A 288,358-nucleotide genomic window follows, 5' to 3' on the forward strand; every position below is an offset into this window, starting at 1 on the left:
TTGCCACTTTCTGTCAACAAAAAATGAGATCACAGTTGCTCAGGGCTAAAAAAAAAAAAAAAAAAAAAAGTTGCTCAGGACTCAGGTAACGACCTATCACGACTCAGCTTCAGAAAACAGGTGAGCCAAGATTGGTCGTTACCTGAGCCTTGAGCAACTGTGATGTCATTTTTAATTGACAGAAAGTGACAAAATGGCCGCCCCCGGAAATGGCTAAAAACAGGAGGATTTTACTGCTAACTCATATACCTCAAACACAATTTTAATCAGAATGCCGTGTTTAGACTTGTGGAGACACACAAACATATTGTAAAGAACATTTTGGGGTTGGGTCCCATTAAAACTAGCTGTACCAAGCTATCAAAGCTAGTACAACCAAAAAGCATTGCAACACAAAGCAGTGAAGACGCAGAGGCAGAGCTACATTTGATGCTCAGCGATAAACTGCTGCCTTTTCTGTCACACTGCAAAACAAACATGACGTCAGCAGTCCAGAGCAGGGATGACATACATTCAATATCTTAGCAAATGTAATGTTTCTACATTTTCTCAGGGTACTGAGGAAGTTTACAATCAGTAAAAAGATTTTTTTCATTCTCACCTTCATTATCACATCCTTGTACAACGTCCTTACAAACATTATGTAGCAAATTAGGGAAAGAGTTTCACCACAAACTCTGCCCACTAAGTGCCAAAAGGAACCCACAACTTTTTTTTTTTTTCGTTTAGCCTCCTCCCATCATGGAAGAGATACAAAGTCCCATTGGTCAGACAAACAATTCATAAAAATCATTCATTACAACAATCACTGCTCAACACAAGGGGAATTTCGAGAGCGGTAACCTAACAATGATCTGCTGCTAGTACAAATTACATTTAAAAAAAGAAAAAAAAACATCCATGCACTAGTCTTGATTTACTTAAAGCGGAAGTCAACCCAAACAGATATTTTTCAAGAATATGTTCCCAGTAGGATCACTAGTTGAAACAGGGCATTCTGATAAATACTGCGTTTGTGGAATAAGTGTTAATCCACCGGTTTTAGCCATCTCTGGAGGTGGCCATTTTGTCTTCTGTCAACTGAAAATGACATCACAGCTGGTCACAATGACCAATCACGGCTCAGATTCAGAAAACAGGTCAGCCGTGATTGGTCGTTGTGAGCAGCTGTGATGTCATTTTCAGTTGACAGAAGACAAAATGGCCGCCTCCAGAGATGGCTAAAACCGGTGGATTTAGTAGTGTGCTCCATTTGGAAAAATAAAATGACATTTCAAGGAAGACAATCAGTCTCTGTATTTTGTATCTTTCACAATTTATTATCAAAACATAGAAAAATACATATATCAAAGATGCATTGCAACGTTTTTTTTTTTTTACAAATCAGTCTTGGTTTCGTGTCCTGAAGACAGGAATCTGTGAAACAAAACAACAAGAAACTCCCAGTGAAATGTTGTCTTGGACAGTGTTTTTCAAACTTTTTTGAGTGAAGGCACATTTCTTTCATTGAAAAAAATCCCGTGGCACACCACCAGCTGGAATTGTGAAAAAAAAGCTTATTTTAACAATTTAAGTGTTATATTGTTTATACAAGCATTTTTTAACATTGAAGGATGACGTTATAACGTCTTGAATAGGAATCAAATAAACAAAGTAAAAAGTATTTTATAATGTATCATATTGATACTTACTCAGTGTGAAACATGGGCCGAGTCACTAATTCGCTTGTCTCTAAACAAAGACAATTAGCTACCTTCTGCTGCTACCTGCTGGTATGGAAGAGTACTACAACAGAGCTTGAAAAACACTGGTCTAGGACAACAGAAAATCAGTTAGAAATCAGGCATCCTTTTTTTTTCCATTATCCCCAACCTCAAATGACCAAAATGTTTAGTGGAAAATATGGCTAGTAGACCAATCGCATGTGACCTTTCAAAATCCTGTTTGACACCGACAGGTTAAGAAAAGTGCATGTGGGTATTTGCTAAACTAATGTAAGGTTCCACACACGTCTTAACCCAGCGAGAATTCCACATCAGATTCAAATAAAAAGCGCTTCAGGCAGTAGTACAGCAAAACGCATCCAAAAAGTGCAGCAACCTTCAAGGAAAAACCTCGACAAACAAAACACGGTTGAATATGTTCAAGAAAACAAAGATATTCGCAATGAGGTTCTCTCAGCATCCGGGCAGGATTCATCTCGCGTCAAGTGCAATCCTTTCCAAGAGCCAAACAAACGCTTTTAAAGTAACAGGTAAAAGGAGGTTTCGTCTATCGATTACCCTGGAATGACAAAGCCTGCTGGGAAATAAACCCTCCCTAGAATCCAACAGCAGGCAGTTGGGGCTGCCACCATAATGAAGCAATAAAGTGACCGTCAACGAGTAGAATTTGGACAGCTTATTCAGAATGTGAGGAACACTGCACGCTCGCCAGCTCTCGGCACCGCGGGGAAGACTTCGGGCGACTAAGTGCAGGCAGAACAGCTCACGCCATTGGCAAGCACGTATCTTGCCCGCCGCAGCTCCCGACGTTGGGAGTCTTTCTCTTTTCCACCAGTCTCAGCTTAACAGTCTCTGAGCGCCGGACCACAGTTGCATAAAACACTGAAGCACTTCAGCACACTGGCAACATGTGAGCGTTGATGTTGAACTCCTCCTCAGTCTGAAAACGACAGATTCTTCAGTTAGAAAATGGCAAAAAAAAATCTTGTTATCTCATTCACTGCCAAAGACGGATTTATACGTCTTTTCACAGTTCAGTCATTCAATCACAGGAAGTTCTATTTTTTTTTTCAAACCTTAGGGTAAAAGAGGATCTGAAAACGTCTGGCAGTGAATGAGTTGATATGATTGTTGACGGTGAAAAAAATACCTCAGCGTAGACTGGAGGTGGCGGGAAACAGAAGGACGAAGGGTTCATGAAGATGGGGCTGTCGTCTTCGTCAAAGTCGTTCAGGAGCGGCGTAAACGGCTGATCCATGTGCACGTCGCGAGTGACGTCGCGGTAGCTGGGGAGCTCGGGCATGCCCAGCGACACCCAGCTGACCGAACCGTCCTGGCTGCTCACGCTGCTGCTACGGCTGCCCAAACCGGCGGTGCCGATCACCAAGGGCAGCTCCAGGATCAGCTTTTCACTCCCGGGAATGTGGATGTAAATCTGTTTGGAGACAAAATTTATAAGCCAGAGAGTTCCACTGTATTTAAAAAGCGGTTTTGAAAAACGTATCTTACCATCAAGGCATACTCCATGCGGATTAGGTCGCAGTCCAGCTTTGATGGTTTGATCTTGGGCACCCGGATGGTTTTGCCCTGCCAGGCGTCGCACATCCCGGAGATGATGTGGTTGCCTCGCACCGACGACAACTTCTGGCAGAAGACTTTGGTGCGGCCGTTGGCCTGGTAGGTGTGCTTGGCGATGATGGCCGCTTTGGGAACCACGATACGCGAGCACGTGTTCTCGAACTTGGCGTTGATGCAGATGTCCTCGCCCTCGCAGAAGCCGCGCCGGTCGATTTTGGCATTGAGCGACACCTGGCCGTCCGGGATGAACATGCAGGTGACTTTCTTCTCTTTCATACCCCCTGTGGGACACTACGGGGATACGTTGCGGATTAAAATCGATGTCACGACCCTACTGGCAAATAATTGTGATTTTGTTCGGTGAACCTACCAGCAGATCTGGTGTGTTGACATCAAGAGGTTCTTCCACCTCAAAGTGTTTCTTGCACTCAAGGGTGGGCTGCTGTGGTCTCTCTAACTTGGCCTTTACGTAGTAGTGGACATATCCAAACTTGCCTTTATAAGATGACACCAGCTTCCTGTAGTGACATACATGCATGAATGTTATAACACACCTTTCATTGCAGGGTAAACAATCCAATGATTCCCAATCAGTGTACCGCAAGAGATCATGTGTGCTGCAGGAAATTATCCAATTTGACTTTATTAGTCTGAAATTTAAATTTGTTGACCTTTCTATGTGGGCTACATAAAGTGATACCCAGAACATTTCACTCTCTTCCACAAGATGGCAGCAGGTACAATTAACTTCTGTAATCACCTGTTGCCACTTGTTCAACACAATAGCTTTGTGAACAAATAAACAGGCACAGATTTTGCACAGAATAGATAAAATGAGATCGTCATTATATGAGTGAATATAATTTTTTTTTTAATTTGTGATGTGCCAATAGTTTTCAATGAAGGGTGGATCTTCAAGATAATGATAATAAAGTCAAAACATAAGACACTAACCCTTGTCCGGGGAGGTCGAATTCAAAGTTGTACTCGTATTTGTTGTTTGGCCTCAAGAGAACGGAACCATCGGCGTCTGGAAAGAAGATAGTAGATAAGCATTTAATACAGTTTTAAGAAACTATCATAACAGGCGGTGGTTGTTTTCAGCTAACTAACGTTGATGTTTTCTCAGCCATTTCAAGCTATATTTTCAATGTCTGTTGTCTTTTTGATTGTCAAATTAAGCTCAATCAACAACAGGTTGGGTAGGAATCGGACGTCAAGTGCTGTTTGTACCTGTAGGTTGATCCTGAAGGCGCAAAACGGCTTCATATCGAAGGTACTCGGCTTCCTGTCGACAGCGCTGCTTGCCTTTGGAGTAGTCCACTTTGGCGCATCCCAAACCGAGAATCCTGACTGCGGACACGCGTGTCACTTCGTTCACTTCCACTTCCACTCGGCCGGACAGTCTGTCCCCGCCGCAGTAAAAACTCTTCGCGTCAGTTAACACAATCTGGAACAATTTCACTCGCCTCAACATCGCCACCATGTCTGCGTGTTTTAAGATATCTGATGAGTATGTCTAAAAGTGTGCGCTTCTGGTCGAGTCCCGCCGTGCAGCGGTAGCTTCGTCTTTTTAAACGCGGTGTAAACAACGCTGTCTGGTTTGTTACAACTCGCCCCGGCTGTCCATGCGGAGCGAGCGTGAAGACGCGTGCACAGCGCGGCGATTGGCTAAAAAGGCCTGTTTTCGTCTGGCTCAGCCAATCAGCGCTCGGCCTCGACGCGTGAACACTGCGTGATCGGGAGAGAGAAGCGGCGTGCTCTACTCGTGTGCACAGGAAGTACACGAAGGCAGGCAGATACCGAAAGTACTTTCGGGGTAAACAGAGCGGGCGGGCGGGCGCCCTTCGTTTGATTGATGACGCATCAATAACAATGATGCCAAGTGTTCTAAAAATCGAGGAGGGTTTGTACTTTAGTCGAAACGAGCTTGTGCTCGCTAATTGGCTTCCGGGAAAAGCATGTCTGACAAACGACTTCTTAATCTCAGAGGAGACGGACCTCAGAACAAAATGTTCAGTTTGACACTGTAAACATGACTTTTTTCACCTCTGCTTACAATTGATTTGGATATATTGCTTTTGTTCAGTGCCCACCACCACTATATGAAGTAATATCTCAGAGTTATGTGCACTAATAAACATTTTCATTCCTAACTGAAGCAGCTGGCAAAACAATCCCGACTCAAGGTCTGCTTGCAGGCATGTTGTGGCTCGTTTATGACCATCTGAGGATGAAGTCAGTAGCCTCTTGGAAAACCCAGCGCTGTGGGACTATCCCAGGAAAATGAGCCTATCTGGAGATTTCTATCCACGAGGGGATTGCCGAAATATGAAGTGGTCTTACAAACATTTGCTCTCTGCAAGCTGAAGAGCAGCTTCCAGAAATCAGTCATAAACTTTCATGTAACCCCCTTTCAGTATAGTTTGACTCGCACGTGCGAGTTCACTCGCATTGATCCGTGTGGGAAAGCGGGCCACGGTCGACTGCACTCAACAAACACAGTTTATCGCATTATCTCGTGTCTGTCAGCCGCACTGTATAGAGATCTGACGTCATTGTGAGAGACAAGAAAGCACAACAATAATAATGAGTGGAGTCCCAATATTACTAATAGGGGCAATTTATTTGAATAGTTTTGACTGGATTATTTGGAGCATTCAACATTGGAGATTCCCTATATAAACAATTGTTTGTTATTTTTGCAGGGATAGAATATAATGTGAAAAAAATGCCATTTCTCTGAAAATAAAGTATTACTCTTGCCCACTAATGCCTGCCTGCGCGATTTCCCCACTCACTTTGAACGAGAGTGAACATGCACTCATTGCATTTGGATGATGTTGATGTTTCGGGCCGAAAATAAAACCCATCTCATAACCTTTCCCCTACTGCCCTCCCTTTTTAAATGCTGCGTTCAGTATCCCTTGCAAGCGCTGCAGAATAGGAATTTACTGACTCACTTTTATGAAAGTACTGTGCGCGCCTGGCTTCTGTTTCACTTGCATAAGCCCAGGTATTTTTTTAATGACAGTTTGATTTTAAACTCTTGCTGCTTCAATCAAGAGTGCAGTAAAATGCTAACGATTATGCCATGGCATCATGCCGTACCCGCTCTGTGTTTGGTCGAGGCCGCCTGAGCACGCCCTTCCTCTGAGGCGGAAGCTGTTGTTCACGAGGGCTTGCGTTCAAGGACTGGGTGATTTCACCGACACTCCCACGGCCAAGGATTTGCTTTTCCTGCTCATAACGACTTCCTGTCTCTGTTGCGCTAAGCCTGATTCATCGACAAGTTCGGTCACGAGCCTCAAGTTACAATCCTCTGAACATAGACAAGTCCAATCAATGGAAAATCCACATGAGTCACACTAGTCTTGTTCAATTGTTGGGACATACCGTCGTTTAATAGTCAGGAATTCCGGTCCCATGCTGGATATCTCATCACATTTGAGAAACTTCTTTTTTTTTTTTAGAAACAATTATAACGCAAGTGGCTTTCTACCCCAAAGAATGCAGTATTGCAGTTTCTATGCTCCTATATATATTTAAAGTGGAAGTCATTCCCAAGGAAGGATTTTTTTTTTTTTTTTTTACAATAATATGTTCTATGTACTAGTTGAAACACGGCATTCTGATTAATATTGTGTTTGTGGAATTTGAGTTAAGCAGCAAAATTCACCTGTTTTTATCCATCTCAAGAGGCGGCCATTTTGTGACTTGCTGTCCACTAAAGTCGACAGACGAGACAAAATGGCCGCCCGCTGAGATGGATAAAAACGAGTGGATTTGGCTGCTTAACTAATATCCCACAAACACAATATTAATCAGAATGCCGTGTTTAGACTAGTGGAAGCACATAGAATGTATTATTGTCAAGAAAATTTTACAGGTAGCTATAATGCTCAAATCCAGATTATCTTAAAAATTGCCCCCTGAAAAAAATAATTTTTGATTAGCCCGACATTGTGTCTCCCTCTAACTCAATTTTTGGTGTTCGTGCGTCTGTCTTTTCCATAGTTGAAATTTATAGCTGGTGTTTCATAAATGTCTTTTAATGCTTGGTTTGGACAGAAATAGATGTATATTTGTTTAACTCACAAAATTTAAAGAATTAGAAACTAGATTTTCATCTCGTTGACATGGGAAATGGAACAAATGATCATACCTTTCAATTTCTTGCTTCAGATAAGGTAACTCAAGATCAGAAATTCTTGTCAGTCAAGCATTGACAAGGAACACTCAACACTCCTAACCTTTGATCTAGCTTGTGACGGTATTTTGCGTCCAATATACCTCAAAATGAAGAGGTCAAAAGAATATTAGTTGTATTGGGAGTAATGTTAGACTAACAACAAAATGATGTAAGAAAAAATATCGGTGGGTGTGGGTGGTGGTACGCATGGTGAGCAGGGAACAAAGCTACTGCCAAGTTAGTCTCTAATTTATTAAACAATAAACTCATTAATTTTGTTGCATCAATACGGTCCCCGTTTTTGTGTCGTCCCATTTGCTGCTCAGCTTCCCAACTGGATGTCAAACTTCCACCGATGTAGAAATGCATGTATGCCCTCAAAAATACAGAACATAGTTCCCATGAGGAAAAGTAGGTTAACTAGCTTTGGGTGTTACTGAAGATATAATTACTGAAGAGTCCTTCATGTCGCTTTTCCTGTTTCTCAGGCCTTCATGTGTTTTGTATGTTCTCCCAGTAGGCCGCCCCCCTACATTCCAAAAACATGCATGTTAGGTTAAGTACTTAACCACTCCACCATCCGTGTACCTAAAAAATGATGAATTTTCAGTATGGAAACAAGAAATGCGCTTCTAATTTACTTAGAAGGAAGTCAACCCAAACATTTTTTCTCAAGAAAATGTTCAATGCAAGCCCACTAGTTTGAAACGAGGCATTCTGATAAATATTGAGTTTGTGGAATAAGAGTTAATCCACCTGTTTTTTTTAGCCATCTCCAGGGGCAGCCATTTTGTCACTTCTGTCGACTGACGACGGATGACCTGTTTTCTGAAGCTGAGCCGTGATTGGTCGTTATCTGAGCCCTGAGCAGTTGTGATGTCATTTTCAAGTCGACAGAAGTGACAAAAATGGCCGCCTCCTGACATGGCTAAAAACGAGTGGATTTTCCTGCTTAACTCATATTCCACAAACGCAAGTAATCAGAATGCCTCGTTTCAACTAGTGGACTTGCGTAGAACATATTCTTGAAAAAAATATGTTTGGGTTGATTTTCCCCTTTCAAGGAGTGTTATGCTATATGCTATTCTTCAAGAGGTTGTGTTGAAGCTGGAACATGTGCATACCTGCGGCCAGCATGCGTGCCTGTGAGAATGTGTGGCGTCAACGGAGGGAGTACAAAATGCCTCGTTCCCCAAACAGACTGCAAAAACAAGTTTCACCTTGCAAGAACAACCTCCGCTTGACCTCAGTGCTTGCCCCGCCCCCAAACCACTCTGTTTGTGTCATTGATGCCACTATGTTGTACATTTGAACATACGCAACGGTGTTTCCATCGAGGCTCTTTGGCAGCGGCTGCAATTCAAAACTATAAGTCATACCGGAATGATTGTGGTTGTTAAATCTTTACACTGTACTAAATTGAAGTCAACTTTTAGGTGAAACCGAATGAAAAACAATGTAATAAAAACGGAGTTGCTTGAAAATGTGTCTTTGTCTAATGTAGTACTATGTAAATAATAATAATAATTGGCAACAAATTGGCAGATTTGAAAAGAGCCAATATCGATTGATTAATCGGTTCGACCCTGGTGTAAACAAGCGGCGACCTTCATATTCCAACCCACACCTTCTTGTAACACATTGTTCCCTAGTAGCCCGATTCTTAGAACTAACGTGACAGACGCGCTGTTATTGTGTAATGTGTTTTCCTCACAGACAGATGCAACCAAGTATGCGTTTCTCCCAAATGGCTGTTGGCAAATTACAAAAACGATGGCAAAACAATGCTATGTACTGTATGTGAAAGCAAATTGACGTCTAAGGCGGGCCAGGATCCGTTGAGTCTCTCAGCTCAAATGCTCCCTGTTGACATGTGAGCCCTTACTGTTACAAGTAGGGATGCTCCGATCATGATTGGCCGATTTTCCTGAAAAATTACGTGATCGGAACATTCGATCAAAGCCTTTTATTGCCGATCAAAACCCGCAGCTCATGCTTTGGCTGCCGCGAGACGAAATGGCAAAAAAGTTACGTGACGACGTCCCTCCGTCCAAATGCATCACTCGCGCCGCCCCGCACGGAACCGCCCAGGCGAGCTACATTGACTCCAATTCAAACGCGCCGCCAGAAAGGCTACCTTTGATCGAATATTCCGACCACCGCAGTTGGTGTGAACATAGCATTGTCCGCTGTGTGGGTGGAGTTTGCGTCTTGTCATACTGTATATGCCATGAAAAGGTACCCCGCGCGGGGAGCATGGCCAAAAGTTTCAACACAACCAACTTAACCCGACGTTTGAAGAACAAGCAATTGGGAGACTATGGTGAGTTTACGAGGCTCACTGCATTGAATAAAGTCAAGGCAGACGCAGCGCAGAAAAGAAAAAAAGATTAAGAGTGACTTTTTCTCGTTGACAAATGCACAAGATAGTTTGTCTATGCACAAGACAATAAAGTTCCTGAGTCGTTTCAATTTAGGACCTCATTGATTAGTTTATTCAAGTGAAGCCAGCATGTGACTATTTTTTCTACTTTGATTATATTCTGAACCATGCCATGTTTAGGTGGCATGTTATTTAGTTGACTTTTTGTATTAGCCTTTTGAGACTGTTGATTATTTTTGATCTGTTCAAAACTGTGTTACTAAAAGCTGGTAAATTTAAGTTTTTCAGTTAGCTTTGTGACTGAGTAATTGTTGTATTGTGCCAGCAACGGTTTTGTATTCCTTCATGCTTTTGAAATTATATATAGATTTTTGTCAAAATTACGGCAATAATATGGCTGGTTTTTTTTCAGATAATATTGCATAATAGCAGTCACCATAAATAAATGGAAAAATATACAGATATTCCATGTGATCGGTATCGGCCGATCTCACTCATGCATGATCGGTGTCGGTGTCATAAAACCTGATTGGAGTTACAAGTTGTCAGGTGTGAATACGGAGCAGGTGTATCACATGAGGTGTTATTGCTCTCACACTTCTGGTTACCGGAAGAACTATTTCATAAATACCACCGCGCTCTTAGCAGAGGCTGATGTCCAATGAAGACATACTGCTGGTGTGAACAGAAATAGTTGCTGGCAACAGCAAAAGAGTGAGTCACACTTCTTCTCTCAATAAGCTGAAGTCAGCTCAAAATGGAAGTGTTTATTTCCTGATAAGAGACAACTGTCGGTGATTCTGGAGGACTATTGAGTGCGGACATTTGCCAAGAATGGGCAATCTCATTTTGGATCAACAACAAATTGCATTGCGCCACCTGCATATGCCAGAATTTTGTCAAACTGATACATTAAATACATTTTCCACCCATGCCGCCAATGTGATGGACCGGTCCGTCCAGCCGCCTATGACGGACACCCATTTTGTAGGTGATAAACGATAAATGGGAAACTAAAAAAAAATAATAATAATAATTCACCATCTATCTAATCGGCTATTTTCAGTTAACTATTAATATTAATTCATAAAATAAATATCCTAAAAAATTATTTATTTATTATTTATAAGTTATTTCAAAAGGAATATTAGTACCATATTTTCCTGACTATAAGTCGTTTTTTTTTTTTTCATTTTGTACACTGCAAAAAGGCCATACAAAGAAGGGGGGTTTGTCAAAATACACAAGAGAGATAGGCCAGGTGTGCAATGCGGCTCTTGGAACAATTAACTTAAAATGGAAGTCAACCCAAGCATATTTCAGAGGTTCACAATTCAGAGGTCGTGGGTTCGATCCCGGCTCCGGCCTCCCTGTGTGGAGTTTGCATGTTCTCCCCGTGCCTGCGTGGGTCTTCACCGGGTACTCCGGTTTCCTCCCACATTCCAAAAACATGCATGGTAAATTGATTGGACTCTCTTAAATTGCCCGTAGGTGTGATTGTGAGTGCGGATGTTTGTCTCTGTGTGCCCTGCGATTGGCTGGCAACCAATTCAGGGTGTCCAACGCCTACTGCCGAAGACAGCTGGGATAGGCTCCAGCACGCCCGCGACCCTTGTGAGGATAAGATGTATGGATAATGGATGGATGGCCGGGGGGGGCGACTGATACTCTGAAGCGACTTATGTGTGAAATTATTAACACATTATATTGTATCACTTTAATTTTCAAGGTCAGCAAACAATACACCAAACAACCACAGGAGGGCTTTCTAAGGATGCATATAAACCTGCATTACTTATTGACTTTACAACCGGCAGAATAAGCTGTTGTGTATATCATTTCACATTTTATTGTAACCCACATAAAGAAACAAAGATGAATCCTATTAAAATGCATGAATGATTTCAACGGTTAAAATCTAATATTGTGTTAAATAAGTAATTAAAATAGTATGATAAAAAGACAATTTGACTGTCTATCAATCCATCTATACAAAATAGTGTATTGTTCCTTTAAAAGGCGCCGTGCCTGGCTGTGTATGGTCTTGCATCATCATCAGCCAGCCATACACACACACACACCCACACACCCCCGCACACACACACACACACACACACACACACACACACACGCACACACGCACACACGCACACACGAGAGCGGAGGAGAGAACAGATAATTACGATGGAATACAAAAATACTTTTGGAGACTTGGAAACATTCTACATGGTCGGCGATAAATAAAAGACTTATTTAATCGATCTACGACCGTTTTGCTGATTTTAAAGTTATCTTTCCGTAACTTGTAATTCTACATGTGTGGATGTTAGCTAAATGTTACCATCTCGGTGGTCGGTGGAAATGATGTGTACTAAGCGCACAATTGTATTAATTTGATTTATATGGACACATTTATCTGCGTTACGCGACAGAGAAAACTTGGATTCCGAGGGGGGGAGGGGGGGGGGGGGGGTTGGGTGCGACTTATACTCCAGTGCGACATATATGTTTTTTTTGTTGTGCATTTTATGGCTGGTGCAACTTGTACTCCGGAGCGACGTATAGTCCGGAAAATACGGTAACACAAAATGCTTGCAACATCTCAATGTTATTAAAAGTAAAGACTATTTGCAATTGTGAAATTTTAGTAAGAAATGTGAAGCCGACGCGCATGATTTGCCTTTGAAGGCCACATAAAATGGCCCCCGCGCCTTGAGTTTGACACCAGTGCCATATAAAATAGTAATCATGGGCTGAATTCACCCTGTGAGACATTTTGAGAATTGTTTCTATGAGAAAGAATATAAGATTGTGAAGCTGAGTCAGTTTTGAGCCTTCTGTTGAATAATTGTATTTCACAGCAGTAGAATTGTATTCAAAGTTCAAAGAAAGCTATCAAAATAGTCTGTGAATCTAAATATACATTGCATTTGATGATTCTGCATTAAGTCCAAGATTTTACTCAAGTAAATATCTGTTGTGTGAAAAAACACATTTAGAATATGACATTGGTGCTCCGTCAAGCAGCACTACAAACAAAGCAACGATGCACTTGCGGAAATAATAAATAACTGCAATGAAAACATATCAAGTCATGCTTTACAATGGCACAATATGTTCATTTCACTTGTTATGTTAGAGGCAGTCAACTGTATGAACGAGGCCAAGGGTGACAACACATTGAAATTCCACACAGATGAGGACGACGATATTCTTGGAAAGTTGGAACATGTTCACCTGCGGGCCAGTCTGAGGATGAACAAATATTTTGTGCAAGCAAAAACGAGAGGAAAGGAACAGTGAATGTATTTTCAAAAGGTGTGTATATATGTACGGTAGTATGTTCTGGTAACAACAGCCATCTTGCTGTTACTTCCATCCCAGCCCATTATGTGGTGTATTAATAACCTTCTCTATTTAGAGAAATACTGAGAGGCAATGAGCAACTTGATCAGTCCGATCCACATAAAGACATTACAGTACACTATGCACTGTACATCTGTCTCCAACTTGCCGCAGGGCTTTTACTTCAGCCTGCCATCTGGCGGCATAAAAGGGAATAGAAGCTCTTCCAAAAGTATGAGCTTTACCTTTATAGAACACTTTTAACGTTTTATTTTTCCTCTCATATTCCAATGAACAGCTAACGTCACAACAAACCGTCCATCAGTTTCTGTTTTGTTGTTCAAACAACAGTTCTCACAGCAGCAGTTTTGACATTAAAACATGATCATAATTACTATATTATTTCTACCCTTGACGTCACTGTGGCATAAATAGAACCATCTACCATAGTTGGGCATTTTACTAAAAAAAATTGCGCGTCGGTTATTCATCATCATCTGCAGCGTGGGTACGCTTCCGTCGTCAATCATTCGCATTTTTTTTCGGGGGTAAAAAAAACAAAAAAAAACAGTACCCGCCAATAGGCCGGTCCGCCTCTGATTTTAAACGGGCTACCTTCAGCGATTCCGACCGTAAACTTCAAAAGCACCCTCACACCCCGCTGACCGATATTTGAACAGAAAAAGTGACTCACAGTGATTATCTGCGCTGTGGCAGCATGTTCACAGCCTGGTCCTTCACTCAAATCTGTCCCCCAAGCAACAACAACAACTCAATATTGTTTCTCACCGCGCTCGCCTCCTCGCTGCGAAAAATAGACTAAAAACGGACTGCACGCGAAAGACAAATTAAATATATGAGCTTCCGACTATGCTTAGTCTGTCTTTTAAATGTTTTACCCGTCGTTCGTCAGCAAAAGGGGCGTCCGTCACATAGACGGAATGCCCAGCTCTGCCATCTACCACCTAAAATCATAATGGCTACACACTACTGTTCAGGAGTATTACGGACGCTTTCAGAAATGATCCTAAATTAACTTCTTTTGACATTTAAATGTATTTTTAGTTTTAAAATTGTATTAATCATATTTCTTCATATTGAAACTTTTCCCCACGGCTTGTTTCCCCATAACAATGCGACTTGAGACTTGTAACTTTGCAATTTTTTTTTATTGCAACTTTACAGATTTTTCGCCATAACATTGCAGCTTGTCTCATGATACCATTCTATCATTATAGTGTATTAACATTACAGAATTGTTTCCCCTCGTTACCTTTTTCCACCGGAAAGTTACGTAATATTAATTTATAAACTCTCTAATACTTAGTGAAAACAATGTTTTGGTTAACAGTTTGGTCTTGTAGGAGGTCTTTGCTTTACTGATCATTCGAGCATTCCTAAAACAACAACTCTCATGACTCAAGACCTAGTTCAGTGAATATGAGTGAAAGTGTAATGAAACAAAAGTTTGTGCCAATAGGACTTTTAAGTCACACTTGGAAGCAAATTGTTTCAACCTTTATTAAACATAGCTTGCAAGATAAATATTACAAAGTTATTTCCTCCAAAATTAGCTTATTTTTTCAATCAATGCATAATTGTCAATCAACTGGCAGTATTCAAACAGCATTATTTTCATTGACTTTTTTTTTTTTTGAAGACCGTTAAATATCAAGTATGTGCAAAAGGTCAGGATTGATGTAAGCAAACAAACAACAACCAAAAAAAAGGACGTACATTAGCCTCTGCTTCGTTTCATCGTTTGTGTCTGCCTCCCCAGATATTTTGCAGCAATACAAACATGATGCAAATGCTTGGAAGTGCATTAAAAATGACTTTGCAACCAAATATTTCCCTGCACCAGCATTGAAAGCCAATCGCCGGTGTTGGCGGTAAAAGTGAATGTGGCTTTTAAACTCGAGTCATGGATGAAAGCACAGACGGGTTCTGGTGGGATTAGCTTTTAGCAGAGACTCCATGCATGGTTGACTATCATGCAAACTTCTGTATGCAAGTGAATACAATTTCTTACCTTCTAAAAACAGCTGGGTGAAAAGTAATCCAAAACGGGTAAAAAAAAGATGCCAGGTTATTTTTTACCCAACTGTTCATTCTAAAAACAAATTGGGTCAAAAATAACCCAAATTGGGTCAAAGAGCAATCAACCCAACTTTTTGGGGTTATTTATTAAACTCAAGTTGGGCCCAAAAAAAATAACCCACAAAACAACCCCAAATTAACCCAGCTTTTTCAGTTAAATAAAGACCCCAAAAGTTGCAGCAGTCCATTTTTGACCCAACTGTTTTCAGAGGGTAAGTAAGCTTCAGCAGCAGTATTTAAAACCAGCAGGTTCATATTAGAGTGCTTTGGCACATTTACTACAAATCTTGACACATTTTTGCCCTTTTAAGGAAATTTGCTTGCTGTTTTGTGTTTTATTGAAGGGATAAAAACAGACAGCAAAATTAAAATACCTTGTGTTTTCTTATGTTCTCTATCACAATAAATGGTGTCCTAAAGCACTTAGAATTGGTGTGCATCTTTTTAGACAGCAAATTGCTTTATAGAAGACATACAGTAAAATAGTACCAATTTCAATGTTATTGCATCAGGTTCGGCAATTCTGTAAAAGCAACATTTGCATTAAAATCAAATTCGTAAATACGTTTGCCTGAATACACGGACATGCAGGAGTGCTCAAATATAAACACAAATTGCCGTAAAGAGCCCAAAACGCACCATTCGTGTCTTGAAATGACCCGTTAGTGCTGTACGAATGTGTCTTACAAAAACACTTTTATCCAGAGCAAGTTAACAAGCAATTTACTATGAAACAAAATGACTTCAAGTATTGCCACCCAAGCAGAAAAAAAACAGAACAGCGTGCACTTTCCTGCTAACTGGAGTTAAAAAAAAAAAAAAAAAAAAAAAAAAAAGACTCAAATGCAACCAGGGAGTCCATTTTAAGAAGCAGAGGAAAAAAAATGGGAGGAAAAAAAAAAAAAGAATCCCAAACATTTTGCACATTTGTTACACAATAATACACAGTGATCACAAAACGAAATGACAAGCTTCACAATATTCATGGCTTTTTGTTTGCTTTTCTACACAATATACAACCATTTAATTTTTTTTTCAGTACAAGGGAGGAAAATGCTTATGTACAATAAGTCATTATTACTTCAAACCTAGCAAATATCGTGTCATTTATCTCATAGTCAATACATTTGCTTTTTTTTTTTTTAAACTGCAATAGAAATTAAAGATAACTCAGAAGAGGAATTCAGTCGGCAGAAATAAAAAGAAGACTTTGAGGGAAGAAAATGACATTCAAAATAATCTGCAGTCAAGATACAAAGGTGTGGATGCGAACAGAGAAAGACAGAGAGAGAGAGAGAGAGAGAGAGAGAGAGACAGACAGAGAGACAGAGAGACAGAGAGAGAGAGAGAGAGAGAGAGAGAGAGAGAGAGAGAGAGACAGGAGCCTTTTTTCAGTATTAACTTTAGCTTGGCAGCAAAATGATGCATGACATTAATTTTAAAATGAAATGGCGAGCAGTATTAAAAATACACCCCGACATTAAAAACAAACCAAAAAAAAAAAAAAAAAATCATGAAAATATATCTAGAAAACTGTTTGGATAAAGAGAATTTTTTATTTATTTTCTTTGACAAAATTAAAATGGATTTTGTCCAAGCTTTTCTTTTAGGTAGTTTCAGAGTCTTGGCCTAAGACTTTCCTCTCGCTCAAATGCTGTGACCCAGTCACGGCCTGGATTGTTCAAGCATCATCTTCGTCATTATCATTATCATCACCATCATCATCATCATTACCCTCCCTCGCGTTACAATTTGACTGGAGAAACACTCACAAAGCTACTGGCAGCCATAATGATGCATGTAGAATGATGTACACGTGCAGAAGATAGGGATGGGCATACTGCCGGATTAAGCAACTAATCAAGAATTATGTAGATTAATCATCACATCTTGAAGCAATGGCTGAAAAATGGAGTGGACTACTTGGGTGCAACCAACAAGGGCACTGTTGATTAGGTCTCAACATTTTTGTGGTCTGAAGAAGAAAATTACGGTTAAGAGCGCCTAAACAATTGTTAAAATGATAAATGAAATAAAAATAGAAAAAAAAATCCTCTATATTTTCTGCAATTAAAAAAAAAAAAAAAATGGAGTTGTAATTTTCCGAATGAGGAAAAAAGACATTTAATCAAATGCCCATCCCTTGTAGTGAAAGTGGATTTATCTCTACATCGTTGAGTCTAAATATGACCGAGGCTGAGACGGCTAAACAGGCTTTGCACTAAAACTCACTTTGTTGGCTCAACACAAACATTCTAAGTTTGCCCAACATTTACTTCATTATTTTTGTGTTCACCAAACAAAATCCAAATGCACAGAACAGGCTGAAATTTAAAATAAGTAAAGTCGATGAATGGGTAAAGAGGTGAGCTTGGTTGTTAGCTTAGCTTCAACCATTTTCACCAGCTGGATGTGAGCTGCGCTCATATAAAAGTTAGCTGCATGATTGTGGGCCGCTGCATACACTTGTTAAAAACTAGGTGCTGTGGCTTATAGTCTTCCAATTTAGCTTCAACAATAATAATACATTTGTTCTTGAGAACAACAGTTTGAAAGTATTGTTTACTATTACAATAAGTTAGCTTAAACCACTAGCATGCGGCTATGAGTTGCTAGCTGAAATAAAAGTTGACATACACTCAACAAAACTATCTGGTGAGGCTGCTTATAGGCTTCTAATTTAGCTTCAACAATAATAAATTAGTTCTTTAGAACAATGGTTTGAACGTTTTAGCTTAGCTTAGTACTCGGCTTCGAGCTGCTAGTTAATATAAAAGGTGGCTACGTGACTTTGGAGTGCAGCATGTCAAACCTAAGTGCTGTGGGTTATAGTCTTTCAATTTTGCTTTAAAAAGTATAATTGACTTCTCCTTGAAAGTATCGTTATACTATTTGGCTTGGCTAAATCAACTGAGTTGCAAACTCAAATGAAAGGTGCCTTTGTGACGGTGGCGCGCTGCAATCACTGAAAAAACATGCTGTTGCTTTAAGCCTTCCAATTTAGCTTCAATAGTTCTTTATAACAATCATTTTAATGTATTGTTTTCCTATTTAGCTTAGCTAAATCTGCTAGCACTCAGCAATGAGTGGCTAGCTTAAACAAAACGTGCATAAACGTATGAAAACAAAGTGCTCTGAGTTATTTTTTCCAATTTAGATTAAACAAGAAATATTGAGCTTTTTATAACAATGGTCTGAAAGTATTCTTTTACAGTTTAGCTTAGCTTAAACCAGTAGCATTCAGAGTGGAGTCGCTGGCTCAAATGAAAGGCGGCTATGTGACTGAGACGCTGCCTACACTCATCAAGCTAAGTGCTGTAGATTATATTATATTAGTTTAGTTAGGTCATAAAGATTTTAAAGAAGTATTGTTTTACTATTTAGCTACCAGCACATGGTTGACACATGGCCTATTAAAGAATTAAAGCGAAAGGATGCAAACAATCATTGACATACCAGCTCGCACATACCAATCTTGCCCAGTATGTATGTTTAAGTGCGGTTGTTAAGCTCACCTTTAAAGATGAGTCATGACAGCACAGTCTGTGAACATCACAAAAGAATCCCAACAAACACTTAAGGGTGCGTTCGCACCAGACAGGTTTAGTTGGGTTAAAATAAACTCTGGTATGCTAACTCCTAACAGTGTGGTTTGTTTAATCGAGTTTGAATGGGAAGTGCACCAAACAAAGCCACTTGATGGACAAAATGCATTTAGGTTCGCTTACAAAAAAAAAAAAGCTGGTGCAATATGGGTCGGTCCTGAATTGGGAACGCAACACAGGCGAAAGAAACGGAAATAACAATGACAGTTTAAAGCATGGGCAAGCCACAAAACTGTTACGGGTTTGGTAGAGGAGTCGGAACTGTCGTGCGTGCGCAACAAAGGGACTCTTGGTGCTTTTACTGTACATCCATCCACTTTCTATACAGCTCGTCACAATATTGTTTTGGAGTTTCAAATTTTGTTCAACTGGGTCACCACTTTATTTGCACACTTTCCTGGGTAACTTTTGGTCTGATGAGAACAATGCCAGTGTGAATGCTAAATGCGTACACAAAATAATGGAGGACATCCAGCATTTTGTGTTCTCTCTTCTTGTGTTCCATTTCCCACAAAAGCCCCCCCATTCTTAACGACTGCTGCTTTAAGGTACCATACCAATGTCAATGCTAAGTTACCAAAAAGTGCTGTGGTACAGATGTTACATTGGTACTCCCAAAAACCTCTGGGAAAACAAAAATGTGCGTACCGTTCATAATCGAGGTATACTGCTTGATGGAAACGAGGCCACTCACCCCCCCTTTTCCCAGAAGCAAGGTTAGCTAGTCAGCCAAGCCACTCTCACTTGTGCCTTTACAAGTTCAGCATTGTCTCAAACAAACCCGTGTTCTTTTCTCAGTAAAACAAAAAACATGTTCTTTTCGCCACCTACACTGGCCCTTTTCTGGTTGGATTTTTTTCTAATAAACTCTTGCCTAATATAATCAATTGGAATCCACACGTCTTGGTCAAACATTAGCATTCTTCATAAACTGGATACCAAACTCTTCGACCTCTCGCTTGTTTCCACTGAAATGCTGTGGCGCCTTAGCGAGAACTGCCTCATTCCCCTGATACTGAACCAATTCTTCCACCTCCTTCAAAAATTGTATTCCAGGAATAATACTGCACTTTTTCCGAACACTGATTGTAATGCTACGGTACACGCGCTTCTAGCTACTCCTTTTAGAGAGCGGTTAGCACACGTTATGTTCATAATATCCCGACATGAAAGTAGGCAAGTAACCAACTACGCGCTTAACGCATTCTAAGAAAATTTTGTATTATGGTACTGTTGGCTTGAAAGGATCGTAAAAAAACTAACAAATGTTAAGGTGGGAAGAGTTTAAGTAGTGGACACACCTAGCATGTACGACTGGGGGAAACACCTCTGTTAGCTGCGCCAACTGGTCCTGCCTTCAATAAACTAATTTTCTAGCTACATCACATGGTCCTACCCTCTTACGCAATGATGCCAGGTGGTTACATATTTTCAAAGAAATGTTATGGTTTCAAGGCCCCGCAAATTTGAACATCGTCGGCAATATCGGATAACTAAAATGCAAACCACATTTGAAAGTGATATTCACTCTCTCTCTTTGTACTGCTATTTTGAAATATTTTAGAGCACAGAATCTCGGAATAAGGGCGACTGTAAGGAAAAAAATAAAACAAGAAAAAAACATCTTTGAATTGGGACAGCCTTTGCGCGTTGTCGATTAAGCAGGACCACATCGCAATAAGCTCCAATTCACATTTTGATACTTGGAATGCAGCTTCTGAAAAACATAGCTGCTGATTTTGGGAGAGAGATTTTGATCTCATGATATCCCCCTGACTGCCCGTTTAAAAACGTGGAGGGGGGAAAACGGCAATGAATTAATTAGCTGCTAGGTTGCTTAGGCTCGCTGGGTACGCTACAAGCTCAGCTGCATCTCAATGGCATGGAAGAGTATGGAGATGGATTTGAACATGGAAAAATGAATAGGAAAGCTAACAGATAAAGGAAATTAAACTTCTGCTTGGTGATTTGTTCCTGACATGATCCCGCTAATGGAACCTGGCCAGTTATGCTCCCATCCCACTTTTCCCACCTACGAACGGCTCAAGATGGCAATACTCGCAATTGGTGCAATTTCATCAAGAAGTAATTTGAGGTTTCCAGTACCTCAGCAATCGGGGATCCAAGCGCGCCAAAGCGATACTGTTAGCGATACTAAAATGGCCGCTTGAAACTGAGGCAAATAGCGCAAAGCACAGCTAAATCGGGTTTTGTGGATTCTTACCTGATCAGATTTCTTATCAATTCTCATTCCGGATATACTTTGGTCTAAAGAGTGTAAATTTAGGCTTGGGTGGACAAATTCCGGGCGAGTGTACTCATGCCTTAGCCTAAAGTAGCTTCCTCGTAGGCTGTGTCGAACAACAGCGAGCAGCAGACATGCAACTTGAGGTCCAACATTCCAAGAGCAACACCGCCAAAGAACATTAGAAGTAAACCATAAAACCTGTGACTCTCTGATAGGCCCCAAGCCAGCTTCCAGACCTTAAGAGACTCTTAATTGTAACATTCTTTTCCTCTTTTTTTTCTTTTTTTTTGTAAAAAAAAAAAAACATGTTTTTTTTCTTTTTTTTTTTCCAATTGGAAATATGCAAAGTGCTCCTCTGGAGTGAGGCAACTTGTGCGCACGACATGCACACAATGATTGATCCATGTCTCTCCCATAAAAGATATAATCCACATCCTTTGTTTTCTCCCTCTGATGCTAGGTATCTATACATAATCCTTACAGATATTTTTTTTTTTTTGTTTTTTTTTTTTTTTAGCTTTGTTGATTATTATCGTCTCCCGAAGGCAAATACCTCTCAGGTCCGCCAACGTTTCAAGAGGAGACGCCGCAAAAAAGAAAAAAAAAAAGTGTGTGTCTGGGGGCGGGTATTGGGGCAGGGAAGGTTTTGGGGGTGGCGGAGGCTAAGAATCAGAAATTATAATCCCAAACATAACAACTAAAAACCAGAATTCAAGGTTTGTAAGTACAGAATCTGGTTTGGGTGCACAAAATGTGCTTCCACCTTCAAGAGTGGAGTCCTTTTCACATTGAAAGAACATGTGATGTGAAAGACGAGCTGCTGGGTAGAAAGAGTCCAGTCTGTGCATAACCAAAGGTAGTTAAGGGTGTTTGGGGTTGAGAGGATGGAAGCAGGAGGGTCGTCACATCCGCTTTGTTAAAGCCTCCTTCAGAATCCTGGATGTGTTGTTGGTGATGTCTTGTGGTAGAGTTGCAAAGATCCCAAACCTGACCGCTCTCTCCTCCTCTGGAGTGTGCATTGTTCTGCCGGAGTTGCGTCGCTCAGTCCTGATGCGTACAACCGCTGTCCCGTGTACATCCAACATGTAAGAGGGGATATCCGGAGTAGGAGACAGCCGCCGTCCTTGGAAATGAGCAAAGCGGTGACGCTTGATGTGGGGGGGGAGGGGGGTAGTGGGGGCGAAAGAGGAGTGGCCGACAAAGGAAAATGTTTGATCGCATAGGGATTCTTTTCCCGAGATGCCGGCAACACTTTCTGTCAGCCGTTTCCCGTTCATTAGCATTAATAGTGGAGGGGATTTAATACTTGGGGATGCCCTTAACTGTGTCACTTTGATGAGATGATGACAACGCGGATGCTCTGTCCTCAGTGTCATGTGCCCCTAAGCAGAGCCGTATCGAACGCAATATTATTGTCCGGACCACGATTCTCCATTTTGAAACTTCCAGATAGCATTTCCTACGAAGCTTGAAAGTTGCATAGTAGCCAGAATGCACCCTGTTGATCTTCTGTTACTAGCAATACTTCAATCTAAGCCTTATATATGAGAGGCGCAATTAAAAAAAAAAAGAAAGAAAGAAAAAAAACAAAACCCTATATGATTAAAAAGTCTAACGTGACCCTACAATGATTCAACCGTCATTTCCTTATGTGATGGAATGACAGCGGAGGAACATAAAATGATACTTAAAAAGGATAAGTAATAGTAACCGAGGCTAAAAAAGGTAATTGCATTTCAAATAGTGCGATAATGGGAATTACAATTACGAATGTTGATTCAATTTGAGATGCGTTGCCATTTGGGTGGGTTTCGAATGGGTCATTTGAAGGTAGGCACATGGACAGGCACTGCATGCGATGGGGGTGGGGGGGATATTGGCCGATGGTGGAGTGCTTCGATGTGGGCTCGGACAATAGGGCCCAGGGCGGGGGTGTCTTCGGGTGGGCCGTTCAGGACTCATTTCTGTCCGGTGATGGACTGCGATATGGATCGGGGTGGGATCATGTCCAACAGGTACTCTCTCTGCCGGTCCGCTAAGCTGGAGCTCTTATGGGCGCCGACGGCCGCTGGGTTCAGATAGGCGATATTTAACCCTGCGGGGAGGAGACAATAATCAGGTACAAAATACAGAATCCAACAAAAACTGATTTGCTAGCTAAAAGCCGATCAGAGGGACCAAATGTCACGACTGGCGACGCCGATTCAAAATGCGTAAAGGCCCAACAGACGTTACGGCGGTGGTCGCTACACCAATCAGACGGCGCAATCAGACTTCACGACGCTTCACGACCTCCGACGTTGGATTGGGGTATCCGGGCCTTAACATGTCCAGGAAAACTACTCCACTTAAAGCGGAAGTCAACATAAACATTTTTTTTCCAAGAATATGTTCTATGCAAGCCCACTAGTTGAAACAGGGCATTCTGATAAATATTGCGTTTGAGGATTAAGTGTTAATCCACTCGTTTTTAGCCATCTCTGGGGACGGCCATTTTGTCTTCTGTCGACTGAAAATGACATCACAACTGCGAACAAAGACCAATCACGGCTCAGATTCAGAAAACGGGTCAGCCGTGATTGGTCGTTGTGAGCAGTTGTGATGTCATTTTCTGTCGACAGAAGACAAAATGGCCGCCCCCAGAGATGGCTAAAAACGAGTGCATTTTGCTGCTTAATTTATATTCCACAAACGCAAAATTAATCAGAATGAGGTGTTTCAACTAGTGGGCCTGCTGGGTACACGAACTTGAAAAAAAATGTGTTTGGGTTGACTTCCGCTTTAAGCCACGACAAAGCACTTGACTCTGCATATCTTGCACGGCCTCATAAAAATGTTATAAAAAGTCTCCACACAAGGCCAAGTTTTTGACATCTAAAAAAAAAAAAAAAAAAGAAAATAAGAGACCAAGATAAGTCAATTGAAAACCTTTTCTACCATTAATGTGACATATAACTTGTATAACTCAATTAAAAATCACTGAAAGCTTTTCTAGAGCGAAAGTAAAAATAAACTATTGAGATAATTTAGTAAAATCCAAGGACAAGCGGTATATGGTCCTTAAGCGATAATGGATGGATGGATAGTAAAATCCACCCGTTTTTGTCCATCTCAGGGGGCGGCCATTTTGCCACTTTCTGTTCACTGAAAATGACATGGCTCAGATAACGACCAATCATGGTTCGGCTTCAGCAAACAGGTGAGCCGCGATTGGTCGTTACCTGAGCCCTGAGCAATTGCGATATCATTTTCAGTTGACAGAAGTGACAAAATGACTTCTCCAACCTCACTAGAAACTATTTTTGAAACGAAGCGACTAGCGCCCTTCCCTGCTCAGAAACAGTCAGATGAGTGGACCCATTCTCACATTGTTTTCTGGATGACAAGAACGGAGGCGGAAGGAAATCAAAGAGAAAGTCAATCGCGCTCAACATTTCTAAGGACATGCCCATTCACACAATGACAAAGCAGTGATTTATTGACCAACTATTTTGGTAAGGTCGCCTAGCCTCACCTGTAAAACGGGATGTGACAAAATGGCCGCCTCCTGAGATGGATAAAAACAGGTGGATTTTGCTGCTAAATTCATATTCCACAAACACATTTGTAATCACAATGCTGTGTTTCAACTAGTGGCCCTGCATAGAACATATTCTTGAAAAAAATATTTGGTTGACTTCCATTTTAAGCAGTAAAATACACCCATTTTTGCCCATCTCAGGGGGCGGCCATTTTGTCACTTATGTCCACTGAAAATGGCATCAAAGTTGCTCAGGGCTCTGGTAACGACAAATCATGGCTCAGCTTCAGCAAACAGGTGAACCGCGATTGGTCGTTACCTGACCAACTGTGATGTCATTTTCAGTTGACAGAAAGTGACAAAATGGTTGCCCCGTGAGATGGATTTTAAAAAAATGGATTTTGCTGCTTAACTCATATTACACAAACGCAATTGTAATCAGAATGCATTTTTGTCTTGACTTCTCCTTTACGGATTGTTTGCGTGTATGTTTTGACAAAAGTGATATACTGTATATCCAATTACTTCCAAAAAGCGACAAAGGTACCTGGGATGTTATAAATCTGGCGACGGCTATCATGCTGCAGTCTGCTGCTGCTACTGCTGCCGCCTCCACCGCTGCCACAGTGCTTTGCACCGCTCATCCCCATGAGGCTGCTGGCCACCGACAGCTGAGAGGCCTGGGCGAAGTTAGACAGGACACCTCGCGCAGAATTGGACAGACCTCTCTGCATAGAAGCCTGAGGTTGAGGAGCCTGCGTAGGAAAACAAGTGCTTGGTTTCAATATGACCACAAGACAGTGGCATAAAATACCTCAGGTGAGTTTAAAGTGGACTAACACGCCTGCTCGGTTGTAGGGATAGACCGATTATCCGCACCGATATTTGGCTTTTCGACGAATATCGGCATCGGCCTTTTTTCTGCTGACCGATAATAAATCAATTTAAAACTGTGGAAATCAAAACAAATATACGTGAAAGTTTTAACATTTCTCATTTTGAGACGTTCATTTACTGTCGAAAACTACATGGAGCTATTGTTTAAGTTTTCCTTTATCCTTTTTAAGACGTGCTGACAATCCTGGGTGCTCCCTGAACTTTTTGTTAGAATTTTATAACAGAGATGTATATGTAATAATTAAAACTAATAATCGGTATCGGCCTATCTCTACTCAGTTGTGCCAGGCTTCATAATATAAAACTTAACTTGTCCAAGTGAGTTTAAATGGCAACACAGCGCCTGCTTTGCTGTACGAGGCGTCATCATAAACTTGCTCAGGTGAGTACAAACCAGAGTAGGCCGCCTGCTTCATTGCCCCAGGCTTTACTATGACAAACACTATCGTATTATACCACTTTGACTTGCTCAGGTGAGTTTGAGCCAGATTAAACCATCTGCGCCGTAGTCCCATGACTAACGATATTGCAACATGAGACAAAACTTGCTCAGGTGAGTATAAACCGGAACAAACCACCTGATCCATTGCCACAGACGGATGGTTTTACTAGCAAATCTCGTTCTGCGTGTTCTCTTTCACATGCACGGACGATAAGATGAAAGGCATTCTTTTGAAGAGGGAAGTTGCGGTTCTGAGCAGCTAAAAATGTCTCACTAAGCAGTCCAATGGATCTAAAAAAAAACCCCAGTCAAATATTTGAAATGCTTTGTCTTCAGACAGGCCATGATGCGCATTTACTGTCAGGTTAGCATTTGCAATAGTAACGAAACAATTGACACGCTGTAATTGAGCTCAAATGGTGCACGTTTCGTGGCCGCGTACCTGGCGCAGAGCATGATGTCGGATCAGGGAGTCAGTCTTGGAGGCGTTGGGGCCGCTGGGGGCCGAGCTGGGCGAGAGGGCCGCCTGTTGCAGCCTCTGTTCGATCTCCTGAAATGGGAAGCAGTCGTATGTCCAAAGAAGCGGTACAACAACATATTGCAACAAGTTTCCCTGTAATGAGGCAAAATGTTTCAACATCCGCTTTGATGCTGACCTGCTCCTGTTGGAGGGCCTTCACGAAGGCATTCTTCAGCCTGTTAGTGTGCTCTGCCTTGAGAGCCTTTTTCTGATTGGACATCATGCACTGCTCGCACAGGATTCGCCCACTCTTCTCCTGCTTCCAGTGGGGGGTAAAATCAGTTCTGCATTGGGCACAGAAGAAAGGCTCCATGCGGGAAAGCGTCCCTCGCAGTTTACCTGCGGATCAAAGCCGAAGAGAGTGTAAACGCTAACTTGCAGACTGATACCGATATCTGTCTCATTATTTCTCCACGTTCAACTGGTGGGTAATATTCATCTTGAAAGTTTACAAACAGACTTTTTTGCAGACATCCCATTAACGTGAACATTTTATGTGTTTTGTTTTTGTTGTTTTGTTTTGTGATGTTTTTCACAGGACAGCGACGATATACTGGCCATAACAAAATAATTACACTTTGTGACATTATGAAAAGCAAACCTATACAGGCGTTTAAGCACAAATTCCACACAGTCCCGCAGTAACTTTGCAAGGAGCGGCAATCGTTACGTTGGGTGACTCCACAGTATGCAAATGATGACATGCCCTTCGGTGCTCAGCGGAAGTGCCGTGTATGCTAGTGGGCTAATGTGGCTAACTGACGCCTGACAATAAGGACGAACAGCAAGGATATGAGCGCAAAACCTGTACTTAGTTTCCGTCATGAAACAAAGCGCTGAGAAGAACATCAATGAAGTAAGCAATAAAGGCGTAAGAAGGCAACTAATTTCTTTTTTTTAGCTGTACTGCTGCGACCACACTGGTCCGCAACAACGCCAGACAACTTATTTTATTATATACATTTTATATTAGATCCATTTGTAACATTAGACATGAAATATGTTGGAATGTAAGTGTGCTTTTTTTTTAACAACCGCTATGTACTGGTAAGTGCCTATAAATGTACAAAATGTTCGTAATTTTGTATAATACGCGGGGCAATGCGTATTAATCATGGGCAATCACGGTATTTCATATTTAGCGTCTTTATACTTCATTTAAGCCTTTGAGAAAATATTAATCTAATGATTTTTTTGGCATGCTATTTTTTGCAGTATAAAAACGAATGGACTTTTTAACAATTGACTGTCAATTCCTTATGGAAGGTTTAAACCTGATGTGCAAAAAAAACCATGCGCTGAGCATTAAAAATATTGAATATTAAAAAAAATAAAAAAATAAAGCAATATAGCCACCGTTAATGTAGAACTCTGCAATGACTGAAAATGCACACCCCAAAAAAAAAAAGGAAAAAAAAAAGAATGGGATCACCAGAAGATGATCTCAATTTTGTAATGGAATTGGCAGAAATTCTCTCCCAAAAACCTTTCACGTGGAAGAAACTCATCAAAAGTGAATGAGGGGATACACAAAAAATGCATTTCTCTAATAGGATTTATTATTATTATTAATATTTTTTTTTTTTGGGGGGTAGTTGGATTTGACATTCAAAGGGGAGTGCTAACTTTTCATATCCACTAAAGATTTCCGATGGAGGCGGAGCCTGCATGTGTCATGATGCCACAGTATTGTATTGATAACTGGTCAGCAATCCAGTGAGCATGTCCATGTTTCATCTTTGCGCTCTGCGCCATCACAATGATCCCCGAAAGCTTTTTTACAACCAGATTCGGGGATGCGGATGCTTACCCTGACTGTCGAGAACGCTCTGCACCACCTCCTCCAGGCCCACCATGTAGATGAACTCGCTGTTAGCGGCCGACGGCAGGAAGTGCAGGAGCGGGGCAGGGGGTTTGGGCGGGGGGATCTCCAGCAGCGTTTTCTCCAGCTGCTTCCTCAGGGCAAGCTTGGCAGCAGCCTGGCTGCTGGCTTGGTCCGCCATGGAATTCACCCCTCCGCTGGCAGAGCCGGACAGATTGGACGGGCTGACGGCCGAGGCTCCGCCCAGGCTGCCAGCCACCCCGCTGGCCCCTGCTGCTGCCGCTGCTTGCATGTGGGCAAGGTTCATGTACATGGCACTGGAGCTTGATCGCTGCGATGCTGCCACCTGCTGGCTGGCCTGTGTAGAACAAACACAAACATTTGCCTCAATGAGAAGCATTTTTGTGTCTTTGGGGCGTGTCAAAGCACAAATAATTTGCTGCTGTACTTAATTTTCGACAACTTTTTACTTGTACTCCCTACATGTGAAAACAGAGATTTGAACTTCATACTCGTTACTTTGACAAAATAGGCTTGTTATTTTGTAAACGGCGGATGGCAAGATGTAAATACAAAAGGTGAAGTCAACTGCATGGAGATTTTGATCGCTTGAGAGTTTGGGGATGTGAACGAAGGCGCTTAGAAAACAGATGCGGAGAAGCACGAGATTTCAAATCCGCGGGCTGATGCAAGAGAATTGTTCCATGTCGGCTCCAAGAATGTTTTGTGGCAAATGTGTTGCGTCAACCTAAAAACCACAAGCTTCTCGCCTCCAAAGTGTCAGCCTAATTTTTTTTGTAGTTATTAGTTCATTTATCTTATTTGCTTGTCTCTTTGCATTAGCAAAGCTATGATGTCATGTTGTTTTTTTATAGCATAAAAGCCTATACTAATCCTAGCTAGCTTTTTTTTCGTCTCAGTAAGAGCACAACAGAGATGTGATCAAAATCGGTGAAGTTATTAACAGCAACAAATCATTTTTACTTCCTTATTTTAGTACATTTCAGTCTGTACTTTTTTGAACGTTTGAAAAAAAATTAATATAAATAAATTCGTGGGATTGAATGGCTGGACTGTGAAAAGACGAGTAAATTTGTCAATGGCAGAAAATGAGTTAAGTAAAGCAATTCAATCACATCTACTTTTAGTCTTTTTTAAAAAAAAGTTTAATCTGTCCTGCTTAAGTACATAGCATCTGTGATTTTGACACATCTGCATGCAAATAAGAAAATGATCCGCAGAATACAATGCCTTGATAATTGCACTCATTTACCACACCTTGTTAGACAAAGCAAGCACTTGATTGTTGATATTCGTGCTGCCAAAGAACGAACCTGACTATCTGCTTGGTCTAGACAGTGAAAGTGATGAGATTTTACAGCTCAGTAGATTCATCACTTGCTTTAACAAGGCTGAGTAATTAAGGTTTCAAGGCCCATCCCAATTTATATTGTAATAGCCTGTAAAAAGTGACAGGGCATGACTCACTTCTGCAACCAAAAAATACTGCCAAAGAGAATAAGTCACATTTTACTTTTACATGAGCCGGAAAATGTTCAACTATTACACTTGTCATATTTTGACTTAAACTGAGATCTTTCTAGTCAAAAGGAAGCAATAAACAATCACGCGATACAACCATTAAATTCTAGTTCCACATTTTCAGGTAGCTACGTGTTTCCCATCTATTGTGGCCGTCCAGTCTTAGTCACTTGGATATGTTTGCATGAATTCAAGGAAAACCAAACTACTGCGTTTAATAGATACATGCAAAAAAAAAAAAACATATGCGGGGCAAAAAGACTCTGTTAGAAATGTTTGTTGACTATTATTCCTCTTTGTCGCAGAGACTTAACAGAGGCGATATTACGCTTGGAGAATTTGTTTCGGGTTAGCATTACCTGCTGATAGCTTACGGCGTTGCCCATGCTGGAGCGACCCATTCCAGGTTTGGAAAGCCGCTGCCCTTGCAATGTGGCAGGATTGGGGGCGATCACCCGCTGGGACATGAGCATGGGTGGCAGGTTGGCATTGGCTCCTGACCTGATGACTGTGTGACCCTACATAAAGGGGGAAAAAAAAAAAGGGTATATAGGACGTACTTTGACCGAGGGACACGACTACAGGGAAATGGTTTCAAACTTTGGGATCTTGTGTGCGCAATGCCTGCATGTGTCGACTCTAGCAAGGGACTAACTAACTAAAAAATATGAATCAGGATTATTTTGGTGATAATTGAAATCACTATTATGCAAACGATCATTTATTTTTTGGCACAAAACAAGACAATGTTTAAATGTAAAAAATATACAGACAAATAAATGTAAATAAGTTCCTTTTGGACCAAACAAAATTTGCAAGATTAGTTATTGTAATTTTATTATTATTATTTTTTTTTTAAAGATGCAAATGTATAAATTCAAGTTTGATTTCCTTGTGTAAACAAACATTGTTTGGTGCGTTGGATAGAAATGAATTTTAATAATCCTTTTTTACAATTACACCAATTTTGTAATCGTGGAGCGTAATAATAATAATAATTGAATTTCGATTCATTGCACAGCCATAACGTGTTTCCACTGTTGTTTAACATTTTGCACTCTAGCATCTCGTATCATGTGAAAGCAGCCTTGTGTTGGGATCTGTGAGTCAAAAACATGTAATTATTTAACTAATTGCTTGACTATGCCTCGGAACCACCGCGACACCTTTTTAAAATGTGTTTGGCACAAAACAAAAGGTGCATGTCATGCTGCCGATCTCCTTGCTCCTTATTTTTTGTTTGCCTTCAAAATGTGGATCATTATGATCGCTCAAGGGGAAAATTCAACTCACACGTTGCTGTAAATTGTTTTCATTCATGTGATGCGATACACAAAGAGGCCAGCAGAGGGAAGTCAGGGCTTGATGAATCGACTACCAAACCAGCAGTGCATCATAGTAGATACAAAATGAGCTGACAAGACAGCGCGCACACACACGCACACACACACTGAATATTTAATACAATCTCAACATGTAATGGAGGAGCAGGGCTACATATTACAAGAACAAAGGCTTCCAGCAGGAGATGGGCTCATTAGCTCTCTCACACGCATGCAACGCACACACCGAAATTCATTATGATCACAAGGTCGAAAGCAGATACACAATTGCATTTCTAACTGCTGTTATTATATAGGGCTGTACGTATTCACCGGTTGTACAGTACAGTCATGGAGAAAAACAGAAAGGCTAGTCTTGAAAGTTTTTTTTCCTCCTTTATGTGCATACTTGTGTTGTTGAGCGTGTATAATCCCGAGGCATCAAATTCACAGACTTTTTAAAAAATATTAAAACGTTCATCATGCGGAGCCGTTCCAAAAAGTCAAATATATCAAGGTAACAGCTCTAATTTCTGCAAAAACTAAATGTTTTGTGGTTTGTCTTTAAATTTAGGTTTGGAATGCAGGCATCACAATAATCTGTACATTACTAACTTGTGCAGTCCGTAGGTTCTGGGGCTCCGGGTTGTGCATGCCTGGCCGCACCGGAAGCTTCCCCAGTCCGGGGGAGCTGTGGATGGAAGGAGGCTGCCCAGAGGAGGCAGCATTCTGGACCACCGATACCTGCACATATACACAATGATGATATTATATCTATCTATACCTACGCTATATATCTCTCTATCTATATGTCTATATCTATACATCTATATGTCTATATATCAATATGTCTATATCTATCTATCTATATAAATTATACGTATTATATAAAAATATATCGATATATTTATATTATATAATATCTATCCATCTATTTATCTACAAACACATCAATATATCTTTATATTAGGGCATGCTCGATTATGAAAACATTAATCATGATTATTTTGGTAATAACTGAAATCATGATTATTGAAACTATCATTTATATTCTGGTACAAAACAAGAAAATGTTTAAACATAAAAAATATAAAGACAAATAAATGTAAATAAGTTCATTTTGGACCAAACAAAATTTGCAAGATTAGTTATTGTAATTTTTTTAATTATTTTTTTTTTTTTTTTTAAGGTGCAAATGTATAACTTCAAGAATGATTTCCTTCTGTGAACAAACATAGTTCGTTGGATATAAATGAATATTAATAATTGTTTTTTAGAATTATGCCAATTTTGCAATCGTGGAGTTTAATAATCATAATTGTAATTGAATTTCGATTACACAGTGCCCCCATCGTACATGCAATACATCACAGATTATGATCACTTTGCCATTTCAAATTCATCTAAAACAACATTCTACTAAATAATAAATGGCTTAGAGATTTAGTTTATAAAAATGTGCACTTGCAATGAATGCGCTCCGTACCTTCCATTAACAACCCAGGCTAAACTTAAATCTTAGCCAAAATATAAAGATCTTTGCCTCTCAGTCAACATGCAGTATATCACTTCAACAGTACTTGTCACCAATCACTACTTCCTACTGCCAAGGGATATGGCGCCATCTTGTGGTGTTACAGAAGAAGCGCACAAATAAGAAGGGTAAAAGAAAGCCTGGAAATATGTGGCAGTGAACGAGTCAATTTTTTGGGCTATAATTTGGAGTTGCGTAGAACCACACTGCTTCCCGCTGAGTCTACTCATTTAACTACTGTACATGAGTCAAAATATTACAAACTAAGCTTTATGACATTTATCAGAGTAGAATTTTTGACACAACTCTTGTATTAACTCTCATTTGATGGGGCAAGTGCTCACAACGTTGCAGCCGGTCAGTTAATAACAATCTTTGCAAATAGTCCCCTCTTGATCGTGAAAAAGACCGCTGATGACATGGAGTCAGGAGTAACTGGGGGCCAGGTTAGTCAGGTCATACATTTTTAAGGCTATCTTAGAAAAGAAAAAAGAAATGTCCTAATACGGAATGTGATCAGCGTAAACTGGATTAATGAGTAAAATATTTGTTTATGAAAGACGATTGTCCCCCCCCCCCAAAAAAAACCCAAATCTACTGACCTTCTGCACCACATTCTCCTTCTGCATTTGACTCTGTCGGAGCTTCTTGAGCAGCACCAGGCGAGCCTCCTCCAAACGCAGCTCCTCTCTCAGGGCTTTGATCATCTGCTGCCTCTCTTCTCCGGTCTTACCCTACAACACACATGCAAGCAATGTGTCACACGGCCATCATTTGCTATATTCAACAGAAACCTGTGTTTTCCAAAAAACGTTTTATAGTTTGCTATGTACAGTGCCACGCAGATGATCTATTGATGCAAAGACCCATTAGCGCATGAATTATCGTGATTAATCCAGAACAATTAAGGCGGAACTTTTGACAGCTCTCGCAACGACATGTTAATCAGGGTTCAAACAGATGTGAAACATAAAATGAATTAATTAGCGAATGACTTTCCTGCGCATCAAGTGTGTTCTGCGCACATGGGGGAGGGAATTGCTTTACCTTGAACATGTCCAGGTTTGCATGGTTCAGGCGCTCTTCAGGGCGAGGTGTTGCTCTGGGACTGGATGCCTCATTGTCTGACAGAATGATGACGTCTGGGGATGGAGTTCGTCTGTCGTGGTCTGTGTCGCTGAATGAGTGGGGGGGGAACAAACGACAAGCTGACTTTGAGTGACATTCAAGGAAAACTTGCATCATGGAGCGGTTCAGTCAGGCAGGGATGTGTTAACATTCAAAGATGGGGCTAGATTTTGAAAAATAATGTAATTCTGCCCCCCCCCCAATATTGCGATTTAATATGTAAGGTCCTCTTCATTTATTTTTTAACAAACACATTTGCATGATAAACAATATCAGCTTTATTCCACAAAAATGCTTTAGTCTTACTCTAAAATTAATTCAGCCCTACGCAGGCCTCATAAAATGCTTTTCAGGTTAAAGAAATCCATCTTGTAAGAAGATGTCTGCTTTTTAAATATCATGTACTGCCTGCCGTACTGAAGTTGAATTCATATTCAAGCACTCTTAGTGGAGTCTGAAAGAGGAAATCAACCGAAACATTTTTTTTTTCTTCAAAAATATGTTCCCAGCAGGCCCACTAGTTGAAACATGGCATTCTGATTAATATTGCGTTTGTAGAATATGAGTTAAACAGAAAAATCTACCCATTTTAAGCCATCTCAGGGGGAGGCCATTTTGTCACTTCTGTCGACTGAAAATGACATCACAAACGCTCGGTGCCGAGGTAATGACCAACCACGGCTCAGCTTCAGAAAACAGGTTAGCCGTGATTGGTCGTTACTTGAGCCCTGGGCAGTTGTGATGTCATTTTCAGTCGACAGAAGTGACAAAATGGCCGCCCCCAGAGATGGCTAAAAATGGGCGGATTAACTCTTATTCCACAAACGCAATATTTATCAGAATGCCTTGTTTCAACTAGTGGGTTTGCATAGAACATATTCGTGAAAAAAAAATGTTTGCGTTGACTTCCACTTGAACTATTTTTAATAATTTCATATGTACATGTGGCTTAAAAGTAAAGCAATGTTGTTTCCTGTTTGGGTTGACTTCCCCTTTAAGTCTGTTAGCCGTAAAACACATCTGACATTGTTGTTCTGGGTCAGGGATTATCCATTTAAAATACAGTGGTACTACTGGCACACCAGAAAGGTGCCAATAAAGCATAAGTTTGGGCATTTATTGTTAATACACGTGGTTTAAAGGTTGCACACAAACTTCGAGGTTGAACAATCCAAGAGTTTTAAATAGTGTCGTTTGAGATTGAATATTTGGAGTATTTTAGATAGCTGCCACATTTTGACAAATAACTAGTCACATTTTGACTGGCTGGGGTATTGTTAGCTCTGAGTATTCTGGTTTGCTGCCAGCTGGGAATGATGAGATGTTGAGCCAGGAGTTGACCGCCAGCAGCCACAGGAATGAGTGAGACTTAAAAAAAAAAAAAAAAAAGAAACAAACAAACAAACAAACGGCAAAGTCAAAGGTAACGTTAGCAACTAGCACAAGCTAGCCAACTGGTTAGCCGCACGTGCTTTCAGGGAATATCACAAGCCCATGCTTATCCCTGTGTGGTTGAAACAAGGAATGAGGGGTTAAATCTACACTGTGAAACTGCAAAACAGATTTAGAGGCAGTGTAGAAGGTGAGAGAGAGGCTGTGTGAAAGAGGAAAGCGGAAAAACCAGGAGCGGTGTGCAAAGTGCCATTGAGTCACGCATATGTGCTAGCTGGAAACATTGCCGCTGTGTGAACGCATACGAAGACACGACATGCCTCGGTAGGCTCTGTGTGAAACGCACACGCTCATAAATCCCAGCTCTACTCTTACTCTCCAATATGGGAATTTCGAGGAAAGTCTGTGTTAAACAGGCTAAATATAATTACAGTAATGCCGTGTTTATCGCGGTTCATGGGGGTCAGAGCCCCCTGTGAAAGTTGAAAAACTGTGAAGTAGGGGTTGACTTTATAATTATTATTATTATTATTGTTCTTTTTCTAAATTTCATTTTATATTTATTTTTAAGTTTTATTTTAGGAGGATAGACATCTCTATTACGCCGTTGCGCCATGCTGCAGGCTGAGAGAGGAACGACGGAACGATGGCTACCAACTACGTAAAGGTTTTAAGTATTGATTTTAAAATTTTATCCAGAGGTACAATGGCGGTGGATGAATGCACTTTAAAACCCTTGTTGTTGTTGTGCAAAGCAAAAGTTAGTGTCATTACTTCTGCTCTTGTTGCTGCTTTTTCTTCTTCGTTGTCATTGTCTCTTTCTCCCATCTTCTTTTAAGACGACGAAGAAGAAGCTCTGTCACCGGAAGTTATCAGGGGAACGTAACTTTCCATTCGCACAATAACATCAACAAGGACCTCTGGATAAAATGCAACGCTGGATTCTAGTTAAAGCGGAAGTCAACCCAAACATATTTTTTCAAGAATATTTTCCCAGCAGGCCCACTAGTTGAAACACGGCATTCTGATTAATTTTGCATTTGTGGAATATAAATTAAGCAGCAAAATGCACTCGTTTTAGCCATCTCTGGGGGTGGCCATTTTGTGTTATGTGGACAGAAAATGACATCACAACTGCTCACAACGACCAATCACGGCTAATCTGTTTTCTGAATCTGAACCGTGATGCCGTGAACCGAGTGCATTTTGCTGCTTAATTTGTATTCCACAAATGCAAAAAAAAAAAAGGGGAAGTCAACCCAAACATTTTTTTTCAAGAATATGTTCTATGCAAACCCACTAGTTGAAACAGGGCATTCTGATAAATATTGTGTTTGTGGAGTGTTAATCCACCTGTTTTTAGACATCTCTGGGGGCGGCTCTTGTCACTTCTGTCGACTGAAAATGACATCACAGACGCACAGGGCTCAGGTAACGACCAATCACAGTTCATCTTAAAAAAAACAAATCAGCCGCGATTGGTCCTTACCTGAGCCCTGAATAGTTGTGATGTCATTGCCACTCGACAGAAGTGACAAAATGGCTGCCCCCTGAGATGGCTAAAAAGTGGTGGATTTTGCTGCTTAACTCATATTCCACAAACGCAATATTAACCAGAATGCCGTGTTTCAACTAGTGGGCCTGCTGGGAACATATTCTTGAAAAAGTGTGTTTGGGTCGATTTTCCCCCCACTTTAAGGTAAGCTGTTTTAATTCAAACTTTAACAAACACTTTAACAATTTATTTACTGATGTTTCGTCATCCGTGTCGCGCTGAGCGCACCGTGCTTGTCGGGTGTCTGAGCGCGCTACGCTCACAACTTGTGAACACAGCTGTTTACTATCCGCTCATCTGGCTCAACTCTGACTAACTGAACGGCACATTTGAATAACCTTCCCAACAGAACGTTGTTCAAAAATGCAGTTCGTTTATTAGCGTGGACGAGACTGGCAAGGTACGACAAGGGAAATAAGGGGAGAGGCTGCGGTGATGCGCAGCTAATCGGCTAATAATTAGCTCTAATTATAATTAGATAAATCCACCCGTGCGCCCATTGGTCAATCTTGCGCCAGGAACCAATCACGCACGTTGTATGAGTAAACTCGAACCGCGAAGTGGCGAGGGATTACTTTATTACTTATTTCATAACGTACACCCTATTTGAACACCTGTAAGACTGATGAGGAAAATGATTTAAAACAATGCCTGGGCAGTTTTCAAAGGCTTCATTATGGCAACTATTTGATTCATGCACTCTTCATTTCGATTGACCTTTTCCAAAGTAAAAGTAAATAAGTGAAATGCGGATGCCCTCCATTGTTACGACTGTTTACCACGTCGCATTCCTCTTTGTTGAACTGACTGGCGAGTTTCTCTGTGTTGCACTGGTATGATGTCATACTATTTATGTAACTGATGCAGCTATCACCACCCAGTCTGCAGCTGTGGCGGATTGCCCCCATTACTTCAATTAAAAGTTGAACTGAAGTTGAGAGGTAATAATTCAGCCTTACGGCTGTTCTATCAGGCATACCACTTAATCTCAAGCAGCACCTTTAGCCAACTACTCGGTGATAACCAAGCTTTAGATTTTCAGCATTATATGTTGAGACCTTGATTAAATATATGTGTGTTTGTTTTGACATAATCCTGTCCTCATGCGCTCACATTTAAACTAAAACTCTGTGTGGGCTGCCCTATTTTATAATTTCACAGTAGCTTAGCGACTGTTTAGCCAAACCAAAACACAGAGATTCTTCACCAGCACTCTTCTTGCCCAATTACAGAGTTTGGTAGAATTAGCTCAGTACTTCTTCCGTTTCACAGTAATTTAGCCTGGGTCACAGAACATGTTTTTCTGTAGCCTTCTACAGTTTGTGTCCGTGATCCTTCATATCTTAATCAAGTTCGAATATATTGATAAGAACACTTAAAAATGGAAGGATTCACTAACAAATCATCATCACTGCATTATCCAGGGTGAGTCAGCAGGTATAAAAATGTGAATGTGTATATTTTAGATGATTGCCAAAGGCCACCGCGACAGCTTGGGCTGATTTTTTTTTTTTTTTTTTTTAAGTCTGAGACACAAAAGTAGATCAAGAGTAATCAAGAGTACGGCAACATATTGATTTAATATGTGGAGCAAGATGACACTAAGTTAAACCGAAATTTTTGCTGGCCATGTTATTGTCAAGTCCTCCAATGTTGCTGTTAAACCATCATTATTTGTGTATAATTATACTGTGAGGTGACCAGACCACCCGAGGAAACTCTCATACACATAAACAGCTCTTGAACTTTGAAGTGACAAACCATTTCTGATTTAGAAATGTAAAAGAATGTCGTGAGGACTGTGTGGAGCACCAGAGTGGTTAATGCGTCTCTGAGAATCAACAGTCCTGGTCATTACATCTCATCTTTACACACGGACCACTGGACAGTATATTAGATAGTTGTCAGCAAGTGACTATGAAGTGGTGGAGAGGGAAAGGCATTGTCCACTGACTCAGAAAAGGAGACTTGCCATTTGACACTTAGCTCAGATGCATTAAAACTGGTAACATACAGTATCGAAAACTTCACAAATACATTCATAGCAAACCATTTTTTTCAGTTCCATTCTTTTTTTTGTTCCCTTTTTTTAAGTTTTATTTTTGGGGTTATTGTTACAGTAAAAGTAAAGTAAATAAATAAAATGCTACTATAAAGAATACTAAGGGATGTACGGTTTACAGCAGTACCAACATACTGCATGTGTTTAAAGGGGAAGTCAACCCCAACATTTTATTGACAATAATATGTTTTACGCGCCCCCACTAGTCTAAACACGGCACTCTGATTAATATTGTGTTTGTGGAATATGAGTTAAGAGGAAAAATCTACCCGTTCTTATTCATCTCAGGGGGCGACCATTTTGTCACTTGCTGTTGACTGAAAATGACATCACAGTTGCTCAGGGCTCAGGTAACAACCAAACACGGCTTAGCTTCAGATTCTTACCTGAGCCATGAGCAACAGTCATGTCAATTTCAGTTGAGAACAAAAACAAAAATGACAAAACGTCTGACCCCTAAAATGGATAAAAACAGGTGGCTTTTTCTACTTAATTCGTATTCCAGAAACACAATATTAATCAGAATATCAAGTCAGGCACTTGTTGCTAATGCTAACAGCTAGCTGCTAGCCACTAACGCTGGAGACTTGTGCCGTAGCATACTATGACGCCGTAATTAACTACCAGTTGGTTAGCGTCCTAAATTAGCGACTGAATATGATTTCAGGATGGCATTGTGTTTATGTTATGGCAACTATGTAACGTCAATTAAAACAGCGATAAGGCAAGCCATAAAGTCAAAAACGGAAGTCCCGTTAGCTGTTACGCCACCACGCGAACCAACTTCAAAGTAAAAGTCTACTAAGGCTCAATGTATTATTTTTTTAAGCTTTATTTTGAAGTTAGCCTTTGCGTGTTCATTGACATGTCTGTCTGAAGAGTTGGAACAAGTGGCAGAAAAAAAATCCTGCATCATCAATTTGAGGACTTTGACGATACTATTGGAATGATGAACTCACCATCTCCGCCCTGCGCTCATGTCCACCGGCTCATCCATGATGTTCTCCTTGCCATTCTTACTGGGTCCAACATGGCCGCCGTGTCCTCCCAATCTCAGACTGCCATTTAGCTTCTCCTCATAAGCGGCACCCATTAGGCTCTGGTGGTGGAGTGTGCTCGCGCCGGGGCCCTTTCCGTCTCCCAGAGGCCCGGCGACCTCCAGGGCCGCCAGGTCGGCGAGATCTTTGCGTTTCAGCAGCGCCAACATCTTGAGGCGCTCCATGGCCTCGTGGCCCTCCATTTTGAGGCGCTTGGCCAACGCCTCCTCTCGCTCGTTGGGCGATTCCAGACCTCGCTTCAACAAGTTCAGCCTTAGCGCCTCCTCAGACATCTGCTCCATCCTGAAGGAGAGGACACAACAAGAGGGTTAGAATTGAGAAAATGATGTGATTTGGAAGCCACCTTCAACCCAGTATGCATGACATTCTCCTTCCTTGGAGTACTTTGCCGTTGGGCACTCCAATCAACCCAAGATGATTAAAAATGCATCAGTGAGTCACACTCACACACTCGGTGACATGTTCCATCGGTGAACACACTGTAGTTCTTCTCAATTTACACCCACATACGCCGCTTATGCGCCAGAAATACACGCAAGAGCACCAAACATGGATGAATATGCTGATGAAAACGATCCTCCAAAACAAAGGTACAATTAACCTCCTGTTTGAACAACAAGTGATTACTCATTTTAGTCAATTACAGACTTGGAAAAACAAGTGTTAAACATTGAATAATGTATAAGTGTTCTATTTCCAGTATCACGGAAGTGCAGTAAAAATCACTGCAACACGGATAATCAGAAAATATGAGCAGCTGATCGTTCAGACAGAAGTGGGTTAAATAGAGCGTGCTAATAATAGCTTGGAACTCTGAACTCGACAGTGATGAATATTGGGATTTCCGCTGTGAGGGAAAATGCCCTTACTTGTGATGCTCTAATGTGTAGAAAACACGCCAAATAGGGGCAGCTTGATGCAAATTCATTTATTTAAGAAGTCCAATAATATTCGAGGTTAGTTAAATAGAGAATAACAACAAGATGAGTCTTATGAATACGATTGGTCATGTGACTGGCCAGATACGTCAGTGGATGGGATGAGCATAGAATACCTCACTGCAATGTTCCCTCTGATTTTCCATGCGACTGAGCATTCACACAAACTCTCTGAGCATTCTTTGGCCCACGGTGAGCAACATCGAACATACGCATGACACACACCTATCCAAAACCTGAGATCTTAACACGTTACATGATGAAGGTATGTTACAAAAAAGTAAAATACCCACAGTGGGTACGGAAAGTATTCAGACACCTTGAAATTTTTCACTGTGTCATTGCAGCCATTTGCCAAAATAAAAAAAGCTCTTTTTTTTTCTCATTAACTCCTTCACTGCCATTGACGAATTTACTCGTCTTTTCACAGTCCAGCCATTCAATCACAGGAATTTATATTTTTTTCAATTTTTTTCAAACGTTAGGGTAAAAGAGACTGAGAAAAAAAAAATGTAAAAATTGTTACATATTTATTAAAAAAGAAAAACAGAGTATTCACACCTTGACGTATTTTATTGAGTAGAAGCCCCCTTTTGAGCTAGTGCACCCATGAGTCATATTGGGGATGATGCAACAAGTTTTTCACACTTGGATTTGGGGACCCCCTGCCATTCTTCAGCTGACATCCTCTCCAGTTCTGTCAGCATGGATGGTGAACGGTGGTGGACAGCCATTTTCAGGTCTCTCCAGAGATGGAGAGATTTCAGATTTAGGTCAGGGCTCTGGCTAGGCCAATTAAAAATGGTCACAGGGATGTTCTGAAGTCACTCCTTTGTTATTTTGCCAGTGTGCTTCGGGTCATTGTCCTGTTGAAAGGTGGTGAGCAGTGCCTGGTTTTCTCCACACATACCGTTTAGAATTAACACCAAAAAGTTCAATCTTGGTCTCATCAGACCAGAGAATCTTATTTTCCCTTCATGCGGGCTTTCATGTGTCTTGCAATGATGAGAGGGGGCTGCCATTTTGTCACTTTTTGTCGGCTTTGGGGTCAACTTCCCCCTTAAATTAACTCTAGTGTAAGTTCAACTGTGAGAACAAATTGAATCTGACCTCGATTCGCTCCAACTTGAACTTAGGCCCGCCGCACACAGAGCGGCGCGGTCGAATGCCACTGATCTGGCGCAATCAAAAATGCTATGTTGTATAACGTGAGCTTTGACAACAAAAACAAACGTACCAATTCATTGAGTGGTGTTCTTCCACTTCTTTAGGCAGTGCTACCTCTAAAAATACTATCTAATCAAATCCAAATCATTCACACTTTAAGTGCTGAGACACTGGTGTCTTGTTCTGTGGGTGTATCCCATGACAAAGGCGTCTATAAAAGGTCAAACAACAATCAATAAAAAAAAAAAAAAAGCTGCCAGTCAGTACCTTGACTGTCACTTACATTTAGCAAAACTGAAAGCTAAAACGTACGCTTTGTAATTTAAGGAATCGCTTTGAATGACATTGTTATCAATACATCCCATGTTCCATCGTTTGCCCCAATCGATTGTGAGATGCGTTCGCTCTTGTCACCCCATCCCCCCGCCCAACCCCACCCCCCCACCCCCACTGTGCCCTCCTCTGACATTTATGGTATCCTCCTCACATCAACATTATCCTCTTTAACAAAGATGTGGGGGGTGTAATGACACACAAAAAAGCCTTCCTTGTTACTACTTTGTCGCTAATTAATTTGTGACGCAGTTGTGGAGCCGAGTGGTCGCCTCCATTTGCCGGGAGAAAAACACAAGAAGCTCCTGCTCTGTTGAGCCTCCACCTTTAATGAGCCAGAGAGCGCCACTGAGAATGGTGCTGATGAGCCAATCAGGGGCGACCTTGCGCTGCACGTCACTAGCTGGCACCCCCTCCACCCTCCACCTCCTCCTCCTCGCGGCCATCGCCACCGACTGCCTTTACATAATATAATGACTGTTTCAGTCAGCTGCTACACAAGCCACACTCTTTCTCCTGTTTCTCCTCAACCCCACCCCATCCTGTCTCATAATCCCTCCCACCGCCATCCACTCACCCCACCCCTCTGGCTTTTGGGCACTGTGCCAGGCCAACGCAATAAAGGAAAAGAAACAGGAGACACAGCTTGGAAGAAAAGTAAAAAAAAGGGGGGGGGGTGGAGGTTAATGGAGGGTAGACATGGCGCCACTTTTCATCTTTTCATAAATCACAGGTCCAGGTCGCACAGGTAGACTTCTCCATCTTAAAAATTGACTCCATAGAGCCGCGACAGTGTGTGGTGGAGACGGTCATCATCGTCAAAAAAACCCGAAAAGAAACGACATCCTGAGAGCCCAGACATCCACGTACTGCACAACATTCCAACAGACGGCAGCGTTTTGTAACCCCTTCTTTCTGTTCCAGCTGTAGAGTACCACAAAGAAACCCCTCCCTGCTCCTCTACCCTCCCCCAATTCCTCAAACCAGTCGTCTTTTCCTCCCCCTCTTTCACTGTAAAAATAAACACGTGCTTACTTTCAGGGCCCCTTACATGTAGCCAGGGCTCAGGGCTTCATTTGTTCATGTTACGCGGGCCAATCAGGAGTGACTGTGGAGTCTGTGTAGACATGTGCGCGCAGGCATGTGTGACACACCGTGTTGGCAGAGGAGGGAGGGCGTTATGACGCGGGGTGGGGGGGGAGGCTTTATTAAAAATAATAAAAGAGTGATAGCGCCACAATACACACACTAGTTTCTTTTCCCGTTCTGCTAGCGTTGTCCTCGCATGGCTTTGTGTGCGAGCCAGTGCGCGCGCACGGGGGGGGGGGGGGGGGGAAGGAGACAGGGATGGCAGCTCTCTTCTGACATAATGCCAAATCTTAATTCCCTCCTCCCATCCCCCACACGCATTCACACACACCGCGTTCTTTATGCACAGAGCTGACTGTTGATCAGATGGCTGCTGCTAAAATGTCGTCTGCGCAATTGAACCGGGCGCCCTTCCTCAGACACGACTGTAAACAAATGGCAAAGATCACCCTGCTGTCCTGGTCTCTTGTGCCTCGACACCCTGGTCAATGCTGTTTGCCAAGCAGGCAGCGTGCCAGCTGACTGAGTGGATTGGTAATAAGGCCATTTGCAACTGCAATGTGGAATCTGCTGCTCATTTCACGCATGGTCTGCATCATGACAATTTATTTGGCTGATGCAACTCCAATCCTCCCAGTATGCTTTCTGCCTCTCCACCACCTCGATCCCTGGTTTTTCAGACGCCATCAGGGAAGCGTTCCGTTTCACTTTTTAAAATGGGTTGTTTCATCTGCTTATCACTTAAGCGCAGGGGCCAGATGTATCCGACTCCACTCTCTAACCTTCTGTCAAAGATAAAAACTTTTAAATGCGACTCCTGATCCAGTGTTGCTAATGTCACGCCGCCCCCCATTTATGCAATTGTTCCTTCTGTCAAAATGGTGTTGCTGGGTGCTGTATGGCACCGGTGGCGGGCGTCTGGTACAGCCATGAATCCAAAACACTATCATGCGGGCGGCAAAAGGTTCCGTTTAGAAGCAAAGTCCTGACAGTGTAACTGTACAGTAACAGCTCGCATCAGCTCTACACGCCCCGCTTTGGGGGTGGTCAGTTCTCCGCTTGAAAGCAATCCCACACAAAATAGCAAAAACCCCGCCACATTGAACACATCAGTCGGCAGTAGACGCGCGAGTGTGTGGCCGTTTGTAAGAAGAAAAAAGAAACTATTTGGGAGGAGAATGAGGGCAGTCAGAAAACGGACCGCTGAAACAAATTGGGGAGCATAACATTGCAGTAAGCTAACGTAGCACGTTTATGCTTGACCTTTCTAGCTGTGTATTCACAAATGTTCACTTATTCATTCCTATATCCATTTTCCATACCGCGTGTCCTCATTACGGTCATGGATGAGCTGGGGCCAATCGTAGCCGACTTAGGGCAAATACACCAAAAGCACGGTCGCTAGCTAATCGCAGTCTTCAAATATTACAAAGACAAAATGCTCAACCAGTACTTGCCCAGCAGTTGTTCACTTTTATATGGTACTGGCTTGGTAATACTTGGAACCCCGGATGGCCAGGTAATAGTTACTTGTACTTTGCTTTGACCTTTGGAAAAGCATAAATCAGGCTAGCCGTGTCAAGGCGAGTAGCTAACATGTAGACATGATGTACTGTTCTTTTGACTTGTTTGTTTCCGCAAAGAATACAAATCACAACCTTTGAAGACTTGTCTCTAAATATACGGTATATTTTCAACAGCGCCGTTATTGTCTCCGTGTATATGCTGACACCTGTAAACCGAAAGCACACGTGCATGTATCACAACCAAAACGACATTCAGAAGGAAGATCAGCTCCGGAACGACTTTATGAAGTGACTTGCACAGTACGTTTTCAGTCATCGGGACGGACAATTTTGTTAGTCTCTGTGTTTATTCCCTCCATATTCTTGCACAGCTGGGCTTCTTAGGATCACAAGGTAACAGTAGTAGGATTAAAATATAAACATCGTTGCCTCTCGACGGAGGCACGGAATTTCTTCGAAGGTCTCTCCATCCCACTTTAACGTGCATGTACAGCCCAAACCTAGCATTGTCTGCATTCGCTCTCACACCTCACTCACTTTCTAGTTAACCACCAATCACCAGCCACCCCTGTCATGCATATGACGCTATCATGGACCATTAATATTAATTTGCCAGACAATGACTCCTCTTCCTTTGTTCCTCCGACATTCAAACTTGCATGCATTTTTTTTAAGGTCACCACTTGACCCAAAGCATAACTTTATCTCAAGGCTTTTACTATTCCAGCCATTTATTGATAACCTGTTATTTTTAGGCTGTTAACAGATAGATAGACATACATAGACAATCAATAACATAAAATCTTAAAAGGTACAAAAGGACTGTTTGCCATTTTAGTTTGGGAAAATATTTATAAAAGCAGCACATTACGTTATTGTTCAGTATATAAAGAATTAGCATTACCAGCGTGAGTCAACTGAAAATATTTATCCTTTGATCTGATCTCATGTTTTAGTTATTTATTTATTTTTTTTCCTCAGTGTGGCTGCCTTGTAAATTGGTTCGTCATGTCTAATTGAACTTCAGACTGCTATCCTAAAATTGAAGTGCAATCTGATCAATAAAATAGTTTACCCGTTTATCAACTTTTTATAAAAAAACAAAAACAAAAAAAAACATGAACAATCATACAGTTGTTGAGCATTATACAAGAAAATAGGTTCTGCTGAGGTGATGTGTCAAGGACAAGCTGCGAAGACTCCTAACTCAGGGCTGCAAAAATAAAACAAATGTTATTTTGTTCTCGCAGCTCAAGAAACAAGAACATTTTTTTCTGTTTTTTGCAAAGTAAGTGCCTCAGCTGCTTCATGTTTAAGTGTTTTGTGTATATTCTCCATGTTAACATTTTACATTGCATTATTTATAGATATAATCACGCCAGAGTTGACTTATACTTAAATTTGTATAACATGTAAAAAAAAAAAAATATCTAAAATGTTATTTAAAAATTGCTAATATAGTAAATAAAGCTTTATGATAGTAACAGATTAGACTCAGTTAAAAAAAAAAATCTAAAATTACTTTGGCTAGCCGGGAAGTCAACAATTACAAATAAACATTACCAGAAGCTAAATCCCTCCAACCTCACAATAGTCCACATGCTCCAAAATCACTCCAGTTAAAATTAAACAATTTGGAAAACAAGCACTTAAAAGTTTGTTAAATTTCCCCAGATCAGTCCATGTTCAGACATGTCGGGGCGTGTTGTGAGAATATCAACACAGTCGATACAAGCAGGTATAAAGTGGTGGACGAACAAAAAGCCTGTTTGCATTGATGCACAAAATCAATGAAAAACAGCCTCCATGAAGTTGTCCTACACGGCAGTAAATGTAATCAATTTCACACAGATGGCCAACACCCTTTTTTTTTTTTTTGGCAACTCAAAGATAAAATGTTGTATTACTATAGACTGCATAGAGAGTTATTGTTAGAAAGCCCTGGTGTGCATCACAGCGCCGGAAGAAACAACACAACATAAACCTCTCAGCTCAATTAAAAATTAACGTTAAAAAGAAACGAAAAGAAAAAATAGAAACTCCCCCCCCCCCCCCCTCTGTATCCTTCAGTTCAGTAGACAATTTGGCTTTTAAGATCCTACGTTTGACTGCGATAACATGCACAAGATGGCCGCCACAGTAAAATCCAATCCAAGCAAAATCCCCTGAGATGCTTCAAGCCTCCGATTAAGTCAGCATCATATAGACCGGCATGAAAGCCGCATTCTGCGCTCTTACTGCTGGCATATAGGTCATGTTCAACTGTGGCAGCGCAAAGCTTTAGGTGGCGTGTACAATCAGGCTGTCGGGTCAAATAGGGTGAGCAGCAAGATGTTGTGCACATGCTCGACAATGTCTTATTCTGTGCAAACAATTTGCGCCTTGAGAAAAAAAAAAAAAAAAAAACCCACATTGGATCTCCAACTAAGTAATACAGTGTGTCTTAGTGTGGGGGCATTTCTTCAAACACTCTAGGAAGTGACAGTAGTGATGACAGAGTTGACCCAAAGTAATGAAGTAGTTTTATAAGTGTTGGGTTAATCGTCTGTATGGCTATTCTGTCTTTTATTAAATCGTTGCACATAATATAGAACAGCATGTCAATGTTAACAATATCAGCGATGATAAGAATATGATAAAACTCAAACAGTGTTTAACTCATTCACTGCCATTGACGGATTTACTTGTCTTTTCACAGTCCCGCCATTCAATCCCAGAAACGTATTTATATATTTTTTAATGTTTTCAAACCTTAGGGTAATAGAAGGTCTGAAAATGTCTGGCTGTGAATGACTTAATTGTCCAATCGGAGAATTTAAGAATCATTATCTTAGAATGTGTGCAACATTGATCTATGACTGGCATGCGAATGCTGCTTTTTTGGTGACTGAGGCCATGCTCACGCTAGTCAAAACATACCATGCTAGGGCGCACTCGACAATCATCCTGTGTGAGTGTTGCGTGCTGCTCCGTACACTTCATGGGCCTCAAAACCGTTGAAAGTGGGCTTGAGTACTGTACGCTTGCTCATGCAACAATCCAACCAGGATGTGTCGTATTGTGATCTTCCCTCGTATCGGTTCTCATTAAAAGGCCTTATTTACAAAAAAAAAAAAAAAAAAAAAAATGTTTGCACATACAAAACATGATTGTGCATGCAAACAGATGTGGAAGCTGGTTTACTAACTGGGGTCACCCAGGTCTGCATCCGCCATGAACTAAAATGCCGCGCAGTTCAAGTTCTCTTGCTTATCTCGCGTGTTCTGGACTCAGAGTTCCCACTTTGTAACCAAGGTCTCGCAACACAGAGGGCACATCAGTTTTGAGTGGGCTCCTGGAAGAATACAAAAGGACTGGCCCGTCCATTCATTTTTAAAAAACGCTTTCTGGGTCAGCGTTCGGAACTTTGATACAAGTCACGTCTATCTGTAAAACAAATTGTTTGATTGGCTCATTGTGGTCACGTGATCACAACAGGGGCTACCGTAAGGCTGCGTGTAGCTTGTACAAAGTCTGAGAGTGGCCTGTGGGAGATAAAAAACACAGCGTGACAGTGCACATACTTTATTCAACAACAATTGACCGTGGGTCGTCAACTTGGTCCAAATCTTGACCGCGGTCCGCCATTTGAAGATAGCCAATCTAAAGGTTGACTTGGAGCCAGTGACAAGAAGGAATTATTCCATCTCACCTATGACAGAACTTCATTTCATTTCCATGCGTCTGAGTTAATTCACCGCACTGTGACAATTGGTGCTGGACTCTCCCACAGCAGTTTTGTGGATGTGCTGTCCCAAGTTTGAAACAAAACGTTATGCTGGATGAGCACATACGGGACCAGTTAAATACAACAAAGCAGAACTTTTATGTGGTTGCTGGCTTCACCAAAATTATAGGAGCGATCGATTTATTTTCTGTAACTCAGATATGTTTTTTTTGACACTTGCAGTAAGACCAATTCAATCACTTCAATTCATTTTGCGCCTGCTGTGCTCCCTCAAAAGTTCCATGGCAACAACTAGTAGTGCAATGGACCACATAAGTCACGGTTCGGATAGGAACACAGATTTTGAGTCACGAATCAGGTCGTTTTTCAGATCAGAAAAAAAACAAAAAAAAAAGGAAAAATAGAACGTTGTCTTCATTTAATTTATAAAACACTTTAGCCCATAAAAACAAATAAAATAATTAATAAATAAACCCGTAACATCTAATATGGCTGTTTAGATTTAAGAGCACAATTTAATGGAATATAAGCGGGATACATTCTTATTTTACACGCGGTACAGTGTATAAAATAACAAGGTATTCTGCCAGACATTTTGAGCTGAATGTTTTCTTAAAGTTATTTAATGAGCAAAAGTGTTTTATAAAATGAATGAAGACAAAGTCTTATATAGCTTGTTTTTCTTTTGTCCATAATGAAAAAGTGCAATTTAAGTCAACCCAAACATATGTTCAATGTCGGCCCATTAGTTGAAACACGGCATTCTGATTAACATTGTGTTGGTGGGATATGGGTTAAGCAGTAAAATCCACCCATTTTTAGCCATCTCAGGGGGCGGCCATTTTGTCACTTCTGTCAACGGAAAATGACATCACAGATGCTCAGGGGTCAGATAACGACCAATCATGGCTCTGCTTCAGAAAACAGGTGAGCTTTGATTGGTCGTTAGCTGTGCCCTGAGCACCTGTGATGTCATTTTGCTGTCATTTCCTCCCTTTAAACATGCGGAGTGTATTACAAAGTAATATAGGTCTACAATATTGAAAAAGTAGTGTAAAAAAAAAAGCAAGCCAAGGAGCAGCTGTTGAATTACCAGCCGGGCACTTGTTGCTAATGCTAACAGCTAGCTGCCAGCCACTAACGCCGGAGACTTGTGCTGTATCATACAATGACTGCGTAATTAACTAGCGCTTTGTTAGCGTCCTAAATTAATGACTGAATATGATTTCGGGATGGTGTTGTGTTGATGTGAACTATGTAATGTCAATTAAAATTGCGATAAGGCAAGCCAAAACGTCGAAAATGGAAGTCAAGTTAGCAAAGTTGGTCAAGTTATGACATCACACGGGCCAACTTCAAAGTAAAAGTCTACAAGGCTATTGCATTGGCATCTATGACTCAATGTATTATTTAGTAAGTTTTATTTTGAAGTTAGCCTTTGCGGAGGCGGCGTGTTTGTTGAGTATGGTTGCGGCGAACCTTGACAAGTTCGTCTTAAGTGTTGGGACAAGAGGCAGAAAAAAAACCCTGTATCATTAATTTGAGGACTCCTTTCACCCCAAGATGCCAAAATGCTCCCGTACATGCGACTTATGTGATCCATGAGGGCTTTCAACTACCACTCCTGCTATTATAATGAATGCGGACTAATCATGTTGACTTAATGTGAACATGCAGTTTTTTTTTTCCTTTTTCAACAACCATTCTATGAATCGTGCCCGGTCCGAACCGTGGTGCTTGATCGTACGGCTCAAAGATGATACGTAAGTCTCTACTACTTTTACACCTGTTGCCAACAAGCGCGTTATCTGTTGCAGAAAGTAAACATGAAATTTAGCGCCCGCTATTTGGGATCTTAGTGAATCAGGCTCAAAGTGTAAGTGATGACATACAGTATCTAAAGTGCTGAAGCTTGTATGAGTGTATGAGTGCCGGCAAGAGGAAGGTGTCACTGTGCTGAGGCCTAGTATGATAGAACTGACAGAGTGTGAGTGCACTATTAGAGGTGGTTCTACTGTAAGATAATACAATTGGAAGAAAGCAAAAAAGGTCCCATTGAAAAATTACGGACTGATGTTTTCACACCATTTTTCTCACTTGCTTACATTGTTTCGGATTTTAGGAGCACCAGGACCACCACTAAGGGGTTGGTCACTTCAACAATGGAAGGACTACAAACATGGACTCTTGTGTACAAGTAGGGAATGAGCTTTAATGCCTGCTCAGAACCATAAATGTGAACAGTAAAATGTGAAATGGAGCTCTACCAGTCTGGTGTAGCAAGTGTCATTTACTATGCTGTTATCTGCTGGGAGATGGCAGCGTCTGCGGCAGGGACATAAACTTAACAAACTTGTTAAAAAATGAATAAATAAATAAATAAAAAAGACTGGTGACATCATGAGAGTGAAGATGGAGACATTTTAGTCGGTGTGGGACAAGCGATCACTGAGCAAACTGCTCTCCGTGGACAATCCATCTCATCCACTCCATGGTACTCTGCGGAAGCAGAGGAGCTCTTTCGTCAAAAGGATTCATTCAGTTCTGTTGCCATAAATGATTTGGGCCAGCTTTCATTCAACTCTCAACTGTGTATGTTTGTGAACGTTTCATTACATATGAGCAAACATTACCAAAAAAAAAAAAAAATCACAATGATTAACATACTCTATGTGCAACCAATATCAGATAGATACAGTGCATATCCAGTACATGTTTACTGAAAGTCTATTATGTGTGTATAAAATACATTGTGTGAATATTGCTGCTGACTTAAATATCTCATGGAATTAAAAGGGAAGTCAACCCAAACATTTTCTCCACAAGAATATGCTTTATGCAGACTGACTAGTCTGAACACAGCATTTTGATAACAATTGCGTTTGTGGAATATTAGTTAAGCAGCAAAATCCACCCGTTTTTGTCCACCTCAGGGGGCGGCCATTTTGTCACTTGCTGTCGACTGAAAATGACATCACAGTTGCTCAGGGCTCAGGTAACGACCAATCACGGCTCACCTGTTTTCTGAAGCTGAGCTTGATTGTTTTTTTTTTGTTGGTTAATTGGTTCTTATCTGAGCCCTCAACAACTGTGATGTCATTTTCAGTAGACAGCAAGTGGCAAAATGGCAGCCCCCTGAGCTGTACTGCTTAACTCATATTCCACAAACGCAATATTAATCAGAATGCCATGTTTGACTTCCACTTTAATAAAGTACATCTATGTCAGCTTGAAGCACTTTCTACTGTGTCACAGTTACCCTCTTTGTTTAATTGTCAAACTACACATTTTTACTATGCCATGGCGAACGCAACTCCACCTGCTGAAGTGGCTAATTTGACAGGCTTGGCTGAGAGTCCACAGCTTGAAGATAAAACCGCAGTGGCCCAGAGTATTAGTACAACACATTTTAAGGATTTGAAGCCTAAAAGATGCAACATAAACCCTATGGTCAACGTTGTGGTTGTTTATTGTACGGCGTCAAGCAAGTCAAATATGAGAAAATGATTTGCATTATTCTTATTCAAAATAGATTGTGTCGTATTTTATTGTTAACACAGAAAGATATTAACAGAGAGCGTTTTCACTTAAACTGATTATTCCTGGAGCCTCAAGAGTATTACTGTACGAATTTTGAAAGGATCCTCTTTCTAATGGATCTGTTAGTGTACTCACTTATGTTGAGCACTGTACATTAGTTTGGCTCATTTATTGCCATTTAGCTTGAGGCAAAAACATGCTAATTGCAAACCTTCAATAATCATGTGACGGTTTAGGAAAAGCTCAGTACTGGGTACATTAATACTTTGGGAAATGTATTAACAGTTTTTTTGCTACAAAGAGAAATGCAAGTTAAGGCTTTGCCGGAGTGAAACACATTCTTAAAAATTCTACGTTTTCCACATAGTGTTGCCAATGATTGAGTTAGCCAAAAGCAATCCCTCTAAATCACTAGTGGTCATTCAATAAACTAGAAAAGATGGTTTACTCTCTTGTCTAAGGTTTTAAACGCACATCTGTAAATCGTACAAGTCCTTGGAAGGGGTGCTGAAGAGCAGGCCCACGGGGGACTTCCTTGTCTTGCTCGGGGACTTTAATGCTCACGTAGTCAATAATAGTGAGACCGTAAAGGATGTGAATGAGAGGAATTCCGCCCTCAACCAGAACCCGAGTGACGTTTCGTTCAATGACCGACTTTGTGGTAGTGTCATCGTACTGCGCGCTCCACGTCATGGAGGGGCGGAGCTATCAATCCATGACCACCTGATGTGTTGGATTCAATGGTGGGGGAAGATGCCGGTTCGAGTTTCAGGTGACTGAGCGAGCCCCTGCTGCATGCCTCTGCTTCCTGTGCAGTTAATGAATGTTTATGTTTCCTCCCTGAATTTCCATAGTTTCCAATTGGAAAAAAAAAGATTCAAAATATGAATAAAACCAAAAGGTGACTAATGTCCCAGAGCAGATTGTGTTTGACCTTTAGTTGTCCCAGCTTCACTGGAATGTAAAAAAAGCAAAAACAAACATTATATGTGTATTTGCATTATATTGCTGAAGCAAAAGTTGATAGTGTTGTTGATGATTGCTAATCTTTTCATTTTATTTTGGATAATTTGGTTCTAAATGTTAGCTCTTCAAGTTATTCAGGAATGCCAAAAAAGTCTGCAGTCATGAAAATTATACTTTGTATTAGGACCTGGTAAGGATTTTTTTTATGCCGATTCAGATATTTGGCAGAACAAAAATCCGATACTCAATTATTCGACCGATTAACTTCTTTTTTTTGGTTCCTTAACACTTACAATAATAAAGTTATGAATTACAGGCAGAACTTTGACTGTTTTACAATAATTTGTCTTATAGTATTTCTTTAAAGCGGAAGCCAACCCCAAAATTGTCTTTACAAGAATATGTTCTATGCAGGCCCACTAGTCTAAACACAGCATTCTGATTAATATTGCTTTTGCGGAATGTGAGTTAAGCAGGAACATCCACCCATTTTGGTCCGTCTCTGGGGGCGGCCATTTTGCCACTTGCTGTCAACTGAAAATGACATCACAGTTGCTCAGGGCTCAAATAACGACCAATCACGGCTCATCTGTTTTCTGAAGCTGAGCCATAATTGGTCGTTACCCGAACCCCGACCAGTTGTGATGTCAGTTTCAGTCGACGGAAGTGTCAAAATGGCCGCCCTCTAAGACAGCTAACTACAGGTGGATTTGTTGCTTAACTCATATTCCACAAACGCAATAGTAATCAGAATGTCATGTTTAGACTAGTGAAAGCACATAGATATTGCAAATATTTTTGAAAAATTGACTTCCTCTTTGACTCCACAACTGAGTGAAAAATGACCAAAAAACGTCCGGCCTATTAATCGGTCGGGTTCAACTTTGTGTCTAGTTCACTTCAAAATATATTGTTGTAATGTCTTCATTAGAGGTCATATGAAAGAAAGAATAGGTCTTCAGGCAATATAAAACATGACGTACGATTAGACCTTATGATACGTCATAAAATGCATGACACTTTAAAACTCTTGGACATCCACCTACACCATCATGGATGCTATAAAACAGGGCACAGTATGTGGCCATGAGAGGTCTGCAGTATGGAGGTCAGCAGTTGCCATTTTCTTTTTAACTAGTGTACACAGGAGGTTCGAGAACAACAGAGGGAAGCCAAGCGAAGCTTTGCTGAACACCAGATTGACAGCATCGCAACACATGTTTGACAGTCACACCAGCTTTCTGCTTCATTGATGCTGTCTTTTTTCCGTGTGCGTGTGTGTGTGTGACTCAGCAGCGGTACACAGCTGAGAGGCCAGTGGTCAGGTGTGACGGTGAACTGCCGCAGTGTGTGAAAACCTCTTGTCGCTCATCTGTACGCGATCCTTCGCGAGAGCGCCACACGCAGCCGCTACCTCCGCTCCTTCGACCGGTGATTGAAAACGTGCAATGGGGAAGATCAAAACCACTTCCAGCGTGCCAACAGGATGCGGTGGCTCAGCCCGCCGGTCGAGCATCTGGAAAAGCATCTCGAGAGCAAATACCTGAATGTGCGCGCACGCATGCACGCAATGACATCCACACGCACAGGCCACCTTGGCTGAGAAGGATGTTGGGGACAGGGCTGTTGGGAATATGACCAATATCATACATTTGCATATGACTAGTACTTGACACTAATGAGGCCGATCAGAACGGCGCCCATAGCAACAAGGGCTGCAACGGACTGTGTGATGCAGCTTGGAGTTGATGATTGTGATGCGGCTTCAGAGCCAATGAGTGCTGAGAAGTGTTTTCCTGTTGCCCAAAGCGATCAGAGACTTGGCGCCATACATAAGTCACATCGAGCAGAACCGCAGCAAGATAATTACCTCCACCTTCACCTGCCATCGATGAATATACACACACACACGGGCGCGCGCGCGCAGAACGCACGGCACGCGTGCGCGCACGCACACACCTTCCACCTACTGCTCAGACACAACGATGCTCTTTATTTAACTAGACAACAGCTCATTGTGGGCGTTGCTATGACAACTAGTCGTCTATTTTTAAGCGGTGCCACTAATCAATTCCTGCTCTGCTGTCGCCTGAGGGGTGGGGGCGTGCATGCATGTGAGGGTGCTGATGGGGGGGGGGGGTTGTGGGGGCAGTGGCAAAAGGGGAGGAGGGAAGGCGGGAAGGAGGAGGGGTGATGGTGAAGTTGGAGACAAAGAGCAGAGGAAGTGAAAGAAGCCCAACGTCTGGGATTTATCTCATACCGACACACACAGCAGAGGTCTTCATCCGACATCGCAATCCGACACGGCTGAAATAATTCAGCCTATGAATCAATTAGTCGCAGCCGCTAATCTGATGGCCATTTTCATCGTGTGTTCAACAATTGAGACACTTCAATCCAAATGTGGTTTGATCTCGCTGGCGTAATTTGCTGCATCTCCTCTTTGTTGTTCATTGTTTACTCAAAGAGTGATCAAGTGACAAACTGCTCGGTATTTAAATTATTCATTCGCTGCGGACCGAAAAGAAAGCGCCAAATGAGCTCGGTTTATCCAGTTAAATAGCACCTCTTGACAAAAACAAACAAATAAATAGTCGTAGATGACCACAACATATCACACTGGGTATCATGTGATTGTTTGTGTTAGCTGACATATTCTAGAACTGTGTGATCATATGTGCCAGAGATGGGCAAGTTAAATGCTGGAGGGAGCCACAATTTTTCATCACTGCTACTGGGGGTCACATAGGACCGCGCACTTCCCAAACGGATGTATGAAAAAAAAAAAAGCTATTTTAAATATGGACAAAACGTGTGCATCCGTGCAAAATACATGCTGCTCAATATATTTCATTTTTGCTAATACTTATTTCAATGCATGTCTAAAAGCTCCACTATCGGAACCCAACAACAAAGGGTTTGAAGCAAAAAACTAAATAACCACATACTGTAATTTTTTTTCCTGTGCAAAGGCCTCTCTTGCATAAAAATTACCATTCAAGGATGGCACAAAACCGCAGTGCAAGAAATACTAATTAAGTGCAAGAACTTATTTTGTACACTTAAAAGATAAAAAATCAACTCACTCAAAAATGTTTTATTATTGAGGTACTATGTTTGTCCTGCATATCATTCCAAAAAGAAGACCTAGTGTAAGCGCAACTAAGCAACTATGTCTGCCATCTATTGGTGATATTACAACTTAAAAATACGTGCATATTCGCAGTTTGGCACTCGCCGATGCGCATACTCGCAGATTTTTTTTCCCTTTTTTAAAAATATTTTTTGTATTTAAGAATTTTGTACCTGATATTTTTTCATATAGTAATGGTTCATTCGCCTTTATTTTAGCATTAGCCGGACTATGAGACCAAAACATTTATGTATATTAAAAACAGTAATTTGTCTTATTGCTTGTGTTTGGTAAAATAAAATGGGAAGAAGAACTTGAAAAAAATAATAACGTATTAAATCGCAATCTAGAAGTAAAAAAAAAAAAATTTTTTAATTAAAAATAAAAAATTAAAAAAATATCGCAATTAGCGTTCAGCCTTAGTACCCAGCAGGGAAGGGCCAGAAATGACTCGAGTTGTACTCCTCCAGTCTTTAACAAGAACAAATGTCATTATAAAACAGAACAATAAAACCAAATAATTTAAAATTATTTTTGCAATGCTCCAGAAAACACCAATTGGGAAACAGCATGTGGGATTACTGTCATACTTGAACATCCTCCGCTATCATATCCCCTTCAAGGAAACAAAATACCTGGAGCAACTTCCACCAGACAAGTAATGGGTTGTCACTAAAACAGCATCTATGAAACTAACAGCGGCACATTTCAGGTGCTGGAGTGGGCCTGTCAAGGTATTCTTTATTTTGGATTCCTTAATCGCAAGCAATACACTGAACTCTGAGAAGTTTGGTTTGTCAGAAAAACATTTCTCCTTCTACAGTACTGGTAAACCAACAATGAATAGTGTCACTGTTTTATGTCAAAGTATTATGTAGTTGAATACTAAATTGACAAAATGTGTATTTTTAAAATGTAAACCGCAGTATCGTCCTCCAAGTCCCAACCCTCCGTTTTGTTTTGACGAAAGGCCAAGAGTCACAACACTGTCGAAAAATGGAACCAAACACCGTGACTTCATTTTGATGAACTGAGTGCTGACAAGAGGAGATACTTGTAACTGATGATTGACAATAAAGATTTTACTGAACCCATTCTGACAGATGCATGCGGGGCATGGCAGGAAAATTCACTATCAAAGTTGAAATTAGGCTGATTTCAATGTAACTACAGTATCAAGGCTGGTTATTCCTGGATTTTGTGGAAACAGTTTTACAATGCTTTCTATTGTCATCATAAAAGCTGAGAAAAACATAAGTAGGATGACGCTTTCGTCCGGATATGCATTGTAAAACACAAATTGTACCCGTGCAACATCGTGACTGTGAAAAGATAGATTTACATTTAGTGATCTTATAAAACGCGTAGTACGAGATTTTTATGACCTGCAAAAAAGACGGTGACTACAAGTTTTATTTGCTGCAGTCAAAGATTTTGAGTAGCTGCTGTATCGTAATATTGTCTGACGGAACTTTGGCTTTGGTCCCGTAGCAGACAAAAGAAAAGGGTAATGGCTACTCGCTGTTGGCGATACTACTGTCGTGGCGCCCTTGAGCAAGGCGGCGAACCCCACACCTCGCAGAGGATGTGCAGCGCTTTTGAACTGAATCAGTACAATGCAGTAGTGCCTTCACATTCTAATTCATTCACAACGACACTGGTCTCAAATCATCTTTCCCTCTTGAAATGAACAGAAATCCTATGAATCAATTCTAGCACGCCGCCAAAAGAACATCATAACAAAAAGTTTTGTAACATTTTTTTTTTCTTAAATAAATAGCACTCTACAGTATTTGATTTGTTTAAAGGGTTTAAAAATTACCATGACAGCTATACTAGTTTGGTTAGCCAATCCAGGGCGTTTTGCATCGTGTGTTAGCATTAAGCTAGCAGATTTTCGTAACACAAAGTTAAAGAGATTTTGGATAAAAAAAGAACATTTAATTGTCTTTATGTTTGGTTTTAAAGTAAATTCAACTGGGAGTGGTAATAAAAAGCTTGAAACACACACCTGGCATCTTTTTTGAAGAACTGCTCGCTATCAGCTAAACTGCTGCTCGTTGTGAAGTTTGTTGCCTCTGTCAAGAGCTCCAAACTAAAACTTACTTTTTTTTTTTTCCTCCGCCCGTCACTACGTTGAGGTGTCACTGTATTAAATCAAAAAAGCTTTACTATTAATACACTACAGTAAAAAAAATAAAATGCTGGGTTTGAGAAAGATTTGTGTCCTAGAATCTTTACAGTGGCAACGCATATATCAGAGAAACAGATAGCAAATGTGACATGATGAATTCTATTATTTGTGAATGATACAAATATGTCGGCGGGTCATTGACTTCCATTCAATATAGGTATTATCAGCCTCTCCTGAAACAATGTTTTATACAATTTACAAGACAAAGGCATCACTCTCAACTCAATGGCAGCGTAGTCAGTCAATTACCGCAACAACTTGTCTCGCACAGCCACATTACCTCACCACTAAATGTGCAAGCTCTGCTCCCCTGATAGCCATGTGACGTGCTCACGGCAGGTCGTACTGGTCTTTTGAGAGCCCTTTCACCTGAGGATGCCCAGTTGAAAAATAAGACTGCATCTATTCAATTTACACATACTGTATAACCTTGTTCACAACTTACTGGAGAAATAACACACAGATTCAATTGTTCACCCTGAACACGATACAATTCCCATATCAATCACATGCTGATAGCCAGCTATTTTCATTGCAGATGTTTCGACCTTTCAAAATCCTCAAAGGTGATTTCAGGATAAAGCAAGGGATATAAACGCGGCAACGGAGCTTTTATAGTTTTCATCTTCGTAAACAAGATGAAAGTCAGTAAGTCATTTGGAATGAGTGTCTTTGAGTTGTTTCAAAGAAATAAAAAAAAAAACAAGACATAATCGTAAGTTGTGTCTGCACAACAAATACAAATACAGTCGATTACGTACGGGTTCTTGAAGAATTCCATTCATGATTTTGGGTTAAGACATCAATTTTGCATTGCCAGCATTAAGCTAGCGGAGACGAAGCTACGAGTTTGGGTAAACATTGTGTTTAATTCTCTGTGTTTAGTTTTACAGCAAATTTCAGCAAACAACAAATTTCGCACCGCATGCAAGGCAATACATGTAGATATGGAATTGTTTCATCATGATAGAATATATGTGCAACACTCTGGGCTGCTCCATTTGTGTTTTTTTTTTTTTAAGGTTTACAATTACCATTAGCATCTGTGGCATTTTCACATTAAGATAGCAACATTTCATTGTGTAATTCTCTTTTCGCAGCGACAAATCGACAGCTTGAAGCAGGAATGTTTTGTCTCCTTTTCGGAGGATTGCTTTACAATGTGTTCACAGAGGGCAGACTTTGAATAGTTACAGGCAAAGCACAAAAATCTGAAAACGGTGAGTTATTGAGCAAATAGCTGAGGATAGGTTCCACATGAAAAAAAAAAAGTTAATTTGTGACGCGCGAACCGCAAATAGGCGGCTCACTGTAAGTCTGTTGCTATGATTTCAAAATAAAAGTGTTCTTCATAACATTACGAACAAATATTTGACAGTGGAACACCAAAAGTCGAACCCAAGCCATCCAGTGATGCTGGTTGACTTCCAATTTGTTGTCAACATTTTGAAAGGGTCAAAACTGTTTCTTTAATACCTTGATTAAAGCTACAGGCAATGTTTTAGGTAACTTGTAACACTTGCACCTGTCACACAAATCTAAGAAGTTAACCTTTGAAATAGTTCATTGTATTATAAAACACTCTTTAAACACTAATAACAAATACGGTTGTGACAAAAGCACCTCATGCATTTTGATTTTCACTATCACCCTACCATTTTCCCGTTATGCTCAATGACCAACATTTCTTTCATATAAATTGTTTTCGGATTCCAAAACATACAATATTTACGGCATTTGAGAGTTGAATTTCCACTCTCCTAGACATCTTTGTCTGGTTTGTTATTGTAATGGTTCTGCATATAACGAGGAAAGAAAACCTGTCCAAATATAAGCGAGACATCACCATGAGTTATAAAAACCGTTAAGAATCCACAACGGAGACGGTACAATCCAAAAATAGTATAACGATGTACTACAGAGCAATGGCGTTCCTATGAATTATTATGCAACTCAGTGTGTCACTTCCTGCACTACATATCACTTACTACTTGTATTGAAGTGGAAAAAAATGAAAGCAGAAAAAAAAATGTAACAACAGTTAAAACAGACAAGTAATGTATATGGTGAAAGCATAAATGGTTCCCTTATACAAATCGATAAGCCTTTAGCTACCTACAATGAATTACCTTCATGAAGAACAGCCAAATGCATGGTCGTCGTCAGACAATAGAGGTATGTGTGGCAAGAGTATCGTGTTGCCTTAAGGAGTGGGGTGTACAAGATGTAATTTTTTGACAATTTATTTGTTTTTGCCTAGAGACAGACAGTGCAGTCAAAACGCACTGAACCAGTTTAAGCCGGTTTGCAACCTCAGGGTATGGAATCATCTCTTAATACGTAGCTGTTAGTGGTCAGGTCGTCACATGGCGAGAGAGGTTGGGGGGTGGGGGGTGGGGGGGGGGGTTAAAGGGGAGGAGCAGTGGCCCTGTGTTTTCATAGCAGAAAGAGGAAAATGTCTTCCTTGAAGAGCTGGCATTTTGACAGAGGAGGGAGAGCAGAACTTCAGACCACAGGGTGGGGCATTCACTGTTTCACCAGCCAAATGAGAGGGGGAAAAAAAAAAAAAAAAAGAAAAGAAAAAGAAAAAAAAGAAAGAAGAAGGGGAACATGAGACATTTAGTCAGAGCGAGGCACTCTGAGGTAGCGTAGATATCTTAAAATAGGGCTGAATGCGGTGGCCAATAGGACTATCAATATCCTGCAGTGATAGAAATATGTCACATGCAATCGGTATATCCAGTGCAAGAAGACAATGCCTCTCACATTCTAAACCGACAGTCATTGCTGTCGTGTGTTTACATGTCGGACAGAGGTTAACATTTCTGTGGATTTGTGAGCGAAAAATAGCAACAATACAATGGGTGGATTAACATGAGGCAATTTGGAGGTTATGGAGCCAAAAAATAAAAAAAGTTCATTTTCTTTAAAAAAAAAAAAAAAAAGGGTTGATCAAGATAGTGGTCAGCTGACATGTAATACCTATACATAGACATACACACATATACTGGATATATAAAAAAAAAAAGGCTACACACTCCATTTGAAAGCAACCCCCCCTAAAAAAAAAAAAAAAAAATCAAATTTTTTTCCCCTCTATTGAGTTGTACAAGTTATAGCTCACTTTAACTGTGGAAACAGTACTGAAATTATTGATCTTGGGCTGTTTTCTTTATGTACAGTATATGACAAATACCTGTCAATGGAACAGGGGTGTGAAGACTTTTTATATCCACTCTATATATATGCAGTAGAGATAGACCGATATGCTTTTTCCAGGGCCGATACAGATACCGATCATTAGTAGTCAAGGAGGCCGATAACCGATATTTGGAGCCGATATTCATTTTCGGAAAAAGGAAAATAGTGAAATCAAAATCTAAAGAAAAATTTACTCTTAACGTTGGAACACCTTTAAGCATGTTTATCAAACAATGTTTCAGGTTTACATAATGTTGATTTAACAAAATGTTTTTTTTAATTATTATTTCAAGACATTTTTGACAATATTCATCCCTGTTATAAAATTCTAACAAAAAGTTCAGGGAGCACCGGGGGTTGCCAGCATGTCTTAAGAAGGATAAATGAAAACTTAAACAATAGCTCCATGTAGTTTTCTACAGTAAATGCAAATTTTAAAATGACAGACATGTCACATATTTTTGTTTTGATTTCCACAGTTTTAAATTGAAGGCCAGCAGAGTTTTAAAAAAAGGCAGATGCCGTTATTCGTCAAAAAGCCAAATATCGGTGCCGATAATCGGCCCGGCTAATAATCGATCTATCCCTAATATGCAGGGTTGTTCAGAGCTGGGGTGAGAGGTGTGATATACCCTGGCTTGAATACCAGTCAATTATCGATTTCCACGCGGGGCCAGCTTTCACTGAACAGTAACTTTCAGTTCAGTTTGATACGCAAAATCAAAGTAAAATTGTACAGGGAACCAAGGGACATGCACTCGTGGATTTTAAACGCTACAACGGTCAAATAACTCTCAATTCAACCTTATATTACAAAATATGAATCTAGAATCTGAATGGACTATACAGGAAAAAAAAACTTTCATCATCAGCTGAATTTCATTGTTATGTCTTCAACCCTGTTAATTTGATGACTTAACCCATTAAGGACTAAAAATCGAGTGGTATTTACCATCCTCTATTCTGTTACAAAGACGTCAATATCGTCATTGTCTACAAACCATTTCATATCACGTTCGACTGGTTCCACTGGTCGTGCGCGTCGTCTATATATCACTGCCGTTACTTTACTCAGAGCTCCGGGCGATCGACGGCGTCTGCCATTAGCCTACCTACGGCTGGAAAAAAAATTCCACGACATCCTCCGCGGTCTCGCGACACCGTCACGTGTATATTCTGATGCATTAAGTTGGCTAAGAGATGGAGAATTGGATTTAAAAAAAGGACAGTGACGTATCCGCTCTCCCGGTTTGAAAGGTAGAAAGACGCAACAGCGCTCCCGGCTCTAGTGGTAGAAACGCGGTTGTGCGCTCCCGTCCTTTATGGGTTAAGCACGGTTTATGACGTTTAAGAAGTCCCGAAGTCAAAAAATTGATAGTGATATAATATTAATGTGTATAAAGTATATGTAACTTTAATATGACAGTTTATAATTTCTTTAAATGTTTCTATTTCCTAATTATAACAACATCACGTGAAAACAAGTAGCGGCTAATTAAAACAATAAAATTAACCGTACTGCTTTATGTAAAGACATTTAATTCATATTGAACACAATTGATGGTCGCACGGTGCAGCTCTCGACAACCATTTCAGTTTCTCGCATGGTCCTTTGGAAATTTAATTGCCCACCCCTGGTTTATGTCATGTGCCGTGCTGGTCGCAGTCAAGTATTTCACTTAGCTTTGCCTCGGTTGCGTCAAGACACAATTAGTCGACAATCAATCTCTCTCGGTCGACCAAATTATTAACAATCGATTCATTTCCTTTTATGCCAAACCGAAAGCAGTTTGTGTTGCCCCTCCGAAAACATATTAGCATATCTACATGATATAATTTTGAGGTATAACTTAAATATGGCGAAAGGCTGCCTTAATGGATAGAAAATGGCAGGCTCAACATAATTGTATTCACATTTCGGGTTTTGGCGAGTTCATGAGTCATGCTTCTGACATGCACATTACATAATTTTCTTGCTTTTAGACCTGCGTGTGTGACTCAACTGAGTGTACAGTTTAGAAAAACATCATCCGTGTTCACTATTCCATTATAACCCACACGCACGTCTAACGATCGTGTCTCTTTTCTGATTAAATGGAAATCATTTGGACCAATATGGCGAGTCTGGACAGGGCGTCTCATATTCCAACACCTGAAAAGCCTCCAGATTGAATCTCCAAGTCGCAGTTGTGCCGATGTCCTCCGCGGTGCGCAAGAGAGTATTAGGAGGATTTCATTGATACGAGTTGACTGAGGTGACCTTGTGCAGTACCTGGTTAAATGCTGCACAGCAATGCAGCAATGATCTGCACCCTGCTTATTCGCCGACTGGATTAGTCATAGCTGCACTGCTGCTGACTGCTGAACCGTTTCCACTCGTACAACTAAAAAAGCCCAGGAGCAAACACTTCCCCTCTCACTTGTCATTTTACCACAGTTAGAATCCGCACCGATCCGTGCTCGATTGCTTTGGGTGACATCACACAAAACAATTACTGCAGAGAAGCGGGTATTGTCCTTCCGAATATGAGATTAGCGTATTTCTCGTTAGTACATCTATTTGTTGCGTATAGATGCTTCTGAGCTCTGTGTGGAGATCGAACAACATTGCGATGCAGCATGAGGGGGGGGGGGGGGGGGGAACATACAATATCAAGCAAAAAATGGGATATTATTACTATTGCAACCTTGGATGGGTCACCTGAATATTTTTCTTACTCAAAATCAGAAAGGCAGCAGAAAACACAGTGAAACTGGAGACATGCATTCTCTCTTTGGAGGTGCTGCTCGTTGTGATGAACCGACAGAGGTTTTGCCAACGTTAGCGAGCTTTTTAAGGCTCGTCGAGAAAGCTGTTCTGCAAGTCCAGCCCACACATTGTGCTCTCATCAACGCTTGCTCGTCAAGCACCCAACCGCAGAGACGGGATCCTTTCTTTTACATTGGCAACCGTCCGCCGACGCCGCAAAAGTCAAGCCGAGCACGGGGCCGCCTTGATTGTTAACGCAACGGCGGCCGAAAACGCTGCGTATGATTTGCGATCATGCGTTCGGTTACGGGGGCCCAGACGTCACCATCTGCATTCTAAACGACGCCGTCCGCCGTTTTCGTTAGCCCATTGCACAGATAGCGATGCATTGCCGTCACTACCTCTGTAGCTGGCGGGGCTCGAACCGGCAGCAAAAGGCCACCCTGAAATGATTGTAAAAAGAGCTAAAGCGCCAATGCTAAAGAGACAAGCGTGAGGTCAGCAAGAAGGGCTCATCAAGTACTTTAAGCATGCGTTTCGGTTTGGTTCGCCACGGTCCTGCAACTGCGGCTCATAACTAAATGGGAGGCTGCCACAAAGTTGGATCACTCAAAACGTGATGCCCTTCACAACTTATGATAAGAAATGCAGAAAAAAAAAATGCAATGGCACAACTCCCCCAGGCAAAATTTATAACAATAGAAAAAGAATCTAGGCCCGCCGTGCCTGAATGCAACTGAACTAAACAAATTGTAAAAAAAAAAAAAAAAAAAAAAAAAGACGATTGACCCTCATACACATAACCAACATGCTATACTGAAAAACTTATCAGGAAACAACATTGCTTTGCTTTTAAGCCACAGGTACATATGAAATTATTAAAAATAGTTCAAGTGGAAGTCAACGCAAACATTTTTTTTTTCAAGAATATGTTCTATGCAAGCCTACTAGTTGAAACAGGGCATACTGATAAATATTGCGTTTGTGGAATAAGTGTTAATCCACTCGTTTTTAGCCATCTCTGGGGGCGGCCATTTTCTCTTGTGTCGACTGAAAATGACATCACAACCGCTCACAGCGACCAATCACGGCTCAGATTCAGAAAACAGGTCAGCCGTGATTGGTCGCCGTGAACGGTTGTGATGTCATTTTCAGTCGTCAGAAATGACAAAATGGCCGCCCCCTGAGATGTCTTAAAACGAGTGCATTTTGCTGCTTAATTTACATTCCACAGACGCAAAATTAATCAGAATGCCGTGTTTCAACTAGTGGGCCTGCTCTGAACATATTCTTGAAAAAAATATGTTTGGGTTGACTTCCGCTTTAAGTATTGTTGTAAAACACAATTTATACTTCAGAGTAATTCCATCTAAGAATTGAGGCGATTTTAGGGATGCACGATAACTATCGGATTGATTAACGGACCGATAATGGGGGGAATAAAATGACGTCACTTTTTATCAACTACACTTACGTTGGTCTGGTTACTGTCCCTTTAAGAGTCTAAGCCGCTACTGAATGACATAGGAGGTAAGATGGCGCCATTACGTGCGACTTCAGAAGTAACAGTGAACCATTTGTTAACACGGCTTTATTTTTCCCAGAGCGGTTCATCTGAACTAGGGCTCTCGGCCGTGCCCAAATGTCATGATCTAGCGACTGAAAGAAATTATAGGTTGTACATGTACAACCAGCCGTAGTCTCCTCGACTCTGAAAACAATATTTATTATAGTGACACTTTGGGTATAAAAAAAAAAAAAAAAAAAATCATCGGAAAGTGATGACCACCTTTTCGTTTTTGTACTTGTGCCTTCGTTGCTGGATACTATAATCATGTGGACTTAATAACTATTGGATAACAGTACAAATTGATGAGTCCTAGCGACCTTTCACCGCACATCCCGGACGAAACAGCCGACCAATGGGATCGTCATGGATTGTTGTCGGCTCTGGCCGGTGGCGAAGGCGACGTCCACAAAAGCGGGTCAGGCGGGCCGAGCTGCGGCTACGCTAATAGCTAATAGTGAGGACAACTGGATGGATGGATAGCAAAACGCTATGACACTTCTTGAAGCACAGCTATGGTGAGTGATATTTGTAATCATTTGTTTTTAATTTGGTCCTGGGAAATGCCTTGCATTAAAAAGCACTAAATGTTGTCATTTTTGGTGGTCCTGCCTTTATTTAAAAATATGCGTGTGCGGCTGTACAAATGTGCATTGTTCAAATGCCACGGGTGAGTAAATATCCATTTTATGACTGATTTATTCTTTGAAGCATTAATATTCAATAAATAAAATACTAGGCATGTCACGATATGCAAATGTCACGATGCAATAATATCACAATATGAACCTCACTATACGATAGTTATCACGATATTGTGGGGAGGTTGGCGGTATATTAAAAGCTCACGATATTGTAAAAAAAAAAAAAACATAAAAGAGATTCACAAAGAAATAGATGACATAGAATGACCGAACACCTAATATTGAGGCACTTACTTGCTAACACATGCACACATTGTGAATCAGGTCAGTTTGTGGAGGAACTCAAATATGTTATGCTCCCCTTTTTCTGGCGATTAGCGTGGGTCATCCATCCATCCATTATAGGTGGCAAAAAAATTGCATCAAATTAAACTGCACTAATAAACTAACCACCAGTGGGCCTGGAACTGCACAAATGGAAAATTTGGGATTATAAGAAGATTTGCTGCTATTAATATCGTGACACGATGACGACGATACATTGTGGCAATTTTAAGATCGCGATATTGCTGATATCGTGACGTCCCTATAAAATACTAATAGGGGGTGATAACAAAAATCTTATTAATAGGTACTGATACACATCATAGCTTTTGAGATTGCTCCTCGCCTCACCGTCTGAAGTGACAAAAGTCCAGAAAATAGCAAAAAATTCGACTGTACGTTGTTGCCGACTACTTTTTTTTTTTTAATAAGCATCCTTCGACCAAACTATATTAGTAGAAAGCAGGATTGAAATGTTATAGATACAGTATATTTGTAGTATACAAAAATGTTAGCGGTTAGCGGTTTGGAGAAGCAGGAAGTTAAAACAGCTAGCGTGCACCCCAAGAAAAAATAGCTGAAATTGGCGTGGAAAAAGAAGTTCATACTATTCAGAAAGCAGCTGTTGCATCTCTTTTAAACAAGAGAGAAGGGGCAAGGGAGAGGGAGGAAGTTAGCTACACTATGCGTGTATGAAGGTATCCGCAAAGCCAACCAGAACCAGAGTGTGTCATTCCTGTATGTCAGGGAAAATAACAAATTAGCCCTGACATCCAGCTTTCCCTGACTAGCCTTTGAGTAGAAAGCAGCACTCCCAAATATTCCAGACCTCAAGCAGGTACGGCTAACACCTGAATAAAGCTGCTTGAGTTGACAAAAAAGTCCTTTAATAAATGAGAATGCTGATCACCTTTTTTTGGCACTTCATACCATTTAATTGCTAATGCTAATCAAACAGAACTGGACTGACAGGCGTAAATGCGGCCTGAAGCAGCTACGCTCCATGAAATTTAACGTTTATAAAAATGGGATGTATTTATCATATATTTCTAATGTAGAAGCAGCTGAGACTACTGCTTGGATGAGAGGGCGCTTTCACAAGTAAGGACATCAGGCTTCATGGGCGCAACCACAGTAACTCGTGCCTGGCTCAAAATCAGAAGAACATGTTCTAACACCCCCCCCCCTCCCTACACTACCCTTTGTCTCACCGTATCTGTGTCTCCAAATGACCAGAATATGTCTGTTTTGCTTACTCTTTAAACAATAGGCTATTTCACTTGCACAAAACGCAATTTCAGCCGTTTAAACTGCAAACGTGTTATTACATATCATGAAAAGGGTCCAAATAAATTTGGATTATTTTTCATCGAAAATAAGCATGGACAAGAATGTCACTTTAAACCTCGTCCAATCGAAGGGACTCAGAGACTGCCAATAAACACCTAGCAAAAAATAGCTATTTGTTGTAGGTGGATATTAAAAGCAGCATCCCTTTAAAATTGACTTGCACTAGTTCCAGCAAGACACCTGGGGGACACCCTTGCAGCTACTGGAACGCTGCCTGAAACAAACAAAATCACTAGGCACCAAATGCGGTACATTTTCCGTTTGGGGTTAGCTACAGTAACATCGGTTTTGCATTCTGTGTCTCGCTAACATATTTGGAAGTGGTTCGCCTATACAAAGACAAAGATTGTGCAACCTTTGGTCAGAAGTAACCCACGACCAGCCCGCCCTTACGCGTTTACACAAAACGCTGCCCGACCAGAGTTTTGCATGTCCCATTTTTACAGAAAACATTTGGTCATTTCGTTTTCTCCAGTTATCACACCGCTGCCCAGACAATGTTCAATACAATTTGAAAATAAATGACCAGTCGGAATAAGGTACGTGAGCAAACAACAACAAAGAACAATGAGGGTCTGCTGTTTTTACTTCTCACTCAGTATGTGGCTGATGGCCATGCTAAGAAAACAAGTTTTATTTCAAACGGGACTGAGGACAGCAAGAAAAGAGACAACTGCTGCAAAGTGAAAACTGTGGGGTATAACACAGCATCCTGAGCTAAGACAGAACACACATTATTTTCCTCTAATGCTCAAGACATCTTTCTTGGCTTGTTTTACTGACAGCCCAAAACCAAAAGACAAAGGATGCAAAGGATGATCACAAAATTGAACAGTTTTTGACATTTGAGACAGTACTTCTTTATTGAGCCCAAAATGAAAATGGGATGAAATGAAAAGGCACGCGCGCGCGCACACACACACACACACACACACACACCCCCACGCACACACACACACACACCCACACACACACACACACACACACACACAGAGTAAGGAAATGAGTAAGTTCTGGGTCTTTCCATTTTATTTGTTGACAATAAAACGCAGAACAATAGGCCATCCACAGTGCTACGAAACATGGCGGAAGGCAATATTTTTTCACCTACAAAAGAAGACTAGGACAGGAGTGTGGGCGGGTTACGTTTTTTAGAATACAGCAGCTGGAATACTAATCCAACATAATTGCAATGGTTGCCAAGAGTACAAGGAAAAAAGTCGGGCAACACCTCAAATCTTTTGAGTAACTTCAACAATCTCTCAAGTTCAAATTTCAAAATAATCTCTCAAGGTCCAATTTCAAAACGGGAACATTTTAATTTGGATCTCATTACATTTATCAGGGTCAAAATAATTTGGATTAAAAAAACAAAAAAAACATGTTGTTGAAAACATCATCATGTAGCTAACTAGTGATGCCAACATCTTGATGCCAACATCTTGATGTTTGTACTTATTCCAAAAGATGGACCATTCACAACAGAGGGTCTTAAGAGAAAGAAGAACGCGTGAAGAGAAGAAGTCACGTAAGGTAAGTAAACGTAGATTTAAAGCAGTACGGCTCGAGAATGTAGAGTGAGAGACAGTCAAGTCCAGACAGTGGAGTTCATGGCTAACACACGCGGCTAGTGCTAGCCACTGACTAGTTAGGTCTTGTTATCAAAGGTAGTTAAAATAAATAAATAAATAAATAAAAAGGGTTGACTTTTTATTTTTTGTAATCACATATTAGGGTTAAAAATGAGAGGTGTCAGGATCCAACATTTTTACTGTATTTACTCTATATAATATATACTGAAGTAATTAACTGATTTTTGAACATTTAACATTTTCTGGGCCGTTTATCTTCTAGCAAGACAGTCCCTGTAGAAGGATTTAACCTGATGCACAAAAGAAGGTGTGCAGTGCGGTAAAAAGATCAATGATGACTGATCAATTCAATTGGATGAATCTCAAAATATGAAAAATTAAAACATTTTAAAAAGCAACCATTTGTTGGTTTCATTGAATTTATTTCTTAAATTTGCACTGGCCCATGTCTGTCAACTTCAGTCCCATTGTGCCACAGTTTTTTTTTTTTTTTTTTAATCGAGCAATGTGTGTGGTAGCTTGTAGTATTTCACGAACAACATGGCACTGCAAAAGATTGACGCGTCACGTACTAACAGGTGCCGATTGTTTACTATAACACAAAATTCTATTAAATTTCGCAAATAGTGCAGGGATGCCAGGGGATCCTGAGCTGGGAAGAGCAAGAGGAAAAGACTCCATCATTGAGAATACTACAGTTCATTCACTCTCTTCAACAGCAGGAACCATTCATTCATACCCACCAACTATCACACTGTGAGAAAAGGGCTGAGTAAAAATTCTAGTAGCTTCTATTTCTGGACCAAAGGTTGGGGGACTGCTTTATATTGATAAGGAAGTGACAATTTGTGAAGGGGGGGCCTGATGTTCAAAAAGAGCAGCTAGTAGGAAATGATAGCATGCTATTTTATAAAAGAGTGCAATCGCCTTTTAGATGTCAACTCAGTTTTCCTGGCTTGAACATTAGCTTCGCTAGGCCAATTCTTGTCAAAACTATACGTTTTCAATACAAAAACGCACCAACTCACACGTGGCCTAAACTATGCTCTCAACATGCGAAAAATAAAGTTACAAAGTTTACAAAAGTGGTCTTTATATGTTACAAGCAGCTACGTGACTGGGGTAAATGCTCACGAGCAACAGCAAAGGTGAAGCGATAGCTGCATTCAAGTGCACAATAATGGGCAAACTACATTTAATATTGATTCCCTTTAGGTCTCTAAAGCCACATCTAGCTTAGTTTATCCGCCACTCTGGGAACAAATCAGCCCCTCGGTCCGGATCATTCATCGCTTGCCCCCTTACAGTAGGCTCTTGGTTACACTGTCAGGCGCCAGGCAGCCATTTAGGTGCATATGAACTCAGTTGAGCCTCCACGTAAATGGCTGATACATTTCGTATTTTCACCCCCCTTCCTAATTGCTGAGAGCCATCAGCAGCCGCCGGCCTCCTCCCCAGCGCGTTTAATCCACCACTTCAAGCTGCTTTGCCTCCATAAAACCATTCTAACGCCTCATCTCATCCCGGTGCTCTTTAAACGAGCATTAAGAAGTATTTGCGGGATCCGGGCTCCGGTTAACCCCAAGAGACTTCAGCATCAAACAATGAAGAGGACTGGAGGCATTCCGTTTCCATCACAAAGCAATCAACATCTCTCTCAAAACACTTTTTTTTTCCCGAAGAGGTTCGAACACGATCCACATGCTAGGTTGAAGCTCATAAACGAGACATTTAAATGTGTATTAACGATTCGAGACGACGGCTGCCGCACGTCAGTGTCAAGCCGCATCAATTAATAGCAAAGCAAAGCCGCTCTATTGTCTATCCACATAAGCACCGGTAGCACAACGACATAACAACAAGCCGTCTAGCAGACACACCAATCCCGACGTTGTCATTTCAAAACACCTCCTGCTCGGAGCCCAGGCCGCGTTCGGATCCTCGGTCTCACCTGCGTCTTGCTTTCGCCTCAGTGTGCACCGTCTCCGGGTTCTTGGTCCCGTCCTGACGCGCTGCTGCGGATACTCACCACCAGTCCCCGGCACCGGCAGGCGGCACTGAGCCGATGATTGGGCCTAGCAGACGACGGCCCCCTCTGTGCATCCCGAGAGACAGCTCATTGGTCAGCACCGCACGCCGTGCGGCCCAGACAGCCGCTACTGGTCGGTCTTTTGTGAGGCTGACTCTGGCTGAGAGTTGATTGGTTGACTGGCGCGTGTCGGTGGCGGCTTCCGGACATCTGATTGGCTATTAATTTCCGCGGCGGAGTCATTGAATCCACTGATTGGCTGATAGTAATGTTGTTGTCTGCGTCTGAACGGAGAGCCATGTTAATTTAAAACGAATGACAGTACGTATTATCCATTGTCGAAATCGGATTTGATCATTTTCTGCATTTTCATATTGGCTTCACCCTAAATTTAAACCTACAGCGTTGAGTGGTTACAGCGATGATAGCAAACGTCAGTGCTGCATATTTGTTGAAATAATTTATTTATTTTCCCCCAATAAACGTATCTGCATGAAAATGACCCAAGAAAGGGCACGCTCACGTATACGGCAGCAGTGAAAATGGATGACAACATTTTTTTTCTCTGCGTCTAGTACAACTCCATCGCAGTCCAGCTTGTGACATGCACTATATCGTTTGCTAAAGTTAGTTCATTTGAATATGAAACGGATGTTGTCGCTAAACAAAGGCATACTGTACTACTTAACCTTGACAATTGCGTGTTCGGAAGGAGTATCGTCCCATCCCCTAATTAACATTATTTTCGAAAACTGTATATTCCATTCCAGAAAATACAGTGTGAATAATCATTTTATTTTGCATGCATATAATGTGCCCAACAGAATGCACAAACCAACTAAATGCCTGTGGACTTCCTGACCTACTTTGCACATTAGAATATTTAATTATTTATAATGAACTTATTGGCAGAGTGATAGTACGCAAGAGTAGCCTCGCGTTCGTCTGTCTCGGGATCAACAAAGTGCGACTATATTGCTATAATGACGTTGGAATAAAATACACAATATGCCTCGTTTGTAAGCGTGGAAAGAATAAACTTTATTTGCACTGCATCAAAAGGAACACAATTTATATGAGGAAGGCGACTCCAAGTGGACGACAATAATATTTGCACTGAACTCAAAACTCCATCGACTGCCACTGTAAAGACAAAACTTTAAAGCTGTAGGAGAAAAAATACCGACTATAGTGAATTAAAAAAATACTACACCATCACATTAACTCCACATGAATAAAATAACACCCAGTCAGACTCCATACTGTCTTAATTATTTTCAGTCTGTAGTCCGAATGTATGGACAATTCCGAATATCCGGGCATTTCTGGTAATACCCACGATGCAACGCGCGTCAGCGGGTGAAAACAATCCATTGCTTTTGCCTGTGACTAGCATATAAAGCTCGCAGAAAATCATGCCTATAAGTTGTCGAGCGGTAGGGTATCCCAACCATAACACAATGGAAACTAAATCATCATTCCATTTTACTGTCGCATGGATTCAAGCGACACGTTTAGCGCTTCTCGAACGACTTTGCGTCTCTTCATTTCTCACAAGCTAACACATAGCCACCTAGAAACTTCCTGGTAGGCCTTTCACAATAAAACACGATGTCTTAAATGGTTAAGCCCTACGGGCGACGATCAAACCATAAAATTGAACTCAAGCGATAAAGAAAAAAATTGAAAAGTAATTTTTACCTGTAAAAGTTGAAAATATTGAAAGGTACTGAAAAAAAATGTTGTTTTTTTAAAAGAGAAAGGGGACCATGTGAGGAGAGAATACATTTCAATTCAATGTTAACTGCTTTTGAGGTGATGAACAGTCTTTGAACTGGTAAAAATGGTGATGTCATCCTACCTGAAAGAAGATCAAAACCTGGAGAAATTAAAACGGAGTGGAATGTTAAAAACTTCTGAAAAGAGAAAATAAATGCTACAGAAGCACTAAAAGGTAAAAACGAAACTATTCTCCCAATCCAAGTCCACACAAACGTGACCAAAAACTTTCTGTACACATGCCAAGGGCAGTTTATTTAATAAAATACACAACTTAAAAACAATATCAATAACTGTACAATAAACAAAAATATCACTTGAACGTGACTAAAAAATGTATTTGTGTTTTCATTTCATGTTGGTATGATGTCAAAGTGTGACTCAATGTGAATTTGCCATAGGACTTAGCGTCTTTTCCACAAAAGAGTTTCTTTAGGCTTCTGATTGGGGAAAATGGCCAGTATGATTTTTTTTTTTTTTTTGGAACTCCATTTTTTTAAAATCCTGAGTGCAGAAAATTCCCTCCGGTTCCACCTTTGGCTCCGCCTATTTTTCTGAGAGTCTGGCTGTTGCAGGCTATGCTGCCGAATGGCCACGGCCATGCCTTGAACCAGGCGTTAACCAGGGTCCCCCAAAATGGCAGACCGCAATCTTCGCTTCTTGGCCGCAGCCGCCACTGAGTCCGGAGCTTTGTCGCGATCCTCCTCGCCACAGGGCGGCGCCGCCGCAGTCCAAGTTGAGGTCGAGCTCGTTGCCCTGCATCTCCTCGTCGCTTTTCCTGCGCTCTTGGGCCGGCTTCGTCACGTGGCCGTCGGCCTTGCCGACCCCCAGACTGGCGAGCAACTTTTGCCGTGTCCTGCCTACGAGACACGGCGCGCAACGTCACAAAGAAGAAAACCGTGTTGACGAGAGTAAATACAATGCGATGCCATTTCACACACCTGATCCTTTGGGCGCCGGCGAAGCACAGCTCATCCTGTGACCACGCTTGAGTGTATCAGAAGATCTTGGCATCAAGTAGTCATTGTTGCACTCTGAAAAGGAGTATGGAATTAAATATGAAGTTTTTGTCCAAAAAAAAAAAAAAGATTACAACATTAGGTAGGGATGTAACGATTCAGTCAAGCTCCGATTCCATTTTCGATTTGACGATTCACTCAAGCCCCCGATTCCATTTTCATTTCCTGATTTTCAATTCGATTTTTTTTAAAAATCGCGACCGTGCGCTAGTGTGGTGCTGCAGCCATCCACAAACGCAATTTTCAATAATGTTTGGCGCAAGCGCATTATTTGATCTACACGTTCGAAATGTGCCATGCATCTGGAATGGAAAAAAATGTAAACATTTTTTAGCACTCTAAATGAGTATATTTGAATGATCTAGGTATGTTATGTCTTTTGTTAGGTATTGCTGTATAGGGCTTGTGAGTGCTGAGATGTCCGAGTTCGATTTGTCTCGATTCAAATCGCTGAATCGATTTTTCGCCGATTTTCGATTCATCGTTACATCCCTACTGAGAACCCATTGAACGCCTTGTTACCTTTGTTCTTGAAGATGCCCTCTATCTTCACGGAGCAGCGGGACTGCGCAATGCTAGGCTTGGAGCAGGTCCCCAAGTCCTCCGGGGTCTCCGAACCGTCAGCGGTGTTCACCGGACACAATTCGGGCTTGTCATGGCAGCGCTCCGGAACCGTCGTCAGCTCGCAACTGCTGGAGAGCTGTGAAACACCCGGAAGGAAGTGAAGCGAGATTTATAAACCACCCCGCGTGAGAGCGTGTTGTCATATATGAAATGGGAGAGTGCCTCACCTTTCCACTGTCAATTGTGTCCTCGGATGAGTGTGAGGCCAGGGAGCTTGTGTCCGCTCGACTGCTGCGTTCACTTTGACTATCGAGATCTTCTTCATCCCTAAAACACAACACTTTCTCAAATTCTGGTTTCAAATGTGACTGCGGATACTGTTTTATCGTCTGCGCACATGTGTTGCTGCGCTGTTTGTGTTCAATCCATTGCCAAAGGGCTGTAGCACCACAACATGAATGTTAATTAGCGTTAGCATGAAGCTAGTGGACTGAAAGGCTACACAAATACATGTAGACAAAGTTGTTGTTGTTTCTCGTTTAGTTTGACAGTAAATTTAAACTGGGAGCGGCAATAAATAGCTTGAAAGCTATTTTTTGACCAATTGCTGCTTATTGGTTGTGTTCACTGCCGCCAAACAATTTTCTGACTTACCTTTGGCCCTTAAGTAAGGGTTCCTCGAGTGCCCCCATCAGGTGCATGGTGCGCTCCTGGATCACCTCCCTGATATACTGGACCCATTCCTGCTTGCGCTGAATGTTGGGTGCCTATTGATTAGGAGGACAAAAGCAAAAATGCCCCGTTAGGCCCAATTCTACCTGTGCAAAGTCTAGCAAAAAAGCAACCCAAAAAAAAAATTCCACCCATGCGCATATAGAATTGCGCTTGGCACTAGACTAACTATGGGAATGAAAATAAGGCCCAAAAGTGAACAATAACATGATATATATCATATTAGTAACTAAGGATATAACGATTCACTCAAGGCCCGATTCGATTTTCAGTTCCTGATTTTCGATTCTATTTATTTTTTTAGAATCACAAGACCAGGTGACTCTTGACTCGAATCGATTATTCGATCGTAATTTTTTGCATCGATGCATATTTTAAACAGTTTAAATGGATTTTAAATTGATTTTCAATTAATCATTACATCCCTAATTAGTACTAAGGATAAACCGATTATCGGCCGGCATTTTGATGGATATCGGTATCTGCCTTTTTCAAAAACGTGATGGCCGATAATACATCAACTTAAAACTGTGTTACTTTGAAAGGAACTATTTGTTTACATTTTCAGTTAACTTTATTAGAGATTCTAACTGACCCTGGGAACACTCTGCACCTTTTGGTTTTGTTTGGAGTCAAAACAAAGACAAGTGAAATTTTAACATTTCTGTTATTTTTAAATTTTGGAGAACTTAATTTACTGTCGTAAACTATAGTTGAGCAATTGTTTAAGTTTTTGAGTAACTTTTGAGGACATGCTGATGACCCTGGGAGCTCTCTGAACTTTGTTAGAATTTTACAACAAAGACAAAGATGCATATTGTCAAAAATGTATAATAATAAATAACATCAACATTATGCAAATCTGTTATGCAAAAATGTTCAACAAATACGTGTAAAGGCATTTCAACAAAGTTAAGAATTTTAACCCTTTCATGCATAGTGGTCACTACGGTGGACAGCTATTTAAAAGTTGCTTTCGCCAATATTAATGAATCTAAATTTAGAAAAATATTTTTAACCTTTCATGCATTAATTATGATTTAATGTTATTATTTAAAATATAAATATAATTTTTAGTTTAATTAATATAGGCGAAAGCAACTTTTAAATAGCTGTCCACTGTTGTGACCACTTTGCATGAATGGGTTAATTAGTTTTATTTTTTGATGCCAATATTTTCCTTTTTACCGAAAATAAATATCGGCTCCAAATATCGGTTATCGGCCTCTTCGTCTACTAATAATCGGTATCGCTATCGGCCCTGAAAAAAACATATCGGTCTATCTCTAATTAGCACAGTTAGTGGAAATGCCATGTGGGTGAAATCTTAAAGTTGTTTTGAGGAAAAGGAAAAAGGAGGAGCGCCTAACCTTAAGAACAATTTTGTCCGATGTCGGCGTGCGACCCGTCCACAGGGCAAACTTGCACGGGTCTCCCTTAATGTGCTCCGTCAAACCTAACCCGGAGGTCTGGGGAGAAAACGGAATGAAACTCTTTACTAGGAACGTCACATAAAGTCGACGAAAAGTGCGTCAAGAAGGACTCACAATGAGTTTCCTCTTATAGATGTATTTGTTTTTGCCGTGGGCGTCCTGGACCTCCCTGCTGAAGACTAAGGACATCTGGAAGAGGAAAAGGTGTCTCTTTTGGAGCTTGTGTGTCAGCGATTTTGGCCTCCACACCAGGATGGGATCTTGGTGGATCAGCTTGCCCTGCGACTCAATGTTTCCCTCGAAATCTGAGAGAGGAGAGAGGTGGCAACGTAAACAAATGGCAGCTCAACAATTAACCAAGGTGTGCGTGCTCCTCCGCGTCCGTGTTCAGTCACCTTCCAGCACGGAAAGATGCATGGCGTCGTTAGCCACCTTGGGAACGTTCAGCATCACCTCCAGGGCGTCCTGGATCTGTTTTTTGTCTTCTTTGCAGCAGTTTAGCAGGTCCTAAAAAATTAGTTAATAAATTGAGTATTCACAACTTATCATAGGGAGGAGAGTGGCTGAGATGTTGTGGACTGTGAGAGCCATTATTTGTTGCTCCCACACAGCGCAGAGAATATACGCATTGTAGGGATGTAACGATTAATCGAAAATCGATTTAAAATCGACTTCTCAAAAGACGCATCGATATGAAAATTAAAAGAATCAATATTGAGATTTTGATCGCTAAAGTATTTGTAATGATAATAGTCAAATCTATTGTACATTTATTTATTTTAATGTTTAGTTCTGGCACTAACAAAACACTGATGATTTGACTTGTGATTTTTTGGGGGAGTTACAAAAAGTTAAGGTTTGTAAAGTGCAGATGTTAAAATAAAAACATTTTTTGGTCTTGAAATGAGCCATTCAATTTGTTAAAAAAAAAAAAATCGAATTGAAATCGGGAATTAAAAATCGAAAATCGAATCGGGGCTTGAGTGAATCGAAGTGTTGTTATCTTTGTTTGTAGGTGCTGCTGAGTTAAAGTATCAGTTCTCTGAAGGTTTATAATCATCTTTACATCTATGCTGATTTCCGTTAGCCTAACTGTGTTTCGCATTATGTGTTGGCATTAAGCTAGCTAACTATAGACAAAATCATATGGTATTGTTGAGCATGTTTGGTCACTGTTTCAATTTCCAATGTTTAATTCTTGTGTTTGGCTTTATTTGTTAGGTGTCGCTTTTCTTTTTGTGTCCCTAGGAAAGGAGTTTTTAAAAACACTGCTGATTTTAAACGATGACAAAAATTGCCAATTCACTGGGCGTTACCTTTAGCAGGAGCTGATATTTGGTGATTCTCTGCACAGGCTTAATCAGGTAGGACAGGATTGAGTTGGCCAGTTGGTACTTCCTCTGAATTTTCTGTTTAACGAAGCGAAAGGAACGTAAGACAAAGAAATATCACGTCCTTTAATGATCTTGCTATTTAACTTACACCAAAAAAATTCACAGCCTGCTGCTCCTCCACGATGAGCTGAGAGGAGTTTGGCTGGTTCGTGCAGTATTCCACATATATCTGGAACCTTTCAGCCTACAAAAACAAAACAAAAAATGATCACGGTTCTTTCGGGCTCATTTATCAATATGATTATAGCGAAAGTGATACATACCCATGTGACAAAGCATTGGCCAACATCTTCCGGCATTTGTTCATATTTCTCGAGCTCTTTGAGAAAGATGCTGAAAAATGAAAGGTCATGGAATTTGATTGATACATTTGCGCACACCTTATCGTTCATGAGTAAGTGCTCTAATTTTTTTTTTTGTTGAATGTGAGCTAATTGAACACTAGGAGGAGCTATAACAACAGCATCGTAGCTCTTTTTTTTTTTTTCTGAGTAGACAAACTCTTTTCCTGTCAGAAAGCCAATAACAGAGTCTGATGCTTACCTTTGGTGGAATTCATAAATTTCTTGCAGGTGCCCAAAGATGATGTGCTCCTTATTGAGGATTGCTTGAGGGACATCCTCCCCCCCGTTGGTCATCTCCAACAGGTAAGTCTGCATGAAATCACAAAGATTTGATTGTGTTCCTTGTAGAGTTAAGAAAAAAAAAATCCATGCAAGCAGAAGCGAAACTCACATCAACGCACTCGCGCAGGTCTCGCACGTAGGCCTTCTCCGTCTGAATCAGCTCTGTCACGATGAACCTAAGCGAAAGCAGAAACAAACCATGATTGTGTCTGCGGTTACCGAGCGGAAGGGGACGTAACGATTAATCGGAAATCGATTAGAAATTGGTTAATCGGATAATCGATTTGAATCGAGCTCTGCAGCAAGTAAAAAAAAATCTAATCGAAAATCGATTAAAAATCGATGCAAACTGATTAATCGGATAATCGATTTGAATCAAACTCTGCAGCGATTTTTTAAAAAATCTGATCCAAAATCGATTAAAAATCAATTCAAACTGATTAATCGGATAATCGATTTGAATCGAACTCTGTAGCGATTTTTAAAAAATCGAATCGAAAATCGATTAAAAATCGATTCAAACTGATCAATCAGATAATCAATTTGAATGGAACTCTGTAGCGATTTTTAAAAAATCGAATCGAAAACCGAATCGGGCTTGAGTGAATCGTTACATCCCTAGCTTTAATCAATAAAGCAGCCAACTGTGTCTTCAATGTCACAAATGGTATAACTAGTCACATACACTTTTTTGCGTGCAGCTTTTCTTTTCTCCTCGTTGACCTCATGGTCGTCATCCCTCAGCTTGACGTCTGACCCCGGAGCTGTGTCAGGAATGATATCCTGTTGGAGTTCCTCACTCTGACAAAGGAGAGACACAATATTTGTCTTACTCGTCGGGATCCAAGTAAAATATTCTACCGACCGAATAAAATCGAACAGGCTTGATAGCCGGTAACAGCCAAATCCGACTTACGGCCTCGCAGGTGTCAGCCCGGATAGCCAAAGTTGGCTCCAGGCTGCAGCTGTGCTTGTCCATTAGCGCAGAAAAATCCTGGTAACAATTGTCCACGTCCGTTGCCCATTTCTTCATCTCGAAGGCGTGAATGTGACCTTTGTCACTGTACTTGTCCGCCAGTTGGATGAGCAGCTTCACGCACTCCTCTGTTTCCTGCAGAGGAGCATTTTTGCATGTTTGCTTTAGGGCTGAACAATTAATTGGATAAAATTGAAAATGAAAAAATACATGGGAGGAAGACCTTGAAAAAAATAATCAAATATTAAATCGCAATCGTGCATAGCCCCTAAAGTGACATGGAGGGGGAAAAAAAATTGAAACATGTTTCTCATTAGGACGAGAAACTATCTCGTCCAAATGAGAAACTTTCTCATCTTAACGAGAAAACTTTCTCGTTCTAATGAGAAAGTTTCTAGGAGGCAGCGTTGCTGTCTCCAAACAACGGGAGACGTAGTATGGAGCCCCTAAAGTGACATTGGGGTGGGAAAAACAATTTTTAAATTTGAAAATTTAAATGGCTCATCCAAATGAGAAACTTTCTCATCCAAACGAGAAACTTTCTCATCCAAACGAGAAACCTTCTCATCCTTGGTGATGATGAGGACAACAAAAAAAAATCTTACCTCTCCCGTTGCATAGAGCCAGCAATACTACCTCCTAAAAACTTTTTCATTAGAACGGGAAAGTTTCTCATTAGGACAAGAAAGTTTCTTGTCTTAATGAGTAACATATTTCAATGTTTTTTCACCCCATGTCACTTTAGGGGCTCCGTGGAATCACAATATTGGGGGGGCAATTTTTTTTTTTTTTTTCAAAACGGTTCAGCCCGAGCCTACCGAGGTGGGCGTGTGAGGCGCAACCCACCTTGGCGATGACGTGGAAGTCCTCGCGCTCTTTCTCCTGCTCCTGCGCGCAGCCGTCCAAGCCTGCGTCAGTGCGGCGACGCGTGGCCTGGTAAAGCTCGCTTAGGTCGTGAATCCTCCCCAGCAACTAAAAACAAACAAACGCGTGATGTTTCTGGTCGAGCGTGCGAAGACGCCGCACGTAAGAGACGGACGTGTGTTTTCTAACTCGTCCACCTGTTTGGCCCGATGTTCAAATGCCACATGATGCTGACACTGTTCCAGACTCTGCTCCCTCATGTTCCAGAAGTGAAGGACGCGAGTTTCTCTCTCCAGCAGGCCATCAAGGATGTCTGCGGGAATACAATAACGCTAACACGTTAGCATTCGGGCAAATATTTATATATGTACTATATGTATGTAGAAGTTTACAACTCGTTCATATGAAGTCATGGTTTGCCTTTCCTTCGTTTACGTGTAATCAAGCTAATATTGTTTATTATTTATTTTTCAAATACGTGGGACCTTGAAAAAAGAATCCCATATTATTGTTTTAATTAATTCAATTACTATTCTAATTTAAGTTTATCTTCAACACATTTTCACTGAGTCATTTTAGTGCTATTTTTAATATTGATATTCAAACCGTGGATAATGTTACAGTCGCTAACAATAATATTGAATATACCTTTTACTTATTTCTGGCTTGTTTTTGATCAACATTTAGTGAAATATTGATAATGACTCGGGATGTAACGATTCACTCGAGCCCCAATTCGATTCGATTTTCGATTTTCAGATTAGGAGGAGCATCATTTTTTTAGCACTCTACATTAGTATGTTCTAAGGACCTAGGTAGGTTTTGTCTTTTCTTAGGTGTTGCTGTTTAGGGCTTGCGAGCGCTGAGATGTCCGAGTTCATAAACGCAACACTCGTGAGTCTTGACTCGAATCGATTATTCGATTATGAATTTTTTTCATCAATAAATATTTTAAGCAGTTTAGATTGATTTTTGATTCATTGTTACATTGATCATTGGTGTAAGTACCACATTTTTATGCCAATATTCGGTTATGGCAAATATAAATCCTTTCATTTTGGCTAATAAATAAATTAATTGATTCATGACTTGTCCAAACTGACCTTTAACTTGTTGCTCTGATGTTTCGACTTGACTCATTTCCACGCTGCCGTTGTTCCTTTCCATGTATTTGAGGAAGATATCCGCGATTCCTCTGACCAGAGAGCACGCCTGAAAAAAATGACAAACACTTACATTTAGAGGTGCACCAACGACAAGGATGTAACGATTCACTCAAGCCTCGATTCGATTGATTTTCGATTTTCAGTTCCCGATTTCAACTCGATTTCTTTGAAAAAAAAATTTCCTTTAACAAAATGAATGAGTCATTTCAAGACCAAAAGATGTTTTTATTTTAACGTCTGCACTTTCTCCTTGTTACAAACAGTAACTTTTTGTAAACCCCCCAAAAATCATTTGTAAAATCATAATCATTTTGACCGTTTAACTACATTTGGTCTTATCAGTGTTTTCTTAGTGCCGGAACTAAACATTAAAATAAATAAACGTACAATAGATTTGACTCATTACAAAACCTTTACTGATCCAAATTCCAATATCGATTCTTTCATCACATCGATGCCTATTTTAAGCGGTTGAAATCGATTTGAAATCGATTTTCAACGAATGGTTACATCCCTTGGGATGTTTTTTTTGCAACTCTATTTCCATGGTGTCATTTTTAACCTTGAGGAAGACTTCCTTCTGATGCAGGTGTTTACTGATCCTGAGGGTCAAATCCGTCTCAAAGTTGGGGTCACGTTCGTCCGCTCCTCCGCAACAGTCCTCCTCCCCCTTATACTCCTGCTCCAGACGTTCCAACAAACGACCCACCTGGCAAGGGAGAAATGAACTCTTTTCATGATTGGATTTCCCGCCTATAATGGGGAATACCACCCCAGTGGTGTTTTTCTTAAAGCCCATAAAAGCATCATTTCTAGACGGTGACCTTTTTTTCTGAATATATGTTGACAATAGCCGTCAAATTAATTCACGATATATAATCGCGATATATAATCTAATGTCGGACATTGATATGTAACGCATGTCCTACTTGTTCTGAGGTCTTGCAGAAGGCCACGGAAGCGACAACCAGCTTGAGTTTGTCCTCCGTTTGGCGCAAGAGCTGCAGCCAGTTGGATGCTGAGTCCTCGGCGCAATCTTTGATCAGGTCCATACGGTGATGCCTGTTTTTCCGAATCCAAGAGCAGAACATAGGCCAGGTGCTCGACAATCTGGAGGGTCTCCTGTAGGCGCAAAGTGGAGACCCGACGATTGGTGCGGCAGCATTTTCCCCCAAATTGCAATCTTTTTTTTTTTTTTTTTCCCCATGATAAAATATTAGCGCTATTTTGTCTCTTTCCTCGGCCCCGCTTCAAGATATCGCTTACTCAACTCACACAACAGAAAATCAGTGCTGTCATAAAGTGCAGTACGTAAAATTGAACATGGAACTAAACAAATACGTTCCAATTTATTAATTGCACGTGATGTAAATGTCACTGCGGTTTTCTAGCATCGCAGACAACGGAGAAAGTCCAATAACGCTTAACGCTTAACAGTAATGGAAAAAAAAAAATATCACCGCAGATAAAACGTCGCAAATTGTTTAAGACGACGCCAAAAATAAAAAATAAAAGGCAAAAGTGAAATAAACACATTTCCAGTCTTCCAACTGAATGGCTTAACGTACGGCGACCGTTAAAACGCGGCGGTTTGGAAAGCGGCCGCGGATACACAAGCGCGGCTATTTTCCGTCGAAACGGACGTTAAATGATAAGAAAAATAATTTAAAAGTTTGTAACAGTAGCATACAAATGAAAGAGAACGTTTGCGAAGCTCTTGTAACGGTTGCCAACTCCCGGGCATTACCCATTCAATTTGATATTCGAAAGACATATTTTACTTGGCAAAAAAATTAAAAACACACGCAGAGAATTTAGAAAAGTCAGGATCTCATCAAAAGTATCACAAAAACTTGTCCCGGTAACAGGTGCAGGTAACAGGTTCATCTTTAGATTGCAGTAATTGCTGAATAAAGTTTCCAACTCACCTTCAGTTTGTCAAAAGTTTGCAGGAGGTTTAGATCCAAGCGGTTTGAGTCCAAAAAAGTAGTCGGGAAGAAAAGTTTCTGCCTTTGGATGATATTCGTGTGTGCTCCACCACGGCAACGCAAAGAATGGGGAACTGTTGTGTTTTCCTCCACTCTATAAGGTCATCGGATGCGCAGTTTTCAGTTGATCAAAGAGGCGATCGTGACGTCATCCGCACTGTGACCTCCACACGACTTGCCCAACAGGTAATAAATGTGATGTAAATGTAAATGCGGTGGGAGTAATTATTGTATATTTTATGTCAGAATTAAAAATAAAATATATTTTATTTAAAAAAAATAAAACAAAAACTATAACAGTTGGAAATTGGACCAAATCACACAAAAGTATAACGCTGGAGACAAGTAGGGGCGGAGCCATGCAGGCCCCACCCAGATTGACAGGTTGCCCACACAATGAGATTCATGAAAAAAAATATATAAACTTTTAAGTTTTTAGTAAATTATTAAATTGACCCACATTAGCCATATTCTGGCCCCACCCCTGAGACGAATCCTGGACTTTTTTTTTTAAACAAACTTTATTGAAAGCAACAATACACAATGTCAATACATAATAAAGAAATGTAGTTTAACTGGCGGCACGGTGGTCGACTGGTTAGCACGTCCGCCTCACAGTTCAGAGGTCGTGGGTTCGATCCCGGCCCCGGCCTCCCTGTGAGGAGCTTGCATGTTCTCCCCGTGCCTGCGTGGGTTTTCTCAGGGTACTCCGGTTTCCTCCCACATTCCAAAAACATGCATGGTAAGTTGATTGGACTCTCTAAATTCCCCCTAGGTGTGATTGTGAGTGTGGATGTTTGTCTCTGTGTCCCCTGCGATTGGCTGGCAACCAATTCAGGGTGTCCCTTGTCTACTGCCCGAAGACAGCTGGGATAGGCTCCGGCACGCCCCGCGACCCTTGTGAGGATAAGCGGAACAGATAATGGATGGATGGATAGTTTAACTGCAGTCTTTTGGTCCAAATGCATTGAGGGTCAGACAAGAACTTACATCATCCAGATATATTTAAAAGGGAAATCAACCGAAACATTTTTTTTTTTTTCAAGAATATGTTCTATGCAAGACCACTAGTTGAAACAAGGCATTCTGATGAATATTCCGTTAGTGGAATATAGTTAATCCACCCGTTTTTAGCCATCCCTGGGGCGGCCATTTTGTCACTTCTGTCTACTGAAAATGACATCACAGTTGCTCAGGTAACGACCAATCACAGCTCAGCTGTTTTCTGAAGCTGAGCCGTGATTGGTTGTTACCATGTAAAATCGGGCATTTAACATGAAGGGTTATACTTTAGGTATTTTTCTACTGAAACAAAATATTTTCACCCTAACACATTGATTAACACGCAGCTGATGTATCATGAATAAAATGAACGATAATGAAAGAAAACGATTTATGATGTAGTTTCTCTTTTGAGCTTTGCCCAAAATCAGCAGTAACGTCCCTGGAAATTTCCCCAAATAGGCCATGTGTCTTACATGTGTCACACACGTTGTTCAGACTGCAGCAGTCACCACGTCACGCAGCCCAATTAACCAATCACAATCGATCCGGGCTCCTCTTTCGCACTGAATTCGCAAGAAGGGACAGAAAGCGTGCCTGAAGGCGGGCTTAATGACCGAGCCCACAGAGGTGGTTATAATACAATATTAAAAAAAAAAAAAAAAAAAAAAGGACCGATGGGGAGGAATGATTTATGAGGTGGTTAAAAACTGCGAGGCAGGCGGGGGATTGAGAAGAGACAAAGTGATGCTTCAGCACGCCGGACAGCTCGTTTCTGGAACACGATTCCCGATGGTTTTTACTTCACCTCACCGCCAGTAAATTTCCCAAAGATTATATTCCAGGTAAGAATATTGCGGATTGTAACGACGATGTTAGGATGAATGGTGCGCGAATGCAGTTCAATTCGTGGATCTTAAAAGTGAATCAAACTGGAGAACGTGTCCTTTCTGTTGTCATTCATGGTTAGCTGAATAGTACAATAAAACGTGCGTGTGCGCGTGTGTTGCAGGGATTCATTGACGTATCCGTCTGTAAATGTGCTGTATTGCAGACACAGCCACTGCGTGCGCTGAGTGAATTTTTTTTTTTGGCGCATAAGGAATTCCTGCAATTCACCAGAGGAGGGCGCTAATGCACCGTTATTTGTCGGCTACAGGCGGACAATTGACTTCACGTTACTATCTGTCTATCTTGAAGCTAGCTAGTTAGCTAAATGGCTTTCTCTCTCACTAGCTAGCTGTCTCTCTCTCTCTCTCTCTCTCTCTCTCTCTCTCTGCCTGTTTTTATGCTCACACGCACAATCCAATGTCTCTGAAAACGTCTCTTATTCCAAAAGAATTATTATTAGTGTGTGTACAGTGTGATTTAATGTACAGAACACTCCCCAGATAGCAAAAGATGCGAAATCAATGTTGAATTAGGGTTAAGGAGGTTGATGTTTGGTTTTAGTTGAAGACTGATGTTTAATCAACGTTGGTTCAACAACATTTTGTCAGCATTGAAGTTTGTGATTCAAAGACGCTGTTGGATCTACATTGTATTTTGGTTGAATTAAAAAAATTTGAAAGGTCAATGTTTAATTAATGTTGAATCTGTGTTATTTACGTTTGCCCTTCTCTATTTTTCTACTTCAGCGGTGGGAGGTGGGAAGGGGGCATATTCTGAGGGGGACAGACCTTTTTCAACTGCAAAAAGTGTGTGTACTGTACCTCTCTCGTACCTCAACCCAAGCATATTTTTTTTCAAGAATATGTTCCCAGCAGGTCCACTAGTTGAAACACGGCATTCTGATTAATTTTGCGTTTGTGGAATATAAGTTTAAGAAAACTATGTTTGAAAATATATATAATATATAATAAAAAATATGTTTGGTTTGACTTCCTTTTAAAGTAGAGCAGCATTTCTGTTTTTCAGATCCTTAGATCGTTCTTTGCTACAAGGTGGTATGAGGCTGTAATAGTGACAATTTATCACCTAATTTAACACATTTACGCCCCATTCACACCTGAGACCTTAATTGGGCCCAACTTGGACATTTTCACTGAAAACGGAAGTCAACCCAAACATATTTTTTTTAAAGAATTAATTCCTAGCAGGGCCACTAGTTGAAGCACGGCATTCTGATTAATTTTGCGTTTGTGGAATATATAAGAATATATAAGTTAAACAGCAAAATGCACTCATTTTTAGCCATCTCTGGGCTCGGCCATTTTGTCTTCTGTCGACTGAATGACATCACAACTGCTCACAACCACCAATCACGGCTGACCTGTTTGAGCCGTGGTTGGTGGTTGTGAGCAGTTGTGATGTCATTTTCAGTCGACAGAAGACAAAATGGCCGCCCCCAGAGATGGCTAAAAACGAGTGGATTAACGCTTATTCCACAAACGCAATATTTATCAGAATGCCGTGTTTCAACTAGTGGGCTTGGCTAGAACATATTCTTGAAAAAAAATGTTTGGGTTGACTTCCGCTTCAACTCATATTCCACAAACGCAATATTGAACTTGTTTCAACTAGTGGGCGTGCATAGAACATATTATTGAAAAAAAAAAAAATGCTGGGGTTGACTTCCGCTTTAAAACCTGATTTGGATTTACTTGTAATAAACGCTGTTCTTGTTTTCAGAATCCGCCCCCCAGGATGCCAGGGAACCTTTCACTGTGGGTTTCCACACCTGCTTATCCTCTATTCAACAGCTCCGTCCATTCTCCGTTGAACGCCACCTCTCCACACTGGGAAGCGCCAACCTTCACTGTCGCCGCCCGCTGCCGCGTAGCTGCCACCCTGGTGCTCTTTGTTTTTGCTGCTCTCAGCAACCTGTCAGTGTTGATCAGTGTGTGCTGGGGCCGAGGTTACCGCCTGGCGGCACACCTGCGCCCCCTCGTCGCCAGCTTGGCGTCGGCCGATTTGGTGATGACCTTCGTGGTGATGCCGCTGGATGCCGTTTGGAATATTACGGTGCAGTGGTATGCGGGGGACATCATGTGCAAGCTGTTGTGCTTCCTGAAACTCTTTGCCATGCATTCGGCAGCGTTCATACTGGTTGTTGTGAGCCTGGACCGATATCGTGCCATTCTTCATCCTCTGGATTCACTGGATGCGGGGCTGAGGAACAAACGCATGCTGCTGGTAGCCTGGACACTCAGTTTGGTGCTGGCATCTCCACAGGTACGTTTTGGGCTTTCTTTTACGATATTTACAGGTGAACTGATCCCGAGCCTGTCAGAACATATGATCAACAAAAGAGTGGATCTCAAGGTTTCCACGAAAGAAAAAAAAAAAAGAAGACATTTATTCAGCAAGTTATACTGCTGTTATGAATACAAATAATCCTCACGTCAAATTGTCACCATCGGAAAGTGAAAGTCAACCCAAACATATTTTTTACATGAATATGCTCTATTAGCCTACTAGTTGAAACAAGACATTCTGATAAATATTGCGTTTGTGGAATAAGAGTTAATCCCGTTTATAGCCATCACTGGGGGCGGCCATTTTGTCACTTCTGTCGACTGAGAATGACATCACAGTTGCTCGGGCAGCTAAGGACCAATCATAGCTCACCTGTTTTCTGAAGCTGAGCCATGATTGGTCGTTATCTGAGCCCTAAGCAACTGTGATGTCATTTTCACTCGACAGAAGTGACAAAATGGCCATCCCCTGCGATGGCTAGATTTAGCTGCTTACCTCATATTCCCCAAACGCAATATATATCAGAATGTCTTGTTTCAACTAGTGGGCCTGCATAGAATATATTCTTGAAAAAAATATGTTTAGATTGACCCTCCCCCTTTTAGCAGCAATGTGCACCTGTTTTTAGCCATCTCATGCGGCGGCCATTTTGCCACTACTTCGACTGAAAATGGCATCACAGTTGCTCAGGGCTCAGGTAACGACCAATCATGGCTCAGCTCCAGAAAACAGGTGAGCCGTGATTGGTCGTTACCTGAGCTATATTAATCAGAATTCCATGACTCGTGAATGCACATATTATTGCAAAGATTTTTTTATGGGTTGACTTCCTCTTTAACTGTTTGAATGAAAAACTTTTGCTTGCAACTGAAATGATCAACTGTTGGTATTTAACAAGTTTAATCAAGCTGATTAGGATTGGTCCCATTTTAATATGGTACAACAACGTTGAATTTAATTTGCTGTATGTAATTTTAATGTTTGTAATTTAAATTCAATATTTAAATAACATGAAGGTTCGCAGGCACATTTTTAAACTGAAACATTTTTAAAAAACGTTTTTATATGTCTTTTCACAGTCCAGCCATTCAATCAATGAATTAAATTTACCGTATATATATTTTTTTATTATTTTCAAACGTTAGAGTAAAAGAGGGTCTGAAAATGTCTGGCAGTTAATAAGTTAAGGGTAATATGTACACAGGTTTCATGACTTTAGAATATCATTTGTTTGTATACTCAGTGTAGATGGCCGATAAACATTTGGTGTAGACTGTCGCTGAAACACAATACCTACAAAGATGACGTATCGTATACCTGTAAAGGTTAAACCTAAGACACTTCGCCTCTGCAGGCTTTGTTCCCCGCAGTCGCCTCTGTGAGACAGATGAGCTAAAAATAGCGCTAGTGAGCAGCTTGTTGAAGCTTGGACCAGATTCATCATCGATAGGAGAGAATGGTGGATAATGGGCTGACAGGGAGCTTGCATTCGGCTTGCAGCGTGAAGAACCTCGACCACGAGCGCGATAGTTAAACAATGTGCTTGTCGGTCGCGTGTCATTGTGATGGTCCTTAATTTGATATTTCCAACACAGCAAAGACACGGCTCAGAAACAACATTTTTCGCCGTTGTAGAAGCAGAACATTTCACCAGTTTGAAAGTTTGAAATGAAATTTATATGTAGGTTTGAAATTGCCCCAAGGAAATGTTTCTGGAGAAGAAAATACCGTTTGCTCCTATTCGCAATGTGGAAACGCTTCTTGTCGTTTTTATTGCGTTGATTATCTTGGGATAATTTGTTCCCAAGAAATGGGTGGAGCTAAATGTCCATCGATGCTGTTCAATTGAGATTTGTCAAATTCTGTGTTACAGTTGGAATGGATTGTCTAACTGACCAGCATTATTATTTTCCATTCATGAGTCAATTTACTCTCGGTTCCTATTACGTAATAATATATATTTTTTTATTCACTCATGATGAACACACTTTCCTGAACAGTACACTTGAAGCAGGCTTTTTCTGGTGTTGTAACTTCTGTTCAGTCGTTCACTTGCAGCATGGCTCTAACCCCAAACCGATGTGTATTTTGTTTTGAATTTTTGCTTTTATTAATTTTGCCTTTTTTTTTTTTTTTTTCAAAGCAAGTTTTTCTACAGGTGAGTAAATCCTATAGCACTTCTTACAGTGAGGACTGACAAACTGCTTTTCATGGTTAAATAAGAATAAGAATAAGAATAAGAATAAGAATAAGAATGCCTTTATTGATCCCACAGTGGGGAAATTTTCATTGTTACAGTAGCAAAGATATAGGTCACACAGGGGCGGCGGCATAATGTGGCCATTAATGTATAACATTGACGGCAAACATTTAGAATCAAACCTATGTAGATATACGCAGTAACATGTGTATATACACATGTGTATATACACCAACCTACATCTACATAAAAAATATGAGGAACACTCATTTCGGCCTGTACATAGTACAGAGGAAAAAATACTCTAAGTGACAGTGCTGCAGTGCTGTAGTGAAATGTAAGGAACAGCATTGGATAAAAATAAAACTAGACTAACAGTAGTGGGGAATGTTGAGTATTGCACGGTATTACAGTAGTGGGGAATATTGGGTATTGCACGATACGAGCTCAGGTGCAGGACTGCACAATTGCACTAATGACCGCCAGTTTGTAGAGACTACACAATGTTCTTGTTAAAGAGTCTGACAGCAGCAGGCAAGAAGGAACGGCGGAATCTCTCCTTTGCACAGCGAGGGTGTAACAGTCTGTCACTGAAGGTGCTATGGAGTGCTGTTAGGGTGCCCTGGAGGGGGTGGTCCGGGTTGCCCAGCATTGATGACAGCTTGGCCAACATCCTCCTGTCCCCCACCGAGTCCACAGAGTCCAGGGAGCAGCCCAGGACAGAGCCGGCCCTCTTGACCAGTTTGTCCAGCCGCTTCTTGTCCCGGGCCGAGACGCCGCCTGCCCAGGTGACCACTCCCTGGAAGATGACCGATGCAACCACCGAGTCATAAAAGTTCCTGAGGAGTGTCCCCTGAACCCCAAAAGACCTCAGTCTCCTGAGTAGGAAGAGTCTGCTCTGACTCTTCCTATAGAGGGCGTCTGTGTTGTCGCACCAGTCCAGTTTATTGTTCAGATGAACACCCAGGTACTTGTAAGTTGAGACTCTCTCAACATCTGTTCCCCGGATGTTCACTGGTGCAGGTGAAGAGTGCTGGCGCCTACCGAAATCCACCACCATTTCTTTGGACATTACAGTCACAAAACATTGTACGGGTACTATGTCGTATGGTGTCACCTTATTGAAAGGGATCTCTTGCAACTGTGCTGCATTGGAAAAACAAAATCATGATGTAGCATGTGAGCTTGACGGAAAGGTGGCCATAGTAGAGGTAATTACAGCTAGCTAGTGGCGATAGCTGTTATTCTGTCCCTGAGTAGAAAAAGGGGATGTTTATTTGAGAAGTGTTCATTTGTATTGTGGACTGACGAATTGAGGCATTCATTAGAACGGAGGCCCTTATTTTCCATGCTCTGTGTTATAAATGGAAGTCAAATTACAAAAAATTAAGTCATCTATACTCTCTCATTGTTTTTTTTTTTACTCTAAATTTCCTTTGAGACTGCTAAGCAGTCAACCACACATATGTATGTCCTCCACAGCTATTGTTGCTAGGAAAGGTTAATAAGGCTGCAAATTGATTGCTGACTCTCGCTTTTGGAATAGATTTACCCCTCATTAATAATTAAATCAAGATGTGCTTGATCAAGATGGTTGATTTTACAGGATTGGTTTAATTACAGATGAGTGTGTTGTTGCTTGGCCCAGGTGCTCAAATGATGGCGTCCTTACCGTAAAAGGTTGCAGGTTCGATCCTCATTCCCACCTATGACCATATCTGCTCCTAATGCTGTGCAAGCAGTTCAGCGCTAAAAAATGTTGGGTTATTTTCCGAGCCCACTCGCTGGGTGGATGTGAATTTTGGGCGGACACTTATTATTTTGATCGAGAGGATTAAAACGAGAGGATTGGCCAAACAAATCATGCGACTGATTTATTAGTGCGGCGATAGGGGAAAGTTGCTTTTGCTAAAATTTTTCCTTTATTTTTTTTTTAAACACAGCTATACTGATAACGCAGTTACCCATTTCTGGACAGGTTTAAGGTATTAGTATGCGTACAATTTACCCTTTGTTGGATCAAATTCTTGACCCAACGTGCAGGGTCAAATTCTCAACCGTTGGGTATAAATAACCCAGCATTAATCCCTTTTTGACCCCCTTTAGCCATTTCACCCAGTTTGGGTTTTGTTTGACCCAGCAGTTTTAAGAATGTATTGTATTTTTTTGTTTTAAATGCTTAAAGGGGGAATCAACCCAAACATATTTTTTTCATGAATATGTTCCCAGCAGTCCCACTAGTTGAAACACGGCATTCTGATTAATGGAATATTAGTGGAATATGAGTTAAGCAGCAAAATGCACCCATTTTTAGCCAACTCAGGGGGCGGCCATTTTGTCATTTCTGTCGACTGAAAATGACATCACAACTACCCACGGCTCAGGTAACGACCAATCACGGCTCAGCTTCAGAAAAACAGGTCAGCCATGATTGGTCGTTGTGAGCAGTTGTGATGTCGTTTTCAGTCGACAGAAGTGACAAAATGGCCGCCCCCAGAGATGGCTAAAAACAAGTGGATTAACTCTCATTCCACAAATGCAATATTTATCAGAATGCCTTTTTTCAACTAGTGGTCTTGCAGAGAACATATTCTTGAAAAGAATATGTTTGGGTCCACTTTAAAGAGTGTGGAGGGTGTAAAACTATAAAATAAAATATTTCATCCAGTTTCTCTCAATGGCTGATTTTCACCAATTGCGGGTGGTTCTGAAACGTATCCTCGGCCATAAACAGGGGTTCACTCGACCGCCTTTGTTATATACTGTACTTCCTTTCGGTGCATACTGTATTTTCATTGTTGCTTTGAGCCTGTACATGTAAGATTATCACCATACTGGATAAGTGGTGCATTAATTGGATTTTAATGCACAACATTGGACCAAAGAACTGTTGGCTTCAAAGTTCTTTGGCGTTTGTACGAGATAAACAAATGTCCCATTTGTTTACTGCAGACAAACGACGACTAACCAAAAGTGTTTACCTGTGACTGCACGCATGCTTCATCTTTGCGCTCTCCTCATTCTCAGCTTTTCATCTTTCGGGCCATTAAGGCAGATGGAGCCGACTTCACTCAGTGTGTGACCCACGGGAGTTTCCAGCATCGCTGGCAGGAGACGGCATACAACATGTTTCACTTTGTGACACTGTATGTCTTCCCTCTGCTTGTCATGACCTTCTGCTACACAAGCATCCTCACCAAGATCACTGGGCAGATGCACAAGAGCAAAGGTGTGTGGAAGTTGGCACATTTCAAAACCATTCAGTCCCAACTCAGCAAATGATGACGTGAAGAATTTGTATGTCCCGCCCCCATCATTAGTTGTTATAATGTTACCGTCTCTGATTTCAAATACAATGGACAACACAAAGTGTTTGAGTTATTTCCTCCCAGCTGCAGAAGTACGACATTTAATTTAAATGCAGTGATGACCTTTAACGAGACAGCAATGCCAGAATAACAGATTCGTCGAAGAATAATCATTTTAACTCATTCACTGCCATTGACGAATTGACTTGTCTGTCTGTGCAGCCATTCAATCCCAGGAATTTATCTATATTTTTTTTCACATTTTTTTTCAAACGTTAGAGTGAAAGAGGGTCTGAAAATGTCTGGCAGTGAATGAGTTAATAGGGTTGGGTTAGCTTAGCTTCTGTACTGAGTGGCAAGGCAGGAGAACAGAACAAGTGTGTTCTCATCTCTCACTTCCTTGTTTTCAACCAATCAGTCACCATTCGATAGGGCCACACCAGAATCTTGAAAAATCATTGACGGTTTTGCTTTATTGCCAAGCTTTTGTTTTTCAACTGCAGCGTGTATAGAGAAAAATGAAAATATTATAGCTGCACCTACTATACTTTACATACAGTGCTGAATCACTTTAGTGTTAAATAAAAATATGTTGAAGCAGCCCTTGTCTCCTTTGATTTTTCCATACGCGCATGCGTCCAGCCCAGCGAAGTCTTTTGGGACCGTCTCATTGGTTGATTCGCATTTTTGCTATTTGGTCACAAACTGCAATGCGAAACCACTTATTTTAACCCTTGGAATATATAATAACAACAACAACAACAACAACAACAACAAAAAGCTAATTTCTTTCAGTACAGTGGTGCCTTGAGATGGGAGTTTAATTTTGTTTCATGACCATGGCTGGAGGGGCCAAATCAGCAGCGCATAGGATGACACAACGTCATAGAATTATGATAATGGCACTGGTTTAAAAAAAAAAAAAAAGAATCCTCAAATGTTCTGTAATGAAATGATAGCACACATTTTGGCATTGACAAAAAAGTAGTAATGAGTTGAGTAATGAGCAAGTTATAATCCAATTTCAATGTGAATGCAGTGCCTTGGGCGGCAACATTGTCCGTTCCGACATGGCTGCCATGGCAACAGCACCCTGGCGAATCTTGCCTTCATATCTGTCGACTCAGTAAGATGCAGTAATATAAGTGATTTGTCATAGAGGAAACAAAATATATGCCTGCGAGTCTTCTTATGTTGTCTGTCTACATGTGTTCCTCCACCATTTGTTCTTAAGGCGTTCGAAAACTAAATCTATGGATGCTAAGGGTTAGTATGTCAATGGCACTTTCCATTATATGTTAGCATTAAGCTAGTGGGCCATTCTATCGGGCATCGTTGTTTGGTTGTTTCAAATACACAACAGGTAATTCTCTTTGTTTCATGTTTAGTTTGACAGTAAACCTCAACTGGCAGTGGCATTAACCAGCTTGAAGCCTTTTTTATGATAAATTGTTGATTTTTTTCCCCCCAAACTTATTGTGAATAAGTTTGCGCTGACAAGTGTTTGGCCAAATGGTGGCTTGTATCTCGAAAAACTCATAAATTGCGTCATTCATGTCTAAAAGCACCACTGTAGTTCAATTAAGTCACTATGTGCTGTAGAAGGGCTTTAGTATAAGTCGCATTTACCTTTTTTATGTCTTTAGATGGTGAGCGATGTCTTCGACGTAGTGGAAAAGACAAGATTCCCAAAGCCCGTATGAAGACACTGAAGATGACCATAGTCATTGTCAGTTCCTTCGTCATCTGTTGGACCCCTTACTACATTCTGGGCATCTGGTACTGGTTCCAACCAAGCATGATCAAGCACACTCCAGAGTATGTCCACCACATACTGTTTGTCTTCGGCAACCTGAATACATGCTGCGACCCCATCATCTACGGCTTCTACACGACCTCCTTCCGGGCCGACCTGGCCGACGTGTTGGCGTGCTGCCGTCACAGGCGCACCAGCAATGACTCGCCACGCTCTGTGGATCGCCTTTCGGCGAGGAATCCAGGAGCTGCTGGGGAGATGGAGTCGGACCTGAGCTCCAACCCACACAGCGGTAACCTATGATGGACAGAGGACATTTTTTTGTCTGGTTACCTCTAATGTCTCTTATAGAATGCACAAGGGAATAATGTGAGTGTATTATAAGATTGGGGAACTGTTTTAAAATGAAGACCTCCACTCATGGTAATCACTCTAATAACATCTCAGATACAACTGAATATGCTGCAACATCCATGTATACTAGTTAAATGAATGTACAATATGTGAGAATTTCAACACCTGTTTCTTGTAGTATCTTAGACAGTTACTGAAAACAGACAAACATTTAGAGCTGAGTTTTCCATCTTCTATTTTCCCTCTTCCTTGAAGACTTTCTTTGTGATTTTGCAAATTCTCTACATTTCTTCCACACAAAATTAAAACAAAAACTATGCTTGGTGCATTTTGGCACAGTCATGCTAGAACAGAAAAGTCCCCAAATTGTTCCCACAAAGTTGGATAGAACTGTTTAAAATTTCTTCGTAACTAATTTATTGACCAATCTCTGTTGGAATAATTACCTAATTCATATGAATTTGCCACATTACTACTCTTTCCTTATTCTTTCTTACCTGCCGCAAGGACTGCAGGTGAAAGTTAGCTACAAAGCTACAATGTGATACCAATGCTGGGCAAGCTAATTGGTGAACATAGTGAGCTAAGCTAAAAGCTAGCAATGTAACTAGCTAAGATAGCAATGTAACTAGCTAAGCGACAAAAAAAAAAAGACAAAAGTAGCTAAACTACATCAAAGTTTCTTCAGCTGGGTGCCGCCTCTTTAAGAAATACTGTACTGACTTAACTTTTGGGCTATGAATGAACACTTTTAATAACTTTTCTAGTCTACTTGCCACAGTGACTGCAGATGGAAATTAGCTATAATCTACAATCTGGTGCCAGTGTGAGGAAAATGTAGCAACAATAAAATGATAAAAATAACTCAACTCAAAGCTACTTAATCTGGGCAGAGCTCGGGGAAAAAAATACATTTTAAAATGTTGTAACTGTACTTTATAAATGAACACTTTAATCATGCTTCTGACCGCCACTCCAATGCTTTAATGACAACACTGTTGTTATTAACATGACTAAACAGTGTGTGGTCATCATTCTCCTCTATTAAATTTAGCGGATTTTTTTTTTTTTAGTTATCAAATATGGCCTGACACTTGTATAGCGCTTTATACCTTTGGTTCTAAAAGCGCTTGACACTGTACCTCACTTTACCTACTTATGACGCAGCATCAGGAGCAACTGGGGGTTCAGTGTCTTGCTCAAGGATATTTCGACAAGGTCACAATGGCAGTAGATCGCACCGACAACCTCTGGGTTGGGAAACGACCACTCTACCACTGAGCCATGCCGCTCCAAATACCAAATGAATTACTTGAAGAGACCACAACAATTTGGTTTTGTGGAGAAAACTGGCACAAAAAATATTTGTGAGTAACAAAGTCATACTTTTCAGCTTCATCTGTCATTTATCCCCCCCTACCAATTCCTGTCTAGTGTCGAGGTTTCCTGCACACATAGGTGCAGTTTTATTCTACTGCTGCCAAACCATGTTGCTAGCTAGTGATATGTTAGCTGTTGATATTCGAGACATACAGTACCTGTGTTCTTGTACTTGTGCTGAATGTCTCGGGTGTCGACTGGAGTTTACTTTTTCGGGTTGCACAGCTAAACGTCGAAATGGTAGGACTGGATAAGTATCATGGATTTGTTAAAATAATATGAGACGCACAAACCTCCGCCGCTCCTGGCTTCCTCTGCCATTATATCCAATTGCACATAATCCACGATCACTCCATACAACTCGCAGGCATCGTCTAGCGCAGTGATCTCAAATGGAAGATATGCATTTATGGAAGATATGCATTTAGAAGTGCCTGGGAAAACGTTTCATCTGTTTGATGCTAAGTGTTAAGTAATCCCGAGGTTCTTGACTGGAGAGCAACGCAACCACAATACGACTGAGAAATGTATTACTTTACAGAGCATTTGTTTACAAGTTTAATGTTTACTGTAAAACAAAGATGCAGTTATACCTACCAAGAATTATACCATGGTCTTTATTTACTTTCTTTTTGATTATTATTATTATCTTTTTTTTTTCTGTTCAGATAACCGTGGAAGGTAATTTAATCAACAACCGACAAAAATGGCTCAAGACAGAGAATGCTGAAAAGGACTGATGCTCCAGATTTTTGAAAAATGGAAGTGTCTTGATTTGGAATACCTAACAATGCCTACTAGACTACGTACTACTTTTGTAATTTTGCACCACCCAAAATCTTATGGGCATAAAAGACACATTTCACACTATTGTTATGAAGAGGACTGACAAATGCCTTGATGTCATCAATATGCTGCCGATAGCCTCTGGGGGGAATATTTGCATTGTATCTGGGCGTTGCTGTGGTATGCTCTCATCTCTTGTACTTGTACTTCAACAAAATGACAGCAACTCAGCAACCACTCATAATTTGTAAGGGAAAAAAAATGCAGTTTCTTTTAATAACACTATGCTTTGATTTTCATTATTGTGCTATTCACTTGTTTAGGTTCATATTGGAAACTTTTGCCCATACTAACATAATTTCATGCAGTTGAATCAGCACAGCCAAAAATTCACTGCAGTGTTTTCCTCCTCCATATAAGGAGGCAGTTAAAAAAAAGTACTTATTCTGCAATATGTCATCTGAACTCATACAGTCTTTTGTTCAAGTGAATTACATTTGTGGTTTAGTTAGATTTTTGTATACGACTGCAGGGTACACAACAGTTCTGGCAATAGTTGAAAAGCTTGATTTGCAAGCACACATTCATGGCACAGACATACATTTCACTTGATATCATCTTAGAACGAGAGTTTTTCCTGCCAAAATGCAGACAATGGAGTATTTCTATGAGAATTTCTATAACCTTGCATGATTGTGAAAAAAACTGAATGTGATAAGTGATGTGCAAAGTAATACTCATTGGTCACTAGTTAGTGTTAAACTCAATGATTCTCGCGATTGGCAAGAAATAACCTGTTCTTCACATGTTCAGACAGTACAGTACTTGTATGCTCAAAATAACTGTTTGTGCAATTTATAATTTGCTGAATGAGACACTATCGAATATACTTGAACAGACGTTATGTGATCAAATACAGTACTCAATAAAAGTGATGTCAAACTGGTTATGAAAATAGTTGTGATTCATCAATTAAACATGGAATACTCTACTGTATGTATAGTGCCGTGCAAAATTATTCCCCCTTGTTTATCTATTTTATTTTATACACGGAAAGATACTTCTCAAAAAAAGTCAACACTAAAATGAGTGTTGTTTTTTCACCACAGCATACTGATAACCTAAAAAATAACCCAGCATTCACTCAGCCAACGTTGGGTTAGCTATTTCACCCCATTTGGGTTACTTTTGACCCAGCAGTTTTAAGAGTGTATACAGAGGGCATGGTATCACTGGACTAACTGGGCAAATGTGTTGAAAGTTTGCCCAAATGAAATTGACAAGACACAGAGATGAATTAAAAAAATGTCTTTATTTGGTTTTAGGCATGTTGGAATATGAGAAATGTAAATCCAGACATGGAGAGCAGTTTGCAGAAAAAACAGAGACCAAGATGCACAGTTGGAATTTGATAGAATGTTTTTTTTTTTTCATGGGTTATATTTGGGTATTTAATGTATTAAAAATAGTAACTTTTATATCATAGTAATGAAGTTGTGGTCGAGGTGTTGAGTCTTGCATTGACCCTTAAAAATAAATAAATAAATAACAAGGGTCTGTTATATATATATATATATACATATATATATATATATATATATATATATATATATATATATATATATATATATATATATATACTATGATATATATATATATATATATATACACTATGATATATATATATATATATACACTATGATATTACCGTGAATGCAAGTGACACAAATCTTCAAAAATAGTGCGGCAATTGCGAGCTAATACGGTGTGGTGATGTTGCATTGCGTTGGTGACGAAAATAAATTTAAGTCACACCTTGGCCTCGGTTGTCTGCTTTTCTCCAGTCTGGTCTCTACATTCAGACCTTTTCCTTATTATGGTCAAAGACCTCTGTGACAACAGGTTAAAGCTTTTTTTTAAAAAAAAACAAAAATCTTCAGTATACCAGTGGACATCTTAGAGAACAAAGAAGCACTTATAGAATTATTAAAGCATCATTTCTTCTTGGTACTATAGCAGCCTGTTTCTACTTTCTAACATTTTTTTATGCTAGTAGATGGTTCTTTCAGGGCAGAAAGTGAGTTTGGCTACCAATAATATCATATCCTCAGTCTCTGAAAAACTCACTTTGCTCAAAAAGCACCATTTTGCAATCCTATAGAAAAGAAAATCCATCGGCGCACAAGAGAGAATCATTTCAAATCATCGTTATGTATCAAATCTAATAATCAGAATAACAGCAATAAAAAAAAACATTCAAAAAATATGAACATTTGTTTTGGCACCTTTTCCTCTTTAACATGGAGGACGAAAAAAATGAATATTAAAGACATTTTGAACAGAAGCAGTAAATGCTTTCCTTTTGTACAAAACTATCTTGACCACTACAAACTTCACACTACAAAAACACATCTTCCATATCACTTTTTTTGGTATCATGTCAGTTTAACGGCTCTCAGGTATATTAGAAAAGAGACAAGGTGAAAAACAAAAAGCCCTTATCGTTATAAACTGCCCTGCTCTGTATCAACCTTTAACACTCAAAAAGGGATAAGGAACACTTGCAGATTGAGAAAACTCACTTCAGTCCATCTGAAATCACGTTTTGCAGTCACATTTTGTTCGTCGATACAAATAAAGAAGGCCGGTTTTAGCATTAGCCATAAAAGTCCTTTATCTTACCTAAAACAAATCAGTGTTTATCTTAAAATAGAAATATTGACTCGTGAGAACGGTGTCTCATTGCTATGGTAACCCTATATTGTGGCCATCAATATTGGCAAACAGGGCCAAATACCTCAAGAAGTGTAATGACCTTGAATTGTGACCATCTATCGACTGCAGAAAAGCAGTCATTTCTTTGAAGGAGGTGTCAATTTATGAATATGAGTAAAGCCCAATTTGTTTTGTTTTTAAACGGGAAACAGCTTTCAATGCAGTTGGACTATGTTTTCTTGTTTTAACTCATTCACTGCCATTGACGTAGTTACTCGTCTTTTCACAGTCCAGCCATTCAATCACAGGAATTTATGTATATTTTTTTCACATTTTTTTTTCAAACGTTAGGGTAAAAAAGGGTCTGAAAATGTCTGGCAGTCAATGAGTTAAATGAATTCTTCAGTTGGACTCTGTGAGTGTTGCTCAAAGCTGCAGCCCTCAAGTGTCTGCTGCTGTTGTTCACACAAATATTTTGTCATGCACACAAGCATGTTTCTGTGCTTTGGTTGTGAGCAAGAGGTAAGGTGTAGACGATGAATGTTCAAACTAAATATTTGGCAAGAAATTCTGACTACGTATTCCTTATAGTATTGACATTTTTCAAAATATTGGACATTTTCATTTGGTCACTTTTAAAACGGTCCATGGTGTAGGGATGCCCAAGGAAGGACTTCCAAATTAAAGAATGTGGGGGAAAAAAAAAAGGTATGAAATCATGAGCAATAGCTTTCTTTTTTGGCTTGGGTTCAGTTAAAGCAAGGCAGGTGACCCTTTTCAAACAGGAACAATCCCAAAAAAGAAAAAAAGGAAAGAAAGAAAACCATCAAAATGTTAACGTCTTTGGGTGTCATTTAGCTTGGTTTTCGTCGAAGAACTTTTTTGGAGAGGCTGACACGGTGCGACGCAAAAGCCTAACCCGTGCGTTCAGGCGTCAAGTCTCAACTCGGTACCATCGAGGGCCCTGGAGTGACCAAATTTGGCATCTGGAGAGCAAACTCAGCAACGTGGCCTGGAACGGTCATTTGGCGTCTATTTGTCTGGGGTCGGGCGCACATCCGACAAACGTCCTTCAATTTGGATCCTTTGAGAGAAGGGTCGTCATCGGCACAAACCTGTCAGTGGAGGTGGAATCCTGTATGTAAATCTAATCATCCTCTGATGTCAAATCAGAAGTCATGAAGATTTACAAATGGACACAAAAAGGAGGCCTGAGGTGAGAAATTCCAGTTTTGGAGATGAAAAAAAATCAGGCTCTTCCGCAGTGGTTTCTCTCCATGGTAGTCGATCCATTGAGCTCTCTCTGGACTGGCCTGGTTCGGCGCCTGGCACGGCACTCTGGCATTAGCACTGGTCAAACAAGAATTGAACTGAAGAGGATTTTTTTTTTTTTTGGGGGAGTGGGGCAGGTGAGGTAGGTTGGCACAGGCAACATTAACCAGTTAATGTTGATCTCAACTATGGCTCAGGCATTCTGAGGTAGCTTTCTTTGGAGGTGTGCAACTTTTAAAGCGGAAGTCAACCCAAAAATGTTCTTTACAATAATATGTTCAGTAGCCTCACTAGTCTAAACACAGCATTCTGATTGATATTGTGTTTGTGGAATATGAGTTAAGTAGTAAAATCCACTTGTTTTTGTCCGTCTCGGGGGGCGGCCATTTTGTCACTTGCTGTCACCTGAAAAAGACATCAGAGTTGCTCAAAACTCAGGTAACAACCAATCATGGCTCAGCTTCAGAAAACTGGTGAGCCGTGATTGGTCGTTACCTGAACCCTGAGCAGCTGTGATGTCATTTTCAATCGACAGAAAGTGACAAAATGGCCGCCCCATTGCTAAAAAGTTAAGTCGTAAAATCCCCTTGTTTTTGTCCGTCTCGGGGGGGGCGGCCATTTTTCTCACTTGCTGTCATCTGAAAAATACATCACAGCTGCTCAAAGCTCAGGTAACAACCAATCATGGCTCAGCTTCAGAAAACTGGTGAGCCGCGATTGGTCGTTACCTGAAACCTGAGCAGCTGTGATGTCATTTTCAATCGACAGCAAGTGACAAAATGGCCGCCCCATTGCTAAAAAGGGGTGGATTTCTCTTCTTAACTCATATTCCACAAATGCAATATTAATCAGAATGTCGTGTTAAGACTAGTGAAGGCGCATAGAACATATTGTAAAGAAAATATTGGGGTTGATTTCCTATTAATGGGTTCCTTTTTTTGTTTTTAAAAATGGCTTCGGGTACAGTGAAAGACCATCATCGCTTAATGATGACTCTCACCTCGGTAAGGCTTTCGCAAAGGCCGCTATGTTTCTTCCCTTATTATTGCAGACGAACTGAAGGCAAAGTCAAGAGTTGTGTCACAACAGATCATTTGGAGAGTCAAGTCAGGTGTTCATATTTGGCTTAGTTTTGTGTACACGCTCGCATGCCAGCATGCCGGGTGAGACCTGAGAAATATAAAACATTTTGGTTATCGAACAGTCTCGCGTAAGCATGCTGACGTGACGTACGCGACGTGCGCGCGTTTAGAAGCTGACAGGATCAAATCTGCTGCGACAATACTCTTTAAAGGCTTTTTCAACATGCACTTACTGTATGCTTGTACACAGGCAATAAAGGCAATACGCTTTGGTTTGACTTTGAGGTAGGGACAAAAATTGAATACTGTCAGTACAGGGAGTTGCACTATGTCACATTTTTGTAAGCGCAGGTACTAGCAGCAGATTTTGGCTTCCTTAGGTTAGAGGAAAGTAACTGGAGAGAAGTGAGGGGATGTTGGTGGAGGGGGAGGGGGCGGGGTCATCGGGGTGTTTGACCAGTGCTAGCCTCTGCCAGTGCCAGGAAGACCTGATGAGTGTTGCTCAATGACGACTTGGCACTGTGCCGGACAAACCGCTTGCTGCTGACGGTGAGGAGATAAGAGAAGCAAGACAGGGAATTAGATAGAAATACAGCATGTTTCATTCAGCGTACGAGTTGTCCAAGATTGTCCTCTGGTGGAATCACTGCACTTTCTATTTTGGTTTCTGTTACCGATATCAAATAATGGGTACGTGTTGGAGTAGTTTTAATTACAGAAGGAATATAGTGACTTCTAAACAACTTGCACATCTGCAAAATGTTATTAGCTGCGACTGCCCTATTTTTTCTTAGTATAAATTATTATTATTATTATTATCATAATCACTAGTCCCTGAAATAATCATATTTTGAGGGTCTTAACATGCACAAAAACCCACCAAACTTTGCACACTTATCGGGCCTGCGAAAATGTGTACATTTTGAAGGTATCATGTACAATTGTAAACAAAAATGGCTCTGTAGCGCCGCCTACAGTGGAAAAAGAAGTTAACGTCTACGAAAAAGGGGCGCGTGTAGGTAGCACCCTGAGAAGAACAAAAAAGTAAGCAGAAACCATATCCAAAAATGTACAGGAAGTGAGCTATCATTATTTTGAATGTCGGATTTTGGCCTATCTTTTCTTTTTTTTTAACATTTCCAGTGCTCATGCTTTTGTAACTTCAAATTTGGTCTGTATCATCTGAAGACCTGGGACATTAAAGAGGATAAAAAGTTGAGTTTTTGACGTTGACAAAGATTGGGCAAAAACCTCGAAGAAGAAACCTCGAGAAGAGACCACAGTTGAGGATATAAACATGCATGAAAACTAAAATCCCCAATGTGTCAATACCCCAACTTGGAATGTGTTGCGAGCGCCCTTAATAGCTGCTTTCAGGTCTAGTTCTTATTCTTTTTGAACCTACCTGAAGCACTGGCTCCATCCTGCCACGGTTTGTTGCCTCCTTGTGGATGCCATTTTGTCCTGTGTTGTCACTTGGGACAGACCAACTGTCCTGAGTCCCTTTACCGCAAAACATACTGCAAACACATTCCAGGAATGAACACAGATCTGCAAGCCTTGTGGACAGTGCGCAATCTCACAGCTGATTGGCGGTTACCTGCGGCGATATCCAAACATGAGGAAGATGACGCAGAAGATGATGCAGGCAGTACCAATGTGGATCCCGATAACAATGCTGCCCAGAGAGGCTTCCCCATCCCTGCACTGACAGGGTGTGTTCTCGCCTGCAGGTGATATTTGATCAAATTTACACAGTTATCCCATATCAGTCCAAGTATAAACAAAATTTGAAGAAATCTAAATACACTAAGTTTCACGTAATATTCCAAGTACGATCCAGTGAGCGAGATATTACGGCTAGTCTGATTTTAAATTCCTAAAAAAACCAGACGGTTTTGTCCTTCTTTGCTACAGCTACAGGAAGCTGTGGGACGCCGCTCACCAGTGTTTTGGGCACTTGTGCCTTCATCTGCCAACGAGACCAATCTCTTGGAGCAGTCACTCTCCCCATTTCCATTGTAGGCCACCAGTTTGACTTCATACACGGCACCCGGTTCTAAAAGAGAGGGAGAAAGTGAGTTTGCGCTCAAATGCAATCAGTTTTTTTTTTCCAATTTGTCCCTTAATTACAATCCAACAATCATTTTCTCAGTGAATAATGACTACTATTTTGGAATCGTATCCGTAGAGGTGTTCAGTTTGGTAGTGGACAAATAATTACTATTTGGCCGTGGGGGAAGTCCATTTTATTTTTTGTGACAAGTCAAAGTCCGCCTTTGCTTTAGGAATAAACAGTAAACCCCAATAACGTAGTGGTTACTACTGATGAAGATTACAGATAAAAACTACGTATACCTTCGTTGCTTGATGTTCTTATTGATGAAAAAGTTAATAATGGTTCAATCAACTGGAATAAAGATAATTGTATCATAAACACTATAACGATGTTAACCAACTTGAAGGAGCAACCCAACACAAGCTAAAAGTGTCACATCATCTCATAAAATATAATGAACCACAGACACTCAAATGATGAGTCCTCTTTGACTTGCCAGAGCATTTTACAACATTCTATAATGTAACAATATTGGTTGCATATTACACTACAGACAGAATGTTCAAGATAATTACATAATACACTAAAGTCCAATTGAAAATCAAATGAGGAAGGATTTAATCCAAACCTCTCTGACGATCAAAACTGAGCAGCCACATTTTTGATGCAGCTCTTGTTTTGGACCTCATTACATTGTAATCTGTGCGTAATATTGATTCCATTGAGTCTATAATAAAATAAATGTTGGTTGCACAGTGCGGCAGATACGTATGCTGTTTCTCAAATTGTCTAGTTGTTATGGTAACAGTGACTCAGGTCAGGTGGTGAACAAATATAGGAGAGTGATGTTTGCAGAAAGTAAAGGAGAAGGAATTTTCATAAACGATATGAATCTATGTATTATGTATAATAACAAGCCACATCTAAAATATGATTGTAAAACTGAATTTTATACTGCTGTATATTAGATATGACAGACACGTACCCAGATTTGAGATGACGTGGGCATTGGTGTGACAGGGCAGCTGAATGGGTCCCTGGAAATCAGCGTTGGGGACCCTGCGGTAGGACAGCCTGAAGCCCTCGGCTTTGCCTGCCTTGCTCGGGAGCTCCCACAGTACCTGGACAGCGCTGGAATTCACCACCTTGGTGAAGAAGGTCGGAGGGCTCGGTACTGGTTGGGGGGGGTGAATGGGACCGAGAAAGACAGAAATGAATAATTACAATGTGATGCTGCAATGGAAAGTGAGTAAACTAGCATATCGTCGCTGTCCTGTGTCCTGTATCTCCAATTTTGGAAACTTTTTTTATTTTCACTTTAATGCGATGTCTGTAACGCGGAAACATGATTCGTGTAAAAATAAGAAAACGCGAAAAAAAAATGGAGATAAGTGTTTTTCACATGACCGCGACGATATATATTAAATGAATAGAAAAATTCATCCATCCATCCATTATCGATACGGCTTCTCCTCACAAGGGTCGCGGGGCGTGCTGGATATAAAAATTCAATATATTTAAATATACATTTTTTTTGAGTCAGTAGCACTAAAGTGTCCTTACCGCCACCTAGTGTTGTTGCTACCACAGTGCGAGACTGCTGACTTGCTCCAAGTGGTGAATAGGCCTTCAGATAAAGGGAGTAGGTGGTGGCTGGCTCCAGGTTGTTCACATCGTGCTGAAAGGCCCCTTTGCTGATGGCTTCTTGCAGCTCCAAAGAATCCGGCTCTAAAACCATACACACACCAGCATTTTAGTTTGAAATCCGAGCAAATGTTGTTCAAGTGCGTGGGGATGTTGTGGCGTCACATACCTCCTATTTTGCGGATGTGCAGCACATAGCCAATGATGCCGTCAGTGACTTCAGCCGGTGGTTGGCTCCACGCGATTTGCAGAGCGGTGGCGGACAGCACGCTGGCCGTGAGGCCCTGGGGAGCGGCGGGCAGGTCTTTAGCTTGAGCCACAGCGAGTCGGGCGCTGGCCTGGTTAGTGCCGGCGCTGTTCTCAGCAATGCACTGGTAGATGGCCTCGTCCTCAGAGCTGATACGAGTCAGAGCCAGAGTACTGCAGACAGTCACACGTAACAGAAAACATGGATCGAATAACATGCAGTTGGATAGTGATACTCTGTGTCCTCCCACGCTATCAGAAATAGCAGTTCATTTCCCTCTTCAAGGTTCAAATTCATTCCTTCTACGGGGAAAGCTAGTTACATTTGTACCTTTTACAAAATTCTACAGGTATGTTAGCCAAATGTAAAGGTCAATTAATGTCAGGGGCACCAAATCAGTGCCATATTGTACCACTAAAGCTACAAGCTAATATAAAATAAAATAAAGTCATTCTAAATAAAATAAAGCTAATATTTCCTGAGTGTGTTCAGTGTTGCAACTCTATTCATTGTATTCTACATTGTGTATTGTATTGTTTCTACAGTACATGTGAGGGAGCTCATCAAGGTAACCCAAAAAAGGCTTAATGTAATGTGGGACTCTCATATACAGTATCTACTTACTGACAATAGCAGGGTCATTGCAGGATTGGAGGACATTTTCAGTCCTGCCATGACATTTCAAATAATCCATGCACTACTTACAGAAACTTGCTTAATACGTAAATTATAATTGTCCTCAGACAACAACAACAACCTCACTTTGACAGGCGTGCGTTAGTTGTGCAGTGATGCCACCGTGTGGTGTCAAATGAAAATGAAAAAGGTGCATTTTATCAAAGGGGACTTGGGAGGAATTGTTTTTTAGCAAACACACATTACCACACATTGCACACATCACATGGCACGATTGTGTCCTCTACCTGTTGTTATTTGTCAATTTGACGTTGTGTCCAGGCATTAGAACCTTGCCGTTCTTCAACCAGATGAGGTGAGGCTCGGGGACACCCTGTGCCACGCAAGTGAACACAGCACTGCCCCCTGCTGGTTTGGAGACCGACTGCGGCCACTGGAGGAACTCTGGAGGCGCTGTGAAGAATCAGGGACAAATTGTTTAAAAAAATATATATGTACACGTTTTAAATTAAGATAAATACAGATAGCAATCCAATTTAAACTATATATAAGATAAATACAGATAGCAATCCAATTTAAACTATATATATATATATATATATATATATATATATATATATATATATATATATATATATATTTTTTTTTTTTTTTTTCACTGGTTTAGCATGTTGAGATGAGTTCAAATCTTGACTCTAGCTTTCAGTGTTTTTCAAACCTTTTTGAGTCAAGGCACATTTATTTCATTGAAAAAAATCCCTTGGCACACCAGTAGCTGGAATTGTGAAAAAAAAAAATCTTATTTTAACAATATAAGTGTTATATTGTTTATATAAGCATTTTTTAACATTGAAGAATGACGTTGTATTATAACGTCTAGAATAGGAATTAAATAAACACAAAGAAAAAAGTATTTTATAATGTTTCATATTGATACTTACTCAGTGTAAAACATGTAGTAAAGACATGATTACGCTGCCAGGCTCTAGACCGCACAGGCACACAAATTAGATAATTTCCCACGGTACACCTCACAATATCTCACGGCACACCAGTGTGCCGCGGTACAGTTTGAAAAACTCTGCTATACAATATGCTCGTGTGTGTATGCATGTACTTTTTCATCCCACAAACACGCACGTTACGCTAAAAATAAAAAAATAAAAATCCACTGCCCCCCACACACACGGAACAGACGCAGTGAAGACTACTCCTTCCAACACAGCGCAATTTTGTCATCACAATAGACGTGCATTAATGCACAGCTCCCTTTAAGCTTTTTCAAGCCCCGCCCCACTTCAGCCTGGGCTCAGCATCTCATTGATCCGATGATCTCTCATCCACCGTGACCTCCCCAACCCCAAATTGCTCCCTATAAGCCGACGGAGATGTGTCAACAAGATGCTTATTTCAATAAAGACATTCATCAGAGCAGACAGAGATTTAGACCTTTTTGGTTGGTCTCATCGCTTTGATTTTCGCCTTAGTAGTGTTGTTGTTCCAAAAGTAATCTTTATAGTCTGTGAAAAGTGGTGTACGTGCGTGTGTGTGTGTGTGTGTGTGTGTGCGTGGTCATCATGCATCAAGAGGGGAGAGCTGTCCACCTCTTCGTCTGTTCAGCTGTCCCAACGTCCCGTTTGAAATTGTCAGGCCTCCTCAGCTGACTGCACATCGGACGATCCATACTGTGTATTGATCAGTGATTCTGTTGACCTTGAGTTTTACCGCAGCTCATAAATCTTGTCCCCCTTTTCCTTTGTTTGCATTCATGCATCTGGAAAAGCACGTGACATTGTCGTGCAAAACACTTTTTTATGTCTATTTTTTCCCCTCATGATGATTCAAATATTAAAGTCCATTATTTAAAAAAAGGAGGGGAAAAAATCTGTTTATTTATTTTTACGTCTTCTTTTTAGGGTGAAAAGTTACATTACAGAGCAATGGAAAATAATTGTGTGCGTAAAAATATGCTTGAATAAAGGAATATGCTGCATGCACTTTTTTTTACTTGTTTTGCAAATTCAGTTTTTAGGGTGGGTGTGTTCGTTTTTGTCATTTAGAAAATGCATCATTTTAGTTTATTTTATTAGTTTTAACCTTCGTTAGTTTTGCAGTTTTTTTTTTAATATATGGAGTATTTGTCAAGCGCAAGATAATAAAAGGTCACTTAGTATTTAACTCCAATTCCCAAATGACTGTTCGACCTTCTTTATTCTGTACGGCCGTACAATAATTCAGAAATAAATACATTTAAAATCAACCCTGAAATATCATGTACGAAATGAATTGACGAAACCAAGAACAAAGGTCAAATTTTGCTATAATTACAGTTAGTCTTAGTTAGTTTCGTAAAGACAAAATGTAGTTAATTTTTCTTACTACTCTTTGTTGTTGTTTCAATTTTAGTTGTACTTGTTTTGTTATTTTTCATGAACTATAACAACCTTGTACATATTGAACATTTGTGAAACTTTTTTAAAACTCTATAACTGTTTGACTATGTTATGGAATTTGATTTTTTTTTTTTTTTTTTTTAGCATGAAGCGCATTTCATTTTGCTTGCCCAAGACATATAGTTACTCAAATATTCATATTATTTGAAATTGTGTAATTTTGGGGGGGAACTTCCTGTAATTATTCAATAATATTGTATTGGTTCTCCAAGTTAATTTTAAATAGTAGTCTACCTATCCATCTATCTATCTATCTATCTATCTATCTATCTATCTATCTATCTATCTATCTATCTATCTATCTATCTATCTATCTATCTATCTATCTATCTATCTATCTATCTATCTATCTATCTATCTATCTATCTATCTATCTATCTATCCATCCATCCATCCATCCATCTATCTATCTATCTATCTATCTATCTATCTATCTATCTATCTATCTATCTATCTATCTATCTATCTATCTATCTATCTATCTATCTATCTATCTATCTATCTATCTATCTATCTTTCTATCTATCTATCTGTCTATTTGCCGCTCAGTTCCTTCTGTGGGAAAGTTTCCGATGTTGATATAATTTATGAGAACTGAAGGCCTTTGTGGCATCTGCATAATAAAAGATCTGCATATCTTTTTTTGAGAGGACTTTGTGGACAAAACCCGAGTGGAGGGGGTTATGAAGGCTGTGACAGAGGGAGTCTGGGGATTTTTTTTTTAAACTATTCTATAAATTGGCTGGCCGTCTTTTGTGTCTCCCCCTAACGTGGTGACACCCCGGTCACCCTCACTACCCCACTCCCCCTTGTGGGATACTATCCATCTTCCAACCCTCCATAATTAACTAAGATACCACACCCCCTTCCTCTTTCCACTTCAATGTCCGTCGCGACACCTCCTCCCTCTGCTCAACCGTTTTCGCACTTTTATGCCCCCAGTCCTCCTGTCGGGGTTAGAGGTGAGAGGTCACAGATCACTGGCCACACCCCTTCCGCTTTTTCCCCCCGATCCATGCGCGGCGTATTGACAATCTCGTCATCCTCTGTTTTGTCTCAGGCCTTCTTGTCCTCTTTGTTCCATCTCCCTGACCGTGGCCGTGGACACGCATTCACACAGATGGGCTGATATCAAGACAGTGTTAAAGTTGAAACCTGTTCGCGAAAATCCCACTGAACTCGATTCCAGAAGGAGGGAGGCTCGTGCTTGTACACTGGGAGACTCATCACAGTCAACATCTGCGATGGTGCACAACCTTTCCAAAATATCGAAATTAAAATGTTATAATAAAAAATGTTGAACTATCCAATATGCATTTGGGCTCCATCAGAAAAGAGGGGAACGTTTTCATATCATAATTCTAATTGTGACTATACATGCTTGACTGAATATGTGATTCAGGGTATCATGATGCATAACATGCTATGGTATTTTCATCCTTTGATTCCCCATCTTAAAATACTTCCCAATTGTGGATTACTAACAAATCAGCTCAAGCTCAATACAGACTTTAGTTCGATTCACGCAGTCAGGAGGCGACATTGCAGTGGTCATGTTAACAGATTTCCAGCGCTCCTTAATGTCTATAAACCAAGGGAGAAACTAGATCAATACATTCATGAATATATTAGAGCTAAACTCAATTTTCACTATTCTACACCAGAGGCCCTGCCAATCACTGTAGGAGACTGACAGGGCTGAGGAGTATTGATTGATAATAGCATTGGACACCACATCAACCAAGGGAGATATGATGGCAAAACTGACTTGTATAGATTCTATAGATTGACACTGTAAAAAATGATGAGAAACATTGAAAACAACACTGAAAAAAAAGTTCACTGCCAAGGACAAATTTATGTCTTTTCACAGTCCAAATATATATATATATATATATATATATATATATATATATATATATATATATATATATATATATATATATAGTCTACTTTAAAAAATGATCAGGATCTACATGGTTTTATTTTGTGCAAACACTTGACAAAATAAAATTGAGGAAATTCAACGTAACATTTTTTTTTCAGTTCTTTGGAATCTAATAATATTCATTTCTCAAGATGTATCACAAATTCTGCCCTGATAAAGATAATCATCTTCAGCTTTGGTTGATGGTATCAGAGAAGTTTTTTTTTTTTTTTTTTTAACAATATGCATTTAATTGCTTTCCCCATAGAGGGCAGCACTGTTTCCCTTTCTTTTAAATTGTCACACGCAATGCTTGACTCAGGCCAAAAGACACACATATCCAGTTTAACAGTCTTGCTATGCTAAAATTACTTTAGCGATTTTATGTCTAATAGTGCCAATCTAAATTGAGAATTATTATCTTGAAGAATGCTTTGCCCATTTGATTTCTGAAGCGAAACCAGACAGTAGAAAGTAATCAGATCTGATCCTCAGTGTTTGTGTCCTGTCCCCTGATTCTGTGAAGCGAAGTGCTAATGAGCTAGCTACTTGACAGCTAATTAAAACACAGCTAATGACACTGAGAAATATGAGTGGGCTGACGCTATGGACATCTGCAGGGTAATGGATGAATACACGTCAGCGGTATCCTTCCGCGAGTGTCTTAATATTGTGCAAGGATCTGTGCAGAGGCAGGTGTATATTCCTCAGCTGCAGTTTCTACACTCGTATGTTGGATGACATTTGACATTTTACAAGTTTGAAGTTGATACAATAATGGGTTGGTGTGTGTGTGTGTGTGTGTGTGTGATAGGGGGGCTCGTGCTAGAGACATCCGCCCCCACTAGGAGTCAGGGGCAAAGGTGAGGAGAAAGGGCGGAGCTTTGCTATTGACCCTCTCCTTCGCTTTCACTCTGCCGCGGCAAATTAACATGGCCAAGTACGCACACGCGCACACACACGGGCCGCAGATGCTCCAGTCAATTAGCAAAGCCTGCAACGTAGGCTGTTGTTTCGAGCTGAGGATGAGGCTGTTATCACCATGCCATGTCCAATGTGTGTTTTTAAAATTTTTTTTAATTTTTTTTTTTTTTTTTTACTGAACTGCCACCATCCTGCCTGCACATGAGTCAGGCAAACAAACCACTACAATATCAATGACTTTCTTGGAGAATCTCTCACAAAAATCTTGCTTGTATCTAGTATCTTCAAGTCGGATACTAGTTGTACTGTTTTTCCTGCGACATTTGTTTTGTAAGTATCTGACTCCAATGTGTGTACAGAGGTATACTGAACATATTTATAATGAACCGAAAAGGGTTTTAAAGGGAAGTCAAACACCTGATTGCTATTGTGTTTGTGGAATATGAGTTAAGTAGCAAAATCCACCTGTTCTCTCAGGGGGCGGCCATTTTGTCACTTGCTGTCGACTGAAAATGACATCAGTCGACAGCGAGTGGCAAAATGGTATGGTTATGGCTGAAGCAAAGTTCCATTCACTTGTCCTAAGATGAACTTGACTGGCCTGAACAGAGTCATGACCTCAACCAGGTTTGAGATGAACGGGGACTGAGAGCCAGGATTTCTCATTCAACATCAGTGTGTGACCTCACAAATACGCTTCTGGAATAAAGGTGAAAACAAATTCCAAATCCCATTCATAAATTTCCACAAAGAAAGCCATCCCAGCAGTTATAGCACCAAAGCGTGGAATGATGTCATATTAAACCCCATTGAGTTCAGAACAGTATACTGTAAGTTTATATAAAAATATAATCAAATGAAGTAAAAGATTTTTGGACCACATCAGAGCTCATTTACAGTACAGCCAATGGTAAAGTTGCACTGACCTTGTACCACAAGTCTGCCAAGTGCGGTACGTCTCATTCTTGTGCCCGGCCGGTTGGCAGCGCACACATACACGCCAGAGTGCTGCAGAGAAACATCTGAGATCATCAGGTTCCCCGTTCCAAGAACCTGTATACCTTCCACTCCGATGGAGCGGCCATCTGATGGAGTGAAAAAAAAAGTGTGTGAAAATTCACATCAACAGCCAGGCTAACAAATACCTGCGATATTTCAATGCCCAAGTGTTACCTAGTCTGCTCCAGGAAACGATCGGCTTTGGGTTTCCTGTGGCAATACACTCTAAAATGGCGGTCTGATGGACAGTGATGGTTAGATTCTGGGGTCCTGACAGGATGACTGGCTCCTTGTAGGTTCTTGAGGCACCACCTACAAATGAGTATATATATATATACAACGTATGATAGTATGATATAATAGTATAGTATGTTCCATACTTGTACATGTGCATCCACCTACCAGTGATGTTGAGAATGGCCTCATGGCTATACCGAGTGTTGGCAATGTTGGTAGCGACACAGCGGAACACCCCAACATCAGCCTGTCTCACACCTGTCACCTGAAGGATCCCCATTGGTAGAAGAGTGTACCTGGATGGGGAAATTGTGGTAAGGGAAGTCAGGGGGCAGCTGGGCTATTTATTTATCAGCCAAAAAAAATTATTGCAATCTGTATCATTTTGTTAAATTCGAATGACAAAGAGGGCCTACTGCTAGCCAAATATTGATCTCTCTCTCTCTCTCTCTCTCTCTCTCTCTCTCTCTCGCTCTCTCTCTCGTGCTTGGTTATTTTGTTGTGAAATGTCTTACACTTAGTAGCATGACGCCAAAATGGCTAATGCTAGCATCACATGGTACCCGTAGACCAGTTGTCCTAAACAAAACAACAGACTGATTTTCTCAGACAGTTAGCTTTCTTATAATCAAAATGTTAGTAAAAAACATTGATTTCCAGAGAGTTTTTAAAAGCGAATCTTTGTAATTCAATTTTAATTTGAGCACGTATGCTTCATGTGAACATATTTTTCATTGTAATAATGACACATAACTTCAGGGTGACAATGCAAGAAGTAAACCGTCGAAAACATTCTTCTTCAAGCCTTAGAATACTTAAAACAAAATAAAGTGAAAATTAAATTACACAACAAGGCTTTATACTTATAACAAAAAAACTTTAATCTAGCAATTTGCTTAGTAGCATGATTGCACTTTAAAGTGCTGTGTCGAACTGAATCTGTGTTGCTAGTGACTGTTGTTTCTGATTTACGGCACCTACCAGTATGATCCCATACACTGTTAATTTAATTTTGGTCAAATATGCTGTACAACATCAGTGCAAAAGATGTCAAAAACAATAAAAAGATCTATGCTGGCGTGTGATCATGTGACTAAATTCGGGCGAACACCTAGTGCATACTGATCCAAATCTGATACTACCGTACCTGTTGTCACTGGTGCTCAGGGGCACTCTGTCTTTCTCCCAGGTAATGTTGGCCTCGGGTATTCCATTGATCTGACACTGGAAGCGTGCAACTCCTCCCTCATCTACTGCCATGGACATTGGGTGGGTGTGGAACTTAGGAAGAGCTGAGAAGTGAAGACCGACGTCATACATGGGAAAAATATTCACATTGTTGTCTTCTAATAGAAAGTGACACATCACAAATTATGTCAACTTCCAAAAAATGGTGAATGTTTATCAAGTAAACTTTTCTTGTTCTCTGTCTCTAATTCCCAAAATAGTGTTTCCACTTTCTAGACCCCCGTAAAGGATTTCATATGACTTAATTGCCCTAATCGATACGAGCGCTTACTAGTGCGGCAGCAAATTAGAGAGGATCACCATGGAGACTCATTACATTGAGGTAAGACAAGATAGCTATAACTCTCCCTGATTACCTATAAACCCCTGTTTTTATTGGTGTGACCCAAGCGGTAGTCAGTGGGGGCTGGGAGGATAAGGTTGAATACTGTGTGTTCGGTAAAGGAACAGTACTTAACAATGTTAGTGCATAATTAATGAGTGTTACAAAGAATGAAAAGCTAGCATGGTTGCCTTTTCCTGCAGCTCTATAACAAGTCAGAGTGGTGCTTAGATTGCCCGGTATGATGCAGAGTTGTTCTCCATTGATGTATCATTTATTACATAGACCAGAGAGTGTTATGACAAAGATGAAGACAACATGTGGTGATTTTCCGTGGGCTGCTCACTTTTAGAGTTTTTGAGTCAGTGGTCAAAGTATGTGTATGAATATCTTAAGTCAACCTAAGTATATTTTTGTTCAAGAAAATGTTCTATGCAGGCCCACTAGTTGAAACAAAGCGTTCAATCCACCAGTTTTTAGCCATCCTTGGGGGCGGCCATTTTGTCTACTGAAAATGACATCAGTGTTGCTCAGGGCTCAGGTAAAAACCAACGGCTCACGGCTCACCTGTTTTCTGAAGATGAGCCATGATTGGTCGTTACCTGAGAGCAATCAATGATTGGTCGTTATCTGAGTCCTGAGCATCTGTGATGTCATTTTCAGTCGATAGAAGTAACAAAATGGCCGCCCCCGGAGATGGCTAAAAATCAGTGGATTTAGCTGCTTAACTCATACTGCTCAAACACAATATTAATCAGAATGCCGTGTTTCAACTAGCGGGCCTGCTGGGAGCACATTCTTGAAAAAAATAGGTTTGGGTTGACTACCACAAAAAATAACACCTTTATCTCTAAATCCAATGCACTGGTACTCACCATGTAATACACAAAGAAATCAATCCTGTATACACATTGAAGTATTTTGGGGAAGAAAGTAATTGTAGAAGTTACTAGATTTTTAGGCCTTTTCACCCTGCACAGTGAAGACACAGTAAATTTCGTAGAGTACAGAATACAGAATAAAATGTACACTTGGAAGAGAATTGTATTAGTTTAATAAAAAAAAAAACAATCATAGCCCAGCTTCAGAAAAAAGATGAGCCGTGATTGGCCGAGCCCTGAGGGTCTGTGATGTCGTTTTCAGTTGACAGAAGTGACAAGCCTGCCGCCTCCTGAGATGGCTAAAAACGGATGGATTTTACTACTTAACTCATATTTCATATTAATCATATTGCCTTGTTTCAACTAGTGGGCCTGCATAGAAAATATTCTTGAAAAAAATATATTTAGGTTGACGTTAAGAAAATAATAGCAGTATTATCTTTCTTTACTGATCCCATGATTCCACTGCCATATAACTGTCAACACACTTTTAAGTTGCCAAATATGGTTCATTGGGCGCCAGTTAGTTTAGTCCGTCATACTTACATGCCAACAGGACTTTGGCCTTGCGGCTGACCAGCATGCCATAGCGATTCTGAGCGGCGCAGTCGTACTCTCCCATGTCAGCGTCGCTGCCTTCTTTGCGTTTCTGGAAGCTATGTATCAACAGGGTGCCGTTTGCCAGCACCTGAATCCGGGGGTTGATGGTCAAAGGCACCCCGTTTTTACGCCAGGTAATCTGAACGGGTTCCTCGCCCTGCACGCTGCAGTCCAACATGAGCGGACGATCCCTCACTGCAATCACGTCTCTGGGCTGCTGCAGAAAAGACAGCTCTGAGGCCAAGCAGGCACCTGGGAAAGAGAAAGACAGGTCAGGAGGGACTTAGAGTACTTTCCGAAGTAAAATTCCAACTTCTGAATGTATTATTGTTTATATATCTGTGTTTATGTTTCCACACTATAGCTTTAGTTTCGCAGGCTATATCTTTACCAGTATTAGTGTATCCCATCTGACGGATTTTTTTTAAATGACAAAATAAAAGTCATCAATAGTGCACTTTTATAATACACGTGGACCAAAATATTTTTAGTGGAAAATCTGGATTTTTACTGAAAAATATGCATCGTTTCAGTGTTGTTTGTCAGAAAATGATCATTCATTGTCATACGGCACTTTCAGCTTTGTCCTTGGAGGTGCTTGGTGCTAGTCGGTAGATCAACATTCAGTCAGTATTGTATGTACATGATCGTGACTATTTGAGCTGAGCAATTCAAAGAATGCAGCATGGATTGTGCCAGCAAAACCATTTTTTTTTGTTGCACATACTGTAAATGGATGGATGCATGGTGGCCCTATAAAAGCAATCCACATCTTTTCATAAATAATCCTCACATGGCCCCATGGCCGGAATGCTAATTTACAATGGTTATATAAAGTCCAATTCCTGCTATTTATCTCTAGTTTGATAACTTGACACCATCAAAGCTATTCAACATTTTTGCCCAATTCTACTTTGATTAATGAATGAGATTCAGTGACATTTTAAATAAAATCTGATGCAGCTCCCTTTCAGGAAACGCATTCAAACGTCTACATTCTCATTGGATTTATGAAGCAATGTAAAACTGCATGACTTCATGACTGCAGAGCGGACCGCATAAAGGGATACCCCAAAGAACCGCACCGGGCACTTCCCCTTTGATCGATGATTTGCTGCATCTATCACTTTTACGAAGGCGAGCGACAATAGAGGCAGAATGCCGCCGAGCCATCCATGCGGATAGGGCAACAACAATGCCTAAAACTGAGCAGGAGAACACTGGTAAGGGTTGCAGGGGTCAAGTTTAGGAGAACGTCTATACAACAAGGGGCCTAGTGCGACAATGGTGTTGTGACTATGGTTATTTGCGCCCAACCCCCCGTAACCTCTGTAAAACTTTGTCAACTACCATGCGCCCAAAGGGCACCATCTGCCCCTTCTTATGCATCCCCTCCACCCCTCCCATCTCTCTCCATCCTTTCAGATCCGTCTCAGAGGTGACTTTCCCATGCCACCAGATCTCCTCCATCCGCACCCGTGTGCCCTCGCCTCCGTGACCTTGGCGACACCAGCTAGTCTTCTCCGTTTTCTCTCAGCTTTAACGTGTTAATGACCTCATATGCAAAACACCGTCAGGGCCTCAGAGCGGCCGCCGTCGCCTTCCCAGCTGCGAAGCTGGAACAATCGCCGTCTGCACTTGAACCTGCACATTGCCCGATCAATGTCACGACGAAGCCTTGAGCCCTCACCCAGACGGCATCGGTTCCCGCATCCCGGACAAAGAAGCTTGGAGCTGAACTTGACTCTGGATTGGTTTCAGCCGTCTGGTAGTTAATAGGGTAAACATTCTCATAGGCGCAACTGTATTTTCATTTCGTTTCAGGAATTGAGACTCGAGAGGTACTAAACCACCCGTTATTGATGTTTGATCACCGTAGAAAGTATTCTAGTTAGTCCAGATGTTCTGGAAACAAAGAAAAATGGAAAGTGTAACTACCACATGGAAATCTGATGAACACACGCTACACACTATGTAATGGCCAGTTTCTCTTGATATGAAAAAAAAGACATAAAACCAAAATATTGGATTCCCCAAAAGTTTTGGAATGGCCCAGCAGCCATTGATGCAATTGAAAATATGTGGGAGGATCTTAAGAGGGACGTTCACAAGAGATTTTGAGCACTTTTGCAAGGAGAAGTCAAATATTGCAAATATGGCTACGTGACTCACCAAAAGGATACGTTTTCTCATTTGACGTTCGTAATTTAATACCATAGGCTGTGATATGTACACTTTCAGAATACAGTTCTTGTTTTTCCATCTGTTTTTTTTGTTTGTTTTTTAAAGAAAAAGGAAGAGGAAGTCAACCCTATCATGCTTTTTTTTTCAAGAATCTGTTCTATTCAGGCCCACTACTTAAAACAAGGCATTCTGATAAATATTGCGTTTGTGGAATAAGACTTAATCGACACGTTTTTAGCCATCTCAGGGGGCGGCCATTTTGTCAATTCTGTTGACTGAAAATGACAGAAAATCACAGTTGCTCGGGGCTCAGGTAAGGATCAATCCCAGCTCACCTGTTTTCTGAAGCTGAGCCATGATTGGTCGTTATCTGAGGCCTGCGTAGTTGTGATGTCACTTTCAGTCGACAGAAGTTCAAAATGGCCGCCCTCTGATATGGCTAAAAACGGGTGGATTAACTCTTATTCCACAAACGCAATATTTATCAGAATGCCGTGTTTCAACTAGTGGGCCTACATAGAACATATTCTTGACAAAAATATATATGTGGGTTGACTTTGCCTTTTACAAGTGCTTCCTCCATTTTCTACATTCACTGTAATTACATCAAGGAAACAGGCTATATAAAATCTGAACCAACTGTGTACGGTGATCTAGAATTGAAATGTAAAGCCATTTGTACATAGTTTAAGGTGCGTGTGATTCAGAAATGTGTTCCTAAACCATGAACAAATAGTTAGGTGCTTCCCCACAGGTTCAATATACACCTGCGTCATTGCTATGACTAATGTGTCACATCATGACGCGAGCATCTGCCACCTCCCTCTAATGAGAAATCTCCCAGAGAGCAGATGTAGCAGGATTGAGGATCTACCGGTCAGCTGTCCCCGAATGAGCCGATATGGGCCCAAACACCCCCACCCAGCTGATCTTCCCATCCCTCTGTGTTGATAATGAAATTCAGGACTCCCAAGGGGTGACATGGATTGCATTTTGTGGCTTATCAAACACATGGCGTTGCAACCTGGGAGGCTTAAAGGGCCTAGGATGATATTTGGTGCAGAGTTTAGGAGTGATGCTCACATGCAAGGAGTCTTGGAAAAAAAAAAAAAAAAAACACCTCACTTTTCAATGTTATCCAACGGGCGCAAAGATATGACGACAAGTCACAATGTGACAGGAATTGCCTTGTTGCACATTTAATTTGCACAATATTTGACAATAAAATATTCAAAATACAGGAACGGAGTGGGCTGGGCTGGAAGTTGGACATAACGTACTGCCCATTCACCACTCAGCACCTTTCAAGTACAGCTTAATGAGTCATTTGGCTGACAACAAAATGTGTTTGCCAGTGGGTATTTTACATTAATGGCGGATTTACTGGACTGTTATATTAGCTTGCATCGATTGTAAAGAAGAACCAAGTAAGCTGACAGCAAAGATTTGTGACTTTGCACATTAGCATTGATTGTTGCTTTGTTTTCTTTCCCGACCGACGCTTCCAATCAAGGATATTGCGCATTGAGTGGGTGCACAGCATTAAGACGAGGCCATTTTCAATATCGGGGAAGGACTAATAATGAGATTTGATTAAGGGAGGGGGTTGTCCAGCAACCCCCATACGAGCACCCTGCGTCTGTAACCCCGAGCCCCTCAGGGGTCATGAGAGAGTCAGAAGCGAGGAGGATGGATGTATAGAATGGGGGAGGCAGTATGTGTCCAGGAGAAGTACTCCCTGAGCCCTCTTCTGCTATTGTTTGGCCGACTGCTGCCCGTGAACTTCACACACATGTCCGCCACTCCAAACAAAAAACAAATCGAGTTGAGACCAGACGATAAGCCCTGTTGCCAAATTCGGAATGTGGAAATGGAAGATTGGGATCAAAATTTTCACATGTGCCTTTTTCTTACCTTATCGGCATTATTCTGACAACATTCAAATACCTGACAGATTGTTGCCGGTCCTTTTTACTGTCCTTGACATCTTCCTTTGAGAACTCTGTTAGGGAGCCGTTTGAAAAAAAAAAAAAAAAAGAACTGGATGGATGAATGGGCATGAAATCCATCACCTCAGGGCTTCTCTTTTTATCCACTTGAAGGGAGTTAAACTCGTGTTGCTGTGTTATGCAAACATGCTTAAAGCTTTAGTCACTGCTGTGGGGGGTCTGTCACGGATCTTTTTGGCAGTGCCATTCAGAGCAATTTAAATGGAAGCCAAGTTCAATGTCTGAAAAAGTCATTTAAATATGAACACTTTAAAAAATTGTGATTCCCAGTTTTACTTCACCTACTTTGTTAATGCTATGATCAGTTTTAGTAACCTAATCTTCCGTAAGAGGCCCTGCTTCTTGGTTCACCCCACCTACATTTCAATAAATGCCTGCCCAAAAACAAGCAAACACACCATCACCCATGTGGATCAATAAGGAATAATCTCATGTGATGGAGGAAAGGGGCTCCTTGTGGGTCTACCAGTTTTAATCTGTGAAGTGTCAGCTCACAGTGTGAATTCTTCAATGTTATTGGAGCTACACCCCGGCAGTCCACAAAACCCTCAAAATTACAATAATCAGCATATGATGTGAAACTCAACACATGACAACTAGAATAATCTTGCCAAATATGAAAACACAAATGTTTTTAGATTGATTAGGTCTCCAATTAGCAAAGTTGTATTTACCAAAGTCCATCTATCACAACTTTTCCATCCAAAATAGGACGGCTGACGATCAGATGGATAAAGTGATTAACCGGTAGCAATCGTGATTAAAGCGGAGGTCAACCCATGAAAATCTTTGCAAAAATATGTTCTATGCACCTTCACTATTCTAAACATGGCATTCTTATATTTGTGGAATATTAAGCAGCAAAATCCACCTGTTTTAGCAATCTCAGGGGGCGGCCATTTTGGCACTTGCTGTCGACTGAAACTGACATCACAGTTACTCAGGTAGCGACCAATCATGGCTCACCTGTTTTCTGAAAATGAGCAATAATTGGTCGTTATTTGATCCTTAAGCAACTGTGATGTCATTTTCAGTCGACAGCAAGTGACAAAATGGCCGCTCCCTGAGAAGGACAAAAAGGGGTGGATTTGACTGCTTAATTCATATTCCACAAACGTAATATGAATCAGGATGCCGTGTTTCGAATAGTGAAGACGCAAATAGAACATATTCTTGTTGTATTCTTTTGGGATGACTTCCCCTTTAAAAACTTTTACGAAAAACATAAGAGCTAACGAAGGCGACTTGGATGTGGAGCCGTTGCACATTGAAAATCGAAAGACTTACTTGGTTAAAGCGGAGGTCAACGCAAACATATATTTTTCAAAGAATATGCCCTATGCAAGCCCACTACTTGAAACAGAGCATTCTGATAAATATTGGGTTTGTGGAAAAAGTGTTAATCCACTTGTTTTTAGCCATCTCCGGGGGCGGCCATTTTGTCTTCTGTCAACTGAAAATTACATCACAACTGCTCACAACGACCAAACACGGCTCAGCTCCAGAAAACAGGTCAGCTGTGATTGGTCGTTGTGAGCAGTTGTGATGTCATATTCAGTTGACAGAACACAAAATGGCCGCCCTCAGAGATGGCTTAAAACGAGTACATTTTGCCGCTTAATTTATATTCCACAAACGCAAAATGAATCAGAATGCCGTGTTTCAACGAGTGGGCCTGCTGGGAACATATTCTTGAAAAAAATATCTTTGGGTTGACTTCTGTTTTAAATTCAAGAGAGCATTCACTTACAGATAGAGATGTTGGGATTTAGGGTTTAATTCGTGACATTGTGTCCTCGCTTTGGATTAAATCAAGGGGTGTTTCTGTTATCTTACTCTACCGTGGACCGTGCGTGAGGAGCCCTGATTGGAGAGGAGGAGGTGTAGTGGCGACACGGCCATGGGCAGCAATAGGCAGATTACCTCCACACTCATATGTTTAATAAAGTCTCAATCTGAGCACAGACTGGCGGTAGTCTTATGGAGATGAGGGTGTGACGGTCGGGTCAGAGAACACAGAAGGAAAAGGGCAGCTATTGTGTCCATGGCGACCCCCCCCTCACAGGGCCTACCGCTGGCCAGGACGACCCACAACCCTACCCCCTCCTGCACAGGTCAAAGGTTATTGACTTGAACCCTTCATTGTGGTCTGAGCTAAAGACAGAGCCTCCCACACCGTCTGCGCCGCACCCACGCAGATCCTTGATGCAAATTTTTGGGGAGGTTTGGGTGACTATGCCTGGAAACAACAAAATCAGGATGACCTCAGTCAGCATGCTTGATTAGGGACCAAACCTTGGATCCATATATCCAAATTGATACCTATTTTATTTGTTTTAATGTTTAGAGAAATATATAAGTAAAATGCCGCTGAAATGAAACATTTAAACTTTCCCTCATGAACTGTGCTTTTGTTTTTTTTTGTTTTTTTTACAAACAAACTTTTTAAAGTAAATTGTTTTGAGATTACACTGCCATTTCATTGGCCACTGATTTTTTAATGAGCCGAACAGATTCATAAGCCATGCTGGGCAAGATTATCAGGTGTGCTTTAAGTGGCCCGCAACTTCACCTGACAATTTATGACCTCTTTCTTTGTAGAGCAAAGTTTTTATGCCCCCACTTCCTGCAGCCCTGGATGAGGTAAAAAAATCATACCTGAGTAAACCAGAAGGGAGCATATTGATTGTCTATGAAGCTACCCTATATCACATGAAACATTATAAAATTATGCATTTGTCTGGGTTAACCCGAATCGTAACGGGTTAAAAAATCATTTTTTTTCTGGGTTGCACTACAAGATTTTTGCCGGATTTAGTATTCGGTATTAAGGTGAAAACCTCCAGTTAACGATTTCGATACTTAACCCTGTTTTCAAAGCACACAAAAATCCTTCTTGTACATGACTTTTTCAATAGTTCCCCCATTGTATCAGTGATTGACAGGAATGAATTCCTTTTCTTTTGTTAAATACAATTTTTTCTTTTTCAGTCACAGAGTTCTACTGCCCCATAGTAAGACATCTCAAGTCTCAAGTTCAAGTTTTTAAATGTTTTTTCATCTAAAGGGCTATTTCAATATGTGCAATAACATAGAAGATCAAGGAATTGCAAGATATTGACCAAATCTGCCAGGCATTTATAATGAAATGCTGAGATCTGTCAGTATTGGCAATATCGTTAGCAAATGAGGACAGCAACAAAACAATGCTCAAGTATGACATACAGAACAAATCAAAATGATTTAAAACTTATATTAACCATTGATACAAGCACACTTCAAAGATAAATCAGGTGCATAAAGGACAATCCTATTTCCCATTCAAAATGTTCCACTAGAGCTAGTTTAACAACAACTTCAAAAGATAAACTGTACTTACTCAAACACAACAAAGCTGTCAGGCTAGTGAGGAATATTCTTGGTTTCATTTTGGTTTCCGTCACTCCAGTTCCTATTACGTCAAAGCTTCTGGTTCTCAAAACTCTTCAAAATCAAAATAATGGAAAAAAAAAAAGTAATCCAAATGAAAATGTGTCCTCTTCTGCCTACACTATGTATTCTTTGGTTAGTAAGCTAAAACTCTATATTCCTATTACTATAGCATTTCTATTCTTTTGAATTCTCGGTCCAGTGACGGGCCCACTGAAGTTCTGCTGGTTATGTCCAAAGCCACTCGGAGAATAGCGAGAGGATGACACCTCAGCCTGGATTGGGTCTCATTAGTTATTCAGCCTCATTGTTGCCGCTGAGCGGACAATGATGCAGCGCCTTTCACCGGCTGATGGCAGGTTGGTCTCCTTTGGACCAATGGCAGCCCAGGGGTTTATGGCGAGGTAGTGGCTCACTCAGCCTGGGAGGCATGATTGATATTCATTTAAACACAGAGCTGCCGGCCACTCACTCTGCCTTAGCCCACTGCCTGATGGACCAGCTGTGGCCTGAGCTGGACACACAGCTCCCAAGTCAGCTGTCAAGGAGCCTTGTGACCCAGAGAAGCTTTTATTCTGATAGCAAAAAAAAAAAAAAAAGGCTGATCTGGGAAACTTCTGCAACACCTTAGTAATAGTATTAACTTAAGACATTTTTAAAAAAACGTATGTTTTGTGGGCTGGTAATGAAGACTACTGTCCGTTTCATTGCCATGGTGACCCTGGACCCCTCTAATTAGGTTTCCCACTGACCACCTCACATTGCTAACATTACTCTTCAGTTGCTGGAAAACGTCATCACACCCAAATAATCAAATAATGATGATAACAACAAACAATAAGCTTAATTCACCGTTTATCGCACAATTTATTGCACGCCAACTCAGCTTTGACTGCGCAAAATATGTTGAAAGCTAGCTGTAACATTTATATCGACCAAAACAACATAATGCTGAGGTATTTGGGGACATGCAGACATAGTTTCAGCAAATTTGTGCACTGCGTAACAAAATTATGCACTACGGTAAAAGTTGTGTGGCCTAATCTTGATTGGGGAGAGACGCGGAGAGTTGTCCACCGGGATAAGCTAGCTGTCCGTTGCCAGCAATGGTGTTGGAATCTCCGGTAGCCAAATAAACAACAGGCAGACAGGGGTCGAACTGTGATGGACATGCAAACTGTCCAGGGTGTATTTTTTCCCCCAAAGTAAGATCGTTTATGCAGAAACACACGTAATGATTAAATGCACTCCTGTACCCTACATGGTGGATTAAACTAAGCGTCTCCAAAGTGACACTACCTGTTAATCAACATGCGTGGAAACCCTGTTATGCATATGATCAGAATAAGACAATTATTGTTTTATTTTTTCTTTACTTGACATAAGTAAGTTTGCCCTCTTGGTCAGCAGTAACAGCTAGTTAAACAGCTAGCTTTTACTCGTAAGAGAAAGCTAAAATTCGTCGGGATTTGCAACCCTGTTGCTGTGTGTGACAGAAGAGAGTTGCACATTAACTGCGTTGCATCTCCCCCAGTTTGCTTAGACTTTAGAAATTATTAGTTGTATTTTTTCATTAATATTATTATTGATGAATATGTAGCGGAAAATCTGGAAAGTAAAGTGTTTTTTTTTTTTATTATTTTGAAGCGAAAATGCCCTCCAATGCTCGAGTTTAGTTATTTATGCTGTTATACGCATTGATTTCATTGCAAATTATTATATATTTTTTTTATTTCTACTTTTTGCTTTAAAGTGAGGAGGCACATCTTGAGACGTTTGGAAATGTTTTGTTTTGTTTTTATTCTTCACTTTCTTGTTAGTTTACTTAAGTAGTAGTACTTAAGTTAGTTTACCAGGCCATCTGTATTAGGTGACTGCATACCGTACTATACTTTCGTGCCTTGCTGCCATCTAGTGGTTTTAATCTGAATTAGCAGTTTATCGACCAGCATAGTAGATGCGCGTAAAACAGTCTCAGTTCCATAACCCTAATGCTGTAAAAGATGACCTTATTCAATTATATTTACCTACTTTCATTTAATCCAGATGTGTCTGTAGTGTATGTAGGTTGGCCATTTGTAGGCCACTGCCAGTTTTTTTACGGCATTTTGTAAAATTAGAAATGGCTAAAAATGTAACAAAATTTCAATGTTACAAGAGATCACACTATTTACTTTAATTAAAAAAAGAAGAAAACAGGTTTAATTCAAACTTGACACGGTTTTTAAAATTTTTAAATTGTAAATCAATTTTAATGTTAAAAGTTAGCCCAAATTATTTACGTATCTGTTTGTTTTTAGATATTACACTAACGTTCATCTTTTATTTAGTTTGATAACACCATCTTGAGATTTAGACTGTTTTTCCATCGCTGCGCATAATTAAATTAAACTGCAAAAAAACAACAACAACAAAAAATTTGGGCCTCATCGTCTAACTCAAGGGAAAAACTAATTCCAAAATAGAATTAATTATACGGTACATATTTTGTGTCCCTCGGTAGTGTTCGCCCAACCCTGCATTAGCTCCACCCACCACGGGTGACGTCTCCTGTCATGTGACCGACCAGGAAGGGCAGCATTTTTTTTTGACGGCAAGAGGAAAACATTACGCCTATGTGTTCTTGCACAGCCAAATAAGCAAGTATTATCCTTAATATATGTTCTTCAGCATTAAATATCATTGTCTCTAAACCCATATTGTCGGATAAAACCACAGCAGGTTTGAAGATGATATTAAATGTCAAATCCTTGAATGATTTTCTAATATTTTAGCGTCACGTAGCTAGAATGCTACCTACCAGCTGAGCAGGGCTCAGTTATGTCGACGCAACTTTGGCTTAATCCACAGCACTGTGAATCCGATTGACAAGTACAGTTGTGGCCTCCACATTTATATATATTTTTCCACACCTTTAATTCTCACTGTGGTTGAACAGACCTAATGTACGTGTTTAGGTATTGTTTCGGTCATTTTCAGTGAGACATTAGCTAGCTAACTACTCAGGGAGCGCTAGTTAATCAATTTTAGCTGACCTAATTCGAAGTCCAATTAAGTTATAGAATCCTAATTACTCCGGAACTGTACTGGGATCAGCCGTTGTTGGTCACCAGTAAACCCGTTTGCCATAGAAAAAAAGCTATGTGAAAAGCAACCATACTGTAGGTTTTCACCTTTTGATCTACTGACAATTGAAATATTAACAATTACGACTGAAAATGTGTGTACAGTATTTAACATGTATTTCAATTTGTGTGCAGCCAAAATTTCCTGCACGGTACTCGGAGAGACATCATGTCGTACAGTCAAGGAGACAGTTATCGCCCAGTCCCTCGGGACTTCACCAGCCTCATCCAAACATGCAGCTCCAATATCCAGAAGATTACACAAAACAGTAAGTGCTACTGTCTAGTATGAATTACAAATTCTATTAAAAATATGCAGCGTCATTCATTCTTGTATTTAGCAGGTGTAGAAAATGAATCGCATGATCATTTAATATTAGCAGATAATTTTCATACAGGTATTGTTTTATAATGGAATGTCATTTTCAGACACAATTTGTTTTTAACGTTTTTAAATTAACAAAATCTCTCATAGATTTGGGCGAATTTGTGATTGAGGATTAATGTTGGAAGTGTTAGCCACACTCTTTTGTGCATTTACCATATTCAGTGGGGTGTTGCAGATTTGAGGCTGGATTTTCACTGCAGGTCCATGCTTCCAATTCCATACCTGTCAAGTTTTACGCTTTTGTTGTAATTTGTACAGGTGGACACACTATTTCAAACATGTCTGTATTATTTGTATTTTGTACATCGCAAATCTGTATGGCCAATGTCAATTTTATCAGTGTTATCCGTTCCTGTTTTTGTCGCCTAACCGTAGTCGGGAGGCGCAAGGGAGAGCTTTCTCCAAACGGTGCGGCCGTCGCACGTCGTCGAAACGGGGGAGCCCGGTAGCCCAACAACATACGTCAGAGCAAGTAGGGGTCATCAAGTCCGGTCCTCAAGGGCACCTACCCTGCATGTTTTCCATCTCTCCCTGCTGCAACACACCTGTTTCAAATGATCTGTATCGTTATCAGGCTTCTGAAAAGCTTGCTGATGAGCTGATCATTTCAATCAGGTGTGTTGCAGCGGGGAGAGATGGAAAACATGCCGGATAGGTGCCCTTGAGGACCGGACTTGGCAACCCCTGCGTCAGAGGGTCTTCCGTGAACACCGCACAGCAGCCGTTCGGAAATCTTAATGTGTAAGATTATATACGGATATGTACGGGCAAATTACAATTTTTATAAGATTTAGTACACCCCGGGGTTGATAGGTATGCAATTCGGTTGTAATGTCTTTATTCATTTGTTGACTATCCATTTACATTTGAACATTTCAAGTGACACATATCCCATAACATCAGAACTAAACAATAATACACAAAGATTGAAAATAGTAAACATTACGTACAGATTAGTTGGCCCGGGCTGACCATTGATTTAATTGAGGGTAGTGTCCACATTAATGTACCATTTATTTTTGAAGCATATTACATTGTCCATGTGTTTGCTCTAGTTTGGATTTGCATCAGCTGTTTTGCGTAAATGCAAGCTCGCACGGCTGTGGTGTAGCTAATCTGTCTGTTTACACTCCACCCGCGTTGCACACATCAGATACATAGCTGATTTTTATCCACATTTAAAAGAGGCCTGATTTTGATTCTATGCATCTTTTCCCTCTCTACGCTGCTATGACGCATATCTGAATCAACAAAAAAAAGTGCAATTGTGTCACTTAAATCCAGTCTTAATGTGCACTGGACCCTCAGAGGTTGACCACAATCCATTTTGGGGGGGGTTACTCAATTGTTTTGACTAAGTTTTTCCCATAAATAATTCCTCCTATCGACTGTTGTTTATTGACATACCTCTGACTGATGACTTTAAAAAGTGCACCTTTACATTTGATAGTTTCATGAAAAGGTTGAAGCGATGAAGCCACAGATTCGTTCGCATGATTGATGTCATCTGATTCATCATTGACTGACTTATGTTTACGCCACGCTAGTTTGGTAGAATTTTGTGAAGTTGTCGTAGCGAACGCCTAAAATACTGTCAAGTCATAATGTCTAGTAAGTAAACAACTCGAGTAAATGTAGATCAATAAACTGTCATACATATCAATTAATGCGTCATTTACCTTTATTTTAGCCTTAGCCTAACGTATAAAACCAAAGCATTTAAGTATAGTCTGATATTGTTTATTGTAATACAGATTAATTTATTGCCTGTGTTTGTTAAAAAACTACATGGAAAGGCAACCTTGAAAAAATTTTCACATGCTAGAGCACAATCGGAATATTGAGGGGAAAAAAATTGCAATTAGATTATTTTTGAGAATAGTTTAGCGAACCGGCCAATAAAATCTAAAATACTGTGTGATTTCTTTGGACAAAATCATATCAACAGTTTTGAGAATGAAATTGGCTGATTTACACCCTTGCAGCAACTTCAATAATCCTTTTTTTTCCAATGAAGGCTTCTGTTTCAGTCAATCAAAACTAAACATGATCTTTGGCAGCGTTTTTAATGTAGCTATTTTACTGGTTTTAATACGATTGTGTGTCTCATGTTGTAATTGGTGAGCTCACGTCTCGAGTTTAAAATAAAGAAAGAAAGCCTTTGTTTTCTCCCAATGAACAGAAAACGGGGCATGTGATGTGACTGTCACATGCTGCTTCTTAAGCCACACTGTAAAAAAAAAAAAAAAATGAGGTCGTTCAACATAAAAGTCTTTGAGATGTTCTTCACACATACCAGTCTTATGTTTAATCAAATGAAGCAACAATGTTATACGTTGTAAATGACTTATAAATACAAATTGTTACAATATAACGGTATGACTTCTTGCCACTGAACACGTGTTGTGCAAACTGGTGTTATTTCTTCATATTAATGCCAGTGTGTATGTTTTTTTAAACACATCCGACTAAGTTGAAATGCTTTTTAACAAACAACCTTCTGTTAGGTGAACACAGAATTTTGGCCTCTGACCACATCGTAACTTATGTTGGATGATTGTTGAACTAATGCCCTTGAGTTAAGTAAAATGACAGAGGTTTGTCACTAGGACGCAAAATTCTACTTTTTCTATTTGGACGACTTACAGCTATATGTTAGGAGAACATACGTGTTTGTGGCGAAAAATAAACGCAACCGCTTTAAGTTAAAACAAAGTGTGCTTTTTATTCCAGTTGACTATACCTCTGCATGTACAAACAGGATATATGCAATTTCACAATCGATCACATTTTTATTTAAAACAAAACCTTTTTCAAATACAAATTGTTTAAGTAACACTGGAAAAATATACACAAGATTAAAAACAGCAAAAATACAAAATTATAACAAAATATTAGATTCAAGTACACAGAAATGAAGTACCTCAAATCCTAAAATAGTACATAACATAAATACGATTATAAATATTATAACATAATATTATGAAAATCAAATAGAAACAACAATGAAATCACTGTCACCATCAGATCATCTTATTGGCTTTTCTCAGAAATATACTCACAAAGCCTGTAACACTTCTGCTACATCTTCATTTTAAACTGTAGTTCTAAAATAACCTGTATAAAGAGAACATAAGCAAAACAATCACTTGTCAACATGAATCAGAAGCCATGTTTAGACTAGTTAAGGCGCATGGAACATATTTTTGCAAAGATTTTTGGGGGGTTGACTTCCGCTTTAACTCATTTACTGCCAGACATTTTCAGACCCCCTTTTACCCTAACGTTAGAAAAAATTTGAAAGAAATATGAATAAATTCCTGGGATTGAATGGCAGGACTGTAAAAAGACGGGTATATTAGTCAATGGCAGTGAATGGGTTAATAATAGAACCAGAATGTATTTGCCTGTTTATTTTCAGACAGAAATCACTAAAGCAGGACATTGCCATGTCTAAAGCATATGTCACGTCCTCATAAGATACTTGGATGTCAGCACGGCAGCCTTTAACACAAATGGGGGGGGGGGGCGGGTCTTGGCTGTTAAATGTCACACAAACCACTGTGGAAGATTACTATTAGCCGTTGTTGAGAGACGTTAAATATTTATCTTTTATCGTCTTTATCGCGTGTACGTGGAGATATTTCATGATGACAAAACCTTCTACTTCTCTTGTACATATTATGAGTCAAGAGCAAATTCCTTCAATTAAGCTCCTAAAAGACTGTTGCCACCACGTCACTGCATTTCACAGACCGAGCATGACCAATGTTGCATTCTCTCTCTCGAGATTCACATTCATTTGATCTCTTTCCTCTGACAGCCGCTCAAATCAAGAACATGGTGAGCCAGTTGGGGACCAGACAGGACAACAGTGAACTTCAGGATCGGCTGTATGTACTAACGTCATTGTTTGAACTTTCACCATCTTAAAACTGTGTAACCGTACGAGCAACTTTTAAACGTAACATTTTAGCTATTTTTAGCCGATTAAGTATAAAATTAACTCGTAGTGAAATAGGTAGAGGTGAGATAAAGAGGCAGACAGTCACACTCAACAAAGCGCAACATTATCTTATACTGATATAAACCACATATACATATCGAAAATATATATATATATATATATATATATCGTAAAAACACAATATATCGTCTCAGCCTAATCGTCTCACAATTACACAGTCGAGCGTGTGGAGTTGCGGGCGTTTTACATATTTCTCATCCTACTTCAGGTGGTTCGTTTGCAGTTGGACGAACAGATTTGTCGTTTAACTGCTCTTCACCGTCATCGTTTTTCCGGCGCATCTTACATGCAAGGTTGATTTGACCGACGTCAGTCTTCTCAAACCCGAACCGTTTCCAGGATCGGGATAACGAAATCTGTTATTGTTTATTGTAAAACACATTATTGAAACTGAAACTGAAAATTTCCCCACTGTGGGATCAATAAAGGCATTCTTATCTTATTGAATTATTTCCTGTGTATATTGAGAAATACACGGGAAGAGGACCTTGAAAAAATAATCGCATATTAAATTTCAGTTGAGGAGGAAAAAAAATACAATTCGATTTTCCACACTCGTTCAGACCTAATTTGTACCCATGTTATGTTTTGCTTGTCATTGAGTCACATGACTGAATCCTGTCTGATCATTGGGCGAATGAGGTCTGCAATCCTTTGTCGTCTACGCACTTGTTCGTTCGGTTGTTTTCTTTTCCAGACAGTATAAATACTCAATAATGTCAAATTGCCAAAGCGACATTCCCGATAATTTCGTAGGCGACTTATATGCCTGTCCCTTAGTGATGCTGAGGTCTCAAATTACCAGAACTTCCCGTGTATATTCTTCTCATCGTATTTACATGCCTTGTTGAGGCCCGTTCTTTTGGGCAAAATGTCGGAGAAAAGCCACAGAGCAGCGATTATCACGTGAAGCCTGCCGAAGGATGTCATGTGAGGTACCCCGAGATCTTGCACGCGTAACACACTGAGCCGGTTTGACTTTCAAACTGAAATTCCATTAAAAGAGCTAAGGGGTTTTCAACACTACAGCAATTCAAAAACACAAACCATTTGTACCATTCTTTGTGCCACAAAAAACATGATGTCACGAGCGGTGCCGTATTTCTGTCCAACTGTGAACTGTTGCTGTTTTTCGCAGGCAGCAGATACAACACTACACAAACCAGCTTGCAAAAGAAACCAACAAGCACCTGAAGGAGTTGGGCTCGGTTCCTTTGCCAGCATCACCCTCAGAGCAAGTTAGTACAGTGTAGAGTGTAGCTTTAGAATCAGTTCGGACTAAAAACTCTTAACGAATGATTGTCGTATGGATGTAAGGACTAGGGATAGACCGAGTATCGGCCGGGCCGATCGGCGCCGATATTCGGCATTTTGACGAATACCGTTATCAGCCTTTTTAAAAAAAAAAATCTGATGGCTGATAATAAATCCATTTAAAACTGTGCTAACTTCAACCAACTGTTTATGTAAATTTCCAGTACACGTTATAAGAGATTCTACTGACCCTGGCAACATTCTGCACCTTTTTGTTTTTGTTTAAAATCAAAACAAAGATCAGTAAAATTTGAACATTTCTGTCATTCTGAAATTTCAGAGAACTTTTATTTACTGTAAAAAATATAGGGAGCTATTGTTTCAGTTTTCATTTAACTTTATTAGACAGTAAATTTGTTAGAATTTTACAACAAAGATGTATATTGTCATTGTCATAATAAAAAAATCAACACTGCAAATCTGAAAAAAAAAAGTCCGATAAACATATGCTTAAATTAGTTTAAACAAAGTTAAGAGTTTTAATTTTTTCTTAGATTTTGAGGCCTTTTTACTGAAAATGAATATCGTCTCCAAGTATCAGTTATCGGCCTCCTCGACTAGTAATTATCGGCATCCGTATCGGCCCTGAAAAAAACCATATCGGTCTATCTCCAGTAATGACCCGGTACATTGATACGACGTATTAAAAAGGTCTCCTATTTGTTGTCTTCCTTTCTTCGCCCTGCGGCGTCCAGAGGCAGCAGAAGATTCAGAAGGAACGGCTGATGAATGATTTCTCCGCCGCTCTCAACAACTTCCAAGCAGTCCAGAGGCGTGCAGCGGAGAAGGAGAAGGAGTCAGTAGCCCGAGCGAGAGCTGGATCTCGCCTGTCGGTACGTCGGAGGTCGTGAACTTTTTAGAAATAGGGCTAGCGTTAGCTGTAACTAGTTAACGTGTGGGCAATTGTCGGACACTAGTTTTGCTGTGACTCAAAATGCGGATTGCCGGTGAATTTTTTTGCAACGTCGCAGATGCCAATCCGAAATGCAAAGTTGTGTCACTTGTGTTGCTCCAGCATTTGTGTTCACATATCCTTTGCTGCTATCAATCCTATCCGTTAGCATGTCAATGGTATTTTGGATTGTTTGTTAGCATTAAGCTAATTAGACTTTTTTATTTATTTATTTACTTATTTTTTTAGGGAAAATTTTATATAGTTTAAAAGTATCTGTTTAGTTTGATAGTCAACTCTGTAAAAAAGGAAAGGAAAGGAAAACAAATCCCTGTCTTGACTGATATCGGTTAGCTCGTGTTGACGTTGCCTGACACTTTTTGCAAAAGTCATGTAGATCATCTCACCTAAACATTTGAATTTCAAACATTGTCAGCCAGATGAGCAGCACTTTTTTCTTCCTTCTCTTTCAGGCGGACGACAGTTTGCAAGATGAAAAGCTTGTGTCTTTTGATAAGTAAGTGAATGCCAGGTATTCATCTTTTTTCCAGCTATGAGATTTAGCTAGGTTGGAAAGTACTTTATTGATCCTGATTGATCCTGTATTGATGTAAATGTATTTGTTATTTTCTTTTTAGAAATACTTAATAAATGACCACTCAATAATATTGTTAGTGATACGTAAACTTGTATAGTTAGTTAGTTAGTTAAAGGGTGTAACGGTTAAAGAATATTGTTGCCGATACTGTCAATAGTTTTTCTTCAGGAAAAACAGTCATTAAATGAAACCCGAGTCCGTGTCAACCCACATACATACACACAGATAGAATCCAACTTTTCCGTTTTTTCTGGCCAACAGTCAGGACGACTGGAGTCAAATGACCGCTCAGACGGAGGAGGTAGCCATCACAGAAGAGGACCTGGAACTTATCAAGGAGAGAGAAACCAACATCCGACAGCTGGAGGTCAGTGTCTTTGTCTCGTTGTTCATCGCCCAATCAAAATAGGCTTTCCCTCCCGCCAGGAGTTCACATTAATGTCTTGCTCTCGTTGTTTGTTTACAGTCGGACATTATGGATGTCAACCAGATTTTTAAGGACCTCGCAGTCATGATCCATGATCAAGGAGAGATGATTGGTGAGAAGAAGCAGTTTTTTTGTGATCAAAACACAAAATGATAAATCATTTGACCTGAAAAAAATAAATGAATGGAATAATAAAATGAACCCAATATATTTGTTGCTTTTTCTCCCAAATTTCAAAACAGTTAAGTTTATATATTCATCCATGTCAGGCTGCACCAACAGTTTGATCAGTATTATTATTATTCTCAGTTTTTTACCTACGTATTTATTTGACAGTCATTTTTTTCCCATTTAATTGTGTGGCCTATTTAAAATATGTATTTTATAAACAAAAGGATTAAAGATCCCTGAACATTGCCAATCATTTCCTGACATTTTTGTCTATATCCCACACTTCTACTGTACATGTACATGCATGTGCTGTTTTGCAGATAGCATTGAAGCAAATGTGGAGAATGCTGAAGTTCACGTAGAGCGAGGAGCAGAGCAACTACAGAGAGCCTCTTACTACCAAGTAAGTTACTCTTGAGCCTTGATGTAATGTTTGTAGCGTATTTGGTCCTGGACCGAGGGAGTTATTAGATTATTTTATTGTATCTTTCCATGGGACAACACTGATGAAATGACACTTCGCTGCAATATAAATCAACAGTGTAAATCTCTCAAGTTTAAACACTTTCAACCAAAGTGAGTGAGTCAAAAAGTAAAGTGTCCAAATTGTCCTCAATGTGTCAACCCAAACATTTTTTTCCCTAGAATATGGACTATGCAGGACCACTTTGATAAATAGTTTGTGGAATATGAGAAAGCCACCTGTTTTTAGCCATCTCAGCGGGCGGCCATTTTGTCACTTCTGTCGACTGAAGATGACATCGAAGTTGCTCAGGGCTCAGATAACGGCCAATCATGGCTCATCTTTGGAAAACAGTTGAGCCGTGATTGGTCGTTATCTGAGCCCTGAGCAACTGTGACATCAACTTCAACCGACAGAAGTGAAAAAATAGCCGCCCTGTGAGATGACTAAAAGTGGGTGCATTTTGCGACGTAATTTATATTCCACTAGCGCAATATTAATCAGAATGCCGTATTTAGACTAGTGGCCCTGCATAGAACATATTCTTGGAAAAAATATGTTTAGGTTAACTTCCCTTTAAAGTAGAGCAGCATTTCTGTTTTTAAGATTCTTAGATTTTTCAAGAATATGTTCCCAGCAGGCCCACGAGTTGAAACACGGCATTCTGATTAATTTTGCGTTTGTTGCGGCTGACTTGTTTTCTGAATCTGAGCCGTGGTTGTTGGTTGTGAGCAGTTGTGATGTCATTTTCAGTCGACAGAAGACAAAATGGCCGCCCCCAGAGATGGCTAAAAATGAGCGGATTAACACTTATTCCACATACGCAATATTTATCAGAATGCCCTGTTTCAACTAGTGGGATTGCATAGAACATATTCTTGAAAAAAAAAATGTTTGCGTTGACTTCTACTTTAAGGGTGTGTTCAGCTTTGTTGCCAGGAGCTTAGACATTAATTAACAGCTGTGTGTTGAATTATTTTAAAGGGACAGTAACTTTACACCGTTATAAATTGTACACTGACTAATTTGCATTGTTCCTAAATCCCATGAAAAGAAAATTTAAAATATTTCCCTAAATGTAAGGGTATTATTCATTTTTGTGAGCTACTGTGCAATATGTCCCCTTTAGATTGCTGTACCAGCTAACAACTTTTTGCTTTCCTTGTGACAGCAAAAGTCCCGGAAGAAGATGTGCATCCTGGCATTAGTTTGCTCCATTGCGCTGGTCATTCTTGGCATCATCATCTGGCTCGTGTCTAAGTGACTTCACTCCCTTGTTAATTGCATCATCGTTATTACTATTTTTTACGCTGTCCTCCTCCCACCTAAAAGTACCTGCTTGGTAATCACAAGAGGAGCAGATAAATACTGTACTGCTCACATCATCAGGATCGCCGGCGTAGATTAGTGCAGAGCTGCAAACGTGCTAAGCTCGGCTAACCGCAGATTTTTTTTTTTTTTTTTTCCTGTAAAATAGCACAATTGAACTGTGTTTGAAGGGGAACTGAGGTGACGGGGAGTGATTTATTTGTTTTTCTTTTTCTGCACTAACACTGTCACTATTTCAAAAGTATAATTATTGCAATTAGCAGACCAAACCAGGAAAGAATATAAAAGATTATGATTTTTAGGGTTCTGTGTGTATTATTATTAGGTTGGTCATCTCTTCTTGTGGCACCTTCTCATGAAAAAGTGTGTTTTTGCACAGTTGAAGTGTTCAGTGAGCAAGTCAGTTCTAAACACTACTGAGAGCTGGCTGGAGCCTTAGAGTAAACACACACGACCAGGAAGACTCCAAGCGGTGATTGTAGTATAACTGTTGTATACTTGTCTTAACAGTAAATTCATATTTGTAAATATTACACTGTTCTGCATTATAGCCTGCCATATAGAGTTTATCTGAAACGCAACGCCTGTCTGAAGAAGCATTTGCATTGATTTATATGACTCATGTCAGTATATGTAATAAATGTCTTGATTACAGTACTTTCATTGTGGGCGTGGCTTTTTTTTTCATTACGTGATTCTCAGTCAAAAAATATAGGCGTGGAATCAACATAATTTATTCTTTTCACTGTATGGGAGGGGTTGTATGGAAGTTTTTTTTTTTTTAAAGGCAAGTAGTGGGTACCCTTTCAATATATGTCACAAACTCAAAACTTAGGAAAGAAAAAAAGAATAATAGTGATTATAACTACGCCCTAGGCAGCACAGGGAGGTTAACCCCAATGCGGACAAATGCTACATTAAAAAAACAAAAAAAAAAAAAAAAAGGATTGATGGATAACATTTTACCGTTTATCAGGACATCGGGGTGTTTGAATTTGAAGCAATTCTGGGCCTTAGAACCACAAGGGGGTGCTGATGTCTTTTGCCTTCGACGTTTGCAAGTGGAGTCTGGAAGTGTAGAGCAGTGTTTTTCAAATTCTGTGCCGTGGCACACTGGTGATATTGTCAGGTGTGCGGTGGGAAATTATCTAGTAATTTGTGTGCCTGTGCGGTCTAGCGCCTGGCGGCGTAATCATGTAGTACTCTTCCATACCAGCAGGTAGCAGCAGCAGGTAGGTTATTGTCTTTTTTTAGAGACAAGCGAATTAGTGACGTATGTTTATCCAAACAGGCCCATGTTTCACACTGAGTATCAATATGAAACATTATAAAATACTTTTTTCTTTGTGTTTATTTTATTCCTATTTAAGACGTTATAATATAAAGTTATACTTCAGTGTTAAAATTGCTTATTTAAACAGTATAACACTTAAAATAAGCTTTTTTCCCCCCACAATTTCAGCTGGTGGTGTACCGCGGGATTTTTTCAATAAAATACATGTTTGAAAAACACTGGCCTCGAGGGAGGGAGAATTATGAAGGTTACCTACAGTAAGTATACCATCTAAATTTATACAGTAATATGATCTTTGCTACATGGCGAGATATGGACAGGCTCAGAAATATGGAGAAGTTCAAACATCTACATTAAAACGGGCAGCACAATTGCATTTCTGCCTCAGTCAAGAGGTCCTGGGTTTTAATATCAGCTCAGGCCCTCCGGTGTGGAGCTTGCATGTTCTCTTGGTTCTTATTTAGGTTTGGGACCCTTATGCAGGGACTCTGGAGACTCAAAAATGTCCATGAGTGAATATAATTGTGAGTGGTTGTTGGTATTGTGCACTGTAACATTGTTTTGCCCGCTCTTGTCTGAATGGTCAAGTTGTTGCTGCAATGCTCAGGTAACTTTATTCTTCAATTCTATTGAGTAACTATTTACCTTGAATACTCTGGTTTCCTTCTGAATTTCAAAAACTGGGGCATTAGGTCAAAAGAATACTTGATTGAATAGTGATTATAGTCCAAGGTGGAAATCATACATCGTATGTTGTGTCTCTATAAATTCAAATTCCCCAAAGACGTAGGATGTTTGAATATCAAAGAGAATGCAAAATAATCTGAACACGCATGACAGAGACACTGACTTTACATGTGTTTACATCCATTTAGAAGGTGATACCTACAATTTATTTTACAAAAGGGAGAATTTAATTAGGCAACTTAGGTCACATTTTAGAATGTTCAGTTAAGTCGAGACATATTTGGACAACAACCGAGTTGTTGTGATTGAAATGCAATTGTCATGATGCTGCGCAGCTTTAAAGAGGAAGTCAACCCCAAAATCTTCTTTGCAATATGTTGTATGCGCCCCCACTAGTACAAACACAATATTCTGATTAAAATTGTATTTGTGGAATATAAGTTAAAAGGGGAAGTCAACCCAAACATATTGTTTTCAAGAATATGTTGTATGCAAGCTCAATAGTTGAAACAAGGCGTTCTGATAAATATTGCAATTGTGGAATATAAGTTAAGCAGCAAAATGCACTCCTTTTTAGCCATCTCTGGGGCAGCCATTTTGTCACTCCTGTCGACTGAAAATGACATCACAACTGTTCACAACGACCAATCCCGGCTGACCTGTTTTCTGAATCTGATTGGTCCTTGTGAGCAGTTGTGATGTCATTTTCAGTCGACGGAAGACAAAATGGCCACCGACAGAGATGGATGAAAATGGTTGGATTTTGCGAGTGGATTAACACTTATTCGACAATTACAATATTTATCAGAGTGCCCTGTTTCAACTAGTGGGCTTGCATAGAACATATTCCACATATAAGTTAATTCATCCGTTTTTAGCCATCTCTAGGGGCAGCCATTTTGTCACCTATGTCACTTCTTTAAGAAGCAAAATCCACCTGTTTTTATCCATGTCCGGGGGCCGCCATTTCCAATCACACCTGTTTTCTCACCTGTTTTCTGAAGCTGAGCTGCGATTGGTTGTTACCTGAGCCTTGAGCAACTGTGACTATATTTTTAGTCAACAGCAAGTGACAAAATGGCCGCCACCCGAGATGGAGAAAAACAGGAGGATTTTGCTGCTCCAGGGAGACCTTTGAGCCCTAAAATGCAGGTACATAAAATGGCCCAAATACCCAAAATGTCCTATTTTATTTTATTTATTTATTTATTTTTGTAGAGAAATAATTAAAGGTGAAATACTACACCTCAGTCACTTGTTGACTGTTTTAATTCAAATCCATGGTGATGGATGAACTCTATATTGGGTGGCGACTGTAACATTCTGCAGGCCCGTATTGTTATTATTGCACAGTAAAGTTGCATTACCTAAGCGCAAATAATAGCCTGTGCTGTTTGAGAGCTTTATACTTTATTATATTAGTCTGTCTTTAATCAGAGCAGCTAATCTTCTCTATATACTGCTGCCAGAGTCAATCTTCATCAATGGCGCAAAGGTGCGTGAGAAGGAACAACGATGTGTTGTCAAAAGACTTTTTTTTACGACTCCGGGGAGCTTACTTCCATGTCTGCATGTCTGCCTTTGACCCGCTGTTTTTTTTTTTTTTTTATAACTGTACAGTCTCTGATTGACTCGCCAAGACTTGTGATGTTTGACTCGCATGCTTGAGAGTGGCAGCTCTCACTCCAGCATACATTCTACTCATGTCCACTACGGAATCAATCCCAGCTGCCTCCGCAGCTCAATGCCAGCTGAAAAGTTGGGACTTCAAAGTATCCCAGAGCCAAAATTGGAAACTTAATGCTAGCCATCAACCAAGTACCATCTGTGTGCTTTACATTAAACAATAAGTCGCCTTTGTACTGTTTCATTCCAGAAATGGAATTACATATCATTTTATTTGCTACGACTACGACCGTGTTTAACAGCCTTGTAATTACGTCTTTTTCAATGGAACCATTTGAGTTGACTTCTTTCTAAAATCAGTGTAGTCTTCCATCTTAGTAATGTCACACTATTCATCCAAATTGAGATTTATAGAAGTGGTGCCCAGTGTGTCCAATTAAGCGATTGCCCTTGAAGTTAATAATAGCGTTTGAATTTGTGAAGTCAATACTTCATATAGTACACTTTATACATGTGCGTTAATCCTTGTACATTATATTAGTTTCAGACTTTTCATCACAGGTAGTTTTTATTTCGTTTTGCCTGAGTTTTTTTAAATCGAGTTATTTTAACAATTTTAGAGCTGGTTTGTTTGTCTTATTGTATCAAAAATGCTTCCTTTTAGTTTAGTTTTGATTAGTTTTAGTATTAGTTTTTTTTAAAATTATGGAATATTTGGCAGGTGCGAAAAAAAAGACAAATAAGGCCACTGAGTATTCTAATTGAGTAAGGTGAACTACAACTCTCAAACGACGGTTTGACCTTCCCTCTTCTGTACGAACATACAGCAATACAAAAAAAAACATTTTTCATTTAAGATATTATCTAACAAAGACTCAATTAAAAACAACCGACATTTTCCCCATAATAATAGTTAGTTTGAATAATTTAGTTCGTTTTAGTCATCTATAATAACCTTTGTGTTCATATTGACAAACACAAATACCCGCCGCCGGGTCGACAGTGTCATCAAGTAAGTGCTGCTTATCAGACGCTAATGTTGTTAGCTAACCTCATCTGTGCATTCAGCAAAACTCAATGTAGCTATGACTAGGTGTTGTAAACAGAAGCATTGTGGGTAAAGTAGTGTAAACCTTACACTGTAAGGGCTAATTTGTGTTGGCAACAGAGTCCAAAAGTTACGGCGAATTTCACCAAATATACTTAATACAATGCAAACCTGTCTTTCATGGCAGCACGATGGGCATGCCCAATCATTTAAAAAAAGGAAGCAAGTTATGGCTTATGCCTGATTTCATATCTGACATAGGCACAGTTGTGTCTAGAAGCTAGCTGCAGTTAGCATACACACGTTACGGCGTGTTTGATGTAACGCTCCTATTCGGAACGCTAACATGTCGTAGCATCTTCTATGGATTAAGCAGCCGTTATTCAGTAAACTCGCGTTGATTGACAACCAAAACTCTGTGTGTTTATGCTTGTGGCGGACATCGAAGCAGGAAGCGCACGCTTGCTCTCTCTTTCTCTTTCTGTCACTCGCGAACGGAGTGATGCGTTCATGAACTGGGAAATATCAGCACTCAACACAAAAACGACATACTGTATGTGCCGCTCATCGGCATCACATAACAATAAAATCCATGATCAAGTTTGTTGTAATATACAATGTTATAGTGCAAAGAAAAAAAGGTCTTTCTTTTTTTTGTTACAGCTGCATACCACATTTTGATTGTGTAGATCAATTTACTACTTTTAAATTATGCATACTAGTGAAAAGAATAAAACCTTTTTGATGAAGTTTAAATTAACACAAAATAAAAAAACACAATACAAGTGTTTATTTTAGTTTTCTTTAGCACAGACCATTTGCCCAATTTACTCCTTTGATTTCACTACCTTCCGTTAAAAAAAAAAAGTCTTGGTGCCCAAGAAGAGTGAAAAATAGTGAAAAAAAGTACTTCTTTTTGTATTCATAGATAATTTCACTGTATTAGTGCAACTCTGCATAGTGTATAGTTTTGGTTCAATTTTAAAACGCACTACAGAATTACAGATAAAAATGTTAAGGCCAGAGTATGGCCTTCAATTTAAGCCGCTCCTTTATTTATTAACATCTCAAGAATGATGGCTTAAGTTGCAAAGTTTAATACAAGTTGCGATTTATATATTATCCGATTAGTCGACTAACCGCGACTACTGTTAGTGATTAGTCGACTAGCAATATAATCGTTTGTGGCAGCCCTAGACCGTATGTAGCAAGACTTATAAAAAGTAATAAAAGCAGTAGGATGTTAGGATATCAGTAATAAGTGTTATCCTAAAAAATGTTTTAATTGAGTGAAATGTAGGCGATGTTCAAGAAAAGTTTGTTTTGTACTTGTACTCTGTCAAAAAAAAAGCGCGATGAAGAAGCCGTGAAAGGCCAGGCAAGCCATGACATTACTTGCAGACATTTGTATGTTTGCAAGGTTCGAAACAACTTTTTTTTTTCTCAGAGGAGCAATTTTGCTTATCAATTGCTTTATTTGAGGAGCAAGTTTTTAATTTGGAGGAGCATTTTTAAGTAAGGGTTTTGGTTGTGTTTACCTTAGGCCCCAATTGACTAGCTAGCGCTGCAGTGACGTCGCAAGACAGACATACACAAAGTGTGATTAGCGGCTAGTGCAGCTAGTAGTCGCGAGGACGAACGTGAAATGCACAACACATTGAAAATGTACACTTCATACATACGATGTTTCAGTTCGGCAGGCTCCCAAATGCAGGCTCCCACAGTAGCGGGGCTCTCTTCCCTGATCTGTTATGAGAGACCCAGCTGGGTTGCCGCGCTATCGCGAGTTAGCAATCAATGATTTCCGTAGCATTTGGCAGCTCTGCGTTTTGCCCTATAAACCGCACATTTGACGTTCTGCGTTTCAGCAAGTTTGAGGCACGAATTTTTACTGCGATGTGAAACCGCTTATTTAGAGCCTTAGTTTGGGATCATAAGCGGATTCTTTCTTTCTCAAAGCATTAGCCTTTCCGTCACTTAGCTAATGGTTAATCCATCAGTCCATAAAATCTTCTCCTAGAATTTGTGAGGCTGGTTCTTGTACTTGTTTGGCAAATTACAGCCTGCCCTTCCTATTCTTGCTAATGAGTGGTTTGCATCTTCCAATGTGGTCTCTGTCTACGTCTTCTACAAACAGTAGATTGACCACTAGACTTTCCCTCCTGCTATCCGGAGGTCGTTGCTGATGTCACGAACAGTTGCTGTCTTTACGGTTCTCACGATGTTTCTGTCATCTCCCGCTGCCGTTCTCCTTGATCTGCCTGCTTCATGTCTGTTACTTGGCACACCAGTGGTTGATTCTTCAGGACATTCCAAATGGTTATGGCTATGTTTATGCGATGGCTCAAATTTGTCAAATTCCAAAACACACATCTGAAAACAGAAGGATAAGGATAGGTCAAGTAGCCCTCATCTTAATCCCATTCAAGGAATGTATGTTGAAGGAGCTGAAACATTAAGTTAGGTTACTATCATTCTTGGCCAGGTCAATTTTATTTGTTGTTGTTTATGTTGGACCACAAATATTTACTTGATTAGTTCATGTTCAGTGAATACTCAATGCATGCTTAAAGTGGAAGTCAGCCCAAACATATTTTTTGTATGTAGAATATGTTCTATGCAAGCCCACTAGTTGAAACAGGGCACTCTGATAAATATTGCATTTGTGGAATAAGTGTTAATCCACTCGTTATTAGCCATCTCTGGGGGCGGCCATTTTGTCTTCCGTCGACTGAAAATGACATCACAACTGCTCACAACGACCAATCAGATTCAGAAAACAGGTCAGCCGGGATTGGTCGTTGTGAGTAGTTGTGATGTCATTTTCAGTCGACATGAGTGACAAAATGGCCGCCCCCAGAGATGGCTAAAAAGGAGTGCATTTTGCTGCTTAACTTAAATTCCACAAACGCAAAATTAATCAGAATGCCGTGTTTCAACTAGTGGGCCTGCTGGGAACATATTCTTGAAAAAAAATATGTTTGGGTTGACTTTCACTTTAAATGTATTATTTATGTCAGTCTCAAAAGATGTCAGTGGCCATTGTGGATTTCTTATTTCTTTAATGGAAAGATATCAAGCCGTGTGTGTGTATATATTCTCCGAATGATGTAATTCTGTTGGAAAAAGCATGCCGAGTAAAAAAATCTAACCAGGCACTGTGACTGATATGAACCAATACAACATACAGTTTGCACAAGGATGGGAGTGTTCTGTTTACATTCCAAGTGCTTGCATCACATTTTCCATAAGGTTCACCCTGGGTTAATTAACAGGAGCAATGGAGAGCAGATGCCAGTCATGCTTTGATGATGCATACGGCGTTTGTTTACACACAGTTTGAACTCTTGTGTGCACAGCTATTGGATGGCTTGCAGTGTCACTTTGGCTCCAGTATTTACTTTCATCATTGGAAGAATTCTTGAAAATGTTGGTGATGATTTCAAGTCTCACACGAGCATGACATTTTCTATCTGCATCATTCCCACCCAAATATCATGTAATAGTGACGCACAGAACTGAACTGTGTCCCCTCCTGTGCGCAGAGGCTGCGGTGGTTGAAACCGCGCCTGACTTGAACTGGCAGACGCTGTGCCTGATCCAAGCCTTGACGCACTTGATGTCACACCGGTGTTTTGCTTCACAGCAGCAATAGCATTGCAGCAACGCCAGAATTAGTAACTCTGCCAACAGCATGAAGCTGGTCAACAAAAAAAGGACTCGCTCCGAGAAATTTAGCTGTAGTAACTGCAAGCAACTCAAGTATAAAAGCTAAATCTAGATGCCAACGCTTAAAATAGAGAAACAGAGCTGACCTTATTGTAATGTAAGAAAGTGGTACACACGCTTCTGACCTGCTACTCAGTATGATATAAGATATGATCAATTCAAATACATATCAGTTTCATACACTTATTAGATATATGACACTATTTTCAGACCCTCTTTTACCCTAACGTTTGAAAAATATATAAATAAGTTCCTGGGGTTGAATGGCTGGACTGTGAAAAGACGTACAAAAACGTATTTGGCACTGAATTAATGGCCCCTCGGTTATTTTTAAAAAAATTACTTAAATGCTTCTTTGATTAATTTTATGTAGTGCTGTCAAGCGATTACATATTTAATCGAAATTAATCACATTTTTTCATAGTTAATCGTAGTTAATCACACATTTTATTTATTGTAAAAAAAAAAATTCTGTCCCATTATCTTATCAAATATTGATACCCTTAACATGAATAAGAGGATTGGTTTTCTTATGCAAATACTTTATTAAAGGGAAGTCAACCCATTTTTTTCCCCAATATTATGTTCTATGCAGGCCCACTAGTTGAAACAAAGCATTCTGATAAATATTGCGTTTGTGGAATAAGAGTTAATCGAACCGTTTTTAGCCATCACGGCTCACCTGTCTTCTGAAGCTGAGCTATGATTGGTTTGGCAAACTGCAATTTGCCAAACAAGTTCTCTGAAGCTGAGCTATGATTGGTCGTTATCTGAACCCTGAGCAACTGTGATGTCATTTTCAGTCGCCAGAAGTGACAAAATGGCCGCCTCCTGAGATGGCTAGATTTTGCGGCTTAACTCATATATAACAAGGTCAGGTAAACAGAGATGAGCACTTTTCCCCATTTTGCCCGTCTGTCCTCCGTCCGCAACCTGGGCATCCTTCCGTCATCGTCCCTCCGTCCATATTCATAAAAAAGAATCGTCCTCCGATCCCGTCCGTCCTCGTGCTTACATTTTGTCCGCCCCCTCCGAAAAAAACGTCCATGCACGATCCCATGAGAGAGATGCTAACGGCAGAAGTTCCATAATTCACTCATCGCGAGTGGATTGAATTGTTTACAACTGTTTAAGTGTCAACATCATAACGCAATACTATTGCGTTTTATTGCAAAATATTTGCGTTATAATGTAATAGGTTTTCATTTTTTACTTGCGCTATTTTGCAATTAAAATTAATTATTGCCAAAATAATGCTACATTAGGAGGAATAGAAAGACTTCTACTTCCGTGTCGTAGCTTTAAGTGTACGCCGGTGCTGGCAAGGGCATATATGACGCTTTGGAAAGATTTTGACGCTGCAGAGATGTCCCAAACAAGGACACTAGAGGGCAGACTATGCTTGTGAGTACAACTTTACTGCAGGAAACAGACGTGAAAAAGAAACAAAAAGGACTCTACAATGTTGCGCAGGCTTCTCCGTGGTATCGCAGAAGAGAGCAGTGGTCTTTCTAAAAGAAATCAACATGTCAGTCGGTACTTGACCCGGTTAAGGACGATCACAGGGATGGACAAAACCCCACTTGCGTCCTTGCTTAGTCAGTCCTTTTTAAAAAAAACTCTCATCCTCCGTCCCCAAGATGGACCGTTCCGTCCCTGGGACGAAATTCCCATCCCTGCACATATAACCATATATTTATTGATTTTAACGGTTCTAAAACTGTGGGTGACTTTATTTTCCTAATTTAGTGTGTTTAGTCATTTTGAATACAATTCTGCCCTTTGATTCAACAGTTACATCTTAAAATGTGTTAAATTGCTGTAAATGGAACTACTGGCTGAGACGGCAGAACTGTCAAGGATCTGAAGAAAGAGCAGAACAAAGGAAGGATGGAAATATGTCTGTCTTCATTCTTTTGGCTTTTTTAATGTAACCAGTTGAAGGCACACCTGCGAAACGATCATGCTCTTGAATCGACATCTTGATCGCACAAGTGGACGGATTACTATTGTATTACTATAATGCTGACTAATGCAGATTTCGACAACTTGTGAATGGGAGATTTAAGCCATGTGTTTGCGTTTGAAAATGCCTTTTGGTTGAATTCATGATACTGACTAGCGGTTACTGTCCCTCAAAAAGAAATTTAACTCTACACTGCTGTATATTTTGCGCTGCACACCACATAAGGAGAGATGTCAGAGTTAAAGGGCACGCAAACAGTGCTGCACCCTTTGAGCGCTCCATTATCCGCAGTCACACTTGATTTCTTAAACCAAACAAAAGACAATCGACTCTTGGTGATGTCATAACTCTTTGCTCTTCCTAGAAACAAAAAGAACAGAATCGCAACAGCCAGTGGTTAGAATAGCAAACAATGTAGTACTTTGTAAATGAGTTTTTTAGTTTTTTAGATGGACATCTATGAAAGCATATTTCAAAGATATATCGATACATGGACATATTTTTCCCCCTAACTCTGTACTATTAATATTGTTGTGATGGAAATAGTGTCTTCTACACATTAACAGCATACAGAACGTCGCGTGTCAAACTCAATTCCCTGTGGCTCGAACGTCTAAAGCAAATGAAGTGTCCATGCCATGTTTCTTAGCAAATTGATTTGTTCTTTGGGCAGAAAACATAAACCCAAATTTTATACTGATTTTCTTGACTTTTTCCTATTACAAGCAATTTCCCCCCCACCAAATCTTTTCTTAATATAAAATGAACAGTAGTATCTGTTACAGCTCAAACTCGCACCAGAAATCGATGTTCGCTGTTCGAGTTGACGTTAACACGCCAGTACCCAATGAACTCAAATCAGTTACTTATTGGACTTTCCCCCCCCAAAACGATTCATAGTCCAACAAATGAAAAATCCAATCTTTGGAAGGTCAGGGACATTACGGAATTCTTAACATAACTCAGCTCAGCTCGACTTTATTTATAAATGGGAAACTGGGGAAAAAGGAAGAGGAAAGATAAATTGGAAACATTTTAAATGGATCTTTGCGTGCAAAAATGCACGTTAGTCTCACTCCCATCTGTACCTGACCCAGAGTTCTGTTTCCGGACAGTCGAACACCCAATTTTCCCTCAAATCAGGATAAATAAATCCATATAAGTGGGCTAAGGATATCTACAGTCAATTAGAGAGCCGAGAGTTGGACGTAGTGGGCTGGAAACAAGAATGATTGAATGATCCAGAACAGGGAAGCCAAACCGTGGTAGGAGTGGTGTCACAGGAGGATTGTGGGGAGCGAGCTAAGCGTATGCACGTTACACACTTTGGGCGGGTCACATTGACTCTTTGAAAATTGGTCTGGCCACCTCATCCACCTTTTCCCCTCTTGAATTACTTACAGATGGGCCAAATGTTGAAGCTGGAACGCCTTCAAGGGCTTCTCTCGTCTGGGTGTGTGTGAAGGCACTGAGAGGGAACAGGGGGAAGAGGGGTGGGCAAGAGGGGAGGTGATGTGAAATTGCCACCCCAATCCTCAATAAAGGACCGATGGGATTACTTTGAAAAATCCCCCTTCTTGTTCTTGACGGCTAGCGGCAACACGCGGGCAATGCCTTGTGGCCCACCGGCTCCGCTCTGCTACCCAACCTGTCAAAGGCGAGGCATGCCCGTCCTCGCTTGGTGCCCTGTGGTTTTTCCCCTCGTCCTAGACCTGCTCCAGCTGCAGTCCGCGGGGACGGATCCATCTCTGCCACTTTCTTAAAAGGCCCCTGCAGCTCTCAGCTCCAGCCGGTGTGGAGCAGGCTACTTTCTGTGCAATACTCGAGCGATCTATCAAATATTGTAAAGGGGAAGCTAGCCGTTGCTAGCCTCATTGGTTCACTGGTTAGCCGGGCTGTCCCGCCTCGAGATGGTTCGATCTTTGGCTTTCTGCGTACTGTCGAGTTAGCATGCTCTCAGTGCGCTTGTAGAGTTACTCGGCAGATACTAGATAATATTTAATCCTTAATCCTTTAATCCTCTACCACAAGTGGCGGAGGATTCTTGCCTATTGCGTCCACACAAAGTTGTCACTTACAATCCTGTTTGTATCCGCTCACACTGTTTACACAATCACACTTTTAGCAGCGTTTTATCACGGAAATTAGTACGTACAGGGCACCGTTGCCCTAACAGTTTTATAGACTCACTTTGTTTTGCCATGATAGGGACTAGTATTCTCAAGGTTTACAAGGTTTTAAAGACTAACTCGGTCAGTTTTATAGACTCACTTTGTCTTACAGTTTTAAAGACTCACTCTGTCTTACAGTTTTAAAGACTAACCGTCTTACAGTTTTAAAGACTAACTCTGTCTTACAGTTTTAAAGACTCATTCTGTCTTACCGTTTTAAAGACTAACTCTGTCTTACAGTTTTAAAGACTAACTCTGTCTTACAGTTTTAAAGACTAACTGTCTTATAGTTTTAAAGACTCACTCTGTTTTACAGTTTTAAAGACTAACTCTGTCTTACAGTTTTAAAGACTAACCGTCTTACAGTTTTAAAGACTAACTCTGTCTTACAGTTTTAAAGACTAACTCTGTCTTACAGTTTTAAAGACTCATTCTGTCTTACCGTTTTAAAGATTAACTCTGTCTTACAGTTTTAAAGACTAACTCTGTCAGTTTTATGGACTCACTCTGTCTTACAGTTTTAAAGACTAACTCTGTCTTACAGTTTTAAAGACTGTCTTACAGTTTTAAAGACTCACTCTGTCTTACAGTTTTAAAGACTAACTCTGTCTTACAGTTTTAAAGACTCACTCTGTCTTACAGTTTTAAAGACTAACCGTCTTACAGTTTTAAAGACTAACTGTCAATTTTATACACTCACTCTGTCTTACAGTTTTAAAGACTAACTCTGTCTTACAGTTTTAAAGACTCACTCTGTCTTACAGTTTTAAAGACTAACTGTCAGTTTTATAGAATCACTCTGTCTTACAGTTTTAAAGATTAACTCTGTCTTACAATTTTAAAGACTAACTCTTACAGTTTTAAAGACTAACTCTGTCTGTTTTATAGACTCACTCTGTCTTACAGTTTTAAAGACTAACTCTGTCAGTTTTATAGACTCACTCTTTCTTACAGTTTTATTAAATTAAATCCTGAGTTCTGAGTAAAAGGACTAAGAAGGACAGTGTGCATTTCACTTTATTTGCCGTCATCAACTGGCTGAAAGGCTTAGCATCATTTCTCGTTCTTTGTCAGCTACAAATTCCGATTTCTTTACGATTCAAGTTGGCGAGAACTGGGACACGCTGCTTCCTGGAATTGTGTACAGATGGAGTCACGTATTATCACGGTGCAATGGGAGGTGATCAGGATCTCCACCTCCAGCATCCTCACCTCCAAGATATTCTGAGACAACCCACCCAGACATCTCCTGCAATAAGTGGTTCGCATAGCCAAAGAAATTGTTGAGCAAGAATCTCATCTGCATGCTCGTTCGCTCATCGGGTGGTCAACCGAGCTCAGTTCTTCATGACCGTTTTCGCGCGTCCTAATTGGCTCACGGTCCCAATCACGGAGTCACTCACGTCAGGATTTGTGATCGTAAATATCGAACAGGTTTAACATTTACGATTGTCGGCAGTGACCGTTTACGAGCAGATCAGGGGAGGAAAACATTTAATAAACCTCCCGTGCCACTCGATGATCGCTCAAAATAATCTTTCAGGGACAACTTGGGTCTTTGCTGACTCTGATTGGAAGGGAGGAGTCGATTGTGAGCGCGTAGCCTGCTTTACCTCAGCATGACTCGAAACTGATATTCTCCCACCCGCGCACAAAAAACATTTTCAATCCGATCTTTCCTCGCCGTTCCTCATGTACGTCACTATGTAACACGGCTCGCAACACGCTTACGTGAAGAGTAAAACCGAGAGGAGCACATGCCGGTCTCTCTGTTTGCGGCCGCTGCTTGGCTGCGAGAAACAACACAGACACCTACTCGATTACTCCCGCCATCTTTCTGACTGTCTGAATTTTCATAAATGACCCTTCGGCCCCCTCTTTTCTCATTCAGACACACGTTTCCCCCCCCTCTTGGTTTTGCTCTCTTGTGGAAAACCATGTCTGCTTTAGTGCTTTGCATTCCTGTGGTTTGACTGGCACTTCCTGCCATGAGCGAGAAGTACGGCTGTAGAAAGGAACATTCCTTCAAACCTTGTCGATTTTTCACCACTGTTTTTCTACCTCTCACGTTCCCCTTGCGTTTATGATTCGGATGAAAATGTCCCAGTTTGCATTGTAATGAAAAACCTATGGGGAAAAAAATGTAAGTATTGAATGCGGTACTTCTCCAAATAGCTTTTGGTCAAGTGGTGTTTTTTTTTTTTTGTTCGTACCTCTGTTTTAAGGAATGTGTTCAAAACTCAAACAGGTAAATAGTATCAGCCATTTTGATGTTAGAAAGACATTTTTCTAGTTGACTTAATATAACCATCAGTTCAATTTGTCTTGTAATTTGGAGACATTTATTCATGAGTAACTAGTATCTACTATCATGTGTTTTCACTCACAGAGGCAGCACTTCATCAGCATCAGTTAGCATCAGCAAAACAACTGTCAAACAAAGAACTCGCCGCCCTCATGTCAACAACTTCCCTGTACATTCGAGTATGTTGTAGATATCAGAAACGGATGCTGATATCGCTCTTAGCTAGCAGCTCTACTAACCAATTGGCTTTGACATAAAAGTACTTCGGTGTAGTTCCGCGCTCCAATTGGCGGAATCTCTTCTCCTAGCCAAGCTTCCAAGACATGAGCAGGAAAAACTCAAGTGGGGGCAGAACTATGTAAATTAGCCTCACTGTTACATCACTTACTGACAGACACAATTCAGGGAATAGGCAGCTCAAGACTTACTTGCTTGTTTGATTTCACATTTGGCAGCCATCATAGTCAATTTTCCATAATATGTTCCTTTCCATCCAAAAGTTTCCAATGGATGGATAGCCATAAAACGCAGTAAAAAAAAAAAAATAGGGGAACAAAAATCCAGACGTGCACGATATAATCACACAGGATAATTCAGCGGTAGACAACCATCAGCGCTGGTGTGCAAAAGTGAGTACTGCTGGTGTCACGGGAATGAGTTGGGGAAAAGAAATGCATGACACAACACCACAGAAATTGTTGAAAATGACTTTTAGCCACAGGGACCGGCAAACAGAAACCAGTAGACAGAAGTTTGAACCGATTACGAGGAAAATGTCAATTCTTTGCAATAATATGTTATATGTGTCTTCACTAGTGTAAACAAGGCATTCTGATAAATATTGCGTTTGTGGAATAAGAGTTAATCCACCCGTTTTTGTCCATCTCAGGAGGCGGCCATTTTGCCACTTCTATCGACAGAAAATGACATCACAGTTGCTCAGGGCTCAGGTAACGACTAATCACAGCTGGCCTGTTTTCTGAAGCTGAGCCGTGATTGGTCGGTACCTTAGCCCTGAGTAGTTGTGATGTCATTCTCAGTTGACAGAAGTGGCAAAATGGCCGCCTCCTGAGATGGACAAAAACGGGTGGATTTTGCTTGTTAAAGAGAATTTTCGCTTTGACCACCCCTTTAAGTAGTGGGTGATTGCTAATTTGAAGCACCTGCTGCGCCCAGGTGAGCAGAGTGGCCAACGAGATGAATGGGGCAGTGGAGAGGCGAATGGAAAAATAACAGCGAGCACATGCTTTCTTACTTTTGACCAGCATATTTGTCAACTTTTCCAAAGAACAGGCTGAAAAAGAATGAATTCAAGAATTCAAGAGAGTAAATGAGATAGTATGAGTAAGGACCAAATGTGTACAAATCAAATAATGGCTTGTCCTCACAATAAACCCGCTGTTAAAAAAAAAAAAAATGCTTTGCAGATTTAGAATACTTCTTTGTAGTCAACTTCATATAAATCAGGTCAAAATAAGTTATAATACAAATGTATGGTAGTAAAACGAACCAGGGGGAAGCGTGTATGTGCGTATGCGTGCACACGTTCTGGTGTCCAGGAATAACAGGTAAATATTACTAAAATGAATAAAGTTCCCCGTACATGCTTATTGTGGAAGTGGGCCAAGCTGCCTTCTTGAACTGTGTGTCTTATTTGTTTTGCAGCCAACTTTTGAAGACGTTAGGTGGAAGCAAGGCAGGCAGCTGTCACAGTGTGAGTTCCCCAACTTCGTCTGTAGGAAGAAAAATAGGCATGGGTAAGTTATGGCCTACCTGCGATTGTGTCAGTTAACTTGGGGAGAGAAAACAACCCAGCATTTATCCGTACAATAATTATAGGCAAGCAAAAACAATAAGTACTACATTCTTAAAACTGCTGGGTTCAAAGTAACCCCAATTCTGCTCTTCAGTCGCTGGAGACTCCGCCCACCAACATTAACCCAAGGAAAAACCAAAACAAATAATCTATCAAAGCAGAGGACACTCTTGAAGAAAACACAGTACAAAAATAACAAACCAAAACATTTACATAAATTTGTTTGTCACCTGCCCTGCGACTGGCTGGCGACCAGTTCGGGGTGTAGTCTGCCTTTGCCCATTGACGGCTGGGATAGGCTCCAGCAACTCCCCGCGACCCTATATAGGATAAGCGGTTTGGAAGATGACATGACATGACATGTTTGTCACCTGCCCTGTGATTGGCTGGTGACCGGTCCAGGCTAATGGGCCCTGCCTCTCGTCCAAAGTCAACTGGCACAGGCTCCAGCTCTGCCATATAGAAAATGGACGGATGCTTTGAGCCTTTTGTGGCTCTCACATGTCAAGTAAAATCATTTTCGTGCCTTAAAGCGGAAGTCAACCCAAACATATTTTTTTCAGGAATATGTTCTATGCAAGCCCACTAGTTGAAACAAGGCATTGTGATAAATATTGCGTTTGTGGAGTAAGAGTTAATCCACTCGTTTTTAGCTAGCTCAGGGGGCGGCCATTTTGTCACTTCTGTTGACTGAAAATGACATCACAACTGCTCAGGTAACAACCAATCACAGCTCACCTGTTTTCGGAAGATGAGCCACGATTGGTCGTTAATGACAAAATGGCCACCCCCTGAGATGGCGGGTGGATTTTGCTGCTCAACTTGTATTCCACAAACGCAAAATTAATCAGAATGCCACGTTTCAACTAGTGGGCCTGCTGGGAACATATTCTTGAAAAAAATATGTTTGGGTTGATTTCCCCATTAAAAGAAAAAAGGATGTTAGCTGGTGAGAAAACAAATATTTGAAAACGCCATTGACAATATTCTAAAAAAGCATGCAAGAGTTGCGGTGTGTATTTCTAAGCCCGCTGTTCCTGTCAGTGCTGGCGTTTTTTTCCTCCGCACTTACAGGAATTCAGTAGACACTCACACAGTGTAACCTCACAAACGTGAATCCGAATCTCATGTGGTTAAACCTTCCCGAAACTCAAGTTAGGTGAATGTCCCTCATCCATGCGAAAGGTCAACAAGAAAAGCCTGGATGGAAAAAAACACTGACAGAAATGTGCTTCATAGTTGCCCTCGGGAGATTTGTTTGTGTGTGTGTGTGTGTGTGTGTGTGCGTGCGTCTGTTCTCAAATATTTGTGCACTTGTACGCTTCAAATTGAGAGGTATAAAACATGCAAATTAGACTGCGGATTGACTATTCTGAGTAATTTTCACTTTGTAGCTGGATAGAGACTACTGTAGTAAAATGCAGGCACAGATAGGGTGGCAAATCGAGCACAAATCTGGAATTGGTGGAAAATATGGAATTCTTACATGTATGCTTGCTCTGCATTTGTGCTGTTTAGAGCTGCAAAATAATTTTGAGTGTCAAGAACAGTTAATTCAACGCAGGTTTTGCGACGCTATGTTTCTAAATTTTGGAACAGCATTAGCTAATGTGTGCGGTGTCCCGGAGGAGTGTGTGCTTTGCGCACCCTGATCCATAATAGCTGGCAGCTGCGTGGCAAAATAAAAAAACGGATTAAGACGTCCCATATTTCAATGAAGTAAGGATATGTGACACCTCGAAACATTGTTTTTCAATTCTTAATAAATGTGCGGGAGCCAATCACCTTGATTTGCCGCCTTTAATTTAGTTGATTTCAGTCATGCCGTGTGCAGCTGACCTAAACATGACTAGTTTGAATAAAAAATTATTACCTACCAGGTTACCATAACAACCAATTATGTAGGTAGTAGTGCACATTGCACGGTTTTTGAATTTTTTTAAATTTTATTTATTTATTTTTTTTACTGGAGCTTTACCTGCCCTGATAGGCCTCTGGCCCTTCAGACCACATGCTGACCGACTGCAAAAAAAATAAAAATAAAATAAAATTGAAAAAGTAGTCCAGGATGTAGTCTGAATTCTCCCGAAATTCAGCTGGGATATGCGCCAGCAACCTGTATCCCTGATAACCTCAATTTATAGTCTTCCTTTCACCCTAAACAGGATAAGCACTGTAGAAATTGGATGAATAGTTTGATTGTGCAGTACATTCAGAGTGAGTGCATGGTATAGGATTTATAATGACCTAGAATTAACTAGTAGGTGGTTTCCTTAAAAAAACATGCAACAGGCAGCTTCATGTTGACTTTTTAGAAAAACATTTATGACGTATCAACACAATAAAGAAGGTCTGGCTGGGCTTAAACATAAACACTTGTTTTATCTTTGGAAAATGATGTTTGAGAGAGAATTTCCTTATGGGTATGCAACTTTCTGGGTCATCAGATTGGTACCATTGCCAAATGCGCTGATTGGAATGGTTACATAGAGTCAAAAATGATAATGCAATCGGTGGTACTCTTCTCTGCTGGCATCGGTAGCAAGAAGAAGAAATGAAAACATACTTGTGGAGTTGATAATGTGGGCCATCCACAGCTCGCTCTTTGTTTCCTATTGGTGGTCTTATTGGTCTTACTGGTCTACAAATCACTGAATGGCTAAGGTCCTGAATACAAGAAGGAAATGCTAATGAACGATAACCAAGTAGGGCTCTAATGTATGCAGACTAGAGATGGCCCGAGATGCTCTTTTCAGGGCCGATACCAATTGTTAGTAGTCAAGAAGGCCGATAACCGATACTTGGAGCCGCTATTAATTTTTAGTTAAAAGGAAAATATTTACATCAAAATCTACAAAAATAAATAAAACTCTTACCTTTGTTGATATATAAGCATAAGTTATTGACATTTTTTAATGATTTTTATTATGTTTTTTTTTTTTTTTTAATTATTACTCTAAATTTTTGACAATATACACCATTGTTATAAAATGCTAATAAAAAGTTCCGGGAGCACCCCAGGGTCCTCAGCATGTCTTATAAAGTTTTCTATAGTAAATGAAGTCCTCCAAAATTTCAAAATAACAGAAATGTTAACCTTTCATAGCTATTTTTTTTTTTTTTTTCCAACACAGTTTTAAATTAATTTATCGGCCATCAGATTTATAAAAAAAAAAAAAAAAAGATATTCGTCCAAATAGCAAATATCGGCGCCGATAGTCGCCCCGGCTGGTAATCGGTCTATCCCTAATTGCAGACCCGGGTCAATTAGTGGAGCCCAAAATTCAAAGCAAACATGGCGAAGCAGCATTTAGCTGTTGTGCAGCATTTAGCTGTTGTGCAGCACACAAATAGAATACGATGCCAATAGAAGTGAAGTCATGCTCTCAAGCCCAGTTTAAAAATTATGCTTTTTTTTCTCTCATGCCTACAATTGAGCTCTTTTAAAAAACTATTTTTAAAAAATCATTTTGTTCTACTGTACATTCTTTTAGTAATCCCCACACTCTCGTCCCATGGGCAAAGGAAGTTAGATGATGAGACAAGACATGACAATCTGTCACAGACAAACTGAAACAATGGAGGGAAAAAAACCATCATGAGAAGAAATTTGTCATGCTATGAAAATAAGTTTCCTTTTTTTTTTTTTTTTTTTTTTTTTTTTTTGCACATCAGTAACTATTTGCAGACTTCAATAGAAAAAAGTTCAGGTTTAGCTGAAGTCTCTCCAAAGGGGGCACAATTATGCCAGTACCCCTTTCAAGCAATTCGGTCACTGATTGCAGTACTTACTACACAGTATATATGGGATGTCAGGAATTCCAGTCAAAATAATAGTGTCAAGTCGAGAAGAGATTGAAGCAGGTGGAGTGTATGCAAACAAGCATTTAAGCACAGCTGGTACACAGTGTTCTGACACCAACGTAGGTTGGATGCAGAAAAACAGCGAGAACGGGAAGAGACAAATTTGCAGTCTGGCTAAGCGTGTAAGGAATGCAGCAGACTTAAACAACATCCTGAGTGAACAGAGGAGGAGGGTACCACTGTGGTTCCATCCAGGGTGCTATTTTTAGCCATCCACCTCACCTCATTAAAGACAAGGCGTTTTTGTAACCCCAGTAGGTCTCCCGCTGGCCAAAAATTGAGAAAAATATGCAACGTGCTGCGGTCAGCTCTCTGAGACTAAAAATGTATAACGGTGAGAATTTGAGGAGTATGCGAGTAATCTCAACCTCTGTCGCTCTGCTACACTGTTAATTTTAAAATTTTAAATATAGAGAGGAACATCAGGTAAGTGGGTCTTAATTCTTGACTCGGGGACTCCTGTGTGCAGTTTGCAGGTTGACCCTCGTGATTGTCTGACTTTTCTGGCACCCCCAAAATATGAATGTTAGGTTCATTGTAATCTCTAAATCATCCTAGTGTGAATGTGAAAGTAATTTCTTTGAAATACTTACTTCATGTAAACATCTGATGTGTATTCTTCTTTTATTAAATGTTGCAAAAAGTCGAAGAACATACGTAGGGTACTTTTTTTGGGGGTGCGGGGGGTTACTATTTTTTTGTGGTGTTTTTTTTGGGTCTGGATTATTTTAGTCTTTAACAAACAGTCCAATACTATTTTAACATTTACAGGTAATTCTCAACATTGCATCTGGAAATACAAGTAATATTAACAATTCAATTTTTAAATACTAATGTGATCAGCAGAGTCAGTCATACACTACCTAATTCACAATGTATCATATTCAGTCATCCAGAAATACAATAAACACAAAATAGGGACAATAAAATCTGTAAACCAACTCTGGATCTTTTCCAACTTACTGCTTTTCTTAAATTCCTAGGATTGAATGGCTGGACTGTGAAAAGACGAGTAAAGTCATCAATGGCAGTGAATGAGTTCAGACAATTTCTTACGCGTCTTTCTTTTGCAATTAAGGGGATTCTCCCATCTAGACCCGTGATTCGGTGAAGTCTGAGTGTGGCCCTAATGTCCGGATCGCAAAGTTTTCCTTAGATGTAAATTCCAGAGGGATCCATTTGGAAAATATGTTACACTAAATGTGAAATGAAATCGTGGATCAGGAAGTCATACTGTTCCTCACCAGTGACGTGTGCCCAGCTCATCTACGGGCTACTTTGAAGGAGCATGTGTTTTTTCATTCACTTTTTCATAAATCCAATGAAAGCAATTCAATCAGAATATATAATTTGAATCAGGTGTGCTGCAGCAGTGAGAGATGGAAAAGCGGTCCTTGAGGACCGGAGTTGGACATTCCTGATCCAAAGCATTCGAGAGCGCTACCGCTAATGCCCACCTGGTGCTGCAAACGAGCCAACAGAATAATGTGGTCCACCGTATAAAACGCTGCAGTCAGGTCCCACAAAACAAGACACACATAGTCTCTCGGATCATTAGCCAGGAGGATGTCATCAAAAACTCGTAACAGGGCTGATTCTGTGCTATGCGGCATCTTAAAACCGAACTGGAAAACCTAAACCAAACCTTGATGTGATTTTCATCCCAAAAAGATTTCAGCTGAGTGTGACCACTTTTTCCAGGTTTTTTTTTTTTTTTTTAATAAAAGGCAGCTTGGAATGGGGCTAAAATTTGACAGCACACCAAGGCCTCATGCGATATGACATGCCACCTTTTAAAGCGGAAGTAAACCCAAACATATTTTTTTAAGAGCATGTTCTATGCAGGCCCACTAACACAGCATTCTGATTAGTATTGTGTTTGTGGAATATGAGTTAAGCAACAAAACCCACCCGTTTTTAGCCATCTGTAGGGGCGGCCATTTTGTCACCTCTGTCGACTGAGAGTGACATCGCAGTTGCTCAGGGCTCAGGTAACGACCAATCATAGCTCAGCTTCAGAAAACAAATGAGCCGTGATTGGTCGTTATCTGAGCCCCGAGGGTGTGTGATGTCATTTTCAGTCGACAGAGGTGACAAAATGGCCGCCACTACAATGGCTAAAAACGGGTGGATTTTGTTGCTTAACTCATATTTCATATGAATAATAATGCCTTTTTTCAAGCAGTGGGTCTGCATAGAACATATTCTTGAAAACAAATAGGTTTGGGTTGACTTCCCCTTTAAAGTAAGTTACACCACATAAGTAATCAAAAAGGTAAATAAAAAAAGTAACACGCTCATCTAATTCCATACCAAAGTCTGCTAAAGCTTGACAGAAAGGACCAGGATGCTGTTATTTGGTGATTAGGAAAACAAAACGGAGCTGTGGAGAACTGAAGAGAGGGTTAATAGGCCAACCAGAGCAGACTTTAAAACAACAAGCATCAGGATAAAACCAAAGATTACAGTTGAACTCATGTCTGGGAGAGCACATATGGTTATATCACCTCAGCACAACCTAAATCCCACTGTGCCAACTTTTGCACTTTCGAGCTCACGTTTTTTCCCCTTTTTACTGCAAATCCAGTTTTAAAGCCCTTTTGGTTCGTAATCAACTGAATAATATTGACATAAATTTGGAGGGGAAGTTCAAAGAGCTGGTCTAGTTCTTGAGAAACGAAATCGGATCCATGATGAATGAGGTGTTTTCCTCCACCGGATGGCAAAATGTGGGGACACCAGTGTGCGTGGGTGTGTGTGGCGGGGGCATAGGGCAGAAATAGAGGCTATAAAAACACCGGCTTTGTTGTTCTTTTGATTTTCATCACCGTCATCAACATCAGTGTCTACATAGAACAAGATATGATGTTTTGCCTGGCTGTTAAAAACATCCATTCTTGAGGTAGAGACCACTAGTGTGCCCTCTATTTTTACATGCAATTTTTATTTGAGCCAGACAAGGATTGCATAAGCCACGCGTATAACTTTTCAGAGCAGCTACAGTATGACACCATATTCTGGAATCATTCTTAGCTCAGTGATTCTGACATTTGGACTTTTTTTGTGTGTGTGTGTGAATGCCGAAAGGGCCGAACACATGTTATTCCTATTTTTCTTCTGTCCCTTATTTTGGACATGCAACTACTTCCACAAAATAATAATTCAAAAATAATAATTCATCCAAAAGACGCACTTCTAATTTCAGCATATTTAAAAAATTCACGCCTTGCAGCAGGGGCGGAGCCAGAACGTGGCTAATGGGCGGGCCTGGAAAAATCAGGGTGGGCCTGAATATTTCTCTCACTGAGCACAATCCTACTGTCCTGAAACATCATATATTCAAATAAAATATATATTTTGTATATTCCAATAAAATGACAAACTGAATAATATGAAGTTCGGATCTTCCTTAGACAACCACAATTATGCCATTCTTAATATTCAATAAAATAAAAAAACACAATGAAACACAAATTCAAAAATAATTAACCAAAAATTTAAAAGTATATATTTTTTCATGAATCTCACTGGCTGGGCAGTCTGTCAATTTGGGTGGGCCTGTGCACACCCAGGCCCACCCATTGCTCCGCCCCTGCCATGCAGGCTATTATTTTTCTCATTACGAAAATTTGCGGTTATCTTTAAAGTCAGCATTTTCAACTGAAATTTCTCCATTAATTCCTAAAGGGACATTGAACATAACAGAGTCACATCGTTCTCATTTGAAATTCAGAATAGTCAGCTCATTCAATTCACCTTAGAAACAATTTTAAACTTGCCAAAAATTCGCAGTGATAAAAAAAATTCAACATTTTCACCACTAAAATTCACCCCAGCCCCCCCCAAAAAAATCATTTTAATTTACAATGACATATTCAACAAAACCGATTCACATCATCGTTACCATTTAAAATTCATAACATTCGGCAGATTTAATTCACCTTAGTAACGATTTTCAACATGCCAATACCCAAATTTCTCCATTCCACAAAAACAAATCCCCATTCATTTCCATTCCGCATCTTTTAATATCATTATGAATCGTTCAATTTCACGCCACATCATTCATCATAATACCATGTGTTTCCATATTTTCTCATTTAGCATTTTAGCATTCACAAGAATCCAATTGCTTTCATTCTAATGAAAGACAGTGCTTTTCAACTCAGGTTGAAAAAGACAAAGTGCTGATCAAAGTGCTGGATCCAAGGTCCGACTTTCCTGTCGGAAAATATTTTTCTCAAGCTCCAATGCCACAGCTATATGATGAATTCTGAGGAAAGCTGGAGACTGATCTTAAAGATGTGAAATACTTTGCAACTGCAATTGACCTTTGGTGGAGTCACACATCTGAGCCATATTTGAGCTTCACGATGGATTACGTTGACAAGGTGTGGGCGTTTCAAAGCACAGGCTTGCAGACGGTGTATTTTCCGGTGGACCACATTGCCGAAACAATCAATCAGTGGTTGGCGGATGCACTGGAATCGTGGGGCCCTAGCGAACAGGTGTGCCTCACATCCATGGTTATTATAGTTAACACGAACAAAAACAAGCTAAGGTACCACTGGCGAAAGCCTAGCTAGCACTATTGGGAGTTGTAACACACTTTGAGAATCGGTGGTCTATAATATTTCAGAGTAGTCAGGTTAAAGAGACCGCAGCCCGGAGAAAGCGGGAATGACTTCTACACACCAGTAGTGGCTCCGTTTACATAGACAAAATGTCTTTAATCCGATCAGAGTTCGGATTAAAATTCTACTCGAGGCATTGTTGTCATGGACACTAAAAATATTGATCTGATTAGGATTTGCATGTTCATGCATCACACTTTTGATTGCAACAAATTATTTGACATGCACAGATTGACCAAATATAGTCGTGCTCCGTCCATTTCTACTTTAAACATTAACGTTATTTCACGTATTTTTCCCGTTTGAGCTGTTACATCGAGTTAAAACTTCCTAACGGAGCTCCAAATGTACCAATTCAGTCTTGCGCCCGTCAAGAGAAACGCATATACTGATGTCACAGACATGCGTGGTAAAGACGCTTTGTTCCGAAATGTCGGAATAAGTGTTTTCACGCGCGCCGATCGAATCAACAATCAACAAAACCACCTCTCTCATTCAGAAAATCTGGATCGGAATTGGTTTGACCGGGTCAGAATATTCCGAATGGGATGTGTACACTGAGCATTTTTATTATGATCAGGCATTAAATCAGAGTAAATGTGTCCATGTATACGTAGCCACTGTTTTACCGCACAAGCAGATCACGACTAACTATGCAATGTAACTGATTTAAAATGTATTTATTTTTATTTTTTTAACCAAATCTCACAATGTAAAAGCAGAGGAGCAACAATATGCAGCAATTTATTTTAGAAGTAGTAGGCGTACTAGTGGTCATAATTTCAATGGTTGTATTATATGAGTATTTTGTCACATAATGTACTGTTGAATTGTTGCATGTTACCCATCCATGAGACCCAGCGCACTCTTGATCAATAGAACTGACTAAAATTAATCTAAAATACACGTTTTTGATTGATGGAAGGGGAAAGTAAACTTCACACAGATTAACTTCTGGTGATGGCATTCTCTTGTTGATTTGTTCAATTGATGACAATGAGGATCGTGCTGAATTTAATGTGCGATTGAAATTTGTTTTAATCCCCAACTTTTTTACGGGTGCCTGCCAGGAGGTTTTGTGCCCAAATTCTCTGATCTTACAAATGTGTTCCAGCCAACTAAATAGCAGTCCATTTCCAGCTGAAAAAAAAAAACAGCCCAGAAGCATGATGCTGTCACCACCATGCCTCACTGTGGCTCTGATGTTTTTTCTGGTATTTTTGTGCCAGAAATACCTTTTGAAATGATGGCCAGTAAGTTCCTCTTGGATCTTATTAACTCAACCCATGCGTCTGTGAGACTCGGTGTATGTTTTTGCCAAAATACGTCCAGCTTGAATGTTTTTCTTTATAAGAAAACGCTTCCGTCTGACCACTCGACTCTCCCGCCAGAATCACACAAGAAGTTGCTGTCACAGAAAGTATACAATCAGTACTTGCCAGAAATTCTTGCAGCTGCCTCCATGTTGCTGAAGGCCTCTTGGCAGCTCCCTTGACCAGCTTTCACTTGTGTGCCACATTTTCCCTACTTGTTGATGACGGTCTTCACAGTGGACCGTAGTATAGCCAATGCCCTAGTAATTATTTATAAACTTTATTCGGACTGATACCTTTCGAAAAAATTAGCTCTTTTTAGACTATGGCTTCTATAGTTAAATGCATTCATCGCTCCATTTCTCCAAAATTATTTTCTCTCCAGGAAAGGCAATTGAGGACATATTCTGATTTGCAACAGTGTAGCCATTCAAACTAATCTCATAACATTAGATTTACAATAACCAATAAAATAATAAAATAAACTTAAAACAAATGGGTTACATGTATTATTTGATTTTTTAAAAAATGTGTACCGGTAAACATGTGGCGAAGGCTCTCCGTAACATCAACTAACAACCCAGGCTAAATTCAACTCCTCCCTGACATATAAAAAGATTTTAGTGTCTTAGTCGAGATTAACAGTGGATATAAAGTCTCTAAGCCCCTGTTAAATTGCCCAGATTGCGTCACAAGAAAATGAGACCAAGATAAATAATAATGTAAATAAGAAAAAATAATAATTTAAAAACTGTTTACGTGTACTGCTCAATTGAAAATGGTTGGTCTTGGTCTCATTTCTTTATAACCTAACATTTTGCCGACACATGACATACGCATGTGTACAGTTATTGAACATCTACTATATAGTTGTGTAGATTATACATTTGAATTTTTAAATTCTTTTTATTAGTCTTAAAAAAAAACTTCATTAAAAAAATTTCTTTGTATCTGCGTTCTGCATTATAAACTAATATTGCTTTATGCTAATTGTATCCATTTTTAATTCATTTGAACAGATGGAAAGAAAGCTCAAATCAAAAGACCGGGCTTTATATTCCAGCAAGAAAAATTGCTCAATGTAATCAGCTTGTCCAGTCCAACCACACATGTAGTAGCACTCCACCCTCCTGGGTCACGGGCTAATCTGGCTCTAATAACACTGGTCCGGGCTTTAACAGGTGAAGTCATGGCGCAGGAAATACGAGTCAGCTGAGATAAAAAAGAATGATGTAAGGTCATGACCCAGACTGGGTTTTGCTTCTCAGCTGGTGGTTTAGCAAGTAAGACAGCCGCCCCCGTGCACTGTCAAGGATTGGAAAATGAATGATTCACGATGATTTGGAGTCCCAAACACAGACTGTGCAAAACTCTTAGACCACCATGAGGTTTGATGTTTTAGACTTGACTAACGTAAAATCCTTCTTGCACCATATCTGTGATTGTTTATCCATCTGCTAGCAGGTCTCTTCTTGGTTCGTCGGCGGGGCTTGATATTATGGACCCTGTTTTTGTTCCCATCGCAAGTCTAGTGCAAAGTCTAACAGTGCGCATGGGTGGAGTTTTCTTTCTTTTGGTATTTTGTTGGACTTTGCACAGGTAGAAATGGGCCTTTGTACCACATTGTGGGATGGAAATAGCCTTATCCTGGCTAATCATAGCGGCATCCATCATTTGCATGAAAATCGGGGCGGTCGGAGCGCAGTGGGCCCGAGGTCGGCATACTGTGGAAACAGAAATAGACTCGCTGGGGTAGGTCCATGACATTGGCAGGTAAACTGCAAGATCCCCCCTTGCGGATGATTTAGTCGGCCGTCCATGTAAAGTGGGCAATTGGAGACCGCCTCTAGCCATATTTGTATATTCCAGATCTGTAATTTATATTCCAATCCTCAACAAATGACTTTACTGTATAACTCATTCACTGCCATTGACGTATTTATTTGTCTTTTCGCAGTCCAGCCATTCAATCCCAGGAACTTGTTTACAGTGATCCCTCATTCATCGCGGTTAATTGGGGCACAGAACCCGCCGCGATAAGTGAAAACCGCGAAGTAGAGTCGGACTTAGGATTCTTATTATGATTATCATTTTATATGATATTTATTGTACAGTTTTATTTTGGGGGGGATTTGCGCCTCTGTTATGCTGTTGCGAACCCCCGACATCGTTCCCACACTTCTAAATACTTTTTACACAATCAATTTAACTTTAAAAATGCAAAATGAAGAATAAATACCAAGCTGCGGGCTGTGAGAAGAATTTTAGCTTCAACCGCGGCAGCGGACAATTACGACGGAACGTTCGCTAAAATCTACGTTAAAGTTTTAATTCTTATCATAAAATTGACTTACCTTAACTAAAATGCCGTAGTGGATTTTATCCAAAGGTACAATCCTGCACTTTAAAACGGTCATCGTCGTTGTGAAAGTAAAAACGTCTTCTTCTTTGTCTGCTTCTTCTTTTTCTTCCCTTTTTTGCCTCCTACTTCATTTAAAAAAGAAGCAGCAGAAGAAGAACAAGAAGAAGAAGCACGGCCGCCGAGTGAATTATGCCTTAACTTTCTCTCAATAACATCAAACATCCTTTGGATGAAATGCAACGCGGGATTGTAGTTAAGGTAAGCTGTTTTAAGACAACCTAAGACAAAACGAACAAACGCAGCGCAGCGCAGCTCCCGGCTGGCCAGCGGCACGGACGACTTATACATCGCCAAATAAAGTGTTTAAGTGTTTGTTAGTTTTGTCTTAGGTTGTCTTAAAACAGCTAAATCAACGGCACATTTGAATAGTGGACGAGACTAGCGAGCGGCTGCGGTGATGCGCACCCAGTCAGCTCACATATAGTACAGTGTGTCAAAAAAATAAAATCCACTTGTGCCCTCGTTGGTCGAGCTCGCGCTGGGAACCAGTCACCGCCTTTTATGCGTGCCTGCGGGTATGTACAAAGCCTCAGAGTCAACTCATATCTTCATATCAAACAATGCGTCTTTCTGCGATATAGCTGACGATATGGCTGTGTTGTTTCATATTTCATTTGTTGTGAATGCTTCTGAAAAATCCGCGATGCACCGAGGGCGGGAAAGTTGACGCGCGAGTGATCACTGGATATTTTTTTCACATTTTTTCAAATGCCCTAGCATTTAAAAGAGGGTCTGAAAATGTCTGGCGGTGAATGAGTTAAAGATGTTAGCATGACTGTTGCGGAAATGTTCTAAAACAACATTTTTTTCCAAAAAAGGCAACCAAGTTGCTTTTCAAAAAAAAAAATGTTTGTCTTTAGCCGTGCCGAATAATCAAATCAGAAATTCATCCAATCGTTGTTTGACAGATTTGTAGCATCAAAAAGTGGAAATGAATTCCCCGATACACGCCCTTTGCCAGCTGTGCACCAAAACGCGCCACCCCTCACTAAGTTTCATGAAAATCCGTTGCTTGTAGTTTTTGCAAAGTCCCCATACCTAACCAAATAACCAACGCCAATCAAAACATGCGCTGTCGCTTTCATGCTTGGCGGAGGGAATGAGAATGTTTTGATTCAATTCAAAGTCTTTTAAGACAACATGACTGACTCATGCATCGGAAGTTTGTGTGAATAAGAGCCTATTAAAGTTTGCTTCAGTGCTTTGGCTGAACAGAGCTAAGCCACAGCCAAAATCACCAAGCTGAGCTCCAATTCCAGTCAAACACCTTCACTCACTTCACTTGTTGTACTGTAACACAGGATGTAATTAACTCTGCATATCCTGCTGTGACCAACAATCTGTAGAGTCAGGTGGCTTGCTTCCCCTCCGGCGCATATGAACGCCAAAGGGAACGAGGTTAAGGAATCATTTCTCACCCCAAAATATGAAAGAAAGTGCCCTGTGACCTCTGACTGTGTAAAATGGCGGGGAGACCATTTATTCCGTCAGGGGGATCATTTATGATTTGTTAGTCTACTTTAAGGTGAACGAACAAAAACAGGATAACATCAAGCTGACCTTGCGAAAGTAGAAAAAGATTCAAACTCTAATAGTCTCTGGAAAATGTATTGTCATTTGTCACAAAGCAATTATTGACAGTGTCGAGGTGCATTTAAATGTGTGTGGACTGACAAAAGCAACCTCAGCTACCTCAGACATTTTAGCTCATAGGAATGTTCTGATTAAGAGCAATAATCCATGAATGTTCCTCGTCACCTTTGACTTAAGTTTCTTAAAGCGGAAGTCAACCCAAACATATTTTTTTCTAGAATATTTTCCCAGCAGGCTCACTAGTTGAAACTCGGCATTCGGATTAATTTTGAGTTTGTGGAATATAAATTAAGCAGCACTCGTTTTTATCCATCTCTGGGGGCGACCATTTTGTCTTCTGTCAACTGAAAATGACATCACAACTGCTCACAATGACCAATCACGGCTGACCTGTTTTCGGAATCTGAGCTGTTATTGGTCGTTGTGAGCAGTTGTGATGTCATTTTCAGTCGACAGAATACAAAATGGCCGCCCCCCCCAGAGATGGATAAAAACGAGTTGGTTAACACTTATTCCACAAAGGCAATATTTATCAGAATGCCTTGTTTCAACTAGTGGGCTTGCATAGAACATATTCTTTGGAAAAAAAAAAATGTTTGCGTTGACTTCCCCTTTAAATGTAAATAATGTTATTAATTTGGAAAAAGGAAAATAATACCTGGAAGTTTAAAGTGGATTTTCTGCAAAATGACGATGCTAAAATTTAAGAAGACGGAATGCATTGGCTACAACTGTGATTCTTTTCCGGTGGGTCGCGGACCTTGAATGGGTGGGAAATAAAACATGACAGCGGGTTCAGACTGTACCAATGTTTTGAGGTTAGAAATGGCAATGAGCTAGCTTGCGCAGTGGCGTAAGAATACGTGCTCACGTGGCACATAAAGGCACCCTCAGTTGCGGCTGTGTTCATTGTTTTCCATTGGATTGTCTTACATTGAAGTATTTTCATAGAAATACATCATGTAAATATCACTTTACTCTTTTATTACTTTGTAGCCGATTTAGTACATATGGAAGCAAAAAATTGAACACCCCATGTCCAGTGACATATGCAAAGTGTATCCCTTGTTGGACTTCACTTTTATTTGGAAAATAGCATTGTTTTGGCTTTTCTAAAAATAATAAATCGAGGACAAGATGAGTGAAATTTTGTGACCATATTTTGTGCAATTCATCCATTCAATTGTGATGGCAAATTTCACTTTTTTCTTTTTTGTACATGCCCATGTGTAGCCTACTTTTCGGTCAAACTCAGGGTTAGGTATATGTCTAAAGGCTATTTTTGAACATTTTACGTTCGTTGTTGTTCGCTTCTGTAAAAGTGGGTCACGACTTTTGCGAAAATTGAAGAATGCGGGTGCCAGGGGGACAACGTTTGAGGACCACTGGGCTAGAACAAGGATTAAATGTACAGCTCAGGCATAGGGATGAATGACGCAAAGCGTGAGGGAGGTGTGGGGGTGGCGGATCGCAAATTCGGAAGGAAATGGAGCATGAATGTATGCATGTTTGACTGGCAGATGGAGAATATGTTGACGCATTAACAGTGCTCAAACTCAGACTTACTGACCTGCATGTGATGGAAATATAAAGGTCACTAGGCCAAAATGTATAAATATTTATTTTACTAGAGTGATACCTTTCAACTCAAAAGCCCTAAAGGTTGTAAAAAGAGGCATTCTGAAAACTATTATTCCACAAAAAAACTTGTCAGTACACATTTTATTTTACTCGCGCTCATTTCAGTCAATATCAAAGGGTTAGATCAGGGATAGGCAATTGTCGGCTTGTGGGTCACAGACGGCCCGCAACCACACTAGGTGGCCCTCGATTTGATTTTTGAAAGTTAAAATGTTTACTTTAGCTGACTGGTTGTCCGATGTAATAACAGTGACAGATATAGCTCACCGGTGCCCTTACTCCAACACTTAAGTTATGCGTCAAAGTTGCCACTACCACATTGATCTAAAAAGTAAACAAACAACAGAACCATCGACAGTTCGTTTGAATTCCACTACAAGTTCATAAATGTGTGTACTCCTAAAACAATTCATATATTCAACACTTAATAGTTTTACAAACGCGTACGATGGCTTGCATCCGGGATAAGTTATACGGGTACAGTATAGTTATACAGGCGGATTATGCGGATTAATTTGGGGATTTTGAATAATATGCAGGACAAACATAGTACAATATTAAATAATAAGATCTTAAGTGATTGGATTTTTGTGAATGTGCACAAAGGGGCATATTCTCCCATAGTCAATTACTTCCGCGTGTTTCTTGCGCACTTTGAAGACGCGCCGATTCTCCCATTTACTTCTGACACACCCACCATACGTAACTTGGATTTTGAAATTAACTTGGGCTGTGGACCCGGAAACTTATCGCCAGCGGCGTGTGTGTGTGTGTGTGTGTGAAGGAAAGTGTGTTTTTGCATTCATTTTTTAATACTTCCAATAAAAGCAATTGAATCAGAATACCGTGCTTATAACGGACAATTTGGGGACGGTACGGACAACCCTAAAAAAATATATATAATTTAGGGCCTATTATTCCGATGATTGTGTGATGGGTGCTTCAACTGCAGGTCGCAGCAGCATGTGTAAATGCTCGTCACAGGTGAAGAAAGAAGTCCACTGGCCCTGATCATTTTTTTTTTTCACTATAACGTTGTGATTCGTGCGTCATTGTACTGTGGTAGGGACACGTATACCGCCGGTGGGCATCCAGTGATTGTATATTGGATAGGTGTGCCCCCCGAGAATGCGGACTGCCAGATTTCACTGTCTCCACCCATAGTGCTTACATTTCATGAATTTGCTTAACTGACACAAGTCGATGGCAAAATCTGCACAGGCCAAAAAGTGCGTAGCAGCACGTCTTTTCTGACTTAAGCTCCCGGGAGAATATTCCCCCAATGTGAATTCTTGCACTTAATGTTGGTTTGCTTCTCAACAGTTTTGTGCCATCTTTGTATGGGACTTTTTATTGCATGAAAAAGAGCTCTTTGCACAGGGGAGAAAAAAAAATCACAGTATGTGGTTAGTTTTTTGTTTCAAAGTCTTCGTATACCGCAAATGTACCATTGTTACAGTTTTTCTCGATTGCGAAGACACATTTCTGGGAAGCTGATTTCCTTTTCTGTTAACTGTGAACACAGAACCTAGTTTTCAAACTACACTCACGACAGGCCAGACTCTTCTTGCAAAACCAAAATTTCACCTCAAAACATTTTAATCAGTGCCCAAAATTGAGCTCTCACCTCAAATCAGTTCAATCTGTGCTCAAAACTGAACTTTGTTGACAAATCATGCCCCTAACTAAATCCAAATTAAAAAGAATACTGAGCCGTCATAAGCACTATGTTGAAAAAGTAGAAAACCAATACTCAGGACATGAAGCTGTCCAAATTGTTTATTCTTCCACGGATTGGGCCCTACTGGTTCCCTCATATCATATCATCTGCTGCAAGTGTGATCGATTTTGAATTGTTGTGTTAAACTGATGACACTTGTGTTTTAGCTGTGTTTGACTTTTGTGCTCACCATTTATGCAGCACAGTTGCGTCACAATAAAACTGCGCTAGCAAATTGTGTCCGAACAAAGTGCTTATGGTTTTGCCAAGAGTGACTAAATCAATCAGGGCTTGAGGCAACTGAGCATTTGGTTAAGACAAGAGGGTTGGGGGGGGAGGCGCACAATTAATCGGGGGTTCGGGAGGCGGTCCCCAAGTGCCTAAGGCGCTAATTGGCTTTCGCTATGTTGAGACTCTAGTGCATGACTAGTGTGCCTTGTTCATAGGGAATGAAGGGCGCCACTTTGAATGGTCAAGATTAAAGTCGGACGTGATCACACCCACAGCGGCGCAGCCCTAGCAGATATGCCGACTCGTCCTCGACTGCAAAATTATCAATATCATTATAGAGAGGCAAGCCATGGACTGCACAATGTTTACGCTAGTCCCAAATACAGCACTTTTAATCTTTTATTGAAGATCATAACAAATAAACTGACACAGCAGAATACATGACACATGAGAAAATTCATTCATTCATTCACTTTGAGGTTCAGAGATGAGCTGGAATCTGTCATGACTGACTTCGGGCAGTAGGCAGCATATTCAACCCAAATAAATAGACAAAATAGATACAAACATATATAAAGTTGATGATACAGAAAACAGCATTGATCAGTTAATCCATTATCAGTACCATCACTTTTCTTATACAACATTCACTTCAGGGATTGTTTTGGCAAAATTTTCTCTGCTTCCATGAAAAATCATACAAAACCAAATCTCCTTTGGATAGAGATTGTTTGGAGAGTGTTACCTTGATGACAGTTAAAAATGTAGGACGCGAACGCATTTTGCCTGTTGTGCAGTTAATAAGGGTTTGATTTCATTTCTTATGACAAAATGCGTTGAACAGATTGAAATTGCTCAAGGACATCCAATGCTTATGAGGGCGGAATATTTTACAGGACAACAATACTCAGTCTGTTTGTTTAGCGTTCGGTAGGAGAAGCTCACGCCTGTGTGAGAAAGAACACAAGGGTGATTTATGATAGGTCAAACCCGGTGCTGTGCCAGGTGGATGTACGTCATTCAGAAGGCATCAAGTCAGCTGTCTGGCATGGCAGCTATTAGTTAGCGCTCAGAACCACAGGGGATTATGCAATGTTTGTGGCAGGAGAAAAGAGACAAATAACATGTAATAATGTGGTTAGTGTGGTGAGACGGCTTCCTAGTACACATAATAAGGATGCAAGACGTCCATAAATTGGTTTATTTGGATTCATTAATACTGAAGCCCCATTAATAAGCATGTCACTTTAAAAGGAAGTATTTGGTTCAGTCCTTGGATTAAGGGGGAAACACACAAGTGCTACTTCCAAGTTCTGTTCTTTGTTGTATTATAAAGTTTAGACTTCAAAACCGACGTCATCGGTACAGCACTGAAGATGTTCTCAAAACATCACACGCAGCTGTAAGTCAAAGGGTGTTACAATAGAATCCAGGAAGAGCGCCTGCCGGGTAGCAGAAGCGGGAAAACATTAGATGGGAAGACCGGAACAAAGGCATCCAAATGTCAAAGGTCAATGACGAGAAGGAAATGGATCAAAGAGGACCTCCGGGTTTGTGGACAGGCACCGGAGGCGCCGTCTAATGCATCCATATCATCAAGCGAGCAACCATCCATCACAACTTCCTCCTCCAGATCTTTTGTAACGGCTCACACACATTCTCTTAATTCCTTCTGGGTTTTCCGGGTTTAATCCTCGTGTAGTGGACAGGTCAGCAAACTCAGTGTTTTCCAACCTGTGTTTTGTCCAGTGTAATCTGTTGGGTTTTTTCCCCTCTTGCGCGATTCATTTATGCAGGTCTGAACACTGCCATTGTACTTGGGCACAAACCAAAACAACCCACGCTGTGACCCTTGGGTGGCCTCTTGTCTTCCTCAAATTGGTTGTTTGTGGCGAGAGCGTCATCAGACCTCAATCCTAACCATCTGTGAGGCTTAATCAGCAACTTTGAGCTAAATGGTTCTTTTGGCCAGGGTGACCTTGCATGCAAGCAAAGTAACTTTCAAAGTAAAATGATTTTTGGCTGTCTGGTCGATGAAAATTTTCCGTATAAAAACTTCAAACTCTATGGTTTGTAAACCAAACCCGACACATTGAGGCGTTCGGATTGGTATTCAATAATCGGGTCTTAATTGACCCTTGATCACAAGAGAGGAAAAATGCTCAGTCTTAAAAACCCTGCCAAATTTAAACGATTAAAAACAATTACAGTAACCCCAATCGTGGGCTCTAGGTCCAGCTATTATTAATAACGCTGTTTTGATATCGCTCACTCATATAGGGTCTATTTCCACTATCAGCCACAAGATGGCAGTACACATTTTTAGTAAGATCTAAATTGAATGAAGAATGAAAAACAAGAAGTCTTTCAGCAAAGCCTATTTTTTAAATTATTGAGTATAATTCGCTGTAATACTGCTTTTTACGCCTATATAAGGCGGCGGTTGTAGGTTCCTTTTATAAAATACATTTTCGAGCGTGATTATTGACGTATATTGTGAAATGATGGGTTAAAGCGAAAGTCAACCCAAACATATTTTTGTCAAGAATATGTTCTATGCAAGCCCACTAGTTAAAACAAGGCATTCTGATAAATGTCGCGTTTGTGGAATAAGTGTTAATCCACTCGTTATTAGCCATCTCTGGGGGTGGCCATTTTGTCTTCTGTCGACTGAAAATGACATCACAACTGCTCACAACGACCAATCATGGCTCAGATTCAGAAAACGGGTCAGCCGTGATTGGTAGAGATGGCTAAAAATGAGTGCATTTTGCTGCTTAATTTATATTCCACAAACGCAAAATGAATAAGAATGCCGTGTTTCAACTTGTGGGCCTGCTGTGAACATATTCTTGAAAATGTGTTAGGGTTGACTTCCGCTTTAAGTTTGTTAGTTTGAGGAGGGGGGAAAGCATTTGTATACAAAACAACAACAAAAAAAGAAACAGACATCTTTGATGACATGTTTAAGTGTAATTTGGTCATCTGAAGATCTGTACATCGTTAAACTGCTTGCACAATATTTTTGTCTCATAAATTGATCTTGATCCCTCAATATACTATGAGTTAAAAAAGTGTTTTTGAAGGACTTTACAAAAATGAAGTGCCCTTAATGCGATAAAAACATTGTATTTAAATACAGTACGTCAGTATTGTGGATTTCACTTATTGCAGGGGTGGTCTGGAAACCAACTCCAATGGAGGGGAATTACCGTACCAAGAATATAATCCCGGGTTTCGACCGGCCCTGAAATGGACGGACCGCTCGTGAATCTCTTGAAATACAGATGGCCACGACGCCCCTGGTTGTAGGAATAAGTAATTAGCAATTGCGGTGGATAAGTGTTGATATGTACGTAGTAGTTTAATGCTCAACCTCCACAATTCAGTGCTACATAGTTCTCCGTTTTCAGCAATGATCTTAAAACGTGTATAATGTATTTCGAAGCAAAGGTCTTTAAGAACGTTACCTCCCGTGTGCTTGATGATACTCATGTTAACATTGTGAAAGACCTTGCAAGGTGCAGTGCAAAAGGCCTTCTTACTACACGTTGGCAAATACGTAAATGACAAGGTTGTATCAACGCATTGTTTTAACTCGGTCATCGTTCAAATTGACGAAAACCGCCTGTGGACTTTGGCCAGCCGCTGCTCGTGCTGCACTTTGTCAGCGTTTGGCACTCATCGTCCTCATTTCCCAGACCCATCACCTCGCCTCATGACATCATTTTTCATAATCTGCGAGCAGAACATTGACATTGAAACTCGGGCTGTTTTTTTTTTTGTTTTTTCTCCCCCCTCTCTGGTGTTGTTGTCAGGTAACATGTAAGGGACCCTTCTCATGCTGCCACATGTTAATTGGAACAAAGCCTTTGCTGCTTTCTGCAGCTGGCACACTTCTCGCCTCTGGCATTTTGTCCACCCCGCCCATAGGAGCTAATTATTGAGCAGGCATGTCGGACTTTTGAATCAGAATGTTTTCACCTTCTCGGAGCAGAGTGGCACGGGCTCTTGTTCCTCTGGCTACACCCACTGGGCTGGTATTTAAGCTCGAGTCCCCCCGCCATCCTTTCATCAGTCAGCTCAGGAGCACAAACAAGACCCAGCCTCTTGCCACAGGAAAGCAATACAACAGAGTGAGGAACCATGTCCATGGAAGCTTCAGCAACGCTCTCTCTTCTTCTGCTCGTAGTCTCATCGGTAAGTTTTCACTCAGCCGTCCAGCGTCATTTGTTGTCAAAGTTACCAGCTAGGAAGTAAGTGCATTTAGTCATTTATATTAAAGTGTAATCAGATATACGACATCTACAGCACCTGATCCCGGGAAAAGTATTTATTGTCGGTGGATGTAAATGATGTTATTTCCCATCGCTGTGTACCTGTGCGAAGTAGAAATACTGCACTATGCAACCAAAACATTGAAAGAATGCTCCAACGTGAGTGCAGTCTGATGTCACCCTCTTGTGGAACTTTTTATGAGAACGGCGCATGTGATTTGGTTCGACTGTCATTTGCCGTTATGAATTCAAAATCCATGATGAATATCTGAAAGGACTTTGTTTTGACTTTCTAATACACTCAGTGGTCACAAAATTAGGTGCACGTATGCATAATTCTCAGATACATTTATACTTCCTCCTACTCCTTTTCAAAAGTGTAAGCTATGTTGTATTGATGATTTACAACTTTTTTTTTTTTTATGTCCCACAAAAGTGTCCCATTATTTGAATTTGAAATATTTCCTTACTACAGCCCAAAAAGTTGCAAAATCGGCAGGTAGCAATCATCCACAAACTGTGCATATATTTGACCTATTAACGGTTGAAGTGGTTTCCATGTAATCTCTGATATACAGTTGTGCATCTAACTAAATCTCTATTTTGTTCCAGACATTGGCCCAGGAGTGCTCGCAGCCCTGTGCCTGCCCTGCGGACCCCCCTCCCTGCCCAATAGGCACCAGCTTGGTGCTAGATGGCTGTGGTTGCTGTAAAGTGTGTGCCAGGCAGTTAGGGGAGCCCTGCAACCTGCTGGAGCCCTGCGACCACCACAAGGAGCTCTACTGTGACTACGCACTTCTGAGCGACACCGACACTGGCATCTGCATGGGTAACATAACAGCTACACATTTCTGTTTCAACTGTGGGTGGGATAATAAATTGCCTGAGAGCTCCTTCAAATATGAGAGGGATTTGTTGACTAGTTGCAGAATTGCAACCCTGCACTGCTTATTTTTTAAAGAGTAATTCAACCATTTTTTTTTTGTGTACTATGCAGGCCCTTTAGCCAAAACATGGCATTTTGATTAATATTGCGTTTTGGGAAAATGAGTCAAGTAGTGCAATCCACCGGTTTTCGTCCATCCCAGGGCCATTTTGCCACTTCTGACGACTGAAAATGACATCACAGTTGCTCAGGGCTCAAGTAACGACCAATCACGGCTCAACCTGTTTTTTTTTTTGGAATTGAACCATGATTGGTTGTTACCTGGGCCCTATTGGGGGGGGGGTTAACTTCCTCTTTAAAAAGTCTGCAAATCCGAATGTATTTTTAAGCAACAATGAGTCTCTCACACAAAATCATTTACATACGGTCACAGTAAACTGTCACAATGTACATGTTTGATAGGTATACCATATGGGGTCTTTTGAAATATATTGAGTGAACTGCAGGTAGACATACAAATTCTAAGTGTCCACTTCTGTCTCTCTTTTTCCTTCCCTCTGTCTGTCTAATTTCAATTAGAATGATTAGATTCGGTTCTTTTCAGTGGGATTACGGTTCGATATGGTACGGTTGTGGCTTTTGTCATGTCTATTAATATCTACCATGTAAAAGCTCTCCAAAACCCAAACTATTCAAGTTAATTGAGATCAAAGAATAAACAAATCATCAGCAACATCAAACCGATTTTTACTGGTGTGCATTTCGCATAAAAGATGATTCGATACGATATCTTAATGAATGGGTGGGTGATATGATTCAAGATTAATAGTAAATGGCGTGCACTTACATGGCGCTTTTATCTACACCATCTAGTGCCCAAAGTGCTTTACGAAGCCTGACATTCACTCTAATAATGAGCCATGCCGCCCTGTTGTAACGATCTAAAGAGGTAATTAATTGAGTTGGTTCTGTTAAAGCAAAAACAATTTTCCAATTCAAATCATTTTTCGTTACACCCCCAATGTATACGTATATGTAGAGTTTATGTGTATGTATATATGTGTATATTAGGAATCTCACAATATCGGCAGTAGCCTATTATGATATTGCGATATTAAAATTGCCACGATATATCATCGTCGTCATGCCCCGATATTAATAGCAGCAAATCTGTTTGAAAGCCCAAGTTGTTTTCCATTTGTGTAGTTCTAGCACCCTCTGGTGGTTAATTAGTGCAGTTTAATTTGATGCCACTTATGTTTAAGACCCATGCTAATCGCCAATAGGATCGTATGACTGGCCAACCATATTTCTTCGTGAATACTGTTATTATGTACAAAAACAGAATAGTGTTTTATTTATTTTTTTATGAGCTTTTTGGACAATATAGTGAGCTTTTATACATTATTGTGAGCTTTTTATATATCGGCAACCTCCCCACAATATGTATATATGATATGTGTATATATGTGTGTGTGTGCGTGCGTGTGTGTGTGTGTGTGTGTGTGTGTGTGTGTATATATATATATATATATATATATATATATATATATATATATATATATATATATATATATATACACAATACATACTGTACTGTAATAATAAAACTCGGTGGTATAACTTTCAACCACTACTTTCCTCACAGTATGTGTTTTATCAGTGGCTGTTGGTTAAGATCTCTGTCTGCATATTTTCCCATAGCTCAAGAGGGTCAGCCATGTGACCTGGGTGGCGTCATCTACCACAGCGGAGAGTCCTTCCAACCGAGCTGTAAACACCAATGTGTGTGTATGAACGGCGAGATCGGATGTGTGCCGACGTGCCCCAGTATCGTCCGGTTTCCGTCCCCCGACTGTCCGTACCCTCGCCGTATCCAAATCCCAGGAAAGTGTTGTGAGGAGTGGGTGTGCGACCAGACGCCGCAGGACCACCACTATCAGTCGGTGATGGGCGGTCAGTACTGACTTTGTCACATTATACAGCATTCATTAAAATAATCGAATGACCGATAATGTTCAATTGACACTCACAGTATCAGTAAAGTAAATCAAGCTCTAGATGTCTATACCTGTTTTTTTTTTTTAATAAATCATTGCTTTGTGATCATTTTTGAAGTCAGTGTACAATGTGCGGACATATTCCTTTTAAGATTCGACTTATTAAATAAGGGGTAAAATGGGCTGAATATTTCCAAATCCAAATGTGCGCCTTGGCCCTTGCAGGAACTTCTCAGATTCACCCACTGCCCTCGTCAAAACCCATCGCAGGTTTCAGAGAAGTGCCCCTTCAAGGTTTGGAACCAGAGAGTCCCAGAGATAACTGCATAGTGCAGACGACGGAGTGGAGCGAGTGCTCAGCCACCTGCGATATGGGCGTCTCATCCCGCATCACCAACGACAACCAGCGCTGTCAGCTGGAGAGACAGACAAGGGTCTGTATGATCCGACCCTGCGACAGCCAGCAGGAGAAGGAAATTAAGGTTTGAGAGCTTCTTTGTTTGTTTTTTTTCTTTTTTTTTTTAACTTTTTTAAATGGTGTTGCACATTAATAAACATGACAAAAGCTACCGCCGAACCACATCAACTCAAATCGTAACGCCACTGAATCGAACCAATCCAAGTCTTACATCTCAAAATCGTTTACATCCTTGAATCGTATCGTACACCCAAGGTTCATATCGCCTTATGATTATGACGTATTGATAAGGTTATTCTCTACCACAGCGTGGCAAAAAATGCGTGCGGACACCAAAGGCCCAGCAAGGGATGCGGTTCCAGTTGTCAGGCTGCACCAGCAGCAGGTTATACAAACCGAAGTTCTGCGGCGTTTGTACCGACAACCGATGCTGCACACCTCACACCACCATCACCGCCGAGGTGGAGTTCCGCTGTCCGGAAGGAGACTCGTTCAGGAAAAAGATGATGTTCATCAAGACATGCTCCTGCCACTTTGACTGCCCAAGAGACAATGACATCTTCTTGGCTTCCAACACGCGGAGGATGATCGGCGACTACGAGCACAACATGTGATATCGAGAAGGCTTTTGATATTGACTGCATCCTGCCCACCTTTTGCCCCCAATCTGACCACTACAAACACACAATTTAACCTAAAGATGGCGTAAAGGAATAGAATATGTGTCGTCGTAAGTCGTCGTTTAGTTTAGAGGACGGTACATCTTGCTATGAGATGTTATACTTGGTGAAAGTCGACCCTCAAATATATGTTGTATGCGCCCCCACTAGTCTAAACACGGCCATTTTGTTTACAATTTTGTTTGTGGAATATGAGCTAAGAAGCAAAATCGACCCATTTTTTATCTATTTTAGCGGCAGCCATTTTCTCTCTTGCGATCGACTGAAAATGACATCACAGTTGCTCAGGGCTCAGGTAACAACCAATCACGGCTCACCTGTTTTCTGAAGCTGAGCCATGATTGGTTGTTGATGGAAACTTATATTTTTTTCAAGAATATGTTCCTAGCAGGCCCTCTTGTTGAAACACGGCATTCTGATTAATTTTGCGTTTGTGGAATATAAATTAAGCAGCAAAATGCACTCGTTTTTAGCCATCTGCGGAGGTGGCCATTTTGTCTTCTGTCGACTGAAAATTACATCACAACTGCTCACAACGACCAATCACGGCTGAACTGTTTTCTGAATCTGAGCCGTGATTGGTCGTTGTGAGCAGTTCTGATGTCATTTTCAGTCGACAGTAGACAAAATGGCCACCCCCAGAGATGGCTAAAAACGAGTGCATTTTGCTGCTGAACCTGTATTCCACAAACGCAAAATTAATCAGAATGCCGTGTTTCAACTAGTGGGCCTGCTGGGAACATATTGAAAAAAATACGTTTGGGTTGACTTCCGCTTTAACTCATATTCCACAAACACAATATTAATCAGAATATCACGTTTAGACTAGTGGGGCTGCATAGACATATTTATACTTTCCCTTTAAAATTGTTCAAGGAGACCCAATTCAATTGGAAAACCTCATTGTAATCTCTTTTAGACAATTGGTAGTTTGGACTACATGGGTGAGACACACTTCAGTCAATCAATTAATCAATCGGGGGTTAGCACTGACCTCTTCGTTCCTCCCGAATTTTAACACCATTAATTCCAATTTGACCATGCCTTCATCATAGTGCCCTCATGGAAAAATGAAGCGCTTAGGTATGATTGGATGAGTTGGGTCGAGTTCGAGGCTAAAAACAATTCATTGGCAGCTTTCCCGCCTCAATTTCAACCCTCACGTCTTTTCTCCATGTCAGGTCAGTCTGAAAATGCAATGAGATGTTTTTCTTTTGTATAACCAAGCGGTACAGAACTCATCATTGTATCTGTAAATTAGCAAATTAGCTCATCGTCTGAATGGTGCCCTTAAAAGACGTTTTTGGACTGTTTGGCTTTTGTTGCTCGGAAACAAAGTCAAAGGTACAGACAAGTCCAAGTCCTGACTTTGTGCAGTCCGCATGGTTTCAGTTCCCCCCAGTGACGATTATGAATGTGAGTGTAAATCCAGAGTCTCCGCAACCTTGAACGCAATAAGAACTTGGATGGATGGACTTATACCGTGTACCTGAGTGACAACACCGACATCATCGCATGTATTATTGTTCAAGATGTCAACGTGCTTAGGTAATTTCCAAATATGGCCACATGCAGACAAGTTGGTGTGCAAGTTTGTATTGATGCGCCCAACTAGCACTTGTAATTGACAAAAAGCCACAAGAACGTGGACATGCTGATAGACTGAGGTTATCTACATATGACAGGATAACCCTCGACGTGTAGTTTATTATGAGAAAAAAAAAAGAAGTCTTAGATTCAGACATTGTTAGGACTCTACAACATTAACTCAGTCCTTCATGAAACATGTATTTGTATTTTGCATCCTGAATAGTCCTAAAGACACACTTGTAGCACGACTAAGTGATTGCTGATACAACTCGATTATTTCCATGTTATTTAAAAAAAAAAAAAAATACATAAGACAAATTTGGCAGCAAGCAAATACCGCGTGTGAATACTTTGAGACTGTGTACAGTTTTGTACTATAAGTTATGTTTAACGCTGACTGTATTGTATTGTTTTAGTTTTTCCACTGTAACCACCTGACTAAGATACTAATGAGTTCTTGTCTGTTGCACTTTTGTCTCTTTTCCAATAAACAAAGTATATTTTTATAGATATGCGGAATGTTGGTCTCGTTCTTGTGGGTCAACTTCAAGATTACCTGACAGTACAGTTTAAATTTATTTTTTATTTATTTATTTATTTTTTTTAATCAATTGAGTTTTGCTAGTCCGCTGATAGTGTAGTGGTACACACGCCTGAGTTGTGTGCGGGCAGCGTGGGATCGATTCCCGCTCAGTGACAGTGTCTATGTGTGCCCTGCGACTGGCTGGCGACCAGTTCGGGGTGTAGTCTGCCTTCGCCCATTGACGGCTGGGATAGGCTCCAGCAACTCCCCGCGACCCTATATAGGATAAGCGGTTTGGAAGATGACATGACATGACATGAGTTTTGCTAAAAACAATCAGAAATGCTAAGTTTAAATTGAAATGTTTATGGACAACTAAATAGTTTGCTGCTATACACAATGTGAATTTAGAATAATATGTTCTATGCACCTGAAATTGTTTGAACACGGCATTCTAATTAATATTTCACTTGTGGAATATGAGTTAAGTAGCAAAATCCACCCGTTTTCAGCCATCTCGGGGGGCGTCCATTTTGTCACTTGCTGTCGACTGAAAATGACATCATAGTTGCTCAAGGCTCAACCAATCATAGCTCAGCTTTAGAAAACAGGTAAGCCGTGATTGGTTGTTAGACTAGTGCGTATAACATATTGTAAAGAAAATGTTGGGCTTGACTTGCCCTTTTAATAAATAAAAGCAGGTGATTATATAAACAAGAAAAACAATTGTTCTTTTTTTTATCATTTGATTGATTGCTTTTATTTTGTATTAATTTATATTTTACTTATTAGTTTTACTCACACCTATTTTAACTGTGCAAAATCATACCAAAATTTAAATCTTACAAGAAAAGATGGACAAAAGGAGGGGGAAAAAAACACTTTAAGGGAATATTTCGGAATCCCTTTCGCCACAGGGGATGAAATAGTACAGAAAAAAAATACTTTATTTCAGTAACGAAGTATTTGTACTCCGTTACTTATTCCCACCGCTGCTTAACTGTACTGTATTGCTATCCCAACTCGAACCACCAGTGTGCCCATGAGGAGTATTTGCTGCATAAATGCCGTTGCGAATGTAAGGCGGATGCTGCTGCTTTCTGCGAGCAATGCTGCAGTGCGATCACCTCATCTGCCCTGCCTGCTCCATCAGACTGACACACAGCGAGCTCATCCACCATGCAGGTTGTTCTGTCTTTAGCTCATTGACGCATTTGCAAACTATGGACTGTGCACTCCAGCAGGACTGTGTCCTGCATTCTGCTAATACCTTTGCAGGAGATAAAGTTTTGAGATAGTTGGTGTGTATTTTGAAGGTGTTTCCGGTGTTCATGTTAGCTTGACGCAGCGGCGTCCGAGCGACCACTCCCACGCGTAATTACTGTACGTGGACGTGGATGAGCTGGCGAGGATGGTCAGGACGAGGATGTAACCTGCTGAGTGGATGAGAAATAACAGCCTAACTGCAAGAGAAGAACAATATCACAGGTAAATAAACTAGTATCTATCAGTTTGTTCTGTCATCTATAATATAATTCTACAAAGATTTGACGAATAATAATAATAATTATTATTATTATTCGTCAAATCTTTGTAGTATTAGTGAGATACTTAACACTAGTACATCCCTAAAATATAATTCATAATTCAGGTGCTACTTAATGTTTAATTTTGATATTAGTGCCATTATAATCATCATCATATATTTCGGGTAGCTCAAGCCAACTAAGAAAAAAAAAATCATTATTCTCCATTTTGTTGTCCGATCCTGAAAGACTGCAAAGATTCTGAATTCTGCATTATTGGGATCATACATTGAGCACTGAGTGTGCATGCTGCTGCGCCATAGCTAATACATTTCTAAAGTCATGTTGTGTGAAAGGTGTTGTGGCCCACACAGTTTTGCCTGCAGAACTTCCTGATCCGTTTAACACTCCACTCCCACAATGCATCAGTGCCAGTCTCTTCAAACAGTCAGTGTACTGCACTTCAAGGCACTGCAGACATCATAAAACAATAATATTTATTTCTGAACGGCAAAATAGCTAAATAGATATACCTGTAGATATGATTCCATGATTAACTGCTATTGACAATAAAATATATCCAGTAGATTTTTTTTTTTTTTCAAAATGTACCCTTAACTTTTGAGCAAAAAATTGTCCCGACTTCATAGTTTCACGTTACTGTTAAAGTCATGTCTAAAAGGAAGGTAGCGTACCATCAGTAGAAATCAGAAATGTGGTCATTGAAAATGTAATTGTTAGGTAAGTTCAATATCAAAATCAAAAGAGCATCATAGATGTCACAAGTACAGTGGATATAAAAAATCTGCACACCGTTGTTTAAAGAGTGAGTTAACCCAACCATATTCAACATTCTGATGAATATTGCGTTTGTGGAATAAGAGTTAATACGCCCGTTTTTAGCCATCTCAGGGGGCGGCCATTTTGTCACTTCTGTCACTGAAAATTACATCACAGTTGCTCAGCGCTCAGGTAACGACCAAACACAGCTCACCTGTTTACTGAAGCTGAGCCATGATTGGTCGTTATCTCAGCCCTGAGCATCTGTGATGTCATTTTCAGTCGACAGAAGTGACAAAATGGCCGCCGCCTGAGATGGCTAAAAAGAGGTGGATTTTGCTGCTTAACTCACACTTCCACAAACGCAATATTAATCCGAATGCCGTGTTTCAACTAGTGGGCCAGCATCGAACATATTCTTGAAAAAATATGGTTGGGTTGACTTCACTTTTAATGCTGGATGAATAGTTGAAGTAGGAATTTATTCTTGTACACAATTCTTTTTGTCAAGTACAAAATGACATTGTAAAACCAAGCATCCACACCTTTGCTTCAGTGCATCTTATCTCTTGATTGTATTCATTTTATTTTTTTGTTCTGGTTTTATTTTCACCAGTCTTTGGACTTACTATTCCATATATCATGCGGAAATGTGTGTTGGTATGGCAATGAAATTGTCTTGTCGCCAACCCGGTTGATAACAATTTGGAGAATCCTCAATCTTTGTTTTGTCACGTTGTCCATTTTCGTGTCTATCTTGCTCGTTAGGTTTCCACCTGTTCGCATCAGCCCATTGCCTTGTGTCTACCAATCAGCTCCCTTTAGCAGCTTGTGTCTTGCACAGGTGTACATCGTTGTCTCGTCAGTTTGCTTGCGTTCCTTCTCTGGTTTCTTGCTATCTTTGCCAGATCATTTCTGTTGCCGTCGTGTTTCCTATTGTGGTGAGTTCATTTGCAATTTTGGTTTGTTACTTTGAATGTAATAAATATTCTTGATTATTCCAAAGTGCCTTTTTTTGTCTTAAATTTTTGACATTCCCTCACTCACTGCCTCATTGCTTCACTACATTCGGGTCCTCCAACACCATGAAAATGTTTCATTTCTGACAGAAATAGATTTTGATTTCAGTAAATACAACATTGCTGCAAAGTCAGGTTTCTATTTTAGTTGTTTACAACCTTTAAAATGTCTTGAAACCTATGTGATGTGTGGAATCATTTGGAACAGTTTCATTTGATTTTTTTTTTTTTTTTTTAAAGCGTACTCTTGTCATAGCTTTGCTCAAAAACAATCATACTCTGTTGGCTTAAATTATGCTGAGTATCAGATACATCAATAAGGGAAATCAGAGCAAAATAATAGTTGCATAATTTGGAATACAGTTTAAATCACAAAACTGGGCATTTGAACATGGGTGTGTAGTGTTTTTTTTTTTTTTGAATGTACAGTATACTCCACTGTATGTTTGGTAGTGAAGAAACTTATAGCTGTCTTCAGTTTACTAACAACATTAAACGGTATCTGGAGCAGGGAGCACACATTCTAAAATGTATTTTAAAAGATTTCATCTTCAAGATGTGACCTGGCTGAGACAGCATTGACACTGTCACTCCTTGTACAGAACTTGAAGGCCGAATCAGCACTTGCTGCTTTGTCAGCAGCACGTTGGACCACTCTGTCCCTTCTTGGTGTTTAATGGTTTTTCACAATACACCATACTTGAGCATTTGATTAAAGAAAAATCAACATGAAATTAGTATTTTGGATTGTATCATTAATCACAACATTATGACTAGCAGTCACAAAATATTTTGAACCTGCTCAAGAAGTAAATATGAACTTAATATTTTGGAAGTGAGCCAATGAGTGAAAATAAGTTGCCAATGAAATCTAACTTCCTTTTTTTCCCCTCTTTTCTGGTCTGCTTTATGGAACCCTGACATTTGAAATCCTCCCTCTGGTTAAATGGTGAGTAAAAGAGCATTGTTCCTCCGATAATCGAGTTGCACGCATTTCCCTATTCTTTCAACCAGGAGCTTCAGATCAAAATAATGTAAATCATGCAAACTCATTGTGTGAGTGCCGACGCTTATTGATGCAGCCAAATGGTTTTTTTTCACGTTTTTTCACGTTGAGCAGAAGTCAACCCAAACATATTTTTTTCAAGAATATTTTGTATGCAAGCCCACTAGTTGAAAAAAGACATTCTGATAAATATTGCGTTTGTGAAATTAGAGTTAATCCACCTGTTTTTAGCCATCTCCGGGGGCGGCCATTTTGTAATTTCTGTCAACTGAAAATGATATCACAACTGCTCAGGTAACGACCAATCACGGCTGACCTGTTTTCTGAAGCTGAGCCGTGATTGGTCGTTACCTGAGCCCTGACTAGTTGTGATGTCATTCTCAGTCGACAGAAGTGACAAAATGGCCGCCCCCAGAGATGGCTAAAACAGGTGGATTTTGCTGCTTATCTCATATTCCCCAAACACAATATTAATAAGAATGCTGTGTTTCAACTAGTGGGCCTGCTGGGAACATATTCTTGAAAAACAAAAAAAATGTTTGGGTTAATTTCCCCTCTTCAAGCCGATATTGCTCACAAGACAAGCTAATTTAAGCTACATTTTCCAGGTGGTACAAGTGAACATTTTTTTTAAGGAATTGGCTAATTTGGTTGATTTTAATAGTAATTTGAGTAAATGGCTTATATTGTACTTTGGGTTTTGTATTCAACTCCCATACCACAAGTTAGTTTTGGAAGTATTTGAGCAGGCCGTGTTGCAATGCAGTTGATTTTCATTTTTTCATGCTATACCAAGTGTGTCCAGCAGGTCGCAGCAGAGAGCAATAGATAAAATAACTGAACAGGTGGTCTAATTTAGAATGGATTATCATCATCATATTACATCATGTTGACCCACAATCAACATGTAGAGTGGATTCTCATCTTCAGGCGGTTCTTGACTCAAATATAATTGCTACGGGTTGCATAAAAAATGAAAGTTGAAATAGCCCAACTCATTTTTTTTTGTCAATTTTTGTGGGTGATTCCGTTTCTCATGTATATGCCAAATGGCCATACATTCAAACATCCCTGATGTAAAAACAGTCATAAATGTATGTCATAATCATGTATTAGTAATACTGTTGTGGACAATTTAAATGTTCTAGAATTAGAATGGACATATTGGTTTCGCTGTTTACGATTTTAGGCTGGTCAGTGTGACAGAGACAGTTGCTTTGGTATTTGGCTTTTGGGGGGAATTTCAGGATGACTTTAGAACCAATTAGTTAAAATGCATCAACAAAAATAATGGGGGGGGATCTTTTTTTTTAATGCAATTTAAAAAAATAAAGAAAAATATGTATGTATATATATAAAAATATACAGTATGTCCAATCATGTGAACTCTAACGGCTGTCATACAGTATATTAAATAGCAGAAATACATATTTAACCATTGTTTTGTTATCACTATCCTAAAAAAAAAAAAAAAGAGAGAGAGAGAAGGGAAGGGAAAAGGTCACGACTTAGCTAACCAGAGTGGTTTACGCAACATAATCCAAAATGTTTCAATTACCATTATGGGCTCTTTGACTAACCCACATATTAATCACTCCTGTTAAAATTATAATCATGTTTTACTCACATAATGTGCTAAACTCATATTTTGGTGGAGGCTGGTAACTTTGTGTCATGCACAGTATTATCTCTATTATAGCTGTGTACAATTTGTGTGTATATGTAAAGTATAAAATGTGTATGCATGTGTATATATATTTTTTCAATAGTCCTCATAGTTTTTTTTAGCAAATAGAAGCAATAATTTAATCTGTATTGCAATTTTAAAAAATCACATTTATTATACAAATGTTTTGGTCTAAAGTAAAGGGAAATAAACCATGTATCAAATAAATAGCAGTTTAATCCTCTACTTCAATTGGAGTTGTTAATTTACGAAACACTTTGAGTTGCAGTCTTTTAACCCATTAACGACGGGAGCGCATAACCGCGTTTCTACCACTAGAGCCGGGAGCGCTGTTGCGTCATTCTACCTTTAAAGCCGGGAGAGCGGATACGTCGGTGTCTTTTTTTAATTTATTTTTTTTAAATCCAATTCTCCGTCACTTAGCCTATTTAATGCATCAGAATATACACGTGAGGGTGGTGCGAGACCGCGAAGGATGTCGTGGAATTTTTTTGAGCTGTAGGTAGGCTAATGGCGGACGCCGCCGATCGCCCGGAGCTCTGAGTAAAGTAACGGCAGTGCTCTACAGACGACCAGTGGAACCAGTCGAACGTGATATGATATGGTTTGTAGACAATGACGATATTGACGTCTTTGTAACAGAATAGAGGATGGTAATGACCACTCGATTTTTTACAAATTAAAATAGTGCTTCTCTTGCACTGACGCGTTATTTTTACATCATCGATTGAAACAGTACCTAATAAAAAAAATCTGCCTGTGTGAAAGCCACGTCTAAGCTCTTTAATTTTTTTGGAGTTATGTTTCTGTCTGCTACAGGGGCTGAGATATTAATTATTTTGTAAGTGTTGAATTTCTGGGAAATCTTCAGGTTTTCAAGGGTAATTCCAAAGGCGACTGTTGAGAAAGGCGCTTTGGTCCTTAATGGGTTAAGCGTCCACCACGACGTCATCGCAACATTCTACCAAACAAGTGTGGTTTGAAGATAAATCAGATTACAAAAATAATGCAAACAAATCTGACCAACTGACACTAAGCAGTTCCCCCCAAATTGTAGTTTTTACGATGTGAACTTTGCATTCCACTACATTGCGATGTCGATTTGAATTCGATGAATTGTTCAGCCCTAATATACACACATGCGTATTTTGTTCATGTTTCCCTCCAAATATGAAGCATTCTCCTGAACACGGTCTTGAGTGAAAGGCGGGGCGTTAATGTTGAAGGCTGGCATCCTCCGAGCTTCTCCCCGAGGGAGCTGTGACGCTCAGTGCTGTCACTTCACCTCGGCAGACAGTCTGGCTCAGCACCTGCTCCTCACACTGGGAGGAGGGCAAGCTGCTGTGATAGTGAATACGGGGAGGGGGCGCTGCGAGGGCAAAGGGGGGTCTTTTGTGCTGTGATTGGGGGTGGAGTGTCGAGAGTGTACAGTCTGCTGATGCAAGGAGCGTCGTTCTGAAAATACCACCCCCCAGACAAAAGCATTCAAACTGGTTTAGATATGCCAATTACAGGCAGACCGCTGCACGTATAGAAGGCCACTTCATGTACGCTGGTGCAATATTTGGCTGCTTTTGTGCTGAATGAGCGTCGTGTTGCAGCTGATTTGTTGTTTGCTAGTCTTTAGTTTTGATGAAACTGCTGAGCTCAGACTTTCGGGGAATCGTTTTACCTGTTTAGATAGTAATAACTGTACTGAATTTAGATTGTTGCATAGTGTATTGTATTTTGAAATTTGAAATTATAGTGGACCCCTGCATGCTCACAATATGGCACCTAATTCACAGATTTTATTTTATTTTATTTTTTTACAGTAATTCTATTTTGAGGGGAAACCGTTAGGGTTAGGGAAATGCGTATTGGTGCTATTTATTTAACAATTTGGGGAATAAAAAAAAAAAAAATATATATATATGTATATCATTTTTTTTTTCAAATCAATTAGAATGGCCATCAATTATATGTAGATTGTTGCTATACACAGGCACGATCTCGATCCCCTGCAATATGACTTCATTAACTAATTAGGTACAGTTTATGCCAAAGATGCCCTCACTTAAGAGCTTGCTTATTTTTTTATTTTTATTTTTTTACAGTTTTGTAATGGTTTATACTCCAGTATACAGATGCTCTTCAACCATAAGGCTATTTTTAATGTGAAAATAAATTTCTGGACAGAATTACAAGCTGTATGGTTTTCATTGATACAATAGTAACAATAATGCTAGTAATAATAATGGCAATGTTGGCATTTACAAGGAGTACAATGGTCAATTGGTTAGCACCTCTGCATAATTTTGAGGTTCTGGGTTTAAATAGCTTACCAGGCCTTCCTGTGTGGCGTTTTTAAGTTCTCCCCATGCTAGTGTGTGTTTTCTCCTACATTCCAAACATAATTAGAGTAAACCAATTTTTTTTTTTTTTACATATTTGCTTGTTTATATGTGCCCTGTGATTGGCTGGCGATCAATCCAGGTTGTATCCCTCATCTTGCCCAAGGTCAACTATAGGATAGTTTCAATTAACCTGGGACCCTCAAGAGAATAAGCTATAAAATGGATGGACAGATCAATACATTTAAAGGATTCTTCTCACGGTACACAAGTACGCTTAACAATAAATTGCAGAGCGATTAAAATGTCTGTGTGTGAATATATTCATGTTTCTAAATGTTTACAACAAATGACTTCCCCGATTTCAACATAATTCTTCACGATGAATAATATCAATTTATCATGCGAACATGGAGGTGCAATAATGTGATGTATTAAACTTTTACTGATCCCTTGATTTCAAACTGAGAAAATTCACATGCAATCCATCATGTTGAAGGACCTCTCCCAGCAAATATTAAATATCATAATAATATTAATAAACTATTGCTGTATCGTTTTCCAGTCTGTGTGAATATGACTTTATTTACATCACATAAGTACAACACGGGGCGATATGATGATGTTTAACATGCTCTCACAAGGCAATCGGCGCTACCATATGACATTATATAACCATTGCAGTCCAAACACAATCGTTGCGATGATGATCCTCTCAGCCTCACACAGACTGTTAAATAATAAATACCCTAGATCGACTCCCGGAATCAAATTAGAAACCTGCCTTTTTCCTCATGAAATTATTTAAATGATTTTAGCCCCCGCCCTCCTCCCTCTTCCCTCATTCAGCTCCAATCACTGAGTGAAAATGGATGTATTGATTTTTATATGACTTGGAGATCATCAGTATCCTTGGTTACTGATGGTAAAGCTCGGAAAAGAAGAGCAATACAAAGGACGGTGATTGGTGCATGCTTCTCCCTAGGCTGCTCCGATTGGCTGGATCCACAAATACACTTGCTTCATTTCATAGCAGTCTCCCCCCTCATCCTCCTCGCCATAGGATTTATTCTAGTTGCCAACCCCGAGTCTTGTCTTACAGGCTTGATGATCAAAGTGTACAACAGGTTGACAGTGCTACTACATACAGTGGATGATATTTGAGTTTAAGAACCGATGTTATTTTTTTCCACTGTGTTGCTTTTTGACATTTATAGTGTGCTGATTGTAATGTTTGTATACATGTTTATAAATTGATTAGTGTAGGTATTCGTATAGTATCCCTCAAATTCAGATGGCTAAGAGCTTCGAGAACAGTAACTTAATGTTCAGGATCCTAGTTATTCTCGGGTAGTTATGCACCAGAAATAATGAAGGTGGTCTTTCTCGATGCATTTGAATTTTTCGCCATTCAGTCAAACAAATCTCTCTCACTCACATTTTTTGTTCTCTTAAATACATTGCTGCTGCACTTTGATTAAGAAAAAAAATACACTGATAAACATGCGATATACAGTACGTTTTCCACGAAAATAGGGGAAAATCCAAAATATGAAAATAGTTTTTCAAAAATCCATGGGTGCTGAACTACAAATATGCAAGGGTTGACTGAAGCTTAAATTATATCACCAGTCACCACTAGATGTCAGACACGGCTGCATTTACACTAGGTCTTCTACTGCCCTATATTATAACGTGAGTAGGCCTTTTTTTTGGTGTAGATTTAGAATTATACGCAGGACAAAATCTGGGGGGAAACAAAAATGCTTGTTGCAAACCCTTTGTTTTTGCGTTATTATGTAGTGGCTCTTTTACACATGGATTGAAAAATTAAATTTATTCAACACTTATGTATTTTGTCCATATTTAAAGTGGAATTTTTGTCATATATCTGGTAAGGAAGTGTGTGGTCCTATGGAGCCCCCCGTAGAAGCACTGATGAAAAATTGTGGCCCCAGCTACTGCAAGTTGGCGTTGTAGCCGTCTGTAGTGCCTGCAAGACAACGAAAAGGGCATATCTAGCGACAACGTAGGTGCCTAAACACATTGCAAGCTGCTTGATGAACGCTTATCACTACTTGGGTAATTCTACAAATAAAAGGGATATATATCTTGTAAGAACCGACTTTAACGTTTTTTCCTGCTGGATGGTCAAAGCTGAGCGGGTGAGTGATTTCCAACATCTCTGCGACACAGAGAATTTGTTGACATATTTTTTACATTCAGCGCCATTTGCAGACAGGTGCACCCACCGCCCCTTTTATTGTTTCCGTTTTGAAACGAGCTGTTTTTATGTCGTTGTTGTTTAAATGAAAAACAATATATATTTTTAAAAACAGTGTAGGTTAAATGTGGGTTGTTTTTTTTTGTTTGGGTTTTGTCCTCCCGCTTGGACCGGAGCGCGTCTAGGCGATGCTGTTATACCAGCGCGCACATGAACAGATGTGATTAATTATTGGGTCGCCTAAAAAGGAAATCGTATATTTCACATTTTTACGCTATGTCCAAAATTAGAAGGCTTTTGAAATGTCTTGGGCGTATTGTCCCTTATATGAAAACGTTTGTATTCAATGGCGGGTTGGAGCAGTATAGCCGCCCGTGACTGTTGTTTTTTACTCATAGTCTTAGCTATTATTTGTTTTATTTTTGTCTGTGGGTTCCACCTTTCTTTATCACTCCTCCACGGATTTAATGTTTGCACCTTAAGGCAACATGTCATTTGAGCAGCTGGAAACATATTGATCATATTGGACAAAGTTTCCTTTATCGTCTCAAATTTTTAAATACACAGTTCGTACTAAGGTTGTGAGAAGGTTCAAGAGGTATCTTAATATGTTATCGATGCATTCTTGGTAAATATACAGTACAGCCTGTATGTCGTCAGGCTAGCCATAACATTAAATACACCACCCAGTCTAACGCAGTTATAGACGCCTAGCCTAGCGCTAAATTCATATTTTGTGGGATGAGTGTTGCCATTGTGTAATGACGATCCAGGATGTGTCATCGGTGGATTGTGCTGTTGCCAGTAAAGTGACTGTACAATGACACATCCACAGACATTGTCACGGTTGTCCATGGAAACGACCAGAAATGAAAAATGTGACAGCAAACGAAAAGCATCTCGCCTGCCCCCTGGTGGCTGGTGGCACAGTGCATGAAATGCATGCAAGTCCTGAGGCGTCGTGGAAATATCACTTGAGTGTGGGCTGTCAACGGGAAGGTGTGGAGAAAGTGTTGTGAGGCAGTTATGGCTGACACTTTAGGGGTTGATGAGAGAGAGTTGACTGTGAGAGGCGTGACATTAGAGACTGGGGAAGTGTGAGCCACTAATCATACAATAAATGTCTCTTCTTGTTGATGTGTGACCCCTGTTGTTGATGTCGTGTAATCCACTCATTCGTTGTAATCCACAACAACCTCAAGAGTCCAAGATTTAAATTTTTTTTTTTTAGGTGATCTATCTGAGCACTTCAGATTTTAATGACAGTATTTTGTCTTTGTGAAACAGCATATTGAGTTAGCATGTCTGCTGTAGAGTTGAGGGTTGCCGATCCTCAACTCTATGCTCAGGTCCTCACATGTTTGTAAGGATTATCTTTAGGGTTGCAGCTATTGAGTATTTTGTATTCAGATATCCTACTGAAAATTCTACCGAATAATCAAGTATTCAGATAAAATAAAATATCAGTGTATTTTGCTTGTTTAAAGAACAATTATGAATACAGAAGAGAAAATAACACATTTCACTTCGCAATGAACGACCAATTGGTTTTCATATTTATATAATCATCATTTTAAAATTTAAACTGCATATGAGCAAACTATTTTCTTCTCTAGAAAGATAAGTAAGTATGGGCGAAGTGACGTCACAACCGTACAGTAGCAATTTTGTGGGCTAAAAAAGCACTTGAGTAAACCCGGCTTGTTAAAAAATGATTAGTAGGAACAGCAACTGTCTGTCAGCTTCAAAGTGTGCAGAGTAATTTTCACCAATTAAACTGCCTTTGAAAAGTAGTCAGACGACTCTTGCCAGCGACATCGGGCACTCACTTAGCGGCTAGCTGCTATCCATTAGCCGCTAACCCTGGTGCGCCACGCCACTTGAAAGCACATACACAAATTTCTTTTTTGTCTGCATTGGGACTCGATTTTTCACCTCAAGTCCAAGTTATGTTATGGAATTAGCTCCTGTAAATTATGTATTTGCATAATTACATTTTGAAACTTTTAAGAGAACCATTTACTAATTGCGTAATTGACGAGGTCTGCCGCCATAGCCAGACATGTCAACGAATATTACAGACCATTATTGTAGATGAGATTATTTTCTTCGTACCAACTCAGTGTGCTAGCCAAGTGATTTTGAAGCGGTTGTTTTAAGCTAAAATTAGTTGGGAGTCTATATTTGTCTCTTTCCTCATGTTTGTTTCATTTCACACAAGAGGACAGTGGTCCATTTGATGTGACAGGGGTGAACAAAAAGTGTGAAGACGGTGTTTACTTCTCCAGTGCCTTTGTAGTCTGCATTGACAAGTTTTTGTCCAAAATTGATCAAAGGAAATTATCTGCTCGGGGAAAAAAAATATTTGTGTGCATGTAAACAGTGCTCAGCATTTTGATTATCAAGAACTATTTTTATTTTATTTATTATTTTTTACAAGATACACAGTCCACTTGCTACTTAGCTCATTATCAGAGCTGGGTAGTCCGTCCCTGGGCCGGACCGGTCGGACCCTACGGGGAACGGGGTGGGGGGGTGATAATTTTTATGAATAAGGGTGGGGGTCGCGGCCGGAGGGGTACTCAGGTCAAGGGTGGAGGGTCGCGGCCGGACCGGCAAAAAAGGGTCAATTGGCCAAGGTGAAATACATTGCGACCGTATTTTATCAGCTGATGTTCGTAGACGTAGCCAGGGTGACGGGACGCTCATGTGATCTGTCACGCTGGCTATGTGCTCCGTCGCCTGGTGGTCTGTAGAGAAGTCAATCCCAAGAGTGTGAGAGCAAAAAAGCTTCTTCACTCTCCTGTTGAGTGTTGTACAACAAGCAATGCCGAAGTACAATAGCCTATAAATTGTACGACGAGCGAACAAAATTCCTTCTAGAAAAACGTCTTTGCAAACGTTTGCGAGCACGAATGAACTCTGAAGAAAAATCAATATTTGCTACCTTCAAACCACTGCTTAGTGGGATACGGGCTTTAATGTTGGTTTGCTGTTCGGCAGCTTTGTGCTGTCCTTGAATGGATTTTTTTTTTTTTTTTTACGAGCAACTGTATCCTGAGATCTAGATATGGTGACTTTGGATTTTGAACTCTGAAGTCTTTTTATTTATTTTTTTTAACTTTAGAGGTATGGTTTTAGCTGAGATTCTGGTCAAAATTAAATTCCCTCAAACATTTGACTTTAGAACTTCCACTATAGTTGGTCCCTATGGAAAGCAACTCGACTGACTTTTGAAATTAAAATGTTTACATTTCGACTGACTATTCAAAGATGTTTTAAAGAATGAACAGTTAAACTGAGTGCTTTTTATAGGGTCTTCTACCTTTGTGGTGTTCATGCATCCTTAGCAGAAGATCTAATGTTTTAATCTATTGCCTCTTTTGAATTTAAATTCCTTCAATGGTTATGATAGAACATCTTTGTATAGCAACATAGTTGTAAGCAGTATTCATTTCTTTTTTTTTTTCCACTTAGGTCTGGGCAATTACGGAAAAAGTAATAAACAAATAATTTGATATTGAAATCATGGTTCAGAACTTGGTATTCATTTAACCACCAAACATCGTTGAATATAACTTAAAAGAACCAGAAAGCGAAGTATTAACAAGGAATTCACAGCGCAGGAATTTGCGTACGCAATTTTTTTTCGATTATGATCGTGAAAAGCCCAAATTGAAAGGCCTTCTTTGTTTTTCTCAATTATTTGAATATTGCGCTTTTTCTTATGTTTTGTCAACAAATGTTTCCTGCATTTGATTTCATGTGGGTCAGGCTAGTTTCTGAATTTTCAACACAGCGCGTGTGTGCGTGCGCGTGCGCGTGCGCGTGCGTGTGCGCGTGCGCGTGCGCGTGTGTGTGTGTGTGTGGGTGGTTCCGATGGCGGGGAGGACGGCTGCACTCCACATCAGCGCGCAGTGTCCTTTAATCCCACACAGGGCCCGATTAATTTTAAAGCCGCTTTCTGTTTTTAAGCTCACTTTCAGCACTCTGACTCAAGATAGCATGCGGGCATCAACGCTGCTATACTTGCATATACTTAATGTTCACAAATGCATTTCTAATAATTCTTGGAGCTCAAGACACATTTTGAAGTTGAAACTTTGAAACCAACATCAAACTAATCTTGCTGTATTTTGATTTTTGAAATTGTCCCAAAACAATTTTATAACATTTAGTGATGTGTATCTGATGCACTTTGAATACATAGCAGTTTATGAATGGTTTCAGTGTTTGTTCTTAAACTGGAAGTCAACCCCAAAATTTTCTTTACATGAACATGCTCTATGGAGGCCCACTAGTAATAACATGGCATTCTGATTAATATTGCGTTTGTGGAATATGAGTTAAGCAGTAAAATCCACCCTTTTTTGTCCATCCCAGGGGGCGGCCATTTTGTCACTCTCTGTCAACTGAAAATGACATCACAGTTGCTCAGGGCTCAGATAACGACCAATCGTGTTTCAGCTTCAGAAAACAGGTCACAGGTGATGGGTCGTTAGCTGAGCCCTGAGCAGGTGTGATGTGATTTTCAGTCGACAAGTGACAAAATGGCCGCCCCCAGAGATGGATGAAAATGGTTGGATTTTGCTGCTTTGACTCATATTCCACAAACGCAATATTAATCAGAATGCCGAGTTTAGACTAGCGAAGGCGCAGCAAGAATTTTGACTTCCCCTTTAAAGCAGCTGACCGGATCAAGGCCTTGACTTCAAACCAGCTCAGTAGCCTGACATCTGCAGCTGGTAAACTCATATTTGAATGATTTCTGTAAGTCTCATTGAGAATTCGACACCTGCCGTCAAGTATTTCAAAGCCCTTTTCAGGTTTTCCCTTCGGTAATTTGCAAAACCTGATTTTCATGACTTCCCATGGTCATGAAAGGGACCTTGGCTGTCGGATCCCCTGCTCCAGAATCTGGCTCAAGGGACGTGCTCTGCTAGCGCTACAAAAGCTCAGAGCACCCACCCTTTTTGTAGTCCTCGGAGGGGGTGCTGGCGAGCGCTCCCCCTCGCGACTCCATTGTTCTGCTGGGGGACTTCAATGCTCATTTGGGCAATGACGGTGAGACCTAGAAGGGCATGATTGTGAGGAACGCCCCCCCCCCCGATCATAAACTGAGTGGTGTCCTGTGACCGGACTCTATGCTTGTCGCGGATTGTCAACAATGAACACCATGTTCAAGCATACGGGTGTCCATATGTGCACTTGGCACCTGCCTCAAAAAGAGAGGCACAATTTAGCCACCGAGTGTGGATAAAACTGTAAACTGTATCAATGTCTGTCTATCAATTTTGTAGTTTATAGGCTATTCATTTTAGTATATGGAGAATTACTTTCGGATTTGAGAAATCTCATTTAACTAACAAAAGGTCATTGCATAACATACTACTCAATTTGTGATTGTCTTTCCTGACTTTCAAATAGAAAAAGTCCTCCTACCACATCCAAATATTGCAAGCCACGTTTGAAAATGGATTTGGCAGACAAAAATCTGCATTATTGCCCCCGGACTAAAAAGTGCACGCAGTCAGCTTCAGCAGCCACATGCTGCTGAGTTCCAGCACATGCTGACTGAACACTCAGCCATGTTGTTTTTTGTTCTGCAAAACACCGTTTAGTTACCCTCCCTTCCACCTGGCGCTTTGGAGCCCACACTCTCACTTTTGTCTGTGCTCTGTCAGCACTTGTGTTGAAAAACTCAGCACTGCAGGCGAACGGCGGCTTCACAGGTTGGCGGCGTTAACCTTTTGAGATGACCCGGCAACGGTCATCACATTGTTTGAAATGATCAACTTAATTGAGGAATGTGACGCTTTTCTGCTCTGGCTGCGTTTACATGGACAAAATGCCTTTAATCCGATCAGAGTTCGGATCAAAATTATGATGGGATGCGCTGTTTCACGGATGCTAAAAATGCGTGATTCACAGTCTGGTTACACAACGTAAGAAGCAGCACGGCACAGATCTTTATGCTGATCTATGTCAAGCGCTTCGTAGCACTCCCTTTCGCTGGTTCCCCTTCCTTAGGAACCATTCTGTTTAATGCTTGGTTTACTTGTGAGCAGAACATCATGTTGTGGGACTTAATTCCGCAAATCGGGTAATTGTATTAGGTGGAACTTGTGCCTATTTTGATTTGATTACACTAATATTAACCGTTTTGTTGTTTGATTAAAAAGATGCTACAATTCAATAAATAACATACATACTCACTGTAGCTCAGATGTCACCAACCTTTTTAAAGCTGGGAGCAAGTTTGGGGCTGCTGATTAGTGTGAAGGGCTACCAGTTTGATACACACTTCTGAAATAACACATTTGCTCCAATTATGCTTAACTCATTAACTGCCATTGACGAATTTACTTGTCTTTTCACAGTCCAGCCATTCAACCCCCGAAACGTACAGTTTTTTCGAATTTTTTTCAAACGTTAGGGTAAAAGAGGGTCTGAAAATGTCTGGCAGAGAATGAGTTAATCATATGTTGTTTGTTATTATGAGGGAATGGAAAAAAAATCTGCTAACTCTGCTAAAACCACAAAAATAGGTTGAAAATTCTGCCTCAAAACGGAAACAAAATTAACCAAGTAATGAATGGAATAATTTATAGGATAATTCAAAAAATGTGTTAGACGGCCTTTATTAATTAATACCATTCATTTATGTGAGTTTTTTTTTTTTTTTTTTGGTCACAGATTTGTTGCCACAGAATATTAAAATTGACCCGGCCCAACTGTCCATTTTAAAACTCAAATGTGGTCATGTCGGCTTTATTTTATATATATTAAGTGGCTGAATGGACCACTTATTTTTTTAACTGAGGTGTTTTGTAGTCTGTTCTTCTCAATATTTTCTCACCTTTTGTCTTGGTTCAAATATTGACTTTCTTCACACTCAACCAATATAAAACAATGCTAGAGTCCCGTTATCTTTTGTAGCATATTATCATCCATGAGTTATGTTGGTATGTGTTAGGGTTTAATGACAACATTTTATTTCATGGCATTCATCTGATTACTGCCTCGCTCTTGTCAGAGTCCACGTTGATGATTGCAGAAACCGCAGCTGTTGATCAAGCAAAGAAAGCAGATGTTTCTCCTCCCCACTTTAAATAGTTCAAACTTAGGGACCGGGGTGCAATTCTAGTCCTTGCTTTTTTTTTTCTTTTTTTTTTAAATCCTGTTTTTCTTATAGACCAGATTGTTGTCACTCCAGCAAAAATCGGCTGCAAAGAACTGGCTGGGTGGTAAAATGTAAATTTGAGAACGCAGCTGTCGTACGGCGAGTCTGGCCTGAAGCCCAGTCTACTGCTGTTAATCTGATGGGAGATGAGGAGCAAAACTAATGCTCATGGTAGCGACCTTCTGTTTTATCACGTTTCATCACAATCACAGGGGTCTTTGAAGGTCAGTGCCCCTCATTGGCACCAAACGCACGTTGCACAGTCGTCTTTCAACGACTGGCAGATGTGCCAACACAAACACGAGTGAAGCCCACAGCGTGTGACCAAAATGCCCAAGTACAGTGGCGATTTATCTGTTGCTGCTATGCATGTTTAACTATAAAAAACAAAAAACATAATTTATATACGGAATTGTACAAAATACAATGCATTAAAGAACTTTGTGACCTGTACAGGCAAAGACTGTAAAAACTACAAATACACTGAATATTCACACTCTTGAATTCACTAAATGTCTGAAATGATCCTCCGTTATTTGCTGCATTATTGTGCTCAAGCCAAAGCAGTTAACTCATTCACTGCCATTGACGAATTTACTTGTCTTTTCACAGTCCGGCCATTCAATCCCAAAAGCGTATATTTATGTATTTTTTTTCCACTTTTTTTTTTTTTTCAAACGTTTGGGTAAAAGAGGCTCTGAAAATATCTGGCAGTGAATGAGTTAAATTCTTTCTTTAGCACCAGCTAAGGGTGTCTTCATGTTGTTAGGTTTGATTCAAGGCTTCAAACAGTCAGGATTTTTAAGCCGATCAGTGAGTTTTTAACAAGTACTTAGGAGTTCCTGATTACAAAGGTGTTCCAGCTCTAAGCGAAAGGGTAGCGAAAGCAGCTGGAACACTTTGAACTTGTTTTGTCCATGTGTGTGTGAGCCATTATCATACATGTGTGGAAGAAAAGCACACCAAGCAAGTTGGGCCTGGATATGGAACAAGCTAAAGCTAAACCCACAAGCTAATAAAGCTAACAAGCCTAATCATGGAAAATGTAACACATGAATCATGATATACATTATTATTCTTACAATAACCAATCACTGATCTGATCAGAAGAAGGCCCAATCTATCCAATTTATTTAAATAACTCATTTACTTTACAGTCGACACCGACTATTTGCGGGGAACTGGCACTGGCTCGGCCCGCAACCATCAGCAGCACTGACCAAGTGCATAAGCATTGTGCTTATGAGAGACAAAATAGAACCTTCTCAAGTGACGATCAATTAAAAAAAAACATTTGAACCAATAAAATAACAACAACAGCAACATTTACTGTGGGCTAAATCATGTATTTATTTATCTATTTTTTATGCTTATTATTGTCTTTTATGTAAACTCCTGTGTGTTGTTTTATGGACCGCAGTCTGATAATAAAGTTTGAATTGAACTGAATTGAATTGAAAAAACAAAGAAACTTGATTACAACCTCTCACTCAATTGGCTGTTTGTAATTTCTACTTTAAAAGTTAATTGTCTCTTCACCCCATATTATTAGCTGTAGCAAGGTGCTTGCTCATTCATCGTAATGTGTTGCTTAGATGGTCACTCTCCTGCTGATTCTGCTACGGATAAAATATAATCTTCTTATTACTGTTAAAAAAAGACAATAGAACCCATAGTTATGGTTTCTATATGGTTTATCTCTACAGCCATTCAAATGACAATTGCTAGTTATTTACATTTTATTCGTTTCTCCTCTCTAATACTAAGACTAGGTGCTCATGGTTGTTATTCTCTCTACCTCTCTTTTGTGAACCTTGATGCTGTCACAGTGGTCACCATGACAACAGACGAAGCAGAAAGTCACCAGAAGAAGCCAAGGCAGCAGGAGGAGGCTGGCCAGGATGCAAAGCCGCCCTCTCCCGAAGAGGAACACCTGCGGCCTCGCAACCGCAACTCTGCCGGCCGTGGCCTCTCCCGCCTCTTCTCCTCCTTGCTGAAGAGACGCTCGCAGTGTGAGAGCGAGGGAGGGGAGAAGGAGGAAGAGGAAGCGAAAGCTCCCATTGCTGACCCTGAACCTGAGCTGAGGATTGAGGGAGAGGTGGCCCCCGACCAGCACTCAGTCAGCAGCGCCGAGGCCCAGGTCAGGACACACGCACACGGTGACATATAGGTGTAGTAGCCTTTACTTCAAGCCTGGTACCCATTGACTTTGTTTGGCATTTCCCATGCTGTGAAAACACCCTTGAATGCACCGTGTTACTTGTGTCACGAGCGTGCGACGTGCACTGTGTTATTCTGCCCTACCTGCTTTATGTTATTGCGTGCTTTATGTTTAATGACAATGAATTTGCTATAAAAATAACACACAACAAAAAAATTGAAAGATTGAACACAAGACACGCTTCATTTGAGAAACATCACCAGTGCTAATGCTAAAGTCAATGTAAAATCCCATTGACGTGCTAATGACAAATTAGCATCAACTTCCGGGAGTGATATTCCTTCAAAAAAATGAATATTCACACACAAACATTGTAGGAAACCATACAGACAGGTAATAACTACTTCATACTAAAATGCACTTCCTACTTCCTAATCTGTGAAAATGTTAAATTAAAATATCAATAACGCCCAATGACCGCTTTCTTCTTCTACTCTTATGTGTGTACTCAATGCATGCGCAGCATCACACTGCCCCTAAGAGGCCAGAACATGCACAGCAGGAACATCCAATATTTCTTTGTATTGTTTTTATTGCTATTATTTTAGAATATTTTTATTTTACTTTAATTTATTTTCTGCTTGTTCTTGGAACTTGAGTTTTCAAGGATTCAAGCAATTTTTAATGTCCTACCAACACACATTTCCACATGATATGGCACGCAATATCCATCCATCCATTATCTATACCGCTTATCCTCACAAGGGTCGCGGGGCGTGCTGGAGCCTATCCCAGCTGTCTTTGGGCAGTAGGCGGGGGACACCCCGAACTGGTTGCCAGACAATCGCAGGGCACACAGAGACAAACATCCGCACTCACAATCACACCTTAGGGGCAATTTAGACAGTCCAATCAACTTACCATGCATGTTTTTGGAATGTGGGAGGAAACCGGAGGACCCGGAGAAAACCCACGCAGGCACGGGGAGAACATGCAAACTCCACACAGGGAGGCCGGAGCCGGGATCGAACCCACGACCTCTGAACTGTGAGGCGGATGTGCTAACCAGTCGACCACCGTGCCGCCCGGCACGCAATATGATACCCGAAATATGATCTCGATTTGAAAATAAAAAACATAACGGTAAATAGATATGATGAGGAAGATGCTTATTCGCAGTTTGATTGTGTGCAACGATGCAGCAGAATGAAAATGCAAAGGGCTTGAATTCCATATATTTGCAAGGTCATTTTGTACTTTTAATAGTTAAATACATACTAAGTTTTGAAGTCAGCAAATGTTTTGTTTAAAGTCATCATGATTTCAATACCAATCAAAATAATCGTGATATATGTATATATTTTTTTCCCCTATAATTTTGCAGCCGTAATTTTAGTCTGGTAATTTTAAATCAAGTTATCCTCCTCAGGCTGCCCAGGTAGAGAAGAAAGAAGACGAGGAGGAGAAGGAGGAGGGTGGAAAAGACAAAGAGCTCAACAAGGAGAAAGCAGAGGTGGCTACACTGGAGAAGGAGGAGGATAACAAGAAGGAAGAGGAGGAGGAGAAGGAGAGGGAGGAAGGAAAGGAGGGTGGTTCTGAAGGTAGCAGTAACGGAGAGAAAGAAGAGAAGGCCATAGAGGAGGAGTCCAAAACTCCCAAAGCTCCACGTCGCCCCAAAACCATGCAGATTAAAGTCACCCTGCTGGATGACACTCTGTATGAGTGTGAATTGGATGTAAGAAACAATACAATATTTTTGTCGTAATCACCTGGGAAAAAAAAGGGAATGCAAATTCAAAATGACTTTTTTTTTCTGCTATTATAACTAATCATTATAACCTACGTTGAAAATCGTACGGCACTCAGAAGTGTTTCTAACAAGCAGATATGCCGCCACCTATTTTCTGCATCATAGTGTTCCGAATTTTCCTTTAAACCTTAAATTACCCTCTGCAGTGGACTTCCAATGTTTCTGAACTGTGTTTTCCGACTATCATCCGCAATGGGAGATCTTGCAGTTTACCTGTATAAAGCGCACTTTACGTGCACCAATGTCATGCACGGACCCCAGCCAGTCTAGTTCTGCTTCCGCAATGTCAAGCGCTGCGTGCTAAAGTACCGTTAAATATATTGAAGTGAAGTCACAATATCACCTCAAACACTCCAAAGGCCTTCAATCACAATCGTTAAGAATTCAAGTATTGTTTAACGGGCCACTTCTGCGACATGGCGGCCGGTCCAACCATTAACAATCACAATCGTATCACGTTAACTTCTAAGCGGTGACTTCCTGCCGGCGGGTGAGTCATCCATGAAGACCCTTACAGCACCCCAGTGAAAAATAAATAAATAAATAAATAAAAGGGCCTAAATGGAAGTCTTTCATTTGGATTATGTGACTGTTATCACACAGAATAGACTGATTCATCTTCCGGGAGCGAGAAGGTTGACTCGATGAAACGTCAACACTGGAAAATAATAAATCATAACAAAGGAGTTCTTAGAAAGGCAAAACTACAAGTCTCCGTTGTGATGTGTGCTATTTTTAGAAGGCAACATCTCTCATTTGCCGAGCACCTGCTTCAGTCCGACTAAAAGCTGTTAGCGGTCCTTTGGGCAAGGACACTGTTCCCCTGAGCCCTCTGCGCTGTTCTCACCATCCGCTCGGCCATGTTCCACACTGCAATGAAATCACTTTTTCCCGTCTGTTACATTATCAGGTGAGCGCTAAATGAAATAGCGTCTTTTTCTTTTTGGACTTGTGTCAGAAACATGCCAAAGGCCAGGAGCTGTTCACAAAAGTATGCGATCACCTCAATCTGCTGGAGAGAGACTATTATGGGCTGGTCATCTGGGAGACACCCAAAGTGAAGGTGAGCCGGTGTCAAACTGTCAGTCGTTGGTTGGGAGCCGCTCCAGCGATAGCGAGCTCGGCATTCCGTCTTGAAAGCAGCTCTGAATATGTAAACGTCAATGTGAAGCAGATGAACTTGTGGCACTCTTGGGTTAGGGACCCTCGTGTACTACAAGGTAAATTTACGCCTGATTAATTTTTTCAGACTTGGATGGACTTGGCCAAGGAGATCCGCAGGCAGGTGCAAGGTAAGCTCAAAACGGGCCACGAATGTGCCTCGCCTCTTCTTAATTTGCCCTTTGTATGTTTAAAGTGGAAGTCAACGCAAACATTTTTTTTCAAGAATATGTTCTATGCAAGCCCACTAGTTGAAACAAGGCATTCTGATAAATATTGCGTTTGTGGAATAAGTGTTAATCCACTCGTTTTTAGCCAGCCAGGCGGCCATTTTGTCTTCTGTTGACTGAAAATGACATCGCAACTGCTCACAATGACCAATCACGGCTGACCTGTTTTCTAAATCTTAGCCGTGATTGGTCGTTGTGAGCAGCTGTGATGTCATTTTCAGTCGACAGAAGACAAAATGGCCGCCCCCAGAGATGGCTAAAATTAGTGCATTGTGCTGCTCGAACTTAACGCAAAATTAATCCGAATGCCGTGTTTCAACTAGCTGGCGTGCTGGGAACATATCCTTGAAAAAAATATGTTTGGGTTGACTTCTTCTTTAAGGCTATTCCGATATAATTCATCATCCCTTTTTCAAGGTGCCAACTACGATTTCACATTCAATGTGAAATTCTACCCACCTGATCCAGCCCAGTTGTCTGAAGACATCACAAGGTATAGCAGAAGCCCACTTTGGTCAGACTTCCAACATTGTTTTACTGCATTAAAAACGTAATGTGGATTGCCTTTATTTGTCTCGCGTGGTATGTATAACTTCTATCCTAACACTATTAGGGACCCAAAAAGTATCATTTATCATTATTAATGGCTACACAGATGAATAAAAAGATTAACATTGAAACATTCAGGGCTCTATTCTCATGTGCAGCATGTGGCATAACTCTGCACGGGGGAGGGTTAGACCCGTGTTGGTAATTTCACAAACCAGCCCAGGCCAGCGAACTGAGAGTGGGAGGTCTGCGTCGCTGTGGGAGTGGTCACAGCGGACTTCAGTTATGGCCAATCAAAGCGTCTTCTTTTATTCCCTTTAAATTCAGCATGCTAGAGTCCTGACATTGCATTTTTCCACTTCCTAATTATCATTTAAGTGTACTGTGAGTTTACCGCTGTTCATGATAAACTGCAAATTATTTGGCAGGTAGTTTTGATACCATTTGACCTAATGTAACAAGTGGCACTTGATTCGTATTCATAAGTCTGCATTTTCTTCTGCTTGCGTGGTTTTAAGTACCAGAAAAAAAGCAAATAAGATGTGCAGCTAATGCTTGCTGCATCTCATCGGCATCTCAAATGTTCATTTTCAAGGTATTACCTGTGTCTCCAACTGCGTAAGGACATCCTGCAAGGGCGTCTGCCCTGCTCTTTTGTCACCCTGGCCTTGCTTGGCTCCTACGCTCTGCAGTCGGAGCTGGGCGAGTATGACCCTGAGGTGCATGGCAGTGAATATGCTAAGGAGATGAAGATGGCTAATGGGCAGACCAAGGAGCTCGAGGACAAGATGATGGAGCTTCACCGCACTTACAGGTCACAACACTGGCCCCATCAAGTGCTCAGAAAAATTCAAGTCATGCTTCAATATTACATATTCCTATACAAGCCCTTGAAATTATCTCAATATAAAGTTGTACCTTAACTTATGAGTTTCATTCGTTCCATGACATGACTATCAGTTTTGCCCTTTGAAACGAATGAAACGGCCATTAGTATGTGAAGACCCCATGTTTTTGTTATTTTTTTTTTTTTTTGATAAAGCAGAAGTATATTGAAAAACGTATAAAATATTAAAAAATGATGATAAAAAAGAAAAAATATAAATGAGGATAAGCGGTATAGATAATGGATGGATGGATGGAATAAAAAAAATTATAATTAAATGAAATATCAAAACCTGAAGAGAATGCAGAGAAATTGTAATCAAGCCAAAGTCACTCACTCACTCGCATGCGTGTTTTGACGTGTAACGTTAAGGGAAGTGGCCAAGTGAGTGATGTTCGGGGCTTTGACTCTAGGTCAGGTTGGCCATTTACAATGTAATAGCCGGTACCACTATTTAATATTTATTTGAGTGTTATTTGCAGTAGGGCTGTGCAATTCATCTAAATTCAATTACAATGACAATTATTAAACTCCACGATTACAAAATTGGATTGGAATCATACTTGAATTTATACTTTTTCAGCTTTTTTATTTTAGGACACATTTTATAAATGTTTGGTCCAAAAGGAACTTACTTACAATTATTTGTCTTTATATTTTTCACGTTTGAACATTTTCTTGTTTTGTTCCAAAAATAAATGATCGTTTGAATAATCGCAATTTCAATTAGTACTACTTTTTTCTTTTTTTTTTTCATAATCGAGCAGCCCTAATATGCAGATTTTCAGTCACATCAGATTGACAATGGATCCTGTCTCCTGTTCTGTATTTATTTAATGTTCATATAGTACGTACTTGTAAAAGTCTGACCCTGCATCCTGGTGGTTTGACTTTGACTTGGTGTTGCAGGTCAATGACTCCATCTCAGGCTGACATGATGTTCCTGGAGAACGCAAAGAAGCTGTCCATGTATGGAGTTGACCTCCACCAGGCAAAGGTGAACACAGTTGATGTACTTTCATAATAAAGTGAATAAATAATTATTTTTTTCATACTGTGACAACAGCCAACATGATCTCCACGGTCTGTGACAATACTGTACTGTATATGGAAGTCAGAGGTCCAGATCAACAAATGGCACGAATAGGAGAAAAAACACATAAGGCATCACATCACAAATCATAAGTCTGCCTGTGTGGGTCCAACAACAGGAAGACATGTGACTTGACAGACTTTTACAGAAATCAGGTCAATTCTGTTTGCATCAGAACAGGGATTTAGCTCCGATATGGTGCCTTTTACAACAGTATGCTGCCCCCTTGTGGGTTGTAGTCAACATTACAAGACAATTATATACAGTACAGTACTGTTAAACACTTTCAAACTGCAGAGCACAGCTCCGTCCATTATCTAAGACAATCCATGTATATTTAGCAGAGCTCTAAGTTGATAATCAGCCAATACAGGACAAGATGTAGAAATAGTAAAACAGAACCTTGATGGACATAATCTCGGTGTGTGTGTGTGTGTGTCAGGATCTCGATGGTGTTGACATCATGCTGGGAGTTTGCTCCAATGGGCTGATGGTTTATAAAGACAAACTGAGGATCAACCGATTTCCCTGGCCCAAAGTCCTGAAGGTCTCATACAAGCGCAGCAGCTTCTTCATCAAGATAAGGCCATCGGAGGTAGACCATCCAAAAACGATCGCTCACTTCTGTAAACTGTTTGAAACATCGTCAGGTTGTTTACAGTTATCTTGCTATCTCCTCTATCAGGTAGAACAATACGAGAGCGCGATAGGCTTCAAGCTACCGAACTACAAAGCAGCCAAGAAACTGTGGAAAGTGTGTGTAGAACATCACACATTCTTCAGGTATTAACATCCTCGAAAATGTGTTCAAAGTTTGAAGTTCAAATGGGTGGATAAAAAAAACGTGTGCGCGCGTGCGTGTGTGCAGGCTGACATCCACCGAGATGGTCGCAACTCCCAGGAAGTTTCTGGCTCTGGGCTCCAAATTTCGGTACAGCGGTCGGACTCAGGCTCAGACCAAACAGGCCAGCTCTCTCATTGACAGACCAGCCCCTCTTTTCCAGCGTACTTCTAGTAAGAGGAACTCCCGCAGCATGGATGGAGGTAGAGTATTCGTGGTATTTATCTTTTCTGTTATGTGGTCATTATAGCATTGCTTGAAGAGGAGGTCAATGCAAACCTTTTTTTTTTCAAGAATGTGTTCTATGCAAGCTCACTAGTTGAAACAGGTCATTCTGATAAATATTGTGTTTGTGAATTAAGTGTTAATCCACTCGTTTTTAGCCATCTCCGGGGGCGGCCATTTTGTCTTCTGTCAACTGAAAATGACATCACAACTGCTCACAACGACCAATCACGGCTCAGATTCAGAAAAAAGGGCAGCCGTGATTGGTCGTTGTGAGCAGTTGTGATGTCATTTTCAGTCGACAGAAGACAAAATGGCCGCCCCAAGAGATGGCTAAAAACGAGTACAATTTGCTGCTTAGCATATTCCACATACGCAAATTTAATTAGAATGCCATATTTCAACTAGTGGGCCTGCTGGGAACAGGGTTTGGGTTGACTTCTGCTTTAAAAACAAACATACAAGTGGTGTTCAGTTTTCAGTGACGGTCGTGACGTGGTTCCACGGTTACAAACGGCACGCAACGAACTAGTTGGTGCAGTTATCACATGAAGTTGTTTGCCCTCATGGGGCTCCTTATAACGGTGAAACCGTATATATATTGCTTGGGGTGTAACGGTTACGTACCTTGGTTTTAGGTTCACAGTTCAGGAAACAAAATGCAAAACAAATTGCTCTTGCATCAACAGGAACAGATTTAATGGCATCTTTTCTTTTTCGCAAATGAAGAATGCTGACAAGTGCAAGTGACAAGACAGTTGAAACAGTGTATTAACAAGTATTATGCTATGTCCCTATTTCCTTCTACTGCTATGCGGATGACTGTCAAATCTATGTCCCGCGGAGCAAAAAAGACTCTTTCTCTCTAGACGACATCAAAGCCTGGATGTCACAGAATTTCTTAAATTTCACCAAAAAGAAAACGGAAGTTATACTGCTCAGTCCCAGTGGCTCTCCTACGTCCCACCCTGTTGACCCGGGCCCCCCCTGGCTTCATATCTAAAACCAACAGCCTCTGACTTGGGTTTTAAATTGGACGGTGATTTTAAATTGGACTGGCAAATCAGTGCTGATGTTCGATCCGGGCAGCTGGCTAAGGTAAAGCCCCGCACTTAGAAACAGTCATCCATGCCTTTGTTACATCTCCGCCAGATTACTGCCTTGCACTTTATTTTGGAGTCGGCCAGTCCTTCCATTAAGCGTCTCCAGTTGGCCCAAAATGCTGCTGCTCGCCTTCTAACTGGAGCACGGAGGAGGGAGCACATAACCCCAATTCTGGCCTCCCTTCACTGGCTCCCAGTGCATTTTAGGGTTCATTTTGAGACGCTTCCATTTGTTTACAAATCTTTAAATGGCCTCACCCCGGCGTACCTCTCTTAGCTCCTCCAGCCCTACGCACCTCCCGGGTGCCTCAGGTCTGCGGACCGGGCGCTACTTGAGGTGCCGAGGACTAAGTGGAGCCGCAGAGGGGAACGCGCCTTTTCTGTTGCTGGTCCTTTCCTTAAAACCTCTCTGTCCATTTTTAAAACGCGTTTGACGATTTCTATTCTTTGGCTTTTGAGCCGATGTGAGACTGACACTTTTCTGCTGTTTTCCGGTGTCTACTGTATATAGTCATTTGTGTTTTAATTTGCTTTCACTTGTTATATCTTTGCTATTTTGTTATTGTAATGTTAAGTGCTTTGTTACAGCTGTGGCTGTTATGAAATGGACTATATAAATAAAGTTTAAACAAAAAAAACAGCAACTAAAGTATTATTACTTTGGCTCGATTTGAATATCTCAGGTGAAAAAGGCTGTTAAATTCTGCTAAAAGTTGCATTTGTACTGCGCTAGCATTTTTATTCATTTCAAATCTGCTAGCTAGAAACTGAGTTGCACTTTGTTTACAGACTAGCAGTGTAGCCACTGCCTAAGGCACGGGTGTCAAACTCAAGGCAGGGGGGCCAGACGCGGCCCGCGACATCATTTTATCTTTTTTTGAAATTGTCTTCACTGTTAACACAACATATCGATATTTAAAACATTTGTTACCAATCATTCCTTAAAAGCACATTGAAAAATAGTTGAACAAATTATTTACTGGCTTCTGATTTCAAAACTAGTGATCCATCAATTAGTCGTGTATAAGGCGACCGATCATACATTTACACGGGTAAACAGTCGTAACGGCCCTCCGAGTGAAATCAGAACTACGATGTGGCCCACGACAAAAATGAGTTTGACACCCCTGGCCTAAGGCAATTTCACTTCTTGTGCCTTCCCTAATATATTGTGTGTGGGAATCTTAATAATCTTCATTTTACATTACTAAATTACAATTGCCCCTGGATTTGGTTCTCATTTTTATGGTTTTGAACAGAAGTCAGAAAAATTGTGGCAAAGCTTTCATGGGTTGTCCCATGGCTCTTGAGAGTTTGACACCTGTGCTCCAAACACTTTGGCAATTTTTACTTTTCTTTAACTCATTCACTGGCAGACATTTTCAGACCCTCTTTTACCCTAATGGTTGAATAACTTTGAAAATAATATATAAGTTCTTGTGATTGAATGGCTGGACTGTGCTGGACTGTGAAAAGACGAGTCAATTCGTCAATGGCAGTGAATGAGTTAATGTCTCCCTTCTATGTGTCCTCAAGCCATGGCGTCCACCCCAGACAACAAATCCAGCCGCCCAGTCAGCGCACCTATCATGTCACCGCTGTCTCCCGGGGAGAACACGCCATCGCCGCTGTTACACACCCTTCATCTCGCCAACCGCAGTAACAGCTCCACACCCAAGTTCCAGCGCTCTGCAATCAGGAAAGCAGAGCTAAAGGGCCATAGTCGCAAAGCGGAATCCACCAAAACCCAGAGCCCCAGACCGGAGTCCACTCCAGAAATTAAGGTATTGAACATTACTGCACTATTGATGTGAAGAAAAGCTTCTTATTTGTATTATTGTGTTCAGGGAGGGGCTACCACATCGTAGCGCACATTAAGTCAACAATTTAAATGACATCTAGTTAAAAATCTAAAGTCCAGCATGCTCCCATTAACCGTCATTGTAGTGTTTGGAGAGAGCACCGAGGGAAAACCTAGCATACGCTTACTGTTAGCTTTAGTTCAAAAGGTGACTAGAAATGTATTTATAACAATTTTGAGTTCGCAAGTTGTGCGTGGACTCGATCCTGATGTGTGCGAGCTGTCTGTACTACCAGACATCGGCCAGGAGAGAACGGAGACGTTCCCCCTCTGTGACCACCGCCAATGGCGAACGAGAGAAAAAGACTCAGGTGTGTTTACGGAGTGCATGATCAGACCAAATAAAATAGGTTGGCTTAAAATGATAAGAGTTAAGAAGAGGGATTTAAATGAAAATGAAAACATTGTTGCAGGATAGACTCAGTGGGTCTTCATTAGGTCCACCTACAGGAAGTTAAGCCAAATATTTTTTTCCCAATATGTTCTATGCACCCCCACTAGTCTAAACACGGAATTCTGATTAATATTGTGTTTGTGGAATGAGTTAACCCGTAAAATCCAGCCGTTTTTGCTCATCTCAGCCGGCGGCCATTTTGTCACTTGCTGTCGACTGAAAATGACATCACAGTTGCTCAGGGCTCTCGTGACAATCAATCACGGCTCAGCTGGTCGTTTCCTGAGCAACTGTGATGTCATTTTCAGTCGACAGCAAGTGACAAAATGGCCGCCCCCTGAGCTAGCTAATCCCTCTAATGTCACAAATGCAATACAGTATTAATCAGAATGCCTTGTTTAGACTAGTGAAGGCACATATTGTAAAGAAAATATTTAGGTTGACTTCCCATTACGCACTATACTGCATAACATTTTCAGCTAATAATAATGAGAAACTTTTGCTACTACACATAAAATACATCAGAATCTTTTGAGTTGAAAATGGAGGTAAATGTCTGATACGCTCTGATTCTGATTGATTTATCTTTGCCAGAAGAAAGTCATTTTGACCATTTTGTCAATTTTAACATTTTTAAATTACAATACTTTGCTGCTATTTCCGTAGCATAGTTTATAACATTCCTACATATCCACCTTTATTGGTGACGGCTGTGTCGTGATTGGAATTGCTAATTTTTTTAGGTTACATGTTAGATGACTTGAAAGACTTGGACTTGTATAGTTGTCAGTTTTCCAAATGATTTCGGTGGCAGAACCATAACATAAGCAACACTGTTTTTTTTTCTCACTCTGATGGGAGAGCAGCACTCTCCTCAGGACAAAACAAAGATGGAGATGATGCGAGTGAGGAAGGTTAGCATGCATCGGCTAACTCGCTTTGTTCATGCTTGCGTCAGTTGCACTTTTTATTTTCTTTCGTGTCACAAAGACACCGTTTTGGCTGCCTTTTCTGTTTTATATTATGCCCATGCCCGGTAGCAGACTTGACTTTGCAAATATTTTTACTGGCTGCTGCTGTTGCGCCGTTTCAGACGCGTTTGTGATTGGGGGCTGCAGTATACAAATAAACTTGATTTGCCTTAAAAAAGCATTATGATTTTCTGTAGTTAATAAATCCAAATGAGGACAGCCATAACCGATTCATAATTTGGTTTTCGTAAAATAAAATGAAGAAACACAACTTTATACTGTTTGGTTTTACTCAGAGTAATGAAGACAGATGTCGTCTTACATTTCTCTACAAACCTCGTGTTATATCAAAAACGTAAGACCACTCTGATGATTGGTGTCAGTAGCCCAGTCTGATGCACTGCAGCAGGCTTTGCATGCAAACAGTGTTTGTTGCTCTCACTTACACCGCCGTTGTGAGTGGGACTCTGCTTGGTTCTTTCATACACACAACTTGAGTCTGTGTATGGGCATTTATGGTACCATTGTTCTGAATGTGTCTGCATCAACCTTCTTGTTTCGCCGTTCATGACTTTTGCCCTGGCTGATGCTTCTGTTTGGATTCCGTTGCAAGGAAAATGCAATATGAATGAGTGCAAAACGAATATCAACCAGATGTTCTGTGTTTCCCCCATTTTCTACAGAAACGGGCTAAGAAACTTGAGGGGGAAACTATTTATATCAGACATAGCAATTTAATGTTGGAGGTTTGTATGGTCTTCACTTCTGTTTTGAATGTTGTCTTCATGTTTTTTTCTGCCTGCGTCATATTTCTGTTGACCTTTTATTTTCTTTGACTCTTGTTTCTCGTTGTATTGTTTTCAGCTTAACCCTAAAGGCTTGGCATGCACCATTTTCCTCTCTGACTCTGATGCAAGTAACTTCACTTCTCTTTGACATTACCACTTTCATGTATTGTCTTCATGAACTACAGTATGGTTATTTAAGCTGCACTGGGTTTAATAATGTTTCTTTTTTCCAAGACAAAACGTTTTTTCCCCCTGTAGGGGAACAAAGTGTCTGGAAAAATGAAACTTCAAACCTATTTTTAAAAAAAAAAGTCAAGATGAGCGCCTTACGTGTATAAGGCGACCGATCATCCATTTACACATATACAATATTATATGTGACGTGTATCTTTATGCTTTGAGCCATGTAAGGGTTAAATTAGATTTGGTTTGTACTACAAAGTAGAATTTGATCTGCCTGGTAACAACCAATCATGGCTCGGCTTCAGAAAACAGGTGAGCCGTGATTGGCCGTTACCTGAGCCCTGAGCAATTGTGATGTCATTTTCAGTCGACAGAAGTGACAAACTGGCCACCCCCTAAAATGAATTACAATAGGTGGATTTTGCTACTTAAAGCAGCACTGGGCAAGAAATCCACCTTAATAAAAAATGTTCACAACTCTTTTGATGAAACATTAACTTACAAGTACAGTAGCTGAATGGGACTTCATGCCCTGAGGGGGCCTGTATCGTCTTTACTGGCACAAATCAACTTTGAGGCGGATGGGATCAACCCTGGCACACAAAAAAATACAAATGTCCTGAATTGCTTTACTGCATACCCACTTCCTCCTTTCGCTTTAAGGACGGCTCAGGATTTCCCGACACTACGTGCTGGCACGCATGGGAAATGTGGTTGTCTTTTGTCAAAACACTACCACGTTTGTCCACATGGCGCCGCCATAATCAACAAAAATGGACATGACACAGCGTTGCTTTAACTCATACAGTGGTACCTCTACTTAGGAAATTAATTGGTTCTGGAAGAAATTTCTTTATTAGAAAGTTTTGTAAGTAGAGACGCATTTTCCATGTAAATGCCCTAATCCGTTCCAAGCCCCCCAATATTGAGACATAAATGTTTTATAAAGCATAAAAATGCATGAAAACACGTAACAAATACATGTAACAATTAGACTATTGCACAATAAATGAGAAATGCGCATGATGTAAAAAAAACAAAGAATAGAGTAAGGAATAAAAATGATGGTCGATTACCTTTTGCTGTCCTCATCGCTTTTTGCCCTCTTTGGTTCATGTTCTCTCTCAGAAGTGGTTTTTGCCTGGCGCTTTGTGAAGAACTGATTTAATAACATGGCGACTGTCGATACATTACGGTCATGTTCTTTGGCGAGATCAACCAAACGCATCCCCCTTTCATACTTTTCTATTATCTCTTGCTTTGTTTGTATGGACAAAAAAAAAAAAAAAACGATTTTCTCCTGTTTTCTTTTCCTCGTTTCTAATTCACGTCAAACTATCGGAACACCTCATGGCCCGAGGGGCGAATGACGAGGACGCTGCATCGACATACAGTATCTATCACATATCTATCTATCTACCTGTCTCTCTGCACACATAAACACATACGGTAGAGGTCCCTCTTAGCCAATGGAATGCCAGGAAGATGCTAGGCTAGCCAATGGCAGAGCAGCTATGAGTATGTTGCGTTCAAGAAAGCTCCGGAGCTGTAAGTCGCAGCCCATACTTTTACCTTTCGTTTCCTGAAATTTCTTTCGTAACTAGAAGCAATATTTTCCTATTGAGGTGTTTCGTAACTTGAAAATTTCGTATGAAGAGACGTTCGTAAGTAGAGGTACCACTGTATTCCACAAACGTGTACACTAGTGGGGCTGCATAGAATATGTTAAGAAACTGTGGGGTTTGACTTCCCATTTAAAGCAATACAAATAAACAGAATGTGGAAGTTATTAGACTGCGGCAGTGTACAAAAAACATGCTCCAAGTATTTAATTATGATATGCTAAATGACATCATTGGTCCTCTGCTCTGACCTTCTCCCTTAAGGGAACTAGATAATAAAATGTGTTCTGCTCCCCAGTCATCCAGCCTATATGTTTGTGAATAACCCTCATTGTGCAGTCACATTATTTAAGAGTCATGGTTACTTCTTGTCCGTTTCTTTCTCCATTGCCTACGCCCGCATTGCTTCTTGAACGCTCGCATACTGTTTGCCTGTGTCATTGCTGGTAAATGAATTCCTGTCTGACTCTTTCTGTCAAAACTGAACATTGCTCTTATATGTTGTTATTGACTGTGTAAGTGGTCATGATCTTTTTGGCCGGTGAATGTGCATTTCTGCTAGGTGGAACTTGAATGAAGCATAATCACTCAAATATGTCCTGTGGTCATCAGCTGCTCTTTTGCATTGACTGTTAAATCAGAATGTCCGCAAAATAATTGATTTTCTATTTGATTTGGGTGACTGGAGACACATGATGTTTAATTTAGTGTCGATCCATCCACTTGGCATAGGATTGCATGCCGTGGAATAATGCACACAATGGTTATGACCATGCGGTAATTTGGTCTGTATACACTATGCAGGATGCACATTTACATTATTTTGCATGCAACCATTTTTTTTTAATCAGGATTACAACAGTTTTTATTACTATAAATTTTGTCGTTAATTTTTCTTGACAAATGTGATCTTTTTTTTTTTCTTTCCCCCCTTTATTTGTCTCCTTTCCATTCCCTAATATGTCCGCTCTCTTTAAAGGACGTGGATAAGACCCAGACCGAGATCATGCGTCACCACACAAGTATCAGTGAGTTGAAGAGGAGTTTCATGGAGTCCGTACCAGAGCCTCGACCCAGTGAGTGGGACAAGCGTCTTTCCACCAACTCGCCTTTCCGCACGGCAGGCATCAACGGCCAGCTGCAACCAGCGGTGAGTCCACCAGTGGATAACGCCACCTGACTCTGTTGTTGGTGTCCGACATCATTTTTTCCCCTCATACAGACTGAATACAATTGTACTGTCGTATTTTAAATGAATCTGCGTTTTATTAGTATATAGACCACCTGGACTGTGGTTATTTACTTTAATAGCAAAGCACATACACAAAAGATAAATATTTTGAAGGTGCTTCTAGTGTGAATTTAATAAATTCACGCCCCATTCACAAGTTCATTAACACTAGCTGAGCCCGAAACAATCATAAAGACTTTGTGTTATGTTGTTTTGACATAACTGGCATCATGTTATGCTAGTGCTGTAGATTTTTGGTAGTTACAACTAATTTTCCACAACTTGTAGGGATAAATCATTTTACATTGGCATTGTTGTATAAGTGATATCAATTGTATTATTGTAGCCGGCTGCTGGTCAAAACAGTGTGTGCAATTTGTATTGGAAATGTTTAAAATGTTATTTACACACTTGCATGTAGGCATGTTAAGGGTGAGAGTTAGCATACAAACAAACGGCTGCTCATGATTGATTTGGCAGATTTTTTGGGGGGGGATTTTTTTTAAACTGGAGAGATGTTCCACTTGATGGCGCTGTTGGCTTCTGTCATTCTTTTGCTTCTGCATGAGTAACGGCAGTCTGAAGGCGGCTATAGTCTCGCACATAGATTGTTGGGTTTTTTTTTTTTTTTTTCATGTTTGATGTGACGATGCGCGCAGTTGTGCCACACCAGCTACGTAGACTACAAAGTAGTGGGCTGCATCTGAGGACAAAAGGTGCATTGCATTTCCGTTGTCTTTTGGCCCAGGCTGCAAAAGGTCAACACAGCCAAGGCCAGCATGGCACGCCGAGGCCATGGCTTTCTGGCGAGAATGACATCCCATCTCTAACATCTCCACACTGCGCTTTGCTGCCAAACTAAAGAATTCAGTATGGGGTCAGAATGAGTGTAAAGCAACGAGTATTCTTATTCCGAGTGGCCGCACAGAAGCAGGACTGTAGTACGCAAGGCAAAAGAAAAGATTATAAATGGCAAATGTATTGGGAAAAAGTTGGAAAGCCAGCCACTCAGCTCAGCAATTTGAAGCATACTGATGGTGTTTTTGGATCCCAACTTTTTTTTTTTAATAGCCTTGCGCTGGCTTTGCGCTACCAATGGCTGCTGCACAGTGTCATCTTGCTTCATCAAGCAATGAGCCGCATGGCTGGGTTAACCTTGATGACCTCGTTGCATGTTTTAAGCCTGGTTGGAGTTCGAAGGGCAAAAAGAACAATGGGAAAAACTGACAGACCAATAGATAAGAACAAGAACTTTCCTCCCCTCATCTGTTATGTCTGCTTCTCCTACCATTCCTTACTCATTGTCTTTTTATGTCTCTATCGTGGTGCCTGTTGTCCAGTCCTTCCCCAAAATAAGCTTAGGCATTTGTGTTTGAATAAAAACACTCAATTAAATGTACCAGTATACCTTTCACAGCCAGACACCGTAATGTTCTGTATTATCACCGGAGCTGTGACGCTCAATTTGTAGTCAAATAGATGCCCATGCAGCTCTGATTATCACAAATACTGGCCTTCACTCTCAAGTTTCAGTTAACTACTGTGTGCTTAGTCCCGCATCGGGGGAAAAAAAATGATGGTAACTGCAATTACCCTGTTCATAAATGCCGATCCCGAAGACTATTAGATCATGCTAATGCTAACGCTAATTATGTCAATTTCTGGCGATTAGTGTTCCAGTAGCTTCTGTGTTCACTCCAAAGTATTGTGTGTACATACCTGACAATATAGAGAACTTTGCTCGGCCTGCCTCGGTTCTTGTTATAACATTGAAACAAAATTTTGTGGAAATTTTTTTTTTAAACGTGTTTTTACAAATATTGTCCATCACATAATAAATAGCTAATATCAAATTGGTGGCTGTCTCAAGTTGTGTTAAATAAAATAACTATATGGGGAAATACAGTGTAAACTCTGTTAGCATTTATCTAAACCGGAAGACAGTTTAGAATCACAGACAAGATTATCTGCACAAATACAGTATAAAAATTGCCCACTCTCATACAAAATTCAGTAATAATGGGACTTCTTTTTAATATTGCCTGAGGGTAAACTCTGATCAGTTTTATCTTATTGCAAAATGTTTGGGGAGTTATGATGACACGCAAGATGAAAATGAGAAATCTTTGTCACCGCATCACTGGGTAAATATTCTCTGTAATGGTACAGTGTTTTTATGCAATCCGCCATCAGATCGTGGACAAAATTAACAACCATTATGTGTTGTTGTTTTTTTTTTTATAACATTTTCCACCGTAGTCATTTTGACAAAATTAAACATTAAATCAGCAGGAATACATAAATACAAAACAGTCCACCACAAAATCTTGTTAAATTTTGGTGAGGATCTGGATAAAGGTGCATATACAGGAAGTTATTTGACAAGTTCTTCTACAAATCGCTTAATAATTTTGAAAGCTATAAAAATGTGTACTTGTCATTTTGTTATAGCTAAGTGTGTGGCCTGGTCACATTTGAAAAACACAAAAAGCTACCATCATGTCATTGCCATGTTTTTCAGACTAAAGTACTGACTTGAAGTCCAATAGTGTGGTCAGCAGTTAAAATCGTCTTTACATGAAATCCTTTTAAAGAGAATGATTGCGATAAACATCAAAATGTAATGAACATTTTTTTAAATATGCAGAATTTGACCATCCTTTGTGTGGATTCCATTTTTACCTTAGTGTCACTACAGCCCTAGACAGTTTGACTAATACTATGGCCGATACAATTAAATTAAGACCAATTTTGGTGGTAACCACAGCTTCAATTTTTAGTCAAATGCCCAGTTCTGCGAACGAGTCACATAGAATGAGCCATTTTGTATTATTGCAAAGCGACTGTAAGGAACTGTCAGTAGTAAGTTCTTGAACCAACCAATTATCAAATTAATCGACGACTGTTTTGATAATCGATTAATCATTTACAGCCACTGTTTAACATAAAATGGTCCAAATTTTGTGTTTTCAGCCTCCTAGCTAGCTCCTAGTTACTGTAGTCCTTCATGAAAGCAGACTGACTATCTCTGTTTAATCAAAATAAGATATTTGCAATTTACGTTGGAAAACAACAGCGGACACATTTGCCTGTTTTTGACACGCTATGGACCAAACCAGTCACTGAATCGTTTATGGAAGAATTTATGGAAGAAATATGTAGTTGGACCTGAAGTAGCCACAGAAGTGTGTATCATAGAAGTAGCCCTTCACATCAATCAGTACCCAAAAGTCGTTTTCAGTTTCAAAAACAATGGTGAGTACATCACTCGTTCTTGTGGGATATTGATGCATTTGTGTGATGATGAAGCAAAACCAAATAAAGAGCAACGATGGATTAATAAGCAGTAATAGGGGAAAAAACATTAATGCAAGATACATATTTAGCCCATTATTGAATTACTTCATGGAATCGATAGAATAACCCATTCTAAAAAAAATATTCACTGGTGACATCCCTTTGGCACCAGTCATAGTAAAGGTAATTACGGTCACCTAGTGGTACCGTCTGACATTTTTTATTGAGGGGCATTTATTTGAGGGGTGGCATTTATTTTTCCAGTGGAAATGATTTACTCAAATAGAGTGGAGGCCACTATTTGAGAAATTCGGGTCATCTTGTCTATTCCAACAAGGTTGTGCCCTAAATGGACTAGGACTGAGATTGTCCAACATCTCACAAACGCCACTTTTCGGTGAATAGATAACAATTCCCAGAGACCCACCACAACATATACAAAGTTTTTCCAGAATAGTGGAAATTGTTCAAATATTTTTGTGTTTCTCATTTCCCAGCAAGGAAATTTTACAGGGCAACAGCTTTCTAAATCATAATAAAGAAAAGCAATCTCTCGCAATAACTGCCAACGCTTTCCTCCAATGTCTTACCGGTCCATTTCCGTTTTTTCCCTCTATCCACTCCCTATCTCCTCCTGTGAGCTGAGCATATCCCACATGTCTGTTCATTGTTATTTGTCTCTCCTGGTCTTCCACTGCTGAGCACAGCGAGGGAGGCAGTCACTGTTTGGACCAAAGGTAAGAGCATGTAGCTTGTCCCCGACGCCAGGGGGATCGCCGCTGTTCAGGCACGGTTTTCTGCTGGACGACGAGGACAGTGAGGTGCTTTGGGTAGATGAAAGCGAGGAGGAGGAGGAGGAGGAGGATGTGGAGGAACAAGCCCGTGGCCACACTTTAGAGGTGGCTATCAGGGTACCAGATGAGGCGAGGCGCTTGGACAGCTCTGGTGAGGTCAGCCCGTCCAGGCTCCACACACACTATAGGCACTCTCGGATGTCCTTCTTCCTGGGCCTGCTTGCGATGGCTCTGACCATGCTGTGGTTGGCTTTTATTTGAAGCAAAGATTTGTGAGGAGTTCAAAATGTCCAACTCGGAAGAAGCCCTCAGCAATCCAATGGCTTCTACATTCAATTGCTGTTTTGCTGCAGATTTGTGCGCATAACACAAGTCCAAGTTTTATTTTGATCCATAACCATGCATGGGTGTAGTTTCTCTCTGATCTGCTTGCACCTTTCCATTGTTCTTCCTGCCAGCATACCCGGATCAACTTTTAAAACATCACGGGGTGATCTGTTAAGCGCTACATTGTGCACACCTTATGTCTGCGGTTTACACATTCGTTAATAGAGATCTCTTGTAATTCTGTAGAGCCAATCAGTTTCTTGTTTGTTTGTTTGTTTGACTGTAGAAAACAAAGCTAGTTGAAACGATGTGAACCATTCTCATATTCATGTTGGACCAAGTTGAAGCAGACAATCATACTCTACCACAATCACTAGATGTAATGAATTTCTCAGGACTATAACCCAGCATTCTGGTTTAAATCTTTTACAAATATTGGTTTCATGAACCCTTGAATGGTATTTGCCAAGTAAATGTGTATATCAGAGTCAAAATCTTTCAGAGGATAAAAGCATGACATATATGCTTTATTTTATAACAAAACACATTCTTGGAAGGGTTGTTGCACTAAAGTAGTAAGACCAGAGGTGGGCATTTTACTCAATTTTGCCGATCCGTCATTTCTCAGCCGTCAGTGGCCTGGGTCGCCTACCTGTCCGTCATTCGTCAGTCCGTCTGTTTTCGTGACGTAGCAAATTGTAATCATCAGTTGGTCGGTTTGTCAGTCCGTCCCCCCAAGACGTCAACAAAACGGGCATCCGTCAGGGACGGACGCGGTTGGTGACGATTACCATGGCGGTCGGAAATCCCCTTGAGTCAGTGCTTAATCCATCATTTTTAAAGAGTGTGCTGACATTCGTCAATAGTCAGCAAGACGGGCGTCCGTCAGTCTGACGGAATGCCCACCTCTGAATAAGACAATGTGGTGCAATGACCGTTAGGAATATAGCTTTGAACATAATTGTACGTTATTGTCACACTGTCCCAATCAAGGACATTTTTGTATTTGCCATATACAGTATATCATGTTGGCTGCATGACGGTTAAGGATACTCTTTGCAATACTGTTCCCCCTCAACGAAGGTGACTTTTGTACTCAAACGTTTGCCGCTCAGCTCAATGAACCATGACAGCTGCAGCAAACTTAACAGAAAGGCTGAATGTTCACAGTTGTAACTTGTTTGTTCAATAAATGTGTACTCTTGTCTGAAAATGCAATACGGACAAAAGTACTGGGCCCCAGACAAATTACACACATATTAAAAGTTTTCGACATCCTATTTTCAATGGAATTGGTCCCCTTGGATCTACTTGCTAGAATAGGCAGTCTATAATATTTTTGGAGCGTTTCTCCAAAAGAGCACTCTGGAGTCAAAGGTCACTGTTGGACACGGGAGCTTGGCTTCCAAAGGCGTTATATTGGGTTGAGGAAAGGGATCTAAAGTTCTTCCATGCTGAACTCATCCAAGCATTTCTTGATGACCCTTACTTGGTGCACTGATGTACAATCATGCTGTCACAGAATAAGGAGCGACCAAAGTGATTGCCGCAAAGCATAGAACAGCCTAAAATTCCTCTGGAAGATGAATAATCAATAAGGATTTGGTGGTCGTGGCCAAGCCGAGCATTATCCCTCCTCCAGCAGACTTTCAAGTTGGCACAATGTGGACTGGCAGGTAATGTTGGCATCCAACAACTCTCAACTCATCCATCAGACTGCCAAGGAGAGAAGTGTGATTCATCACCCTAAACTGATTTGTTCCAACAGTAGCCTCCATTACAACATTGTGCTCCAATTCCGGATGCTCTTAAATAACCTCTTCTTTCGCCAAATGTTTGCAAAAGGCGGGCTACGTGGCCTGATGCGTCATTTTAGACACGTGGCAATCAGACAGACAAACAATAGATAAAGTGGCCCAATACTTTTTCCCATACAAACTAGAATGAATCGCCGTTTCCACTGAACTTGGGACCATGCAATTATATTCAGCTGATGTTTTCAGTTGATCGGGCATTATTTAGCCGGCTGATGAAGGATGCAAATATGTTGGGGTTGAGAGATAAAGCATTTCACTCATTTCTATGCGCAGCATCTGTTGCTACATTTTCAGCAACAGGATCATTTGCAACAACAACAAAAAAATGACAGGAGAATACATTGGACAGTCAAGCTATGCAAAATCACATTTGTTGCAAGTCCGGTGTGTGTTGCACGTCTTGCCTGAAGGGAAAAAGAAAACTGTCCAACTGTCAACGTTTACAAAAAAACAACAACTGACATTTGGTTGGATTGTGTACCAGAAGTTTACATTGTGTGATAATGAAGGTATTGTTTGTAGAAATGTCTCATTTGAAAAAAAATATATATATATATATAGTAAACATGTTTTCTCAAACTAGGGATGGGCATATAATGTAACACGCAGTGACATTTAGTCGAAGAGCTCAAATCCTGAGTGTATGAGTGTTTGTGCGTGCGTCTGTATAAATACTCAGTGGATACAAAGAAGTTTGCGCACCTCTGTTCAAATGTCAGGGTTTGCATATAAAAATGAGACTATCATAATTTCAAAACTTTTTCCACAATGAATCAGTCACCTGCAATTTGCACAACTCATTCACTGCCAGACATTTTCAGACCCTCTTTTACCCTGTTTGAAAAAAATTGAAAAAAATATAAATGGGCTTGCTGGGATTGGGAAAAGACAAATAAATACGTCAATGGCAGTGAACAAGTCACATTGTTTGCCACCATTTAAAACAACACGCCACTGAATATTAATATTAATAGTGCAAATATCAATGGCATTTGATTCCCTCACAAAAAAAAATTGAAGCAGATTTGTGCAGCGCCTCAATGAAAGTCGCAATATTTTTGATTCTGTTCACGTCGTGTTGCCTCGCTCATATGCCTCCTCGAGAGCAAACGTCATTTTAACGTACCAAAATTGTCATTTAGCACAAAATAAAGTTTAGCTGTTCTAGTTGGCTCTTACAGCACAAGCCATGGTCTGCACAGAGCTTCCAAGGCATTAAATTCATCAATTCAGCAAAACGGAATTTGAGCAGGGGTGTGTGAACCTGAATAAATTCTCTTCTGGTCGCACCCATATGCAGTATTTATCTTTTGAGGCTTCCCTGTTTTTTTTTTTTTTTTTCAAGATAAAGCAACTGTACATTTAATTCCACGTGGATTGATCAAACTTGACACGATGTACAAAATTGTTACCGATCAAAAATCGGTAAATTCGGTATGCCCATCCCTAAATAACTGCTTCCCAATGTTACGCTAAACCGCAGAGGTCACTGCTCGTCAATCATATACGATTGTATGGCATCGTTTCTATATGGCATCAAACCACCCCTCCACTTTCCAGTAAGGTGTTGCATGCATAGTAGCCAAGAAATAATAAGCTCCCTTCTTTTAAAATCGGGGATGTGCTATTTTTAGTGTTTGTCACAATCTTTCAAACGCTTTCACGGAGCTGACTGGCAATTTAAGCAAATGCTTGCGGTATTGACTGAGCTGACAGATGTCATTACTCAGAGTCATTTAGAGGCCTCCTTATGCATGCACTGCCTCCCGTTTTTTGCCCATCACTTTAGTTGTTTTTATTGTGCTGCCGACAGTGAATATGTCCAATCGGCCAATTACTACTCAGGCAGAGTAACGACATTCCAGGTCTGTAAAGTAAATGTACATACCTGTAGTTCATGCATTGATGATATAGCATAAGATGCTCTTTGCACGCCTATTTCAAGACAACCGTCGTAAAGATTACAAGACGTGGAGCATTTTGATTTTTTTTTTTTTTCCCTTTGAACAAGCAAGATTGCGGGACACTTTTCAACGTTTTCCATCCCGAGTCGAGAAAAAAAAAGGACTGTTTCGTGAATCGGCTCCATCATCCCGATTAAAAAAAAAAAAACGATATCCGAATGATGGCGGGTGCCAATCCAAGACTCCTTGAGACTGAAACCAAATCGGATTTAGGATCGGCAATTGTTTATCTGCAATGTTTTTATTGACTTGACTAAGTCTGTTGACCCCATTTAAAATGCATCTATACTGTTACCTTACTGGTTATGACGGCAATTGAAACTCATGATCATTAAATTTTTGTTTTACAAATCTTCGAGTAGTATGTTTTGGTGTTGCACGAATTGCAAGACGCCACATCTTCAGGACTCCATTCAACGGCTTTGTATGGCTGTGTGTTCATATTTAAATCCGCAACGTGACTTGTTAGATTACTCAGTGGGCGTGTCTCTGACTGCGTTTGCGTTTCGCAGTCTCCGGTGCTGAAGACCCAGACGATCACCATCTCAGATGTCACCAACTCTCTTCGAGGAACTGTGGCCTATAAGGACATGCCCTTGGTTCACACTGAGACCAAGACGATTACATACGAGTCAGCCCAGGTAAAAAAACAAACAAACAAACAAACAAAAAAAAAAAAAAAACACGATTTGCATGCCGAAACCTGGAGGCATTATTTGAGGTTTAACACTGAAAAGGTGTCTCTCCCACAGCCGGTGGACAACTTTGCAGAACGGGACTCGGGAGTGCTGCTCAGCGCCCAGACCATCACATCCGAGACCATCAGCACCACTACCACCACCCAGATCACCAAGGTCCGCCTCGGCGATCAATACTGATCAATGCGCTCCACTCACTTGAATGCTGTGATTGTTTTGTCAGCTTAACCCATCGGAGTGATGTACGCAGTCGCGTGATCAATCACATATAGAAGCACGAATGTTCCACATGCGTCTGTTTTCCGCGCTCTACTCGTACATTCCTTCCTTCGGTCATGACCGCGGATATCATCCAACAACGACTCTGCCGCTTTCGAAAATCCCTCGCTTGACAGGACGTAAACCAGCTGACCTGACATTTGGAGTAATCATGCTCTTTAATAGGCATTCGGAGATGAACCACAGGTCGTACCGGTGACACGAGTCACAGACGATTCGATTCGCAGTCCTTTGTTGGAAAAAAAAAAAAAAAATGCTTCTCGGTATGTGGTCCGCAGACTCCTATTAAACCAACGGCAATTGAGCGAAACAAGAAGGAAAAGCAGAGCAATCATCTCCGACTGTTGTGACATTGAAACACTCTCTAAGCCCGAACAAAAGTACTTAGACATTCCTTTTCTGCTTGATTGTGAGTCCACTTCACGTTGACGTCCAGTGATTTTTCATCCCTCTTTTTCAAGCGCAGCAAAATTCGAATGAAAAACCCAAACGCATGCAGAGTTAATCATTTTGAAAATGTTTTTTTTTTGGGGGGTCATTTTTATTGAAGATAAAATGTGGAAACTGTAGAATGCATCGCACAGATATACTGATGTTCACTGACAGCTGGTGTCGTAAAAAAACAAACCAAAAAAAACGGATGTTGCCAATTAGAAGCGAAAACAGACCAACTGAGCAGAGCTGCATTGTTTTGTCTGATTCCCCCCCCCCCCATCCCAACACCCCCCACCCATTTAAATGTTTCGTTTCAGCCATATCATGTCTGTTGCAGACGGTGAAAGGAGGAATCTCAGAAACTCGCATTGAGAAGAGGATCGTCATTACCGGAGATACTGAAATTGATCATGACAAGGTAAATGATGCTTTGTTCACATCCAAGGGACACTTAATGTGGCTCTTATATAATTGGTCTGCATATGGTTGTGAGCGTGAGTGTTTGTTTGTCTGTGTGTGCCCCGCGATTGGCTGGCAGCCAATTCAGGGTGTACCCCGCCTACTGCCTGGATTCAGCTGGGATAGGCTCCAGCACCCCCCCCCCCCCAAAGCCTCGTGTGAATAAGCGGTTTGGCTAATGGATGGATGGATGGATGTAAAAATTGTCAGCACTAACCTCCCCCCGCCCCTTCCAAAAATGTCAGTGGTGATTTTATGTGGTTTTTATTCACATTCAACATATCTCAATGATAACCTTTTTTTTTTTTTTTTTTTTTTTTTTTTTTTTTTACGGACGTGGTCTGCTTTTTTCATCAGAGGCAAGCGCTGCGATATTGTTTCCTGGCTTGCTTTGTCACTTTTTGTTGTCACCTGGTTTCTGAAAATGGCGACCAGTAAGTTACCAAAATTCATATGCGCAGCTCAACTAAACTGCTCCTGTGAGTAAAACCTTTTATTACCTCCACAAAATTGGACATATTTTGCCGATCATTTTCACGTTTTTACAGGTTGAAGTGGACGAGTAGAAACGTGCATATGAATTTTTGGTGCCGATTAGTCTATAGGTGTGTCTGTGTATGTGTGTGTGTGTGTGTGTGTGTGTGTGTGTGTGTGTGTGTGTGTGTGTGTGTGTGTGTGTGTGTGTGTGTGTGTGTGTGTGTGTGTGTGTGTATATATATATATATATATATATATATATATATATATATATATATATATATATATATTTTTTTTTTTTTTTTTTTTTTTTTTTTTGCTGTAATGGGGCAATGCATTCTTCATGATAAAGCAGGAATTATTTGCAAGCTTATTCCCCCCTCATTCAGCAATTGCACATGTATATCAAGTAAATGGGTTGCGCAAGCTGTTTTTAATTAAAGCCATGTATCAAGCTCTACTGAACAAGCCTTCTGTGGTTGTTGTTTCATTTGTTCAGGCGTTGGCTCAGGCGATAAAAGAAGCCAAAGAACAACACCCAGATATGTCCGTCACCAAGGTGGTCGTCCACCAAGAAACAGAGATTTCCCCTGAGTAAGACAAGCTCACGCATTGGAAGGTTCGTATCCCTCTTGTCATCTGTTTGCCGGGTACAGTGCCGGATCACATTGAAGTTTGCAGCATCACACAGAATGAGCCACAAGTGCAGCATAAGCTCCCCTTCAAAAGTCCTGGAACAATGACGGCATTTCCTTTATTCACCGTTGAAGTCTGGAAATATTTGAATTGATATCAAAAAATGAATGCGGCGCCAGATATCGTCGCTTCAGCTTTTATTTCCGGGTATTCACAGCTGATACATAACTTGGAAAGTCGAATTATTTGTCATGAGCCAACACATTTTAGGTAAGCAAAAGGACTGACAAGATCTTGCAAGTTTTGTTTCAGGTCTGCAAATAAAAAGCTGAAAATTGTTTGCTTTCGATCTACACTGTGAATCGAGGAACTTGCCTCAGCGTGTTTGGAGGAAAGCGCCACTAAACACTGACAGAATCTTGAGTTCATCCAACTACAAAATACTTTTCATATGGACTTGTTTGCTTTTATCTGACTTTGACCAATCAGACGCAACGTAAAATGGGCATCGCCGTCCAATAGGTGAAGGGCATATAGGGGCATCGCTTTCACTTGATAACTTTGGCCTTGTTTGGTCTTTGCAAACAAGATGGGGAAGCTCCTCTCAGCAAAAGTGCAGCAATATATTTTGTTGTTTCTAAGATAGTTACCAGGCTGCTTCAGGGTGCATTGAGAATGTGTCAGACATTAGTAATCTGCAGATTTGCATTCTAGCAGTACAATTTGGTTGATCATCAAATTTCATTTCCATTGTCTAAAGCTGTGACGGTAAGAAACATTTTTTCCACACTCTACCATATTTGATTATCTTATCAGTATGGTACCTCTGAGGCGTAGCGTGTTTCCCTTTGTTGATCATCTTAATGTTTTTTTTTTTTTTCTTGAATTCACTATTCAAAGCAGCTTTTTCCATCTTGCCATTTACCAACCTGTGGCAAAGTTGTCCTGGTGCCGAGCGCACATATGGACACAGTGACACTCGAACGTGAATGGCAATTCTTGATGAGCGCAGGAATCGAATAATAAAGCATATCACTTTTGTTCACCCTGCGGGTTCCGTTATTTCTGATCCCAAACTGCGCGTCGAGAGAGAGCCCAACTATATCTCGCCCGAATCTGCTCAGGCTTCTTCCCTGCCAGAGTGGCGTTCCATGTTATCTCAGTTTAATGGTATATTTTAGCGGTTGTGATATTTTAGTGACTTACTGAATGTTTACGCCACACTTTGATTTGGTAGAACGTTTGAATGCCAGAAAGATGAAAACTCTAAATTAAGTATATCTATCTATATATCTATCTGCACTGGCTACGTTTACATGGACACATTTATTCGTTATTAAGGGCTATATAAAAGCCTGATCGGAATAAAAATGCTTCATGTACACACCCCATTCGGAATATTCTGACCCGATCAAGCCCATTCCGATCAAGAGTTATTCCGATGAGAGGGGTGGTTTATGTTGATTGATAATCCGATCGGCGCGTATGAAACCACCTATTCCGAAATTTCGGAACAAATCGTCTTTATCGTGCATGTCTCTGACATCAGTATACGCATTTCTGTTATTCCCGGAAGCTAATAGAAGCAGAGCGACTGACTGACTGAACTGGTAAATTTGCAGCTCCATTAGGAAGTGGTAAGTCGACGTAACGGCGCAAATGGGAAAAATATGCGAAATTAATGTTTACAGTAGGAATGGACGGAGAGATGTTTTGTTGACACACGCAAGTCACTACGACGACTTCTACTGCTATATTTGGTCAATCTGCGCATCTCTAAATAATTTGTTCCGATCGAAAGTACGATGCATGAACAGGCAAGTCTTAATCGGAACAATATTTTTAGTGTCCAGGAAAACAGTGCATCAGATCCTCATTTTAGTCCGAAACACTCATCGGGTTAAAATAATTTTGTCCATGTAAAAGTAACCACTGTCTTTAATAATAAGTCATGGTTCATTTAATCATATATAACTAATCTGATTTTATTATTCGTAAAAACATTAAGATGCCATAGTGCAGGTTGGTTTGTTTGGAACCAGATCTTTATCCTTCAATTAAGAGCCAGGCCTCGGTATTCACTGCTTTCAATTTATGCTGCAACTCGGGCAACAATATCTAGCTAGGTCCTGTTGGTCTGCCAAAAAAGTTGCGCAAACCGAACATGATGCACTTGACGCTGCGGTTTCTGATGAATCCATTGTTTAGCCGTGGCTCCATAATTTCTCCCGTTTGCAAACGTGAAAATGCACTGACAGGTTTGCTCTACCAGGGACACTCAAATCACATTGCACTCAAGTAGTTCAACACTAAATGGACCTCTAATGATCCAGCGCGGTAGCAATAAGAGCGAGCAACTAAGTCAGTTTGATGAGCACGCTTGATTACAATGAGCGAGCAGAAAGGTGTAAAGCAAATTTGTGATGGTGATAAACATGGGGGGGGGGAAACATTGCCCCCCCCTCTGTACGCATTAAATCTGTGTAATAGTTTTGTGTCAGTGCAATGTGACGTGTACTCCAACATGAAATGAGGTATGTTAAACAATGGTGCCCATGTGGCTTTAATCGTAGCCCTGTTTATGTGATGTTCCAAGGTCCAGGCTGGGAGTCTGGAAATGTTTAGCTGGCTGACTACGTTGCTACGTAAACACAGTCCTACCTCCCACTTTGTTCCTTAGTGGGGATGTGGTATGGGAATTCCCTACTTTGAGGAGGTCAATGCCATCGGCCACTACATTGGAATGGTACAGAGACTTGACATATTTTGAAATCCATCGTCAGAATCTATATTTTTATCAACGTCTTGTCTAAGTATTACAGTTTTCAAACATGCATACTAGGTAACTGAAAACTGATCTTACCGTTGTGGATGCATTGTAATTATCGCATCACTGCATCCAATTTAAGGCATTATATTCGGTGAAATGTCAAGGTCACAGATTGTTCGCTTTTTTTCCCTCATTTTTTTTTTTTTACCGAACAGTGCTAACATTTAATCATCTGTTTTAGTTTTGAACGTTTTTGTCATGTTTATTGTAAAATGGCAAACAGACGAGGGTGCAAGACTGCCAAGATGTAGACAGCAGTAAGACAAGTTACAAAGCATTTGCAAACTACAAACAAAAATTTGGATTGATTATAGCACGTCCAACATCTACTGGTTAAACGAAGCTTCTACAATGATTACAAATAAACACATAAGTAGTTTAGCTGTCTAAAATCTGCAACAAAATATGTTGCCTTCCTTATGAGAAGTTGAAGTACTGTAGTTCAAGGCTCGAAATAACAGTTTGTGAGTCAAAATTTGCACTTTGCGTCTCATTTGAAATACACTAAATAGGAATTCTGAACAAAGATTTTTGAGATTTTCCGATCTGTGCAAATGGCCCCTAAAGGCTTCATTGGGCAGGACGAGGACTTTACCAAATAGCAGACAATTTAATAGTGTCTAGAGAGAAAATTATAAACAGTGACGGCCGTGTGACAGGATCTAAAAAATGGAAAATATTTTTTTTTTGCCGTAAAACTCTCCTCAGATGCTGGCCACCTTTGCTAGAATCGGCTGCATGTCTATTCTGATGCATTTCATTGGTTAAGAGACCAAGAATTAAATAATGAATAGAAAATTACGTATACGCTCTCCCGGGCTTTAAGGGTAGAAAGACGCAACAGTGCTCCCGGCTCTAGTGGTTGAAACGCGGTTATGCGCTCCCATCCTTAATGGGTTGAATGGGAACTCAATGCAAACATTTTTTTTTTCAAGAATATGTTCTATGCAAGCCCACTAGTTGAAACAGGGCATTCTGATAAATGTTGTGTTTGTGGAATAAGTGTTAATGCACTTTCTCTTAGCCATCTGTGGAGGCGGCCATTTTGTCTTCTGTCGACTGAAAATGACATCACAACTGCTCACAACAACCAATCTCGGCTCAGATTCAGAAAACAGGTCAGCCGTGATTGGTCGTTGTGAGCAGTTGTGATGTCATTTTCAGTCGACAGAAGACAAAATGGCCGCCTCCACAGATGGCTAAGAGAAAGTGCATTAACACTTATTCCACAAACACAACGTTTATCAGAATGCCGTGTTTCAACTCGTGGGCCTGCTGGGAACATATTCTAGAAAAAAATATGTTTGGGTTGACTTCCGCTTTAAAGTTAATGACAAGGGGCTGGCTAATTGCCCCGTCCCCTCCTCAACTGAGCAGAGAGGGTAGGGGTGAGCAGCTACAAGGAGAGGGAGAATTTTATTTCTTTGCTCTTTTTATTCACGCAAATATTTTTAAAAAGGACCCTTTAGAGCTCTTATTTTAATACTGTGATAGTTTGACTTTTCACTGTCAGACTCTAATATCGGACCATGCTACTTCTTCGCCAGAGTCTATGATAGGCTCTTATTGGATAGTTATCCGCGACCTGAATGAGGAGAAGCGGTACACAAAATGGAGGGTTGTTGTTTCTGTTGAAACACTGATTCTATCCTTTTTCTGTTGCTCTATCTCCCATCAATTTCCTGCTCCCATGACTCTCATTTCGCCCCCCTCAGTTGCCTCCACCGCCCCCCTCCCACCCACATCACATCCTTTTTACCTCAGAGCTCGGAGCCACACCCAACAGCACTGCCTTCGACATAAACCGCCAGACCGCATCAGACGGACTAACCTCCTCACGGAACTATGAACTTTAACCTCCGTGAGCGCGAAGTGAAGAGAGTCGCCGGAAAATTCCCAAGAATCCTCCCAATTCCTTCTCCTGTTCTACTTACTGCCAAAACACCAACCGATGGACAATTAAAAAAAAAAAAAACACACAAAAAAAAAACACGTTTGTAAGGAAAGAAAACAGGTACAACATTTGCGAAACGATATCTCTCCAATTTGGAGATTTTAAGAAAATTTTCAATGGGGCATTTGGTCTTTTAATCTTTGAGATTACTGAACTTTATTTTTGTATAACTTTTCTTACAATCGCAATTGGTTCTCAATAACGTGGAGCGATGCAGTCAAGGGTTTTTTTTAACAATGAGATCCAAACACGGGGAGTGCGGCTGATTTTCTTGGGAATGTACACATCAAGACTCAAGGTTCCCTTCCCATTCGTTTTAATTTCTTGTACAGTATATCCATATACATATAGTTGTTCCTTCCCTTTTAATGTGAAGAAATATTTTTTTTCAATGTGGAAAAGAATACTTCCCGTCTTAACACATTATTTAACCACTTGTTAAATTGTTTTGTATTTTCTGTAGTGTTTGTGAAGGAGACCTTTACATTTATTTATTCTCACTTCTGTCTTCTTGTTTGGAGGTCCTCTAAGCACACGTATGTGTAGCTTTATTATTTCTTATGAACAGCGTTCAATTCGCGACGTGTGTGTGTGTGTGTGTGTGTGTGTGTGTGTGTGTGGCAGAAGCATCTAGTCTAACACATTTTTGACAAAAGTTTTCTGTCGCAGCCTCAAGCGTGACAAGAGTGCAGAAAGAGGTAAGATTGTTTTGTTGGCTTCGTTTGGGATTAAGGGATTTAAATGGATTGTTTCTCTTTGATGTACAAAAATTACTTGCACCATCGCCCACTAATTTGATTTTCGCCTGATTTAAGGCAGTTCAGGGCGTCATCAGTTTACGATGGTCCCGACATAAAGTTCAAGGTTGCAAAAGGTGCAAAGAATTAAGTAGTCACTCACTCAATTAAGACTTTACTCATTTAGAATAGGTGAGTAATAGACTATAGCTCAGTCCGATGTACAAATTTGGATTACGTTGCCAATGTAAGAACAGAACAGAGGACCCCCTGTACTGCTAATTAGTAACAGTGGAACCTTCAGAGCCAAACGCAATCCATTACTTGACACTCGTCTGATCTCTTTTAGTTGATGTATTTATTTACGTTTTATTATTTTAGTTATATTTGGACCCTTACAATGGTGAGCACTGAAGTCAGCTCTTGAAAATTCATAAAAGTCAAAATGGAGTTTGAATGTAGCAATGTCACAAAATTTCACCAAAATGATTGACGTGCTCACTTCAACAACCCGCCAAGAAAATTTGAGAAATTGAATTTTTTGTGTCGAAAAAAAATAATAATAATAATTCTAACTTCATTACATTTCCTTGGCCCTTTTCTACGCAGAATCCCTTTTTCTATTGGCTGAGAAATTTCAGTCAAAAATATCCACCGATAAACTCATATCGGATGAAATTTCAAGGGGTTCTCCAAGTCGACCATCAAAATTGCCGTGACAATTCAAATGGCGTCACGTGCCCTAAAACCTTGACTTAAATAGCGTAATTAGGACATTATGTGAGAAGAGAAATGTTTGCAATAGAATCAATTTTTTTTTTTTTCGTGAATTCATTTATGGAGGATTTTGGAGGCGTTTGAAGTAATCGGTCCATTTGATTTTTTACAAAATGTCACCAACATGGTACTCTCCCTAAAGAAAGCTAACTTCTGTTTTCTTCATGAATGCTGTGAACTTATTTTCACTTCGAGCAGCCTTTGTCAGGTCCCAGGTGCGTTAAACAATCTTACACTTCAAATAAAACACACTTGTCACCGAGCCGATGATATCCTGCTGTCTCGCGTCGTGGTTCATGGTTCATTTTTGTGCGGATTTATTGCTCAGAAGCGTTTGGCCTGAGAGGTTCCACTGTACGCACCAAAACGAAATTAGTGTGCGTTAATAGGGTTTGATAAAATGCACAACACCATATATAAAGACATATGTTTGCATACCATCTTAGTTACATTCACAAACTAATTTAAAATACTCAGCTGTATATGCAGATTATAGGCTAAAGATAACTAACAGTTGAAATCCTACCAAAAAAAAAAGGTGGTTAAATATTATTCAACGCAAGTGAGCCGAATTACCTCAGTTAGAACAGACACTCTGGTCCTCATTTTTTCATGTACATGTGTAACTACATCTACAAATGATTCCCAGCTATTTTTTGAATACTAAGAACTGGTATTTTTCTAAGTAATGTCCCATGTGATGTAATTTGCATTGATGCTAAGGGTCAACACTCAATGATGTACAGTAGATTGTTCTGGACATACTTAAAGTGGAAATCAACCCCTCAAAAATGACAATGTGTTCTATGCAGCCCCACTAGTCAAAGCACAGCATTCTGATTGATATTGTCTTTGTGGATTATGAGTTAAATAGTCAAATCCACCCATTTTTGTCCATCTCAGGGGGCGGCCATTTTGTCACTTGCTGTCAACTGAAAATGACATCACAGTTGCTCGGGTAACAACCAATCATGGCTCAGCTTCAGATTTGCCATTACCTGAGCAACTGTGGTGTCATTTTCAGTCGACAGCAAGTGACAAAATGGCCGCCCCCCGAGATGGACAAAAATGGGTGGATTTTGCTGCTTAACTCATATTCCACAAATGCAATATGAATCAGAATGCCGTGTTTACACTAGTGGAGGCGCATAGAACAAATATATTGTAAAGACGTTTTTGGGGTTGACTTCCTCTTTAAAAATTCCACCAAAACTAGTTAGTAACGTCCAACTAGTTGACAAAAAGAGTAATGATTAAGCAAAATAGCATGGTCAAATGCGAAATTCCTTTAATAAATCACAAAAAAATGTATTTTCCATGCCATCCTTTTGTACAATTTATGGCAGGTATACTTTGTGATCCCGTGATTGTCTTATAAGGGTTTTCATAATTTCAGCCAATTTTAAATGACATTCACGCAAGTACAATTAGTGATAAGGGATCCTTTCCGAAAACCTCCCCTTTGATATACCACTGCCAACATATTTAGTATGGCTGATGTCATTATGTTTTTTGTAACATGATGCAATATTCTGTACAGTTGTTGAAAAGGTAGTTGATTGTTCAGTGTGCTGTTGTCTCTATTGTGGCTCTCCCTTCTCTTGTTGGAAACGAGCAAGATTTCTCTTCTTTGTTCATTGTATACCCGCACCATCACAAGAAAGACATGTAGTAGAAGAGCACCATGCACTGAATAAAATGTATTTTCTCCTGTACAGTGTCAGCGACTTGATTTCCTCTCAACAAGAAAATGGAAAATTGTAAAAGAAAAGTGGTAAGTAGGGGAAGTCAACTCAAAAATATTTTTTTCCAGAATATGTTCAGGCTAAATGTTCTAATAGTCTAAACGCGGCATTGTGATTAATATTGTGTTTGTGGAATATGAGAAACCCACCCGTTTTTAGCTAGCTCAGGGGGCGGCCATTTTGTCACTTCTGTCGACTGAAAATGACATCACAGTTGCTCAGGCCTCAGAACGACCAATCACGGCTCAGCTTTAGAAAACAGGTGAGCCGTGATTGGTCGTTACCTGAGCCCTGAGCAACTGTGATGTCATTTTTAGTCGACAGAAGTGACAAAATGGCCGCCCCCTCAGATGGCTAAAAGTGGATGCCTTTTGCTACTTAACTTCCATCCCACAAACACAATATTAATCAGAATGCCGTATTTCAACTCGTGGGCCTGCTGGGAACATATTCTAGAAAGAAATATGTTTGGGTTGACTTGTTATACCCTCACAGAAAGGGAAGAAAACTTTTTTTCTATGTAATTTAATATTGGGCTGTTTAAAAAATGGCAGCGCCTGGATTTCAACTCAAGCATTGCCTACATAAACAGAAAATGCAAGATGGCGCTTTGTGAATTGACTGAGATGAACAGTATCTTTCATTTTAAATTCACTATTGGATTAAGGTGCAGAAATTGGGCTGACCACCATTAAATTCATCTTGTTGGTAAGCTGATCCATCCTTACCCTGTATGCGAAAAATACACCATAGTGTGCGAAATAAAAACATATTTTGAGCTTCATTCACTTTTATTCAACTATTATTCTACACTTATTGAGGCCCCCACGTAATTCAGAGATATTTCAAAAAGTATATTCCTTTAAATCATACATTGTGAAGTACACTTTAGTTTATCAACCTTAGGAGACCTATTGTGCATTTACTTTAACAATTTAACAATTCCCAGTTTTCACAACATGTCTGTGACGTGCTTTTTAAAAAAAAATTAAAAAAAACACAAGAATCAAGAACAGGGCAGACCTGTGTATCATGCAAGTGAATGACTGTTAACCGCACCCCTAATGGAAAGTCCGGCTTTTGTTACCATGGCGACCGAGGGCGAGCCTGGTCTTTGCAACTTGAGCAGCTTCTTGTGGAATCACAAGCCAAAGTGGGGGGGAGGCAACCGTATGTAAAGAGAAAAGTATTTTCGCATGCGCTACATGTGGCACATGGACACATGGACACAACACTAAACCAAAAAGAAATGTGTTCACAAAGACCAGAAATCTACAAACACAAATAGCGAAACAACTGCAAATGAAAAAACAAACAAATAACTCAACACACTGTTAGTAATTGAGTAAACAAATCAAGAAAAAGCTAAACACAAAAGCAAATCAAAAACAAATGACTAACCAAAACAACAAATGGCTATTTCAAAAGAAGGGCAAGTCAAAAAGTGAAAATTATGCACGTTCGAATGAAGTGCTTAATTTCAGAAAAATAAGAGAATTATCACAAGACTAAAGTCTCAAATAATTGAACAGTTTTAGAGGTTGTTTGTTCAAAACTTTTATTTTTTTGTCTCATGCAGTTGAACGTCGAGTTAACTTGGGTCTGTGTGCCCGTTTGACCTGAAAGGTTCATAAATCAAGTTTTGGTTTCCCTTTGAAATGAATGGGAATGCAATTAATCCGTTCCAGCCCCAAAACCAAGTTGTACTTACTGTAGGTTTTATTTTGAAGAGGAGTTCCCCCACCTGTGGTCCCTTCTCAAGGTTTCTCATTTTTCCTCAGATTTTTTTGTTTGTTTTGTTTTTCCCTGCCCTCTTGGGGGTTAAGATCAGGGGATGTCATTAATGTTTGTCAACTATGGGCATGTGAAGCCATTTGAAACTTTCTTGTGATTAAGGGCTATATAAATAAATTTGACTTGTAGAAGGGGGGAAGCGGAGGAGGACTACAGCTATTGAATAGTCTTCTTTCTAGTCTAATTCATTGGCTGATTTTGGCCTTTCAATCCAGCCAAATGTATCTTTTTCTGTCCTCCAAAAGTGTGATGTCACATTGTCATGTAGATTCATTTGACATACATACTGGATGGCAGTTTTAACGTGATTACACAGATATTAACCATTTGTTGCTTAATTAAAGAGACCATACAGTTCAATAAATAACACACTGATTGTAGATAGCATTTTCTGGCAAATGGAACTTTTGGACGTCTTTTAAGATACCGCATCATTTGCGATTGGCTGATTGAGGCAGAACATCCGCCTACGTACAGCATGCAATGGCTTACCCAATGCTTTATGTACATTGCCTATGACGGTTAGGTTACACTGTGCGACAAGCACAACACATCCGCTCATCCATGCCAAGATTGTCCGTATACCGAAAATAATACGTAATAGAGGTCATTTTTCTATCAAAAATGTTGAGCCTAACCCGAATTGTTAGGAACATCCATGTTTACGAACTCGCTCTCTGTGGGAATTTAGGAGGTGCAAACAAAAACTACTCCAGCCATTCTATTTACATTTTTTTTTTCTTTCCCTACGGAGAGCGATTTGTCTTCCAAATGATCTCTTCTTGAGTGATTACCACCTGAGATGGCAGACCTGATAGGCTTAGTAAGACCCGGTCTGTACGTTTCATCACTACCGTAAAAGTCAGCAATACTTCATCGATTCAAATAGATGAGAATCATAACCTTTCTTTTGTGGCGCTAGGTGTGGGTCCGAATACAAAACTCAAGCCGCCAAAGTGGCAGGTGGGAGTAATGGCGTCGATAATGTCAAGCCCTGCATGATACGCATATGGCTGTAGTTGCAAAACTATACGTTTGACGTTGTTTCCATCTGAAAAAAGTGTCAGGATATGTAGCGGTTTGATTATGCATTTGTCCTCACATGCCACTATCAACCTTAGATGAAATTCCTTGAGTAAATATTTCAGTTGTAACTGTTTCAACATAACCCAAATAAGTCTTAAAGAACAAAGGCATCCAAAGATCAGTTGGAAACTGTCATACCTAAGTACATCCAACACTTTAGAAAAAAAAAAAAAGGCAAATAATTTGGGATATTCTTTATATTTGAGTCATTTCTGGTCTTTTTTTTTTTTTTTTTCTTAAATACAGGGTAACCCATTAAACGTGAATTTTTGAATGTATTTGTACAGGAGGACGCCACGCTATAGGATGTACTAGTAATTTACAAAAAAAGAAGTTTTAAGGTTTCGATTACTCCGAATAAAATAACAACATTTTTCTACGCTCTTGATTTTATTGGATTATTAAAAATTCCGCGTTTTTTTTTTTTTTGTGTGTATTACCCTATTCAAGAGTCGCCAATACAACAGTATATACGGTTGGCCAATCAATCAGTCCTGGGAGGCTTCACCACTGTTCTGTATTTGTGGATAATGGCTCTGCTCTATGGGCAAGTACTATGTGGGCAAGTACTTTTTCACACATAAGGTCGGATACATTTGGATTTTTATTTTTTTCACTGCAATGAATAAGATAAATTACAACCTGCATTTTACTAAGTGGCTATTGTGGGCAAATACTTTTTCAGAGCACTGTATGTATACAAACCTCTGACCTCAGCTACCTCCTCTTGAGTCATATATCTTTCCTAATCAATAGGGTGTTACTTTGATAAAGAGCAGTCCCTGAAAGGTTTCCCATTTGTGTTAAAAGGTGAGAAAGTTAAATCCATCCAAAATGACAGCAAATCGATCCCCCAATAAATGTCGTGGTTCAATTAGAATTGGTATTTAAGCAATCCTCTTCATCAGGCTGTTCATATTTTTGGCATCATAGACGACGCCAAACAGTTTATTAGACGTTATTACAAGGCGTCAAATGGGATTTTTTCAGACGGGAGTGTCCGCTGATTTAAAAACTGAAAGAAAATAAACATAACTGGTGATTTTTCCGTTTTGTATTCTTTGACAATTGAAAATGAAAAGAACAAATGATACATCAATTCTCAAGGCTGACGCGTTCACTTAAATGACATTCTGAACTTGCCATCTGATATTGATGCATTTGTGCAGATCGAAATATGCCAAGGTTAAGGAATAAAAAACAAAGTACAGTACAGTAGTCTAGATGAGACTAACTCTTGTGAAATACTGCTTCAAGCACTTTTTGCATTCTAAAGTGAAAAGAAATCTGTGAAAATTAGTCCTTGCTGTGATAAAAATTTTGTTTAATGGAAACCTATTTTTCATGCAATGTCCTCTTTTTTTTTAATGCATTTTAAATGCTAATACATTTTCACATTTCCTTGATATGACTTATACATTTAAAATTTCTTGCCACTTTAGTTTCTACAGTATTGGAGTCAATTTAGGATTTGAGAATTATTACGCACATGTAGAAAATGAAATGAGATCTGAACAATCTTTGTGAAGTTATGAGACACACACAAAATGTGCAAATTGTATCTTTTAAGAAATGACATTTTTCTTCATGTTTTGTTAAATGATAGTTAAATGTATGCATTTTTATTGCTTAGCTTGAAAACAAAGCTTGAAAAAATTCTGAACGTATTTTTATGTTTTTTTATAATAGTGATGCAAAAACAACATATCGATATCACGGTAATATATTTTTTATACTCAGTACTCAGTCATCCCTGTAAATGAAAAAGCCCGGTCGTAAAAATCCCGGATATTTTTATCTGAATTCCTGTAACTAATAACTGGTTCATTACACAGTACATGAACATCCTGTTAAGGAATAGTAATTTCCTTAACTTTATTAGACAATACCTGGTTATCTTTTTTTTAAAATATCTTGCATGTGACAAATAGTCTGTATATTAAAAATAAATGTTTTTTTTTTCAAATTTAAAAAAATGATCTAAAACAAAGCATTTCCCCCAAAAATAAAAACTACTAGCACAAGTTCATTCTGACTGAGCGAATGCATACAATAGACGAGCGAGCATACATCTAGCTTTTTACACCATAGCTTGAATTTGCACCATAGCTTGAATGTTGAAATGGAAATCAGTGAATTGAAATTCACAGGATGAGGTTAGTGTTTATTTATTCACAACAGGCCTTGACACTAACTGTGGAAATATGCGACACTGTGCTGTTTGTGTGACTCTTTCATCCCACTTTTACAACCCAGTAATTCACTGCTGTGTCATCAACACAATTTGTCCTTCAAATGAGAACAATAATTACCCAAAGGTGAACCCTCGGCCACCTTGGCATAGTTAGCAATAATGAATAAACATGGCAGGCCGACATTCCCATTTCCTATTCATTAGGCCACTTGATATGCACCCTAAGTGCTGCCAAGGCAACTGTCAGAAACCGTTATTTGAATAAAACAAAGGAAAATGACACTGTCATAAATCTGTGAAAGGATGGAGCTTATTTGAGTCCATTTTCAGAAAGAAAAGCTGCTAAAAAAAAACAAAATCTGAGTGCTAGTCACAAGTATGCCCCCAAGCAGTAAAAGTCAATGACAAGGGTGCTGAAACAGCACCCTTGTCCCATCCCAGTAACTGGCCATTCAGCCCCTAAAAGTTGTTGGTTGGAGGCGAAATGCATATTCAGTGAAATCTCTGAAGCTGAATGCCTCTAAAGTTGTACAATTTGGAAGCCAACCAAAATTTGCCTTCAAGCGTCACTGATAACCTCCGAGTTGGACTCACTCAGCAAAATCCTGTGAGCAGATCTCAGTTCCAAGCACAGTAGAATGAATTCTGGCTATATGTTTTGCATTTTCGTACTTTTATTTTTTTTTAACTGTTGTTTTTAGTGTGGCACATTTCAAAATTTGCAGCGACCCAAAAAAATGGAAGAAGCAAGAATTTTCACAAGTCATATGAAGATTAATATTGAAAGCAGTAAGCCATTTTACGGGGCTAAGCGCCATCAAGTTTGAATTTTCCATTGGGAATGAAATCAATACAGCTTTGAGGTTGAAGGCAAAACGTGCTATTGGTAAAAGAAATTGCTCAAATGTTCTTCTGATGTTTGCGCCTCCTGTGATTTATAAATTCCCCAGAACATAAAGTGCACAGGGCTGATTGGGCTGCTTCCCATGGGATCTTGCACACAGGCTTTTACATTTCATACATCAAATGTGCCGGAGACTTGCTGCAACACCCATAATATGCTCAACGTAACAAATAAATACTGCTTACGCGTACACATAAACACCCGGGAGATCATGACAATTGAAATGTAAACAAAAAGTGTGAGTGTTTGTGCAAGGTTGTTTCCATCAATTCACTTCAGAACCACCCAACATGCCCAGTAAGTTATCCTATGCTAGTGGGGGTTCTTCTTATGCCACTTGCCTTTGGCACCAGACCCCCAGTGGGCTGTAACAATGGTGCATTCGAGCGGCTAAGCAAACTTTCCTGAAAGAATGGAATGACTTTGATTGTGTAGTGGAGCACAATGTTGCTCTCCAGTCGCCAGGTGTCAATCCATAAACATGATGGGTTGTTTTCCTTATCCACTTGCTGGCTAGCTGTGGATTTTGAGCAGATTCACTTCCTTTTACCCAAAGGTGGGTGAATTATTTGGACCCTGCAGATTGGGTTGAAGATTGTATTTGCGCGGGCTAAAGAGCTGAAGTGGTTTGCTGGCTTCAATGTACTGAATTTGAAGTCAATTCAAAAATTTGTAATACTTTATCTACAGCTCTACTGATAACATGGTAACCATTTTTCAGTAGCTTAACTCATCAGTATGCAATATATGACCTATGATTATTTTTTTAAATATCCCGAACAATACGAACGTAACGTGTTAGCGTATACTGTACTTTCTGTCTGGTCGACGGATCGGATCGGTTCATCTACCCGTCGCTGATGGACGCCCGTTTTACTGACGTTATGAAAATATGTACGCTTTGATCTAATACATGAATCAATCACCACTATTTAAAGCAGCACTGTGCAAGAATTCGACCTTAATTAAAAAAAATGTCACAACTCTTTTGATGAAACATTGACTTACACGTCGTTGAATGGTACCTTTTTTCATGACCTGGGGGGGGTCTGTATCATTTTTACTCGCACTAAGCAACTTTGAGAAGGATGGGAGCAACCCTGGCACATAAAAAAAAATACAAATGTCCTGAATTGCTTTACGGCATACTTTCTTTCTCCTTTCGCTATAAGGACGGAAGAACGATTCGAATGTCTACGCGCTTACTGGTGTTCCGGCAGAAGCCCCGAAAACAAACAAAAAAACAAAAGTATTGTTTGAACAAAATTGGACTTATTACCTCATCGCTATTCATCTTTCACACAGCCACTGGAAATAAAAATGTAACTCAGTCCAACTTGCAGGCCAGCAGGAGCTCAGGATTTCACGACACTACGCGCTGGCGCGCATTTGAAATGTGGTTGACTTTTGTCAAAACACGACCGCTTTTGTCCACACGGCGCCGCCATAATCAACAAAATCTGACATATGACACAGTGTTGCTTTAAAATCATGCAATTATGATGACCGAAAATGTCTATTTCATGAAATTCATTGGGGATCCTGCTGCAGTGAGGTGCTGCAGTCAGATGCATGGATTATGAAGGGCGGTGAGGGAATAGGTCCAGTACACGTAGCAAGATTGCAGTCTCACTACAGCTGCGTTGTCCTCCTCCTTCCCTGTGGCTACTGTTGTCCTGCACGTTGTGATTAGGACCGACATTCTCCCTTGAGCGCTACTGTCCATCCTTGTGATTGGCCATTGCCGCTGGCTTGCAATCAAGCCACCAACTGACAATTTGCGGCAATCAACAAAATTCTCTCCTTCAGAAATGTAAATCACATTGTCCCATTTGTGTTGTGCATACCCATGCAATGTCTCTGATTTGGTTGTCAATTTCCAAACAGAGAATTATACACATGGAAAATATTGTCGGTCCCCTTTTGTTAAAGAAAGAAAAACCTGAAAAAATGGTGTCACTTGAAAGTGACAATAATAATAATAAAAACAGTTTCACTGTGAGAACGCACAACGTTAGTGTTGGTGTCCCAGTGCATGGCTTTAGCCAGCACTGACCTCGTCTCTCTAAGGTCACCCAGCTAGGCTTTCCGCTTCACTCACACACTGGAGCCACAAAATCGTGTTTGCTCAGTGTCTGCGGGCTTCGCTGATTTGTGGTTCATCGAGTAAATCTTCCACGGTCTAAGCGTCACTCCTCTCCATAACCATTTTGAATGTGATCTTTGCTGACTCATCAAGCGCATCCCGCACTGATGTGTTTGATTTATTGCAGCCCTGAAGAGTTTTCGGCGATAGTTTATCCGATGGCTCACTGGCTGTCTTTCAAGTTAACTCATCTCCAGATTAATAAAACTAATATATAGATAGATAGATAGATAGATAGATAGATAGATTTATAGACAGATAGATAGATATAGATATATATAGATATAGATGGATGGATGGATAGACAAAGAGAGAGTGTCTGTATACAGCGATTTTCATACACACTCACACTGAAGACGCCGCATCAGCAGAGATTACAGGTTTAGTATCAAGGGCACTGGAGGAGCAAGTGATCAAAGAAATAACCTTCGGACTGTAAGCATTAAATACCATGGCAGGCCCTTTTAACACTTAGCAACTAGACTGGATATGCCAAGTTAAAAAGAACATTTTGGCTACCCGTAAGTACAGTCTTCCTATCCACATTTTAGGTATTTGTGATGTCGATGTGAATAAAATGCAGAAATCTCCGATTGAATTGGAGATATCTGTGACCCCATGTCACATTTCTGGACTTAAAAAATAGCTATTAGAAAATCATAGACGGTTTCACTATCACAATCTTTTATTTGTATTTTTTGTGTATTTTTTCATTATTTATTATGACTTATAAGCTGAGGCAGTTTCCGTTGGTGTCCGTTTGGCTGACGAATGATGGGAGACCTTTTAAAATTGGACCAACCACTGACGGAAGTGGATTTTCATCCATCAAAGTAATCGTCACTAACCGCAGCCGTGGCGGGCCATCACTGCCGGATGTACATTTTTTTTCGGGGGGGGGGGGGAACCGAATAACGAACCAATGGACTTCTAACGGACTGAACAACTTACGATTACAATTCGGTTCGTCACAAAAAAATGACGGACTCACGAATGAGGGACCAGCAAAATTGAGTAAAATGCCCATCTCTGCTTATAAGTCATTAGACGCCCTAGCTATCACGTCTCATCCATTCTTTGTCATACCTTCCACAACAGTGTTACTATACGGCTTTCGGCACTGCTCACTGTAAACGAATAAGCATAGAAGTCAATTATAACAATCCATTCAATAGGTGAATTTAATTGACCAAATATGCTAATATTAATATACGAATATAAGCGGTATAGATAATGGATGGATGGATAATATTAATCCGTGGGGACAAGTATTTTCAGAGGACATCAAAACATAAGTTAACCTTCAAAACTACAAAATATGTCGGTCCCTGCTAACAGAAGTTCAGGGGTGGATAAACAGGCTTTCATCAAATTGATTGTCAGTCAGAAAGTGCAACATTCTTAAGCACATTGTTTCTGCATTTTTTTTTTTCTTTCACCTTCAACGCAGTACAAACAAGTTGAAATGAGCCTCAGCAGCGCTCTTCTTGGAAATGGATTCATGGCACACAAAAGGGACATTGGCAGATATGGATTTGTTCACATTACATACAGTACCTCCTGGGTGTTTTTTCCACACATGATTTACTGAGACGCTAACATCTGCCCTGCTAGCTCATAAATATTGAACATTTCTTACAGTACATAAGTGTTGGCCTGCATGCTCGCTGCAGCTCTGATGAACCATTCCATTCAGTAGATTAAAAAAAACATCATTTTTCAGCTTTGGTAGGCATTATGACCCACCTCTTACACTGAAAAAAGTCTTCTCGCGCATTTGTTATGGTTACGCAGTGTTAGGTTGTGATGTCACAATAAAATCATTATTTTGGAGTCTTACACAATTAGAGGTTAGAATTATTTTTCCTTTGTTAACTCATTCACTGCCATTGACATTGTTTTCTTTTCGCAGTCCAGCATTTCAATCTCAGGAATTTATATACAATACAATACAATACAATTGTATTTATATAGCGCATTTCATAACAGCTAGAGCTGTAACAAAGCACTTTACATAAAAACAATAAAAAGGCCATAATACAACAAGTGGAATCAATAAATGAACATAGTGAAAATACTGAGCCCTTCATCACATTGTTAGCAAGTAGCTGCTTGCTAGCTAGCTTGCATGTTGATAACTTTGCCAAATGCTCAAATGCTCAGAATATGTACATAAAGCCACATATATTGATTGGATTTAATTAACTTGAAAAGTGGTGTTGAACATTTCGCTTGCTTTGTTAGTAACTCGTTTTTGTATATAAACTACGATTCAGCCAATAAAATGTAAATTGAAAGTAGATACAACTTAAAAAGAAGCATCCACTCATATTTCAAAACTCATAAGGATGTAAACAAAAACTCTAAAAAGTAGGATTTACTTACAAATTTACATTTTACACATTTACAAACTTAAGTCGTTTGAACAAATGTTTTTGTAACTACTTGACTGATGCAATTAGTTGCATTACACTTTAGAAGTAGATTGAGCTCCAGATTTATTTTCAGTGTACTCAGTCGATCGTCTGAGAGTTAAATCAAGTAAATTTTATCTATTTTTAGCACTGTAGTTGCAAGTTTATCTATTTTTAGCACTGTAGTTGCAAGTTATCCAAGTTATCATAGGCACTTTACTGTATATGGAGCAGGGCTGGAAGCATGTTCCTAACATATTAATAAATAGAATGAAACCCTCATGAGCAAACGTGACAGAGGCAAGTGGGAAAAAAAAACCCTTGAAGGAAGAAACCTTGAACGCACTTGACTGGTTGGGCAGTGATGGAATGATAAAGAGGTGACAGAGGGCAAAGAGAGGTGGAATAAACGGATTGCCGCAGGATTTAGGAAGCGGTGTGCACAACTTATTTTATGAGCAACACATGCTCATGAGCACTATTAATGCTAATGATTGTCTGCGATATAGTAAGCAGAAGCAAAAGCCACGTTGTTTTTTTTGTTTTTTTTTAAATATAATTCATGCATTTGGTAATCACAGTCAGACAAGAGCATAATCATCACACACAGAGATATCTGAAGAAAAAAAAAAAAAGGTTGTAACTGAAGTCAAAAGTAAGCTAAGCCAAATTCGTTTTCATTTTCTCTTGTTGCATCAATCTGTGCCATCCAAAATTTCAGCATAGATTTGTAGGAATTGATTCTGAAAGTGTTTATGTTCCACTTAAGGACAATATCAGTATGACAATAATGACCCGCCGGGAAATAAATGAAGCAACTTAATTCCTCATTCCCTTTGATGTATTGCTTTAAATTGTGATCATGGAATGAGGCACATGAATGTGTTTTGTGCAGCCTGCAGTGACTGTCACAACACTGGCCCAAAACAAATGAAAGCCTTCACTGTCACGACTTCATGTCTCTTGAGTCGCATTACACCCCTCCATGATATCACGCTTTGTCACAAACTCATGAAAGTGAATTTGGAGTCGGTATTGAATTGATAGTTTCCAAGGATTTTACTCTGAATATCATTTTAGCCTTGGTCTCTAATCCTGACTGAAGGATGGAGCTGTTCGCTCTGCGCTTTAAAAACTGCACTGCGGGGTAGTGCCGAAAATAGCAACCCCAGCACATGACTGGGTACATTATGTGACATATGTTTTACACTGTACAAATGCCAACAATCTGCACTTTGTCCGTAATGACATCATTCTCTTAATTTACTCGAGATTATGCATCCATTTATAATACTGTGTAGCCTAAAACCAAACCTTCCTGTAAGTGTGAAAGGCAGAGTATACACCGTAAGTCAGTGAACCACTAGACAGCAAAATCTTGCTATAGGATTTAACCCACAAATACAATGGAACCTTCAAAGTCGAATACTTGAAGGGGAAATCAACCCAAAGATGTTTATTTAAAGAATATATTCCCAGCAGGCCCACTAGTTGCAACAAGGCATTCTGATAAAGATTGCGTTTGTGGAATAAGAGTTAATCCGCTCGTTTTTAGCCATCTCAGGGGGCGGCCATTTTGTCACTTCTGTCGACTGAAAATGACATCACAACTGAGGTAACGACCAATCGCGGCTCAGCCTCAAAAAAAAATTTTTTTTTTGTATTCATTTATTTTTAATTTATATTAATCAGAATGCCTTGTTTCAACTAGTGGGTTTGCATAGAACATATTCTTGAAAAAAATGTTTGGGTTGCCTTCCCCTTTAATTAAAGAGTCCAAACAACATTTTCTTTCATCATATTTCTAAAATGTTCAAAACCCGCAATCATTCTACAGTATGCGGTGTCAGACAAGAGATCCTACATATTGCTTGACTTCAGCTCAGAAAGCATCAGGGATTTATTTTATATGCCGCACTGAAGGCAGAGGCAGGTTAGACAGGGATAAAGTCAGACACGGTCCATGTTTGGCAAAGACAGTTGATGTGACGTGACTTACAAACTGTACCTTACCCTTGAATAAAGGAGAAGCTCAGACAAATCTTTTCCACACAGTCACACTGCAAGCTACCTTTGCTGTATTGTTGTTCCTTCTTGAAAGAATAGTTTTTGGATATGCGGAGTGAAGCTTTGGAACAGTCTGGATATGCAGCACAAACAATGTCAGAATATTCACATATGTAAATTTTTAAGCACGAAAGAAGCTTGTCGGAAGACTATTGATGAGAAAGCAGGGTAGAATTCAACAAGATTCTCGTCCGCTCTCTCCTTTTTAGGCATTATTCTTATTTGTATGTGAGACAGTTCCTTGTTAATTATATGAAATATGTATGGCATCGTATGTTAGTGTTTGTGAGTGGATGTGGTCGTTATTTTGGATGTAGTTTGACAAGTTTTCGAATAGGATTTGGCGACGTTTAGATAAGATATTGAGCTGTAGCACAGTGACAACTTTGATGGCAGCTCCAGCTCTAAAGATACGATATTCCAATGCGCACATGAACACGCCTGCTCCCTATCTCCCAATGCTAGCTGTAACCCAAAATGAGCTTCTGCCAATGGAAATGTTTGACTGGAGTTGAAGTGGCGATTAGCATTGATGTCATTATAGATGTCTGCAAACATGCTGGTAGCTCAGATTGGTTTCCATCTCGCTTATCCTCTGTTCCCTGTTGTAGGAATGCAAACCGCTTCCTCTATTGCTGGCCAACCAATTCCAGCCTGCACCTGTTTGCTCAGTGGGAGATGCTGTATTTTTTTCCAGAGTGGAGACAATGACAGAGGAAATTGAGCACCGTATTCATTTACAGAGATGGGCATTCCGTCCAAGGTGACGGAACGGTCCGGACGGACGTTCATTTTGTGGGCGGGCGGGCGGACGGACGGAGGATGAGAAGTCTTTTAAAAAGGACGGAATTGGGTTTTTGTCCGTCGCTCGATTTGTCCCTAACCGGGTCAAGTACCGGCTGACGCGTTGTGTTGGATTCTTTTAAAAAGCAAGACCACTGTTCTCTCCTGCGAGTGTGCTTGCGCACGCATGCTCACAACGCCGATAGTGAAATGCGTTAGGTTGAGTTTAGAGTTAGGTTGAGGTGGTAGGCTGTTTAACTCATTCACTGCCAAAAACGTTTTTATACGTCTTTTCACAGTCCAGCCATTTTTCAAAATATTTTTTTCAAACATTAGGATAAAAGAGGGTCGGAAAATGTCTGGCAGTTAATGAGTTAATCAGCCTCCGGTAGAAGGTTTTGCAGGTGTAGGTGTTTGTTTTGGCAGCTAAATGCTATCTTGGTTAAAAAGTTGTAAACAATTCAATTCACTCACGATACTCCCAGCCGGTAAGTGGATGTATATAGGAAATTAGCCAGCTAATGATTTTTAAATAATGTTTATGAGTGCAGAAGCCCTTTTTTTTTTGTTTGCTAAAGTACTATTTGCGATTTTAGTTAATCAGGCCCGGTGCTACGTATTAATCCTCAAATGGCTAATTTAATTTCATTATTACGTCTTTTTAAGATCCGAGTGGGTGGAGCGTCTGAGGAGTTCTGTGCATGTGTGTGCAGACATGCGTGAACGTCTACACTGCACTGCAGTTTTATTTCCTGTCACGTTATTGGCAGCGCAGCGGAACAGATTGTCGGCTTTGCACCCCCACTTTTGATAACGCAGCATTTGTTGGATATATCTTTATCGGTCGCAGCAGATTGGCTTTGCCCGTGTTATGATGTAAGCAGAGCTGACAGGGCACCGGTAAAGGAAGTATGAACAGCATGCTCACAATTACAGTGCACGCGGTAGACGGCATACAGACTACACTGCAGAAAAAGAATTATTGTTCATTCCAATTAACAAATTCATAACTGTGTGCTCTAATGCAAATATGGTGTGTTATGTGGAAATGAAAACACTTTTGGCAACCCTTAAGATTCATTCATCGAGGTCGAACAATCTTTTCAGTCTTCAGTACATCAAGAATAAAGGCTTTGGACCACGCTGTTCCAATACTTTTGGAGTAGCTGGAGTAAATAACTGCTGGCATTAACCTCAACCACCCTCGAACGGCAAATCACTTCACTCCACTATGTTATAAATCTTGGTTTCCGGTAATAAATAAAGCTACAATAGAAATAACACCTACAATTGTCTTCCCCAGGATTCTTTGCCACCGTAAATTTAGATGTTCGTGTAAAGTTTCAGCGAGGCATCGTTGCGAGCATGGTCTAAAGCGTTAAAGCAAATCTCCCCGTCAGGCTTAATTTGAAATGGCATCTACTGATTTATTTGCGATTTAAGGCTGGCAAACTGATGTCTATTCAAGACTTTGCCGAGTGTTTGGTGTACGTAAGGGTGGGAGGGCTTCTTGGCACCGCGGGCTAAGTAGCTGTGATTGAATGCTCTTCAATTATGGATATCTTCTGAGAGTGCTTGTGTATTCCAGCCCTGTAGCTGTGCAGTGTATTTGAATCAGGAAAGAAATAAGATAAATTGCCTGCTTTGTTCAGCTCTCCCGCAGCATTATATTGTATTTGAGACAGCTCGGAAATAGGGAATATCCGATAGAAGCTTATGATGGATATAAGGGCTTCCTTGTTCATCTTCTATTTGAGTACCTTTGGGTTTTTTTGTTTTTTTTGTTTTCCTAATCCTTGGCACTCTGTATGGCAACACACGCGCAACAAAATGAATGAATGGTTTATTTTGGTTGTACGCATAATACAGAAAAGAAAAATACACAAATCATTTCAAATATCAATTGACAACCAAAAAAAGGAATAGGCTGAAGCACCAGGCTTATTATTGCCCATCTTATACTGTCCCATGAATCACCTAGAATTTCAACAGAACAAAATAAATAAATACTATACACTCACATTTTAATCTCTAAATTTACATTTTATCAATGGCCCTATGCACATCAATTATTTTACATTTAAATTTTTTCTTAAACCTCAACAAAGAACAACACAGCTTCAATGCATCATCAAGTCCATTCCACAATTTCACCCCCAAAACTGAAACACATCTATATTTTATGTTGGTCCTTACTTTACATATTTCAAGCATAAATAAACCTCTTAAATGATAATGTCCTTGTCGTAACTTAAAAAAGGTCTGAATACCAACAGGTAGGCTTTTATTTATGACACGAAAAGGGATTTCCAATGTCTTCAGATACACAATATCCATGAATTTTAAAATAACAGATCCTTGTTAATTATTCTAATAGCCTTTTTTTGTCATTTAATAATAGCATTTATATTTGTTTTATATACATTTCCCCAAATTTCAGCACACTATGTCAGGTGAGGCAACACAAGAGAAGAATACAATACATGAAGAGCTTTCTTGTTTAACAAATCTTTTACTTTGTATAGAAAACAAAGCATCGCATTGAATTAATTCAAACTTCTTCTCAAATTCCATCGCCACCTATCGTAGTGGCAGCAGACAGTTTGGCCAAAGATCAAATAACGTGCAATGGATGATTTCAGCAAGACACATGAAAAAGTGGAGCGAAAGTTAAAATAATAATGCACCACCCTGTCTGTGGTGTATACTGACGGCCTGGATTGAGCAAGGCTAATCTTTTAAATAGAAACACTGTGTTCAGTGTTATAGTGAGCTTATTCACCCTGGCAGTCTTGTCAGAAGCGCTACGCCGCATTCATGGGATTTTTTTTTTTTTTTTTTCATTATTGCGATGTGTTTTTCTATGGGTGACATGCACACAAACATACAAAGCAGGATGTAACTACTATATACTGTGATTGCCCTATCCTTCTCAAGTGCTGAGTAAACGTGAAAAACATGACACAGCAGAAATGTACTTAATGTTAAAGTAGCACACAATGTAATATCTTGCAGATGAGCACAAATGCGGATAAAACGGGAGGCGTGAATGAAAATAACGACTATCCTCGAGACACACGGCTAGCTAGCTAGCGCACCAGATAGCTGCCTAGCGATCAAGGCAGCTCATAAGGCAAGGCAGCTTTGTTTATATAGCACATTTCATACACAAGGCAACTCAATGTTGCTCAAATCAGCAATATATCAACGGTTGAGTTAAAAGTTTGCTGTCAAGCAGATGATACAAAACTATAGGCGACTGAATCAGACAGGCCACCAAACCGACTGTTGACTGTCTCGTATTTCATTTGTTGCATTGTTAATGGAAGCAATTGCGGAAATATTTGTGCTGTTGGAGGCAAGTAACTCAAATAAGAAAAATCATGTGTTGTCGCTTATTACTATTAACTAATAAATTGCGCTTGCGGAGCTGTTGTACAAAAGCAATATCACGACTTCGATATTCGGAATCAGAATCAGAGCCATAATATATATATGTATATATACAGCATCACTCCCTCTTTTGTGATACTGCTTATTATCATCATCACATATTCAACTGCTCCTCTCTTTAGTGGTCAAAAAACTAAATAACCACACTATAAAACCTGTTGAGTTAAAACACAAAGCAGAAAAGCATAAGTAGACAGATAATTAAATGCCTATTAGCAACAGTGAACACAGAAATTCAGTAAAACATCATCCTTGCCAGCACGCTTGTTGCAAAAAAAAAAAAAAAGTGTAACCATTTATTTCTTTCGCAAATGCCAAATACTCAGACCGCAGCTTCACAAACGTGAATACTGTCTGATTTCCTTCATCTTCCATGAAAGCAAACAAATGATCTTTGTGGTGCAAGTAAAACAATATATTCATGACTGTTTCAGAAAAACTGATCAACACTTGTGCTGTTTTCTGATATTTTTCGAATCAAACACTAGCTGCACTGCCGAGGTCAAATTTGAAATCTGGAAATCCTCTGCAGCCCACCAAAACCTTAAATCACAACTCTGATCAAAACATGAGACTATAATCAATAATTCCCCAACTGCTTTTAGTTTCCATAGCCATATTCCATAAACGCAGTAAGTGCAAAGCCTCAAAACTGCTGTTCTGTGTTTAAAACTATAATCAAAAGGTTACATAACAGTATATGCAAGCAAACTAACACAATGTCGTTAAGTATCAGTCTTAGCTCTTATTCTCGCTACCGTTGCCCCACAAGAGAAAAAGTGAGATAGCAGCCTCATAGATTGCAGTTTTTACTTTATGAAACGTGTTGGATCAACTCACTCTGCATTGTCCCTGAATGTTTACTGTGTGTTACAGCATCATTTGTTATCATTTGGCTGCATTATCACTGTTGAGGAGCGTTTGCACCAAACTTTAATGGGCACGTCAGAGTTTTGCATGAATTGATTAAAATAGCTAGCTTACAAACCAATTAGTACAGGCTGATATTTTTTTTGGGAGCTCAGCATGTAAGTAAACGACACTTCAATTATGGAACATGTAGTGTGTGAAAGTTTGATATACTGATGTATTATATAGAATATATTCTGTTGCTGTTTACAAATACAAATAAATACACATTTGTATGTTACTAGCCCGTTTGAACTGCTCAGTCTCAAAACACTATTTGCTCCAGGACCACTCTCATCCCACCGCTGTCATCTTGTTTGAGTGGATTAGCATGCGCGTTCGTGCATCTTGGATGACTCATGGGCTGGTAAAAATTTTACTGAGTCGTATTGTTCTGCCTTAGATTAAACCATTAAAATGTCTCATTTTCTTTTATTGTTTGCTCCTATTTCCTACATTCTGGGTTTTTTTTTTTCATTCCTACTTTTTCTTGTTTTGTTTTTTTTCGTTTTTATTATTCCTTTTTATACTGTATACTGTATACTGTATTTGAATATGCATTCTTGTAATCATCTTTGTGAGACTCCAATTCACATTTTACCCATTTTTGACATGGATAAATCAAGGGGTGACTTGTATGGATTTTGCTTTCCTCGCAATCGCAAGATGTATTGCGTTACAGCGTCAGGGCTGCCTGTTTTGTAATCCAAGTCTGCAGTAATTGGCATTTCTTGGCCTAATTTATCCATCCATTTCCTCTAGCGGAGTTCATAAGGAAGTCCTAGTCCAGATTTTGGAGACAAGCGAGTTATACCCTGGACGGGTTTACAACCAATCACAGGGCACATATGGACAAAAAAAACATTAGCACTCATATTCACACCTAAAAATGAAATTGCCAATCAGTTGAATCCCTATCATCGCTTTATGTGCTCAGTTTTTACTATGCAGGTCTTTAAAAAATGTAGTAGCACTTGGCTGTGTGCTTAAACTCTCAAAGAAAGTATTTAAAATCTTGTCAAAACATTTTGAATGTGAAAATGAGGTTGCTGGTATTGGTCTGTTGAGGCAAATGATTTCAAACGCTCTAGTTTTAGCTGTGCGGCTGTTCACTGATGGTTGTGAGCAAAAACATGCTTAAACCAAAGAAGAGGCACTGTACACAAGTTGTTTTTAACGTGATCACATTTTTGTTGTGAACCGTTTTGAAGTGTGAAAAAGGATCACCAACTGGATGAATCGGATACCCGTTCAACATGCCCTTTCATCTATTACGCTGGCAAAGAATTTGAAACAAAATTTCTGTGGAGTTAGATTTTTTTTGCTGATTAATTAAGGCCTAAAGCGCCTGGCTCAACATCTCCCCAAAACCTATGGGCGACCATAGAATCACCCAAACCAGAGGTTCTCCCAGAAATTGAACAAAATAATGAATATCTCAGGGCTAGAAACATAATTCCAAAAGCTTTTGAGAGCTTAGACCTGGCTTTCACACAGGCCCGAGAATATTATTTACTGTTTCAATCGACGATGTAAAAATAAAAAGTGTCAGGACAAGATAAGCACTATTTTTTATTTGATTACGATTGAACTCATCTCAAGTTAGGTGGAAACTTGTTTGTACATTCGGAATTGAGAAGGTGAGAGGTGTGTGAAGCTCCCAATAGGTCAGTACTGTCAAAATATGCAAACAGAAAGCTATCATAGCAGGAATTAAGAGGATTAGTGCTGACAACCTTGGAACCATGGCATACCGTTGTAAGTTCTATTTTGTTTTAGACTACTTTTTTTTTGGTTTTTTTGTTTTCTAAGCTTGTAACTATTCAATCTTATTCATCATTTACATACATTCTTACACTTAAGGAAACAGGGATCATTTAGCTAAAAAAAAATGTACGTATTAGACAAACAAATATCCATTTTGGATTCCGCACCCAGAAATTTCTAAAAACAGCTGTCAGACCTAACTCAACAAAAATTATGTTCGCTAGTGTTAATGAACCCCAACATTCAATAGCGCCCGCGGAGACATTTCAGACAAAATAACCCCCAACCTTACGTGAAATACTCGTTTTTAAAACGTAATTGCTCCGGGAAAGTTGCGGTGTTTAAACAAAGTTGCGTGAAAGTGCAATTTCGCAGGATTTTCTTGATTTTGCATTAATAGTTAGCACCTAACTAGCACCTTCGCAAAATCCTGAAGGGACCGAAAAGCGGGTTGTGACTTTTCAACAAAAGAAAAATGTGGTTCCGGGTTGACAACAGTTGAGAGCTACTGGGTTACAGTCCTTTGTATAGTTTTTGTTGTTTTGGCGAATGTGCACCCTTGGTTTTGCAAATTCTGTGTGATCGCAAAAATTTGTAAGTGTTCTTTGGGGTCAACGAATCGGCCATTTCGCCCTTCCTGACAACTATGAGTTCTCGTCCTAGTTAGAGCAACATACGTCGTCCCCCTTGTCAGCTGGCATGGTTGCATAACAACTTAGCCCACAATATGCCGATTCATGCATCTTCTGCCTTTGGTTATAGTTAATTGGCCTGTAAAGCCTTTTATTAAGCCCCATAAGTGAAGCATGTGCTTCATAATGAACAGCATATTTTCAGCAAACTGCGATTAGCTTCATTTTACAGAGCCTGGCACAGAAAACTGTGTCTTAAGCCTCGAAGAAAAACTATCTGGATGGTGTGTTTTGTTACTCGCATTACTTCGATTGAATTACGGTTCCACTCGTTGAAAAGATGAATCGACCGCCTGTCTCGTTTGGTAAAAATATATCAAGTCGCTCCTGTTTTCCATCTGCTTTTTTGAAGCAGGCTACCAGCCAAATAAGTCAATCCAGTCAATCGCCCGATTAGTCTGAAAAATTGCAGCCAAAGAGTTTGTATGAGAAAGCCAGATTTTCGTTTCAACATTTTTGGACATACTACAACATTGTCAGTGATGCCTCTAGGAATCAGAAAGACTTCAACATCGAAACGGCAACACAATGTTCGTAATCCAGAAATGACTTGACACTTAACTGCGGTGTCCGATGTGTTGTATTTACTATGAGCAGTTTGCAGGGCTGGATCCAAAAGATGATCCGTTTTATATGCGGCCTTTTCTTCTTTTACTGAACAGAATGTGTAGCGAACCTCGAAAACATTCTGTGTGTGTTGAACTGATGGCACTAACTGCGTTAATCCAAAACTTTCTGCATTTCCTTTACCGAGCCATCCAAAAATGGAGCTTCACACTTTCTCATGCTCCCAATTTTACGAAATAGCTTTATCTTGATGACAACTCTCGTGTCCTTGCTGATGATTCCAATAAGCCATCATTTATCCCTGTCTACGGTTTCTCAACAGTTATTCTCCTACCTCAACCTGCAAAGGCAGCGAATGGGGATGTATTGAAGGCACTGCAAGTTCTTGAAGGTCAACAACATCATATTTTTGACACTGATTTAAGAAAATATCTACTTTCATTTTTTTTGTTTTTAATTTTGACCTCTGAAAGCTTACACAATATCAATTTTTACCATACGTTGTAATTTATAGCTGATGAAAAAAAATCTACATTGCTGAACCTAACCCTGAATGAATAAATATTTCTAAATATAATATAACTACAACAAATATTATATTATTGTTGATTATGAGAAGCTGATATGCTGATAAGCAATGGCAGCTTTGGAATCAGCGTTTTAAAAAAAAAAACATAAGAAAAGTTCACTTGTATCTCTGATTCAATTATTTGTTCATTTTAATGCCCGAAAACCTGGAATGCCTGAAAGTATTATTTTTTGGCAATACAATGCCACCTTTTTTAACCGACATGATTTTGGTTACTTGTAAGAAAACCTTGAGAAACAGCATCAGCACTAGAACTCTTATGAGCTCTTTTTTTTATATAATTGTCCAAACAAATGTGCCAGGCATATAAAATGAACAAGAAACTGGAGAAAGCCTCTCAATCATGGCACAGGGCTATAATAGACGGCGAGGCGATCAGGTAGGTTCATAAAATCATTCAGGTTAATGGTTCAAGTATGTCCGCTGATAGTGTAGTGGTACACACGCCTGAGTTGTGTGCGGGCAGCGTGGGATCGATTCCCGCTCAGTGACAGTGTCTATGTGTGCCCTGCGACTGGCTGGCGACCAGTTCGGGGTGTAGTCTGCCTTCGCCCATTGACGGCTGGGATAGGCTCCAGCAACTCCCCGCGACCCTGTATAGGATAAGCGGTTTGGAAGATGACATGACATGACATAATGGTTCAAGTACTTGCACGGAATCAATCAGGGCTGACTGGGCGCGGGGTCACTTTTAAAACAATCCTGGGTGCTGCTTGAGGCACAAGAGTCAGCAGACTCGGGGAAAGTGGTTGTATCGCTTCACTGACTCGAGCTAGCTAAAATGTGCCACAGAGTGTATGAAAACACCTGAGTTGCAGAGTTGGGCACTTCACTACGTTTTGCCGGTCCGTCGTTCGTCAATTTCCGCGAAGAACCGAATTGTAATTGTCAGTCCGTCACCGCGTCAGTTAGTCCTTCGGAAGTCAGTCGGTCCCCCCAAAAAAACACGTCCGAAAAACGGCCAGTGACGGAATGCCCACCCCTTCCGAGTTGTTGTCGACATTGTGAGTTGTCTCGAGTGCTAACAGACGAGGTAGTGTTTACTATTTAGCTTATGAAAAACCTGCACTGACGAGGACAGCGTCCGTGTGCCAATGGTGTTGTGGGCTTCAGCTTTCGTTTGAAGATTCAGTAGGAGGAGTTGGACTCCTCGGCTCTGTTGACTCCCTCTGCTGAACACTCTCCAATGACAATCGTCAAATGGCCTCATCACTCGCCAGCTAGCATTGTTTAATACCTGTGTCACGCTTAGTTTTGCCTTTGTTCTTGTCATCCTCTTTGTGTCTCCTCGTCTTCATTTTTCAATCCGAAATAGAGCTCGGCTTGAATTTTCCCACAAATCTCATTCAGAAGCCAAGACGGCAAAGCGTCAAAAGGTTCAAATGCGGATCAAATCTCTGAGTACGAGAATGGGTCGCAAGCAAATGTGACCGATGTGCGTTATTCACATTAGCGATAAGATAACCTTTAATTTCAGGGAAACATGTGACCGCAACCACACACAATCATGCCAAATAATGTTTTCGGTTGTGTGGACCCCTCTGGTGTCATATCTAACAATTCTATATTGATGTATGCTGATGAATATTTTAGCACTGGCTGGGAAAAGTGTATGAGAACTCGGCAACAAACCTTCGACTCCAGCTCTACAAATCAGAAACTTCCATGAATCACCTCCCTCGGCGACAGCGCTTAGTCGCAAAGATTAATGGACAGCTACTCCACCTTATCCAACAGAATGCAATAAATCTGCGTGTCAGAATTGCGGGACGTGTGTGGACTTGGCTTAAAGACAAACACAGCTCACTTTCAGGTATACAGACTTACTATTTTCATATTGATGTTTACTTACTATCAATAGCATTTTTACGAATATCCCAAATAGACATTCTTTTCTCTATAGTGCTTGTCCCCGTTAAGGGCCGCAGATGAGTTAGTCTGCACTGCTAGTTACATCAATAGTCTAAAATCCCGTCCTTATTCGTGCGGAATATTTCACAGTTGTCATAACAAAGCAGATAAGACCTAGCAAAGCAAAACCTCTCTTCATATTCAAGAGTGCTTTCTTTGTACTGCAAATGCAGGAGAGATTCAGTAAGTATGCTTTCTGGTTGGTTGGTTGGTTGGTTGGTTGGTTGGTTGGTTGGTTGTGTTTTTGTCTTACACAGGAATCAATGATGTCTTAGAGGCAGCCAGACTGTGAAGTTGAAATGAAAAGATCGAATCAGATACTTTCTCTTGCTTTTACTTAGCTTCCCTTTTCTACGACACTCTTGGCACACTTATTAGTTGATTTCAGTTAAGACCACAGAGTCACACATGGGGCCATCTCCACAGCTGTGTCTTGATCTTCCTGGCACACTACAAAGTGTGGGGGAGGCGTACTTTTTACATTCATTCTCTTTTTTTTTCTTTTTTTTTTTTTTTTTGCAAATGATTAAATTTGAAATGATGTCCATCTCAGTATTTGCGGCCAAAATGGGGTGTGAAGGATCTAAATCTATATGAATATTAGCCCAGAGGTTAACCAAAAAAAAAGAATATGGCAATTACACATTTTACGGGCATGGCATAATCAGTTAAAAGTGTTAAGAGTCAGCGAGTGATGATCGGACCAAGCTGGTGAGCATCAGCCCTACGGACAGGGCCAGCCAGGGTGGAGACCAGCCCACATTATGTTTACATTTTGAAGACAGTATAAATGTGAGGGCTGCCCCTTTTCTGCCCTCGCCGGTCTCAGGCGTTCGGGATGATTCCCGAACTTCGGAAAAGAAAACAGAATTTATGCATATTTATACAATCAACAACCCTTTAATGTACAATGTGTAAACATAAAATATGAAATGGTCTATGCTTCGCTGTAACTTTGATTTCCAGCTGGTGTATTTTAATGTTTGTTTGTGCAAATGACATTACTGATTGATGTATGTCAACCAATCATATTAACTTTTTAAAAAAAATTTTTTTTAAATGTGAGCCATCCCACAAATGATGTGAGGCAGTGATTGCATCACAGACTTAAGAGCCATAAGTCAGCTGTGTGCGCAAGTGTAAAAAGTGAAAGTAGACGGATGCCCAGCATGACTAAAACATGAATCTCACCTTTTTTTCCTCTGGGTGTTTGGTAACTGTGCCTTGTCAGCTGTCAGTGGAGCTCGAACACTGACAGCCGAATCAGGAGGCTCACAAATGTGGAAGACGACAAGCAAACTGCTCTGTCCAGGTTAATGTTATTAGAGTTCATGAAAACTAACAAAATAGAATTGAAATTGTTAACAAAATAAAGTAAAAATGCGTTGAAAAATACTAACTTACTGAAATTACATCAAACCATCTATGATTGAATGTCCTTCGTTTTCACCTGTGACAATCTCGTGTATCTCGTTAAAAAAGTTTCCAAAATTGGAGATAAGTGTTTTCTTCACAGGACAGCGACGATATATTAAATGATACTAAAACTAATCAACCCAAACATGTTTTTTTTTTTTTCAAGAATACGGGCGGCCATTTTGTCACTTCTGTCGACTGAAAATGACGTCACAGTTGCTCAGGGCTCAGGTAACGACCAATCACAGCTCACCTGTTTTCTGAAACTGAGCCACGATTGGTTGTTATCTGACCCCTCTGGGCATCTGTGATGTCATTTTAAGTCGACAGAAGTGACTAAATGGCCGCCCCCTGAGATGGCTAAAAAACGGTGGATTTTGGATTTAGATTTTTGGGTATTAACTCATATTCCACAAACACAATATTTATCAGAATGAGTTGTTTCAACTCGTGGGTCAACGTAGAACCTTTTCTTGAAAGAAAAAAAAATGTTTGGGTTGACTTCCCGCTTTAAGCATTTTTGAAAAAAATCTACTCTAAAAACGAATAAAACTAATCTGAAAGACAAAAGTCAAAATGAAATAAAAATGAACAATAATGAAAAAGCCAAAACTATTATAACCCTTAAAATGGCTTTAAAAAACATACAACATGTATGATACAGATGCCGACACTCTATCATTAGATGATTTTTATCAAATGCCCTTTTAGCCTTTTTTTTTTTGTAGCAATAGAAATAGTTTTACAGCAGCATTTTAGATTACATTGACCAACATTTTTGCGGCCGCCACTTTAGATTGGACATGTACTTTAATGTTATCAAAAATAGTCACTCCCGCATTCACAACATAATGGCTCTCGATGTCAGGTGATATTTCGGAGTTGTTTATCTCACCGTGCAACTTCGAGCGACACGGAGCAACATTACAATTTCCCTTCTTAAAAATGTACCATTCCGAGGTCACCTTCACTTGATTCATTCAAGCAGAAAGGAGATGTTTTGAAGAATCATACTGTCATGACAATCACGCACACTCTGCTTTTAACCCGTCGCAGTAGTGACAGCCACAAACACACTGGAGCGGGGGGCGGGGCTACTTGAGCACCCAGGTTACAATTGTGCGCATCAGTGTCTTCGTCGAGGACATCACAGCTGTCAGTGAGGTGAATGTTGCACTTGGACGCTCCGTTGCCCGTTCTTCCGTTGCTTGATGGCAGGAATTCAACCGAGACCCCCCCATCGGCAGATGGCGATCTTAACCACTTGGTCACAGCTCAGTTCTGTCTCTAAGCCAGATAGTGTAATAGTCACATTAGTCTATTAGTGTTTGTCAGGTTAATTGCTGCAAATCGTAACTGGGGATGTTCGGCCTAGCGCGGCATTTTTATGGCCTCTCCATCGAAGAATCAAGTTGTTTGTAAGAAGCTTAAGGGTGGATTCATGTGCTGCTCCTTGTGGTGGGCTGAGGCTTTCAGCTGTGCTCCGCGACGTGCGCTGACTGCTGATCCCTCCCGGAGTCAGACGCATGCAGGCTTTCTCTCAGCGGGTGAACACATCGGCTCCGGCTCACTTTTCAAAACATTACGTTTACCTGATAAATCACCTGTAATGGCCGCGTGGCATATGGGATGTCTCTGTAAGGGGAAAAACAGTCAAAGTATGACGGCATGAACTGAGTAAGAAGTTGCTATTTATTTCCAGTGCCTAAGTCCTATTGGTTTATTTGAATAATACAGCCCACTTTTTGTAATATCAATTCCGGGCCCATTTCAACTCAGACTTTGGATCCAAATATATGTCACGGGAAAGAATACAAACCGATCGATTGCATTTCATCGTCTCCCACTTGACACGACTGTGCCAATGAAATTTAGACCGAGAAAAGAAAACATGAGTTGAATATCGACGACAACTCCATTGAGCAGGCAAGTAAGTGCCGCTTATAATAAATGAATTACACTTTCAGGAATTGAAAACGAAAGCAAACTAATTTGCAACACCGACGGACATACTGTAGAAAACATTCTCACAAAGGTAGCAGCACATTTTTCTCCAAAACTGGAACAATTAACAAATGTAATTTAACAGCTGTTAGCAAAAACAGATAGCACAAACTGTGTAATTGTTTAAAGGGGAAGTCAACGCCCCCCCAAAAAATCTTTGCGATAATATGTTCTATGCACCTTCCCTCACCTCTTTTCTGAAGCTGAGCCATGATTGGTCGTTACCTGAGCCCTGAGCAACTGTAATGTCATTTTCAGTCGACAGAATACAAAATGGCCGCCCCCAGAGATGGCTAAAAACGAGTGAATTTTGCTGCTTAACTTATATTCCACAAACGCAATGTCAAACAGAATGCCGTTTTGACCAGTGGGGCTGCATAGAACATATTTTTGTAAAAGAAAATTTGATGTTTACTTCCCCTTTAAAGTTACCAAAAAAGTTATATATATCATATAAGAGGGTAAATAACAGTTGTCATATTATAGCCGGATCGGAGTTAGGTCGAATGTTTACAGAGACAGTATGTAGTGTCACTAAAAGGCTTATGTATGTCAATAGGGATGTAATGATTGATCAAAAATCGATTCAAACCGATTAATCGAATAATTGATTCCAATCGAGACGAATCGAGCTCTGACATCTCAGCACTCACAAGCCGTATGTAGAAACACCTAACAAAAGACATAACATACCTAGATCATTAGAATATACTAATTTAGAGTGCTAAAAAAATGTCTTTAATTTTTTTACAATTCCAGATGCATAGCACATTTTGAATGTGTAGATCAAATTATGCACTTACACCAAACATTGGGTATTGTGTTTGTGGATGCCTGCAGCACCACACTAGGGCACAGAGACAAGCATGGTAGCGACTTTGAAAAAATGGAATCGAAAATCGGGAATCGAAAAGCGGGAACTGAAAATCGAAAATCGAATCGAATTTGGGGGTTTGAGTGAATTGTTACATCCCTAGTATTCAATGCTCAATGCACCCGGGGACTAAGTGAGGCCCACTCCAATTTGTAGCCTGATCCTCAACTACTGCATGACAGTGAGAGGAGCATCTGAAATTTAGGGAGTAAAAAAGAAAACGTGTTCTCGTCAGCAGCAATTTTTGATACGGTAGACAGCACAGCATGAGGGTACGGTTCAAAGTGAGCAGGACGCACGAGGAGAGAAGCTTCAACTTCACAAAGAATGTAAGAGTGCAGAGATCCAAGTAACGTCAGAAAATACATTTCTTTCCGGTCTCCCGCAATCTGGCAACGAGGAGAAACGGCCGGGTCATCAGAGGTTTTAGCCAATGTCAGTCAATAGAACCTGCTTGATTCTTGTGAAATCGTTTCTCGTCCGCCAAGTCATCAACTCCTCCTGAAAACAGAGCTTTGTCAGTTCGGTGAAGAAAGAGTACTGACACAGCGGAACAGGGTTTTTCAGGAGTTGATCAATATTTAGAGAGGCATACGGCATCTACAAAGACAAATCTGTGGGAATTACTGCGGGTCCTCGTGGACAGACTTCCGTAAGTATGTCAGACCGTTTTTTGTGTAAATATTTGCATATTTCTCCCTTGCAAGCGAATATGACAAATATTTAATCCTTGGCTCCGGTTGTATATGTTATGGTATTTGGAGTACAACAATAGTTGTAAGAAAAAGATTTGTTTACCACGCATGCTTGTCTGTATAGTCATTGTATCACAGTCATTACCAAAGGGAGCTGCTCATTGCTAAAATAGGCTACAAGAAGAATAAACACTTTTACGACTATTACTGTTTGGTTTCTACAATAAACAGAAAAAGCGGAGGAGATGACAATAACAGAATCATCCCACATCATCTATTTTATGTCCTCTCATCGCGTAGAACATTCCGTTCGTGTCTCTGCCAGTCTCGCGTTGCACTCTGGCAATGACCAGCGTCATGAAAAGAAACTTCCAGATCCAGATGCCAGAATCGGACATGGTTTTCCCTTTACGAGCGGTAATAAACTAACAATACACCGAAAACTAAAGTTAGATCTAAATATTTGTCTTGGTGTTTGCGATCAAGATGAGGACGGCAACATCTTAGCGAGAGTCAGCATTTCCATGATGATCTGTCTCCCATATGACACAAGCAGTGACTGGATTGGAAAAGTGACAAATGAACCTTATCCGTCCATCTGCATGCTGTCTCACTGTCTCTTAGTGAAAACAGGCAGAACTGAGAAGACCGAAACCTGCAATCACTTCGCTTGTACGCCTTTAGGGTGGACCGCTTCGTTCACTGAGAAGCGACCCAAAACATAACCGCAGTTTGGAATCGGCCACGGGGCACTGCACGATTTTTTACAGTCGGCTCACTATCGACTGTACACTGCTGAAGAACACTTAATATGCAAGCTTTAAAAAAAGAGCCATCCATCTCCTTTTGTCTTGTATTTTCATAGAGAAGTTGAAATTATGTCAACTGCATTTTCAGACGCCGACATAGAATTGCACAAAGCCGATGAACTCATTCGCTGCCGTTGACGGATTTATTTGTCTTTTCACAGTCCAGCCATTTATTTATATTTTTTTTTCAAATTTTTTCAAACATTAGGATAAAAGAGGCTCTGAAAATGCCTGGCAGCGTATGAGTTAAAATGAGTGTTAATGGATAATTAGTTTACAGAAAAAAAAAAAAAAAGTGTCAGGATATAACCACATTTTGCTCTGTGTTTATCGGTGTTATTCTTACTCTCAGTCGAAACCGTGTAGTACGTTTAGTCTCTGGATGCAAGACATGCTCTATCCACAATCCATTTGTCTGTAATATATTTGAAAGAAATGCTATTCAAAGTGTCTTAAAAAGAGCTCATGTTTAACAATCAATCACTTCTCAAGTCCAAACAACTCAACGCATAAGAGTCAAGTGCTTAAAAGTAAAGTCAGCCAAAATAATACACACGTCAAAAACATGAATAAATATTTAAATACCTCATTTATTCAGACACCACAAAATCGATACAAGTTAGCATTTGCCTCTACGACTACAAGAGGGGCTCAAAGTGGGGACCGTTATGTGTACAGCAAACCACTGCTTGGATGTTGGCCAAAGTGTCCAATGGGATTGCACAAGCATTGCACGGCTGTTGAAAGAAGTCCATTACGTCAACAATTTGTTACATGGTGTTTGAATACTGAATTGTTAGCTAAATCGTCACAGCTTGCGTGTTGGAGGCAAATGCAGGGAGGCAAGGCAGGATGAACTCAAAAACCAAATGTAGGTGTTTTCCTAAAATGAAGAAAAAGGCAAAAAAAAGGTACATGGAATCAAAAGTACTAAATGAATACAAGTCCAAACAAACGCAAGGCAATGTAACAAACAAGCGTAAACATAAACAGATGATGCCAGATCAAGGCAACATTATTTTATTCTCTGCCAGACTTTTTCAGACCCTCTTTTACTCTGTTTGGAAAAAAAAAAAAACTGACAAACTGATAAATACATTTCCCGGAATTTAATGGCTGGACTGTGAAAAGACAAATAAATCCGTCAATGGCAGTGAATGAGTTGACAGATTCAACAGACAACACATTACAGGCGAATGTTTCTCGAACAGCATTTCTATGTAACGCTATATGTCAACAAGCTCTAAATGCAAATTTCAAAAGAAAATATACATTTACATATTTACCACTGAAAGTAGGAACATAGCATAGACATGCTGCTACTCCTCAAAATGGTCACCAACCATAAATACAAATATAGCAACCAAACCACGAGGGAACACTTCAAGTGACATAGTTGAAAATTGTCAAGGCCGCATATAAAGTAATGTTTCATATAAAAGTCACTCTAATGTGTGGTCCTGCATCTTATACATATTTGATTGGTCGCTATGCAACATGAATGAGAGCGGTCGGATTGAAATCCCGCAATGTTTCTTTTCACTTCTCAGCCCGCCGGCGCGTTTTTTTTTCGAGGGACATTCGGTCACACAGCAGCACAGATCCAATTCGCTTGCAATCACGAACGGGAACCACCAAAAGTCAGGCCGATGCAAATAGAGAACAGAATTGCACTGCATGCGACTTGAATATTCAGCAGTTAGTGATTTACCTTGACAGAATTTACATTGGTTAAAATGACATTCTGGCATATAAATGGTGGCGTTAGAAAATCACTCTGTAGTGTGGACATTGACAAAAGCTGAACAATTTTAAATATGCACCTTTATATAAAGACACCTCGTGTAAGTACAGTAGATTTATTAATTGATTTTTTTTTCATTACAGGGGAAGTCAACCCCCAGATTTTTCTTCATAATAATATTGTTCTATTCAGCCCCACTAGTCTAAACACAGCATTCTGATTGGTAGTGTGTTTGTGGAATATGAGTTAAGTAGTAAAATCCACCCATTTTCGTCCATTTCAGGGGGCGGCCATTTTGTCACTTCTGTCGACTGAAAATGACATCACGACAATGACGACTGTGATGTCATTTTCAGTCGACAGACGTGACAAAATGGCCGCCCCCCCCGAGATGGCTAAAAAACTGTGGACTTTGGATTTAGATTTTGGGATATTCCATAAATGCAATATTAATCCGAATGCCATATTTGGACTAGTGGAGGCGCATAGAACATATCGCTGGCATCGGAACAAAACCTTATAAGTCCCGTTTTGGTGAATTTCCTCTTTTTTCAAAAATCGATACTTTCGGTCAGTCCACATGTGGGTGTTTTTTTCACACATTTTGACCTTGAATCTAAAGTGTTGAAAATATTATATATATTTTTATATTGTTATTATATAATTATTAATTATTATTTTAATCATTATTAATAATTATATTATTATTATATTATATAATAATAAAATAAATACATCTTGAAAAATACTTTCTTTCTTTCACAATGAAATGCTAATGGTTGAACAAACTTGCCAGTTTTGGGGTCTCCTGAAAACGGATCATTTTGGAGGTACAAAGTTTTGGCCCGACGCCAGCCATATTATCGTAAGAAAAAAAATTGGGGGGTTGACTTCCACTTTAAGGCGGATGAAGTAGAACTACTTGATCAATAACGACCATGCTGTTTCTCACTGCGCATCCTCCAATTGTGTCAGACAGTGTAGATATTTGGTTCCGAAGCTTGAAAATAATAGCCGATATACAAACAATGTCAAAAGTCCAAAATGATGAAAGAGATTGTAGACTTTTATTTGAATGTTGTCTTCCCAATAGTTTTTGCAAAGCTCCCTCCATTCCTGTCGTCCTTGTACTGTAAAGGTGAAACATGACACGCTCTCATGCTGTCTCTCTGGGGTTATCATTTTTTATTTATTTTTCCTGCAAGTGCGAAGTGGGAATTTCGCATTGACGGCAATAAGCTAGCGTGAGACAACAGCGCCTGTGATCTTCTCTGACTCATCGCGGCCGCAGAGGAGACGAGCTGCGCGGCATCGCACGCCGCTTAGCGCGGACGCCAGTCGCCCCCTAATGAAGACCATTAGCCCCAAGTTGCTTTGGCGCTGGGATTATGGCTGCCGTTTCATTTCTGACAGAGGCAATACCAACATGTCTCATCAAACCGACTCTGCCAGCTCTGCCGGCGTTAATATATCGTAAGTGGCTCACTGTCGCAAAGCCAAAAGTCGAGGCGCTCAATAGGTTTGCCCTTGGGGCTCGTTTTCAGTCGACAGAAGCGACAAAATGGCCGCCCCCCCCCGAGAGGGCTAAAACAGGTAGATTTTGCAGCTTAACTCGTATATCATAGTCATCATATTGCCTTGTTTCAACCAGTGGGCCTGCAGAGAACATATTCTTGAAAAAAAAAAACATGTTTGGCTTGACTTCCCCTTTAAGTCGTGGCATGAATAATGCAAGGGCCGCACCGCCTCACTGTATCCGCGCACAGAGACGTTGGAATGATAGCGAGGGAAGAGAGAACAATAACCAAAGCAGAGCCTTCGTCTGATCCAGGCCCCGCAGGAAAACTGCTCGCAGCATTGCAAAGTCATTCAATTACTTTCATCAGGTCGAAGGGCCGCAACAGCAACGCCGGGCTCAATTACATGTGAAACAATGCTCCCCGGATTGATTCTGATATGCTTCACGCTAGGAGAACTAACTCCAAAGTTTAGCCAGAATGTCAGTAGTCTTCATTTTATTTTTTTTTATGTTCTAGCAGGCACATGAGGAAAGAACGGGGTTTTTTTTGTTTTTTTTAGGTCTTGCTTTTTAATTGGATGGGTATAGAATTGGCGAGAGGATCGGAAATAAGTCGTACCTTGAGAAAGGATAGGGATGTAATGATTCACTCAAGCTCCGGTTTGACTTTTTTCAAATCTTTTTTTTTTTTTAAATGAATGACATATTTTAAAACCAATGTGTTTTAATTTTAACATCTGCATTCTGTCCTAGTTATAAACAGTCACTTTTTGTAACTTTAACCAAAACATTTTAAATGAACCAGCATAGTAATTTTTACTGTTGAATGACATTTTGTTGACATTTTGATATCGCTATTTTTATTATTTTTTTTTTTACATCGATGCATGTTTTAAGCAGTTTAAGTCGATTTTAAATAAATTTTCGATTAATCGCGATTCGTAACATCCCTAGTAAAGGATCACTTTTAACCCGTACGAGAATTATTAAAAGTATCGGCATTTGAAGTCTACCAGGGTCAGCAGAGTCATTAGTCAATAACAATACTTTATGTAATGGTGACTAAAGAGAGTACCAAAAACGATGAATTTCATCAGGCATCATCATATCACTCTACCAATATGTTTCGCAAAATAAGATTCTATTAATGCAGTTGGCATAAATGAAATTAATTGTGTTTATAAGGACATCAAACAAATAAGGAAAAAAACATAACCTAACGCCATCTATTTTATCATTGTAAATTTAATTACAAACAAACATAATTTGAACATGATCATATTAATGTGTGGCCATTTTTTGGTGCACAAAAAATAAAACTGTGGTGAACTCTATAATCACTCCTTAAATCATCGTGTTGAATGTTTATTTTGCACCACATGTCAAATCGATGTCGAGATTATTTCAGATACAAGCCTGACACAGGTTTGGGTTTTTTCCTTGTACTCTAGCTTCCTCTCAAATCCCCAAAACAGAATCGAAAATTATTTGTAGATATGAATGATTATTTGTAGAGTTGTGCATGAATTGGTGGTGATTCGAATTGTGAATCAATTTGAGCGTGGAAGAACGTAATAAGCGCATAATTATCGGACTGGAATCAAATCTTATATCATACTACTTTATTCTGGCACATCGCATTTACATACAATACAAAATATTTCACGATTTTTAACCTGTTCACGGCCGACGCCATGCATAACTTGTGCGCATGATTGCAGTTTAGGATATTGTATCCCGTTTACCTTTTTGATCAAATTGGATTTTTCATTTGTTGGACTGTGACATGTCTTTATTTCAGACAAGTACAAGGAATAAGTTACCAATCGATTCTTTTCGGAAGTTATTTGTTACTGTCAACACAAATGAGGGCGGGTTGGCGCTCTAGTTATTTGTCCATATGTATCCTGCGATTGACGGGCAACCAATCCCGGTGAAGATGAACGGATGGATGGACGGTACGATGTCAGGGTTGAGCGTCTTTGGGGTGATGGAGGGCCCGAGTACAAGGAGGTCATGAGTGCAAGATGTCCAAAAGTATTTGTGTTCCCCAAACCTTCCTAAAAAAAAAAAACAAATGTCCAAAATACTAAATAAGTCCAAACACAGACTTTGACTGAAGAGGAGGAATTAAGTGGGCAAACAGAGACACTCGGTTGTATTTTTTTTTTTTTTTTTTTTTTGTGCCTTATCTAAGGCTATACATAGATGGCTCACAATAAAGTGGAGGAGACACAGACAAGAGGACTTGAGATAGTCTTAAAGGCTTGTTGTTACATCGTAATCTACTCTCGTGGGGGCTAAAAATACGAGCCGCCTTCCTCAGTCTAGCGCATTTCAAATGAGATCATACAAACGGCCGTGCTGTATTTTACACACTAGTTGTTCAGCCTTTTGACCTTCTTGTAACATTTTACCCACAGAGAGCACAGCTCAACACTGCGAGTGGATTAGGACACCCCGATTTGTGGCTTTATGTCATTTTGCACCGCATGACTGCAAACTAGTGATAGCAAGCCGATCTGGCACTGAACTCCGAGAGAGTGCAGTCACACATAGAGATGACTGCGTAGGCATGGCTGAATCTAGTGCGCGGAGATAATACGTCCACTCATGTGTCACATTGCGTTGTCAGTTGTGTTGCAAATGCCCGGTAAGAATATGATGGCCTCGCTTGGATCGCATTGAGAGGGATTATACCCTTTGCGGGTGCGCTAGCAAAATCACGCAGTGATAAATAACCGCTGAAGTAACTTGACTCTAAGCTGTAAATCGTTGCCCTTTCATTGACCAATAAAGGGAACGTGATCTCAGATACTTCCAAATCAGCAGTTTCATTTTTAGTCGCATTTTTGCCACATGCAGAGGTTTTACACTGTGACACTTTAGCAAATGATCCTGTTTTCAATGTGTATTTATGATGGTTATATACTGTACCTCATATGAAAGAACACATAACATCAATCCCATGCGTGACTGGTGCTTATTAAAGTTAACAAGCTCATTGATTTCAATAATCTAGAGCAGGCGTGTGGCCGCCTTGAGAGCCTAAACAAGAAATATTTCATTGAAAGAAGCACAATGAGGCGGCCATTGCAGCATTTTAGCCTTGATATTTATTGGGGGAGAACATCGGCGCCAACAGGCTTTTTTTTTTTTTTCGATGTTTTTTTACGATGCTCACCAACAAATGCGAGCAGCAGTTCCATTTTCAACACGGTGCCACACAGCATTAAAACCGAGCTTTCGGAAGCTTTGTTTAAAAGACAAAAAGATTATGGTAAGTCTAGCTTGTTGACGAGAAACAAGCGCACAGCTGTCACTAATTACAATTTTTCGTAATCGTGAGTTGGATTTAATTACTTTTTATTTGTTTTTGTATGTCGGTACGCAGCGTTCTGATTTAGGGAATGTGCCTATAGTTCACTTGCAAAAAGTACAGTACTGTGAATACAAACCAAAAGAGGAAAAAATTAAAGAGCAAGTCAACGCAAACATTTTTTTTTCAAGAATGTGTTCTATGCAAGCCCACTAGTTGAAACACGGCATTCTGATAAATATTGTGTTTGTGGAATAAGAGTTAATCCACTCGTTTTTAGCCACCTCCCGGGGCGGCCATTTTGTCTTCTGTCGACTGAAAATGACATCACAACTGCTCACAACGACCAATCACGGCTCAGATTCAGAAAACAGGTCAGCCCTGATTGGTCGTTGTGAGCAGTTGTGATGTCATTTTCAGTCGACAGAAGACAAAATGGCTGCCCCCAGAGATGGCTATATCAATCAGAATGCTGTTTCGACTAGTGAGGCTGCATAGAACATATTTTTGAAAAAGGAAATTTGATTCTGATAAATCTTGTTTGTGGAATAAGAATGAATCCACTCGTTTTTAGCCATCTCTGGGGGCGGCCATTTTGTCTTCTGTCGACTGAAAATGATATCACAACTGCTCAGGGTTTAGGTAACGACCAATCACGACTGACCTGTTTTCTGAAGCCAAGCCCTGATTGGTGGTTACCTGAGCCCTTAGCAGTTGAGATGTCATTTTCAGTCAACAGAAGTGACAAAATGGCCGCCCCCTGAGATGGCTAAAAATGGGTGGATTTTGCTGCTTAACTTATAATTAATCAAAATTAATTAAGCAAAATTAATCAGAATGCCGTGTTTCAACCCGTGGGCCTGCTGGGAACATATTCTTGAAAAAAATATGTTTTGGTTGACTTGGTTCCGTATTTAAGACGACAGGTCTTAGCACCTCTCGTACGCATCTTCACTGTGTGACAGCCTTAGCAAAACGTTTAGCGTGCCAGCAGGTTGAAAAATAGTGTTTTAAATATCCCTAACTTTGTTTACTGTGAGGTGTGGATCTCTTTACATCGATTTGAGTGCCCTTTAAAGTGAATGAAACAAACTTCTATCGGCTTACACAAGCGTGTAGTTATCAAGAATTAGCATGTGCTAATGCGGAAGGTGATGGATGCGAGGAAAAATGGATTCCTTTCAAGCTCACTATGTTGTCCATCCAAAATTTATAGCCATATGCAAGAAACTGCACAGCACGGAGATTCATGACTTGAAGGTTAAACTAGAGAGAGCTCCAACTTCGTTATTCTGTTTGAATAGCAGAGAAAATGAACCCACGCTCCACCCCCCCACCCCCCACCCCACCCCCACTGTTTCTTACTCCCCACACTCCCTCCTTTCTGTCTTGGAAGCTTCGGCGCTAATACATGACTGCAGCCCTGAGATGAGAGCGAAAAAGTCAGGGAATCTGTGAAGCTCCTCACAGAAGTTTCACACTGCACTGACCACTGACACACACACACACACACACACAGGCTGCACCCTAAAAATGAACAGATCCACTTGGTATAGACAGAACCAAATGTATATGTGTACAGGGCAGGTCTTCATCTCTCGCTCTCAGGCAGTTAACCCATCAGGAGTTACTGTACGACACATCCCTTAGTTTGCCCTAGATATTTGTAATTATGAATATTTGAACAAAATGAATGTCAGTATTTAGAAGCCATGATTGATCATTCAGGAGAATCCCCTCACATTTTTAAAACTATTTTTTCAAGGTAAACGGAAACAAACTTGGATCACTGCCAAGGTGTTGCTAAAACCAAGTGTTGTTGCTACCTGCCTGCCTCCAGACTTTTTGGTTCACACCCCCATGGATTTGACCTTCTAAAAGTTTAGTGTTTGTTCTAAACAGCATGATTTTCACTCCTGGGCCTCACCTTCTGTCGTGAGGTGTAATTCACTTTAGTCAACATGTGGTTGTAAACACAAAGAAATACTGGTAAGCATGCGTTTGGTGACAAGCAGTGTTGTTTTTGGCCACATTCACCGTTACCGCTGTCTACAATGCACCGTGTTGTTCTTTCTGTTGGGTTGTACAGAAAGTATGTCCATATATCTTTCTTTCGTTTCCGACCACCAAGCCCATTTGCTGTCACTGTTGCCGTCAAAGGAAAGCGTGTCAGTGTGCGTGAGCCGAGACCAATGACCGCAGACCTGTTGGTGTTTTCTTGTGCCGGTGTGTGCAACGGTGTGTGCGACGGCGTGCGCCCCGCGTGCTTTCCCGGCGGCGGGCGTGCCCAAACCAGGATAGGTTGCACCAGCTTTGCAAATTTTTGAAAGACAGATTACACGTACAATAGGAAGGGATGTCATAAATTTTGAATCTCTGACGGACCACGCGCTAACAATTTCATGCTGTCTCGTCTCGTCACCAAAAATTCATGTACGTCACGTCATGTTTTCGTCATCAAAGAGCCACGTTTAGCTCGTCATCGTTCTGTTATCGTCATGAAAAAAGGGGGCGTGAATGAAATATTTTCGTCATCATCATCGTTGACGAAAACAACACTCGTGACAAGTTAGCCATGCTATAGTAATTTAGATATTAGATACTCACTATTAAAAGCTGATTACAACCTGGGTGGCTTTAAATGTTTATTTTTAAGGCAAAATACAACTAAATTGAGCACACACGCATACAAGTATTCGTTATCATAGCATTGATGCTAGTACTAAAGCCCGGTACACACACTCAGATAAATGCTACAGCACCGTCATAAATCTGCGTAGCCCCAGTAGAGCCTTCTAGCATTTTATTTCTTATTCCTAAATATATTTAGAAATAATTTTCTCAGCCCCCATTTAACTCAGCAGAGCCGTCCTTGACAAACGGTAACGCTAGCTAGTACCGGTAGCCTTAATCCTCATGTTAGCCCTCATTTAGCAATTTCAGCAAACGCCCTACTGTCAGAAAAGAATTTTATTGTCAAAGATAGTCGACCTTGAGCTGTACAGTACATGGAGATGCCTAATTTTTTTTTTTTTTTTTAGCCTAGCTACGATGTCCCGTCTCACGACACGCTATGGAACTATGTCGTCAGAAAGGTTCACAGCTGTAAATGTTGCCGATTGTCTGATATAATCAAGGAGTGGTATTTTGGAGCAAAATGAAATTAGCCATGGAGGTAGTCTGTGAAAAGTTTCTAAAAGATACTTTGCAGCTGGCAATAAAGTCTGGTTCCGTCTTACCTGATGTGGTGAAGGCTATTGATGCGGCATGGAGAGTTGTGAGCCAATTTCCTCACTCATGCGCCCTAATGAGATGGCACGAACAGCTTGGCAGAAGAAAAAAAACGCTAGACTTTCTGCCCATGCTTCAGCGGCTCTATGAACAAAGAATTGTAGCGCAATTCATAAACTTTCATGTTAGTTTAGCCCTCTTTGGCAAATACTGTAAGTTGATGGGTGACTTAAGATAGGCCGTTGTGTTGACTTAAGCTAGGCCGTTGTGTTGCTGTGACCTTGCTACTGGCTCTGCATCTTCCCTTCTATATTCACCTTTACACACTTACCAGTTAAATCAAATTAAGTCCGTGGAGTCACACGTGGTCACATGGGCTAGGCAGAGTCGCCCTCCTGTGTGGGGGCGGCCAAGACAGGCACAAAAGTAGGAACCAATTTGGGACAGATTAGACCTTCTTCCGCATCTGGCAGAAAAGTGCTCCACGACCGTGTCTCGATCTTTTCTGGCATCTATTAAATAGTTCAAGTGAAAATATTCAGTCTTGTGATGGTTATGATATTGTGAGCATTAAAGATTAAAGGGCCGGCGAAAGTTCGCTCAGGATTTCACAAAACCAGTAGCCAGAAATCACTCTCCATGAGAGAGTCTCCTGGTGGATGGTGGCGGGGTGGAAAAAAAGCTAGAGATGGCAACCTTTCTTGCGACTGCTAATCAGCAAGAGACTGCACTGCTTGTCGAGCTAAATTGAGTTTTGTAACTTTTGTGTGAAACATAACACATGTCATGTAAGGTTACAAATTCCATCCAAGTTTTGCTGCTTATTGGAGTGTAGCAGGATCCCTCTGTCTGATTATGGGATTCCTCAAGCGTGTTCACCCCAAGGTGTCCTACCTTCCAGTTGTATAAAACTGCAACAAATGGATCCTCATCTTAAAAGTTGATCTCATAAAACCAAAACAAGCTCACATGATTGATGACATGAACATAAATAGCACAAAACTATATATAATCTGTGGCAATTAAAAGCAAAACGGTACTAAAGTTTAGTCAAAACCTAAAGTTTGGTCAATTTTATTAATCATTTTATTCATTGATGGAGAGAAGATAAATATCATACTTTTTATGTCCAATCGGCACAATGAATTATTCACTCCTTTCGGTCATTGATGTTTATTCTAGTGCTGTTAAGCGATTAACATTTTTTAACTAATTAATCACAACATTTTCCATGATCGATCGCGAATAATCGTATTTTTCAACTACAATTTTTTATGATGCTTGGAACCAATATTTACTTGAGTAAAATCGTGGAATTCATATGGAAAAAAAGTTAAAGTATATTTTGATTCAAAGACTGTTCTGATTCTTTGATCCTTGAATATGATTCTTTTCCTGTATAATACAACTGTTGAACGATACACCAAAGACGTATAACTAATATGGTATTTGAATTTGGCTTTGCAAAGTACTTTGGAATTCTCCAATGAGCCGCCGAGCAATTTTTTAAAGTAAAACTAGAAGTCCTTCTTTGCGACAGGGATTCTCCTCTAAGTTTGGCTGCAAAGTGAGCAGAGGTCTGAAACTGAGTTAACTGAGTTAATTTTTTTTAATGCGTTATAAAATGTAAATTAATCGCCATAGTCAACGCTTTAACTTTGACAACGCTAGTTTATTTCTTTTTTTTTTCTTGTTAATGCTATTATTTTATTGCTGTGAGATTTGTTGCACATACTCTGAGCTGAACATGGCCGCTTTGAAGGCACCTATAAATACTTTACAAAATAGATTATTATCATTATCAACAAATTATTATTTCTGTATTTTTTTAATTCAATTGAAAATGTACTGAAATTCACCAGCAAATGATCAACCCTTTGCAGAACCAAACCTGACAGATTTGGCGAGACAATAAAAGATCAATCTGTTAATTTACTGACGCACGCAATCTGCTCCTGCGTTCTCAAGCTTCCGAAATAATCTGCAAGATTTCCGCATTTACATTTAGCCTCATCCGTGGGGAAAGAGCCAAAGCGTTAAAGCCAGACAATGTGGAAACAAGGACAGACATGATGTCGTTCAATGTGCGTGACTGTTGAAGAGCTCAGTCATCTCCCGGCTTAGCTTGTCTCTGCCGGAGGCTAAAATATCAGCCACATCCAACACAAGGGAATACTGGCTGTTGACGACTGAATTGAAGATAATGTGGAAAGAAATAATCCACTAGTTGAGATGAGAAAACTGCAGGGACAAATGAAAGTATTAGTATATAGTATATAGTGTGTAGTAACACTATACACTGCAGAATGAGGGCTAAATTACATTTGGAAATGTTCCCATGCGTGTGTAGTAAATTGGTGATTAGAGGAAGCGCTGGGAATGCCTCACCGTGCATGGACAGTTGGTTCCGTGCAAGGACATGTCAGTGTGGTCACAACAAATTGGTCGAGACATGGGTGTCCTCACAGAACCCAGGAATGAAGCCTGAGGGGAGAACACCATTATGCATATCCTCGCACAATTCGCAAAATATTATATCGGCTTTAGCCCAGAGTTTGGGTGACACATTTCTATTTTACTTTTACAGTTATTAGAACAACCATAGACAGCTCAGCAGTAAATCACACGGCTGCTGACACATAAAGGTGACAGTCAGTCATAATAATAATAATAATAATAATTATCATTATTATTATTATTATTATTTTATAATTATAGTGTTTCAAAGAAATAAATGTTTAAAGGGGAAGTCAACCCAAAGATACTTTTTTCAAGAATATGTTCCCAGCAGGCCCACAAGCTGAAACACGGCATTCTGATTAATTTTGCGTTTGTGGAATATAAATTAAGCTGCAAAATGCACTCGTTTTTAGCCGTCTCCGGGGGCGGCCATTTTGTCTTCTGTCGACCGAAAATGATGTAGCTTATGTTTAGTATTAAATATTGATTTAATAAATTGGCGGCGATTGGGTTAATGCCTGCACTAACTCTTTATCACCGCTAGGGGGCACCACACCCGTTTTGGTTTGATTCTTTGGACAAAACGGACGAAAGAGTCCTCGTAATTCAGTCTTAATATATGAAGGCGCTACATTAAAAAATCTGTAAATCCGATTTACCAGATCAGTGATTGAAACTTTGACTCAAACACACACAATTCACACTAAATTTCTGTAAATGACAATGATTTATTTTCTACAGCTAGTGAAATCCAAACGAAACACACTACAATGTTCGGAAACAGAAATAGAAACACAATAAAGAAATCCTATGCTAAGGCAAGTCTAAATAAATGAAGAAAACGAATATCAAAGCTTTGTGAGGAAAATGGCATGGGGACCGGACGATGTGAGTGTGTGTGCGTGGGTGTGTGCGTGTTGTGCGTGCGTGCGCGGGTAATGAGCAGTGAGCTAGCGTACCAGGCTAAAATCAGCTGACTTATACCAAGCTCTACTTGATTCCCAAATTAATTATGCACCAATCGTATGGCCCGTAGGAGATTGCAAGCTGCACTTACGAGTGTGGGTTATCGTCGCCCAACGAGGAAAAGGGAAGAAGTGTTGCCGCGGAGAGTGACGTCACAGGGGAGCCAGAAGGAGAAGAAAAGTCGAGTCCAAAAATGGAAAAACTTCAACCAAGGAAAATTGATCGCAACGGCCACGGGATCTGCGGCTCAGCACGCGGCGTGGTTCGGACCCGCTTCAGGCGCTTTTTGCCGGACGATTCCCGTTTTGAGGGAAGGGGCGCACCTTTTTGAGGATGCGGCCGCGCTGTCCTGGCTCGGTGGAGGTTAGAACCCTCGGATCGGACCAAACAAAATTTTGAAGGTCCCCACGTGTGCCGTGGTTGGTCGACAGGCGACTCAAAAGTAACAAAAAAAAAAAAAAGACAGCAAATGTTCTGACCCAGGACGGATCAGAGGGTGCACGGTGACAGAGAAGAGTTAGGAAAGCCACTCTAAAAAAAGTGTAGAAGGTTCACAAGAGGTTCTCAAGAGAGTGAGTTTGGAAGCGTTTTGCCAGAGTCTTGAGAAGAGTTTCCAAAAAAAGAGAGATTCTTTTCAGGAGAGGGAGAGTCTTTTTTTTCAGGATAAAGAGAGAAAGAATTTTTGCATGGCCTTTTATAAGGGACATGCGCATGTTAAATGAAGCTGGCTGTGCCCCGACCCCGCCCCGATGTCAGGGTCACGTTGAGCGATTTCCCCCCAAATTTGTGAAATAACAATTTTTTGAGCTTGGCTTACGTGAGCAGAGAAGTTAAAATACCTGTTGTTGTGGGGTTTTTTTTCTTCATCACTGAACAACAGGTCGGTCACATTCCGGGATGATGAAACGCATAATAGTTGTTGTGTTTTTTTTGTTTTTTTCTTGCACAAGTGGTCGGAAATCGAACACAACTACAACTGCAATATAATTCAAACATCATGCATTGGGTGTTGTTCTCATTTCATATGTCCTGTGGAGGCAGATCAACACAAATACATTGGACGCAAATTAAAACGTCATTTTAATAAGTTTTCAGTTGCAGGCACGGGTCAGTCCATCTTCACACTCTCCACTAAGGGTGGCACGTGCTCTACCAATGTGTTGCGTCCTGTGGGTGTGATGTCTCGGCCAGCGGCTTGATTGAATCAAGACACAGGGGGTCCGGTGTCTTTATGCTGGTTTTGGCTCCAGTTCCGACCTCCTGTTGAGATAGCATGTCCATGCCATCGGACGTGGTTGGAAAGACCATGCGTTGGTCTTCCTTTGGCTTCGGCAGGTCACTCCAAAGGCCCTGGCACTTCAAAAGGGCCAAATATGTGTATTCCAGGTCTGACGGAGGTGGCTCGGAGGTCAAGCCCCTGTGTTCACCCAATCTGACCATTTTCGTTACAATGACATCACAACTGCTCACAACGACCAATCGCAGCTCAGATTCGGAAAACAGGTCAGCCGTGATCGGTTGTTGTGAGCAGTTGTGATGTCATTTTCGGTCGACAGAAGGCAAAATGGCCGCCACCAGAGATGGCTAAAAATGAGTGGATTAACACTTATTCCACAAGCGCAATATTTATCAGAATGCCCTGTTTCAACTAGTGGGCTTGCATAGAACATATTCTTGAAAAAAATGTGTTTGCGTTGACTTCCCTTTAAGCATGTTCTTGTTTTGTTCCAGAATAAATAAATGATCATTTGAATAATCGTGATTTCAATTACTACCAAAATAATCGTGATTGATATTTTTTTCATGATTGAGCAGCCCTCCTGCAGATCGTGCCCATTTTGGAGTATACTGGCATCACTGATCATATCTTGCTGTGTTGTATCAAATGATGTAAAATGTTTCACAATGGGATTAGCTTTACACATTTTGTCCATTAACCCATTCACTGCCAAGGATATATTTTTTGGTCTTTTCACAGTCCAGCCATTCAATCCCAGGAATGTATTTAGATTTGTTTCAATATTTTTCAAACATTCGTGTAAAAGAGGGCCTGAAAATGTCTGCCACCGCATGAGTTAATAAAGTGACAGAGATCGGCAGAGCAATTCAACAAATGGAACCAGACCTAATGCTGCTGACCCAGATACATTATTAGCCTCTAAAAATCCGGTGCCCAACTAGCGCCTTGCTAATCTTAAAGTGTCGTAGGCTTGGGCTCCGCAGGGCAGTCGGTCCTGCCCGCTGGCTTTATGAGCTGTTAGAAACCCGGGAGCCGTCTTCTAAACGACCAATTAAATGAAACGAGATCACAAGGGAATGCAATCCTGCCCAGATAGAACCATAAAACCCAATAAGAAGGCAAAAAATTTGGAAGCTCTGCTGAGGATAATTGCAGCCAGGGAATTCCCCCCTGCCACACTTTGCTCAGAACACCTTTTTTGCGTTGGACAGCGAGCAGGGAAAGGGGAAAAAAAAAAACATGAACTTCTGCCATTGAAATTCAGCGAATGATAAAGTGTGCTTGTGGCTCACTCATCCCGATCCCAGATGGATATTTGCTGCTTGAGAAAACGGGACAAAACCCAAGGGCTCCTTTAGAGTGAGGAATGGGCTTGTCAATAGCTAGCCTCAAGAGTTGATTACATACTGCATACATCAACTACCAGGTGCCACTGAATTTACCGCTCGAATAAAAGAGATAATAGCGCACAGTTTTTGCTCAGCCTTATATTTGCAAACACAGGCGTGGCAATGGTTTTTAATGCAGTGGTTTGACAAAGGGCAAGACAAAGCCGTTGATTGTTCTGTCAGACCGCTAATATTGCTTAGTATACATTTAGAACACACAACAGGCATCATCACACACAGAGAAAAAAAAAAACACGGAGAGGTCACCTCTGCATATGGATTTAAGGTAGAGAGGGAGTTGGGGGGGTTACATGGACAATGATTCATACTCTCCTTCCTCCATAGCAGTGATGACCTCACTAAATCTGGCCGTAGCTGTTTTGCCCCGTCTGCACAATCCACTTGGTCTATTAAATCAGAAAGGGGTATGTGTGTGCATATTTACGTGTGTGTGTGTGTGTGTTTAAGAGCGGGAGGACCCTCCTCATAAATACCGGGAGACAGTCAGCATGAGACCGGAGGGAAACAATCTCATTGCTTTCACGACAAGCTAATTCTGCGTTAGCAACCAACAGACAAACATTGGTGTAACTGCTAAAGGGGGATTTGACTTTATTACAACTTTGGTCTCTTACCTACAAGTCTTACCACCAGGCAGACCACTATGGTTCAGTTTTTTGTAATGTTTCCATTGTTAAGGGTCTTTCTGTATCATAGATTTCACTTGACAACAAGCTAATTCTGCGTTAGCAACCAACAGACAAACATTGGTGTAACTGCTAAAGTGGGATTTGACTTTATTACAACTTTGGTCTCTTACCCTACAAGTCTTACCACCAAACAGAACACTATGGTTCAGTTTTTTGTAATGTTTCCATTGTGAAGGGTATTTCTGTATCATAGATTTCACTTTTTGCAAAGGTGGTGTGGAACTTCACCCTCGCAATGGAGAGGGACTTACTGTAACGTCAGAACCTATCACTGTATCATGTCAACGATTTTTCCCTTTTGCTCGTGTCATGCTATCGCCACAGCGCACGATGGAAACGTAGACCTGATCGGGATTTACCCACTCAAATCTGTCCGTGGTGAACCGAACTGAAGTGGACTGCTTGGTGGGAACCTAGCTTTAGTAGTAATGACATTGCACTGAATCACAAATCCTTTTAGCGGATTGAAATTCGCCGATGAAATAACGTCATTGTTATCCATTTTGAATTTAAATCACTGGATGTAAAAATGAAAAGTACGAGACACAACGGGAATACTGAAATCGTCCTTCAAAATACTTATTTGGAAACAGACGTCTTTTATCATTGCGTTGAGAGTTCTATTAATTAATATATTGTTTTAACTGTCTTTGTTAAAATGGGAATGCCTTTTTTTTTGGGCTCACGGAGGGACTTTGTGTTTTGGTCTGATATTTGTTTAATGGAATAAGTACCGTACATGAATGCCAATTAAGACCAAAGTTGTATTAAATTGGGATCACTCCTTAATTGCATATAACGTCTTGCACATAGAACCAAGATAGACACTTCTCGGCACAAGTACCGGTATTAAGTTGTAACTTACTCTACAGTACAAAACTGACATGCAATGAATTTGTAGAACGGGATCTCGACTGACAACGTGGCGTGTCTGATTTCTGTACATACATAGTTGCATGAGTTGTGACAAATCGCGGGTCCGGGAGAACAGGTAGTTTGGTTCAAAATAGGACTGCACAGTGAAAACAACCTTCAGTCTTGCTGCGCTCGCTTTTATGAGCTTTGCAACTTGAAAAAAATTGCTTAGCCCGTCAATGACAGCAGCTACCGGGTCTATTTCTTGTTCTCCTTTAATTAGAAATCCATCCACGCATCAACAGACACTCTAGTGAGAAACCCCGGAGATCCAAAAGGTTTGATAGTGGGAAAAAAAAATGTTTCGGTATCTGTAAGTATCCTAAGGTATTCCTCACTGGAAAGGTCCTGAACCAAAACTCTTATCCCACTGAGAACATTGCTGCTCTAACTGGTCCAGCAGTTTGTCCACAGAGTCCTCTTTGTTCTCCAGCTTCAGGTAGCGTCTCCCTATGCCCAGGTCGATCCGAGGCCAACTTTGGTGAGTGTGCTCTTCCGAGGCATCCACAACCTGTCCGGGAATGTTAACGCTAACTCGTGAAAGAGGTTCTCTTCCCGTAACCGGTTGAAGAGTGTGACCCTCCTCTCTGTGAAGTACTTCGTCCATGGACAAAGCAGTTTGAGCTATGTAAGGTTTAGTCCTGTAGCTCATACTATGGCAGCGTCGAGGCTGAGCGTCCGGAATGTCCACGTCGTCCACCCCCAGGGTGGACATGGAGCTGGCAGACATCAGGCAGTTATTGAGCTTGACAAGCGGGGTCTTGGGTTGGGTGTTGAAGTTCAGATGGCTTTCAAACTGCGTGTTGACGTCCACCTGGCTGGAGTTACAGGAGGAGGAATTGGTCAAATCCGCGGGCACTGACTCTTGATGATGGAGAGCTTCTGTCTGCAGGACCGCTTGCTGGTAGACGCTTTCCGCCATGTCCCGCTGCTTGTTGGCAGGTCTCGTCTGCAGGAGGGGTTCGGAGCTTGCCAGCTGTTGCCGGCAGAAGCTGTTGAGTTGGGCAGCTGGCAAACTGCTCACCCAGTGATGTTTGGACATGGAGTTGGCTACCGCCATTTCTCGAAGGTCCGCCGAGGGCACGGCGGCAGACACCGAGCAGATTACACTGCGCATCTGAGCCAGGAGCATCTGAGTCTCTCTGTCGCGGTTCTCATACAAGACCGTGTTGGCGCAGATGAGGATGAAGAGTCCCACCCCCATGATGACTGGACCCAGCAGCTTCATCCGCTCGCAGTGGGTCATGCTGACTGATGACAGGAAGCCCTTAGCTCCCAGACTCCAATTCCCTCGCGGTTCGGAAACATGATTGCGCTCGGCGGCTCCCAGAATGGACAAACGTGACATTCGGTATCCTGCCACAGCCAGAGCGGTGCCCACCATGACCACGATGACCCCGAGCACCAGGAAGGCTCCGGCAAAAGAACGCAGGCGAAGCTTGCCTTGGATCACGCCGTCCTTTTTCTTTCGCCCCCGTAAGGTAAAGCGAGGCCTTCGCTGGCGGGAGGGTGACGATGATGTAATGCCTCCGGTGTTTTGGGTCTTCATGGTGTGGGTCACTCCAGAGCTTCGCTCCAGGTGATACCCAGTCAGAGCCCTTCGGAAGCAGAAAACAAATCACCATTTAGGATAACAGCAATAAAAAAATACCAGAGGGGGGCATTTTACACATTTTTGCTGGTCAATCATTTGTCAGTCCATCATTTTTCATGACGAACTGAATTGTAATTATCAGTCCAGCAGTCAGTCGGTTAAAGTGGAAGTCAACCCAAGCATATTTTTTTCAAGAATATGTTCCCAGCAGGCCCACTAGTTGAAACAGGGCATTCTGATAAATATTGCGTTTGTGAATTAAGAGTTAATCCACTCGTTTTTAGCCATCTCTGGGGGCGGCCATTTTGTCTTATGTCAACCGAAAATGACATCACAACTGCTCACAACGACCAATCACGGCTCAGACTCAGAAAACAGGTCAGCCGTGATTGGTCGTTGTGAGCAGTTGTGATGTCATTTTCAGTCGACAGAAGACAAAATGGTCGCCCCCATAGACGGTTAAAAACGAGTACATTTAGCTGTTTAATTCATATTCCACAAAAGCAAAATAATCAGAATGCCGTGTTTCAACTAGCGGGCCTGCTGGGAACATATTCTTGAAAAAAAGTAAACCGCTTTAAGTCCACCAGTTAGTCCATCAGAGGTCCATTGGTCCGTCAGTCGGTCCTACAAAAAAAACGTCAGGAAGACGGCCGTCCGCCAGTGACAGAATAACGGACCGTCACTGCCGGACGCGGTTAGTGACAACATTAACGGATGAAAACCCACTTCCGCCATTTGTCAATCCATCATTTTTAAAAGGTGTCCCGTCATTCGTCGATTGTCAGCAAAACGGGCGTCCATCAGTGACGGAATGCCCACCTCTGGTTAATACAGCATTCTACATTTATTTAAAACCATGTATAAGGGTGGATTTAGGGTGACGGCTGGAGCATATCCCTGCCGCCTTTTTTTTCCCTCTTAAGTACCACTGTTCAGATATGTTATCTTGGCAACGCAAAGAGAAGAAAACTGCATGGAACAGGATATCTTCAGATCGAAATCAGCAATTTTTTAAATGTTGGAAAAAAAAACAGACATATCAGATATGTGCTAATGCAAGAGCAAACGAAAACATACAGCTCAGTTATACCCTGCGTAGACGATCAGTGGCCCCCCCTCCCCACAGAAAAAAGGTTGCATAAACCTGTTACACCTTGATACGGTTCCAACAAAATCAAGAGGTAACGTAAACATTAAGGAATAATGTGGTCATTATCATTACCAGCCGCAGCTATTTCAGATCTAAAGTTAGGAACATTTTAAATACTAAGGGTCATAAAGTAAAAAGCATCATGTGTGAAACTGCTAATGGCTCGCTTGTTTTCCATTTGTGCTAAACAACAGTGTGAATCAGAGCCCAGACGCTAAGACTCATTCAGTGTCGTGACCTATACTGTGTGTTAGCTTGCTAGCTAGTTACAGTTTGTTAATGCTCATTGCTTTGCACATACTGTCAATTTTCAAACTTTCCTACCGCGATGATGTGTCATCTATTTTATACAAAAACAGTTGTTGTTGTTTTTTTTTTACTTAAGTACAGAGTCTCTAGAATATGAAAAGCCCACACGGAACATAGTACCTACCCCCTTGCTGCGAGGCAGACCTCATGACCAAGAGTGCTATCATGCTGAACACTTCATAAAAAGAATACAATGGATGGAAGGAAGCGGCAGGTTTGCAGTCGCTTGCTGCTGCAGTTCAATCATTAATTTTTCACGGGGATTTATTTTGTTTTGAATTTGTCACGTAGTCTGCAAGGGAACCGTGCTCAACTGTTCACAGTGAGAATCGCAAATGAGACATTCAAATCTTGACTCATGGAGGCAGCAATCTGTCCTATAATTCAAATTCAATTATTCTGATGCTTTGCTCTATGACAGACCTTTCGAAGGACATTTAGCGTGCCTTGTACAAAATCTCCGGTCAAGTCTTTCACATAAGCAAAAGAGAAAGGGACCACTAATCAGTTCCATCACTAAAAAAAAAAAAACATGCAACACAGCACCCCGCGTCAATTACGAGTCATCAATTTCATCCTGACAAATGTTGTTCAAAAAGTTAATTGGCTTTGTCTTAAGTCGGGCCTGTGCAAAATAAAATGGCATAGCAAGATCAATTTGAATGTTTTATTTAATTGTATTTTTGAATTGAATTGGGAACAGTACCTAGCAAATGACTGATGGTATCTCATAAGAACTAAAAAGCTGCAGTAGACAATGGTGTGTCACCCCTGAGAAATGATCACTGGTCGACTGGTTAGCACATCCGCCTCAGAGGTCGTGGGTTCGATCCCGGCCTCCCTGTGTGGAGTTTGCATGTTCTCCCCGTGCCTGCGTGGATTTTCTCCGGGTACTCCGGTTTCCGCCCACATTCCAAAAACATGCATGGTAAGTTGATTGGACTCTCTAAATTGCCCCTAGGTGTGATTGTGAGTGTGGTTGTTTGTTTGTCTCTGTGTGCCCTGCGATTGGCTGGCAACCAATTCAGGGTGTCCCCCGCCTACTGCCCAAGGACGGCTGGGATAGGCTCCAGCACGCCCCGCGACCCTCGTGAGGATAAGCGGTATCGATAATGGATGGATGGATATATATATACTGTATATATATGACAAGCACGTCTTGTATGACCTTGGACTTCCACAAGCACCTTGGATTATGAGTCAAACTTGTCAGGATCTAGTCAGTTCTCACAAAAAGTAAGATTCAGTGGAGCAAAGACCCCTGCCAAGGCAGTACAAGCCAAATTTGGATTTGTATAGTAGAGAAGTTTCTAGGCATGTGAGACCCTTGAGGGATCAATGTTTACATTCTTACAAGAACAAGTTTGTTTCATTTCCTTCCTCGTAATTGTGATGAATGGAATGCATATTAAAAAACGGTTAACAAAAGTACAGTACCAGGTCAAGTTAGCGCCAAGTGTTTTACTGAGTTCAGTTTTTTTCTGGTAATAGTGATTAACGGTGGCTTGACACTTACAAGACCATAAAAAAAAGGTATGTGTTTCTTTAAAATGGCTTTAGGGTTAATAATGGATAGTGAGAGCAATAGCTCAATCCTCCAGTGGGTTTTTTTCTATTATTTACTATTGGCAAGATTATTTCTAAAGATTAACAAATCAGACCACATTGTGTTCCTGGAAGGACCATTTTATGTAATATAATTTAGTAATGATTTGCAACCTGCACAGAGCTGACAACAAAACTTGGACACAGACATCGGATAGTCAATTCTTCATTTGGTTTACTTAAGGGGAGCTACATTGCGTGATTAATGAATGCAATCAATTTTTTTTTTTCGATTCAGGCTTCATTGCGTTTTGAAAGTCGCAACGCAGAACTGGAACAGAGGAATTCCAAACTAATTCAAGCCACTTAACGTACTTAAGTCACCCATTATCCTGCGGACCTTCACCACACTAGTTTGATAGTAATCAACAATGAAAATCATTATTGCGCAACTCCTTGAACTGTTCCAAATGTTCCCTCTCTGTGGGAAGCTTGGAAC

The 288,358-nt window shown here is 40.3% G+C and overlaps 9 protein-coding genes across 26 annotated transcripts in view; 4 read left to right on the forward strand and 5 right to left on the reverse strand.

The window, feature by feature from the left end:
- Window positions 1-1,298: 1,298 nt before the first annotated feature.
- txnipa (thioredoxin interacting protein a) lies at window positions 1,299-5,541 on the reverse strand. The gene is made up of 6 exons (XM_086014587.1): window positions 4,536-5,541; window positions 4,257-4,332; window positions 3,673-3,820; window positions 3,234-3,593; window positions 2,875-3,159; window positions 1,299-2,664 (listed from the first exon to the last, which is right to left on the reverse strand). Exons 1-6 carry the CDS (start codon window positions 4,786-4,788, stop codon window positions 2,617-2,619), a joined length of 1,170 nt encoding a protein of 389 aa, XP_085870713.1. The 5' UTR covers window positions 4,789-5,541; the 3' UTR covers window positions 1,299-2,616.
- Window positions 5,542-14,718: 9,177 nt separating this feature from the next.
- Window positions 14,719-72,096, reverse strand: gatad2b (GATA zinc finger domain containing 2B). The gene is made up of 11 exons (XM_086014773.1): window positions 71,961-72,096; window positions 39,871-40,251; window positions 33,822-33,951; window positions 33,377-33,508; window positions 31,856-31,984; window positions 30,278-30,436; window positions 28,365-28,734; window positions 26,691-26,893; window positions 26,477-26,584; window positions 25,243-25,450; window positions 14,719-23,270 (listed from the first exon to the last, which is right to left on the reverse strand). Exons 2-11 carry the CDS (start codon window positions 40,248-40,250, stop codon window positions 23,134-23,136), a joined length of 1,956 nt encoding a protein of 651 aa, XP_085870899.1. The 5' UTR covers window position 40,251; window positions 71,961-72,096; the 3' UTR covers window positions 14,719-23,133.
- A 2,044-nt stretch (window positions 72,097-74,140) lies between these two features.
- On the reverse strand, window positions 74,141-84,660 carry LOC147132570 (triple functional domain protein-like). The gene is made up of 21 exons (XM_086014122.1): window positions 84,520-84,660; window positions 83,521-83,713; window positions 83,154-83,300; window positions 82,529-82,637; window positions 81,623-81,738; window positions 81,408-81,533; window positions 80,502-80,696; window positions 80,271-80,386; window positions 79,695-79,761; window positions 79,503-79,612; window positions 79,223-79,292; window positions 79,048-79,143; window positions 78,882-78,974; window positions 77,961-78,072; window positions 77,680-77,870; window positions 77,503-77,601; window positions 76,055-76,167; window positions 75,628-75,727; window positions 75,359-75,536; window positions 74,759-74,851; window positions 74,141-74,677 (listed from the first exon to the last, which is right to left on the reverse strand). The coding sequence occupies exons 2-21, from the start codon at window positions 83,680-83,682 to the stop codon at window positions 74,394-74,396; spliced, it is 2,577 nt and encodes an 858-aa protein (XP_085870248.1). The 5' UTR covers window positions 83,683-83,713; window positions 84,520-84,660; the 3' UTR covers window positions 74,141-74,393.
- Window positions 84,661-86,110: 1,450 nt separating this feature from the next.
- On the forward strand, window positions 86,111-99,881 carry gnrhr1 (gonadotropin releasing hormone receptor 1). Of its 2 annotated transcripts, XR_015082035.1 has the most exons (5): window positions 86,111-86,426; window positions 88,213-88,755; window positions 94,007-94,208; window positions 95,934-97,764; window positions 98,446-99,881. XR_015082035.1 is itself a non-coding variant. In XM_086014123.1 (4 exons), the coding sequence occupies exons 2-4, from the start codon at window positions 88,228-88,230 to the stop codon at window positions 96,344-96,346; spliced, it is 1,143 nt and encodes a 380-aa protein (XP_085870249.1). In that variant the 5' UTR covers window positions 86,111-86,426; window positions 88,213-88,227; the 3' UTR covers window positions 96,347-99,878. The 2 variants fall into 2 exon arrangements, 1 of the variants encoding a protein (XP_085870249.1); XM_086014123.1 differs by having other exon boundaries at window positions 95,934-99,878.
- A 4,151-nt stretch (window positions 99,882-104,032) lies between these two features.
- LOC147132572 (immunoglobulin superfamily DCC subclass member 3) lies at window positions 104,033-125,430 on the reverse strand. Of its 2 annotated transcripts, none has more exons than XM_086014682.1 (14): window positions 125,382-125,430; window positions 117,756-118,061; window positions 115,906-116,050; window positions 114,924-115,054; window positions 114,696-114,833; window positions 114,449-114,607; window positions 108,506-108,671; window positions 107,505-107,755; window positions 107,255-107,419; window positions 106,677-106,865; window positions 105,578-105,691; window positions 105,233-105,359; window positions 105,038-105,152; window positions 104,033-104,172 (listed from the first exon to the last, which is right to left on the reverse strand). In XM_086014682.1, the coding sequence occupies exons 1-14, from the start codon at window positions 125,428-125,430 to the stop codon at window positions 104,095-104,097; spliced, it is 2,133 nt and encodes a 710-aa protein (XP_085870808.1). In that variant the 3' UTR covers window positions 104,033-104,094. The 2 variants fall into 2 exon arrangements, with proteins under 2 accessions (XP_085870808.1, XP_085870809.1); XM_086014683.1 differs by having other exon boundaries at window positions 104,095-104,175.
- A 2,519-nt stretch (window positions 125,431-127,949) lies between these two features.
- Window positions 127,950-138,822, forward strand: stx12 (syntaxin 12). Of its 3 annotated transcripts, none has more exons than XM_086015233.1 (10): window positions 127,950-128,070; window positions 128,692-128,825; window positions 132,768-132,837; window positions 134,110-134,209; window positions 134,981-135,118; window positions 135,651-135,694; window positions 136,037-136,142; window positions 136,242-136,314; window positions 136,694-136,776; window positions 138,008-138,822. In XM_086015233.1, exons 2-10 carry the CDS (start codon window positions 128,726-128,728, stop codon window positions 138,098-138,100), a joined length of 807 nt encoding a protein of 268 aa, XP_085871359.1. In that variant the 5' UTR covers window positions 127,950-128,070; window positions 128,692-128,725; the 3' UTR covers window positions 138,101-138,822. The 3 variants fall into 3 exon arrangements, with proteins under 3 accessions (XP_085871359.1, XP_085871361.1, XP_085871360.1); XM_086015235.1 differs by having other exon boundaries at window positions 136,698-136,776; XM_086015234.1 differs by having other exon boundaries at window positions 128,002-128,074.
- Window positions 138,823-139,379: 557 nt separating this feature from the next.
- On the forward strand, window positions 139,380-180,949 carry ccn2b (cellular communication network factor 2b). 3 transcript variants are annotated; one of them, XM_086014348.1, is made up of 7 exons: window positions 139,380-139,397; window positions 154,657-154,748; window positions 176,223-176,425; window positions 177,115-177,331; window positions 179,093-179,344; window positions 179,614-179,870; window positions 180,115-180,949. In XM_086014348.1, the coding sequence occupies exons 3-7, from the start codon at window positions 176,372-176,374 to the stop codon at window positions 180,418-180,420; spliced, it is 1,086 nt and encodes a 361-aa protein (XP_085870474.1). In that variant the 5' UTR covers window positions 139,380-139,397; window positions 154,657-154,748; window positions 176,223-176,371; the 3' UTR covers window positions 180,421-180,949. The 3 variants fall into 3 exon arrangements, with proteins under 3 accessions (XP_085870474.1, XP_085870473.1, XP_085870475.1); XM_086014347.1 differs by lacking the exons at window positions 139,380-139,397; window positions 176,223-176,425 and adding an exon at window positions 154,428-154,559 and having other exon boundaries at window positions 154,657-154,705; XM_086014349.1 differs by lacking the exons at window positions 139,380-139,397; window positions 176,223-176,425 and adding an exon at window positions 154,428-154,559 and having other exon boundaries at window positions 154,657-154,705; window positions 179,659-179,870.
- Window positions 180,950-183,722: 2,773 nt separating this feature from the next.
- epb41a (erythrocyte membrane protein band 4.1a) lies at window positions 183,723-235,827 on the forward strand. Of its 12 annotated transcripts, none has more exons than XM_086014271.1 (22): window positions 183,723-183,784; window positions 183,916-184,087; window positions 202,187-202,497; window positions 203,948-204,253; window positions 205,287-205,391; window positions 205,578-205,620; window positions 206,137-206,212; window positions 206,864-207,082; window positions 208,064-208,151; window positions 208,690-208,842; window positions 208,933-209,030; window positions 209,116-209,291; window positions 211,953-212,200; window positions 212,514-212,588; window positions 213,538-213,585; window positions 214,326-214,388; window positions 217,215-217,385; window positions 226,178-226,306; window positions 226,403-226,519; window positions 227,415-227,495; window positions 228,513-228,632; window positions 233,195-235,827. In XM_086014271.1, the coding sequence occupies exons 3-21, from the start codon at window positions 202,195-202,197 to the stop codon at window positions 228,609-228,611; spliced, it is 2,598 nt and encodes an 865-aa protein (XP_085870397.1). In that variant the 5' UTR covers window positions 183,723-183,784; window positions 183,916-184,087; window positions 202,187-202,194; the 3' UTR covers window positions 228,612-228,632; window positions 233,195-235,827. The 12 variants fall into 12 exon arrangements, with proteins under 12 accessions (XP_085870397.1, XP_085870396.1, XP_085870407.1 ...); XM_086014281.1 differs by lacking the exons at window positions 183,723-183,784; window positions 183,916-184,087 and adding exons at window positions 192,972-193,115; window positions 214,507-214,554; XM_086014270.1 differs by having other exon boundaries at window positions 183,748-184,087.
- Window positions 235,828-280,561: 44,734 nt separating this feature from the next.
- The window catches only part of tmem200b (transmembrane protein 200B), a 10,136-nt gene continuing 2,339 nt past the window's right edge, over window positions 280,562-288,358 (reverse strand). Inside the window, exon 2 of the mRNA XM_086015224.1 lies at window positions 280,562-284,856. Within this exon, the coding sequence (XP_085871350.1) occupies window positions 283,593-284,807 (1,215 nt within the window). The 5' untranslated portion in view covers window positions 284,808-284,856 and the 3' untranslated portion in view covers window positions 280,562-283,592. The remainder of the gene's footprint in view (window positions 284,857-288,358) is intronic.

The sequence above is a fragment of the Filicampus tigris genome, chromosome 18 (genome assembly GCF_054856515.1).
Source record: "Filicampus tigris isolate MCC_2025a chromosome 18, RoL_Ftig_1.0, whole genome shotgun sequence".
NCBI lineage: Eukaryota > Metazoa > Chordata > Actinopteri > Syngnathiformes > Syngnathidae > Filicampus > Filicampus tigris.

Excerpts from the sequence above, each read along its gene's own strand:
- gatad2b (XM_086014773.1), bottom strand. The coding sequence starts at position 40,250 with ATGGAGCAGATGTCTGAGGAGGCGCTAAGGCTGAACTTGTTGAAGCGA. Across the intron at positions 33,509-33,821 it reads CAAACCTGGACATGTTCAAG|GGTAAGACCGGAGAAGAGAG; the intron begins GTAAAGCAATTC and ends TGTGTGTTGTAG. Across the intron at positions 26,894-28,364 it reads GAGCGTTCTCGACAGTCAGG|GTAAACTGCGAGGGACGCTT; the intron begins GTAAGCATCCGC and ends TTTGATCCGCAG.
- ccn2b (XM_086014347.1), top strand. The coding sequence starts at position 154,525 with ATGCGTGCACACGTTCTGGTGTCCAGGAATAACAG. Across the intron at positions 154,706-177,114 it reads AGGCAGGCAGCTGTCACAGT|ACATTGGCCCAGGAGTGCTC; the intron begins GTGAGTTCCCCA and ends ATTTTGTTCCAG. Across the intron at positions 179,871-180,114 it reads AGCAGGAGAAGGAAATTAAG|CGTGGCAAAAAATGCGTGCG; the intron begins GTTTGAGAGCTT and ends TCTCTACCACAG.
- txnipa (XM_086014587.1), bottom strand. The coding sequence starts at position 4,788 with ATGGTGGCGATGTTGAGGCGAGTGAAATTGTTCCAGATTGTGTTAACT. Across the intron at positions 3,821-4,256 it reads TTCGACCTCCCCGGACAAGG|GAAGCTGGTGTCATCTTATA; the intron begins GTTAGTGTCTTA and ends ATGTCACTACAG. Across the intron at positions 2,665-2,874 it reads CACCTCCAGTCTACGCTGAG|ACTGAGGAGGAGTTCAACAT; the intron begins GTATTTTTTTCA and ends TGTCGTTTTCAG.
- LOC147132570 (XM_086014122.1), bottom strand. The coding sequence starts at position 83,682 with ATGTTCTGCTCTTGGATTCGGAAAAACAGGCATCACCGTATGGACCTG. Across the intron at positions 79,144-79,222 it reads GCCAATGCTTTGTCACATGG|GCTGAAAGGTTCCAGATATA; the intron begins GTATGTATCACT and ends TTGTTTTTGTAG. Across the intron at positions 74,678-74,758 it reads GCCGGCGCCCAAAGGATCAG|GCAGGACACGGCAAAAGTTG; the intron begins GTGTGTGAAATG and ends CGTGTCTCGTAG.
- stx12 (XM_086015233.1), top strand. The coding sequence starts at position 128,726 with ATGTCGTACAGTCAAGGAGACAGTTATCGCCCAGTCCCTCGGGACTTC. Across the intron at positions 134,210-134,980 it reads CAGCATCACCCTCAGAGCAA|AGGCAGCAGAAGATTCAGAA; the intron begins GTTAGTACAGTG and ends TGCGGCGTCCAG. Across the intron at positions 135,119-135,650 it reads GAGCTGGATCTCGCCTGTCG|GCGGACGACAGTTTGCAAGA; the intron begins GTACGTCGGAGG and ends CTTCTCTTTCAG.
- LOC147132572 (XM_086014683.1), bottom strand. The coding sequence starts at position 125,430 with ATGAAACCAAGAATATTCCTCACTAGCCTGACAGCTTTGTTGTGTTTG. Across the intron at positions 114,834-114,923 it reads GGCCATTCTCAACATCACTG|GTGGTGCCTCAAGAACCTAC; the intron begins GTAGGTGGATGC and ends ACTCATTTGTAG. Across the intron at positions 105,692-106,676 it reads CCACGTCATCTCAAATCTGG|AACCGGGTGCCGTGTATGAA; the intron begins GTACGTGTCTGT and ends CCTCTCTTTTAG.
- gnrhr1 (XM_086014123.1), top strand. The coding sequence starts at position 88,228 with ATGCCAGGGAACCTTTCACTGTGGGTTTCCACACCTGCTTATCCTCTA. Across the intron at positions 88,756-94,006 it reads TGGTGCTGGCATCTCCACAG|CTTTTCATCTTTCGGGCCAT; the intron begins GTACGTTTTGGG and ends CCTCATTCTCAG. Across the intron at positions 94,209-95,933 it reads GCAGATGCACAAGAGCAAAG|ATGGTGAGCGATGTCTTCGA; the intron begins GTGTGTGGAAGT and ends TTATGTCTTTAG.
- epb41a (XM_086014281.1), top strand. The coding sequence starts at position 202,195 with ATGACAACAGACGAAGCAGAAAGTCACCAGAAGAAGCCAAGGCAGCAG. Across the intron at positions 213,586-214,325 it reads AGATGATGCGAGTGAGGAAG|AAACGGGCTAAGAAACTTGA; the intron begins GTTAGCATGCAT and ends CATTTTCTACAG. Across the intron at positions 217,386-226,177 it reads ACGGCCAGCTGCAACCAGCG|TCTCCGGTGCTGAAGACCCA; the intron begins GTGAGTCCACCA and ends TGCGTTTCGCAG.